Source organism: Acanthochromis polyacanthus, chromosome 14 (assembly GCF_021347895.1).
Source record: "Acanthochromis polyacanthus isolate Apoly-LR-REF ecotype Palm Island chromosome 14, KAUST_Apoly_ChrSc, whole genome shotgun sequence".
Taxonomy (NCBI): domain Eukaryota; kingdom Metazoa; phylum Chordata; class Actinopteri; family Pomacentridae; genus Acanthochromis; species Acanthochromis polyacanthus.
The window spans coordinates 5,299,032-5,571,360 of record NC_067126.1 but is presented as its reverse complement, the minus strand read 5'-3'; the positions used below and the strand labels follow the sequence as shown (position 1 = coordinate 5,571,360).

General features: G+C 39.3%; 4 protein-coding genes and 1 long non-coding RNA gene across 16 annotated transcripts; 2 read left to right on the top strand and 3 right to left on the bottom strand.

Moving 5' to 3' along the window:
* Positions 1-47,552: 47,552 nt before the first annotated feature.
* Positions 47,553-126,263, bottom strand: gtdc1 (glycosyltransferase-like domain containing 1). 5 transcript variants are annotated; one of them, XR_007946813.1, is made up of 14 exons: positions 126,191-126,263; positions 113,194-113,384; positions 103,894-104,061; positions 100,268-100,441; positions 92,992-93,360; positions 83,753-83,862; positions 81,900-82,044; positions 73,167-73,237; positions 72,980-73,071; positions 71,484-71,627; positions 60,757-61,142; positions 59,958-60,036; positions 48,716-48,865; positions 47,559-48,421 (listed from the first exon to the last, which is right to left on the bottom strand). XR_007946813.1 is itself a non-coding variant. In XM_051959165.1 (10 exons), exons 1-10 carry the CDS (start codon positions 126,200-126,202, stop codon positions 71,553-71,555), a joined length of 1,407 nt encoding a protein of 468 aa, XP_051815125.1. In that variant the 5' UTR covers positions 126,203-126,263; the 3' UTR covers positions 68,972-71,552. The 5 variants fall into 5 exon arrangements, 2 of the variants coding, with proteins under 2 accessions (XP_051815125.1, XP_051815126.1); XR_007946811.1 differs by having other exon boundaries at positions 47,553-48,865; XR_007946812.1 differs by lacking the exons at positions 59,958-60,036; positions 60,757-61,142 and having other exon boundaries at positions 47,567-48,865.
* Positions 77,768-79,598, top strand: LOC127537194 (interaptin-like). The gene has a single exon (XM_051959167.1). It carries the CDS (start codon positions 77,925-77,927, stop codon positions 78,837-78,839), a length of 915 nt encoding a protein of 304 aa, XP_051815127.1. The 5' UTR covers positions 77,768-77,924; the 3' UTR covers positions 78,840-79,598.
* Positions 126,264-127,255: 992 nt separating the features above from the next.
* On the bottom strand, positions 127,256-215,479 carry zeb2a (zinc finger E-box binding homeobox 2a). Of its 5 annotated transcripts, none has more exons than XM_022209213.2 (10): positions 215,360-215,479; positions 214,257-214,393; positions 153,332-153,574; positions 151,769-151,837; positions 150,242-150,436; positions 149,358-149,572; positions 144,183-144,291; positions 140,010-141,928; positions 137,524-137,704; positions 127,256-131,226 (listed from the first exon to the last, which is right to left on the bottom strand). In XM_022209213.2, exons 2-10 carry the CDS (start codon positions 214,327-214,329, stop codon positions 130,625-130,627), a joined length of 3,606 nt encoding a protein of 1,201 aa, XP_022064905.2. In that variant the 5' UTR covers positions 214,330-214,393; positions 215,360-215,479; the 3' UTR covers positions 127,256-130,624. The 5 variants fall into 5 exon arrangements, with proteins under 5 accessions (XP_022064905.2, XP_051814542.1, XP_022064906.2 ...); XM_051958582.1 differs by having other exon boundaries at positions 214,257-214,601; positions 215,360-215,478; XM_022209214.2 differs by lacking the exon at positions 215,360-215,479 and adding an exon at positions 214,507-214,601.
* Positions 180,535-182,105, bottom strand: LOC127537015 (keratin-associated protein 5-4-like). Its single transcript, XM_051958584.1, has 2 exons — positions 181,571-182,105; positions 180,535-181,390 (listed from the first exon to the last, which is right to left on the bottom strand). Exons 1-2 carry the CDS (start codon positions 181,864-181,866, stop codon positions 180,709-180,711), a joined length of 978 nt encoding a protein of 325 aa, XP_051814544.1. The 5' UTR covers positions 181,867-182,105; the 3' UTR covers positions 180,535-180,708.
* On the top strand, positions 215,355-234,427 carry LOC110961554 (uncharacterized). Of its 4 annotated transcripts, XR_002596382.2 has the most exons (4): positions 215,355-215,475; positions 221,668-221,843; positions 223,596-223,960; positions 224,919-234,427. It is a non-coding gene; the product is annotated as an uncharacterized LOC110961554 (long non-coding RNA). The 4 variants fall into 4 exon arrangements; XR_007946288.1 differs by having other exon boundaries at positions 221,668-223,960; XR_007946289.1 differs by having other exon boundaries at positions 215,357-215,465; positions 221,668-223,960.
* Positions 234,428-272,329: the final 37,902 nt, after the last annotated feature.

Below are 272,329 nucleotides of genomic sequence, written 5' to 3'. Positions count from 1 at the left end.
AGCCCTCCAGTGGTAGTATCTGTGGCACATCTGGATCAGGAATGAGTTGGAGATGTCTCCTGTTCCTGCGTGATACCGCCCCATTGTCCATCTTCACCAAATATGAGCGCGGTTCATCACATTTGCTGAGAACTTTGGCAGAAGTTTTCCACACTTTTTCTCCGTCCAACTTTACTCTGACGTCCTGTCCTGGAAGTAACTCGGGAAGTGGTCGAGCGGAGTGATGGCGGTCATGGAAAAACTTGTAAGATGATTTGGTTTGAGTATCCTTTAGCAGAATGCTTTGTTTATTTGCAGGCTCAAACTGCATTTTGTTGTCTAGCATTGGCAGTGTGGTTCTAATGTGTCTCCCTGTCATTATCTTTGCTGGGCTCTCACCAGTTGCAGTATTCGGAGTAGCTCTGTAACACATTAGTGCTAGATGAGGGTCTGGTTGTTTCAGGATATGTTTTGCTGTTTGGACGGCACGCTCTGCAGCCCCGTTTGCTTGTGGAAAGTGCGGGCTGGAAGTTACGTGTGAGAATCCATACTCCGCACAAAACTGCTTGAACTCGTCTGAAGTGAATTGTGTGCCGTTATCGGTAACTAACTCCAGAGGTATTCCCCATCTCACAAACAAACTTTTTAGTCTGCCGATGACCTGTCTACTTGAAATGCTTGACAGGTGACCAATCTCAATGTCTCTGGAATAGTAGTCAGTCACAATCAGATAGTTTTGTTTCTCAAACTCGCATAGGTCGGCCGCAATGCGCTGCCAGGGTCCTTCTGGCAGGGGAGTAGTGAGAAGAGGCTCATGTCTTAGTGAAGGTTTATTTTCGATACAGAATCTGCATGTAGAAACAAGCTGAGTAATATCCATGCTGATGCGTGGCCACCACACTGACATCCTTGCTCGGGCGCGACACTTCGTTAGTCCTTGGTGTCCCTCATGGATGCGTTTTAGAACATCTTGCCTGAGAGCTGCAGGAATGACCAGTCTGTCCTGATACAGTACTAGTCCGTCTGCCTCTGAAAGCTGTGAGCGTGCTGAATAATAGCCATGAAGAGAAGGATGCAGTGACCGTTTGGGTGGCCAGCCTTTTTGTATTAGGCTGATGACTTTTGCCAACTCTTCGTCCTGTAGTGTGGCTGCTTTAATTTCTCTAAGTTTTTGAGATGACACTGGTGCGTTCGTTACAACAGACTGCAAGTAAACTTGTACCTCGTCATCAGTACTGCTGTCGCTGGTGTTGCTCAGTGGGTTTCTGGAGAGAGCGTCCGCCACAGTTAGTTGCTTCCCCGGGACGTGCTCTGCAATCACCTGAAATCTCAAAAGCCGCATTAGAAGTCTTTGGCACCTGGGAGGAGCTCTGTCTAAATCGTACGTGTTTATCAAAGGGACCAGTGGTTTGTGATCTGTTTGTAATCGGAAACTGTCCATGCCCTGTACATACCGTGCAAATCTCTCACAGGCCCATACTCCTGCCAAACACTCTTTCTCAATTTGTGAGTATCTTTTCTCAGAGTCTGTTAGAGTGCGGGAACAGAAAGCTACTGGCTTTAACTTGCCCTCGTGTACCTGTAGCAGAGTGGCTCCCAAACCATAGCTGCTGGCATCCGCACTAATGATAGTCTCTCTTTTTGGATCGTAATACATAAGCGCTGGCGCTGATACAAGCATCTCCTTCACTTCTTTGAACGCTTGCTCTTGTGCGTAGTTCCAAGTCCACTTGCTCTCCTTCCTGAGCAGGTCTGTGATTGGATGGAGCTTGGTTGAGAGATCTGGGAGAAACCGTCCCACGTAATTGATGAGGCCTAAGACCTGCCTGAGCTCTTCCACGTTTGTTGGGCTTGGCATTTCGGTTATGGCCTTGACTTTGTCGGGGTCTGGTTTCATTCCCTCAGCGCTGATAATGTGTCCAAAGTACTGTATTTCTGATCGTGCAAAATGACACTTCTGCTTGTTGAGTTTTAGTCCGCTTTCTTTGATAGTTCTCAAAACTCTGCTCAGACGCTTATCGTGTTCTTCTTTTGTCATGCCATATACCAGTACGTCGTCCATCACGACTACTACACCATCGTGACCCCTCAGCAGCTCAGACATTTGTCTTTGGAAAATTTCAGGGGCGGACGTAATCCCAAAAGGTAAACGCTTGAAGCAGAATCGCCCCATAGGTGTGATGAAAGTAGTTAGTTTTCTGCTGCTTTCTTCCAACGGGATCTGCCAGAATCCACAGGATGCATCCAATGTGGAGAACACTTTTGCTCCCGCTAGTTTTGGGGCTATGTCCTCCAGCGTCGGCAGCATGTACCTTTCACGTCTGACTGCATTATTTAGACGCTTGAGGTCAACACACACCCGAACTCTTTCTCTGTTTTTCTTTTCAACCGGTACCATTGGGGCACACCAATCAGTGGGCTCTGTGACCTCTTCGATTATCCCCAGTGTTAACATACGTTTTATTTCAGCCTCAACTTTTGGCAAAAGGGGAAAAGGCACTCTTCGCGGTGTGGTTAAGGAGTAGGGCTCTGCATTGGCTTTAAGTTCAATCTTGACCGGATCACATTTGAGAAGGCCAATGTCCCCGAAAACATCCTCCAACAGTTCTGTGTTTATGCCATCAACTCGTTTTACTAGACCCATTCTCTTGGCTACACTCCCACCAAGCAGGTTATGTGCATAAGGGCCAGTAATAACAGTTATCCAAAACTTGTACTTTTGTCCTTTGTAGTAGCTTGTGGCCAGGAATTTGCCTGTGCATTGTACCTTTCCTCCTGGGCTTGTGACGTGCAGTGACTTATGCTGAGCGACCAGACGGGGGCAGTGTTGTAGCTTCTTAACTTCACCCTGTGTCATGACTGTAATGTCGGCTCCTGTATCTATTTTGAACTCGACCATGTTGCCATTCACAGGTAAGTTCACCAACCATTCCTCGTCTGTACCTTGTTGCTCAATAACAGTGTCTTTGTTCACTGCTCCAATGAAAAACTGATCATCAGTGTCCAGCTCACAGGGAACAGCAGTTACTTCCTTGAGAGTCTTTGAAAAACAAGCTACCTCAAAATGTCCGATTTTGTTGCATTTCCTGCACTTTTTGTTTCTTGCTGGGCAGGGCTGAGTTTTTCCGTGTTGTCTTTTACAGCGGGTGCAGCTTGTAGAACTCGGCTCGCAGTCCTCAGCTCTCCCTCGCTGGCTGTGCGCAGTCCATTTCTTATCATAGGACCTTCTCCTGCCTTGTTTCATTGCATCTAGTGTGCAGTCTGCGCGCATAGTGGTGTTCTGTTGCTTTATCTGTTCGCTTTGTCTTGCTATTTGAATAGCTTTCTCGAGTGTGAGGTTAGTTTCAAGCTGTAGTTTCTGAGACACATCGCTGTCTGATATGCCTATCACAATTCTGTCTCTGATTTGTTCGTCTTTCATGGCTCCAAACTCGCAGTATTGGGCTAGTTCGTACAAACTCCTCACAAACGCCTCCACAGATTCACCAGGCTTCTGTACTCGCTTGTAAAAGCATGCGCGGTCATGAATAACGTTGCGCTTCGGCACAAAGTGATCGCTGAACTTTTGAATGACTTTACTGTAGTCCAACTTTGAACGTGTTCTCTCCGTACCTTCTTCTTCCTCGTCTGCTTCTGAATCTTCGCTGTCACTAAACATGAACGAATCATATATGGCTTCTGCCTCTCTTCCCATGGCGTAGAGAAGTGTGTTTACTTGAACCTCGCCGCTGTCTTTATTAAGCTTCGAGGCTATTCTGTAGCGGTCGAAGCGGCGGCGCCATATTGTCCATTCGGCCGGCTTCGAAAAATCAAACTGCTCTGGCGGTCCGAACTTTGCCATTGCTCCGTTATGCAGGCGTCCTGTCGGCCACTTCTGACACCATGTCGTGTACAGCGATGATACATGAAGGAAGAGACGTCTTAACTTCTTAACAGTGCTTTTTACTGGGCAGCATTTGCGGTACGTTACAGGCGAGCCAACAACAGACACAGTTCTGTTTACGTAAGTGCGTGATGACGCAGACACTACAGTGGCCTGTAGGCTCATATCATGACACCTGGGTATACGTATCTTTGCGCATTTTTAAGTGGGTAAACAGAAATTTGGAACATTTTCTAGTGGTGGGGTGTATACCTGCGTATCACGTAGACTACATCACTGATCATAGCTACATGTATGACGTTTGCAGCAAAAAAAATTAATAATAAAAAACGCGTGGAAATCATTTTAATTTTCAGAGTTAAGATGGATTAAATGCGCTGTCAAACAGCGCTGAGTGGAGCGGCTGACCGGACCAAGACGGCGGCCGTATTTCTCGCTGCACAATACCCCGAGCAGCGTTGACCTGACCTGGCTTTGGTTTATGAGGTTGGAGTATACACACTAGAAAAAACTAGACTACACCACTGGTTATGACTGTCATTACTGTGTACACGACTTGCTTTGATTTAGAGTTAGGGGAAGTGCAGTGGGGGCAGGCAATACAATGAAAGTCAGTCTGTCTATGAATGCCAGCGAGAGCTTTATTGTGATGGGCAGGAGCTTTATTGTGCACTGGCAGGCTCCGAAGCCCCGCCCACCAATGAAACGAAATATGGAGTCATATTTTCATTTTGGGGGTGAAAACGAAAAAACGAAAAAACGAACCGTTTCCTGTTTTTTTGTTTTTTGTTCAAAACGAAAAAACGAAAAAACGAACCGTTTCCTGCTTTTTTGTTTTTTGCTCAAAACGAAAAAATGAAAAAACGGCTTGATTTTTTGTTTCTGCTTGTGTCTTTTATAGCCGGGAATCAAACGGATAAAACGTACCTTGTCCAAAAATCTATAAATTGACATGTGATTGAAAACAAACTGAAATAATATTTACACGAATCAATCTTTATTTTTACAATCAATAATTTGCTTTTTTTCAGTGAATAAAATTAGTTTTATTGTCATTTAACCTGAAAAATGTTATTATTTTGCAGATATTTGCTCTAATTTAAACTAAAAACTACGCATATTAAGGAGTAAAAATACTAATAAATGTTTTAATGTTATTTCAGAAATTCCCTGTTTTGTTAAACTGAAGGTTTTTTTCTGTCAATCTAAGAAAAAGAATTGAAAAGTAAACTGTGAGCGTTATCGACACAAACAATTGTTTGTTGTTTTTATTAATAGTAAGGCAGTAGTTTGGGGAATAGCTTAAACTTGTATTTCTATGATTTAATCTCTGTAGGTGTGATGATGCTCATGTACAGATGTTTGTTTGTTGTTTTCCAGCTGATAAAATCAATAAAAGATCAATTAAATAATATCCATTTGAGCTGCAGTGCTGCTGATCGTCCAGCAGGTGGCGGAGAAACACCGTGGAAACATTTAGCAGCAAGCAGACAGAAAACAGCAGAAACCAGGAGTGAAAACGGTCTGTTTCCATCTGAAGGAAGGATTTATGTCTGATCAATCGATATCCGATCAATAATCCGTCAATTTATTCCATTTATTCACAGAACAATCAATCAGGTTTAATCAGAGAATAAAGTAAAGCTCTTAAATGTTCATTTTCTCTCTGGATCTTTTCTCTTAGACGGATTTTACCAGATAAAAGCAGCCTGAGCCAATCAATCAATAAATCAATACATCCTGATGGACTGGGGAGCTTTCATATAGTTAGAGAGTGAAATGAGGCTGGATTTAAAAAGATAAACCGGGAAAGTGACATAAAATAATACAAATCTGAATAAAACTGATTAAAAAGACAGAAATTAGATAAAAATGAATAAAATGTATTTTTTTTAAAAACATGTGAAAGCTTGCAAAAAAGCACCATTAAGAGGTAAATGCAGATCAAATCTGAGCTTAAAATGAGAAACTTTGGGTTAAATCTTTATGACACTTTTATTAAATCTGGATTAGGAAGCTTCAGGTTGATTCTCCAAAAAACAGCTGGAAGCTAAACACAGAAATGCTTCATTATCAAAAGATTCACAACATTTTTTTGCAAATAGTGGCGCTGATGTTGAGTTTACTGACAGAAAATGACTAAATATTGAACAAATATCAAGTTCCAGATCCATTTCTGGAGCTCGATTCAAGAGAGATGAATATTTGATCAGACAACAGGCAAAATATGTGCAAAAACATTGATAAATAATAAAAAAAATCACCACAATGCCAAAAAATGAATAGAAAATGTCAAGAAATCATCAGAGAAAATAAAAAAATAATAATGAAATTCCTTGAAATAAATAAATAAATAATAATTAATAAACATTTCAAAAATGTTCGAAACTTATTAATATATTGTGAAAAAATTCTAATATTTTTTAAAAATTAAACCAATAATTCAATAAAAATTAAATTACAATAAAATTTAAATTCAAATAAATACAAATGTAATTTAAATTGGATAAAAAATAACAATACTTAAATTAGAATTAAATAAAAATGAAGCTAAATAAAACCCTTTATAATAAAAGAGCAGATTTATTACAGAAATAAATGACTTTTAGCTGATTTGAGTATAAAATGTCGATTTTTTCTGGCAGCTTTTAATCCTAAATGTTTTTTTCTGTTATAAATTAAAAACAAAATTCAGCTAAAATATAAAACCATCATCTCAGTATTTTTATTATTTTTTCAAATTATTTTTTCTTGCCTCATATCTGACCGTGTTTCTTGTGTTCGAGGCTCCACTTGGACAAAATGGAAGCCTGTCGGTGCAGGAGGGTGATGTCACGGCCGTGTCAGCGTGATGTCATCACCAGCTGTCCGTCAGCATTAGAGCTCTGAATGTTTCATTTGACTCCAGAAGGAAACGTTCCTCTCTTTTCATTTTCAGATTTATAGAAGTAGCAAATTAAAAACGAGCTTTGATGGAGACGAGGAGAAAAGATCATCCTCACCCTTCATCCTCACCCTCCTCTTCCTCACCCTTCATCCTCACCCTCCTCATCCTTCATCCTCACCCTCCTCATCCTCACCCTTCGCCCTCACCCTTCATCCTCACCCTTCATCCTCACCCTCCTCATCCTCACCCTCCTCATCCTCACCCTCCTCATCCTCACTCCTTCATCCTCACCCTTCATCCTCACCCTCCTCATCCTCACTCCTTCATCCTCACCCTCCTCATCCTCACTCCTTCATCCTCACCCTTCATCCTCACCCTCCTCATCCTCACCCTTCATCCTCACCCTTCATCCTCACCCTCCTCATCCTCACCCTTCATCCTCACCCTTCATCCTCACCCTTCATCCTCACCCTCCTCATCCTCACCCTTCGTCCTCACCCTCCTCATCCTCACCCTTCATCCTCACCCTCCTCATCCTCACCCCTCAGACAGAAATCAGGAAGTGTTTCTTTGATCACATGACCAGAAGTATCACTTGGACTGGTTGAAGAGTTTTCTGTTAAACATTTACATTATTATTCTTGTTTTCAGTCATTTATTCATTTATTCCACTTTCAATAAAATCATAAATCATTCATGGAGCCTCGTCTACAATAAAAACATCCCTCCATCATCTATACAGCCGTTAATCCTCATTAGGGTCATGGTGGGCGGAGTCTGACAGAGTGAAAACAGGAGACACCTGGACAGGTAACAGTCTGTCACAGGGCTGCACACAGAGACAATCACACTCACATTCACACCTACAGACAGTTTAGAGTCATTAATTAACCTCAGCATGTTTCTGGACTGTGGGAGGAAGTTGGAGAAAAGCCACACATGAACAGGAGAACATGGAAGCTCCATGCAGAAAGATCCCAGGAAGCTCATTTTTCTTCACTGTGGGTCCATTCTTACTCATTTTCCACATTATGGAGTCATTTTCTGTCTCAGCGTTTTCATTTTTCTTCACTGTGGGTCCATTTTATTTAATGTGGACTCAAATTCCCTCACTGTGGGCTCCTATTTCTTCATCCTATTTTCATTTTTTGGCTTCATTTTCTTCACTCTCTTTTCGTTTCTCCTCACTGTGTTTTCATCTTTCTTCACTGTGGATTCCTTTTTCTTCACTTCAGGTTCATTTTCCTTATTTTGGGATTAATGTTACCTCACTGTGGGCTCATTTTTCCTCACTGTTTGTTCATTAACCTCACTATAGGCTCAATTTTCTTCACTACGGGTTAATTTTCAGCCGCTGTGTTTTCATTTTACTTCACTGTCTGCTCATTTGTTCTCATTAAGGATCTATTTGTCCACACTATGGGTACAACTTTCCTCACTGTGTTTTCATTTTTAATCACTTTGGCTTCATTTCTCATCACTGTAGGCTCATTTTTTCTTGTTCTATTTTACCTGACTATGGGTTAATTTTTGCTCACCAGATTTCCATTTAACCTCACTGTGGGTTCATTTTTGCTAATATTATTTTCATTTTTCATCACTGTAGGTTTATTTTACCTCACTGTCCACTCATTTTTACTAATTTTTCTACATTATGAATCATTTTTTCCTCCTAGTGATTCCATTTTACCTCATTACAGCTCATTTTTCTTCTCTGTGGGTTCATTTTTGCTAATTATGGGTCAGTTTTACCCCACCGTGGACTCGATTCATATTTCTTTTCACTTTTGCTCACTGTTTTAGTTTTTCCTCACTGTGGTCTAATTCTAAAGTCATCTTCTCCTCACCATGTTGTTGTTTTACCTTGCTGTAGATTTATTTTACTTCAATGTCTGCTCATTTTACTTAACTGTGGGCTCATTTTTCTACATTATGGTGTCATTTTTTCTCACAGCGTTTTCATTTTTCCTCACTGTTGGTCTTTTATTGTCTTAAATTTGTCGATTTGTGTCTCATGTCTGTAATACATTTGATCTTGTTTTAGTCATTTTGTGTTTATTTTATTGTTTGTAGATCATTTTATGTCTCATTTATGGCTTCTACTGTTTCATTTTGGGCCTCGTTTTTACCATTTTGTTTGCTTTGTATGTTTTGGTTATTTTGTATTTCTTTTATATTATTTTGTGTGCCACTTTTTTTCCCGTTTTGTGCCTCTTTGTTGTTTTGTTCTTGTTTTTCTCATTTTGTGTCTCTTATTTTCATGTTTCCTCTCCAGACTTTTTCTCTCAGCAGCTGCAGAAAGGCTTAAAATAATAAATAATCGAAACGCTAAACCAGATAAATCAAGTAAAAAAGAGCATCCAAGAGTAAAATAGGATTGAATTTGGAACCTGATGGATAAAAATGTGTTCAGTTTCAGGTTATTCCAGTTAAATTAGATGGTATCTGCAGTGTGATCCAGTTATTAGACAGTGTTCAGTGTAAATCCACATTAATTTAAAACGAGCATTAAAAATAAATCAAACGTACAATCTACCACTGATCTGTGTGTTCAGGTTTAGGGTTTAATCAGAATTATTTACGTTAAAGCTGAATTTTGTGCTGATTTCTTTGTTGTTTGTGTCGTTTTCAGGTCAGAACGTTTACAGAAACGCGTCTGGTTTGGGAGTTGAATGTCGGCTTCAGGCCTCAGAGACAAACGGAGGCAGAGAGCGATGAGTGGTTTGGTTGGGGGAGGAGGGGGAGGTCTGTCTCTAAAATGAGCTTTCATGGTTTTTAATGAAGCTCGGAGGACTTAATCAAAGCCCTCTCTGAGCCCCCCGAGTGTCAGCCTCTCTGTCCAACACTTCATTATTGCAGAGCGACAGTTTGAGGCTGGGTCACACAGCCAGGCTTTTCCTTTTGATGGAAATCTGCAACTCGCTCTGGTTTATTTTGGGGGAAGAGACGAAGAAGAGAGAGGCCGAGCTGCTGCTGCTGCATCAGTCTGTATCTGTTTCAGGTGTCTGACCACACCTGTTGTTCACCGACGCTGCTCAGCTGCTATGAGGCGGTTGAAGAGACGACAGCAGCAGCCAGCAGATGTTTAACTGCTGAAATTTATCAGACTGTTAAAGAGTCCAACATTTTAAAACCCCTTTTTAAAGTTTTATTTTGAAGATAAATAAGCAACACGACAAGTTTGAGATCTGACAACCTACAGAAAACATTTACATTTTACCTCCAAATGAGTAAAAGGGTAATGCTAGCAGGCTTTATATCAGAGGCTAATGCTAACAGGCCACCCTGTGTGGGCCCACCCCCCCCAATTTTTGTTGGAAATTTACATTACTGATACTCCGATTTCCAATGCTCCTGAACGCAACTTCATTGTCCGACTGCACCTGAATGCACCAATGATGTTAGTTTGCGCTTTTGATTGTATTTTGTTTGGATTTGAAGACGTTTCCTGATGCTGGAGGAGATGAGCAGCTTTGTACCTTTGCAGTCAGAAGACTGTGGTTGTTTCTCAGTACGTAACTGTCCGTGCCTGGTTCTAACTGTGGCTAAAGAACCACATTTACCAAGACAACTATCCAGTACAAAGCCCTAAAAACACACCAAGAAACACATTAAAGAGGATTTTACTGCTGGAAGCTGCAAGCCAACGCCTAAAGAACAAACTAAAGCAACAGAGTGAAACCCGGTTCAGTGAAGAGAAGCAGAGGAAATGTTTGACTGCAGACATAAAGCAGGAAGACACTGAGCTGCTCAGGTGTTCCTGATAACACCAAGCAGCCACCTGGACAGCCAATAGGAACACAGCTTACTGGAAGTCCAGAGGGCTGGCTTAGTGAAGTAAATTTAGGGGCCGTTTACACGAGGACGCTCGCAGGTGAAAACGGCAAAATATTTCAACAAAACACCCTACCGTTTATACGAGGACGGCGTTTTGGGGGCTTGAAAACGCAAAAATTTGAAACCGGCCTCCAGAGTGGAAAAGTAGAAAACGCTCCGCCTTTACGTTTCCGTCTAAACAGCAAAACGCAAAACTTTGCCGAGATCTGACCACGTCGCGTACGCGATTACGTCACATACGTGCTTTGGTTTGCCGGCCGGTACAAGGACGTAAATAAAGATGTGTGATTATTTCCATCCTTTGTACCTTCAAGCAACTCTGGCAGCTCTATGTACACTACAGGAGTCGTACCAACAAACGTACAGAATCTGTACAGATTCCATTCATGAACATTTACCGCGGCGGAGATCCGAAAAGGGAGATAGTAAGCATGCGCGTAGACATGGCAGAGTTTTATCACAGCGCCACCCAGCTGCCTGGCATGCATATCCAATCGAATTCCACACACTATAGAGTCACCGTATATACGCAGATTTCCTTCAAAACCGCTCGTCTAAACGTGAAATGACAAGACGCCACTTTTGCGTTTTCTGTTAGGATGGTCCTCGTATAAACGGCCCCTTAGTTTAAAGTTGAAGCAGAAAGTTAACAAAGAAAGTTGAAAACCATCTTCTGATCCCTGAAATCTGTTTTCACACAAAGAACACCTGAACATGTCAAACTGGTTCCATAGTAGAACCTTCACTGTAAAAATGTCATAGTATGGTGTGTTGCTCAAAAAACATTACAACCAGCTGTCTAGGAGCGACACAAAAACAGGACAAACGCTGGTTTCCAGGGGGTTGAAAGAGTTGAAAGAGAAGACAACATGTGAGCAGAAAAATCACAAAGTCTGTCTTTAGTTCAGCTGAAAATATTAGTTTTTGTCTTTTTTATTGACCAAACTTTCAGGAAGTAGATGAAGAATAATTAAAGCTCTCATGTAGAAGTCTAACTTATTTTGGATCCTTGTAGAGTTTAATCTTAGAGTTTGTAAAGCTGTTGAGTTTTTAGAGTCACATGGATTGTTTTGACATTTAATAACCGAGTCCTGAAATAAAATGACAGTTGTGGATTTCTGTCATTTAGTCTGGACTAAACAAATAACAGCAGCATAAATCCCAAACATCATTATGAGGAGTCTGGATTGAGGTTTCTCACTTGATAATGATCAAAACATGAAATTTAAGTTGGTTTAAAGGAATATTCCACCTTAAATCTTTGAATGTTGACCTAAAAGGTTGGTTTCAGGAAGTATTCCACCTACAAGGTCCTCACACATCCACCTTAAAGGAACATTCCACCTTAAATCCCTGGACATGCACCTAAAATGTTGGTTTAACCGAGTATTCCATCCAAAATCCTCAAAGAGACCTGAAGGGCTGGTTAAAAGGAATATTCCACCTAAAACCTCAAATATAGACCCGAAAGAGTGGTTTAGAAAAAATCCTTCAATGTAGACCAAAAAAGTCAGTATGGAGGAATGTTCCACCTGAAATGTAGACCTGAGAAGTTGGTTTGGAAGAATATACCATCCTAAACATCCTTAAATGTTGACGAAAAGACGATTTAGAAGAACATCCCACCTACAATCCTCCAATGTAGGTCTAAAAGGTGAGTTTAATGGTATATTCCACCTAAAATTGACTACTGTAGACCTTGGAGGTTGGTCTGATGGTGTATTCCACTCAACATCCTTGAACATAAACTTAAAAAGTTCGTTCAAAGGAATATTCCACCTAAAATCCTTCAATGTAGACCAAAAAATATTGGTGTAGTCCACCTTAAATGTAGACCTAAAGGATGGTTTGGAGTAATATTCTACTCTAAAATCTTCCAATGTAGACCTAAAAGGTTTATCAAATGGGATATTCTACCCAACATCCTGGAACATTTACCTAAAAGGTTGGTTTAATGGTATATTCCCAGAAGAACCCTTGAACATTGGGCTTAATGGTATATTCAACCCAAAATACTTCTACATATACCAAGAAATCAGTGGAAAGGAAATGTAGCCCTAAAAGGATTGATTAAAGGAACATTTAAACTATTATTTTCATTATTTAATAATCTGTTATCAGTCAGAACCCTGGCAAACTTAATTTCATCATTTTTTTAGTGGAAGGCACAAATTAAGGAGCTCTTGGTTTTTACTGGCATTACTGAGTCAAAAGCTGTTGTTTCAACACAGACACGTTCACATGTCCACAAACCTTTTTTTAATAAAATAAAATAAATAAAATGCATCCACAAACCTCTCAGCACTCAAACACCCACAGACAGGCGGCTGGCCGGGCTGAGGCTCGGCTGCGTCGTCAGACCCACGAGTCGGGGAGTCGGTGAACTTGTTGGTCCGGTTTGAAGGCCTCCATGTGGTCCAGTAGAAGTCCACGTAGTCGGTGTTGGCTTTGAACCGCAGTGACTGGCCAGCATCAGGTGGACCAGCTAGTCCTCATAGGACTCCTCCTGTAGCCTTGAGGGGACCACAGGAACATTCAGCAGCTGTTGGAGTTCTTCCTGTCAGGCTGGTGGTAGAACGGCTCTGAAGGATCTGGTACTGGTCTTATATGGAACAATCTAACAGCCTAAACTGTGAACAGCGGTGTAAAGCAGCAAACACACAGACATAGATTAGGACTTTAACTAGATTTATTTTAGAAAACAAATCAATTTATAGCCATTTGTTCACACATGTGGCTGAATAGGAGGCCGTCCAGTCAGGTTAGAGGTCTTCACTCTAACCCATCTAAATCTTATCTTAACACAATTAATGTGTTAACTTATTGATGTGTGTATGCATTTATTTATTTAGTTCTGTTAACATATCAGAGTTCTGAGTGACTTTTTCTTCAGACAAAGGCCATTTATTGATCACTTATAGGCTATTAAATAAATGTTTGTTAAAAACTAAAAAGCACTTAAAATAATAATGGACAACTTAGGCATTTATTGAGTCACTAAAATACTGTACGGTCTATGACCACATCAGCATGATTATAAGCAAGCATCCTTTGGTAAATTCACAACCATGTACTGTAGGAAGTCTAGCTAATCTCATCATGATGTCCCTTACCACATGGACTTCAGGAGATGATTAGATGATGATAAACTGTGACCTGCTGGTTGGTTCTCTCTGTTCTCATGTTTCTTACATGTTGATCTCCTGATGCTGCCTTACTTCAGCTAGTCTATGAGAACAGAAAACACAGTTTGGCCTGTACCCATTAGTCTTTCCACTCACGTCTGTACATTTGCAAACGTTTTTGCTTCTTTGGACGTGGTGGAGTTTCAGGTGTAGACATTTTTAAATGTGTGGGAGCAGCAGTGTCTGTAACCAGAAAACCAGAGACAGAACAGGACCGGACACAGAGAGAGAACTCTGAGGTCTATCAGCTGGACCTGGCATCGGGTCCTCACTACATAGGTCTCAGGAAGATGAAACTGGCTGCCCTTAATATGTCCTGTGTTTCATTTTGTTCATCATACAGTTTTGATGTGTGTGTGACAGACGTGTATGGGACATTTATGAAAATACGGAACAATTTGCATCCCGTATTGAATCAATACGGGACGCTACAATTAATTGTCAAATAAAGGACAAGTCCGTATTTTAAGGGACTGGTGGCAACCCTACGTTGCGAATATTCGGATACCAAAATTAATATCCGGGTACCGCCGTAGTGAGTATCATCCATCCAGATTAAAGTGCAGTTACCCAAAATGTTTGTTGCATGAGCTCCAACAAAACCTGTCCAGGTAGGAGGCCACTTTGACAAACAGGAAGTGGAAGATTCCAAGCAGATTTATAGAAGGGGGAACCGGACTGTACTAAGTGTGGTCCAGTATAGAGGGGTGTTTTGTGAGTTTTCTAGTTGCCTTATCTTTGTCATTTGTGGTCTCTTTAATTCTACTATTTTTTTTCCTTTTATGTATAATTTTTTAAAATCATTTTTCATCTCACTTTGTGTCTCATTTTTCTTGTTTTGGGTACTTTTCTGTATCATTTTTGTCACTTCATGTCTAATATTTGCCATTTTTTGTCTCATGTCTGTGTTTTTTTTTAATCTCCTTTTTGCTGTTTTGCGTCTCATTTTCTGTTTCCTTTTTATCATTAGAGGTCTCTTATGCCCTTTTGTGTTTTGTTTTGGTCATCTTGTATCTTGTTTGGTTTGCTTTGTGTCTTTTTTTGTTATTTTCTATCTCTATTTTTGTTTTTGTGTGTTTTTTTTGGTCATTTTGTAATTTTATTTCGTAAAAAAATGTACCAAACTGTCTTATCTTTGTCATTTTTGGTCTGTCTCATTTTTCTGTTTATTTTCCTTTTATGTATCATTTATGTATCAATTTTCATCTCTTTTCTGTCACTTTGTGTCTCAGTTTTTCTTGTGTCTTTTCTGTGTCGTTTTTGTCATTTCATGTCTAACTTTTGTCATTTTCTGTCTCATGTCTGTAATGCATTTTTTTTTATCTTGCTCTAATTACTTTCTACCTTATTTTCTGTTTCATTTTTATCATTAGATGTCTCCTTTATGTCATTTTTTATATTGTTTTGATCATTTTGTATCTAGTTTTGTTTGCTTTGTGTCTTTTTTTGTTATTTTGGATCTCTTTCATGTTGTTTTTGTGTTTGTTTTGGTCGTTTTGTAATTTGATTTGAGCTGTATTATCTTTTGTGTCAATTTTCACCTCTCTTCTGTCACTTTGTGTCTTATTTTTTTGTTTTTTTGTCCATTCATGTGTCATTTTTGTCATTTCATGTCTAATTATTGTCACTTTGTGTCTCCATTCCGTGCTACAGACTAATGCTAACAGACTCCATATAATGCTACAGACTGATGCTAATGCTAACAGGTTTATTGCTCCACTGACGATCCCATTAAATGATCCTTCAGAGCTGCTGCGACTCGACTTGGTGAAATAATGTGATTGTTGCTGCAGCAGAAACAGTTTCCAAGGATAACAACAGAAACGTGGGCGCCGTGGGATCGGTCTAATCCCTGAGTCAGGTCTGCTGTCAGCTGTCCGACAGATTGACGGGGGGTCACGCTCGCTGCCTTCGACCTCTCTGCCGTCCTGAGATCAGCAGTCTGCAGGTCCCACATGAGGCCGCAGGAAGTGACCTCAGCGCCTGGCCGCGGTCCGCTCGGCGGTCCGGGCCGGGCCGAGGGGCCATCTGGCTAAACCTCAGCCCCTGGGGGCCCGTCCCATCACCCGTCAGCTCTCCTCCATATTCACCAGCCTGCACAGGAGGCCGTGTCAGATTTATGAGGACTGGAACATCCCTCCCGGCTGCCACGCCGCCGCCGCGCTGGTCTGTTCGCTTCGCCGTTTGCCAAACGCGCCGGATGGTGGCGAGGCCTCGCAGGGAGGCTGCCGGGAGCAACGCCGCCTCGTTGCCACGCCGACCTCGCTGCAGAGAGACAGCAGCTCCCGGTCAACAGTTTATTATCAAACCATGAAATAGTCAAACATGGCTGCCATCAGCCCGAGGGTCCATCCTACGGAGGCCCGGAGAGACAAAAACAGATCAGAGTTACTGCTGCCCTGAACCCACCATGAACTCAGACTATAGGCTGAACTAAATGTACTCTGATGGTACGAAAGGGAGGAAACACTCTGATGGTCGTTTTAATCTGCTGCAGTCTGGTAAAAGCGCCTGTCAGAACCTGAGAAGAACGGAGGGCTGTAGGTTTAACGTTATCAGGCTTTGTTTGAGTTATTGTTGTGTATCAATCAGAGATCATGTATCAGTAGAACCACCCTGTTAAATTTGGATTAGTTCTTAAAGTTATGCAGAAAAAAGGATAGACCTGGTTTCAGGCAGGGGTTATGCTGGTTCTAGATTGATTTAGGGCCTGGTTTTGGTCTGCTTTTAGACTGTTTGTGGACTTGGCTTTGAGCTTCTTTCAGACTGATTTGGGACCTGGTTTTGGCTCGGTTTTGAGCTTGAGTTTGGGTTGGTTTTAGACTGGTTTAGATTGGTTGTTGTACTGGTTGTAGACTAGTTTTGGACTGGTATGAACTTGGTTTTCAGGTTGATTTTACTATTTATTCATTATTTGATTTTGGGCTGGTTTCAGATTGGTTTTGGAATTGATTTCAAACTGTTCTGAGCTTGGCTTGGAGTGGTATTTTTGAAGCTGGTTTTGGGTTACTTTTAGACAGATTGTGTAACTGGTGCTGGACTTGGTTTATATGCTAGTTTTAGATTGGTTTTGGACCTGGTTTTAAGCTATTTTAGATTGTTTCTTGTCTTACTTTTGAGCTGGCTTTAGACTGTTTTTGGATTTGATTTGAAGCTGGTTTATACTTTTGGGATTTGGTTTTAGAACATTTTTGGATTTTTTTGGACTTGTTTTCAGTCTGGTTTTAAATTGAGTTTAGACTGTTTTTCAACTTGGTTTCAAAGTGTTTTGGACTTGGCTTGGAGTGGTGTAAGACTAATTTTGAAGCTGGTTTTGGGCTAGTTTTAGACTGACTGTATAACTGGCAGTAGACTGCTGAACTTGGATTTGGGTCAGGGGCCAAAAGTATAATCTGTTTTTCTGACCAAACCAACAAACGAAAAAGGGAAAAATGGCTCAATTTTCGTTTTCAACCAAAAACGAAAAAAACGTTTTTTTTCTTTCTCAATTCAAAACCAAAAACGAAACCAACACAAGCAAATGTCGTTTTTGGGATTTCAATTTTTCGTTTTTTCATTTCAGGTCTCAAAACGAAAAAACGGAAGCACGTGACCCCTGACCGTCACGGGTCAAATGGACTCCCTACCAAAATAAAAGCCTCACTAATAAATGGGTGATAAAAGATAAATTACATTAAATAACGTTTTTATTTTTGCACAGTATTTATTATATACACTTCTAGGCCTGTGATAATGTTAGAAAATAATAATAATAATAATTATTATTATTAACAACAATACAACTACTACTACTACTACTGTAGTTAATACAATGACCTCAGAGTGCAATGACCATTTTTTGTCTTTGGAAAATCCCAACTTTGGTAGACTTACACAGTGGTTTTGCTTGAAAGTGTGAAGAGATCACAAAAGTGGTTAAGACATAACAAACTTGTTATACTGGTAAATGAAACTAGCACATATTCTGTATAGGCACTTTATATACCAGCACATGGCATAAGCTCTCCCATTGAAAAACAAAAACACATTTTTGGTCTTTTCTGTAGGTCAGAATGCCAGAAAGATAGTTGTGATCACAGAGAGCGCCTACGAAGAGCTCCAGAGGAGAAAGAGGAGGAGGAGTAGGTAAGAAACATTTTATTAATCCAAAAACACAAAAAATAATTTCTAAATCCTGTTGTAAGCATCTGCATATCTGAGTGGAGATGTATATGTTGGGAGCCCTTGTTAATTGTAGTGTGGTTTTTTTGATTTGTCTTTATTCAAATACAAGTAGTTCACGACTATTCTATATTAAATTAAATAGTCTCCTAAAAGTTGAAGACAGCAATCTAAACGGAATTGTAATAAACATTGTAATAAATAAAATCAATAATAAAATAATAAATAAAATAGTAAAGTCATTGTAATAAACAATGACTGCTGTTTAGATTGCTGTCTTCAACCATTATTTTTCCAGTCTGTGTTGTTAGACTGCTGAGGTTTCCTGGTTTCCTGTATTTTCCACAGCATTCTTTGACGTCCGTCACTCAGGACAGACGTTTGTCGTTGATCCTCTCGTGTTGTTCTGTCTGGTGTTTGTTCACTTTAATCTCCACAGACAGATGTTTGAATCACTCACCTCCTGCTGTTTACGAGCTCTGGACTTTGACTTTTTCCTGCAGATTCTCTCCACACTTTGCTGTAAATGAAAGGTGGTGATTTTCAGTGTCCACATTTCAGTGCCTCTGACTGAGTCCTCGGTCTCATTGCTTCCTCAGAATGATGCCAGATCAGTCGGGCTCTTTCTAGGCCGGCTGATCCGGAGCCCAGGAGGCATCGGTGGCTTCGCATTAAAAGAATCTGATGACGAGGTGAACGTTCACAGCGATGGAGGCTTGTTTTTTTTCTTTTTTTCCTCCGCGGCTGGATAATCAACCTGCAGTTCAGATCAGCTGTTAATCCCACTGAAGAAAATCTTTAATTCGTCCTCGCAGGCGCCCAAATTTTCCAGTAAGTGTCTCTTAATCTGAAATGTGAACAGATGTTGTTCTGCTGCAAATCGCTGCTGCTCAGGAGCCCTTTGGATCCGGTCATACGTGACACACAGACCCACTTAGAGGGCCCTCTGGGTTGGGAAATGCAGGACTAAAATCATCACAAAAAGATGCAAAATTTCCATAAAAAAGGCCAAAATCACCCTAAAGACACATATAATCACCACAAAAAGATGAAAACTCCCCCAAAAAATACAAAATTACCCAAAAAAAAGCAATGCAAAGTTACCACAAAGACTCAAAATCACGACACAAAGACGCAAAATTACCACAAAAAGGAACAAAATCACCTTAAAGACACACATAATCATCACAAAAATGGACCAAACTACCACAAAGAAACACATAATCACCACAAATAGATGCTTAATCACCACTAAAGATAGAAAATCACCACAAAGACAAAAAGGTCATCACAAAAAGGCACAAAATCAACATTTAAAGAGGCAAAATTTCCACGACACACATGTTTGACGGTCTTATATAATAATAATAAATCAACTGATGCTCTTACAATCTGAGGCCTATTTCACGAAGCAGGTTTTACAAACTCTGAGTTTCTTCCTCAACTCTGAGTTGATCTACTCTGAGATAGAAAACTCTGAGTTTTCGGTTTCACAACGGCTGATATGAGTTGGTTTAATTAACTCGGAGTAGGTTGACCCGGAGTTACGCGCGTGCACCGCAAGTCTGAAAAGACAGCATCAATGGAACCCCGATTCGACGAGTCACCATGGAAACGGGGAAGCGAAAGGCTGCGTTTTTGAACTGGAAGTTTTTAACGCGCTCATATGGCGAGTTTGAACACGTTTTTAGAAAGAAGTGCAACACCGCTGCAGCTGCAAAAGAGAGAGAGACGGCGTAGAGAACAGCCCGGATCAATGCGTAAGTTTAAATGTAGTCCTTTGTAATCGTAATAATATTACAGGGAATAACTGTCTGAATGGCAGCCTAGTAAGTTATTTCATTTAGGTGAAATCCCGACGGGGCAGCAGCTTAAGATGAAATATAAAAACATTGTTCAAACAGGTCAGACCTCGGCATTATTTCATGGAGGTACTTCATGTTGATCATGTTTTACATTGTAAAGTAGCCTAAATATTAAGTGTCTGTTTGACTGTGCAGTTGTTTTATCCACACACAGCCTAAATGTCTGCATCCATATCATGTCCTGTTAAATAATTAAGCCTATTTAAACTAACAGACTTCTGCTCAGCCAACAGAAAGAAAGTAGATGCCTGTAAAACAGTGGTATAAAAGGTCATGGATGCATATATATATATATATATATATATATATATATATATATATATATACACACACACACCTTGTAATTGTAAGTAGGCAACACTCCAAAGATTTCTCCAAATGGTAGTTTAAGTTTACTGAAACATGTCACTGGTCTTGGATGAAGAGGATGAAACTGTGTCTGCTGCCTTTACAGAGGGGGATCCAGAAAGGCAAACAGAGGTATGTTACTGATATTTCTCTTCCCATTCAGATTTTGGGTGGAATATAGAGTGTGACATTTAGCCTACACTGAAGTATTGCACATTCTCATCCTTTTTAACAGAGCATGACTGGACAGCAGCAGGATGGTTCCTCAACTTCCACTGCACAGACTGACACAGTGAGATGGATGTTCAGGAAACACCAGAGCTTCATTCTGTGGAATTCATGAGCAACTGTATAACTGAATGTCCTCTATGTATTCCCAGTTATCAGTAAAACAGATTTACAAACTGCATTTGCTGAGCAAAATCCAAAAAACAGATTAGGAGGGCAGATCTGGAAATTGAAATACTGGAGCACAAGTTAGAGGTGGTGATGGTCACAGGTGAATTATGTTAACTACTGGAACATGAACTGAACTATCTGTTTTATTTGTAGGAAATAAAGAAGAGCAAATGAAATGTGTATCATGTCTTTATTTGCTGTGGTGGTGATGATGGTGACTTAAACTCTAAAGTGATTATTGCATATGGTGATGATAGCTGCAGGTGGATGGGCTCATCATCTGGGTCTTCAGTTTGTAGGGCAGGGTGTTGCTCTCCTCTAATAGTGGTAATATTATGAAGAACAACACATGCCACAGTAATATCACAGGCCCTCTCAGGGGTCACCCTGAGGAGATGTAGGCTCTGGAAACGGGCTTTCAGCAGGCCTATGGTCATCTCCACCCGGGCTCTGGTCCTGCAGTGAGTCCGGTTGAAGTTCTGTTGGGGGCCTGGTTCAGGGTCAGGGTATGAGGTCATCGGCCTGGGTTGTCATGGTAACCCCTGTCACCCAGCAGAAGGCCATCAAACTCTCCTGTAATGTATAGTGGATACATCAGAGCATATTAAAGGAGGGAGACAAGAGAATTCTATTGTGAAAATCTTTATGCTGCTGACCACGCTGCAGTCTGTTGCTCAGGTTAGACTCTCCATAAATCCTGGAGTCATGAACAGACCCAGGTCACGTGGCCTCTACATTAGAAATGATGTGTGCAGCATCACATATGATCTGGACAGTGCAGAGAATGACAGATGTTGAACTATGATGCAGTCTTCAACATTTAGAAACAGTAGTCAGTCTACCTGTAGCCTACCTGCACATTTATGCTGTGAATGGACTTCCTATTCATGATGCGAGGGAACTGTGATGGGGAAGTATGTGCATCTATGCAGCCAATCACACAGAAAACTTTTCTGACTGACCTGCATACAGTTGTCTTACTCTGCATCTCCGATATTATATAAAAACTTTCATTTGCAAAGAACCGCAGCGTAACACACAATATCTGCTGGATGTGAGAGCATGACTGCGGCTGGTAATGTAAATGTAAGGACAGATTAGGTTGTTTATGTAGATTATGGACTTCAAACGATTACGAAACGGTACCGCTCAAACCGATAATTGTCCGGAAACGCGAGAACATTTATGCTCGGTCTGATAACAATCTACCGACGAATATTTAATTATCTGTGCAGTAATGCTGCTCCTTTATCCACTGGATCGTTAATAAAAGCTGTTCTACGCCAAAACTCGCTCGCTTACTGACTGAATGAATGAGGAAATGAAACAGCGTGTGTGGCTGAAAGAGGGCGGAGACGGAGAGAAACTGGAGGTTTTCTCAGATAAACCTGCTGGTGAGCAGGTTAGAGTCATAGAGTCTGTTACTGCGGTAACTGACCGAGAGTTGAAGTTACCCCTCTTTGTGAAACAGGCTCGAGTTACCCCGCATTCCCTGGTTAGAGGTACCTCGCTTCCTGAAACGGAAAACTCTGAGTTTCCCTCATTTCAGGGTTAACAAACTCAGAGTTTTCACTAAACCTGCTTCGTGAAATAGGCCCCTGTTTTTACTGTTTATTATGTTGTTGTTTATTTCAGCAGTTTTACAGATTCACTGTTTGTTTATGTCCTGTTTAATAAAGACTCAGGTTCTGGTGGTTCTTCTGGTCCAGGTTCTGGTGGTTCTTCTGGTCCAGGTTCTGGGGGTTCTTCTGGTCCAGGTTCGGGGGTTCTTCCAGGCCAAGTTCTGGTGGTTCTTCTGGTCCAGGTTCTGGGGGTTCTTCTGGTCCAGGTTCTGGGGGTTCTTCTGGTCCAGGTTCTGGTGGTTCTTCTGGTCCAGGTTCTGCTCCACGTTCCTGCAGCTTGACCTCCAGCAGCAGAATGTCAGAGCGGCTCCCCTCCATCTGGACCGTGCGTTTGGCACCAGACCGGATCATCTGTTGAGCTGCCACGCTGCCAGCTCGTCTCCATGGAGACATCTGTTAGAGCTGCAGCTTCATCTGCTGCTTCACCTGCAGAGACGCTGCAGCGCAACAACAACAACAACAACAGCAATAACAACAGCAACAACAACAACAACAGCAATAACAACAGCAACAACAACAACAGAAATAACAACAACGACAACAGCAACAACAACAACAACAGCAACAACAACAGAAATAACAACAACAACAGCAGCAATAACAACAATAACAACAACAACAGCAACAACAACAGCAACAGCAACAACAACAACAGAAATAACAACAACAGCAATAACAGCAACAACAACAACAGAAATAACAACAACAACAACAGCAGCAGCAATAACAACAACAATAACAGCAATAACAACAACAATAACAACAACAACAGCAACAACAAAAACAGAAATAACAACAACAACAACAACAGCAATAACAACAACAACAAAAACAGAAATAACAACAACAACAACAGCAATAACAACAACAACAACAACAGCAACAGCAATAACAACAACAACAGCAACAGCAATAACAACAACAACAGCAACAACAACAATAACAATAACAGCAGCAATAACAACAACAACAACAGCAACAACAACAACAACAGGAACAACAATAACAACAACAACAGCAACAACAACAGCAACAACAACAATAACAATAACAGCAGCAATAACAACAACAACAACAATCAAATCTGAGGGTTTAAATTAGCTCGTGAGCAGGATGTTAGAAATAAATAGAGTCACTGCAGGAAACTGGTTTCATTCATATCTGATGATATTTGGTTAGAACTTTGGAGATATTTAGTTCTTTTCTGACTTTTTATTAAGAAAAGTCGTTTTTGAAATATTTTTAGGAATTGTAATATTCTTTGGTGTCTTTTTCATATGTTTGGAGATTTTTTTTGTTTCTTGCATGAAAAGATCAAAAGACACCGAATAAAAATGTTAAAAAAATCTAAAAATGTAAAACAAAACTATTTCCTTTTGTAAATATAATTTATTAAAAACGTCAAAATATGTAAGAAACTACAATGCCTCAATAAACATCTCTAAACATATAAATAAAATATTAAAGAATCTTAAAATTCCTGAAAAAATCAAGTCTCCAGTGTTTCAAAAAAACAAAATTACATATATATATATCATTAAATGTTATTCATAAAATTATTAAATGATATAAAATTTAAAACATAAAAAATGTAAAAAGAGTTTTGGTAAAATAATTTTGATATATTTCTTTTTTGACATTTTTTATAAATATATTTTTCAACATTTCATTTTCTTACATGTTTGAACATTTTATATATATGTATATTAAATTAAATTTATTTAAAGAATCTTCTGGACATTTTTTTACATTTTGGAATATTTTATTAATATCTATCTACACTTTACAACATTTTATTTTATTACATTTTATTAAGAATTTCAGACTTTTTTATACATTCAGGATTTTTATATTTTTTGAAATTTTACTCATATGTTTGAAGATTCTTTTCTTTTAGACATTTCACTTGCTTACATGATTTGACTTTTTAAATTTCATTTATTTAAATAAATAATATTTTGGACATTTTTTGGAGGTTATTCAGACATTTTATTTATTTGTTTATTTTTCTTGCATTTTTGGGACATTTTCATTAACATTTATCTGTCAACATTCTGTTATAAAAATTGAGATATTTGGGTTTTTTAACATTCAATTGACAATTTCAGATGGGTTTATTCATGTATCACCCACTGTCTGATTGATACATTATATTTCTAAAAACATGCAGAAACAGACTTATGGAGTGATTAAAAGAACAAAAAAGGTATAAAACATTTGACTCTAATATGTCAAAGAACAGAAGCAAGAATTTTGAAGATGAATTTTCACATTTCTATTCTGTAAATTAATGCACATTTGGGGTTTTTATTGATATAATTCTTCATTTGTGTGTTTAAATGGAAGATTTCAGAAACTTTCACTCTGGAAATAGAAAGATGAGACGATGAATGGAGTCTAAACAGTGGAACAGCCTCTCTGGTTCTGGTTCTGGTTCTGGTCCTGCTCCTGTTTGTGAGCGGTTCGATCTGAATCTCAGCAGTGAAATATTTAATCTGTCACAAAGGACATGATTCATTCATTAGCGTTGCCGTTGGTGAGGACATATTGCCGACGCCCCTCGGCCCCTCGCTGTGGACAGATGGCGAGGACGCCGTCATTAATTTAAAACAGGCAGAAATGTGAAAGTCTGCTCTGAAATCTGCTGAATCACTGATGGAAACACGACACGGCGCTTCGTTTACCCAAAATCTGATTTATACCTCAGAAAACACTAAACAAGTTTATTATGGTAGAGAAATGAAGCGTGGTTTAAATGTAAGCAGTGGAAGTGTTTGTGAGGGTTAAAGGGTTAAAATTTACACCGTTAGTGAGTCCATCCATCCATCCTCTATACACCTCTTTATCCTCTGTAGGGTCGCGGGGGGAGCTGGAGTCTATCCCAGCTGACTCAGGTGAAGGCAGGGGACACCCTGGACAGGTCACCAGTCTGTCACAGGGCTACATACACAGACACACAATCACACTCACAGGCAATTTAGAGTAACCAATTAACCTCAGCATATTTTTGGACAGTGGGAGGAAGCCGGAGTACCCGGAGAAAACCCACGCATGCACAGGGAGAACATGCAAACTCCATGCAGAAAGATCCCAGGCCCACCCCGGGATTTGAACCGGAGATCTTCTTGCTGCAAGGTGACAGTGCTAACCACTACGTCACTGTGCAGCCCCTTAACACTTCACCTGTTTACCATGTATAAACTTTAACACGCTACTTATTTACAGTGTAAACTTTAACAATTCACATGTTTACAGTGTAAATGTTTACACTTAACCTGTTTATGGTGTGTTATGGGTGTGTACATTTTAACACTTCACCTGTTTTTAGTGTAGTAAACAGATGAAGTGCTAGAGTTTGCACAATAAACAGGTGAAGTATTAAAGTTTACACCCTGTAAATAAATTAAATGTTAAGGTTTACACACTGTAAATAAGTGAAATGTTAAAGTTTCACACTGTAAATAAATTAATTGTTAATGTTTACACACTGTGAATAAGTGAAGTGTTAAAGTTTACACACTGTAAACAGGTGAAGTGTTAAAGTTTACACACTGTATATAAGTGAAGTGTTAAAGTTTACACACTGTAAACAGGTGAAGTGTTAAGGTGTAGAGTACAAACAGGTGAGGCATTAAACTTTAACACTTCACATCTTTACAGTGTAAACTTTAAAACTTCGCTTTTTACAGTGTAACGTTTGACTCGTCACCTGTTTACCACACTAAAAATAGGTGAAGTGTGAAAGTTTACACTATAAATAGATAAAATGCTAAGGTTTACAGCGTGAACAGGTGAAGTGTTAATGTTTACAGATTGTACAGACTTTTTGTATTTACAGTTTAAACTTTAACTCTTCACTTATTTACAGTGTGTAAGTTTTAACATTTTGCCTGTTAACAGTATGAACTTTAACACTTCACTTGTTTATGGTGTAAACTCTAGCACTTCATCTGTTTACTACACTAAAAAAGGTGAAGTGTTAAAATGTACAACACACCATAAACAGGTTAAGTATAAACATTTACACTGTAAACAGGTGAATTGTTAAAGTTTACACTGTAAATAAGTAGCGTGTTAAAGTTTATACATAGTAAACAGGTGAAGTGTTAAGGTATAGACTGTAAATAACTAAACACTGCAAGTAGGTTAAATGTTAAGATGTACAGTGTAAACAGGTGACACGTTAAAGTTTAACACTTCACCCGTTTACAATGTAAACTTTAACACTTCACCTGCTTATTACACTGAAATTAGGTAAAGTGTTAAAGTTTACAGTGTGGACAGGTGAAGTGTTAACATTTAGACACTGTAAATAAATTAAGTGTTAAAGTTTAAACTGTAAATAGAAGTGTCTCTCTGCGTTCAATACCTGTATGACACTGCTACATAAAATAGTTGAAGTGTCAGTTAAAGTAAAGGAGGTGAAGTCAAGAAGACTAAAACAGCTTCAGTGAAAGCAGTTCAAGTGTCATCTCTAGAGTTTGTAATGAGAGTAACAATGGATGAAAAGGAAATTGAAAACAGAGTCACATCTATTTGATGTTTGAAGGATTTGCATTCTACATGCATGTTTCTGGGAGTAATTTCTTCCACCAATTCTTTTCTCAGATTTTGATTCAGAGCATTCGATTCCAACAAAGGAAACTTGGTGGATGCTGCTGCTGCTGACCAAACTTCCAGCAAGAGTCCATAAGAGCTTTAGGACTCTTCTGTCTACACACCAACACTTCGATCGTAGGATAAAGTAGAAACTGTGGCTGAAAGACGAGTTCGACGAGGACGTGAGTAAACAAACCCGATCCTCATGTGAAGTGCTGTAAAAGCAGCATCATTAGTGACCAATCAGAGCGGAGCTGTGGGACAGTTTTCAGGAAACATGACTGCGATTCCTCAGAGGACTCGGCGAACATTATTCATGTCGAGCTGCAGCATTACTGACAGCCGTGATTTATGCTCTGTGAGGACAACAGGCCATTAAAAGTCCCCGAACGCTCAGCGGAATTCACAACAAACACAAACAAACACGATGGACGCTGATGGACGAGACACTCGACACCTCACAGCTAAAAACTAAAAACCAACCTGGAACCACTCACAACTTCAGATTTCTCATAAATACATACATTTTACTGAAATACGACTAATTTACTGCTGTTTTTTGTGAAACTGTGAATGAATTACACCATTTATTTATATTTATTTACCTGAAAATGCATAAAAGGTCTTTACTCAGGCAGGAAGTTCTTTAGCCCTCTGTTTGTCCTCTCACACAGAAACTAGAAAAAGACAGGTCAAAACACAGAGAAGATTGACAAGTAAAAGCAGAAACACCCACAAGTCCAGAGTCTGGAGCTAAACACCTACAAGATCAAGCTGGTTCTGACAAGTTTGAGACACATTGACAAGTCAGAGTCAGAAAAGATCTTAAGGACAAGACAAGAATAAGTTGGGTCTGATGAGTCTGACACAAGTTCAAAAACCTAAAAGATTGACATGAGTTAAAACAAAAACACCTGCAAGTCCAGAGTCTGGAGTCAAATGCGTACAAGATCTGCCAAGTCTAAGACAAGTTAAAGGCCGTTTCGGATACATCTGAGTCAGTAGAGATCTGGAAGACAAGTCCAAGTGAAGACACCTACTACAAAATCAAGAGAAGCCTGAAAAGTTGAAGGGACAAGTGTTACTGATTCTACAACTTGTGCAGTTCTACATTTTTATTTAGCAGACACTTTTGTCCAAAATGACGTACATATGGGGGCAGACACAAGTTCATACACCTAAAAGACAAGTCCAAGTCTACAAGATTGAGACAAGTTCAAGCGTAAACATCCACGAGTCCAAAGTCTGGATCGAAAACCTACAAGATTGAGTCGGTCCTGGCAAGTCTAAGACACATCCAAGCACCGATAGGACAAGTCGGAGTCAGAAAATATCTGGAAGACAAGTCCAAGTGAACACACTGATAAGCCCAAGACAAGAATAAGTTGGGTATGACAAATCTGAGTCAAGTTCAAAAACTTACAAGACAAGCCCAAGTCAAAACATCAACAAGACAGAGATGAGTTCAAGCAAAAACACCTACGAGTCAAGAGTCTCGACTGAAAACCTAAAACACTGCGCCAGTCCTGACAAGTCTGAGACATGTTCAAGGTCCTATCAGACAAGTCAATGTCAGAAAAGATCTGGAAGACAAGTCCAAGTCAAAACATCTGCAAGACTGAGATGAGTTAAAGCAAAAACACCTATGAGTCCATTTTCTGGAGTCAAGTAACTACTAGATCTTACAAGTCCAAGACAAGTTCAAGGCCCTTTGAGATACATCTGAGTCAGTAGAGATCTGGGAGACAAGTCCAGGTGGAAGCACCTACAAGACCAAGAAGAAGTCAGGTCTGACAAGTCTGAGACAAGTTCATAAACCTACAAGACAAGTCCCAAGTCAAAACATCTACAAGACTGAGACAACTTCAAGCAAAGACACCCACAAGTCCAGAGCTTGGACAGAATACCTAAAAGATTGAGTTGCTCCTGACAAGTCTGAGACACATCCAAGGGAAGTCAGAGTCAGAAAAGATCTGGGAGACAATTCCAAGTCAAAACACTGACAAGACCAAGACAAGAATAAGTGGATAAGTGATTACCCAAAGCTGGTTATCAGCTCAGTAAGTCAACCAGGGTTGGTCAACTTGGATATCTCTAGATGACAGTTACAGAGTTGGCACCAGATAATCAAACATCTACTACTTCCTGCTCACAAGAACTAGTATATTAAATTAATATGAGGAGTTTGGAAATACAAAGTAGAACCACTTCTGCAGCCAAAGTCAGGGAGAAAAGCTGGATGAAAAAAACTTCATATGTGTAATTAATATGCTTATCAATATCACTGTAGCTTTATGTATAAGCTGGTCAGATGTATGTTCAACATTCAAAATCTGGTTCAATTGTCATCATGCAGCACAGCATTGTTATTACATATATCATTTTTTAATAAAAACACAATCAAGTTTTAAAAATGAAATTCTTGTGGAGGATGAATCCAGTAATCTCACATTAAATCTCATTCTTACGATGTGCGAGCCATTTTTATTCTCTAAGCTGCTGGTGTTGAACAGTTTTGGGAACAAGTAAAAAACAAATGTAAAAACATCATTCGAACTGGTAAGTAGGCTTACCGCAAATCTTAAAAGGTCAACAAGGAAGCTGTAAGGCTTTAGCGTTTCAATCAGTTTCTGTTTTAGGATTATATTGCCCTACCAAGGCAGACAGAACAATGAAATGTCTTTAAAATCACTGAACTTCCCCTCTCTCTATCTGTGCACTGAGCTCTGCTGGATCTTCTCTATTCTGTTAACCCTAGAGATGGTTGTGCATAAAAACCCCAGTAGACCAGAAGTTCATGAAACCTGTTTGTCACCAAACAGGGAATTTGATCACATTATTGAGAGGGACTACTCTTACTCACCATGCCAAAGACAAAGGAAATCAGTATTGAGCTCAGTAAGAAGATAGTGGAGACTCATAAGGATGGAGGCTATTATGCCATTTCCAAGCACTTTACAGAGTCTAGAACAGTTGAACGTTGCATCATTGCTAAGTACAAGGAAACAACTTCTGCTAGACACAAAACTGAGTGTGGTTGAAAGATTTCAAGAATTCTGGAGAGGAACATAGTCAGAGATGTCAGGAAGAAGCCCCAGACATCTACCAAGATGATTGCTGATGACCGAGCCTCTTCTGGAGGTGATGTTTCAAGGAACAGAGTTGCGAGAGATCTTCAGAAGAAGCCCTTTATTCAAAGAGCTAGAATGAGAAATCATCCATCCATCCATCATCTATACACCGCTTAATCCTCATTATGGTTGTGGGGAGGCTGCAGCCTATCCCAGCAGACTTGGGGTGAAGGCAGGGGACACCCTGGACAGGTCGGCAGGCCATTGAAAGGCTACATATACAGTCACACTCACATTCACTTCTATGGACAATTCAGAGCTATCAATTAACCTCAGCATGTTTTTGGATTGGCTGCACAGTGGGGTAGTGGTTAGCATGTTTGCCTAGCAGCAAGAAGATCCCTGGTTCAAACCCTGGGGTGGGCCTGGGATCTTTTTGCATGGAGTTTGCATGTTCTCCCTGTGCATGCGTGGGTTTTCTCCGGGTACTCCAGCTTCCTCCCACAGTCCAAAAATATGCTGAGGTTAATTGGTTACTCTAAAATGTCCGTAGGTGTGAATATGAGTGTGATTGTTTGTCTGTATATGTAGCCCTGTGACAGACTGGTGACCTGTCCAGGGTGTCCCCTGCCTTCACCCGAGTCAGCTGGGATAGGCTGCAGCACCCCCCGCGACCCTATTGAGGATAAAGCGGTGTATAGAGAATGGATGGATGGCTGTTTTTGGATTGTGGGAGGAAGCTGGAGTACCCAGAGAAAGCCCATGCATGCACAGGGAGAACATGCAAACTCCATGCAGAAAGTTCCCAGGAAGGCTGGGACACAAACCAGGGATCTTCTAGCTGCAAGGTGAAAGTGCTAACCACTACACCTCTGTGCAGACCCCTGAGAAATCCTGAAAAAAAGATAATCAAGTTGACATTTTGAGGGATAATATGAAGAAAACTTTCTCTTAGTCTAGGCTGAGGTCATTGCTGGGTCTTCCAACAAAACGATGACCCACAGCATATGTCAAAATTGTTTCAACAGTTCATAGAGAACACCAGAATCAAGGTCCTAGAGTGGCCCGCACAGAGCCCAGACTTCAGTCCTATTGAGAAGCTGTGATGGGGTACTCAGAAACCATGCAATTTGGACCAGCTGGAACAATTTGCATTGGAAGAATGGGCCAAAACCCCAGAAGAGACGTGCCAACCTTGGAAAGAGGTTGTTGTGGCTCAGAAAGGGCACACCATTGACTATTAATAGCCAGAGGGCTAATAATTTTGACCGTGCCATTTTTGCCTTTACTTCTTTCAACTTATTGCATCAATAAAACATCCTGATCAAACTTATATTTAATGGTCATTTCCATGGAGAAATTAAGGGTTTTGTCTGATTTTGCAAAGGGGTGAATAATTTTGGTCTCAACTGTGAATCAACTTTCTTTCACATTCTGTTGCTCGGTTTGAACTTGAACAGGCCGACTGACAATGAATGGTTGATTTGACAGTGTTTAAGGAGAGTTAAACAAAAAAATCTTGACATACAGAATAATTCTACCATCATGCTTTCTTACAGTGGAGAAACCACATGACTGAACAGCAGCAGGAAGTGTCATTCGTCCACATCCTTTTGGCTGAGCTCAGACTGTGAACCTGCAGGTTAGATTTCCTCCTGGCTGCTCAGTTAATGAATCGTGGTGTGAAACAGTGACACACTGACTGCTGAACATCTAATCTCATTACAAACAGTGACACTCTGCAGGCTGCAACCCCTCCTCCCCCGACCGTCAAGGCAAATATTAGCAGAAAGCAAATAATCCTGCAGGTTGTGATTAAGATTTTAAATGGATCCCAATTGTGTGCTTTTTGGTTAATGAATAACAAAGTCTTCGAGGACGGCGTCTGTAATTTATTAAACATGAAAAGCTCCTTGATGAAATATAGAAACTGGATGTGTTTTTGCATTTCAAACGATTTGCATGACCAGCGAGCTCGCATGCTAATGAGGCTGTGGTTTCAAAGAGTTATAAAAAGAAATGAGTTAGTCGCTGAATTCCCCAGTTAGACGGAAAAAAGGTGTCAGAGAGGAGAATCAGAACCTAGACTCAGCAGGAGGTGACAAACATCAAGGTTTTAAACTCACAAACAACACACAGCATCAGACTGAGGAAATGTGGACAATATGTGCTAACTGCAGCTACATGCTAACACTAATGCCACTGAGAATAGAAAGAGGTGACCAAAAGTTTACATGCACTTGTAAAGACTATGTACTATATCACAGAGGCCTTGAGTTTATAGGACATCTGGAAGTATAACAAAATCTGTAGCAAACTGGACAAAGAAGTTGCCTGTATAGAGAAGCTAATCTGAAAGAAGCTAACAGTGAGCTAACTGCACAGAGAAGCTGACTATAAAGAAGCTAAATCTAAACTAACCCTACACAGATGCCAACTCAAAAGACGTTAACTGAGTAGGGAAGCTAACTTTCCAGAAGCTAAATCTACAGAAATGAACTGTGAGCTAACTGTACATAGAAGCTAACTCAAACAAAGCTAATTCTGAGATAACAGAACAGAGAAGCCAACTGTAAAGAAACTAACTCTGAGCGAACTGGACATAGAAGCTAACTTGAAAGAAGTTGGCTCCAACAAAACAAAGAGGCTAACTCTAAGGAAGCTAATCCCAAAGCATCTACTGCTAAAGAAGCTAACAACCACTTAATTTTGAAGCAGAATTTAAATACCATTAATGTTAACTGTGTAAATGAATAGATTAGCTTTGTGGTGAGTTTATTGTTGAACAGGCGACTTTTATTTAGATAAGACACTCGTTCATTCCTGGAGAAAAGAGTGAATCCCATGACAGGTGAGTGAGTAAATCCTCTGCAGGTAAACAGAGCTGCATTACAAACATCAGTGATTTTAAGTAAATTACACTAAAGAAACAGAGGCATCACATGAAAAGCATCGCTCCCTCCTCTCGCCTCGTGGCCCACTTACAGACTCACATGACTGCGTCTCCATGGTTACCGAGGACACCAAACAACCAGGGAAAATACACATCATTAGCATTTTTCAATGAACAGAGTCACAGTATTCAGTCAGTGGGAAAGAAACTGGAGGACGTTGGCGGCGATCGTCTTATCGAGTCTAAATCCCAACAGAGACGAAGATAAGACCTGAACTGCATCTGAACAGAAGAAGAAGAATCAGGAAGGTTTGATCAGATTTCAGTTGTTTAACTTACCAAAGAAATCAGGATGAAGCAGTACTTACAAATTCAAATTGAAGCCATTGCTACAGAGAGGATTTTAGAGTTTGTATGACAGTGAACAGATGGGAACATTCAGCAGGACAAACTAACGACAAGAATAAACCTTGATTTGTCCAAAAAAGACGCTTCAGAAGCTGCCTAGGAATCTGTTTGCTTTTAGGTTCAGTGAACAGTTTTCTAAATATGTGTGAAAAAGCTGACAAGGAGCTGCAATGTAAACCAGTGAAGAGTCTCTATTTGTGTCAGAGTGACGGTAACAATAACCAACAGGAGGACTCATGTCTCCCTCTGACAGAAACAACATGAAGTCAAACATTTCTGATCTCTCAGGATTCATGTCGACCACAGAAACGCAGAAAGAAGCAGGTTGCTGCAGATCCTCATCTGAAACTGAGGACACATGAATAATAGATGTGAGTGTGTTCGGGGCCAATATCAGGACCAGGGCCTGCAAACACAGCTGCTGCTCACCATCGTCCAACAACCATTCAGCAACCTTCAATAACCATCCAGCAACCATTCAATAACCATCCAACAACCATTCAATAACCATCCAACAACCATCCAGCAACCATCCAACAACCATCCAGCAACCATCCAGCAACCATCCAGCAACCATTCAGCAACCATCCAGCAACCATTCAGCAACCATCCAGCAACCATCCAACAACCATTCAATAACCATCCAACAACCATCCAGCAACCATTCAGCAACCATCCAGCAACCATTCAGCAACCATCCAGCAACCATTCAGCAACCATTCAGCAACCATCCAGCAACCATTCAGCAACCATCCAACAACATCCAACAACCATTCAGCAACCATCCAGCAAAAATCCAAAAACCATCCAACAACCATTCAACAACCATCCAGCAACCATTCAGCAACCATTCAATAACCATCCAACAACCATTCAATAACCATCCAACAACCATCCAGCAACCATCCAGCAACCATTCAGCAACCATTCAGCAACCATCCAGCAACCATCCAGCAACCATCCAGCAACCATTCAGCAACCATCCAACAACATCCAACAACCATTCAACAACCATCCAGCAACCATTCAGCAACCATCCAGCAACCATCCAACAACATCCAACAACCATTCAGCAACCATCCAACAACCATCCAGCAAAAATCCAAAAACCATCCAACAACCATTCAACAACCATCCAGCAACCATTCAGCAACCATCCAGCAATCATTCAGCAACCATCCAACAACATCCAACAACCATTCAGCAACCATCCAGCAACCATCCAACAAAAATCCAAAAACCATCCAACAACCATTCAACAACCATCCAGCAACCATTCAGCAACCATCCAGCAACCATTCAGCAACCATCCAACAACCATTCAGCAACCATCCAACAACCATCCAGCAACCATTCAACAACCATCCAGCAACCATTCAGCAACCATCCAGCAACCATTCAGCAACCATCCAACAACATCCAACAACCATTCAATAACCATCCAACAACCATCCAGCAACCATTCAGCAACCATTCAGCAACCATTCAGCAACCATCCAACAACCATCCAGCAACCATCCAGCAACCATCCAGCAACCATCCAGCAACCATTCAGCAACCATCCAACAACATCCAACAACCATTCAGCAACCATCCAGCAAAAATCCAAAAACCATCCAACAACCATTCAACAACCATTCAGCAACCATCCAGCAACCATCCAACAACATCCAACAACCATTCAGCAACCATCCAGCAAAAATCCAAAAACCATCCAACAACCATTCAACAACCATCCAGCAACCATTCAGCAACCATCCAGCAACCATTCAGCAACCATCCAACAACATCCAACAACCATTCAGCAACCATCCAGCAACCATCCAGCAAAAATCCAAAAACCATCCAACAACCATTCAACAACCATCCAGCAACCATTCAGCAACCATCCAACAACATCCAACAACCATTCAGCAACCATCCAACAACCATCCAGCAAAAATCCAAAAACCATCCAACAACCATTCAACAACCATCCAGCAATCATCCAACAACCCTTCAGAAACCATTCGACAACCATCCAGCAATCATCTAACAACCATCCAGCAACCATTCAGCAACCCTCCAGCAATCATCCAACAACCATTCAACAACTATTCAGCAACCATCCAACAACCATTCAGCAACCACTCAACAAACATCAAGCAACCGTCCAATAACTGTCCCTAAAACCATCTAACAACCATTCAACAACTACCCAACAACCTTTCAGCGTCCATCTGTCAATCCAGCATCCAAACCCTTCAACCATCCAAGAGTGTAGTCCGGCTGATTTCAGTTTCTTTTTTGAATATTTTCTGCTTTCTTTCCTCCTCTGTGTCAATAAACTGAAATCTTTGGGCTGTGGATAAAACAAGAGATTTGAGGAAACTGTGATCTACATTTTCTGAGAGTTTAGACACCAACCAGTGAACAGAGTAATCAGGAAAATAACGGTCAGCTGAAGCTCCTTAGATCTGATCTGAGTATCAGAAGTGGTTCGGACCTGCAGCCACCTGTACTCCTGTTAAAAACACTTTCATTTTGCAGCAGACTTCACCTGCAGCTTTTATCTCCTGAAGCTTGAAAACATCTAAAAGCAGTTTGAGTTTGTGAGGAAACTGTGGGGGAACAGAGCCAGAGAAACTCCACCTCTGACCAGAGAACTGTTTAGCGCTGAAAGTCCCGCAGCTGAAGTTGTCCTGGAGGTTTTATTAGAGGCCCATTAACCTCCTACAGACTGTTAGTTAGAAATAAAAGCTCTCCTCCTCCCCTGGATGTTTGATGTGAGCGTGCAGCAGGTCGCTCTAATTATCCTCCTGCAGCGAGCGGTGCTCTGCTAATTATCTAAAGTGATCTGATGAAGTGGATGTAATCACCTGCAGAGCTGCTGGGTATTCTGACCTACATCTACCGCCTGTAAATATTCATTATCGAATTAAAGGCTGCACCTCGGGACTGTTAATCTGCTGCCAGAGGAGGAGGAGAGCAGCCCGACTCCACACCCAAACGCTGAATCTGCTCACAGTTTACAGCTGCTCAAACCAACGAATCTGCAGCTGCTCTTCAGACAGAAGCTCCACAATCTGTCACTTCTGCATCCTGTCCAATCTGCACCTCAGCGTCAGCCATGCCTGGGAAATGGATCACATGGAAACACTCCTGCAGAGGCTTCTTTTGGTATTTGGTGACAAACTGCAGGAATATTTTCAACACACTGAGGCTCCTAAAACAGTTTGTTACTAATTGGCAGAAAAATTGAAGTTTTCTAATGTTTTTCTTAGTTTAGCCATGAGCTGATAATTACAGACCATGAAACGTTTCCTGAAAAATCAATCAGTTCTCCTTTTGACCTCTATGGACGGAGGACAAGAATGGTCAGAGCTAATGAAAGTTTGCTACAGAACATGAAAAGAAGCCAGATGGATGTTGGAGAACATTCTTTGGTCAGATGATGATAGATTATTTGGGCTAAGATGGAGTCCAGCATGTTTGGTTTGAACCTGACCAGGACTACCACAGTGAATGCATCGTCCTGACAGTGAAGCATGGACGTGTTTTGATTGTCGATTTTTTACTCTTTGTGGTCGTTTTGTGTGTCTTTATGGTTGTTTAGTGTCTGGCGACCATTTTTTTTTTTGTCTTTTTGTGGTTATTCTTATGTCTCTTTGTAGTCATTTTCTGCATCTTTGTAGTCATTTTGCATCGCTCATGGCCATCACTACCACAGTTAATGCATAATCCTGACAGTGAAGCAAAGAGGCATTTTGAGTGTTGTTGCAGTTGATTTGTCATACTTTGGTGTCATTTTGTGTGCTTTTATGGTTGCATTGTTTTGACATTTTTTGTCTTTTTGTGGTTGTTGTTTGTGCATCTTTGTGGTCACTTTCCATGTCTTATGGCCATGAGTACCACACTGAATGCATAATCCTGACACAGGGGTGGGAATAGGATGATATGGGGCTGCACGAGTGTAAAAGGTGACCAGGAAATGACATTTATAGATGAACGACCTTGTCAGCCAAAATACTGGCTGACCAAATGAAGCTTGAACCGTCCAAAGAACAAAAACACATCAAAGTTTCTACACAGGAACAAAGTGAAGCTACAAACCTGGACAGTATGAGTCCCGACTTAAATGCAACAGAACAACTTTGGGGTATTTAAAAGAGAATAATTCTAATTAATAATTACTAATCTCCAAGTGGAAAGAATAGTGTAGAATGTGAGAACATGTGTGGACTGTGGTTTCCATCAAGCTGAGGAGGACTGAGTCCATCATCAAATAATAAAGGATTGGGTTTTTTTAAAGAAAAGAGTGGATCTAAACTGGAGGACATCAGAGAAAAACAGTTGTCTGTTCTACTTAGAGGTAATCTGATTACTGAGGCACCACTGTTTCCAGTGGTTTGACATTTAGGTGAAGCTGCACAGGGCTGAACTCTCTCCTCAGCCACATCTGAACATTGTGTTGGAAGCCCTCGGTGAATAATTATTTTGTCTAATTTCACATTCGCTGTGAGCCGACTGATCCTTCAGAGGACTGAAGAGTTTGGGAGCCTGGAGGAGCAAACGGAGGACCGAGTGTAAACAGGATTAGGTCGAGTTCACCTCCGGCTCTGACGAAGGAGGAGAACCTTGGGCTGCTGGGGAACCGGTGGAGGCTGCGGCTGTGAACGGCGGATGGGTTTCTGGGTAACGGCAGCTGGAGGAAGCTCCTCCGCTGGCTGCCGTCCAGGATCAGCTGCTCCTCTGAGGGCCGCACAGGAAACAACAACACGCCGCTAATTGGCTGAATTAGCAGAGGCTAATTACTATGCTAATGTTTACCTGGCGGAGGCGGCGGGGCCCAGACCCCGAGACCGCCCGGAGCGCCTCAGATCGATCTGGATTAATAGATGAGAGACCTCCGTCCAACAGCAACAAAACATGGAGCTGGAAACGAGCCACCTCCACCTGCTGAGGCCACTGAAGGCATCATGGGAAATACTCACACAGCCTCAGACATGACGTCCTGTAAATTACCCTGTTAGTGAGACTGGAAAAATAGTAGAAACCTTTGTTTTCTGATGTTTTTATCAGTTTCACTATCAGCTAATTGAACATTGCATTCGCTCTGACCTCCTCAGAACCAGAGGATTCTTTGTCTACAGTAACCTCAGTATATTTAATGAAGCCATGCAGAGTTCTGCCTTCATACTGTGAATGTTTTTAGTTCCAGGTCCTTGAAGTCCATAGAGGTTTATCACTTTTTAATGGACTTTTTCCATCAGCCTCAGAACTTCATCAGTACAGCAGATAGACACATGACATTTAGGAGGAAAATATGTAAAAATCAACACAAAGAAGACAGAAAATCTCCATGAAAAATGCAAAATCACCACAGGAAATTTGAAATGACCCCAAAGACTCAAAATCTCCACAAAAACTGACGAAATGGACAGAAAGAAACAAAAATCTCACCAAAAAAGAGGTGATATTACACCAAAGAATACAAATCGGCACAAAAATGAGAACAAACAGATGTAAAATTAACACAAAAAGAATGGAAATTACCACAAAGAATAACAAAATCACCACAAATACACACAATCACAACAAAAATAAACAAAATTATCACAAAAAGAAATGAAATTACCACAAATGAATACAGAATCACCACAAAAACACACAAAATCCGGACAAAAAAGGCAAAACCACCACAAAAATTCACAATATCCCCACAAAAACTGCAAATTACCACAAAAAGATGCCAAATTACCACCACATGTCCTTTTGTGATGCAAAATCATCACAAAAGGACACAAATCTTCATGCAAAATGTAAAATCTCTACAAAAGATGCAAAATCACCACAGAAAAGGCTGAAATTACAGCTAAGATAGACTAAATCACCATAAAAAGTCTCAAAATTGCTCAAAAAAACTCAAAAAAACAACCACAAAATACACAAAATCACACCGAACAGTAAAAGGTGCGAAATTACCACAAAAAGATGCAAAATCACGACTGAAAAGTGCAAAATTACCACAAAAAGATGCAAAATCACCACTAAAAGGTGCAACAATAACCATGAAAGCATGCAAAATGACCAGTACTAGAAGTGAACACTACCAGAGGAGAATCTGACTCTCAAACTGGTTTCATTATTGAGGTTTTGTGTTCCAGAAAAGACGAAAGTTCCTTCTGATTTCACACTAATGGACCTTCTCAGTTACATCTGAAGGCATGAAGGATTATTTTGATGACGATGAAACGAACAACTTTGACTCTCAGAGATGAGTTTTATGGTTTTAATTAACGACCAGAAAGCCTCCTCTGGAACACAGTCGTCTTCCAGGGTCACAGATCTGCACCGTGACCCGCCGCATGTCGACCAGCCGGTGCTGTGAAACGATCCGCTAACGGACAATATGGTTCCTGTGCAGAACCAGGAGGAGGAGGAGGAGGACGAAGGCTCGCTGACATCACCGACACCAAATGATCAGAATCCGGAAAATGTGGCTGAAGAATCCACAGTATGAGAAGTACACCTAGTACACAGAAGTACTTATACTACAAGTACATACAGTACACATTAATACTTATTCTACAAACAGTATTTAACATCCTGTACAAGTTTTCTCTTTTTATTGATTTTCAACATAATTATTGTTACTTTAATTTGTCTTTTCTGACAATAAAAATCACTAAAAAGTCTCTTTCATGTCAAAGTGAAACCAGATTTCCTCACATTAAAATCAGTTTAGTTGTGAAGCAAAGTTACCTCGACCTCAAACCATCTAAATAATGTTTGAAACTTTACAGGTGTATCTGAGTACATTCTAATAATTATCCTGCAGCCGTGCTTCTAATTAAGTTTTATTAAGACGTCCTCAGGCTGATTCTAACTAGAGGAATTTTCTCCTTTTGAAGGTTTGTCTGGTTGTTTTCAATCAGTGAAACTTTTGTCATGCAGCTTAGTATAATTTTATTATTGATTATATTTATTTAGTTTAGTTATCATTCATTACTTTTGCTTTTATTTTATTTGTGAATATGTATAATTTCATTATTCTTTACTTTATTTATTTTATATAATTACATTTATTTACTTAGTATTTGTTTAATTTATAGATTATTTTATTTTCACTCATTTTTGCATTTTTTATAGATTTATTATTTTATGTATCTTTCATTTAGTAGATAATTAATTTATTCTATTTATTTCATTCTTTCATATTCACTTTGTTACTTTTGCATTCATTTTATTTGTGAATTTGTTTAATTTATTTTCTTGTTAATTAGTTTATTTATTTTATATACTAACACAATATTTTTTTATTTGGTTATTATTTGTTTTAATTATTTTACTATCATTAATTTTAGTTGCCTTTTTATGGATTCATTATTTTATTCATTCGGCAAAATATTTCTTTATTTTTATTTAATTTATTATGTCATTAATTCATGTTACTACTGTTGCATTTATTTTGTTTTCTTATTTAATTAATTTATTATATTTAGTTATTTTTGTATTATTCGGTGTTTTATTTTTGATTATATTTTTTAGATTTCTAATTTTAATTCATTTATTTTTTTTATTATGCAACTTATTTTTATATATTTTTCTCCCACCTTTAGTTTTGTGTCATAGTACAAAGTTTTACTGAAAGTCATTTATTCCTAAATAAGACAAACTCATTGCGTTCTGGTGTTTTTCTTTCTCTTTTTCATATTATTTCAGTGTTAACTTTATTTGTTTAGTGTCTCATTTACTTATTTATTATCACTCATTATGGTATTTATTTAATGAATCATTGTTTTATCGTTCAGTGTATTCTCTATTTCACTTCATTATTAGTTATTTTCTTTGTTAATTTTTTTAACTATTTTTGTAATTATTTGTTCATTTCTCTCAATTATTTTTTCTTTTTGTATTATTCATTTTATTTTTTCCATTCATTATTTTTAATAAATTTATTCATTATTTGATGTATTGTGTAACTTAATTCCACCTTCTTTTTTAAACTATTTTTAGTTAAATGAAGTAGCTGGTGTCATCAGAACAGCGACACAGAAAATGAAGCCTTTAGTATTTATTTCTAAATGAGACTTTTTCTTCCTCTTACTCATATTTCACACTGGCAGTGTTGTTTCTTTTCATGTTTCATCACTGATAACTGATCGGTATTGATCCTCCAGGTATTGATCGTGCTTTGTTGAGCCCAGCGCTGCGTCTGTCAGGCTGAACAGATCTGAGGTCAGCTGATCCTGCTGCAGCCTGTGGAGCATCAGACATGGCCTCCTCCTGTTTGTGGAGCGCTGGGTGGGTGTGGGGGGTGCACCAGATACATAATGACTGGGAGCAGGGCACCTTCCACACAGCCTCCCCCTGCCTCCCCCTGCCTCCCCCAGTGCTGGGCTGATAAGAAGCGAGGAGGGGAGAATCTCCCTCCTGCAGGAATTCAAAGCAGCTCCCGTCGCCTGGATTTAATTTGCATTCGGGGGAACGATAGCGCGGCGCGAGGCGGCGGTTGGAGCACGCTGAGTGAGGCGGCGTGCCCGGCAGCGCTGCCAGGGAGGACAGTCTGGGGGCCACCTGCCCCTCGCTTTAATCCACAACTATTTCATTGAGAGCGTCAGGAACGTCCTCTGCCTTTGATGTGCGTTTTGTCCCGTGGACACAACATTAAAGACTCTCCTTCAAGCTGGGGCAAATTCAAATACCGTTACCTTCTTCTAAGGATTGCAAATGTGCTTAAATATGCCCTTTAATGGTGTATTTTCCTCCAACCGTGAGCTCAATAAATTAGTTCCCCCTGTGAGGAGAGGCCTCGGCGCTCGGCGGCTCCGATTGGCCGCCGAGAAGCACCGGCTTCGTTTATCTGTTGTTCTTTGGGTTTAATGTGACGGAAAAGAAACGCTCAGTTCATCAGCAGTTCAGAAGAGCAGCGGCACGAGTTCAGTACAGAAGAAGTCTGATCACCAGAGAACGTCCACATCCAGAACCAGAGAATGTCCAGATCAAGAGAACATCCAGATCCAAAACCAGAGAATGTCCAGATCCAGAACCAGAGAACATCCAGATCCAGAACCAGAGAATGTCCAGATCCAGAACCAGAGAATGTCCAGATCCAAAACCAGAGAACGTCCAGATCCAGAACCAGAGAATGTCCAGATCCAGAACCAGGGAACATCCAGATCCAACAGAACCAGAGAATGTCCAGATCCAGAACCAGGGAATGTCCAGATCCAGAACCAGAGAATGTCCAGATCCAGAACCAGAGAATGTCCAGATCCAGAACCAGGGAACATCCAGATCCAACAGAACCAGAGAATGTCCAGATCCAGAACCAGGGAACATCCAGATCCAACAGAACCAGCACTGATCCAACTGCACTGGTTCAAGATATTTAACCAGACTGGGACCCAAAAGCACCAATAATCAATCTGCAAATATTCAATAATCTCCAACAATTTTGATCATCAACTAATCAGTTCCTAATAAAAACAGTCTAAATTGTGATTCCAGCTTCTTAAATGTGAATATTTCTGGTTTCTTTCCTCCTCTGTGACGGTAAGCTGAACATCTTTGGAAAAAAAACAGACTTTATTCTCACCAGATCCATTTTCTGGCTGTTTCTTTTAGTTTGGCAAAGCAAGCAAACATCTTCCTGTTGATTAAACTCTTTGATAAACTTAGATTTACTGAACACAAATTAGTTTTAAATCGTGTTTTAATAAACTCTGATTTTAACTAATCATAAACTAAACAATCTTTTGTTAGTGAAACTCAACCCAAGAGAAAAACTGTCTTTTAAAGAAGAGCTACAGTACAATTTCTATTCTTGGCCTATTACAATAAACTCAATATCTTTGGACAAAACAAGACATTTGTCATCTTGAACAGTGTAGGAACCACTGACACTCATTTCGCATCAAAATGACCAAACAAAAAACAGAGGCAAAACAAACCAAGAATGACACAAAACTACCATAAAGTGACTCAAATTGACTACTAAAAGAAACAAATCTCAGAATATTCCCAGAAAAACGCAAAATTACCCAAATGTGACATAAAACATCCACACAAAGATACAAAACAATCACAAAGAGATACAAAAGGGCTCAAAACCACCAAAACAAGATGCAAAATTAACATAAACGGATGCACAATTACTTAAAATGGCCAAGAAGAGACCCAAAATGACAAAAAAGTATTTTCCAAACATTTTACAACTCACCCTGAGATGCAAAATGGTGTGGCAACCACAAAAAGATGCAAAACAACCAAAGAGCGACACAAAACTACCACAAAGAGAATCAAATTGAACACAAAAAGTCACAGAAGTGAAAAAAAGACAGTGTCTTGTAATAATCACAAATAAATGCAAAAATACAACAAAAAGGTGCAAAATGACGACAGACAAAAAACAAAGACAAAGGATGCAAAATGACTCAAAACCATCAATAAGATTCATGATGTGACACAAAACAAACAAAAAACATGCAAAATGACCACAAAGAGATACAATACGGCTGAAAATTCTTCAAAAATGAGACAGACAGTGATCATCATGTTGAAGGCGACCCGTCCATCAACCCCAACCTAATCCCTGTCTCATGTTTCCAAAAAGAGACGCAAAACAACCACAAAGAGACTCAAAAAGACATGAAACTGAAACATAGACAATCAAAATGTCTTACAATAATCACAAACAAACGCAAAAATATCACAAAAGATGTAAAACGACCACAAGGAGATATGAAACAATAGCAAACAGATGCAAAATGTCTCAAAACTAGCACAAAGAGACACAAAAAGAACATAAAGAGATGCATCATTTCTTTAAATGACTATGGAAAGACCAATAATGACTACAAAGTCTTTTCCCAACATTTTTCCTGTCAGGTTTTTGTTATTGTTGGTGTTTTACTTGCTGTTTGTCAATCGTATGCACGCATTAAAGGTCCTGTATCCAGGAAGTGATGGATAATGAAGGTAATCAGCTGATCTCTGTGTTATTTGCAGCTAAAGTTCAGTTTGAAACAACAGATCGAGGCTGAAACATGAAGCCGAGCGGAGACAGGATGGGTCTCGTGTCCCTCTGGTGTCTCTGTAATGAGGACGTTAATGTTCGTCTCTGGGAGCTGAAGGTGACAGGACGCTTCGGAGCGCTCACAGGGATTAACATAATTGCTGCCTGACATATGCTGACATGATGCTAATTAGCATGATCTTGTGTCGTGCCTCCTCGCGCCGATGAATAATTGAAATCAACAGTTTTTGGCCTTTATCACAGAAATGCAGTAAGTGCCCAAAAACATCAAGAGGAGGCATCACAGTGCATCTCTTCAACATGTGACCCTGAACGCCTCGCGTGGTGTTCAGGACCTCACAGCTCACGGTGCTGACAGACGGCGGCGAAAACGAGTTTCTATCAGCACTGACTTCTAGAACAAAAGGAGGACTGAAAGGAATGAAACAAACTGTGAGAATGTGCAGAAAACCTCCAAATATTGGCTGTCTGAGTCCCAGAAACCCAGTGAAACATCAGCTGGAGTCCATTAGAACCTCACAGAACCAAGCTAAGAACATCTTGACCAATGCAGAGGAGAAAGAAAACAAACACATCTCAAGAAAGCACTGAAAACCTGAGGTTCTCCCAACTGGACCTCCATAAAGTCAACAAAGAGATGTGGAAAAAGCAACTCTAAAGCAAACACAGAAGAAGAAGAACAGCAGAGACAAATTTAAATTCATGTATGTTGGTGGAGTGTCTGAAAAACTCTACAAACACAACAAACCAGCAACATGACAAGACACAAACTGATTCATCCTGAGTGAAAAAGAGATGCAAAACAACCAAAGAGTGGCATAATTCTGGTTTATGTCTAAACAACAGCCTGGTTCAGTTGGTAAGACGTGGTTACAGCTTAATAAATATTAAAAACTGCAGTGACCACGTTAAAGTTGACCCGTCCATCCACCCCGACATCCTCCTGTTTGATGGTCGTCATGTTTTCAAATAAAATCAGCACTTCTGACAGATATTACTGCTGGTGTTGCTAAATTAGTCTTTTCCAAGCATTCTAGACTTCACTCTGAGATGCAAAATGGTGCAAAGTGACCAAAAAGAGATTCAAAACCACAAAATGGTGACACAGAAGAAGAGACTCCAATTGGTCGCAAAAAGCCACACAACAGTTTGCAAGGCAAGACAAGACAGACCACAAAGAGAAGAAAGAAGCCTTTAGTTGTTAAAGTGAACATGGAGACAAAGAGATGCAAAAATGATCCAAAATCAATGCCAATTAATGCAGATCATCCATAAAGACGAGAATAACAACAGAAACACATCAGAACCTCTGGACCTCTAAAACCAAAACCAACTTAAGCACTACAGAACCTCTGAAACCAGTTCAAACTGGCTAGTGGGCCACTAGGTGGTCACATGAAAACCCTTCAGACCAACATGGCGGCTCGGTCGCAAACTTTCTCTTTATTACAAAAACAGTTCAGCAAAATTATTTCTGAAAACATTTATGACGAGAAATAAACTGCTGAATCTGTCCTGGGTTTAGTTTAACGACGGTTAGATTAGATGGTTTATGAAAGTTTCGTGATGCGTCGGACCTCCACTCCTCGCATCGAATTTGCATAAAGTAGAAGTCAAGTTTACTTCATGCAAATGAGCACTGAGGCGATGCACTGCAACGTAGCTCTCAGCGTTTCATGTAGACAATGAATGGGATGTAAGAAACTGATGGATCGTGTGGACACGTACCATCAATTCAGGAAGTTTTGATGACAGCACCAGTAAACACATCTGAAATGATCCACCAGCTCCTTGGTTTTTCAGAGTTTGTTCACTTTAGTCTGAAGAATAAATACACGTGTCCTAAAATCATAGAAACTACTGAATTCAGGCAGAAATCCAGAGCAGACTTCAGGTGGATGCTGAGACAGTTTCAGGGTCTGGAATGTCCCAGAACCAATTTCACCTCCACAGGTCCAACCGGTCCAACTATTCTCGGTTCTCTTATATTGTCACTTTTAGATTGATTGGGTTGGTTTTCCACAAACTGAAGTCCTACTTCATCCTGGGTGTGACTCATTTTGGTACCTGCAGATTCATTTTGCAATGGGTCTGACTTTCCAAAAGTCCTTTTTGTACCAGATCTGCAGGTCTTTGAATTAGTTTGGACCAGATCTGCAGGTCTTTGAATTAGTTTGGACCAGGTCTGCAGGTTCTTGGATCTGGTCTTCTCATTCTAGGACCTGTTTTGGATGGGGTCTTTCTTCTGGACCTGAATGGATCTAATCATTCTGTGACGACTGTTCTGGTCTGTTCTGGTTCAGACTTTCTGGGTCTGATTGGATCTGGTCTGAAGGTCGGGTTTTCCTGCCCTCAGATTCATTTTGGACCAGGTTTTTATTTTGAGCCAGTTCAGGTTGTGGACCTGTCTGAATATAAACCTTCTGTGATGATTGTTTGGGCCACAAGTCTGAAGGACGTGTCGAGGGTTAGGTCTTCTTATATTTGGGTCTTTGGGTCCGTTTGGAATAGGGTTTTTCTTTTGGAGTTAACTTAAGTTTAGTCTGAAGAACTATCACGTGTGGCCTAAAATCATAGAAACTACTGAATTCAGGTAAAAATCCAGACCAGAGACAGTTTCAGGATGTGATGTCTGATTATTGCGGCTCATTTTCCAATAAATCGTCACCGTGTCATCCTCAGACGTGACCAAGGAGCGTCAGAACAACGGAGCGATAACAGCTGCAGCCAGAGGAGTTTAACGTCAGCGATGTTCACTTTGGATTCATCTTTAAATCCTCTTAAATCTTAAAGAAAGCAGCAGCTGCAGATTCATGCAGCAGGATGATTAAACTGCAGCGCTGCTTCTTTTCTGCCGCCGTCGCTCAAACGAGCAGGACGACGACAACGAGCCTGAACTGTAATCGCAGCAACAACAGACAACACTTCCTTCACTCCAAGATGTATTAAAGATTAGGAGCTCCTTTATTCGGCTCCTAATGAAAACCAAAGATAAGCTCCCACATCGCATCACGGCCACGGGTCACATGACCTAATCCCATCAGGGACAAAGGTGCTGCTCAACACGCCAACCACACGCCAACCACACGCCAACCACACGCCAGCCGCATAAATGGTCAGGAAGCCAGTTTAAATTAGCAGATCAAACCGAGCTGTCAAACATGAATCCAGATTAAACGTGTTCACGCTGAAATCAGAAGGAAAATTAAACCGAGAGAGGAGACGATGCTGGAAGAAAACCCTGAAATACGACCAGATAATAATTTTTTATTAATAATAAACCACATTGATAATAAAACATATTGATAATAAAATACATTGACAAAGGATCATTTTGATAATGGATCATAATGATAATCACAATAATAAACCACACTGGTAATAAACTAAATTCATAATAAACCATTTAAACCAATGATAAAATACCATATTTATAAAGGAACATATTAATAATGGATCATTTTGATAATGGATCATATTGATAATAATAATAACAATAATAATAATAATAATAAATCAGACTGCTAATGAACTCCATTGATAATAAACCATTTTCATATAAACCACAATGATAAAATACCATATTTTTAATGGCTCATTTTGATAATGGATCACATTTATAATGGATCTTATTGATATTAAACCACGTTCAAAATAAACCACACTGGTAGTCTACCGTTTTTATAATGGATCACATTGATAATAAACCATATTAATTATAACCACATTAACTATAAATCCCATTATTAACGGACCTCACTGGAGTTCTGTGTCCAGCTGCAGGTTTCAGTTTCTGCCTCTCATTCTGGTCACTGAGTTCATGAAGACAAAGAGCAGAAAGAAGAAAAGTTGGTCTGGAAGTGAAGTCAGTCTGAGCTGTTTCTCATTTAGAAAATGAAAAAGAATAAGAAATAAATGACTTTTTGCTCATAAAGAGGCTGTCGAGTGTCTTATTTTGACTGAAGTCATGAATATTTAAAGAGTGCAGCAGCTACAGAGAGCACGCTGCCATTTGTGCCTTTTATACATCTGCATTCGCCTCTTAAATTAAACATTAATTACATTTCTTCATAAAGAACAATACAGCGCTGAAGCATTCTGCTTTCAACAAGTTAATTATTTCCAATTTGCAACAAAATATGTGTGAACGTGTCAAACTGCACATGGACTTCACAGAGGCTCACAAAGCCCGAGTTCTCCACAGCAGAGTTTCATCAGGTCTGCCCTCAGAGCTTCGTTTGGACGATGCAGCTCGTTATTTCTGCTGTCGGACAAAGAAAAGCCAATAACAAACTCAGAAACACACTGAGCTTCATCAGCAGGTGGAAACAACACCACCAAACTTCAGCATAACATAAGAACACGTGTCCAATGTGTCCAGCTCCGATGTTAGCAGATGAATAAAAGTCTGTTAGGAAGCAGCGGGGGAGTCTTAGAGAATAAACGACGTGTCATCTGGGTGTACATCCTCCACGTTGAGCTCTCACTGTTTCTCTCAAGAACCAAATTAAAGTCACTTCAGTCCGTAAGCAGCTTTAAAGAGTGAAGCACAAAATACCTTTTCTCTGCTGTGACTGAAGATCAGCCGCTAAAGCCGAGAGATTAACGTCCTGTCGAAGCCTCGGAGGATTTCATCTCATCTGGAGGTCACAGAGGTACCAGCGGGCCGATGGAGGGCCAACAGGTTGATCAAGGTCCGAGCTTTAGGCTGAAAGAGGTCAAGACAGAGAAATTCATCTATGAGCAGCTGATTTACAGCAAATCACCCAGAACCACAACAGAGCTTCTACTCATCTCGATTTTAAAGGATGTTCTCTCATATTATGACAGATGTCAGGTTCTGGGTCTGTGTTTTAATGCCTTGACTCGTTATGTCCCTAAAACGCCTTCATTTTGTAGAACCACCTGCCCAAAAACCACGAGGGGTGTTATCAAATCTGCTATTTGCTACAGAAACACTTCAGAACTTCTAAATCTTTAAAACTAGATCCAACATAAACACTTCAGAATCCTTGGACCTCTTAAACCAGGTCCACTTTAAACATTTTGGAACCTCTAAAATCACGTCCAGCATAATCATTTCAGAACCTCTAAAACCAACTCCAACAGAAACATTTCAGTTTCCTTCGATGAGTGAATTTCAACACCTGGAACGTCTCAGAACCGATTTCACCTCCCCAGGTCCAACTGGTCCTCATTTTTCTTACTGTGTCACTTTCAGATTGATTGGGTTGGTTTCCACAAATTCCAGTATTAAGGGACGACAATCACACAGAAACAAGACAGAACCTCAATAAAGAGTCCATTTGGGTCTGGTCAGACTACACTTGAGTCCAGCCTACTTCATACTGGGTGTGACTCACTTTGGTACCTGCAGATTCATTTTGTAATGGATCTGACTTTCCAAAAGCTCTTTTTGTACCAGGTTCAATTATCTTTTAGTTCGTTCGGGCCTGAATGGACCTAATCATTCTGTGACGACTGTTTCTGGGTCAGTTCTGGGTCTGTATGGATCAGGTCTGAAGGTCCTTCCATCTGTTGAAGACCAGGTCTTCTTATTCTCTGGCTTGTTTTAGATCTCTTCTTTTTTTTTTGGACCTGGTCAAATTTTTGGACCTGTCTGGATCTAATCATTCTGTGACGACTGTTTTTGGGTCAGTTCTGGAACAGATGTTTTGAGTCTCTTTGGACCAAGTCTTATGATCTTTTGGTCTGTTGAAGACCGGGTCTTCTTGTTTTCTGGCTTGCTTTGGACCTGGTCAGATTGTTGGACCTGCTGGGATCTAATCGTTCTGTGACAACTGGTTTTGATCTAGTTCTGGATCAAATGTTTTTAGTCTGTTTGGATCAAGTCTTAGGGTCTGTTGAAGATTGGGTCTTCTTGTTCTCTGGCTTGCTTTGGATCAGGTCTTTATTTTGGACCTGGACGATTGTTTTGGGTCACATCTGGATTAAGTTTTCTGGGCCTGTTTGGACCCAGTCTTTGGTCTGTTAGGAATTGAGTGTTCTTGTTCTCTGGTCTGTTTTGGGTTGGGTTGAAAATTATTTTTGGGTCACTTTGGGCCAGAATTCTGAGGGTCCATTTTTGGTCCAGGTCCAGGATTTGTGGACCAGTAAAGACTAGAATCTCCGTGCAGCAACAAAACCAACTTTTCTTCATATAAAGGAATTTTAGATTTAAAGAGACTTGAGTTTTGTCCCTGTTCATGGCCTTACTGGACAACAGCAGAGCTTGTCTCCTCAAACTGCTGAGTCACATTGACCTTCTACAGAGGAACCAAACTGAAACCTGACCACCAACAGATCTGACCTGGACCTCCTGACAGAAGAACGTTCTAGAAGGGGACTTGTTGTCAGACCAGCGTTGCAGGTCGTTGTCTAATCGCGCTGCAATGGACTCATTATTTTGTGGCCTCAGGCTGCGTTTCATCATCCTGAGGTTGTTTCACGGCTGTTGTTGAGTCTGTTTTTGCGGATTGTTTGTCGAAGCGGAGAGCGTCGAGTCGCTTGCAACAATCAATTAATGATGAGAGAGGGATGCAAGCGCTCAAGTCTTTGTCGCGGCGGCGGCGGGCTGATAAACCGGCAGACTCTGACACCAGACCCCGTCTTTGTTTCCTCTGCAGAGGCTGCAGGCTGGACGGGCTTCTGTTGTTTGCTTTTAACTCAGTCAAACCAGACACCCGCTCAGATATTCAGACGAGCATGAAAAATTCATCAGCACTTATTCAAACTTCTGCTTCTCTTCATTATTTCAACAACGTCAAAGAAGTTTTTATGAGCCTCCGGGGAAGATTTAAAGCCTCCGAGAGCCCCTCCATCGACAGTGGGAACCAACAGAAGACCATGAACTGTGTTTGTGTTAGTTTAAAGATGGAGGTCGAGTCTCATTTAACGCTCGCTCGGACTGAAGAGTCAACAACGCATGAGAAGATAAAAGAGGCAGATATGCGCTTGAGCAAGAACTTCTCAATATTAAACTTTAAAGATCTCAGACGGATCATCAAGACGGGTTTAGATGTGATGCATGGACTCCATTCAGACGTGCATTCAAAACGTGTCAATTTAAGCTTCAACTGGAAACAATTAAGGTTTAAATTAAAGTGTAGTTGACATTTTAAAGTTATGCCATTCATTTAGTAGCAGCTGATCAACTTCACCAGCAGCTCTGGTGAAACTCAGCTTTTAAGAAAACATATAGAAGACTTTAAAGTTCAACCAAAAGCTCAGTTGAGGAAGCTCATGCGATGTAATAAAAAGCTGCAGTATGAATAATAAGGATCTGACAGGAAGACGGTCAGATATGAGGTCTGACTCTCAGATTCAGACATGACTACATATGAGACAAACTGTAAAGTTTTTATCTTTCTGTTGTGGACAGGTTTATTAGCAGATAGCTGAATGTCAGTATCTAGCAGATATTTAAAAGTTGGTTTTGTGTTCAATGAACTCTGTAAACAATATTTTTCCTTCTTGTTTTGAGCAGATTTATTGGATGTTTAAATGTCGAGCTGTAAACTCTGCAAATGACGTCTTTATCTTTTTGCTTTGAGCAGGTTTAATGGATATTTGAACATCGAACAGCCTCCTGTAAACTCTGTAAACTGTGTGAACCACCAGCTGCTCTGCGTCTTTCTTTCCACTGGAACATTTTCCCATCATCCTGCCGTTAACTTGAGAGGTTCAGGGAAAACCGGGACCTGAACTGAGGTCAAGCGGCAGCTCCAAGCGTCCTGCAGATCCTGTTTCTGTTGGTGTTTGCGTTGGTGCCCACAGTGAGGACGGAGGACGGCGGCCCCGGGGCCCTGGAGGCCCTCAGGTGTCACTGAGGCATGAAAGGTGAGAACGTTGCTGCTGCTGATATCTGACCGACGCAGGAACTCGCCGTTGTTTCAGGAGTGTGAGCCGAGAGGACGAAGGAGGAGGACGGCAGCTGAGTAAATACTGTCATCCTCCTCGCCATCCCATCAGCCACCTCTCTATTAAACCTGATCAGATCTGATATCAGCCATCAGCAGTGTCTGTAACAGATACAACAGAACTGAACCAACAGCACGAAACCATACTTCATAAACCTTCATACATGAATCTGACAACTACAGTAAAAAAACTTGTAGCGCTGCAACCTGGAGTCAACAATAAACAACGTAAAAACCAGCGTAAACAGCACCCATCTTAGAACCAAAAACAGGAAGAACAAGGCTAAAATCATGACCACATCACTCTCCGTAAGGACCTCTGTTGACTTCCTCAGTACAAGCTAATTTCAGGTAGTTTTTTTTTACAGAGAAAAGCCAAAAATTTAATGAATATTTGCTGATCTTTTGTGACGCTAACTCCACTTATGGTCAAACAAACACATTAGAGACAGTAACTGTTAGCTATACTGATGATATACAGCTATATTAATGCTTTATATGAATATCTATGGGTTCATTTGTGTCAAAGAATCAACATAATGTTAGCATGAATGTTATGGTAGCATACCAAAAAAGTTAGCAGAAAATATGTTAGCATAAAAGTAATGTTAGCAAGAAAATGTTTTCCAAGGATTAAAAAAATGCTAGCATAAAGTAATATTAGAATGTCAACAAATAAAGTTGTGTTAGAGTAAAAAATGTGATATGCATGTGATATGGTTTGTAATGTTAGCGTCATAAAGTTTTCCAGGCATGAAAAATGTTAGCAAACAAAGTTGTGTTTGTGTAAAAAATAATAGCAAAAAACACTGTTAGCATCAAAACCTTTTTTGATCATAGAAAATGTATGTTAGCAAAAAAGTTAGCAAAAAAATGTTTGTATCAAAATGCTTTCTAAGCTTCAAAAATGCTAGCAAGCAAAGTTATGCTAGTGTAAAAATATGTTAGCATAAAAGTAATGTGAGCATCAAAAAGTTTTCTAAGCATAAAAAAATGTATGTTGCAAAAAATTAGCATAAGAAATATGCTAGCATAAATAATTATGTTCGTATCGAAACGATTTACAAGAATAAAAACATGTATATTAGCAAAAAACCTCACACACACAGCAGTCCAGAAGATGTCCGTTGGAGACACTTTTGAATAGCTAGCTTTGTTAGCTTAGCACAGCTTGAGCAGAGGCAATAAAGAAAAACAGAAACACAACAGGTTTGAATAAATACCACAACAGTGACACAAACTGACACTGAACTAGCAGCTTACTGCAGTGCTAATATGAAGCTCTAATGATGAAGTTTTTTAGTCTTTCTGATCATTCATTCTCTGCAGAAATGTCTCTTTACCAACACAGAAATACAAAAAGATCACATTAGCAGCTCAGTATCATCAGTTTGTAGAGAAACAGAGTGAATGATTGGATCTTTCAGTGTCATGAATCATTTTGGCCCCAAACGAGCAGACGGAGGGTTTTTTTTTCTGCAGATCTGAACCGTCAGCCTGCAGCAGACCTCACATACACTCGGCTAATCCCCAGAAATCGATTCAAACCCTCCAACTTTCAACTCTTCAGACGAGGACATGAAGCCCAGAGACGTTTGGTCTCAGTTTGATCCTGTTTCTGAGTCCGAGGAGAAAAAAGCGATTAACCGGACGGAGAGTCAAGCTCTGAATGATGCTGAACGATTTTCAAAACTCTGCTTTCAGTCAGAACTACATTCAGACACATTAAAACACTAATGGTGAGGTCCTTTTACTACCTGACGATGTCATTATCAGTCATGTACATCTGAATAAACCTGCTGTAAAACTAGTGAGAAAGACAGTTCAGAACTCCATAGAGAATCTGTCTGATTTTAGTTTCTTTCAGCATCACAGTAAACAATAATAGTTGTCTGCACATCAAGTGTTTTAATTATTTATTCCAAAATATTTATGTGAGAAACGCTTGATTAAATTGACATTTAAGCTTCTATTTATCATATACATGTACAGGATAGATTGTGAATGCATGCTAATAAGGCCAATTTAGAATCCACAGTTCAGAACTTCATTGAGAATCTGTCTGATTTTAGTTTCAGTTTTACTTTAACAATGATTAATGATGTAATAACCAAATAATGTAATGATATTAACTATTAACTTTTGTATTTCATTGATTAAACTGTGCTTTATTTTACAATTTCTGAACTTTTAAGATGGTAAAAGAGACTTAAAATCTGTAATCTCTAATTTTAGATTCTTTAGTATCACAGTGATGTTTGTCTGAACATCAGTGATCTGTTTGCAGACAGGAGCTGATAAACAGTTCTGATGCTTTATTTTTCGATTTCTTTACCTCAATTTATGTTTTTATAAGATATCACTAGAGGAATTTAGCTGTAACTGAGAGACATTCTTGATTTTTAGGAGTTTTTATGTATTATACAGATGTACAGGATAGATCAAGAACACTTGTCCATGAATCAGCACAGAAACCAGAGAACACAGTTCAGAACTCCATAGAGAATCCGTCTAATTCTAGCTTATTTGTCTGAATATCAGTGATTCTCTGCAGCTCTCAGACTGCTTTAAAGACACACTTTGACAGATTTTAAACAGACTCAGGCTTCGTGACAACATCATTTTTTTTTCTGTATTTTACAGGGAAGCAGCTGATTTATCTTTACTGTAGTTGTCGGAGGATGAAGATGACCCCGCAGGCACCGAACACAAGATAACGACTTTCTAATCTGTGTCGGACCCAAAGAAGCTCCTGACAACACAAAGCAAACACGGATCCTCCATCGGCGCAAATATTAAAGCCATTATGTGTTTAATCACGGTCTGATCTGTGGAAGCTCCCCACAGATTAATCAGCTCCGCCGGGTCGCAAATTAACGGCAAGTTTTCGTGCTAATTTTAACCGTAATCCGGGTGTTGATTGACAGTGTTGTCGGACCTCAGAATAACTCCGTACTCGAGTGTCCGTGCTGTTTGGATTATTTAAGATTATGTTGTAATTCCCCTTTTTAATCTGCCTGCTTGAAGATTGTGGAGTCGCACTCGCCGATGAAAGTGTCTGATGAGATGTGAAATCCTCGTTGGTCGCTCATGAGGAAACTTTCCCATCAGCACTTCAGCGTGTGAAGCGTTCATCAGGAGATTATCTGCTGCTGAAACTAAAAAAAAACAGAGTGCAGTAAAACCAGTAGAAGACACTACAATACCCATGAGCCTCTGCTGCTGCAAAAGGTCTCTGTGGTGGTTTTGTGTCACTCTTGGGTTGTTTTGTGTCTTTTTGTGGTCGTTTTGTGCCATTTTTCTCAGAGTGAACAACAAAATGTTTGGAAAAGACTTTGTGGTCACTGTGGTCTTTTCATCATTTTTAGTAATTGTGCGTCTGTTTGTGTTCGCTTTGTGTGTTTTTGTGGTGGCTGTGAACCATTTTGTATGTCCGTGTTGGTTGTTTTACATCTTTTTGGGATATTTTTGTGTTTATTTGTGATTATTTTGAGACATTTTCATTGTCTTTGTTCGTGTTTAGTGCCTTTCTGTGTTCAGTTTAAGTTTCTTTGTGGTTATTTTGTGCCACTTTGTTCTGCATCTTTTTTTGGTAGTTTTCCATCATTTTGCATTTTTGTGATCAGAAACATCAGACAGGGAGGAGGTTGGGGTGGATAGACGGGTCAAATTTAACATTGTGATTGCTGTGTCTTTGTGGGTGTTTTGCGTCATTTTGTGTCCGTCATTGTTTTGCATATTGTTGTGCATATTTTTCTCTCATTTCATTATGATGCATGTATTATAAAAAATAACAATATTAATATTAATTGTTAATATTTATTAAATAATAAAGTAATTGAAAAAATAATTAAAATTATTAATTTTGAAACAATTTAAGATATTTCCAAGCAACTTGTGAAGAAAAACAAGCATTTAGGAAAAATGTGTATTATCAAAAAAAGACAATCTGACTGATTATTTCATAACTATGATAAATAATAAAGTTAAAGAGGAGAAATTTCAAAATTTAAGTTTGAAATCGACTTCTGACCTCAGAAAACTAAATGTAATAAAGTCAGAACTCTTATTTTGCATCTTAAAATATTTAAAAAATCATCTCCAACGTTTCTAAAACACAACAGTTGATCAGAAACTGAACAGTTAAATCATTCAGTGATGAAACTTTGCTGTTTTCTGTGTTTTGATGTGACAGAAAGCGGTTTCTTTCTCCTCGTCTTGTTCTCATTCTGCTCAGCGTCCGTCCACTCAATTAAAAAGCGTCTGCAGGAGGAAATGTGATTTATTTAGAAAAATAGTGGAACTAATCAACGTAAGAGGAGCCATCTCGATATTAACGGCCCGTTAACTGGCCTCAGCAAACTTCCAGAGGATGAAGGAAAAGGAATTAAGGTTACGTAAGCATGTCGGCCGTCCTGTAAAACAACATCGTTTCAGTAGAGAGGATTAATTTCTCGCTGCTCAGACAGAAGCAGAAAAATTAACGTTTTAATCTGTTTAACGAAGAAAGAAAAAGGATTTGTTTCATTTTACTGCAAGTCTGTGTGAGGAAAAAACACCGAAGACGAAGAAATAAAGCTGAACCTAAAAACTGATCTTACTTCAGAATGATGAAGCTGTGAAGTGTTGCAGCTGTCAGGTGAAGTTTTTCTTTTTTTTACAGTTTTTAACTCATAAATTGTGTAATTTTGTTGATTTTTTAAAAGAGAACGAAAGAAAACAATCACGCTTTTCTAACTTTCAGGTGGATTCTGCGGTTCAGGATGCTAATTTTTTACACTTTTGTCTAATTTAAAACCAAAATTAGTTTGTTGTTCAAAATAAGAACCAAATATCCACCAAATAAACCAAAACAAGCTCAACATAAACTAAAAGTCAACTAAAAGACAGTTTCTTTAATACATTTACCTCATTTACATAAACACGCCCCAAATCAGCCATATATGGTCAAAGCTTCCTGAACAGGAAGTTACATCTCCTGCAGTCTGGTGGAGTTTTACGCATCTTTACTGCATCAGTTTACTGTGGAAATGTATTTATTTCAAAGAAAGAACTAATTTTGGGTACAATGAGTCTCTGTTTCTTCTACTAAAATTATATAAAATACTACTTCTTGCTGCCAGATTTCCACATTTTTACTTTTTTTTGTTGTTTTTTTTTTACAGTGTGACTGATTTAGAACCTACAAACATTCTCATCCTTTATTTTCTTTCCTCAACGTGAATTAATTCCTCGTTTTTGTCGTTGCCAGACGTCTGGAGGTTTGCAGGCAGTAAAATCCAGATCCTCGGGGTGTTTCCGTGATGGAGGTCAGGATCAGGACGGATCCGTCACCTTCCAGGACTCGGCCTCTAAACGGTTAATGGGGTGTGATGGCCGACATCTTGAGCTGCCATATGTCATCAGGCCCCGGCAACGTGTCATGAATATTCCTGCAGCTCATTACCGGGCCTCGGCGCTGAAGCTGATCCGGTCCGACGCCATCAGCACCGATATTTATCAGCGCCGAGCTCCAAGCTGCTGCTGAGCCACAGACAGACACGAAACCTCCAGTTTAACCAGCAGAACCTCAACCAGAACCAGTTTAACCAGCAGAACCTCAGTCAGAACCAGTTTAACCAGCAGAATCTCAGTCAGAACCAGTTTAACCTGCTTCGACTTTTCAGTTACTCTTTTGTTGTTTTTAGTTCAGGTTTTCTGTCATTTTCAGCGGCTGTTTTCCGTTTTCTTCTTGGTTTTTTTTGTCTTTTTCAGTTTTCTGTCGTCCTCAGTTCCTAAACTGACTCTTGACCTCACAGAGACTGAACTCCTTCACACGAATCGTCCATTTATAGTCAACATTTCCCTCTAAAGGACTGATTCCAGCCGTGTTTCCACCGACATGGACCAAAGAAACAAAACTGTGGTTCCTTCTTCTGCAGGTTCTGGTTCTTCCTCCATCTTTGTCTTTATTCTGCAGATTCCCGGTTCTGGTTCTTTGTCTTTATTCTGCAGGTTCCCGGTTCTGGTTCTTTTGTCTTTATTCTGCAGGTTCCCTGTTCTGGTTCTTTGTCTTTATTCTGCAGGTTCCCGGTTCTGGTTCTTTGTCTTTATTCTGCAGGTTCCCGGTTCTGGTTCTTTGTCTTTATTCTGCAGGTTCCCGGTTCTGGTTCTTTGTCTTTATTCTGCAGGTTCCTGGTTCTGGATCTTTTATCTTTATTCTGCAGGTTCCCGGTTCTGGTTCTTTTGTCTTTATTCTGCAGGTTCCCGGTTCTGGTTCTTTGTCTTTATTCTGCAGGTTCCCGGTTCTGGTTCTTTGTCTTTATTCTGCAGGTTCCCGGTTCTGGTTCTTTTGTCTTTATTCTGCAGGTTCCCTGTTCTGGTTCTTTGTCTTTATTCTGCAGGTTCCCGGTTCTGGTTCTTTTGTCTTTATTCTGCAGGTTCCCGGTTCTGGTTCTTTTATCTTTATTCTGCAGATTCCCGGTTCTGGTTCTTTTATCTTTATTCTGCAGGTTCCCGGTTCTGGTTCTTTGTCTTTATTCTGCAGGTTCCCGGTTCTGGTTCTTTGTCTTTATTCTGCAGGTTCTGGTTCTTTTATCTTTGTTCTGCAGGTTCCCGGTTCTGGTTCTTTGTCTTTATTCTGCAGGTTCCCGGTTCTGGTTCTTTTGTCTTTATTCTGCAGGTTCCCGGTTCTTGTTCTTTTATCTTTATTCTGCAGATTCCCGGTTCTGGTTCTTTTATCTTTATTCTGCAGGTTCCCGGTTCTGGTTCTTTGTCTTTATTCTGCAGGTTCCCGGTTCTGGTTCTTTGTCTTTATTCTGCAGGTTCTGGTTCTTTTATCTTTGTTCTGCAGGTTCCCGGTTCTGGTTCTTTGTCTTTATTCTGCAGGTTCTGGTTCTTTTATCTTTATTCTGCAGGTTCCTGGTTCTGGTTCTTTTATCTTTATTCTGCAGGTTCCTGGTTCTGGTTCTTTTGTCTTTATTCTGCAGGTTCTGGTTCTGGTTCTTTATCTTTATTCTGCAGGTTCTGGTTCTGGTTCTTTTATCTTTATTCTGCAGGTTCCTGGTTCTGGTTCTACTATCTTTATTCTGCAGGTTCCTGGTTCTGGATCTTTTATCTTTATTCTGCAGGTTCCCGGTTCTGGATCTTTTATCTTTATTCTGCAGGTTCCTGGTTCTGGTTCTTTTGTCTTTATTCTGCAGGTTCCCGGTTCTGGATCTTTTATCTTTATTCTGCAGGTTCCTGGTTCTGGTTCTACTATCTTTATTCTGCAGGTTCCCGGTTCTGGATCTTTTATCTTTATTCTGCAGGTTCCCGGTTCTGGATCTTTTATCTTTATTCTGCAGGTTCCTGGTTCTGGTTCTTTTGTCTTTATTCTGCAGGTTCCCGGTTCTGGATCTTTTATCTTTATTCTGCAGGTTCCTGGTTCTGGTTCTACTATCTTTATTCTGCAGGTTCCTGGTTCTGGATCTTTTATCTTTATTCTGCAGGTTCCTGGTTCTGGTTCTTTTGTCTTTATTCTGCAGGTTCCTGGTTCTGGTTCTTTATCTTTATTCTGCAGGTTCCTGGTTCTGGTTCTACATTTGCTCTCGGACTCTCCGTCTGACTGAGGAAACGTTTTCTCGGTGGCTGAGCGAGGCCTGAGGTTGGAGGCGTGTGGAGGACGGACTGAGCGCGCTCAGTGCCGGCAGCAGGACTGATGTGATCTGGATCACTGTCGCGTTGATTAATTAACGGTCGGGGGTCTGACGGGGGAAGTGAGCTGGACCATGATGCTTTGCTGCCTGCAGGCTTCAGACTAATTGGGTCAGAATCAGTGAGTCCTGGAGGATCAGAACGAGGCTTCAGGCTGATCTGGACTCTGTTTTCTGTCACTCTGATCCGGATCAAACACAAACTGACCTGGAGGCTCCTCAGCAGATCTGGATCTGATGGGGTTCTGGTGAACCGGGTCACTGAGGTTTAGATCACCTGGACTCACCTGTAAAAGAATTCCTTGTCTAAACCATTTTCATTTAAAACCCAATGAGACAATTTGCTGCTTCTCCTCATTATTAATTAGTTCAATAATTGTAATTTTCTATTCCACTGCATTTCAGAAAACAACAAAAAAAGAGACAGAAAATGACAAAAATGTGACAGAAAATGTCAAAAATTATCCACAAAAGACAGAAAATGACCAAAATGACATAAAACTTTCAAAACAAGACACACAACAGCAAAACAGGACACAAAACAACCAAAACAAGACACAAAATGACAAAACGATGCACAAAACAACTTAAAACAAGACAGACTAGACACAGATGACAACAAAACAACAAAACAATCAGAGGAACACAGAAACCACCAATACAAGACAGTAAATGACAAAAAAATGACAAAATGATTCAAATAAGACATAAAATGAAAAAAAAAGTCATGTAAAATGACTAAAATGGAACAAAAACAACTAAGAGAGACACAAAATGGCAAAAATGAGACAAAAAACAATAAAAATAAGACAAAATACAACTAACATAAGACAAAATGAGACACAAAATGAGTAAAACGAGATTAAAAACAACAAATATAAAACAAAACGTAAAAAACAAGACAAATTGAGTGAAACATGATGTAAAATGAATACAGTGGGACAAAAAACAACAAACTGGTTTCTGAGTCCTGAAGTCAACAGTTAACTGGTTCTGTATAAACTGACCGGATCAGAACCGTTGTGTTTGTGTTTAACTGGTTCTGATCAGAACCGTTGTGTTTCTGCCTCCACAGCTGTTCATGATGTTCTTTTGTGGTCCTGCTATCGTCATGACAACAACCTTTTGGATCCAGTTCTAGCGGAGTCCTCGGCGGGCCACTTGGAGCTCCGCCTGAACCACAGCTCTGATCCTGATCCAGACCCAGAACCACCAGAACCCTGGGCCAGACCTCACCTCCTCAGAGACACCTTCCTAAAGAGCCACATGGATCCAGACCCAGACAAGGACCAGGTTCTGGCCGGCCTCCAGGACTCTTGGTTCTGACGGACGTCTTTAGAAGAACCGTTGTGGTCTCACTGAAACCTGATCCTGGAAGTTCTGCTGAAGGAACCTGAGAGGAAAAAGGATTTTAAACGTGGACGAACAAATCTGAACAGGAAGTAGAAAAAGGTTCAATAAAGACGTTTAGTTTACGTTTACCAGCGAAAAATAAAAATCGTTCAGAGGAAAATCTGCTTTTTTTAAACTGCAGGAGTTCTGTCAAGTTAAATCCCAGGTTTCTGTCATTGTTATTTTATAGTTTTATGCTATGTGGTTTTAGTCACTGAAAACTAAAAATTATTTATAGAAAGATCTGCTTTTTTGGAAAACTGATGGGAGACAAACAGCATTTATGTTGTGTTCAGTCATTCTCATTTTCAGTTGCTGTGTTACTTTGTAGTCACTAAAACCTAAAAAGGATTCATAGAAAAATGTTTTGTTTTTAACTGCAGTTAGTTTAACACCGTTTATGTTGTTTTCAGTCGTTTTTAGTCACTGTTTTCTGTCATTTTTCCGAATTATAAACTAAAAATGATTCATTTTTTGAAAACTGCAGTAAAATGCACAGTTTGTCGTTTTCAGTCACAGTTTTACTTCATTTTCAGTCGTTTTCAGTCACAGTTTTACGTCATTTTCAGTCGTTTTCAGTCACTGTTTTACGTCATTTTCAGTCGTTTTCAGTCACTGATTTACATCATTTTCAGTCGTTTTCAGTCATTTTCAGTCACCGTTTTACGTCATTTTCAGTCGTTTTTAGTCACAGTTTTATGTTGTTTTTAGTCACAGTTTTATGTTGTTTTTAGTCACAGTTTTATGTCATTTTTAGTCACAGTTTTATGTTGTTTTTAGTCACAGTTTTATGTTGTTTTTAGTCACAGTTTTATGTTGTTTTTAGTCACAGTTTTATGTCATTTTTAGTCACAGTTTTACGTCATTTTCAGTCATTTTTAGTCACTGTTTTACGTTGTTTTCAGTCATTTTTAGTCACTATTTTACGTCATTTACAGTCGTTTTTAGTCAGTTTTACGTCGTTTTTAGTCACTGTTTTACTTCATTTTCAGTCGTTTTTAGTCAGTTTTGTGTCATTTTCAGTCGCTTTTAGTCACAGTTTTACGTCATTTTCAGTCGTGTTTAGTCACTGTTTTACTTCATTTTCAGTCGATTTTAGTTACTGTCTTACGTCATTTTCAGTCGTTTTTAGTCAGTTTTACGTCGTTTTTAGTCACTGTTTTACGTCATTTTCAGTCGTTTTTAAACACTGTTTTACGTCATTTTCAGTCCTCGTTTTCTGACATTGTCTGTCAGTTCTGGTCACTGTTTACAGCCATTTTCAAACACTGTTTTCTGTCATCGTCTCTTTTTTAGTCGCTGTTTTCTGACATTTCCAGTCCATTTTCTGTCATTTTTAGTCATTGAAAACTAAAAATTATTTACAGAAAAAAATCTGTGTTTTTGAAAAACTGATGGTACACAAACGCTGTTACTGTTTACATTGTGTTCTGTCTTTTTTACTCACTGTTTTCTGTTATTTTAATTCAATGTCATTTTTAGTCATTGAAGTCTAAAATAATTCACTGATTTTTTTAAACTGCAAGAAAATACAGTTTGTGTTGTTTTCAGTCATTTTTAGTACTAAACACTGACAGTATTTGAAAACAGCTGACAGTGACCAAAAATGACAGGAAAAGGTAAAATACTGGGACTGAAAATGATTGAAAACAGAAACGGTGTTGCCCACTGGCTTTCCAAAAACTGATTCTTTTAGGAATCATTTTTAGTTTTTAGTGACGACAGAAAATCTCAGCTGAAATTTTCCGTTCCTGTTTTCTGTCTTTGTTCATCTTTTAGTTGTGATGTTTTCAGTCGCTGAAAACTAAAAACGATTCAGAGAAAAATCAGTTTTTTAGGAAAAGGGATGGAAGATAAACACTTATTTTTGTCATTTTTAGTCACTATCTTGTCATTGTCTGCTATTTTCTTTTCTTGTTGAAAATAAACTCTTAATTCAGTTTTAGGGTTTTCATTTCATCATTGGGAATTCTCTTCATTTTTTAACAGATTTTTTATTTTTTATTTTTTACATTTTTTGAGATATTTCCATCACTTTAATTTATTTTCCTGCATTTTTTTTGGACAAAATGATACAAGAATTGTGGAGCTGATTTATTGATGTTCACATTTCTGTTCTGGACGTTATTGTAAATTTGTGCATCTTTAATGTGAAAATATTTAAATATAAAACCTCAGGAAACCTGTGATGAATAAAAACTATTTGCTTAACGTTTGTGTTTGCTGAGCATGAAGCAAGAAAAAACGTTCAGGTTTTATGATCAGAGTTCGTTAACAAAAAGAGAAAAGTGAGTGCAGACATTCCTACTTCTCCCTTTCACTTTCAGATTCCACGTTTCCCTTTAAAGCCGCGTCTCGCTGTGAATCTGTTCTTTCTTCTCTGGCGCTGAGATAACGTCTGTAATTATGGGAAACCTCTGCTGCTCTGGATTTATTAGTCCTGAATCTGATGTCGGCTCAGAGGAACGACGAAGAACGATGGGAAAGAAACAACTCAGAACGTCTCTGAGGGAAGAGTTAGCGAGATATCTGGAGGGGAGGATGGGGGAGGAAGGAGGACGGGGGAGGAAAAGGAAAGACAACAGAGGATGGAAGAGGATGAGGAGGACGGAGCAGGCTGGGGGAGAATGAGGGAGGACGGGGGAGTTTTCTGACATCATCAGTTGCTGATTTCAGTCATTTTAATTTTCTTTGTCTCACATTTAACTTGTTTCCAGCCTCATTTTCACTTTTTCAGTCTGTTTTCTTCTTTTGCAGACCGTTGCCTTAATTTGCTGTCTGTCTGTTTTTTGTACATTAAAATTCAGAACTTCCAATGAAGCACACAAACTGCCAACAAACAGTATATTTAATTCTCGGTCCATGAAGCATTTTTATTCGTTTCTTCTTGTAGATTCTTGATTTAACGGTGTTTAAATTATATTTAAAGGTGTTCAAATCATGTTTAAATCATAACTAAAGGTGTTTAAGTGTTTAAATTGTATTTAAATCACATTTAAAAGTGTTTAAATCAAATTTAAAGGTGTTTAAATCATAACTAAAGTTGTTTAAATCTCATTTTAAGGTGTTTAAATCACATTTTAAAGCTTTTAAATCACATTTTAAGGTGTTTAAATCACATTTTAAGGCTTTTAAATCACATTTTAAGGCGTTTAAATCACATTTTAAGGTGTTTAAATCACATTTTAAGGCGTTTAAATCACATTTTAAGGCGTTTAAATCACATTTTAAGGCTTTTAAATCCCATTTTAAGGCGTTTAAATCACATTTTAAGGTGTTTAAATCACATTTTAAGGCTTTTAAATCACATTTTAAGGTGTTTAAATCACATTTTAAGGCGTTTAAATCACATTTTAAGGCTTTTAAATCACATTTTAAGGCGTTTAAATCACATTTTAAGGCGTTTAAATCACATTTTAAGGCGTTTAAATCAGCGCTGACGCTCGCTGCTGATAAAAGTGGTCCTGATGTGGGAGCAGCAGCTGTTAAACAGGAGGACGGTTCTTGAAGCTCATTACTGCACCTTTAGAGTCTCCAGAGAGCAGAGACTTCATTTAAACCTGCAGCAGCTTTGATGTGGAGGTTTGGTTTGACTTCTGCTCCTCTAAACGTTTAAACGACGTCTCCTCCTCCAACACGACCTTTAATCACACGTTTAGAGTTCATCAGAGCTGATGTCAGATCAGAGGAAGAACACTGACGCTTTTACTCACCGCAGAAAAGACGTTTTGATGTGTTCATCTCCTGTTCTCAGTCCTCCTTATCTTCTGTTTTCAGTTAGTGTGTGCTGCCACTTTCATTCACTTTTCAGTCACATTTTAGAACACTGGTGCTAACTCTGATCACCACGGCATCTCTGACCTCCTTCAGCCCCACATACAGCTCTCAGGTCAGGCCAACAGAAATGACTTGTCGTCCCTCGTTCCAAACATAAAACCTGCTGACGGCGCTTTCCAAGCTCTTGTAAAACTGAGGAATGCTCTTCCTCTACAGCTGAGCTCGGTCGACTCCTGTGAAGCTTTTCTGAGGCAGCCGAACACGTTTTTATTCTGAAAGCAACGGCTTTATTGTATTTACCGTTTCTGATGCACTAAGTTTTAGCTGCTGCTCTTTAACTATTTACACACGTGGACAAAATTGTTGGTACCCCTCAGTTAAAGAAGGAAAAACCCACAATTCTCACTGAAATCACTTGAAACTCACAAAAGTAACAATAAATAAAAATGTATTGAAAATTAAATAATCAAAAACAGCCATCACTTTTGAATTGTTGATTAACATAATTATTTAAAAAAAACAAACTAATGAAACAGGCCTGGACAAAAATGATGGTACCTCTATAAAAGATTGAAAACTATTTGACCAGAGTGACATGATTAACTCAGGTGTGTCATTTAATTGACATCACAGGTGTTTCCAAACTCATAATCAGTCAGTCTGCCTATTTAAAGGGAGACAAGTAGTCACCCTGCTGTTTGGTGAAAAGGTGTGTACCACACTGAACATGGACAACAGAAAGCGAAGGAGAGAATTGTCCCAGGACATCCGAAAATAAATTATAGACAAACATCTTAAAGGTAAAGGCTATAAGACCATCTCTAAACAGCTTGAAGTTCCTGTGACAACAGTGGCTCATATTATTCAGAAGTTCAAGACCCACGGGACAGTAGCCAACCTCCCTGGACGTGGCCGCAAGAGGAAAATTGATGACAAATTGAAGAGACGGATCGTTCGAATTGTATCCAAAGAGCCCAGAGCAACCTCCAAAGAAATTAAAGGTGAACTCCAAGGCCAAGGTACATCAGTGTCAGATCGCACCATTCGTCGTTGTTTGAGCCAAAGTGGACTTCATGGGAGACGACCAAGGAGGACACCACTGCTGAAAAAAACTCATAAAAAAGCCAGACTGGAATTTGCAAAAATGCATGTTGACAAGCCACAAAGCTTCTGGGAGAATGTCCTTTGGACAGATGAGACCAAACTGGAGCTTTTTGGTAAGGCACATCAACTCTATGTTCATAGACTCAAAAACCAAGCATACGAAGAAAAGAACACTGTCCCTACGGTGAAACATGGAGGAGGCTCAGTAATGTTTTGGGGCTGCTTTGCTGCATCTGGCACAGGGTGTCTTGAAAGTGTGCAAGGTACGATGAAATCTGAAGACTATCAAGGCATTCTGGAGAGAAATGTGCTGCCTAGTGTCAGAAAGCTTGGTCTCAGTCGCAGGTCATGGGTCTTCCAACAGGACAACGATCCAAAACACACAGCCAAAAACACCCAAGAATGGCTGAGAGAAAAGCGTTGGACTATTCTAAAGTGGCCTTCTATGAGCCCAGATCTGAATCCCATTGAACATATGTGGAAGGAGCTGAAACATGCCATTTGGAGAAGACACCCATCAAACCTGAGACAACTGGAGCTGTTTGCTCATGAGGAGTGGGCCAAAATACCTGTTGACAGCTGCAGAACGCTCATTGACAAATACAGAAATCGTTTAATTGCAGTGATTGCCTCAAAAGGTTGTGCAACAAAATATTAAGTTATGGGTACCATCATTTTTGTCCAGCCCTATTTCATTAGTTTGTTTTTTTAAATAATTATGTTAATCAACAATTCAAAAGTGATGGCTGATTTTGATTATTTAATTTTCAATACATTTTTATTTATTGTTACTTTTGTGAGTTTCAAGTGATTTCAGTGAGAATTGTGGGTTTTTCCTTCTTTAACTGAGGGGTACCAACAATTTTGTCCACGTATTACCTTCATGATTATTGTTTTATTTTTGCTGTAAAGCACTTTGTGATTTTGCATCTGTGAAAGGTGCCATATAAATAAATTTTATTTACTGATTTCAGTTGTTTTCAGACATTTTCAGTCACTGATTTGACATTTTAGCTCACCGTTTTCTTTTGTCTTAATTTTCATTTCCTGTGTTATTTTTGTTTTCAGTCGCTGTTTTACAGTTGCAAGTTTTCATCCCTGTTTTCTGTCATTATTAGTCACAGTTTTATGATGTTTTCAGGGACTGTATGCAGTCATTTTAAGTTGCTGTTTTGTGCTGATTTTTATTTGCTATTTTCTGTCATTTCAGTTTTCTGTGGTTGTCCTGCTTCAGTTTCTGTTTCCTGGTGTCCTTCAGTCACTGTTTTCAGTCACTGCCACTTCACTGCGCTGTTTCCTTTCATTTTCAATCAGAATTTTTTGCAGTTTTCAGTCACTGTTTTGTTCCCTTTTCAGTTCCTGTTATCTGACATTTTCAGTCCATCACTTCCATCCCTGTTTTCTTTCATTTTCAAACATCAATCTTCACTCACCACTTGGCAAATAATCATTTTAAGTCACTGTATTCTGTCCCATTCATCACCATTTCCCTCTCCCTGTTTTCATTCATTTTCTGGCATTTTTTTCCTCCTAAATGTCATGGTTCTATCTGCTGGACTGATGAAGGTCTGAGACTCAGAAATGATGGAAAAAGTCCATTAAAAAGTGAGAAATGTGGACCCTCCTCTATGGAAGTCTGGAAATATTCACAGTTTGGAGGCAGAACTCTGATCATTGATAAAGTTTCTGTAAATAAAGAGTCACATGGTTCTGAGGAGGGTTTGCTCAGATTTAGCTGTTCTTATGTGGAATCAAACTCCTCAGACTTTGAACATCAGATCCTGGTGGTGGAGAACGAGGCGTTAAACTCCAGGTTCAGGAAGACGTCGAGGACATTCCAGGTCGGTGCTGGAGGTGTCGCAGCCACAATCGGAGCTCTGCAGACAGAAAGCAGCCTCGCTCCTGAAGCGTGAAATTACTGTCGCTGCTCTTTGTTGATAATCCAACAGTTTTCAGAAAAAGCCTCCAACCAAACCGCCTCCCTGCTGTTTGTCTCCCACTTTCATTTGTTCACCTTAAATGCAACATCACACCCTTTTCACTGAGGCAGCTTTTAATGAAATGACATTAAACGGCTCATTTTCAGCTGGATCAGGCGTCCTTCTGTTACAGTTTTACTAATTATTATTTTTAACGTCTTTTCTAGTGTTTGATCTGAAGAATTTTCTAGTTATCACTGATACAGTTTAATCTTTCAAATAAAACTAACGAACCGATTTGAGTCGTTTTAAGTCACTGTTACATGTCTTTGTCAGTTCCTGCTTTCTGATTTTATTTTCAGCTCTTTTCAGTTGTTTTCAGTCACCATTTTGACATTTGAAGTCACTGTTTTTGTTTGTTTACAATCACCACTTCTGACACCAAAAGGAGTCATTTTCAGTTCTGTAATGTTCAGTCCTCATTTTTTGCCGCTTTCAGTCACTCCTTTCTGGTTTTATTTACAGTTCTTTTAGTCTACTGTTTAAGTTGTTTTTAGACCGTTTCTCAGTGTCAGTGTCATTACCGTCCTTCATTTACAATCACTACTTTCAGTCACTGTATTGTCCTTTTCAGTCCTCGTTTCTTGCTGTTTTTAGTCGTTGTCTTCGGACCCTTTCTGAGGAACTGATTTCCGGTTCACTCATGATCTTTTCAGTCTCTCTTTTAAGTTGTTTTAGTGCCCGTTTTCACATTTAAAGTCAGTGTTCTCTTTTGTTTAAAGAGCATGAAAAGATAAATGTTAAAGATAAATGTTGGAGAACATTCTTTGATCAGATGAGACCAACATGAATGAGTCCCAATGGAGCCCAGCATGTTTGCTGTGAACCTGAACAGGACTAGAGCAGTAAATGCACAGACCTGACAGAGATGCACGGAGACATTTTGTCTCTAGAGTTGTCCTTTAGTGTTTCTTTGTGGCCGTTTTGTGTAAATGCATAATCCTGACAGTGAGGAACGGAGGTGGCGGTGTGATGATACGAGATGATCTTTATAGATACTGGCTGAAAAGAAGCTTGAAGGAGAGGAATATTCCAGCATGAGAACCATCAAAAGAACAAAATCACACCAGAGTTTCTACACCAGAACAAAGTGAAAACTACGAGCTGGACAGTTTGTTTTCTGACTTGAACCCAACAGAACAACTTTGGGGTATTTTAAAGAGAAAAGTCCAGCAAAACAACTCGTCCAACAAAGAGCAGCCAGAAAAACCAGCATGTAAAGAATGAGCGGATTGAAGCCGTCATCAGAAATAAAGACAGACTCTCATTATAAACGGTGGACGTGAAACGTTTCCTTCATGCTCCTGAAGGTTGATGAAACGTGTCCAGATGTGTTTAAATGATGAAACGTGTCCAGATGTGTTTAAAGAAGCAGAAAAGTCGCCTCTCTGCTGGTTCTGTTTGACGCGTTGAAGCTGAGCTCGCCCAGCAGTTTGCAGCTGCAGGCTGCGTTCACTGATTCCACTCCTGCAGCTGCACTGAAGCATCTCCTGCGTTCACACGAAGAAACGGCCGCGTGACTTCTCATCCCACTTCGGGCCACGGCACGAAGCGCCGAGGAGCACCGACGCACAGCGAACGCATCGCAGCACAGATTCACAGCGACACCACTGAGCACGCTCCAACGCTTCAGTTCACCGCGGCAGCCGAACACCACCTCCAGAGCCGCCTGAAACTGTACGTCACCAAGGAGGCAGCGTGAGGCGTTCAGGGGCAACAGCATGAGACATTCAGAGACAACAGACATCAGCGTGATGCACTCAGGGTAAAAATACAACAGTTTGATGCATTCAGAGACAACGAACAAAAGCATGATGCGTTCAGGGACAACAGACATCAGTGTGATGCGTTCAGGTCAACATGCAGTACAATAGCGTGAAGCATTCAGGGTCAACAGGCAATAGAGTGATGCGTTCATGGACAGTAAACAACAGTTTGACGCATTAAGGGACAACGGACAAAAGCATGATACGTTCAGGGACAGCAATCTGCCGCGTGAGGCATTCAGGGACAGCAGACAACAGCATGATGTGTTCAGGGTCAACATGCAACAGTTTGATTCAGGGTCATTCAGGGACAATGGACACAAACATGATGCATTCAGGGACAGCAATCTACAGTGTGATGCACTCAGGGAAAACAGACAACACTGTGATGCATTCAAGAACGGCACACAACAGTGTGAGGCGTTCATGTCAACATACAGGACAACAGCGTGATGTGTTCAAGGTCCACATACAACACTTCGCAAAGGACAAAAGCATGATGCATTCAGGGACAGCAAACAACTGCGTGAGGCATTAAAGCACAGTGAACAGCGTGATGCGTTCAGGGTGATTGGATTTAGGTACAACAGACAACAGTGTGATGCATTTTGGGACAGAAAAACAACAGCGTGTTGCATTCAAGGTCAACAAATGACAGCTTGATGCATTCAGGGACAGGAATCAACAGCGTGATGCATTCAAGGACAACAGTCAACAGTGTGAGGCATTCAAGGACAGCAGAAAACTGATGCGTTTAAAGTCAAAGGTCAACAGTGTGATGATTCATGGTTAACAGACAACAATGTGATGCATTAAAGGACAGCAAACGAGTGAGGCGTTCAGGTCGATGTACAGTACAACAGCATGACGTGTTCAGGGTCCACATATAATCAGCGAGAGGCATTAAAGGACAACAGAGATTAACGTGAAGCATTCAGGGTCAACAGACAACAGTATGATTCGTTCAGGGTCAACAGGCAACCACGTAATGCCGTCAAGGGCAGCAAACAACATCATGATGCATTCAAGGTCAACAGCATGATGCATTCAGGGACAACAGACAAAAGCGAGATGTATTAAAGGACAGAAAAACAAAAGCGTGGTGCGTTCAAGATCAACAGCATGACAGCATGAGGTGTATAGGAATAACACAACAACGTGATGCATTCAAGAACAACAGTCAGCATGATGATGCGTTCAAATAAAACAGACAACGGTGTGATGCATTCAGGGACAACAGACAAAAGAATGAGGTGTTCAAGGACAACAGACAACAGCATGAGGCATTCAGGGACAAGAGACAGTAATGTGATGCGTTCAGGATTCCTGACTACATTTCCCACAATCCAGAAGCTGATTCTGGACCACAAACACAACTCACTACTTTCAGGTTCGGCTCAATCTTTTTCTCAAAAACAAATGTTTTATTTGATATAAACAGAATAAAAAGTTTTTGACAGATTTCATTTTAAAAACTCAGATTTTTGACTTATGTAAAAAAGTTTTCATTGTTAAAATCGTCTCTTAGAAAATGTGACATTTTAAAAAAAGGCTGAAAAACCTTTAAATGCAGAATCGTGTTCAAACAGATGATACTGGACCAGACCAGAACCAGAACCAGAACCAGGAAGTTCCTGTGTGTAAACATGACAGATTCAACACGTTCACCCTCCAAACATGACAGTCTGTGTTCAGGAGACATTAACAGTCCACCACTTTGACTCAGAGCTTAGAGATGACCCGGACCGATCTGAACCAGCGGACCTCCAGATGTCCGTGATGCGTTCAGGGACCCTCATCTGCCAGCAGAGTCTGGAACCTCGACTTCAGAGCAGCCCAGGAGTAGGAGCAGGTATCAACCTGCAGAACCAGAACCACAAAATAAAAGACTAATAAACCAGCAGCCCTACAGCTTTAAATCTGCGTATCTCCTCCAAAATAAAAGCTTTTCATAACTCGGTTGTTTTCCTCTGTGACCCTCAGATGTAGCAACTCACCCTACAGCCACATGGCTTCAATTAGCAAGGAGCTACAAGCTAATTTTCAGGTAACTGGATTGAGAAACTCTGAGCTAACTGGACACAGAACTTAACTCTGAGCTAAGGGGACCCAGAAGCTAACATTGAGCTAACTGTATGTTGAAGTAAATTCTCAGCTAACTTTATAAGCAAACTCTGAGCTAATAGGTCCTGATGCTAATTCTGACCAAACTCCAAGAAGCTAATGTGACCTCAAAGCTAACTGTATGCTAGCTTTATGATGGTAATTGTACTAACTGGACGTTGAAGTCTATTCTGAGCTGATTTTACAAAGGCAATTTTTAGCTAACATGAACCAGAACATAATTATGAGCTATCTCTATGAAGATAACTTTGAGGGAATGGGACCTTGAAACCTATTCTATTAATTTAGAAAGCAAACTAAGCTAACAGAACCTTCAAGCTAATTCTAGGCTAAGTCCATGATGCTTAGTAAGCATTTAAAACAGTTACAGTTAATTCTGAGCTAATTGTAAGGTCCGAACTCTGAGTGAACAGATCCCAGAAGCTACATCTTAGCTAATAGAACTTGGAACTAGCTGATAATTAGCTTCTGACAAACTAATCGAGACAGAAGACCTAAAAGCTAAGTTTGACCTATTTCTGGGAGGCTTACTAAGCTTACAGAACCTTCAAGCTAATTTTGAGCTAACTCTAAGAAGCTATCTAAGCTAACAAAACAGTTGCAGTTAATTCTGAGCCAATTAAAAGGAGCTAACTCTGAATGAACTGGGTTCAGACGCTAACTCTGAGTTAATAGGACCTACAGCTAGCTCAGAATTAGCTTCTGAGAAATTAAATGAACTAGCACAACCTAGAAGTTAAGCTTGACCTACTTCTGAGAGGCTAACTAAGCTAACAGGACCTTTAAGCTAACTGCTAACGTTAATATGCTACCTAAGCTAACAAAACAGTTGCAATTTATTCTAATTGCTAATTGTAAGGAGCTAACTCTGAGCTAATAGGACCTAGAGCTAGCTCAGAATTAGCTTCTAAGAAAGTAACTGTGCTAGCAGCAACTCAAAGTTAAGTGTCACAAATCTTTGAGAAGCTAACTGTGAGCTAACAGGACCTTGAAGCTATCTCTAAACATTGAATGGACTGTATCCAGGTGCATCGTGGGACATGTAGTGCAGTGTTTGTGCACAAGTGTAGCTCAGTTTGTGTAGTTACCGCGACGACATGTCTGCGGGCGACATCAGGCCTCCTGCAGAGTCCCTGCAGCCGCTTACAGAGCTGCTCAGGTGTGGAGTACAGGTACTGTGCTGCAATAAAGAGAGAAGAAGAAGAGGAGGCAGCTCAGGTGTGAAGTACAGGTAATGTGCTGCATTCGTGGTCCAGGTAGTCCAAATGCGTTTACCTGGAAATATCTCAGGATACACCAGCGCCTTCGGACACAGAGGATAACAGCCACAGTGGACGGCTTCTAACCTGCAACACATTAAAACACAGTAAAAAGTTAAAGTGTCTGTGAAAGCGTGGATGAGATGCAGCTGATTCTGATGGTTCTGATTCCGGTTCTTCAGGGGTCACTTCAGTTCAGTAAATGTTTGGAGGCGGTTCATCTCAGATGTAATTATGCGATATGTAACCGGACTCGGTGACTCCATCGTGGCTGCAGGGCGTCAACGGGCTCAGCTGATGACCAAGATTAATCACATGGAACCACAATCAGCATTAATGAGGATCAGAGTGTCGACCCAAATACAGATGGTTCTACTGTTTCTACTTTGATAGACGAGTTCAGAGCAGCAGCTACCTCGCTGACCCTCTTTTGAAGGCTCTTATTATTGACAGACTGAGGTTCTTATTTTGTTGCGCTCAAAGTCATGCTTTTATTTTGTTAAGCTGAAGCCAAGTGCTTGAATTTCTATTTTGGCAACACAAACTTTTCTTTACATGCACTTGTGACAGCTGAAGCCCTTATTTTGTTGAGCTTAAGTAAAACTCTTATTTTTCTGAGCTGAATTTGGGCTTTTACTTTGCTGAAGTAAATATATTTACTTCTATTTTGCTGATCTGAGCTTGTGCTTTCATTTTGGTAAACTAAGGTAATTTTTTATTTTGTTTGCTTTGTCAGTAATACGAACTTTAATTTTTAAAAACAATTTTGACTGGAGGTAGTACTTTTATTTGCTGATTGGAGCCAGTATTTTGTTGACCAGCATTGGAAGTTTTACGACTTTGGTTAAAATGGAGCTTTTATTTTGTTATCATGAGGACGTATTGTTTTGCTGATCTTTAATTGTGCTTTTATTTTGCTGAGCTGTGCCCTATTGTGTTCAAATTGTTGTCGCCAATTAGCATTTTTTAAAAAAAATATAAAACCAGTACACAAATACAAATACAAATACACTCAGAGACAACATTAGCATACTAGCAGTGCTACTATTTAGCATGTTAGCCTGCTAGTATGTAGCATTCCAGCTCCATGTTGTGATGGGCTTAGGGTTGCCACCCGTCCCTTAAAATACGGAATCATCCTTTATTTGACAATTAATTGTAGCGTCCCGTTTTGATTCAATAAGGGATGCTAATTGATCCGTCTTTTCATAAATGTCGCGTACACGTCTGTCACACATGCATCAAAACTGCATAATAAACAAAATAAAACACAGGAAATATTAAGGGCAGCCAGTTTCATCTTCCTGAGACCTATGAAGCGAGGACCCGATGCGAGGTCCAGCAGGTCTGTTTGCCGGTTCTGGCGTGGGTTTCCTGGTTATAGACGCTGCTGCTCCCGTGTGTTTAAAAATGTCTACACCCAAAATTCCCCCAAAACAGGCAAAAATGTTTTCAAAAGCACAGACGTGAGTGGGAAGACTGGAACCCTGGCAATAGGTACAGGGCAAACTGTGTTTTCTGTTGCTCATAGACTGAAGTAAGGCAGCATCAGGAGACCAACATGTAAGAAACATGAGAACAGAGAGAACCAACCAGCAGGTCACAGTTTATCATCATCTAATCATCTCCTGAAGCCCCTTTGGTAAGAGACATGGTTGTGAATTTACCAGAGGATGATTATAGTCAGACTAATGTGGCCGTAGACTCTACAGGATTTTAGTGACTCAATAACTGCCTAAGTTGTTTAATAGTATTTTAAATGCTTTAATTTTTTTAAAATATCATTTATTTAATAGCCTATATGTAATCAATAAATGGTCTTTGCCTATCTAAAGAAAAACTCACTCAGAACTCTGATATGTTAACGGTACTAAATAAATAAGTCAGTAAATACATTCATACAGACATAAATAAGTTAATACATTAACCGTGTAAAGAAAAGATTTAGATTGGAAAAATATCTGTAGATAATTTCTTTGTCCAGTATTCTGCATTCAGTTGTTTATGTTTTTGCAGAATCCACTATTCCACACTGGTTGGCCATTACATTTTATTAGTCTGGTTTCACTGTTTAAAATGATGCTACTTCTTTTTAGACAGAACCTGTGATCATAAAACAATACAAAGCTCTTAGTTCTGTGTTAATAAAGCACTTAAAGGTTTAATTATGACTAAATTCTTTTTTCAAAATTAAATAAACCACTCCTTGGGTGGTTGTGGCCCCGCGTTTGGTAAAGTTGGAAAGATATTCACAGATTCAGACTTCCAGCATCAATAACTCATTAGATATTGGTTGTCAAAACATAAATGATGCCTCTTTCCCATCGTTGTAAGGCAGATGATGTGCTACAAGCCCAGTTTTATCTAAAGTAGCTGTCTTTCAAGTTGCAGAAATAACGTTGGTGTCTCTGAGCAGCCGGCTGTGAACAGGGACTGCCTGCAAATTGTAAAACCGCTCCAACAGCGAAGAGACACACAAATATTCAATAACCTCACTCTGATACACTGTAGTGTCAACAGAATCACTGCAGCCTTCAACTGGCTCCTGTTGACACCAGTGTTATTGCTGCAGCTTGAAAGACAGCTACTTTTGATCAAACTGGGCTTGTAGCACATTGTCAGCCTTACAACGATGGGAAAGAGGCATCGTTTATGTTTTAACAATATATGTCTAATGTGTTATCGATGCCGGAAGTCTGAATCTGTGAATGTCCTTTCAATTTTACTGAACTGTGGCCCAGAGGAGTCGTGGTGGGCTTCCTTTATTTTCGGTGGCAACCCTAGATGGGCTCCCAAAGAAGTTTGTTTTAAAACAATCATTTGCAGTCAACATTTCTCCATGTAAACCTGGATAATCAGAGTGGTTGTACAACCCGAGCTGAAATGAGGACCAGCAGAGCGCCGTGGGGGGGTCGGTCCTGGTCCCTGCTGGCTCTGGATCAAAGACAAACACAAACACACCAACACTCCCTCGGGAAAACCTTCTCCTTCTTCTTTTCTCTGAGTATAATTAGCTCAGGATTCATTAGCAGAGCGGAACAGTGAGAGGTCGACAGGCACTGCAGATACCGCTAACACCTTCAGTCATTTTTATATCAGTTAGCTTCATTGGATGTTAGCTTCTGACTGTTAACCCCCATCTTTCAGCTTCACTGTCTTTTAGCTTCACTGTTAGTATTACTGACTGTTAGCTTCACTGTCTGATAGCTTCATTGTTAGTATTACTGACTGTTAGCTTCACTGTCTGATAGCTTCATTGTTAGTATTACTGACTGTTAGCTTCACTGTCTGTTAGCTTCCATCTTTTAGCTTCACTGACTGATAGCTCCACTATCTTTTAGCTTCACTGTTTATTAGCTTCTGACTGTTTGCTGACGTCTTTTAGCTTCACTGTCTGATAGCTTCACTGTTAGTATTACTGACTGTAAGCTTCACTGTCTGTTAGGTTCTGACTGCTAGCTTCGGTCTTTTAGCTTCACTGTCTGATAGCTCCACTGTCTTTTAGCTTCACTGTCTGATAGCTTCCATCTTTTAGCTTCACTGACTGATAGCTCCACTATCTTTTAGCTTCACTGTCTGATAGCTCCACTGTCTTTTACCTTCACTGTCTTTTAGCTTCACTGTCTGTTAGCTTCCATCTTTTAGCTTCACTGACTGATAGCTCCACTATCTTTTAGCTTCACTGTTTATTAGCTTCTGACTGTTAGCTGACGTCTTTTAGCTTCACTGTCTGATAGCTTCACTGTTAGTATTACTGACTGTAAGCTTCACTGTCTGTTAGGTTCTGACTGCTAGCTTCGGTCTTTTAGCTTCACTGTCTGATAGCTCCACTGTCTTTTACCTTCACTGTCTTTTAGCTTCACTGTGACAGCTCCACTGTCTCTTAGCTTCACTGTCTCTCAGCTCCACTGTCTGTTAGCTTCACTGTGATAGCTCCACTGTCTGTTAGCATCACTGTTGGTATTAGTGACTGGTAGCTACACTGTCTATTAGCCTCCCTGTCTCTTTGCTATGCTGTCTATTAGCTTTAGTGTTAGTATTTTCGACTGTTAGCTTCACTGTCTGTTAATTTATTCAAAATGAAACAAGCCAGTAAAAAAATACTCAAATGTCCAAAACTACTAAACATTTTCTCAAATCACATAAGCATGTTCAAAATGACTTAAAAACCTAGATAATAATTTGGACCAAGTGACCAAAATAACGGATGTCTGGAATAATGAAACCCTGTGTAAATGGTTCAAAATGAAGGAAAAAATGTCAAATTTAACAAAATATGTTTGCATGTTTCATTTATTACAAAAGAATAAATGTTTAAATGAGACTCAAAGGAAAAGCCAGCCTCCTGGAAGACATTTAACTGGCATTCTAGGTTGGCCTCCAGTGAAGATGCCAATAAATTTCCAGTAAAACTGCTCCCATTCACCTGATCTGCTTCAAATTTGGCACCACGCTTCCTCTGGTCTATGGCGACACATCTGCTAAGTTTGAGGAGGATCGGATTAATGGTTGTCGAGATACATGTGAAGAAATCCCTCAAACACCAACACTCACTAGAAGATTCTAGAACTCTGCTGTTGCTGATACACCAGTGAATCTCTGTGTTTGTGTTTGAATTCCACTGTTTGGCTTTGCTGTTATTGTGACTGCTATCCACTGCTAGCAAACATCTACAGGTACGAGACACAAAAAGAAACAACCAACAAGATTTTCACGAAACCACCGAGTTATTTAAAGAACCATCGACATCCAAAGAGTCTTTAATCCTGCTGCCATGGAACAAACTGGATGCAGAGCTGGTTTTGCCACTTTCCTCAGAGGGAACAATGAGGAAAGTACACAGGAGTTGACAGGATTAACTAATTTCTCCAGACAGAAGAGAAAGGCTCCTCCCGTTTCACAAAAACCAAAGGCCTCACTTGATTTTGAGGAAAAGATAAACCTCCCGAAGAAGCAAGAACATCAAGAGGAGGCCAACCAAAGCAGCGAACAGGACAAGGAAATCCTTAGACTCAGGATCAGGAGTCTGACTGAGAGTCTCGTTGCAGAGCTGAAAGAGTACAAACTACAGAACGAAAGACTCCAGAAGGAGAATCAAGAGCTCCAGAGGTACACGGAGGCTCTGGAGAAAAAGCTGAAGGAGCGAGAGGATCAAGACCTGAAGGTCCATCAGGAGGTGGAGGAGCAGAACACATCCCTGCTGAAGTTGGTGAACTCCATGAACATGACCACCAAAACACTGAGGGCCGAAAAGGACCAGGTGAACAAACTCTGTAGCAGCTACAAAAAGAAAAATAAAGAGCTGAAGGAGCAGCTGAAGGAAAGAGCAGCTGAGCACAAAGAGCTGGAAGAAGCTCTGAAGGAAGAGAGAAGAAGCAACGGCGAGTCCAAACAGCTCAAGGACGAGGAAACTGTCAGGCTGAAGAGTCTCTCTACAACACTCAAAGAAACCAAACAGCAGCTGAGCAACAAAGAAGCTCAAATCCAGGAAATAACACAACAAAAGGAAGAGCTGGAAGAGAAGGAGAAGGTGATGGAGGAGAAGATCCAAGAGCTGCAGCAGGAGAAGACCAAAGCAGAGCAGAAACATCAGAAACCGCAGCAGGAGAAGACAGAAGCAGAGCAGAAACATCAGAGCCTGCAGCAGGAGAAGACTGAAGCAGAGCAGAAACATCAGAAACTGCAGTAGAAGACCGAAGCAGAGCAGAAACATCAGAACCTGCAGCAGGAAAAGACCGAAGCAGAGCAGAAACATCAGAAACTACAGCAGGAGAAGACCGAAGTAGAGCAAAAACATCAGAAGCTGCAGCAGGAGAAGACAGAAGAAAACCAAAGAAGAAAAAAGAGAAGCTTTCTAAGCTGGATAAGGAATCAGAGACAGACGGATGAGGAGAGAAGAGGCACAGAAAGAGCAGAAAAAGAGGGAAAAGGAAAAGAAGAAAGAAAAAGAGGAAAGAAGACTTGTTAGAAAAGTAGCCTCTAGACCTCACCAAGGAAGGACCTCCATCCTGGGCCTGATTCTGTCGAGTGTCTGACTCCATGGGACTCTGGTCAACATGGAGTCACCACCCTGTGGACCAACATGTGTCCTCGGGGAGGTTCTGGACAAGGAATCCATATGGATCATGTTCTAACCTCTTGGCCCATCATGGGGGCAACCTAAGAACCTGTTGGACACTAGCGGTGAAGGAGGTCATCAGGATGGAGATGGAGGCAGGTACCAGGAGGCCAGAAGGACTACAGGTGTGGAAGCATTTGAGGAGTTTAGAGAAACTCTGGAGAAAGACTTTGGACTCATTCGAGCGAATGACTTCAACTATCTGGGGATTTTGGAAAATGTGTTCACAATGACTTGAGGTTTGTCCAAAATCACTCAAAATGTGTCCAAAGCTATGGAATAAAAACAGAAAACAAAAACCAAACCTTGCTCAAAATAACTCAGCTTTGTCGTCAAAAATGTCTCAAAGTTTGTATGAAATGACTGCTAGCTTCTGTCCATTATCTTCACTGATTATTGTTAAATTGTTAGCACCACTGCCTGTTAGCTTCACTTCACAGTCTATTAGCTTCCATCCATTAGCTTCAATATCTGTTAGCTTCGCTGTCTGTTAGCTCCTGTCCATTAGCTTCACTGTCTGTTAGTTTCACTGTCTCTTAGCTCCTGTCCATTAGCTTTATTGTCTGTTAGCTTCACTGCCTGTTAGCACCTGTCCATTAGCTTTATTGTCTGTTAGCTTCACTGTCTGTTAGCACCTGTCCATTAGCTTTATTGCCCATTAGCTTCTCTATGTGCTAGCTTCACTGTCTGTTAGCTTCTCTATGTGCTAGCTTCACTGTCTGTTAGCTTCTCTATCTATTAGCTTTACTGTCTGTTAGCTTCTCTGTCCGTTAGCCTCTGTCCATTAGCTTTATTGTCTGTTAGCTTCACTGTCTGGCAGCTTCATTGTTAGCTTCTCTCGCCATGTTTCTGTGACACATTTTTAACCACACTTCAAACCATCTTATTAGAAAAAGCTAACAGATGCCACAACATTTACAAATACATCCACAGTCTTCTCTAAAACTTTCTTCTTTTATAAAAAGAGTTTCTGAGCTTCACGGCAGATGGAAACAGCTTTTCTGAGTAGTGTAGCAGCGCAACTGTTGTTGCTCCAGTTAGTCAGTTGTACAGCTTTGAAGGGTCAGTTTGAAGGTGAGCTGAAGAAGTCGAGCTGGAACTCTGCTCAGACCGCTGGACTCCACTTTGTTCTTCTGTGCAGGCGCTTGTTTTTCTTGCAGACTCGGCTGTGTTTGTGTTCTCGACTCCTCGCAGATCAATAAGAAACGTCGCCTACAAACCGAGCCCAGACATGAATCAGGTGGAGATCAGACGGAGCCACGTGATTGGCTGCTGCTCACAAAGTGTGGCGTCTGATTGGCTGCCGCTGTTCGGCCTGCAGCTCAGGTCCACCTGATCAGAGCCAAAGCCGCAGAGTTCAGGTGACTGAAGTCTCAGTTTACCTGCAGGACTCTGCTGGACTCTTCTGCTTTCAAAGAGTCTCTGATGTGAAGAAACCACCTGACTGAAGGCTGAGGTGGTCATTTGATCTTATTTTGGTCATTATGAGAACCAGCTACTCATCCTGTATCTTGTTTTAATTAGAACAGTCTACTTTATGCAGATCTTCCTTCATTTGATACAATATTTTTTTATTAGCCTTGATATCAATAAAAAATGTTCAGCCTTATAAAACTAATTATTTTTTCTGAGAGTGTGTTTGGACAAAATTCAGTAAAAATGTTGCTGCACCAAGTTAACTTATTTGGTATTTGGGAATCAAAACAAAGTGACATACTCATGACTTATTTTTACAACTGGTAAATGATCAATTTTGGATTAACTGTGAGGCAAATTTAGCCTCATATGTTGTTAAAATTAAGCATGAAGACAACATGGAAGCAGCTTGTAACTTTGCACAAATATTTATGCATTATGTAGAACCCTATACACACCAGCTTTTGTACTCCTACCAATAAATGCCAATCATCATTTTGTCAAAATATCAAAAAAAATTTGGAACATTGTCTTGGCATCAAAATCTGTCCAAAAACCGCTCAAAATATGTCCAAAATAACTGAAAATCTGTCCTAAATGAAAAAAATGTCCAAAATGACACAAAGTTGGTCCACTCTGGATTAACTTTGAGGCAAATTTAGCCTCAAATGTTGTTAAATTTAAACATGAAGACAACACGGAAGCAGCTTGTAATTTTGCACATGACACCAAATAGACCGCTATGAAGACCAGCTTTTGTCTCCTACCAATGAAATCAGATGATTATTTTGTCCAAATAGCAAAAACAGGAACCTTGTCTTGTCATATTTGGCACACATCAAATTCTACTGATATCAAAATCTCAAAAGTTGGTGAGCTGCCGACCAAAGACTGTATATTTCTGTTCAAAATAACTTTAAAATAGTCCAAAATCACAGAAAATCTGTCACAAACTACTCAAAAATTGTTCCAAATGAAAAACTGTTCATAATGACTCAAATTGTTTTCTAAAATGACAAGAAAGTCGAAAATGACACAAAAAGGTCAAATATTGCTCAGAAATTGTGCAAAACAACTTTAAACCTGTCCAAAATTACCAAAATTGACAGACTGACTCTGAGATCTAGGTGAAAATGTCTGTAAACATCAGAACCATGAAGGCTGGATTCTATGTATGTTCTTAGTGGTCAATGAATCTAGAAGTCATGGACTCACATGGCCACGCCAAAGAACTCGTGGTTGGCAGTGGAGACGACAACGTCGGCCTGACACAGCACCTGGAGGTAGTCGTCCTTACTGGGCAGGTAGCCCCAGTTCAGGATGTGGGAGTCCAGCAGACGCCTGGCCTCAGAGAAGATCTCTGCAGGAGAACCAAGAAGAACTTTAATCTGTATGTAGTTAATTATAAAAAGGAACAGGAGCTGCTGCTGAAGATTAAAGGCAGCAGATTAAGTGTGCAGACATTCTGTCGGTTAATTATTAATATTATGAATCTGAGAGAGCAGAGTTTGTGACAGCAGCTCTGCAGCAGGTGAACAGAATCAATACTGTGACCCTATTAACAAAATCAAAGTCATTAAAGTCGTCCTAATGTGATTGCCTGGCCGCGCTCATGAAGCTGATTTACAGCCGGCAGTTTGTGCCGCACTAAAACTTTACGCCTCAATATCTCAGAGTGTGTCTGATCATTACCTTAAAACACACACATGCTCATTATCGCATCATCAGCTGATGATACCATCGATTAAACGGCGTCCCCGGTGAGACAGCGCAGAACCCTGACCTGCAGGAGATGATTCACCTGAACCCGAGGACAGAGCTGCTCTCATACAACCAACAACTTTGAGTGGGAAACCAACAAGAACTAAACAGGACGTAAGAAACAGGTGAGCTCTGTGGTTCTCAACTTTCAGGTGTTCTCTATGAATAACTTGAAAAAAGAGACACGGATTTACAAGACGAGGAAGCATTTAAATAAACAGACAGACGGGGCTCTTTCTTACTACAGGAAATTGCAGGCCATTTGAAGGTGACCTGAACCTTTATGCATGTTCTGACCACAGGAACCGTCCATGCAGAACCTCTGTTAGGGCGACCTGAACATTTATATTCGTTCTGAGCTACGAAACATCTCTAACCTTTTTTCAGATCTCTTTGAGGAGGCCTGAACCTTTTAGTGTTCTGACTGCAGGGACAATCCTTGTAGAACTAGAACTCTGTTAGGGTCATCTTAGGGTCACCTGATCTTTAGTGTTTGTTCTGACCTCAGAAACTTCTCTGCAGAACTATTTTCAGGGTAACATTAGTGTGGCCTCAACTGTCATACATGTTCTCTGACTACAGGTACTATTCTTGTAGAATCTCTAACAGGATATTTTAGGGTGGCCTAAACCTTTCTGTCTCCTCTGACCACAGGAAGCATCTGTAAAACCATTATTTTCAGGGGAGAACAAGGATCCTACTCCATAATTACGTCCAGTAATTGTTAGTTTAACGTCAAAGCTGTTGGATTCAACCGAACAACTAAAAGGACTGCTTGGGGGTTGATCCTGAAAAACTTCACAGCACCAATCTGATCAGGATGTTATCAGCACACATCATTCTCCTACACAAATACAGGTAGAAACTTCCTCCACCTTCTAGTAGCTCAGTAGACACCTTATTGCTCCTTTTAAATAGTGGTGGAGCTGTGATTTAGCACTTACTAAGAGCAACAACATCCACATTTAGAGGTTGGAGATGATTTTTTGACTCAAGTCTCATTTTTACTGTGTTGGGGTAATTTTAGGCACTAAAACTAACTAAACTAAAATAAGAAGCTGGCTGATGCTGCAGGAAGAAGACAATTATAGATCAATGAAGGAGTCCCAGTTGGAAGAACCTAAGCAGGAACTTCAACAAAGACATTTTAAACATGTGCGTAACACGTGTGAATGTTTGCCGTCTATGTGCTTAACATGTGTGCGTTTGATGTTTGGGTGTGTCTTATATCTGTGTGTCTGATGTGTGAGTGTGTGCTATAGTTGTGTGTTTGATGTGTTATATTTGTGTGTTTCGTATGTTTTTACCTGGTACGTCGGTGAACGTCTCTCCGAGCACCGACAGATGGAAGTCCAGTCGTCTCTCCTTCAGTTTCAGCAGAGTGTTGAAGAACAGCTCGGGGTTTTTGTCGTGTTCCCTATAAACAGACACACTGATTCAACCAAACACATTCTGAGCAGAAGCAGAGGGTCTTACAAAGATGGATCAATTGTTGTCAATTTGAACAATTAAAAATATATTAACCAGTAAGGCAGCGAATGCAGGAAACGTGTCAGAAATTAGCTGTAGTACCTGGCTGTTCCACCAGATGGAGCCTCTTACTGTTTAATACTGTAGAGACCAGAGGAAGCTTCGTTCAGACTACAGAGGGTTTATGTTAGAAAGCAGAGAGCATTGTGGGGGTTTAGCTAGCGACAGGCACCATGACAAAGACTTATGTGGTGTTTACTGACCTCCAATCAGAGCTCAAGTTGTCAAAACAAGCTGAATATTGACAAATACTAACGGTCTAAGAATACTAAAAACAGATGCTGGTATTTACTTGTTGTAGCGATTCATTAATTATTAATTACGTGGGAAATAATTTGAGCAGAATATATTAACCATTAAGGCAGCAGGTGGAGAACATGCATGTCAGAAACAGTATTGTAGAACATCTGCACTACCATATTAACAGTTATAACAAAAACTCTGCAGCTGTGTGACATATATTTGACTGTTTTTGTGGTATTTTGCCTTTATTTAAGTGAAGCCAAGGCGATGCTAAACTGCTAATAATAAACTGGTGTTCAGGTGTTGGTGGTCCGACCCGACTCCACCTGATCGGTTCTGAAGCCGTGAGCGGGTAGCGGCGGTGTGAAGGTCAAACGGCAGAGCGGTGATTTCCTAAGGTGACGTATTAGTGAGCAGATTATTTCTTCTCATTCGTGGCTCGACTCCCCGCGGACACTGAGATAATTCCCTCATTTCCCCGAAACCTTTTTAACTCCTTCTGTGAGCCACCAATCCTCCATCCCTGAGCGCTGATACAGGAGAGGACAAAGGCTGAGAGAGGGGGAGATAACGGGGCCGCCGTCCTCCCCCGTCCTCCCCCGTCCTCCCCCGTCCTCCCCCGTCCTCCCCCTCCAACGCTGCTAATTAACAGCATGAACCACATGTTCACATTAGCACAGTTCAAACAAAGATTCAACCTCGAACACACAACCTGAAACCATCGCAAACTCCTCGGAAAACTTCTCATTACAGCTCCTCATGAGACAGGAGACCAGATATTTAAAGACCTCAGGATTTACAGTTTAGTAGCTGAGACACTAAATGATCAACGGTGTAAATAATAGGCCTCGCTGAATTAATTTATTTTTAATCAGAGTCACAAGATTTGATTTGGTCTGTTGTCAGTTAATTTGTGTTGCTTTTCAGTCATTTTATGTCTTTGCTTGGTAATTTATGTCTCTTTGTAGCTGTTTTGTGCCTATTTTAGCCAATATGTCAATTTTCAGTCATTTTGTGTCACTTATCAGGCATTTTGTATCTCTTTATAGTTGGTTTGTGTCTATTTCAGTCAATATACAGTATGTCAGTTTTCAGTCATTTTGTGTCTCTTTGTAATCATTTCATGTCTTTTAGCAATTTTGTATCTCTTTGTGGTTGCTTTTTTTTTTTGCTACTATAGTCAACATGTTTCACGTTTAAGCCATTTTATGTCTCTTTATAGTCGTTCCATGTCTTTGTTTAGTAATTTTGTGTCTCTTTGCGGTTGTTTTGTGTCTCCTTTAGCCACTATGTGTCACTTCTAAGTCATTCTGTGTCTTTTCAGGCATTTTGTATCTCTTTATGGTTGTTTAGAGACTACTATAGTCAAAGAAAAGTGTCTCTTTCTAGTCATTTGGTCTTTTTTGTCATTTCATGTCTATGTGTAGTCATTTTGTGCCTCTGTGGTTTTTCTGTGTCTACTGTAGTCAATATGTGTCATTTTTCAGTCATATTGTGTCTCTTTTTAGTCATTTAATGTCTGTCATTTAGTGTCTCTTTACGGTTGTTTTGTGTCATTTTCAGTCATTTTTTTGCCGGTTATCAGCCATTTTATATCTGTTTTCAGTTCATTTTGTATAACTTTTTAAACTTTCTGTTCCTTTTTTTAGTCATGTTGTGTCTCTTTTAAAGCTCGTGTCCGGAGTTTCCGTTTGTTTTCAATTTATGTATCATTGTTTAACAAAGCTTAAATGTGTTAGTCTAGTTCGATACTATAATATAAAGTTAGTATAACGCGATATGAAAATGTATTCATGAGCTCCGCCTTCCTCTCATAGACCCCCATGTTATTCCAAAAAGCGCCGGTCGCTGCCGACCAATCAAGTTCGAGCTTCAGCTTTGTCAGCTGTCAATCAACGGTTACGCGCACAGCAAGCAAGCCCATGCAGAGGTGGGCGAGCTACGCACTACGCAACCGCGCGCACATTTGTTTTGCTTGTGGAGGAGAGAGCATCAGGGATCAGCAACTTCCAGAAAAGTTACCAATCCCACGGCTTGTCAGGCCAAGAGACTGCAGGACGTTTTTTGGCTCGGGGTGCTCGCGTCGCTCCCCGACCACGGCCTCCATAGCCCGCCTGACGGCTTCGTTTAGATGCCCGACCTCTGGAGGAAGATGTTGGGGCGTCTGGGACATACTCTTCGTCAGAGGAGTCATGCAATTCTGAACTCTAGATAGAAATAAATAAACAATGTAACACATATACACGCGTAAATGCACTAAGTTTGATAAACAACATCATCCAGAGGGATACACGAGTGTAATCACATATTGAAACTTTACTAGTTCGTCCTAGCAGATTCATGTTATTTTGGTATTAGGACAAGTTAGACTCAATACAGCATTCTAACATAATTCCTTTATTATTTACTAAATGTAGAAGAGGGGAAAACAGCAAAACAGGCAAGATGCTGCAGCACTCCGGGCACTTCTCTCATGTACTGCACGCGTGCACAAATAAAGGGGCGAAATCAGAGGGAGGGACCAACAGTGTTTTGGGAGACGCTGCGATTCAAACTCCGGACAGCAGCTTTAAGGCAGGTTTTGTTTCTTTTCATTCATTTTGTGTGCTTGGTAACTTTGTGTCTCTTTGTGGTTGTTTCGTGTCAGTTTTAGTCAATATGTGTCACTACAGTCATTTTGTGTCTTTTTCAGTCATTTTGTGTCACTTTTCAGCGACTGTGTCTTTTTTTCATTAATTTCTTGTTGCTTTTTGGCCATTTTGGGTCTTTCTTTAGTAATTTTGTGTCTTTTTGTTGGGCGTTTTTATCTACTATAGTCCATATGTGTCACTTTTAAGCCCTTTTCTGTCTCTTTTAAGTCATTTAAAGATTTTAGCAATTTTGTGATTGCTTTGTGTCTATGTTAATTAATGTATGTTACTTTTCAGCCATTTTATGTTGTGTTTTTATTCAGTTTATGTCTCACTTCAGTCGAGTTGTGCCACTTTTTAGTTGGGTTGTGCAGTTTTTTTAGTCACTTTGTGTCTTTGCAGTCATTTGGTCACTTTATAGGTTAACATTTGAGAAACTAAAGAATAATTTGGATTTTTACTTTAATGTCTTTGTTTTGTAACTTTGTGGTTGTTATGTGCTTACTTTAATAAATACATGACTTTTCAGTCATTTTGTGTCTTTTTTCAGTCATTTTGTGTCTTTGTCCATTGTTTTTTTCTCTGTATAGGTTAAAATTTGAGAAACTAAATGATTATCAGTGAAAATAATCTTCCTTTTTGCTGTCATTTAGTGTCTCTGTTTCATCATTTTGAGTATCTTTGTTGTTTCTGGTTAATTTTTTGTCTATTTTCAGTCAATTTGTGTCATTTCTAGTAAGGTTGTGTCTCTTTTCAGGCATTTTGTGCTTTATTTCTCGTCAAATTGTTTCTCATTCAGCCAGATTGTGTCTTTTTTCAGTCCATTTGCATCACTTTTCATGGTGTGTCTGCTTTCAGTCAGGTTGTGTCTTTGTGGCTGTTTGGACTCTTTGTAGGTTAACAATTCAGTAACTACATGATTAACTGTGGGTTTAATCATCCTCTTGTCTGTCATTTAGTGTCTCTGTTTAGTAACTGAGTCTCTGTGTGGTTATTCTGTATCTATTTTTAGAAAATTTGTGTCACTTTGCAGCCATTGTGTCTTTTTTAGTTAGTTTGTGTCTCTTTGAGCAGCAACTATGCTGTCTGAATACTTGATTATTTAACAAGATAGTTGTTAGCAGCAGCCCTATTTCATATAAAGCTGAATTTTCAATAAGCAAATCAATTAATTAATGTCAGAAAATCTTCACGAGACAAACAGATTCATCATCACAATCTTCACCCTTAATATTATCCTCGTTCTCCTCCTTCCTCCTCGCTGAGCTCCCAGATGAATCCACATGAACTCAAGTGAGAATCAGAGCAGATACCCCGCGTGAAGCACTGAGCATGCTCAGTGGAGGCCAGCGTGCTCATTAATATACATCAGGAACCAGAAGAAGAAACTCCGATGGTCTCATTTACAGATGAGTGATTAAAAATTCTGCTTCATGTGGAACCCAAGAGGTGCGTTTTAAAATTCAAACAGTATTTACTGAGACTCACAATGTGAGTGTGAAAACCACAAAACCGAGGCCGAGCTCATTAACACACAGACCGAGTGTAAAATAACCGAAACACTCAAACACTCGGTAACAAAAATCTAAACACGTTAACACTCAGTGACAGTTTATGCAAATAAAACAGAGAAAAGTGATGGAAAACTGCAGACTGAGATGAAAAATAAACAGAAACTACATGACGCATCCATCCATGAAGCGACCAAAAAATCTGCTCTGAGGTGGAGGCTGGAATCTTTTGGTTACTAATAGGGATGGGAATTTCAACTAATTTCTGAACCGAGTAGTCGATAATTTTATTGGCGACCAGTCGGTTCGGAAAACTTGCAATTTAACCCTTTAAAGCTGCTGTCCGGAGTTTGAATCGCAGCGTCTCCCAAAACGCTGTTGGTCCCTCCCTCTGATTTCGCCCCTTTATTTGTGCACGCGTGCAGTACATGAGAGAAGTGCCCGGAGTGCTGCAGCATCTTGCCTGTTTTGCTGTTTTCCCCTCTTCTCCATTTAGTACATTTAGTAAATAATAAAGGAATTACGTTAGAATGCTGCATTGAGTCTAACTTGTCCTAATACCAAAATAACATCAATCTGCTAGGACGAACGAGTAAAGTTTCAATATGTGATTACACTCGTGTATCCCTCTGGATGACGTTGTTTATCAAACTTAGTGCATTTACGCGTGTATATGTGTTACATTGTTAATTTATTTCTATCTAGAGTTCAGAATTGCATGACTCCTCTGACGAAGAGTATGTCCCAGACGCCCCAACATCTTCCTCCAGAGGTCGGGCATCTAAACGAAGCCGTCAGCCGGGCTATGGAGGCCGTGGTCGGGGAGCGACGCGAGCACCCCGAGCCAAAAAACGTCCTGCAGTCTCTTGGCCTGACAAGCCGTGGGATTGGTAACTTTTCTGGAAGTTGCTGAGCCCTGATGCTCTCTCCTCCACAAGCAAAACAAATGTGAGCGCGGTTGCGTAGTGCGTAGCTCGCCCACCTCTGCATGGGCTTGCTTGCTGTGCGCGTAACCGTTGATTGACAGCATGACAAAGCTGAAGCTCGAACTTGATTGGTCGGCAGCGACCGGCGCTTTTTGGAATAACATGGGGGTCTATGAGAGGAAGGCGGAGCTCAGGAATAAATTTTCATATCGCGTTATTCTAACTTTATATTATAGTATCGAACTAGACTAACACATTTAAGCTTTGTTAAAAAATGATACATAGATTGAAAACAAACGGAAACTCCGGACAGCAGCTTTAAGCGCCAAAGTCGCAATATTGCGACAAGCAACATTGCTGAACATAAGCCATAGCTTCAAATATACTGCCTCGTGTGCCTCATGTACTGTACACCAGGAGATGGTGGACATCTGGAACTTCAATCTGAGCATCAGTTGTGGGCGTTTTGGAGTTTACAGAGTTTGAAAACCGAGGAGACAACTCTTGCCGTCTGAGCGTATCAGAGCGCAAGACGGCACCTTTTAGAGTGAGAAAACTCACCGTACCGAGAGGTCTGCTCAACGCTGACAAAGTACTTTGTCAAGTAATGGCTTACCCATATTCTGAAGAGGAATATTCACCCTCTGAAGAAGATGTTCAGTCGTCCACTGAGACAGTGGGGTGTTGAATGGACAGGCGGTGTAGGTTCAATCTTTTTGTGTCTTGCTCTTTGGGACTCACTCATTTTCACTAATTGATTGGTGACCTGCAGAAGACTCAGGACTCACAAAGGACTTGGGATTCATCATGAGTTGGGACTTGTTGACGATTCAGAACTAGCACAGTAGTCATGAGTTGGGACCATTTCTTGCATCTTGTAGATGACTATGGACTTGTAGATATTGTACTTGACTTGCCATGATGCGAGACTTGCAGAGGACTCTACACTTGTCACAGTTTGGGACTTATGGGTGACCTGGAACTTGCAGAAGTTTCATGACTTCAAGAGGCCTCTGGACTTGACATGACTTGGGACTTTTGGAGGACTTAGGACTTGGAGATGACTTCAGATTTGCATTAGTTTCAGAATTTGGAGAGGAGTTGTGACTTGTCATACCTTAAGACCCGTAGAGGTCCCTGACCTTGCAGTGACTCGTGTCTTGTAGATGACTCTGGACTTACCATGGCTCAGGACTTATTGAAGACTTGGGATTCGGACTTCTCATGACTCAGAATCTGCAGATAACTTGGGACTTGCCATAACTCTGGCCTTGTAGAGGCAAAGGAGTTGGTATTTGATGTGTCATGACCTGGGACTTGTAGACGACTCTAGAATTATTAAGACTCAAGATCTGCAGAAGATTTGGTACTTACAAAGGAGTAAAAAATTTCCATGATAAAGAACTCTGGACTTGTCTTGACTCAGGACTTTCAGAGGACTTGTAGAAGTTTCAAGACTTGGTGGGGTCTCTGGACCTATCATGACTGCAGATGACTTGAGATTATTCATGACTCAGGACAGGCAGATGATTTGGGACTTGGCATGTCGTGACTTGACGAGGACTCTGGACTTATCTTGAGTCAGGATTTGTTGAAGATTTCGGACTTGCACAGGACTCAGGAGTCAGAAGTTGGGACTTGTCATGACCTGAGACTGGCAGAGGTTTTTTTAGTATTGTTATGACTCGAGACTTGCAGATGACTTGGTGTGGGTTGCAGGTCAGCTAAAGCTTTCAGGTCCTTATGTTTATGTTTAATGTGTTTGTGAGAAGCAGCAACTGATTCTAAATGACTGATATCTATAAACTGGCTGATAATAAATGTATAAACTGACTGATATTATGTATAAACTGACTGATATTATGTATAAACTGACTGATATTATGTATAGACTGACTGATATTATGCATAAACTGACTGATATTATGCATAAACTGACTGATACTATCTTTAAACTGACTGCTACTATCTATAAACTGACTGCTATTATGTATAGACTGACTGCTATTATGTATAAACTGACTGATACTATGTATAAACTGACTGATATTATGTATAAACTGACTGATACTATGTATAAACTGACTGATACTATGTATAAACTGACTGATACTATGTATAAACTGACTGATACTATCGATAAACTGACTGATACTATCGATAAACTGACTGATATTATCTATAAACTGACAGATACTATACATAGCTGCCTGTAGTATCGGCCTGGACTCTGGTGCAGCATCAGCAGGTATCAGCGCTCCGTCATGTTAAACTGTGTAATCTGCTGTTTGTTTGTTTCTAATCAGACTTCAGTCCTCTGGAGGTAAAAGCTGATCCTGATCAACATAAAGCTCCACAGATTTACCAACCAGCCCCGGTGCTGCAGCAGCTACACCTGGAACAGCTGTTCACCCCACAGCAGCAGCAGTAGTAAGACGGGCTGTAATCTGAGGATCCAGGCCACCCACAGATTAAACCCAAAACCTGATGAGATGCAGCTTCAATCAGAGATTAACAGAAGGCTCTGTGGAAATCCTCATTTCAGAATCACAGCCGGCAGCTCACGGCTGCAGCCGTAATCCATCTGTGTTTGTCCGCTCACAGCAGATTACAGCGCGCTGCTTTGTTACTGATACAACACAAGGTGAGGCCGAGGCCATGCACCGCAGCCTGACACTGCAGCGCAGCTTACACCACAACCTGACACCGTAGCACAACTTACACCACAACCTGACACTGTAGCACAACTTACACCACAACCTGACACCGTAGCACAACTTACACCACAACCTGACACCGTAGCGCAACTTACACCACAATGCAATTTAAATTGCAATCTGGCACAGTAATTCAACTTAAATCGCAGTTTGACACTGTAACACCACTTAAACTGCAACTTGACACTACAATGCAACTTACACTGCAACCAGACACTGTTGCACAAATTAAACCACAGCCTGACACTGTAGTGCAACTTAAACTGCAACCTGACGGTGTCAACTGCAACATGGCAATCTGCAACACACTGACCCACAATCTGAACTGATACCTGATATCTGTGTTGCAATCTAACATCCTGAACAAAAATTTTAAAGAGGATTTTGAATGATTTGAACAGAATTCATGATTATTTAAACTGCTGACTTTAAGGTTACTTTAAGATGATTTGAACAGTATTTGTCAATTATTTGAACTGGTAATTTTAAGACTATTTCAAGATGATTTGAAATGGATTCGTGATTATTTGAATTGCTGATTTTAATACTATTTTAAGGTGATTTCAAGTGACAAACTCTGAACCAGAATCAACATTTATATTGTCCTTTTTTTCATAATATTGATGTTTTTGCTAGAACAAACATTTTCAAAATGCTTTTCATAACAACACTATAAACATTGTTTTTCTTTACTAGCGTCAACAGTCCATAATTATTTTCATCACTATGAACTATTGTAAACTGATTCTTTGACCATTAAATAATCTAATAAAATTATAAACATGTGCTATGATTTTCTGAAGATTATTAACAGCTGAAAAATATTTTTTAAATAAATCTGTCTTAGATTGTGTTTGTGAAATGCTGACTTCTGTTTCAAATATTCAGTCTTTAAATCTCCCTCTTATCTATCATAAAATAGTAAAATATGTTCCAGCTGATTCAGTTTGAGTGGACTGAACACGTCTGATGGCAAAACTTTAACTCACCACCTGTGAGGCCACACGATGTGCAGAGGCTTCACCTGGTCTGCAGCTTCACCAGCAGGGTCCTGGTCTGTCCTGGGCTCAGATGTGGACTGATGTGGATCTGTTGTGGGTCCAGATGTGGGCTGATGTGGATCTGTTGTGGGTCCAGATGTGGGCTGATGTGGATCTGTTGTGGGTCCAGATGTGGGCTGATGTGGATCTGTTGTGGGTCCAGATGTGGGCTGATGTGGATCTGTTGTGGGTCCAGATGTGGGCTGATGTGGATCTGTTGTGGGTCCAGATATGGGCTGATGTGGATCCTGGTCACTAACAGGTTTCTGATCATCGACATTTGCAGTCCGACGGAGGAGTTTGTGCTTGGGGAGAAGCCTGAAATAAATAACAAGAAATGATCATCAGTTACAGAAAAATGTCTGCAGCAGAAACTCTCCTAAAAGCTCTTGAATGCTCCTTAAAAACCCAAAACATTTCTGAACCATAATTTACACAGGAAGATTCTTTCATGTCATAATGAAAACAGATTTCTTTAAAATAACATCAATTAATTACAAAAATTGAATGTAAAATACGTGATTGCACAAGTTTTCACCTCCCAAGTCAGTATTTAGAAGATGCACCTTTGAGTCAGTTGTTGAATGTGAATTCCCACATCCTGATGCTGCCACCACCATGCTTAACCATAGGGATGGTGTGGTTATGATGTGTGCATGGCATTCGTCTGATGGACTAAAAGTTTTATCCTGGTCTCCTCAGACCAAAGAACCTTTTTCCAGATGTCTTCAGAGTCTCCACATGTCTTCTGGTGAACTCTAGTCCAGATTTAATTTGAGATTTTTCAATCAGAGTCTTTCTCTTTGTCTTCATAAAGATTTGACTGGTGAAGAACAGACAACAGTTGTTGGATGAACAGTCTCTTCCATCTCAGCTACTGAAGCTGGAACTCCTTCAGAGGAGTCATAGGAGTCTTGTGGCCTCCCCCACTAGTCTCTTTCTTCTCGGTCTCTCAGTTCTTGAGGACGTCCTGCTCCATCAGATTTATTCATGTTCCATCTTCCTTCCATTTCGTAATGACGGATTTAACTGGACTCCAAAAGATCTTCAGGAATTTGGAAATGTTCTTGTATTGTTCTGACTGATGCTTTTCAACAACCAGAGTTTCTTGAAGCATTCTTTAGTCTTCATGGTGCAGTTCTATCCAGGAGTTCTGATCCACCAGAGACTGGACCTTCCAGATAAAGGGAGTCTTTATTCTACAATCACTGAGGCACATTCACTGACATCAGGTGATCTTTATTTCAATAACTGTAGGACTTCTAGCACCAACTGGCTGCATCTGTGTTGCATTAGTTAAAGGGTCGAATACTTATGCAATCGTTTGATATTTTAAATTAACAGACATTACAGTCTAATTAACATAAATTGAAATCAGTTTTTGTTTTGACATGAAAGAATGTCTGGAAATTCTTGTCAAAAGACTAACAATTGAATTGACTGTGACTCAATGTTGAAAAGAAATAAAATGGAAAACTTATAGGTGTTGTATTGATCACACCTTTAAATACTTTTTTTAAAGATCAGTTAAACATTAAATACCAGAGTTTTTAAAAAGGGGAACTTTTCAGTCCAAATCAGCTAATTCGGTGAACTCTGCAGTCATTGTTCTTCTTCTGTATTAAACAACTACAATAACAGACGTTTTACGAGTAAAATTCTGCAGTAAAACTCTGTCAGGATGGACAAACATCAGTGGACGGTCCTCTGCTCTGCTCCAGCCTCAGCTCTGTTTGTGTTTCCTTCTTATAAGAAATTACATTCAATGATCCATTTTATAAATGAGTTGTTTGACTGGAGCCAATAAAAACAGGAGGAGGAGGGGGGATGAAGTTATTGATAAAGCCCCACTGATCGGAATGATGGCATCACCTCTGATTAAACATGAAGGTCACATTCACTGCAGCTCAGTTCCTGTGTGGACACAATCTGAGCCTGAAGCAGAGAGGAAACAAAACCGACTACCATTAGAAGCAACCGTCCCTCTTTAGAAGCAACATTCCCTCTTTAGACACAACCGTCCCCCTTGAAACTCTACCATACCCATTTCAGATGCAACCATTCCTCGTTAGACAAAACCGTCCTGCTTTAGGAGCAATGGTCCCCCTTTAGACACAACCATCCTGTCCCGACGAAACTGTACCCCTTTCGATGAAACTGTCCCAGTTCAGACGCAACCTTTCCCATTCAGATTCAACCATCCTCGTTTAGACATAACAGGTCCCCCTTTAGACACAACCATCCACCTTTAGGAGCAACCATCCCCCTTCTGATGCAGTAGTCCCTCTTCAAACACAACCATCCCCATTCAGAAGAAACTGTCCCCGTCCATGCACAACTGTTCCCCTTCACATGCAACTATCCCCATTCAGACACAACCACCACTTTTGGTGAAACCGTCTTGTTTGATGAAATCAACCCCCTTCCGACAGTCCCTCTCCAGGTGTAACTATCTCATTTAGACACAACTGTCCACCCTATAGACGTAACAGTGTCCTTTCAGACACAACCAAACCCTTTAGATGCAAAGGCCTTCTCTTTGGATGCAACGTCCCCCTTTAGACATAGCCATGCCCCTTTAGGACCAACTGTCCCCCTTCAGATGCAACCGTCATCTTTTAGAGACAACTGTCCCTCTTCAGACGAAACCAGCCTCCTTCCAATGCAACAGTCCCTCTTCAAATGCAACAATCTCCCTTCCTGCACAATCACAACCCTTCAGACACAGCTATTCCCATTCATAGGCGACCGTCACTCCTTTAGGCACAATCGTCCAGTACTGTTTTGATGAAACAGTCCCCCTTTAGACACAAGCGTCCCCCTCTAGACGCAACTGCCCCCGCGCCCCCCTGTAGACACCACCGTCCACCTTTAGACACCACCATTCCACTTCAGGTGCAACCGAAACAGTCATCCTTTAAATGCAACATTTGCATTTAGATTCAACCATCCCAGAATAGACACAACTTTCCCCCTTTAGGAGGAACCGTCCTCCATTGGACACAATTGTCCTCCTTCACGTGCAACCGTCCCAATTCTGACGTTTTTTTAAGGTTTCTGACTGATAAATGGTATCATTTTGGTGATTATTAAAACAAAACATGACTTTTAAACTGACTGGCAGGTTTTGGGGTTCATGGCAGTTAAAACTGGAGCAGCAAAATGAAAGATATCTGACTGAAAGTAACTCTAATATTCATAATCTTCCATTAGCTGAGCTTTCTATAAATGTTGCCTCAGCGTTGGTAGTTTGTCCAAGCTGCTTTGTTGCCGTTTCTCATCTGATTCTTGTTGAGTTTGGTTCCTGAATGTGTTTCTCACGTCTGGTGACTCAGATGGGATAAAAATGGAAAGTTTTTTTTAATTAACAGCAGTATAACAGGTCAAACTGATCAAATTTTAACACTTCACATTAAAACATCGATTAGTTCATTCATCGGTCTTTACTCATTATCTTTTCGTTTTTACACACTGACATGACAATCCTCACTGTAAATTTACTTTGCCGAGTTCATTTTAGTTTCATTTTCATTACATGAACTCTGACTGGGATCCAGATGTAGAGCTGCTGCTGTCATGCTTTCATAATTGATTCACTCCATAATAAAAAAAAAAGTCTAAATTCTCAGATTTTATCCTCTTAAATGAGAATACTTTCTGGTTTCTTCCTTCCCCTTTCACAGTAAATTGATTATCTTTGGACAAAAAAAGATTTCTGAGAAAAACGGACAACATTTTTCACAGTTTCCTGTTATTTTACAGACCAAACAGCTGACTGATTCATGCAGAAGACAATCAACAGATGAATCCAGAGTGGAAATAATCATTCAGCTGCAGCTAAAACTGAGGCTTCCTCCCAAAACAAGACTGTAGCTATAAAACTTGTTTACAGCTGATATTTCTGAGAGCAACAAATCCTTCCTCATTAGGAATCAGGTCGCCGCCTGCAGCTCGCCACCTGACGACCAGCAGCTGCACAAAAAAGCAGCAGAGAAGAAGAAAAGCTGGAGGCGCTCAGACACCTGCTGATCACGTGGCGTCCTCATTGATCCAATTTCACTGCGACAATACTCGTGGAGAAGTCGGCGTCCCGCTGCTCGCCGTGATGGATGTGACGTCTTTGTGTCCCGCTGCAGGTCTCTGCTGCCTCGGGTCAATCACTATTCAATTACAGCAGCCCGCCGCTCAAAGGCCGATTGATAGATGGATACCGCAAACACGGCGACCACAAAGAGGCCAAAGAGGCCTGGCAGCATTCACACACCGCCTCCACAGAACACAAAAAGACGCCGTTTGTTTTCTGCTGCAGCTTTTCTTCACCTCAGAAACAACCTGCAGCCAAATGTAGAATCAGGAAGAACTAATCACTGGCCAATGTTTTCCAACAGGAACGCAGTCCAAAAACTCTACTCATCATTTTCAGCACAACTAGCAATCAATTAATCATTTCCCTATAGCGCTTCAAGTGTAAAAACATTACGAAACACTGTTTTCTTTCGTATAACCCAACAACAAAATGTAAAACTGTGTTCTCTCTTTACAGACATTCCAGATTAACAACAAAATACAGCTCTTAATTTACAACTACATCATGTTAAAACTGGTCTTTTCTCTCAAGAACATTTCTGCAGCAACAGAAGCATTGGTTACATTATCCATCACCTTTACTATATCTTTATTTTTGGTCTTCTTGTACTTTTATCATTCTTGCAGTAGCTCTTCTATGCCATATCTGTCTCTAGTTGCTGTAATGTAAATTTTGCAGGTGCAACATCGATAAAGTTATATTCTCTCATAGCTCAGTATTTTTTCCGTAAACTATGACAAACTTCTATCTTTCAAAGCAATGAACTGAGTAGTTAAGGAACTCACTAATTAATAATAATATGAAGGGTCCCAGTCTATAAAGTGCCCCAATAAAGTTTACAGTTTCCAACCTGGTTCTATTAAAGCTTCTGGTCTAAAACCTCTTCCTATTTAAGGTCCTGGTCTATGGAAGGTCACTGTCTATAACCTGGTTCCATCGAAGGTCCTCGTCTATACCCTGGTCCTATTTAAGGTCCTTCTCTATGGAAGGTCTGAGTCTATAACCTGGTTCCATTGACAGTCCTAGTCTATAATCCGATCCCACTGAAGGTCTCAGTCGATAACCTGAAGGCCCCAGTCTATAGCCTGGTCCATTGAAGGTACCAAGGTCCCAGTCTATAACCTGATCCCTTTTAAATGTTCTGGTCTATGGAAGGTCCCAGTCAATAATCTGGTCCCATTGAAGGTCACAGTCTATAAACTTGTTCTACTGAAGGTCCCAGTCTATAACCTGGTCTGACTGAAGGTCTCAGTGTAGTACATGGTCTCAGTCTATAACCTGGTACCATTGAAGGTCACAGTTTCCATCCTGGTCCCATTGAAGGTCCAATTCTATAACCTAATCCTGCTGAAATTCCCAGTCTATAACCTGGTTTCTTTAAAGGTCTCAGTCTATGACCTGGTCCAACTGGAGGAACTAGTTCCTTCATATCTGTTCTTCGGTCTTGGTTTAGAGCTCCTTATCAAACAGGTGAACTTAAGCGTAAATTTTAGTTAGATGTGAATCCTGGGATGTGTTTTGTTGCAGACTTTTCTTGAACACTCTGAGAAGAAAACCAGCAGAGACATTTCTTTACCCTCCGATCAGCTCGCATTCAGTAACACTGGAGGTCAGAGTACCTGCAGGCTGAATCTGACAACACTGCTGGCATCACTCTGGCATCTTCCCCCTAATTTACAAAACACCAAGTTAAAACTCAGAGATAAGAGCCTGGTTTCTGGGTAACTGTTCAGCACTAGTGTAGCTGGATCCGATCAGAGCCATCGATCTTTGTGTCCACATTGTGATGAAGAAACAGAAGACGATGGCTTTGGGCCGCCGGGTTCTTCCTCCTCCTCCCCCGTTTGTCTCCGAGAGCGTTTTATATTTTCAAAGAGCCGGACTGGGTGTTTGATGGGAGGACCGCGGGCGTGTGCAGGGATTGTCGGCCATGCATATAATCACTTACTTACACTGGGTGGGTTTGCTTTGGATCAGACACATTAGCATCTGAAAATGAGAAACACTGGAGGGAAGAAGAAGAGTCATCCTGCAGCCGCCGACACGGATACTAGCAGACACACTGCTAAATACCACATACACTGTAAAATATACTGCTAAATGCCATGTATGCTGTAAAATATACTGCTAAATACCATATATACTGTCAAACATACTACTAAATACTACATACACTGTAAAAAAACACTGCTGAATACAACATACACTGTAAAATATACTGCTACATACAAAGGACACTGTATAATATACTGCTAAATATCACATACACTGTAAAAAATATAGCTAAATACCACATGCACTATAAAAAATAATACTAAATTCTAACCCTAACCTTTAAACACCATGCATACTACTAAGAACCATATATACCAGTAAATACCATGTACTGCACAGAATGTTAAATGCAGCATATACTGCTAAGCACTCTATACTGCATAGTGTTTACCTATGAAGTAACAAATATACTGCTAAATACTATACACCCTGTTAAATAAAATATACACTGTTACATACTAAATATACTATTAAAAGCATTGTACTTCACACAAAACTACAGATACTGTTAAATACTGTAAAACAAAACGGATAAACTATTTTTACTTGTGATGTTTTCAATGAATATTCCCTTCAACTGTTTGAAATGACATTCCACATTACACCTATTGATATTATTGGTAAACTAATGACTGAGGAGGCTAATTTTGTTCAAGTAGATCTATGAAACTATCTGAAGCAACCTTTAAACAGGATAATGATCCTCAGTATACAAACACATGCACCAGTAAGAACAAATAGAGAGTTATAGAATAGGCTAGTCATTGAAATGTTGTGAGAACATGAAAGAAAACCCGCAAATATCTGCAACTAAAGAAATTTTTCATGGAAGAGTGGCCAAGGTTTTCAGCTGAAGATGGATTTCTTGGAAATGAGGTGATGTTATCTTCTGGTGCCAAGGGTGGAGTTACTTTGACACAGAAGAACAACACATCTATTGTTATTTCTGTTCAATAGATTAAAGTTAAGTTAACTTGTGGTGGTGTTTGACTTTATCCTCTTTAGCTGTTTGAGGATCTACTGTTTGTCCAGGTAAGTGCAGATGAAGTATGAACATCAGCAGAAGTAGTATTTGATGCTGACCTGCTGACATCAGGGAACTGGACCGGGTAGTTCAGAACCATGCATTTAGGGCGGATCAGGCGGTCCAGGTCTTTGGGTCGGTGGTCTGGGATCTTCTTCATGAAAGACGGGATGGAGGACAAGAAGGACTCCATGTTGAAACTAGAGTTGAACACCACCACGTCTGACACCAGGCTGAGGTACAGTAAACAGTGAGGCAGGTGTTTAACGGTGGAATAACACAAAGGTAGTATAGTCTATCAGCTGAACTCACGTTTCACCATGCTGAATCCATCTTTAACAACTTTCTTTTCTCTTAATTGCTTTATTTCTCATTTTGGTCGCTTTATGTGTCTTTGGGATAGTTTCGTCCCTGCAAAGTCCTTTTATGTCTCGTTGTCGTCATTTTGTGTCTCACTCTAACAGTTTTGTCTCTTTGCAGTCATTTTGTCTCCACATACTACAGATATTTAACTGTCTCCATGTGTCCTGTCTGTACAGACTTTTTCTCTAGAACTAGAACAATGTTTCTCCATGCTGAATGTATCTCCCAACAACTCGCTTCTCTGCTCACTGTTTCTGAGCCATGCTGCATTTACCTTATTGACCCAGTAGGTTGAATTTTGTTGCCACAATCAGTTTATGGCATTTTGATCAGGATTTTTAGTCATTTTCTTCAATCATTTGGGGCAAATAATATGTAATTTCATAAAAGCTGTTGGTCATTTTGAAAAAAACACATTGGCAAATTAAGTCATTTTGGATTTTTTTTTGCAAAGTTTAGATAGATTTATTCCATTATGTACAAACTCTAACACAAATGTGTCCAAACTGACTCAGTAATTGTCCAAAACAACTCGAAAAATGTCTAAAATTACTCAAAATTCATTTGAAATGAAAATATTTGAGCCATTATGGATGTATTTTCATCAGTAGAAAGATGTTTCACCATGCTGAATGGATCTCCAACAACTTGCTCCTCTGTTCACTGTTTCTGAGCCATGCTGCATTTATTTTATTCATTCAGTAATGTTTGATTTTCAGTCTAAAATTGTCCAAAACTATTTGTAAATCGTCCAAAATTTCTAAAAAATGTCAAAAATGAGCCAAGAATTGTTCAAAAATAACTGAAAAAAAGTCCAAATTTACTTAAAAGTACCTGAAAATATCTGGAAATTTGTCAATTTGAACAAGATTTGAGTCATTAAGGTAAATTTAAATCATTATGGACAAGTTTCAAGCCACATTTCTGTCTCTGTTCATTGTTTCTAGAAAGATGTTTCACCGTGGTGAATGTATCTTCAACAACTTGCTCCTTTGTTCACTGTGTTGAGCCATGATGCATTTATTTTATTCATCCAGTAGCTTTGACTTTCCCCTCAGTCTCTTTGTGGAAACACTGACTGCAGTTCAACCTTAAACCTCCATTTTCTCCGGTGTCGGTAACATCTGTGAACACTTGGAAACACGATGATTTCATGTTTTTACACTTTGGTAGGCTTTAAAATTGAAGAAATTTAAGTCAAAAGACATTTCTGAGTTCTTTCTCCTTCATGGTTGTTCTGTTTCCATAGAGATGCAGGACTTTATACTGCAGTGAAAAATGAGTCCACAGTGAGTAAAGATGTGACAGAAGCTACTCAGAGTTCAGAAGGTTAAGGCCTCGTATTTACAAAACACTAAAAAGCATGAAGGCACCTCATGAACGAGAACATTTCTGAGCACGTTAATCTCACGTGTAAAATGTTTGTTGCGAGTGAAGCTGATCACATTTTTCTGATTGATCAGGGCAGATATCAGTTCACGGATGGATTATTTTAAAGGACGATTAATTCTGCATACAGCTGTGTGTCACTGAGCGGTGTTATAACTCAGATTAGTGCAGCGAGCTGGCCTCTGTCCAATCCCACGTCTCTTAATGATCCGTGTCGTATTATTTAATGCTGCCGTAACGACGTTAGCGGAGATGGAGAGGCTGCCGCTTATTGACAAGCCGCCCTGCAGATCAACAACAATCAGTTTTCTGCTGCTCGTTACCGTTAGACGACTGATTAATGACAAATAGAGCCACTTCAATTAAACGCGGCACCATGTCAGCCGGGGCAATTAACCAATCATGTCGGCCCAGCTCATTAACCAATCACAGCCTCATGAAGACAAACTGCAGCCAAGTAGGGCGGAGACCAACAACACCCCTATCGTGTTTCATTTTTACATACTTTATTCCTCCGAGCAAGTTTTAAACAACTCGGTAATCAAGTTTGCACACTGTATATTTCCACTGAGGGTCAATCAGAAGTGAGATTTAGTTTATTTATTTTAGACTCAAAATGAAGTTCTGTAAAGGAGTTTGGCCAGAGTTTGAGCTTCATGTGTTTTTTGACCTGGAAATTTTTGCATTTTCACCCTCAGAAAATGCCTGTCAAGCCATTTTAAAGGGTCAATATCTACAAAAATAAAATTCCAACAGACATGTAATCTTATGAAGACTCAGACATAATAGTTTCCAGTAGATATAAATGACTAAATGGATCCAACAGAGGACATTTTTTTAATAATGGGCCTCTGAAAATGCAAAAGAATGAATGACTGGTTTATTTCGGTTACAAAAATTACAGTAAACAAAATTTTTTCCTTTCCCGCCTTTTCTTCTCTTACTCTTTCCTCGTCCCCTACTCCTCTCACAAAAAAAGATGAAAAAGAAAAGAAAAACAAAAAAAAACCAAAACCTCTAGAAAATATATATATACAATAATAATTTTTTACACGTTCTGTAACCGAAAGAGGAATAGGCAGAAGCCGAAGCTTATTTTGCCTATCCTATACAATCCCTAGAAAAGAGAGTGCAATATTTTCAAGAATGGGTCTTATGTCCCCAGAAAGTTCCTTTGGGTGTATATATATGGATGATTCATATTTTTACTAAAATAAATAAATAAATAAATACATTTCACCAACTTTTGAGGCTCGAACATACAAGTATGGCAAGATAAGGTTCTCGTATTTAGATATTCTGACGTGAAAATTGTTTAAAAGGACTTGAAAGTCATGCAAAATTGTCCAAAACAACAATAACGAATAATTACTGGTCCTTGATAACTGAGATAAGTGCAAAATGTTCAAACTTTGGTGGTATAAAGGCCCTAGAATATTTCTGTAAGTGTATATATATGGATGGATCCATATTTCTACTCAAATACGACCTCTGGTCGATATTTCTCCAACTTTTGAGGCTCTAACATCAGTAGCATTTCATGTGTGGAATGTTTGACTAGACAAAGTTCCAGTTTTTATGTATTTTAACTTAAAAACTAGGACTCAAAATGGTCCAAAATGAAAATAATGAAGAAGTTTTGGTCCTCGAAAACTAACATTAGTAGGATCTGATGTACGGAGTGTTTGACAAGACAAGGCTCCAGTGTTTTGTAGTCTCAATTTGTCATTTTGGACAGATTTTAAGGTTTCTATAGACATGCCTTACTCATTTAAGAAACATAACTCAATTTGGCCATATTTTTTGTCCTTTTGGTGGATTTCACATCATTTTACTTCGGAGAGCGGAAAATAGTCATTTTGGACATGTTATATAGTAGTTTATATGTTTTTTCAGTAATTTTGAACACAGACAAAATAGGACGGGCTCTCACCATGACAGCACCTGGTTATATCCGTACTGGAAGTCCCTCTCCTGGTCTTTGCGGACCGGATAAACTAGCTGGTTCTCGTGGAAGTACAGAACCTTCTTCAGCCGGGCCAGATCCGGTCTGAGAGCCACCAGCTCACACAGGTTCAGGACCGAGCTGCTGAACAGAACTCTGCAGAGGAGAAGTGAGAGTTAACTACAGACTTTCTACAGATCAATGGAACCAGAAACAATGGTAAAGACAAAAACATAAGATGTTCAACCATTTCCTTGCTTCTAGTCTATACGAACCTTTCTCTCTCCTCTGCCCATCATCTGTAGAAAGATGTTTCACCATGCCGAATGTATCTCCAACAATTTGCTCCTCTGTTCATTGTTTTTGAGCCATGCTGCATTTATTTTATTGATCCAGTAGGTTGGATTTTCCTCTCAATCTCTGTGGACCTGGAAATTCTCTGATTTTTTTTTTTTTACATTTTAAGCTTAGATTTGGCTTTTTTCCTGATGGGACCTTACATCATATACAATACACTGAAGAATCTTCGGAAAGATGAAAATACAATGATTTTTCTCATACTGATAATTGCTGTAATTTCATGTCAATCATGGAAAATGGAAGATGCTTTTGGTTTTTGCACAATCTGATTGGAGCAAATGGATTATTTTAAGATGATTTTTAAATAAGATGTAGAATAAAGTGATTTTGATGAAATTTTAGTTGATTTTAAGCTTATATTTGCTTATTTTTCTTGATGAAGTCTCATTTTACACATGTTGCATTCATTCAGAGAACCATCTGAATGCTGAAAATCTGAAGATCTCATCTGTTTCTACAATTTAACCGGAGATATCTTTTAAAGATGATGCGTCTTTTCAACTCTCTGGCAGTTTTTGGGGTTCAGTGGGTTAAAGTCATCGCTGCTCTGGAGCTTTGAAGCTCTGGATCTCCTCCCCTCCATCACCTCCCGTTTTAACTCAGGATGCTGGACTTTGATGTGGCTTCTCCACGAGCCATCGTTCAGACTCCAGATCTGGATTAGGCTCATTTCCTGGACCTGCGGTAGCCGAGTGGAACAGGAACCGTTCTGACTCAAACCAGATGAGTTATTTTTACTCTGCTGGCAGCCGAGAATATCCCGATTCTTCCTGTGAAGAGGCAGGTTGAGACCCTCAGCAGAGCTCAGTGAATCCATGTGCACTGAGGAGGATCTGGTTTAACCTCCAGCGCTTAAACTCTATGATAGTTTGTGTTCTGATTTATCTAAAGAAGCTCTGGATCTAAAGGCTCCTCGGGTGATTTTACTGACAGGTTCGGAGCTGTTTTATGTAATATTGACGATTGTTAAGCACCAAAATGGACGCATACGCTATTTTCTGTGTTCAAGTTCAAATTTCTCGTGGTTGCATTTGTGCAACACACTCATTAGTGTGATTTGGGCAGCACAGGTAAGTACTGTGTTAGTCATTGCGGTTAAAAGCAGTACTTCTTCTATGGTTTAGTGGGTCTGCATGCTGGATGAGTCAAACAATCCATCCAACAAAGAGAAAATGTCTATAGCGGATTATTTTCAAGAATAAACTGAGGGGAAAGAGGCTGACTTAGATGGAAAGGTTCAGTCACAATGGCTTGTATAGTACCACAACTTCAAAATGACACTAAAATTAGTGCTAAATCTTGTCTAACTTTATAGGTATTACATTAACGAACATCACATAAACGCACAAACTTTATGTGTACAAACATTATAGGCTCAACCAGTATATATGCAAATCATAACAGGGTTCTCGCCAGGATTTTTTTTCAGCGTAACGGCAGGTCCTCCTGCGCGCGCAATAGACGAGAACGCGCATGCGCAATAGACGGGAACGGGTCAATCGACAGGAAAGTACGGCTGAGCTGGGGAGACATAAATTAACCTAGATAGGCACTCAGTTGATAAAAACAAACGCACATGGCGTTATCTGTCAAAATAACAGCGCAGCGGCCCTAATCACAGTGTTAACCCTTCCTGTTCGGCCCCCGACCGTGGTCAGGAAGCCCGGGGTTAACCCCCTTCACTTCCTCAGCAGCCGTAGAGGCAAAGACACAGGAGCCCAGCCGCCTTTATTGTCTATAAACAGTGGCTGAACCGCACAGTACCGCCAACCCAACTCTCCTCCTCCAACTGCACCGACTGCCCGTCTCTCTCACTCGCTCTCCCCCTCCCTCCCCCTCCCTCTCCCTCCCTCCCACACACACACGCATGCTGCTCTCTCTCCCACTCTCATGACGGAGCCACACACTCTCATAACAACAGCGTAATCTTTGAAATGCGCTGGCGTAGCAGCCCTAATCACAGCGTAATCTTTTAAACTGAGCGTAACGGGCCGTTAAGACTGCGTAACGGCCCGTTAGACAGTGTAACGGGCCGTTATGACAGCGTAACGGGCCATTATGCTGAAATGCGCTGGTGAGAACCCTGCATAAATCAAAAACATGTGCTACATGAACACATAAAGCACATAAGGTGTAATGTCTGCAAACATGTACAAAATGTGCACATATAAGCACTAAATCTATGAACATTTTACATATGTGTAATGTGTGCAAGTATTATGTCTACTAGAATTACAAGTATTACGCTAATGAACATTACATAAATGCACAAACGTGTACAAATGTTATATACACAAACAACATACCTGCATGCCTGATTGCAAAGTAATACTTGTACACTTGCTACATAAACATGTTACATCTGCTAACGTATGTAGAAGATTTGCACATTTAAATATGAATCTATGAATATTTTATATACAAGTAATATGTTTGGAAGCATTACATCTACTAGCATTTAAAGGACTACGTTAATATTATATAAATGCACACATTTTATAGGCACAAACAATCCTTTTGTCAAATGAACACATTTACACACGTTACATGTACAGGTGCTACATCTGCAAATGTACAAAAATTGCATTTATGCTCATTATATCTGAAGGTTTTACATACAAATAACGTACATTAAGTAACATCCCAGGTATTACGTTAACATTATATAGATGCACAAACATGAAGTTTCGTGAACAAACTTTATGCTATCAAGCCTTAAGAGAAGGGAAAACATGTATGAGGGTCACATACACATGTATTACATGCATGAGCATTATGTGTAGCAACATTTTACGCGTGTGTGAGCCCTTCAACTACTAACGTTACAAGTAATACATTAACAAACATTATAAAATACACAGTACAAATATTATATGCACAAACAATATACATGCAAGCCTCATGTCAAACAAACACGTTACATGTTCAAGTGTTAGGTCTGCTATCAGTATACGCACAAAAATTGCATGTATTCTGTCTGAAGACTTCACATACAATACATATGAACATGCATTACAAGTCCTACGTTAACGAACATTATATAGATGCACAAACGTGTACGAGTGTTGCGTATATGAATTTTATGCAATAAATCCTCAAGTCAACAACTCAAGAAAACATGTACAAGGGTCACATGTACGTGTAATACATGCATGAGCATAATGTGTACAAACATTTTACACATGTACAAACATTTAGAATACTAATATTACAAGTACTACGTTTATGAACATTCTATAAATGCACAAACATTATACGTACGAGTGTTTCGTATCCGAAAATTATGCATTCAAGCCTTGTGTCAATGGAACACATGTATGAGTATTATGTGTAGAAACATTTTGCGTACAGATAGCGTGTGCAAGCATTTTAACTAACAACACAAATCATTAACAAACGTAAACATGCATGTGTACAAATGCTATATGCATAAATAATATTCGTATGTGCATTACATGTAGTTTTTGTATGGGTATTAAGTCATTAATGTGTCCAGGACCTTATCACTAAAATTTATTGTCAAATATCTGCAGAAAAAAACAACATTCAATTAACTGAACTTTGTATTTATAACTTATTAGCTAATGTTAACATGCTAATATGATAATTGCATGCTAGCATATTAGCATTTTGCCCAAGCACTACAACCCCACAGATCTGCTTGCTGTTAGCGGTTGGTATAGCTGCATTAAGTCAAATGTGCTTCATCATACTGACATAAACCCATCAGAGGCTGTAGGAGTTCACAAACATTTCACTGCAGATAAAGAGGTCAAACAGAGATTCCAGCAGAAATATCAGGTTTCTGTGGCACAGCTTAAGTTTAGAAAACCTCAAACAGATAACATCTTACCATGTTTACAGTTTTTTTTTTTTAATGTAGACATCACTGACAACACAAAAAACCTCAGATGTTCCTGATGTGAGTCTGATAAATGATTGACAATCTGCTGTAGCATTTAAATTTAACATTTAAAGGAGGAAATCAAACAGTGAATCATTGTTGTTCTAGATGGCCTTTTTAAAAACACAATTGCGGAATGAGTCAGAACTTATAATAACACAGAACAAAGCGTGTCTATTATTGCACACACTTCAAAGCCGAGGCATTAAAACTGCTGCTGATCTCTTAGCGATCTCTGGTCTCAGATATGATCAGATATTAGTCAGTAGCTTCACCCCCCTGAGTCACTGAAACCTGTAGTCAAATGCTGCTGATCAGCTTCACTGCATGCGTTGCAGAAACACTGAGACGTACAGTTTTATGCTCCTACAGCAGAGGAAAAAAATGTTACGTATACAAATATTACATATACAAACACTACATATATTAGAATATCATATGATTGTACATACGGATATTATGTGTACGAACTTAACAAGTTTGACTATTATACGTACAAGGTTTGCATGTAGGAGTGTTACGACTACAGAGATAGTCACGAACTTAACGTATGAATATTACTTTCATAAACAATGCCTATAGGAATATTACATGTTCAAACAGCACATATACGAATAATCAATGAGAAAATTGTGTATCTTTATTACGGCTAAAAACATTACATGTAAGAATAGCACGTACACGAACATTCCATCTAAGAATAACACGTATGAGCATTAGAACGATGAACACTACATCTGCTACTGTCACAAGTTGGAGTATTACATATGCAAACGAATGCTCCACGTACAAATGTCGCATACACGAATAATTCACGTACTAGTACTACATCTATGAACATCACGGGTGTTACAACTATACACGGTACGCGTATCAATTATATAAATAATACATCTATGAATGTTACATGTGCAAATGTCACATATGCGAGTAATACATGTACAAATGCTACGACTATGAACATCATTTGTACATACATTACAGCTACAGACAGGAATAGAACACGCACAAACATTACATCTACAAATACCACATGAGCATTAGAACTATAAATACTACATCCCTAAACATCACGTGCACAAAGAATGCACATACTAGCACTACATCCATGAACATTACGTGCACTACAACTACAAACATTAGGCATGTAAATTGTACATCCACTAGAATTACAACTACGAATGCTACATGTAAAAATGTCACGTATAGAGTAATACATGTTGAAGTGCTAGATCTGTGAACATCAGATGTACTATAGCTTCAAACATTACCTAATTATAACTTTTTAACATTAATTATATCCTCATAACATACTTTTCTTACATACTAACATTATAATTAACGTAACTTTAACATAATTAAAGTAACATTAAATAAAACATTCTTACGTAAGAATAGTACATGCACAAACGTTAAGTCTACAAATATGCATGAGCACTACACGCTGACTATAACATGTACAGACATCATGTATATGAATATTCCATGTATGAACGCTACGTCTCAACATTTTGTGTGTGTTTGATATAACTACAAACATTACATTTGTGGAGGAACATAACTGCTACGTATACTACATTCGTAATCTTTAAATCTATGAATATTACATGTGGACACATCACAATGACCGCTAATACACATACAAGTGCTACAACTGTGCAAGGATTACAGGTACAAATACATGTGCAAAATTTACATCTCTGAATCATACATTCATGACTATTACAACTGCAAGTACTACATCCACAAACATCCCGTACACGAATCTGAACACTACATGTGCAAACGTGAAACACCACTAACACACGTACACGCGCTACATCTATGAACATGAATATAAAAACAACAAACATTACATGTAAGAATAGGACGTGCATGAACATTACATCCACAAATAAATTCATTCGCACTACTCTATGAATATGGCATGCACAAACGTTACGTACACAAATAATAAATCTACAAATGTTACGTCGATTAGCATTACGTAAATGTATATTACAAACACAAAAACCCCATGCATTAATAGCATGTGCACGAACATTACATCGATGAATATGTGCATGAGCACTACAAACTATGATTACCACTAGGGATGGGAATTTCGACTAATTTTCGAACCAACTAGTCGCTAATTTTATTGGCGACAGGCGGATCGGAAAACTTGCAATTTAACCCTTTAAGCGCCAAAGTCGCAATATTGCGACAAGCAACATTGCTGAACATAAGCCATAGCTTCAAATATACTGCCTCGTGTGCCTCATGTACTGTACACCAGGAGATGGCGGACATCTGGAACTTCAATCTGAGCATCAGTTGTGGGCATGTTTTCATTCAAAGTTTTGGAGTTTACAGAGTTTGAAAACCGAGGAGACAACTCTCCCGTCGGAGCGTATCAGAGCGCAAGACGGCACATTTTAGAGTGAGAAAACTCACCGTACCGAGAGGTCTGGTCAACGCTGACAAAGTACTTTGTCAAGTAATGGCTTACTCATATTCTGAAGAGGAATATTCACCCTCTGATGAAGATGTTCAGTCGTCCACTGAGACAGAAAGTGCCGCTGCGTCTGTGCGTAACGGCAGCGGGTCGGTGGGCCATGACAGTCCACGAGCAGCACATACTGGAGTATGGAGCCATAATGCTGACAGTAAGTTTTGGCATTGAAAAATGTTGAATTCAAAGCGAAAATACAAACATTGAACTTTCAATCTTACTGGCAGTGTTTTCACGTGAGGGGCGGGGGCTAAGGGGGCGGGGCTTATAGCGCGAGAACGCGCTTCTTGGTTTTGAGGAAAGGGGACAGGAGCAGATTGCCCTGTGCTGGCTAACGCCATTTTCGTTTGCCCAAGCATGGATCAGAGTTCACCTCAGGGGCGGATTGAACGTTATGTCATTCGGTCGTTTGACCGAAGGGCCGGTCCACACATGGGCCGGTACGCTGGTATTTATTAAATAATTTTGATTATTGGGCACCCGACGCCCGTATAGCTTATAGGGTTAAGCAGGCGACCCATAGCCTAGCCATGCTAGATCCCATGTTTCTGACGGCACAAGGGTCTAGGGAAGCTCGACAGGGAGGGAGGCGGGCTAAAAGGTTGTCTATCAAATCCCTCTGCAGCAATTGGGTAGGTGTACAACCAATCAACGCAACGAATAGGCTGACGTAGTTCCGAGAGCACTGGCGGATTGTGGCTAGTCCCATTAGCTTCCCAACCAGCGGAGCCGCGGAGCCAACTGGTATATTAAGGATTTGCCATATCCCGTCGGCATAAGTCCAAATACGTCTTTCTTCTCAATGAAACACTTCAGTGCTGTCCTTTGTTTATCTTTCAAGTTGAATTTTAGCTTCAAATCTTTAAGGGCTGTGGCCAAAGCCGAATCGAAAGATAACTATTTATTGTGCGCCGGTTGTTTCTGTCAGAATCGTCACGCCTCTGTCGTCACTTCGTTACGCCCGCCTTCTGACTCTACACTTCATGGTCCGGCCAGTTTTAGGAGAATCCAGCCTCGAGCCTTATGGAGGGTAACTTGACCCTCCCTGGCAGAGAATTAAATTCGTTGCCGTGGGTTGTCTAGCGCGGCTAGGCTAGGCGACCCATGTATAGGGGCTAGAATCCAACGCAGCGGCTTGGGTTCGATTCCTGCCTGCGGCCCTTTGCTGCATGTCATCCCCCTACTTTTCTCCCCATCTCCTGTCCCTCTTCACTGCGACTATCACAATAAAAAGGCAAAAAAAATATATTATTTTTATTTGTTAAGCTGCCAAAATATTCAAATGTGATTTATATTCTTCCATCTGCATATCATAGTTTTTTCTCGATGGTCTTAATGTGTGTTTGACAGGTAAAATGTTTGAAAAAGGATTTTTTATGGTCTGAATTGTAATCAACTCTATGAGCTGGGGGGGGGGGGGTCGGGTCGGGGGATTCGAGTGGATTGCACAGGTGGGCCGGTCTGGTCCAAAAAGTCCCGGGCCGAATTTGACTCCCAATCCCGGCCCTGGGACTTCGAAAACACCAGTAAGTCTGTTTCTCTTTGTACGTATTAGTATATAATATTTTTCCACACAGAACCTCGTGGCGTTAAAACCACTTTAGGCTTCATATTATGCTAATTTAGCAAACGTGCTAACGTTCTCTAAGCTAGCTAATGTAAAAGGGCTTTGACTCGTTTCTATAGACACATTTCCACTTACAGGAGGGATTCTTCATCAACTTAGATATTAATATTATTATCCAATATTATGTCTTAAATAACCCCTTTAAGCTGCACACTAGCGTTTAACCGACTAGTAAAATACTAAACGTTCAATAAATGAGTAGGCGGTTAAACGATTAAACGACTAGTCACGCACATCCCTAATTACCACATGCACAAACGTTACGCATACGAGTGTTAAATGTACAAACATCACATATTCGAGTAATACTTTTGCAAACATGTATATGAATAATATATTCATGAACTTCATGTGTACAAATAACACATGTAAGCATCACCTTTATGAACTGTACAGGTGTTATGTATATTAACACTACGTATATTAGAGCTACAAACACTGTCCACAAATAGTACATGCACGGATATTACGCCTGCGAATGATACATGCATTAGCTTTATATTTTACAAATGGTAAATGCTCTGCGAAGTACTGAACATTTAATTTTAAATCAGAACTAGCATGAAATTCAGGATACAGAAGGTGTGATTATTAAATACTGAGAATAACTGCGGAAATTCAGTTTTACTTCAACTTAAATAGATTTAAGGGATCAATTACGCTATAAAATATGGTTCAGGCTAATATTTAAAAGTTTCATGCTGTCCTTGCTTGTGTGACAATTATATTCTGATGGTGTTAATAAACTGTATTTTGCAAAAAGCCTTTAGCCCTTGTGTTGAGCATTCAGCTGAAAGGTCACCTGTGCGATGTCACCTGTGTGATGTCACCTGCATGAGTCTCACCTGTGTGATGTCATCTGTGTGAGTCTCATCTGTGTGATGTCATCTGTGTGAGTCTCACCTGTACGATGGACAGCTGGGGATGGTCTGGCTGAAGTGGAGCGCCGCTGTTCTCGCCCTCCAGTGCCATTTCTTGGCGGGAAGCGTGAAGACACAGCAGCCGTCGATATTTTCCTTCAGCAGGTCGATCAGCTGTTTGTGAGAGCCGCCGTAGAATGCCTCCACCAGTAAAACGCTGAGCGAAGGACTGACCTGATGGAGACAGGAGAGCCAATATCATCTTATTGATCTTATTGATTAGGTGGAAGGATGCTACAGGTTCATCATACAACATCACAAGCTTGAACATTATTGATTCAGACATCTATGAGTACTACGTCTAAAAACATGATGTATGAATTTCAGGTGTACGAGACTCAACTATACATCTTCACGAGTTACATATACGGACATTATATATGTACATTTTTCAGTTTATGCCTTTGTCTCATATCTACCGAAGTGTATGAGCACTACATGTAGGAATTTTTGTGCGACATTCTTACAGCTGTGAACATAACATGTAGGAGTGCTGACAATCATTATATATCTACAGATAGTACATGTATAAATTTGACATGTATGAGCGTTGTGTGCAAGTGTTACATCTACACATGGTACATGTATGGATGTTGTATTACATGTATACAAGCTACATCTAGAAATGTTATGTGTGAGCATTGTGTGTCCAAATATTACGTGTGAATATCACATCTACGAATAATACATGAATGCGTATTACATGTACTATCCCTGTCTACAAATAGTACAATAATTAGAATACATGTATGAAATTATGAGCATTATCTTTGCGAAAATCACATGTACGAGTGTGTGTCTACTAACACTTCTGAACATTATGTGCATGAACATTAAGTCAACAAATACTACAAATGTGAATATCACATCTACGAATAATACATGAATGCGTATTATATATGTACTATCCCTGTCTACAAATATTACAACAATTAGAATACAAGTTTGAATATAAGATATGAGCACTATGTCGGCAAAAATCACATGCACGAGCGTCATGTTTACTGACACGTTTGAACATTACATCAAATATTACATGTATGAATATGACGTCAACGAATAATACATGTATGCCTATTACATGCACCATCCTTATATTACAAGTAGTACAAATAATACAGTATGAGCACTATCTTTACGAAATTCACGTGTACGAGTGTTGTGTCTATGAACATGTGTGAAGATTACGTGCATGAACACGTCAACAATTATGAACGTGAATATCACTTCTACGAATAATACATGTATTGCATGTACTATCCCTATGTCTACAAATAATATAAATATTACAACAATTACAGTACATGTATGGATAGAAATTGTGAGCATTATCTCCACACGTATGAACGTTACGTGCACGAACACTTTGTCAACAAATATGTCTATGAATAATACATGTATTATCCCTGTCTACAAACAGTACTACAATTAGAATACACATGAATATAAATTATGAGCATTATCTTTATGAAAATCACTTGTATGAGCTTTACGTCTACTATAAAGATAGTAGAAGATTATATCAACAATTATTACCTGTATGAATATCACGTCTACGAATAATATATGCATGACTATTACATCTATGAACATTATGTGGATGAATATTGCTTGTATTAGCATTAAATGTAGAAATATCAGATCAATGAGCATTACGCATATGAGCGTTATGTGTGCGAGTGTTGTACGCACGAATTTTACACAGTAATGTTTGTCTGTCTGGCCATAAACCAAAGTTTCAGACACATGTTCACCTGATGATGGACCAGCTACATCCTGAAGGGAACAAAAACGTCTGAAAACAGTTTTTTTTTTTTTGAAGTCAATAAAATAATTCAGTGTCAGATGTGAGTTTTTACTGCGTCACAACGGTGAACAGTTAAAGCCTTTAATATGGTTAATTATGATTAGAAGCCAGACTGAGGATGAAGGAGAACTCGCTCCTCCTGCAGTATTTCCACTCCTAAACCTGCTAATTACTCTAATGATTTCCACAACATTTTCCAAAGTGAGAGGAATCACACTTTACTGCAGAGAACTGTTAAAGTCTGCACCATGTGTTGGACTCTAAATCCACCGAGGCTGGGATAGACGACTGAGCCGATCTTCCCGACGCTCCGTCTTTTAGGCAGTAAATGAAAAACTATTGTTGACGCTGATCGCGGCTGCCAAAAGTTAACTTTGCAGCAACAAACCACAACAATAACGCAGTAATATCCATCTATTTGCAGCACAATGTGTCCTGATAGAAGTCCATTATGATGCCGGGAGGTTTACGCAGCGAGCGGCAGGAAGTGGACGGCTTACTGTCCTTCCACTGAATTCCCTCCCAGCGATTTCCAGTCCGCCCTCCATTTAGCTGCCCACAATGGGAGCTAATGTAGCTGCAGCAGCACTCAGCTCGCCCACAGACGGCTCAATCAGTCAATATCTGCTCCCTGCAGCTCGAACGCCACTCATATCTGGAGACGGAAATGAGCTGTGCAATCTGCTCTCAACTGAGTTTCTGCAGCCGGAGGAAAGATACCACCGAGCCGGTTCAGCAGAGGTTAAATGCAAATGCGCCCAAAATAAAAATCTGATTGGAAACAGAAGCACAATGTCGGCCATTGTGCTAAAAACGGGTCCAATCTATTTCCCGAATGCGTCCAAATAATGTGAAATATGAAAATGTGTCAGAGGGGGAGGGAGGCTGATTAACTCTCTGCTGTCTGACCTTCTGCCCTTTAAAACGGGAGGTTCAGGTTCAGTGGTTTCGTGGTTTTTACTCCTCAGATTAATGTTTAGAGAGCTCACAGTGTCAGAAGTTATTCATTTAGTTTGTTAAAAGTCAGAAAATCATCTTCTCTTTTGTCAACGATCAGGGCACCTTTTCAGAGGCCACAGGTTGGGAATCGGCAGAATAAATATCGAGAAAAAACTGATGGAAAAATAAGCATTATATTAAAACTGTTGTGCATAAGTTCCAACTCTTATTGATCCATTATTGAGCAAAACCTTCCCACACACATAATATATGACAAAAATCCACACAGCAGGTAGCCACAAAAGAATCACCTAAATGAAATGAGAATTAACTAACAAAAAAAGAATTCTAAAATGATTACAATTGACGAAAGGAAATAATACAAGGGGAAATTTTGCATTTAAAAAACTGACAAAATAACGGTTGAAAACAAAAAAGGCACAAAGAAAAACTTGAATGAAATTATTAAATTGTAAAAGTAGGGAAATATAGACAATATAAAAAAACAAAAATGAATCTAAAAGCTGAAATTATATGAAGAAAACTAAATGATGAAGAGAAAAATAAATCAAACAATTCATCAACAACAAAATGACGATGAATATGAAAATAAAATTCAGGAACTGAGCTGACTCGGGCAGATAATAGGAATAAATACGCAACTACAGTCGACAGAAGTCAAGAAAAGAAAAAAACATTTAATTCAAATCTTTCTTTGAAGAAAAATCCAGTTTTTAGTGCCTGTCTTTTGCTCTGAGTGGTTTTAATATAATAATAAAATATAATAAAGTGGATTTAATTCATCATAATAATTTTTAACAAGTGACATGGAGTGTAGATTAGGGTTGGGCCGAATAGCAGTTTCTGGACTCCGGATATTCGGCCCCTATAAATGACGAATATCCGAATATTCGGTCCGGTCAGCTCTGTAACGTCTGACGCGGTAAGTAAACAGAGGACAGAGCCGGTGTGGGTGGGGCGAATAATCGGATCTCGAAATTAATTCGGATACCATCGTCTCGACCGAATATTTGGATACTCGGATATTCGGGTCCAGCTCTAATGTAGATATCAGCTTAATGCTATCAATTAGCTTACTCTCGTTAGAGTCCCTATATTATCAGAGTATCGACATGACAGGTCCAAAAAATTTTGGTCACGTGATCTATAGGCGCCATTTTGTTTCCTATTCATGAACGCGGGGTTTTCCTTTTAACGTTGTTTACACAGCAGAGAGTAATTCTAGGTCCTTTTTTGCTTCCTAAATACCTGAAAAATGACGGGCTGTTGTGCCTTTGGGTGCACAAATCGATCGGAGAAGGGATTCCACATGTTTAGATTTCCCAGGAGTCGTGAAAGAAGGAAACTGGGAAAATAAAGTCCAGAGAGTGGGATGGAAACCGACTTCATCGTTTTTGTGCCAGGTTAGTCCCATGTATGTACTTTCATGTTATGATGTATGGGTGAATGACAGATAGAAAAGTTTGATGTGATTTTAGGCAGTTGTGGTTATTTTGACTTTGACCATTTTCATGCATGGAGATGCATGAACCCCGTTAAACTTCAGCGAACCATATGTGCAAACGTATTTTGCGAAATTGACCGAAGTTTCAAACTCGATGATAGAAACATTATACACCCATGGAAAGCTTAAATTCTCACGAATCCGCCGGTATAAACCACTTTCAGATGTGATTACCACAGCGGGTAATATAAACACATTTGTCCAACAAATAACGTAAACAGCAAAATTCACCTTTGAATCCTCAAAACTAGTCACAGATAAAAATATTCCACAAAAACCGGCCATAATCCAACCTTGGACATCCAGACAAAACAAGCCAGTAAAATATTTTGTCCAAAACATGTCTTGAAATCAGTAAACAATCCACAAATAGCTAGCTTTCGTGAATGTGCAGCTCGCGCTGCGCGTCCCATATTGAGTGAATGGAAACAAAATGGCTTTAAATCCCCAGTTGTCGCTACTCTGATAACATAGGGACTCTAACTCTCGTTAGCAACACTGAATTAGCATCAGGCCCAATTAACTGAAGTTACCGATATGTTACGTAACATTAGCTGTCATCAGTATTTAGAGAATGTCTATTTAACTTGTAAAATACATTGTAAGCTAATAATTTTTCTCCGGTGAATCGCTGCCCTATTTTCCAAGACGAAACTCCTCTGACTCTCTGACCTGCTGCCTGGGTGCTTGATGGGATGTCACTTTCAGGCTTACTCTTAGGAGGTATGCACGAGCAGATTTCAGTAAATGAACCACTTCAAATTTATTTCTTATACGATAAACTGCCATGTGCGCCCCGCTCCACATTTTCACACTTCCAATACTGCGTTATTGCCCACTTTCCACTTGATTTCATTTGTTTGCTATTGCTCACGATCCGTGTCAAAAAAACGTAAAAACATGAAAATCTAAATCAAAATTGGAATACTTATTCATGTTTCCAAAACATGAATAAGGGACATCGAATACTGGTTTGGATAAATTAGATCTAAAACATGAAAGACATTTTTTTTTTAAATTATTTATTCATTATTTTACCAGGTAGATCAGTTGACAACAATTTCTCATTTACAATGATGACCTGGTAAGAGACCCCAGCAGCAGTGAGCACACAGTGAAACAGCTGTAAGCATACTGCTGGCCCACTGTGTATATAAAATCTAGTGGGAAAAAAACTTTAGAAAATGTTGAAAGAAATAATAATCTGCATCTCATATGAGTAAATAATCAAAATTCCCAAATAATTAAAAAAAACAGTTTAAGTATCTAAAAGCAAATGTCAGAAAGTCAAATATATATGTGAAGAGTCAAAAATAATAAAACTGTTGAACAAAATACAAACAAAAGTTGATAAATTATTTTTTAAAAATGTTCCATAACCTATAAAAATAAGTCGAAAATGAAAAAACTGTTCAAATACGTACAGTAAAAGTTGATCAAATCTAAAAAATGTTCTATAATCTATAAAAACTCCAGTCAGAAATGGTCCAGTAACACTGACGTAACGATAAAAGCGGTTACTAAATTTAAAATAAAAGGAACTGAAGTGTGAAGCTCAGAAAGCAGAGAATGAAGGCGGAGGCGGGACAGGCGTTGAGGACACGAACGCCGGTGGAAACCTGATTATTGATCGCTCTGACTGGAAGCCTGTTAGTCAACGTGAAATCGATCATTCCACCTTCAATCAGAGAGTCCCTGTGAACCCCGGCGGGGGATTCCAGCTCAGACTCATCTCACCTAGACACCTTTCCTCCACCGCCTCGGTCTGGAAGCTGCCGACACACATGAAACAAAGGGTTAATGTCAGAGGGAATCCCCCCGGCAGCTGCAGCGGCTGAGTCAGCGCCTGGAAACTCAGCCGCTCGGTGGTGGAAGCTCTGGAAAGGCCGTTTGTCATCGATTGTGGGCGAGCCTGCTGCCGGGTGACGTCCCGATGACTTCACTTTAAGCTGAAAACATGCTCGGCCTCGACCGGCGCACATCTGCAAACAGCTGCAGAAACGGCGTCCACAAACATCAGCCAGAAAAAAAAGAGTCCCGGCAACTGAGCTCAGGACCATTCCTCAGCAGAGTCCTCGACAGAAACCTTTGTTGTGACATGAAGGAGTTGAGGGATGACTCAGCTTCAGTCCCTCCGTGTTCAGCCCGTTTGAAGACAGTTTTCACTCTGACTGTGACACCGTCAGCGACAAGCTGCTTCAGACACGCATTAAACTGAAACCAGGCTGAAGTTTAACTGTAGAGGACAGAAGTGAAAACTGATGGACTGATTACTGATCATTAAGAAAGACCGATAACAAGTATCTGGACCCAACAGCATGTGATAGAAAGATGATGTCATTCAGAACTAGACTTCTTTATTAAAAAAGGAGACTAGAACTGAAGATGTAAAAAACAAACAGGAGTGATTAAATTAAGACATTAACCTCTTTTTATGTAGGATCCAATGACAAAAATGTTTCCAAAATGGCATTTCGAGACAGGTTTTTTCCAAAACGGTTTAAGAATTGTCCAAAATCTGACAAAACTGAGTCAAAACATTTCTAAAGTGATTCTAAATTCTCTAAAACGATTCAGAACGTTTCCATACACTCAAAAATCTTAAGAATTGTTAAAAGTTGTCCAAAATGACTTAAAACTCAACATAAAGGACTCAAAATGCATCCAGACTGACCCAGAAATCTCTAAATTCTTTAAAATAGAAACAGGAGTGATTAAATTATGATGCTCTCCTCTGTTTATGTGGGATTATCTGACAAAAATGTTTCCAAAATGGATTAAAATTTTACGAAATGACTTGAATTCTCTTTTCAAGTCAGATTTTTCTCCAAAATTTTGAAAGAATCATCCAAAACGAGGTACAGGCTGACAAAAATGACTCAAAACACTTCAAAAGTGATTCCAAATTCTCCAAAAGTGTTAAAAAATTCTCCAAAGTAACTCAAAAAATCTTCAAAATGATTTAAAAAAAACATCCAAAGCAAACAAAATTTGACAAAAATGACTTCGAATTCTCCAAATTCTGTAAAGTTGAAACAGGAGTGATTAAGTTAGGATGCTCTCCTCTGTTATGTGGGATAGACTGAGAAAAATGTTTCCAGATAACTTGAAATTCCCTTTGAGTCTTGACAAAACTGAGTGAAAACATTTCGAAAGTGATTCCAAGTTCACTAAAATGATTAAGAACGTTTCTGTATGAACTCTAAAAAATTTTTTAAAACGGTTTTAAAAAAGCCATCCAAAATGACTTAAAATTTGACATAAATGAATCAGAATGTTTACAGTGACTCAAAATTCATCAAATCCTGTGAAACAGAAATAAAAGTGATTAAATCAGGACGCTCTGCTCTGTTTATGTGGGATCCACTGACAGACATGTTTCCAAAATGACCTGAAATTAGATGAAATTACTTAAAATGGTTTAAGTCAAACTGCATAAAACCTTTCCAAAGTGACTTTTTTTCAAAATGGTTAAAGAATTATCCAAAATGACTTAAAATCTGACAAAAAAAGGTCAAACATTTCCAAAGAGATTCAAAATTCTCCAAAATGAAAACTTTTCCATGCCGACTCAAAAAAATCTTCAAAATGGTTAAAAAAAAAGGTCATCCAAAACGACTGGAAATGGTTCTAAAGTGACTCAGATTCATCAAATTCTGTTCTGTTTTGTCTGTTTTCTTAGTATTTCATTGATTTATCACTTTTATTATCCACTAAGGTCCAGCTCTTAAAGCTTTATTGTTATTTTCTAGATTCTGTTTCAGGTTCATCTGTGGCTGCCTTCGAACTTAGCCGCTAGCTGTTAGCATAGCATTAGCCACTGTGAGAGAAGCTAACTTCCTGGTTTGTGTTTGTTGTTCAGAGACACTTCTGAGACCACAAAGTGATGACAGACAGAGAGACGAGGCTGATCAGACCTGAAGTCGAGCATTTATCAACAACTGCTCAATGAAAATGCAGATACCGATAATCAGAAAATGCCAAATATCAGCCTCAACAATCAGTCTAGCCCTTGTGAAAACACATCTGAGTCCGTTTCAATGCTGAAATGTTGCTGGTCTATTACTTTTACATTTACTACTGATTTTTTTCAAGCCAGGATGTTTTCTGGAGGAACAATTTTTCATTGGATTATCTTCTGGATTAATCAATCAGCAGTTTAGAATAGAATAGAATCACTTTATTCATCCCCGAAGGGAAATTCAGTAGATTATTATATATTATAAATTCAGTCGATTCAGTAAATTCAGTTTCGCCTCTAAAACATCTGAAAATGATGAAAAATGTGGACCAGTGTTTCCTCAACTGTCTTGTTTTGTCCATAAATATTCAGTTTCAGAAGTTTCATATCAGTTTCAGAAAATTCTTAGAGACACTGAAAACTGGATTATTAGTCTTTAAATTGGCCTAAATCGAGGATTTAATGCTTGGAAAGATTTTTTTTTTTTTAAAAAAGGATCTTAAATGTGGCATTATTAACAAATGTTTCTGAAAATAAATCTAAAATCAACAACATTCACATGTAAGAAGCTATAATCACAGAATTTAGACTGTTTTTATTAAAAAATACTCAGTGGTGGAATTAATTTATTACATGACAACTAATTGATCAGTAAGCGAATGCATGAGGTTCATCGAGCAGTATCTGTCTGACACATTTTAAAACAAATGTCTGATTTGCGAATGAAACTGTAAAAACAAAAACAGTAAAACCTTAGAAATCTGCTTCGCATTGTGTGTGGTAGTTTCACTTTAACCCGTGAGTCATGTAACGATCCAGATCTGAATATCATCGCTGAGCTGAATCACTGTTTAAAGTCTATTTAAAAACACATTTACCAGCTTCTCTGCTATTTCTGTTCACTGAACCTCTTTTACTGTTGAACCTTCAGCTAATCCAGATGATTAAATGGCTTCAGCAGAAGACATTTTTAATTATTGGTCATTGAAAATGGAGGAAAGTAGGAAAAGCAGCAAATATTGACATGCGAATTTTTGGTCGTTTTGCTTAAAAACAGCTGAAATAACCACTCAGTTATTGAAACTGTTGCTGATCTTTTTCCTTGAGTGAATGGTTCTGGTTTTAAAAATAACATTAAATGTAATAAAACTGGTTTTTATATTCGCAGTGAGAGGTGTTGTTTTCCACCTGTGAGTTTGTTAATGTTGAATTTCAGAGGACCGAGGACGGAGCCCTGAGGAACTCCATCAGTCATTGAAGTGTTTCAGATACATAGTTTCAAAACAGATCAGTCCCTTTAACGGGAAAAATTAATAAAGAATTAATTTGTTGTTAATGTTGAAGCTTTAAAGTTACCAAAGAGAACAAACAAAAAATAAAACAATCTTTCTTAGGGCCCAAAATTATCTTTTCAAAAAAATTTAACAATTTCACATGTATCCAGATGTGGGAATGTTGACCCTCAAAAAATCCTGTGAAGCCATTTTAAAGCTTCATTATCTCCAGAAATAAAACTCCCACAGTTGGGAAATTTTGTGAAGATGCAGACAGAATAGCTTCCAGTAGATCTAAAAGATTGCATGGATCCAGCAGAGGCCAAAATTTTAATTACTGGCACTTGGAAACAGAAAAAAAACCACACAATTTTCAGACAAGGTTGATAGTCTCTCCATAAAGTTCCTGTTAGTGCATGTATGCAAATGGATCCATATTTCTACTAAAATAAAGTCTTTGGTTGATATTTCACCAAATTTTGAGGCTCTAACATCAATAGAATGTGATGTGTGGAAAGTTTGACCAGACAAGGCAGCGCTGGATTTAGACGGTCGCCAGGTCACCATTTGTGACTAGAAACATCGCAAATGGCGACCGTCTAAATCCAGCGCTGCAAGGTTCCAGTTTTTAGATATGTTGATGCATTAAAATGTGGTTCTGGACAGGTTTGGAGTAGTTTTAGACTATTTTTCAGTCACATTGTAAACAGATTTTACAGTCTTTGCCAGTTCTAGGCGTGTTTCCAGTCTGCGCGAATGGGCACAATTTATTACTGGACCATGGACCAGTAAACAGTAATTTTTTACGAAACGAAACAGTTATTACTGGACCGAATATTTTATGCATACCATACCATGGATTATGGTATTACATACCATAATCCATGAAATAACCTACCATACTCTCATAGCAACAGCCAAATCTAGCTCAGCATCCACCCTCTCTCATTGTACACCTGGTAAATTACCATAGATGCACTGTCACCGTCACTACACCCTCTCACACCATTCTACCATACCACCATCCACTTTTACCATTGAATTACTCACCATACACGTCCAATTTGACCAGAAAAACAGCTCTCAGCTTCGTTTTGGCGCTACTTTCACACGCTCCTGCAGAAACTTGAATTTGTACTCAGGGATGGGAATTTTCCGCGGATCCGCGGATTTCATTTCAAGGATCCGCGGATTTCCGCGGATTTCATTTCAAGTTTGAACACTTTATTGTCGCTGATACTCCCGCGAGATGGTAACGACGTTAACGATAGCTTGCTAACGACGTTAACAAGCTGTCGTTCGATTGTAAACGGCCCAGCAATTGGAAGTCGCTGCGCCGCCGCACACATTGCATTATCCCTTGGTGATTCTCGGCGACTTTAGGGTGATTTACAGGAATAAAATTACACCGGACATGAGACCGGTAATGTAGTAAGTTTTACCGGACTTTTGGTACACAAATCGGATTTGACCAATGGTCCAACGTCATTGGCGCACACTGTGTTTCGGAAAAGTGGGGAGTCATTTTAGGCAAATCATTTTGTAAAAGAAATTAACTTATTTTGGACATTTTATCATTTTTCTTTGAGTAGTTTTTGACAGATTTTGAGTGATTGTGGAAAATTTTATGGTAATTTTGGACCATTTTAAAGTTTTTTTTACACATAAATGCACAACTATGAAAAGACCCCTTTAAAAGCATTTTCCAATGATAGCAGTATTGTGGTTCCATAAAGTTCCTCTAAGTGTATATTTATGGATAGATCCATATTTCTACTAAAATACAATCTTTGGTCGACATGTCATCACCTTCTGTGGTTCAAACATTAAAAAAAAAATGATGTGTGGAAAATATAACAAGACAAAGTTCCAGTTTCATGAAAATATCTAAATAAAATTTTCATAATATTCATGTGTAGCTCAGAAACTCTTACAGATTCAGTAAATAAAATACATGGTTCTTATTACATCTCCTGTTGATTAAAGCTTCATATTCAACTATGAAAGAGGAACTATTTACTTACTAAACACACTTAAGTTGATATTTTAGAAATCAGAGTTCATAAACTGAGTCTAACCTTGCTTTTAAACAGTCAGAACAGAGTTACTGAAGAGCAGAGACACAAACCGGTGAAAGCTTTCAGTTTATACTTTCAGATTTAACCCAACTCTCTGTTGCTGTCACACTTTGTGCTGATTGGTCCAGAATCCGATGTGACAATCACACTCTGACGTTTCTGTTATTCTGGATTCTCACCTCGACCAGAACTGCAACTACTGAACCACCGGCTGTTCGTCAAATTACTCTCCAAATAAAAACTGCCTGAATTCTGATTCTAGCTTCTTTTATGTGAATATTTTCTGGTTTCTTTCCTCTTCTATGACGGTAAAGTGAATTTCTTTGGATGAAACGAGACATTTAACGAAGTACATTTTTCACCATTTTCAGACATTTTAGCAACCAAACAGCTCATTCATTCGTCTAAAAGTAAGAACAGATAATAACAGTATTATAGCCTGTCCGTTTAAAACTATTGTTAAACTCAGAAAAACTTCTTAAGATCTGAGCTGTTCATAATCCCATTACTATCACAGACAGGGGTTTTTCTGTTTTATTTCCAGCTCAGATATTGTTCGGGGGGCAAAAAACAGAACCAAATAATTGAGATTTTCTCTTTTTTGGGGGGGGGGGGAAGTTCCTCATTAACATTGTTATTGTTTCAATTACTTTTGAAGATGGAGGTGAACATTTAGAGTGTCAACTGGGATCAGTCCAAACATCAGGTATGTGCAGGGCTTCAACTCGTTATTCCTACCTGATTATTCAATTAGTTGTTTAATTCAGATTAAAACTAATTTCTACCCGTCTTCAGTAAAAACAGCTCACTTAAATTGATCAATACTATCAATAAGCCTTTCCAGTTGTCAAATATGTAAAGGTTTCTGCATCTCCACAGTTAGAAGTGTCACGTATGTATTGTTCTGGTAATTAAACTGATCATCAGTGGAATTATCAGCTGTACAAACGAATTAATTAAAAACAATCAGAACCCCAGGAAATGTCTGTGAGGAATGTTGTGGATAAAGTTATGTAAAGTGACTGAAATATTAACTTAATATAATAATATTTTAGCATATTTGTTCACTTTTTGCGCAGTTTCATGTTGTTGTGTTCGAAAAAGCAGGTGTATTTACTGGAGCTGAATTCTCCAACAAACTTGCAGCGTGTTTAGCTCAGTTAGCCCACCGGCTAACAGCTAACGGCGAGCAGCTAAGGGCTAACCGGCTTTCCCTCCTGCCGTTAAACACTCTGCTTCTCCCGGTTCCCCGCAGGAAGCAGCCGCAGCAGGAGCCCTGGAGCTCCGTGCGCCTGTCTCCAGGGGGAACTCGGTGTTCAGAGCTACCACCGGGGGCCAAACAGCAGCCCCGGTTCTCCCTCACGAACGGTCCGTTCTCCGGCAGCGGGACACTCACCTCTGACTGCATCCTCTCCACGCAGGCGCACACAGCACGCACAGTTTTGCGTCATCACGTCGCTGTGGGTTGACACAGCGCGGGAAATGCTGCTTCCGCCTCTTCCTGTGAGCAAATTCATTTAAATATAAAACGATAAAAAAAATATGAAGCCCGACTATAAAACAGTCTTAAAATATAAATATTAAAAATATAAATTTAGAAATAATGCAAATAAAAGTCTGATATGAGGCTTCAAAATCTAAATATATGTGAATTAATGCTACACTCTGGAAAATAAACTGTACTGTTACTTTACATATTTTCTCTGTTTTATGAAATACAATTAATAATAAAAAAATATAGAAATTGAAATGTTAATGATAAAAAAAACTCAACAAAAAAAAGTAAAATAATTTCCACATTTAAAACCTGCATTTTTCACAAATGGTAATTTCTTCTTTTACATGTGAGACAGTTTTACTGTATTAAAACAGCTAAAAATATTATGATTTTACAAATATTTGCTGACATTTGACAGAAAAAAATATGTATATTAAAGCTGTTTTGTGTTATTTGTATGGTTATTTTATGTCTTTGTGGTTGTTTTGTCGCTCTTATATTATTTTGTTCATGGCTGTTTTGTATCTCAGAATCTTTTTGTCAGTTTGTGTCTATATATCTTTGTGGTCATTTTTGCCTCTGTAGTCATTTTGTTTCTCGTATTTTTTTTTATTATTTAGCATCTCTTTATGGCCGTTTGACATCTTTTTGTGGTTGTTTTGTCTTTTTGTGTCTCTTTGTGGTTGTTTCATGTTTGTGTGTTCACTATCATTTCATCAGAGACGCTACTGTTGACACAAAACAGATTTTCACTCTAAATGTTTTTGTTTTTCTTGTAAAATGTGAATAAAGAGCATCGGAAGCGTCGTCACTGTGAGCTGAGGCTGTTTGTCAGGCCTGCAGAGTTTCATGTGTTTGAAGCGAGTGGTGATGTGAGCGAGCAGCAATGTGACGGTAACACGAGGAGGCTAAAAACAGCCTTCATCACCATCATCGTCGCGCTAATGAATCAAACAGAGGTGCTACAAGAAGAATAACACAGCTTTATTAAAATTTAATTTGGCTACATTTATTCGAGCATGGTCATTTCCAAGAAAATGAAAAATAATAATACTTCAGACATTTCAGGAATTCCTTCATCATCATCATCAGTCCTTCGTCACCTCTTCAGTGGGATGAATAAAGTGGATTACTCAAAAAATACAGTGTTTTCACAAGAATCGTCGTATCAAAAGTTCCCCAAAGAATTTAGAATTTCCAGTAGTTTCAAAGGAAACAAAGCAAAAAAAAAAAACACGTTCCAAATACCGTAAACGCTCTATTCATATTTATTTTTGCTCCAATAGTTCGATGACAGAATCATTTTTACTAAAATATATCTATTTGTGAGGAACTCTAATACTGTACACTACAGTATGAAATAAATAAAATTAGGAAATATAAAATGAGTCACATAAATAAAATGGTAAATTCTCCAAAAAAAAAGAAAAAAATTTGCGTTGAAAATTTGACAGAAATTAAACAAAAAAGTAATACTGACAGGAAAATAATAACAATAATAATAATACTGTGGCGGAACAGAAATTAAAGAGAAAAATTGCACAAACAAACATATGTAAACTAACAAACTGCCGTCTATCTACGTCTAATACTGACGAATCAAACTGGATGAGATATTCATTGTAATACTGAAGCCGAGCAGAGGACAGGTGAGGACACTGTACAGGGATGGCACTTTATAGAAACGCACAGGTGACAGGTTTGCATATAAGGCTTTCTCTGGAGAAAAAAATAATCAAAAACACACACAGAAAAAAAGGCTCTGTCCTCTTTTATTCTTTTGTTTTTTTAAATCGGAGCCCTTTTTTCGTATTCGCTCCTGCCTCCGTTTTAAGACTCACATCCACATTTTATTCATTTATTTATATATAAAAAAATCACACAGGTTTAAATGTTCCTTCACGTAAGAAAGAAAAAAAAATTATAATAATAAAATCAGGAGGCCCAAAGTCGTGTGGTTAGCTGGCAAAAATAATAAAACAGGATCGAAGTAAAAAAAAACAAAAAAAAACATAAAAAATAAAACGTCACAGTAAAAAGGAGACAAATACGACAATAATACTGACAGGAAGTGTTTGAGGCGCTTTTCCCTCTTTTTTTTTCCTTTCTTTTTTTAATATTTTCATTTCGTAGTGATTCAGGGAGTCGAGTGCAATTTTTCTAAAGTGGGGATTTTTTGAACACGACGCGACACGACAGGAAGTTAAGAACATTATAGCACCACACAGCTTTTAGGCCTTTATAATACTGTACATTTAAAACAGCTTCAAAATGATAATCATTATCACTTCTGCTTTTCTTTGCTCTTCTTTTCTTTTCTTTTTTGCATAATGTGGATTTGAAGCGATCTCCACGTCTCTGCTGGAGGACTTTTCTGCAGACGATTCACCGTTTGAACACACCGATAAAACTGATTAATTCGTCCTCGGACCCTCGGCTTCGTCAACGATTCATCAGGTTCGGTCTGTGATTGAAGGTTCTCGCCTCAAACTGCAAAAAGATTCAGTTAGAATTCAGATAAAACCTCCTGGAAGCCAAAGAAGGGAGGTTTTTAAACTGAATATCTGTTTTGAACATTTTATTTTTGGACCAATTTTTTGCTGAGGAAATTTGGACGATTTTGAAAATCATTTTGAACAAATTTTAAGGCATGTTGGACCTTTCTTTTTAGCCTTTCTGGACAAGTTTCAAGTCATTTTGGGCAAATTTTAAGTCATTTTGAGCAGCTTTTGAATCAATTTGAACACTTTAAGTTGTTTTAGACATTCTGTGAGTCATTCTGGACGTTTCGAGTCATTTGTACGACTTTCTGGAGTCATTTTGCATGACATTTATGTCATTTTGGACAAGTTTTAAATAATTTTTAAAAGCTTTTGATGCATTTTGGACACTTTGCTGATTTGGACAAATTTTTCATCGCTTTGGACATTGTTGAGGAAATTTAGATGATTTTAAAACCACTTTCAACACCTTCTTGGACCACTTTTTCAGTCTTTCTGGATAAGTTTCCTGTTTTCAACTTGTTGGAGGGATTTTAGAGAGATTTTATGTCATTTTAGACATTTTCATGTCAATACAACTGCTGAGTTGTATTAATTTCAACAATTACACGTTATCAATATTATTATTATTTCAACTTTATTTACCTTGAATATTGCTGTTTTTTCCCTTTTGGAATTGTTAGATTGTTTTAAGATAACTGTTCTGTTCTGCATGGAATTTTGAAAATCTGCTGTAAGGACTTTAAATATTGACATCTTTGCATTAAAATAAAGAGCAGGAAATGTTTAAATGGATTCTAATGTGCTTTAAATGCAGTGAATCTTAAAGTTAACTGAAACTTAAATCAAAGCATAAAAATCCACATCCAGACTGAACAACTGGTCGAAATATCGTCAAAATTGCAGAATAGTTGAGTAAATTTTGGATTTTTTTTCATAAAATGTGTCGCAATATACATTACATTGAAGCACTGCACTGATAAATTATAATCTACAGGTGTTATGATGGGAACATGCAGCCAGAATCACAATAGCATTTGGATTTTCAAGTTTTTGGGGAGGAAAATAAACAGAAAAATTACTGTTTTCAATAAAAAAAAAGACACTTTCTGCCAAAAATAAGTCGTAAAATGAGTTTTTTCTTTGTTTTTGAATGTTGTTTAGCCTTTTAGCTAAGAGTTTCCACACTGTTGAATGACAAAACCCTCCAACCGATTCTAAAATCTGCTGGAGGACACCCAAATTGGAGCTAAAAATCCAGATTCATTCGTAAACATTCTCTGCTTGGAAATAAATTGAAACTTTTCACACAGAGTTTGGTTCATTCAGGAGCTACAACTAACAATTTTCATGGTGGTTTATTTTGTAGATCAACAGTTTGCTCTCTTAAGTGTCAGAAAATGGTGAAAAATACAGATTGGTGTTGTGTTTTGTCCAACGATAGTCATAGAGGAAGAAAGAAACCAGCAAATATTCACATTAAAGAGGCTGCTGTCACTGAATTTAAAGTTTTTTTTAAAGATTGGTTGAAATTAACTGATAATACAAAGAGCTTTTAGAGTTTTCAAATATCACAGAAATGAGTTAAAGAATTTAAATGAAGCTGCACAAGACATCAGAACTCTTGAGGCGAGTAATTAAACCCAGACAGAACCTGATAAATGTGAGTCACAGCTTTACTTCCTGCTCAGAGGTCATTAAAACGAGGGTAAAGTCCTGAACTCGTCTTTGTGGTCGGATGTGACGGTGAATAAAAACGCCTCTGCGATCATTTCCGTCAGCCACGACGTAGAAAACCTCCCAACGCTGCGAAGTGTCGTTTCCGTTGAGATCAGTCCTCCTGGTCCGACTTCCCATCTGTCTTCCCTTCTCGTGAACTGTCGTCCATCAGCTGCGTCGAGTCTTTTCTGTCCTTGCCGTCCATCGCCGAGTCCATCCGCCGCCCATCCTCCTCCTCGTCTCCTTCCCTGAAACTTGCCTCCTGTCCATCTGTCACCTCCTCATACATCTTGCTGTCCACCTCCCCTCCACCTCCTTCGCTGCCGTCCCTCAGGATCGTACCACCGCCGCCGTCCTCCGGCTGGTCCTCGGGGTCCGAGTATCCGAGTGGCCCGAGGCCCTGCAGGTAGGCCCTCTGCATCAGCAGCTCGGTGGGCTCCAGACCTCCAGAAGCCACGCCTCCTCCGACACCTCCAACCCCGCCCCCTTTGTCCCGGGCCTCCCTCTCGGCTGCCTCACGCTCCTCCGCCTCCCTCTTGCAGTAGGAGTAGCGGTGGTTCATGTGCTGCGAATACGAGCCCGAGTGAGAGAAGCGCTTTCCGCACTTGTCGCACTGGTAGGGTTTCTCTCCGGAGTGCAGCCGCGAGTGTTCGATCAGATGGTGCTTGTGTTTGAAGGCCTTCTTACAGATCTGACACTGGTGAGGACGTTTACCTGTAGAGACACAACGGACAGCAGGACACGGTCAGGACGGAGGGAAAACACTCAAACACCCAAAAACACAACACAACAAACACAACACGGCAAACACAAAACAGCAAACCAGCTCCGACACAGAGACTGGAACCTGCCGCATTCAACAGTTTCATCAAAGTTCAGTTTGTGCAATGATTAATTATCAGCTAATGTCTTAATTGTTTCTGTCGTTTTCAAGAAAAAAATGCCGAAAATATTCTGGTTTCATTAAAGTCCATTCCAGGTTTCACCATCCACCAACATCATGTCATCACAATGTTTATATCTTAAAATGTTCCTGATATTGTTGGTGACCCATTAGCTGGTAGACTAACATTAGCAAGTTTATTATTAGTTTAGGAAAATGTATAAGCTGATACTATCTTGTGTAGGCTAAAAGTCGCAGCTAATGGTATTTGCTTATGCTAATGTAAGGACTGATTATACTTGCTTACACAATGTAGCAACTAGTTCTTTTATGTGAATATTATCTGGTTTCTTTCCTCTTCTATGATGGTAAAGTGAATTTCTTTGGATGAAACGAGACATTTAACGAAGCACATTTTTCACCTTTGGCCAAATATAGCAGTTAACATTTTTTATTTACGCTAACATAGCATCTGACATTAGCTTGTTTAAGCTAACATAATGGCTAATTTTAGTTGCTTAGGCTAATGTAGTGACCAACATTATCTTCTATGGGCCAGTGAAGTGGCTAATGTTACAGTTTTTAGGCTAACAAAGCAGCTGACATTCTCTTCTTTAGATGAACAAAGCAGCTAATGTTACATGTTCAGGGTGATATCGTGGCTAAAGTTGCTGGTTTAATGGTGCCTGTTTAGGCTAACATAGATGTTCACATTGTCTTGTTTAGGCAAAAACAGTAACCAATGTTATTTTTCTAGCTAACACAGTGACTCTTACTTTTTTTAGGCTAACATAGTGGCCAAAAGTACCTATGTAGGCTAATATGTTAGCTAGTGTTGTATTTTTTTAGGCTAACACAGTGTCCACCACTATTTATTTAGGCCAATGCAGTAGTTAGCATTATCTATTTTAAGCTAATATAGTGGCAAACATTATTTATTTAGGACAACATAGAGGCTAATGTTGTTTGTCTAGGCTAATGTAGCAGTTAAAGTTACTTATGTACGCTACCGTGTAGACAGCTCAGAACATGTTATGTGGATCCTGATGGAAATTAGTCATTATTGTTGTTACATACAAACAAAGCAGGAAACTACCACTAACTATTTTTGTTGCACATACTCAGTGGAGTATTTCAGACTTTTAGCTGCTGGTTTCTTCCTATTCTTGAACATTTTCATATTAAATCCTTATTTTAACTTTTTCTGTCAGACGTTACAGCTGCAGCTTCAAACTAACTCCCACTTTGTGTGTCTCTCTCTGTCTGTTGCCGTGACGACTGCGAGGCGGGACGAGATGCCTGAGACACCGCGAAGCAACGAGAACCTGCAACGGTGCGATGACATCACAGCGACAGATTTAAACCTGAGGAGGAGCAGGAATCCTCCGTAACACACTGACACACACCGACACACACTGTAACGCACTGACACACACTGACACACATTGACACACACTGACACACATTGACACACACTGACACACATTGACACACATTGACACACACTGACACACACTGTAACACACACTTACACACACTGTAAAACACTATAGCACACTGTAACACACACTCCAAGACACACACACAGATTTACTACGACTCCGTTCAGACATTTCTTCCATCTGACTGAACAGGATGCTTCTCTGCTGCCAGCCGGTGAACTGAACTCCATCCAATCACACGTCCCACGCACACATGCACCGAAAACACGGCTGCACCCCGACACACACACACCACACACACCCACACCCACACACACACACACACACACACACACACACACACACACACACTCCAGCACACATGCAGGCAGATTGTAGCCACAAATAGAGCTGGAATGCTGCAGCTTCACCAGAGCTGCTATACTTTACTGTAACACACACACACACACACACACACACACACACACACAGAAATAACTGCGACGGTGGATTCCTGCTCCGAGTGTCGGAGGGTCGACATGAATGAAGGATGATGCAACGAAGTGAAAGAGACCAAGGTCACAGTCTGTAGACGACGGCGCTCAGGTAACACAAGCTCTCAACCAAAACCCATTCAAAAAGACACTGATTTTATAAGTTTGGGTTCTGGACGGATCACACCAGGCCTCAAATTAATGCCTAGAGCTGCAGCTGACAACTATTTTAATTAATCTGCAATTAATCGATTGATAATTTGGTCGATGGAACATCTCAGTTTCCAGGAGAAACATCATTAACAGTAAGAAAAACATCAAAATAGCCATTTTAGTTTAACCAGATAACGAAAAGTTCTCAAATACAACTACATAGAACCATCAGTTTTGGTATTTTTTCTTGAAAACTGACTTAAATGATTACTTGAGGATAAAAATAGTTGGAAATCAGCCAAACTCTATTAAAAAATAACACAGATTTTAGTGTTCCTGGAAAATAAAGCACAAACGGCACAGTTTTTTTTAGGAGCCAAATGGCACGATAATGGTCTAAATTGCTAAAATATGTTTTACTTCGACCAGACAATACACAAAAGTTCTAAAATGTAACAACATGAAATGATCACATTTGGCAATTCTTTCTTGAAAATGTACTAATGTAATCAATTGATGATGAAAATAGTCTTTCGAGCGACTAGTTCAATCTGATTTGACTGCAGGTCAACCAAACTCCATTAACAAAAACACTGATTTTAGAAGTCTGAGTTCCTGGAGAGATCATACCAGGCTTCCAGTTAATGTCTAGAGGTACAACTGAAACAACTATTTTGGTTATCAGTTAATCTGCAATTAATGAATGGATTGTTTTGTCTATGAAGCATTGCATTTTCCAGGAGCAACATCATTAACAGTAAGAAAATGCCAAAAATATCATTTTTTCTTTAACCAGACAATGAAAAATTATCAAATGCAACAACTTGAGACCATCAGTTTTGGTGTTTTTTCTTGAGCTTGGATTAATTGATGATAAAAAAATAGTTGTAAATAGTTGCAGATCAGCCAAACTCTATTGAAAAAAACACACATTTTAGTGACACCAGGTTAGTAAGACACAAATGTCAGTCTCCAGACGTTAAACAACCTCCTTTAATAGTCTATACTGCTAAAATTAACTTGAAAAATAACTTAAGTGATTAATTGACGATAAAAAAATGTTGCAAATGTATTTTCTTTTCATCTAGTTGAAAATAATCAATAAAACACAAACAGCACAGATTCCAGGATTCAAATGGCATTTTTTTCTTGATAAATTAAATATATTTTTCTAAACTTTGGTCAGATTATGACTTTGTGCCAAACACAGGTTTGAGTTTCAGACGTTACGATCAGTTCCTCATCAAGGAAAATCATGTGAAAAATGCAAAATGATTTAAATGTTGATCAGTCGGAGTCCCTGCGAGGAGCTTTAAACCTCCACCAGACGGTTTTGGCAACGCCTCGTGACTCTGAGGAGCTGCAGTGGAATTTAACATAAATTCTGTGGGTTTAAATGCTGTTTTGCTGCTCAGGATTACTTGAATTTAGCCACAGCGGCGGACAAGAACAAGGAGTGATGCAACGCAGTGAAAGAGGTGAAGGTGGAGGGGAGGCAGGTGAGATCACTGATTCCAACCAAACTTCAGTGGAAAAAACTTTGGTTTTAAATCTCTTTAGCTGAAATCTATCACCTTTTGAAGGTATTTGTACCAAAGTTCAGTGGAAAAAACACTGAATTTATCCAAAGAAATTCAATTAGAAGCTATTAGGCCTCTCTAGTTCAGGATCTTAGGGTGCTTTCACACCTACGCCTTTTGGTCCGCTTAAAGCGGACTGGAGTCCGCAACACCAGCAAGTACGGTTCGTTTGAGCTGGTGTGAAAGCAGACCAGTTTTTTTGGTTCGAACTAAAGAACCGGAACGAGACCACCTCCCGAAGGTGGTCTCAGTCCGCTTCTATGTGAACTCCAGTTCGGTTCGCTCCTGGTGAGAACATAAACCTGTCTCCATTCGGACTGGCTTGATGGCACAGCAGAGTTTTTGGTCTACGGGAGCTTCCATAGAAACCTGCACAGGGAATTTTGGGATAACGATAACGTCTTGCAATGCATCTTCTCCGTGCCAAAAACGACTGTCTAATGTTCTCGTACCGAAGGCGAGCTTCATGCTGGAACAACAGCAGTATTTGTGCTTGCTGCATAAAGCAATGATACGAATATATGGCAACAAGAACAAACAGGAGAGCATAGTTCATTGTTTACGAATAAACCTCCATCCATGGAATAAACACAGCCTGTTGTTTTCTTCCAGGATTTTTCCCTCTTCACATGCTGCGCCAATCAGCGTTCCCTACGTCATCTAAAACACCTTATTTTGTGAACAGCGCCGCCAAACGACCAGGGGGAGATATAACATTCATCGTAGTTGGTTCAACTGCGAAAACACTGGTGTGAATGCAAACCGAACCAGTTGAAATTAGCAACATTGTAACAACTTTTGGGTCCAAACGAACCACTCTAACGGACTAACAGGTGTGAAAGCACCCTCAGTCAGGATCTTGAAGATGTTTCACCTGAGGTTTTTAGCTAGGCTCCAAGGACTATAATAACCAAGAAAACTGTTTTGTTTGAGTCGTTCAATCCTCTTGAAGCTATTTGTACCAAAATTTAGAGAAAAACTTCAGTTTTAAATCCCTTGGCTCATTTTTTCAACTCCTAATGGTATTCGTACCAAACTTCAGTGGAAAAAAACACTGAATTTATCAGAGGAGCTTCAGTTAAAAGCAAAAAAGATCTCTGTTTTAGGATCTTGAAGATGTTTCACCTGATGTTTTACCGAAGTATTGAGGACAATGACTAATTTTACTCTTTCGGTTGATTCGTTCCATTCTTTTGAATATATTCGTACCAAACTTTACTGAAAAAACTTCAGTTTTAAATTTCTTTTGGTTAATTTGCTTGCCTCTTCAAGGTATTTGTACCAAATTTCAGTCAAGAAACACTGAATTTATCAGAGGAGGTTCAGTTAAAGGCAATAAGACTTCCTTTTTAGGATATTGAGGTTTTTACCAAAACTACAAGAACTATAACAACAAAGATGACTTGGTTGTTTCCTTCAATCTTCTTGAAGGTTTTTTTTTTATATATACCAAACTTCAGTGGTAAAAACACTGACTTTAACAGAGGAGCTTCAGTTAAAAGCAACTAGACTTGTCTTTCATGATCTTGAAGAAACTCAAAGGACTACAATGACTAATTTGACTGTTTTGGTTGATTCTTTCAACACTTTCGATGATATTCATACCAAACTTCAGTGAAAAAACACTGAATATATCTAAGGAGTTTCGGTTAAAAACAGCTGGACCTCTGTTTTGGGATTTTTAGGGTTTTACTGAAGCTCCAGTGACCTAGATGACCCTTTCGGTTCATTCATTCAACCCTCTTGAAGATATTATTTTTTTACCAAATTTCAGTCTAAAATACTCCAGTTTAAGTTTGTGAATTTGACACAGAAACATTTTGGTTTGTGGATGGAGTGAAGACGGATCTTAGCGGGTCTCCACAAAAACAAATCAGTGTAAATCCACACAGTGTTGGCTGGCAGCTGCTGACTGGAGGTAATGGACTGTTGACTGGGGTCAGTAATGGGTTTTATATGGATCGCATGGAGTCTGTTATAAACCCCCTTCATACTGAAGCTCAACACTGACTGACGCTTCACCTCCAGCAGAGTGTTTTCATCCCGGATTGTTTGTTTCCAGCGTAAAAAAAAAATGAAGAAATGGACCATCTCTCTGCTGTAATTAATATTTCCTTTTGATCTTCACATGCACAAACAGCAACACATGCAAACATGCGCTCCTCCTCCTCCTCCTGCTGCTGCTGCACAAACATCACAGTATGAATGAGATGCTGCAGAAACGCTGCTTATATTTGGGGCGCTGAGTGTTTATGTAATCCCCCCTACCCCCCGCTGAAAAGAAAGGAACATGTTAAAGGCCACGGCTGCAGAGAACAAAACAGAAAGATAACCAAGAGAAAAGTGGGGGAGCTACGTGATCGATAAAAACCAAAAGGGAAAGGGTGGAAACGAAAATGTGGAGACATAAGAAATGAAGGGAAGGGGCACAGAAGCATCGGGGGTGGGGTAAAAAAGAAGTGTCCAAATGTTATATATACCTGTGTGCTCATATTTGTGTCTTAGGAGGGAACTGGTCTTCTGGAATGTTTTGTCGCACAAGTCACACGCGTACATACCACTTTCAGTCTTCTTAATCTTCTTCCTGGAGAGCAGCGAATCGCTGTCTGTCAGGTCGTCCAGGCCTGACAGATAGTCCGCCGTCCCGTCCAGCAGCTCCCCCTGAGACCGAGACACAGCATCAGTAATAATCCCACACCTGTCGGCCGAGACACCTTCTGCTGCCACCCCCCACTGCCTCGGTGATCCCAAGTCTGGACAGGGCTTAAAGGCCCAACCTGGGTAAGTCCCTTCATCCAGGAGACATTAAAAAAGGGGGGACATATGGGACGGTGGTTCGGGGGGGTTTGTTTACAGATAAGGACAGACACCAGGTGAGCTGGAGGCAAATAAAGCTGCATTTCCACTCAGCATGGCAAGTTTTTATGCCAAGTTCAGATCCCAGACATTTAACATTCAGTATCTTCAGAGTTCCAATCTGACGACTTCTTTCTCAGTCCGGTCATTTTTATTTATTTTTTTGCGTTAGTTTGCATTGAATGTCTGCTCGGTCAGTCATAGCTATGTAAATTCTTTTCACCAACTTGCCTAAATATTTGGTACCTGGTTTAGTCTTAGCTCAATTCAATTTTATTTATATATGCAACATATGTCATCGTAGGAGCTTCAGTAAAAATCAACTGGACTTCTCTTGCAGGCTCTTGAAGATGTTTCACCTTCATCCAAGAGGTTTCTTCAGTTCTAACTGACTAATTACACAATATATAGTCACTCCATGTCACATGGCTGATGGCCCATTTTTGACCAAACAAAATATTAAACGACGATAACTGTTTTTGATAATTTCCTCTATATCCAAGGAATTTACTTGTCATTCTTTACTTGCCCTTGACAAATCTGTAGTTTTCTTGACCATGAGAAGGTATTTAAAGTAATTATTTTTGCTCTAAAATCTTGAGTTGTAGCTCTGTTTATCACAAATTAAGAGGCAGAGTATGTATGTTAAAATCAATCCAATCAATTGAAATCCTTGACAATTGAGTAGCTCTGCAATGAAAAGAAAATGCATTTCCATATCCAAGCTGTTTCTTATTGTCAGTAAGGTGGTCAGGAACCTTGTTGTGAAGGTCAATTCATTCTTTCCATGTCTGAAAATGCACATGGATGTGGACTTTAAAAGCGGTCCACACTTCTGTTAGGTAATATTTCTGAGGTGTGTCAAGCACAGTGGCCGAACTTAGCACAGGATATCTGGAGAATTTAGAATTTCCCAGTGCAGACAGTCACACATTACGGGCTGCACGTCCATAGAGGAGAAACTTCACAGACTTTGGTAGATAACAAAATTTATGTCTCGTGTACCCTTGCCAAGACAGGGACACTGAAAGCATGAACTGGCCTTCAAGCTCTGGTAGGACACTGACTGAAATGTAGTGGAATGTACCGTGAATCCACAAGCTCCAAAACACAAAGAAAATCTGTATTTTCTACATCCATGTCAGAAAATGTATATGCTGATTAGCTGTAGTACCTGGTTCTTCCACCAAGTGCCAGCTTCTTAGCGTTACGACTCGGACTATGTGCAGTTCATGTTGGCAAGCAGAGAGTATTGTAGGAGTTTAGATAGAAATTGGCAACATGACCAAGACTTATGTGGAGGTTAATGACCTCCAGCCAGAGCTCATGTGTTTAAGACAAACTGGGATTAATTAGGACAAAGTTCCTGCATCATAGTAGCATACAGAACGTCTTGACCCGAATCGCAATATTGGCACAGGACAAATGCAAACTATGCTAACTGACCTACTGACAATAATGCAATTGATTACTGATTAAAAAAGTCAACCAAAATCAGCATCCCTACCATCCTGGCACAAACTGTGTTCTACCTGTATGACACTAAACTTTTACACAGCGGATGGAAAAGTTTAGGTTTGTACCAATAAAATTAGATGAAAAATGCCTTGACCACCATCGATCCTGATCTTTAAGATCAACGAGGACATCCATAGCTTCAACAGAAAGATTGAAAGAGTTGATTCCGGAGGCGTTTATAGCTGCAGTTTCTTAAATATTGCAGTTGACATAATCAAACAATTAGAGATATTCAGTGCTGCAAGCCCCGCCATGAAAGTCCTTGAACCTGCAGAAATCCCCCAACTAGGGTCTCTTTGGGGTATCTTTGTTCCTCTGGTGGACAAACAAGGACAAGAACCAAAGACGATTTTAGTTCTAGTGGTATAAGGATACAGCTAAAATGAGATCTGATACCAGAAAAGCAACACCAGTGGTTACTGAAGTGACCTTATTTAAAAGTAAAACAACACAAGACCCATTAGTTCTGGATATGTAGTTTTCTATTACAAAAACATTTTCTTCCCTGGCAAAGAGGGCCGCCCGCTTGTAGAGGTGGTAAGATCTTAAAACTGTATCATGGATATCATCTGCACAAGACAAAGGTTTTTACCTGGAAACCTGGTTTCCGCTGGTACTTTCTCCTCTGCTGCATTTCAGCAAATGTGGCTGCCCCAGTGGCATAGGTGTAGGCCATGTGGGGGAGGAAGCTCATTGGGTCCAGGCCTGAGTAGGGCCTGAGGCCTGGGATGGTGGCCTGGGCAGGAGACATGAAGGTAGGTGGAGGAAACGCTCCGTGAGGTGGAAGGGAGGTGTAGACAGGACCACCAGCGAAGGGGTTGATCCCAAAGATGGGACTGGTGCTTTTCTCCAGCTGGTGGATGGAACTCCCTCCACCGTTGGAACCCAGGACCTCCTTCTTGATGTTGATCAGGTCTATTGGCCCGCACCCCTGCTCTCGAACTGAAACCTCCCCGTTTCGCTCCATTATCAAACCGTTGGGTCTGGCTCGCTTCTCTCCAATGGACATGAGCTTGTGCACCATGTGTTTGGGCAGCGAGAGATCCAGTGGTATGTCCCCGTGGGCATCCTCTGAGGCGAGGCTGTTTGGAGTGTAAGAGCTACTCTGAGAGTTTTTGGAGGAAGTAGAGGAAAGGTTGAGGGGTGATGGGGTGTTGCTCCTCAAGTGGTCCAAGGGGTCTAGTGGTTTGTCCCCTGTTATCTGCCTGTTGGCTGTAAACTGGTTGGCCTTTGTAAGTCTGTGGGAGGCTTCACCATTAGTGAAGCTTCCATGTAAATCTACAGCAGGAAGAGACATTGGAGACCGGCTCAAGCTGTGGTTGGTGTCTGGCCCACTGCGGTCAGGAGGTGGCGACTTTTTCCTCAGACTGCCTACATGATGATTTTGGCTCTTCCACTGTGCAAACCACTCTTTGACGAACTCTTGAGGAAGGCCAACAGCGATGGAAATCTTGAGCAGCTCCTCTGAGTTGGGCTCAGTGTTCATGGCGAAGTAAGCCTTGAGCACTGAAACGTGGTCCTTGAAGTGGTTCACGGGGCTGGTGGACCGGTCGTTACCGGGCAGTTCGGAGGCCATCGACCCTCGGCGCCCTGCAGGACTGCTGTCCGCCGGCTGCAGGACCGCTTTGATCTCATCGTTCATTTTGCACATGTAGCGTTCGTGCTGGTGCAGCGGGATCGGCCCGGAGAACGTTTCCTTGCAGTACTGGCAGGAGAACGGCAGGAACTGGTTCTGGCTGTCGTGAGATTTTTCATCGCCACCAAGATCCACTGAGTGGTTTGGTTTCTCCTTTTTGACGTCTACTTGCCTCTTGGACTCGTCAATAAGATTCTTGGCCTCATTGACCTTTTCCAGCGTGTAGTCGATGATGCTCTTGGTGGGGCTGCCATGTCCCACCACCTGGAAGCCGGCCTGGGCTAGCTGGTGCTCCTCCATCTGGGCCCCCAGCTCCTTCATGTAGGCCCTGAGCTTAGAGATCTCTTCTGGGTTCCCATCTATCTTCTGCCTGCACACTGTGTTGTCCACAATCTGCAACACCTTCTGCACCTCGCTCAGGTTGTTCCCGAGGGACGATGTGTATGGAAGCAGGGGGAGATCCAGTCCCAGGCCTCCCAGGTGCTGCAGGGGGCTCTGGGAGGAGCCGTGGATACCCAGAGGGCTCCCGCCTCGGCCATTCAGGTAGACCCCTGGTCCCCCAAAGCCGTGCTGCGAGGCCATGAGCAGCCGGTACTCATTGAAGTCCATCGGCTCAGCTTTGATGTCCAGCTGCTGATCTTGACTGAGGAGCGGCCGCCCGTTTTCTAGTTTGTGCCGGAGCTGGGCGAGTGCAGGACTTCCAGGCGATGAGGTGGTGGAGTTGGGCGAGGAGCCAGGTTTGCCGTTGTTTCCATTGCGCACTCGTCCGTTGAGAGCAATCAGGCCGATGCATTTCTTACTGCTGATGTGGGAACTGTAGGATCCGGAGTGGGAGAAACGCTTCTTACAGTTGGAGCATTCGTACGGCTTCTCACCTGCAACACAACACAACAAACACAGGGGTCACTGTCGGCACGTAGCACATAACAACTTTAGTCATGTGATTAAAGCTTTGGCTGAAATACCTCAACAACTGTTGCCCATATTGGCACTAAACTTTGTTGAGCCATTCATTCATTTATTCAAAGATGAATAATCTCTCTGCTGATCCCCTCATTTTCCTCTAGCGCCACCATGAGGCTCACATTTGTGTTTTTGAGGGAAACGTGAAGTCACTCTGCTTACTCTTCACCTGATAGTGCCACTATCAGGTCAACTTGTTAATGTGTCCAAAATCTGACAAAAATAACCAACCATAACGCAAAAGTAGTGACAATATTTGACACATTTTCAGGTTGAAGTTGACAAATACAGTAACTACAGTAGAGTCTCTCTGAGATTTACTCTTTTAGCTATTTAAAGATGTCACTGCAGGTAATTTGAAGGCATAATTTATCATTCGTTTGACTATTTCACATTTCAAAAACCAATAATTAATTACTGAAATATCAAAAAATCTGTGAATAAATTGAAAATGAAAATAATCGAAGAACAACCTGCTGAACTACTATAACTGTCATCAGTCTCAGCTGTGTTTACTACTCGTTTGCTAACACTAGCATGCTAACATGCACCATGGTTTGGTGTTCGCGCATACATTAACCCACTTTACCCCAAAACCAGCTGGTGGGTGTGAAAGGCATGACATCTTTGAGAAAAAAAACACCAAAATATCACATTTATCAGACAGAAATGGTAAAAGCTGAAATATCATGTGCCCTTCTGTCATCTGATAAATGGATTGAGTTTGCAGCCTGAACCACAGGCAGTGTTTCCACAGAGAGACTGAGAGGAGAATATAAACTACTGGATCTATAAAATAAATGCAGCATGGCTCAGAAATGATGAGCAGAGGAGCAAGTTGTTGGAAGATACATTCAGCATGGAGAAACATCTTTCTACAGCTGGATAGAGTGAAAAAATCTGCCAAAGCTGGAAACATGGAAATATTAAAATATCCACAATATGAGGAGACAAAACAACGATAAAGCTGTTAGAAAGAGACCTCAAATAACAAAAATGAGAAACGAAACAACACAAAAAAATCCAAAAAACGAGGCAGAAATTGTCAAAAGTGTCCCAAAGGCACATAGAACGACCAAAATGAGCTACAAAATGACAAAAGCAAGACATAAAATGACAAAAATGAAACACAAAACAAGTACAGTGGTGAAACATCTTAGAGGGTCTATAAAAATGTAAATAGTCAAATATATAAAGTACTGTATGCGAAGACAAAACAACCACAAAGACACAAAACTGTCACAAATTCTCATATAGTGATCAAAACGAGACATGAAATGAGAAGAATTAGACGTAAAATGAAGTAGACAAAGGTGTTCTAAAGAAACGACACAAGAGAAAACAAACAAAATGCACCAGAAAAATGACACCAAGGAGACAAAACTGTCACAAACACACATAAAGTGACCAAAATGAAACAAAATGAGAAAAATGAGATGCAACATGTTTAAAAAGTAGACTAAGATGTTCTAAAGAGACAGGAAACGATGCAAATAAGACCAAAAACAACCAAAATGCAAAATAAAATGTCCACAATATGACGAAACTGTCAGAAAAACACATAAAATGACCAAAACAATACACACAAATACTGACAAGAATGCAAAACTCAGACAAAATTCAGTCTGTAGAAGCTTTAAATATGGAAATATCTATAGTATGTGGAGGTTCTATTTTGTAGAATTTGTTCTAGTGTTGGTTAAACCTGTAGACAGTTGGGCAAATGTTGGACATTTGGACTCCTTTTATTGAAAGCTTTGTAAAATAAATAACCAGAACTTCTTTTTGTTGCTGATTTATGTCATTCCAACTGTGTCGTACTTTATATTTCTGAGTTTTCTCTCCTTCTTCATGGTTCTTCTTTTACCATAAATGTGCAGGACTTTAGATTACAGTGAAAACTGAGTTCCTGGGTGAGACAGGAGTAAATAAAAACACTAAGGAACTGCTGCTTGTTGGGGTTCAGAGGGTTAATCATGTTCACGCTAAAGTAAAGTGTTGAAGAAAGTCTTTTGTTTTTATGTCGAGGCGGATTTAAGGCTCCGTCAGTTCTAAACAATCAGAGTTTTATGGCAGTGATTGAAGCAGAATGTGAATCTGGAGGATCGGTGTTTCGGGGGGAAGTTTTCAGACCTGAACCGGACGACTCGGAGGCCGTTGACTCACCGCTGTGGATGCGAAGATGCTCCTTCAGGTGATGCTTGTACTTGAAGGCTTTTCCACACTCGCTGCACTTGAACTTGCGGTTTCCAGCTCCTTCGGCGAGCAGCGGCGGCTGCAGAGAGAAAAACAGATTTGAAGTGATGGAGGAGGAGGAGTGGGAGTCGCAGCGGAGAGGCAGCAGCGCGAGCTAACGGGGAATTTAATAGTATTTAGAGTAGCAGATCTGACGGTGACAGATTCTCCTCGAACTCCTTCGCTGTGAAAGCCGTTCTGAGAAACAGCGTGGGCTGGCGGCGTTCAGAGGTAACACTTTGTGGTGGAGGTGCATTCCCAACATTTGAAATGCAAATACAGAGATAAACAAACACAAACAGAGCCCCCCCCACCAGCAGCAGAGTGGGAGCTGAAATCCTTTCGTCTCAGATGCAGATGATTGTTGGAGGAAACACAAACCTGACACTCATTTCTGCTTTATTTAGCAGAAAAAAAGGTTTTTTTTCTCTCTCGGTTTGCTTCATTAAGTTAAACCAGAGCAGGAACACGAACAACAACAACCAACACATCTCTGAGCTGGAACGCTGTCAAGTGTATGTGAGAAGATCTTATCAGATATAAAGTTATGTAAATCAAACCCAAGCAACTGGAAGAGGTGTTCTGCTGCTGCGATGTAAAAGTCTTAAAGTACAAAGTCTGTTAAAGTCCTGTCTTAAAAAAAGCTTTAATAATAATAATTTATAAAAAATATATTAATGTTTTGTGTTAATTTAACAGTAACAAGCTGAAAACACACAAAACCCACCAAAATAAAGGTTCTTAAACGGTTACTTAGAGGGCCTTTTGGTTCTTTAAACCAGTGGTTCTCAACCCTGTTCCTCAGGACCCCATGTCCTGCATGTTTTAGATGCTTCCCTGCTCCAACACACCTGACTCAAATGATCAGCTCGTTATCAGGCTTCTGCAGAGGCTTGATGACGAGCTGATCATTTGAGTCAGGTGTGTTGGAGCAGGGAAGCATCTAAAACATGCAGGACATGGGGTCCTGAGGAACAGGATTGAGAACCACTGCTTTAAACCACCACCACCTACTGAAGAACCTCTTTATTTAGTGGATGGGTTTCCACCTATAGGGGGAACTCGACTTACATCAGACTTCCATTTCTAAGGCGCAACGTCGACGATTTTCGCCATAAATCAAAACTGACATATGCACGTAAGTATCTATGTCACTCACCTACGCTAACACAGAGGTAAAATCATAATCTAGGCCATAAAAACACTGTAAAGTAAGAATAAAAAATAAATGTAGAATAGAAAACAATTTGTTTTAACGTCGCAAACTTTCTTAATAAATTTTAGGGAAATGGTGATGTAACCATGAAACGCCATGAAAGGAACCTCTTTTCACTGAAGTTCCATGGTTTCATGGTTGCTAAAAGACTTTGTTTTCTGATGGTTCTTTGGGGGTTCTTCAAATAATCTCCAGCAATAACATTTATTTGAGGGGGTCAGAAGCAGAGTGGTCGAACCCACAAAAAACCAAACTGAGTTTTATATAATTTCTGTAATATTTTATGGTTTAGATTTTACTGGCAAAGTGGTCTAACCCACAACCCATAAACAGCGTTACAGTGAGTGTTAGACTATTCTGGAAAGCACTAAACTTTGAACCCATTTTTCTCAAAAAGTATGTTAGACCACTCTGCTTCCAAGCCCTTACTGTCCAACATGCTTCAAAAATTATCTAAAATGTGTTGAAAATGATCCAGAATTACAGAAAATTCTCCAGAAATGATCTAAGACAACCAAAAATTCTTCAGAATGACATGAAAATAGTCTAAAATGACTGGACAGTTATCCAAAATCAGTCAGAATTTTTCTCAGATGATTAAAAAAGATCCAGAATGACTGAAAACTTGCAGAATGACACTGAATTTGTCCAAGATGCTTAAAAATATCATCATCAATGATCCAAAATTGTTGAAAATTTGTCCAGAATTACACAAAAATTGTCAGAAATGACAAAAATCTTTCCAAAATGACTCAAAAATGGCCTGTAATGACTTCAGTCTTTTCAGGATGAACTGAGAGTTATTTAAAATGACTGAAAACTTGCAGAACGACATGACGGGGTTAGAAGCAGAGTGGTCGAACCCACAAAATATCTGAATGGAGTTTTATAAAATTTCTGTAATATTTACAAAGATAGCGTTATTCTGAATGTTTGACCAAAACACAAAACTCTGAACCAGTTTTTCTCAAAAACTACAGAAAATGAGTTTAGACCACTCTGCTGTCAAGTCCTTCATTTGTGGAGCTACAAATAGTTATTCTATGGCATCACTGAGAGCAACCATACTTGGTTCCATTTAACACCTTTATTTATTTCCTTTTACACTGACTACCTTCAATTACCAGTTTCTTTAATTGGTTCCTCTGTTGTCTAGTTTCGGCATCATGTAGTTCCGACTGCTAAACTGTAAAATGTACATTTTAAGCATTTTATGATTAAAATAAATGATTATTTCCAGCTTTAATTTTTATTCCATTTATCGACTAACTTGGTAATTTCCATCTTAAACAAACAAACCTTCTTTCAAAAAACCAAGCAAAAAATGAGGAAATCCCCAAATGACAAGTTTCTGTTGTTTTTATTCCTGAAACTGAGAGCAGCTTCACAGCAAAGCTTCAGCAGCTGTAGTTAATAGGAGCCTTAAAGATTTCACAGTTGGGTTTTTTCTTCTTCGTGTTTTTAGTAAACGCTGATTATTTCCATGATGTGGAGGAATCCTCCGACGGTGAAGGCAGGAGGTTAAACGGGGGGTTTGTGACTTGTGAGTTTTGTGACTGAATCAGCGACTCGTCTCTCTTTAACAGTTTAACTGGGGAAGGACACAAATAAACAGCCACTTAGAGGATTAGGATTCTTCAAACCAGCAGGGAAAAGACCATCTGCTGCTGATTGGAGTCGAGGGGGGGGTCAGGTACAGAGTCTGAGGCCGACTGCAGGAAATCTCATTAGGATCGCGGTGTAATTGGAAAATTGAATGAGTCAGAGCTTAGTTAGCGACTCTAATGTGAATTTGGGACGGAGAGGGGCGGCGGGCGAACAGGCGTGTGCAGGAAACATTCAGCGCCACGACACGATCTGCCCGATAAACTCTAATCACATCTGTTCTGGCTGCACTTCCAACAGCAGCTGATGTCGAAAGTCAGATGGTCCGAGGAAGCCGGAGCTCCCACGCAAGGAGCGGCGATGGAGGGGGGCGACTGCAGCTGCTGAACCACAAAACAGCAGATAAACCTGAGCAGCAGGGTCAGTCCCTGATAGCTCAGTAGGAGGACTGACTAATGGCTCGTTCTTAATGGTTATTTTAGACCCGAAACCAACTCCTATAGAATATTATGGCTAAATTTGGAGAATTTCATGCTTCATGATCTGTGAATTTGTTATATTTTAACCCTCAAAAACACCTGTGAAGTATTTTTAAAGCCATGAAATATGGCGAGGACACCAACAGAATAGTTTACAGCAGAGTTAAATGATTAAATGGCTTCAAATTTCCCAAAAAAAAACATTATTGGCTCTTGACAATCGAAAAAACGTGCAATATTTTCAAATAAGGCTGATATTGTGGCACCTGAAAATTCCTATTAGTATATACATATGTATGTTGTTAAATTTCAACATGGAAGCAACTTTGACATCGTAAAGACCCCTATGAACACCTGTTTTGTGCCCCTAACAATGATTTCACATCATAATCCTAAATATCTCAAAGTATTGAAAACTGGAACCTTGTCTTGCCATATTAGTCACACATGAAATTCTACTGATGTTACAGGCTCAAAGGTTGGTGAAATGCTGACCAAAGACTGTATTTTTTGTCGGAAATATGGATCTATCCATATATATATATATATATATATATATATATATATATACACATATAAATATATATACATTTACATGATCTGTCTAGAGCCATAATATCACAAAAAGTTGAAAAATTGCACTTTTTCTATTTCTAAAGGGGCACAAATTATTCATTATTGTCATTTTGGACAACTTCCAAATAATTTTGGACAGACTTCAAGGCAAAATATCAAAAAAATGGAACCTTATCTTGCCATACTAGCCATATATTAAATTATACTGATGTTAGAGCCTTAAAAGTTGGTGAAATATCAACCAAAGACTGTGTTTTAGTAGAAATATGGATTCATCCATATGTAGACATTCACGAGAACTTTATGGAGACACAGTACCAACCTGGTTTGAACAATTTTAGAATTTTTGCTATTTCCAAGGGTCAATAATTAAAAATATGTCCTCTGCTGGATTCATTGTATCATTCTAATTTACTGGAAACTATTCTGTCCGCATCCTCACCAAGTTTCATGGCTGTGGAAATTTTATTTCTGGAGGTACTGAAGCTTTGAAATGGCTTCACAGGTTTACTGAGCGTAAACATTGTGTCACTGAATATGGGAAATTATTTAAAGAAATTATTTTGGGTCCCAAATAAGATTGTTTGCTTTTATGTTGTTGTTTCTGTTTAATCACAATGCAGCTTTGAAGCTTCACATTAACAATAACTTTATTATTTATTAATTTTCCCATTAAAGGGACTGATCTGTGTTGAAACTATGTATCTGAAACACCACAATGACTGATGGAGTTCCTCAGGGCACCATCCTCGGTCCTCTGAGATTCAACAATAACGTACTCACAGCTGAAAAATAAAACCTCTCGCTTTAGACATAAAGCCAGTTTTATAACCTTTAGTCTTATTTTTAAAACCAGAAACATTCAATCGAGGAAAACAATCAGCAACAGTTTCAATAACTGAGTGGATATTTTAGTTGTTTTTAACCAAAAATTCACTGGTTCGTGTGTTAAAGTTTGCTGCTTTTCAGATTAATGGATGAAGTGACAGAATAAAATCAACTCATGACTGTTGATTATTCACTATTTATTACATATGACTAAAACTTAATGATATTATTGGTTGCAGCTTGTGTGTTTCGATGTTTCACTAAAAGTCTTTTTACGTCACGTTTCTTCGAACTTCATTAACAAACTTTCCAAACTAAAAACGCACTGGAATTTCAGCTTCATTGGAGTTCTGATTCCATCTGAGTTTTTTACACCTGAGTGTCGGTGCAGGTGAGTCTTACCTGGTCGCTGGAGGGCTTGTGTGTGGTCATGTGGCGCTCCAGCTGGGCTCGGTGGCCAAAGGTGTCGGGACACAGCGGGCAGGCAAAGCTCTCCTCGTTCTTCTCATGTCGATATTTGATGTGTTCCTTCAGTGACGTCAGCCTTTTGTAGCCACGGTCGCAGTACGGACACGTGAGCAGCTGGGCGAAGTCGTCTGGCGTCCCGGGTGGCAGGTCTGTGGTGCCAGAGGTTTAGAGGTCAGCTAACGGAGGCTAACGGCTAATGGCTAACAGCTATCTAATAAACAGTTCTGTGGACAGATTTACCCACTGACATCTTAACTAAAACTAAAATAATTGTCTTTATTCATCGACATTCAGCTCAGGTCTCTGTTTACAGAGATTTAGTTCAACATTTTCAATTTTTGAATAAAGGATTTCTTGAGCGTCACCAAAGACCTAAGTTTTGTGTATCTTCTTTTAAACAAATTACATTTTTACAGATTTTCATAGATTTTTTCCTTTGAGATATATTTTTGCAGACCCCATTTTTTCTAATAATTATTTAGCCATCCATCCATCCATCCATTCTCTATACACCGCTTTATCCTCACTAGGGTCGCGGGGGTGCTGGAGCATATCCCAGCTGACTCGGGTGAAGGCAGGGGACACGCTGGACAGGTCGCCAGTTTGTCCCAGGGCTTTATTCAGCCATGATTTTTTTTTTTTTTTGTAAAAAGAAGTATAAATGGGAAGTTCAGAGACCCATTTTTTGGCTGCTACCACTATTTTAATGACTAAATACTGAAATTTATGTCAAACAAATCCCCTTTTAAACACTATTTATTATACTTAGATTACTTTCTTTTTGTTTCGTTGTTCAGCTTCTCATCTTTTTTTTTTACCGTGTTCGCTCTCATCCTGACCGACAGCTTCGGGCGTGCCCAGTCGCGTCACCTCCTCCGGGGCTTCTGGGTAAATGATGGCGGTGTCGCTGCGCTGCAGGTACTCAGCGATGGTTGCCGGGTGACCATCGCCATCCTCCAGCTTACGTTTCAGGAAGTACTCGTCCAGTTCGGAGATGCCCTCCAGTCGCTTCACTGAAACACACAAAGATCACCAAACTTTTGTTTTTTACAGCTTTGAAAATCAGACAATCAGAGAAAAAAGAAAGTAAATCGGAGACTTTAAAACATGAAAATGTTTGTTTGACGGAGCCGTAGCAGAAAGAAGAACCGAAGAGGACCCAGAATCCTGCCCTGAGGCATCCCTTAACTAAAACCAGCTGACATGAACACTACTCATTTATTCTTTTACAGGATGTTCAATCACAAGAACTCAACATGACATGATGTGTTTTTATTGTCACGGGGTCAGCTTCTGTTCAGTCTGAAAACAAAGTCATGAGATCATAGAAGAAAAGACCAAATAAAAATACAGTCTTGCCAAGTTTTGACTTTGATATTTAAAACTATGAGAAACAAGAAAACAAAAAGGGAAAAAAAATAAATGAAGTCAGAATTAAAGAAAAAATAAAATTTTTTAAAAAAGTGTCATAATAATTGACTTGGTTTAAAAAAATTAAGTCAAAACAAAGTTATAGCTTAAATTAATATAACTTGATGATTTAAAGTTACTTAAAGTCACAATCAAATGTTAAAATATTTAATAATTACATAACAATATTTAGATTTTTAAAGTTTTTTGACATTATGTAGATTAAATGTAGATTAAAAATATAATAAATATAATAAATAAAAATTATAAAAAATAGAATGAAAACATAATTATTGTATGATTGCATGTCATTTTTTTTAAATTTACCATCCCAACATATTATTTTCTTCAAATATTACAAATTCAGTTACCTATTTTAAAAAAAGATGTCATTATTTAATAGCTTAATGTTAAATTATAGATTATTTTTACATTTCATGTTAAATCCTTTAGCATTTTTAACATCAGACATTGAAGTTATGATTTACTAATTTATTTATTTTTAAATTTACAAATGAAGTTACATATTTTTTGAAAAAAAATATTATTTAATAGTTTAATGTCATGTGTTAAAATTATATAAAATAAGTTTACATTACATGTTAAATTCTTTAGCTTTTATAATATGACACTACATTTGTGATTTATTTGTTTAATATTTAAAAACATTAGAAATGAAGCTTTTTTTCAAAGTTATATGTTAAAAATGTTTTTTAAGCGTTACATGTTTAAATATTTAATTGTTTTTTAATGTTCCACGTCAGACAATGTCATATGTTTATCACTTCATGCTAATAATTAAAATAATTTTGGTTTATCTTGAGTATTTTTGTTGGCCTTCCATCATATATTTGTCCTCGGTGTTTAAGTTTCTACCACATTGATGAAAGTGATCATTGATTATTATATATTGATTATTTTATTATTGATCTCACCTGCAGAGTTCCCCACAGCGTGCAGCGACGCCTCCGGACCCAGAGGCTCGTACTCGTCTTTCCTGTCATCTGGTGGTAAAAACACATATTTTCTGTGATTACATGTGATTTCCTCATCAGTCTGAAGGTGTTTGAACCTCTGACTGAGGCCTATTGTGTTTGCTCCTCCTGGGCCTCCTCATGTGACTCTTCAACAGGAGTCACAAGCATCATAAGCTTCATTCAGCTTTCAAAGATCTGCCGCCCCCACACTTCAAACCCCAGAGGCACAATAAATAAATCTGGAGCAGCTAAATGATGATCTGAGCTACCAGCTGCTGCACATCTGGGAGCTTCTGTCTGAGAACGTGGAGATCTTTATCAGGTCTGAAACACTCAGATGACCTCTGAACACCTGAACTCACCTGTCCAGGTGTTCAGTCGCTTTAAATCAGATCCGTCTGTAGTAAGACATCTTTATGTTCTATCATTTGTTATTTTTTTTACATATTATACTGACAGGATCAGAGCAGCAGAACGACATGGATGAACCAACCGGTCGCCATGACGCCACCAACACACAACCAAATTATAGGAAACTACACAACACAATGTACAAATGAACTACAACAAATAACACAAAAAACTACAGGAAACTACAGATAAACACACAAATGGCCAAACTGCAAGAAACTATCAAACACTATGGACAAACAAAGTACACTAATACACACAACTTGACTACAAAAAAACTACACACCACTATGTGCAAATGAAATACATGAAACTGACAAACACTACACACAATTGAACTGCAACAAACTACACAAAATTCCACACAACTGAACTGCAAGATATTAAACAACACTGCAAATGACCAAACTACAAGAAACTATTAAATGCTACATACAACCAAAACTACAGGAAATTACAGATAAACACATAACCAACCTACAGGAAACTACACTACACACATCTAAAACACAAAAAAGGACACAATCCTATGTATGAAAAAACTATATGGAAAAAAACTATAAGGAATTACACAACAACACACAACTAGATTACAAAAAACTACACAACACCATGTACAAATGAACTACAAGAAACTACAAAACCAAACTACAGGAAACTACACAACACTACACACAACTGTACTGCAAGATGCTACATAAACACTATGCACAACCAAACTATAACACAGTAGATACAACCAAATTACAACAAACTAAATTGTGTACAACCAAAGTACAAGAAGTTATACAACATTACACTTCAAAAAATAACACTAAATCTACTACATCTGACTCAGCAACAAAACAAAAAAATACGAAAAACCCTACAAACAACCAAAGTACAAATTTTTTGTAGACACAAATGCACTAAAAACCACCAAATAGCAGAACTACTATTTAAGAAAAACTGCTTTAAAAATGATAAAATACGATGCTTTACTAAACTACAAAACACTGCATATGACCAAAAACTACACAAAACTACGCATGAACAAACAACGAAAAAGTACTACCCCCCACCCCCAATGAAGCCCATGTGAGGAGGCTGAAAGCTCTAGTGTTTACTCACCGAGGCGTCCGTCCTCCAGCCTCCAGCCGTGGGGGTCCTGCAGCCCATCGGATCCGTCCTGGTGGTCAGACAACAGGGCGTGGCCGACCCGGGGAGACGTCTCCATGGGGGGAATGCCGGCCGGGCTGCCGGCCTCCTCATCCTCCCCTCCACCGTTAGCGAAGCCAGCGTCCTCAGATAGCAGAGTCCTGTCGTCCTCGTCCGTCTCCGAGGTCGTCTCCACCACGTTCTCATAGTTCAGCACTGGAACGCAAACAAGTAGCTGTTAGAACCAAAAAACATAAAAAAATACGTACGAAAATACGGCAAAAAACACAACGCCATGAATCATAAAGAGTACGTACGAAAATACGGTAAGAAAAGCAAAAAACACAACGCCATGAATCATAAAGAGTACGTACGAAAATACGGTAAGAAAAGCAAAAAACACAACGCCATGAAGCATAAAGAGTACGTACGAAACTACGATAAGAAAGACAAAAAACACAACGCCATGAAGCATACAGAATACGTATGAAAATACGGTAAGAAGGACAAAAAAAACAACGCCATGAAGCATAAAGAATACGTACGAAAATACGGTAAGAAGGACAAAAAACACAAAGTCATGAAATATTAAGCAGTGTTTCCCCAACCATATAACCAGCGAGGCGGCCCACCTCGTCGGTATCGGCCACCGCCTCATTAAAATTCTGCCGACATTGCCGCCTCACTGGTCTGCGGCAAAAAAAAAAAAAGTGCAGTGCAAAACCTGCCGGACCGACGAGGAGACGGCCCGATAGTATATATAATACTATATATATATATATATATATATATATATATATATATATATATAATGACTCACTAATTTTGTTCAAAATGATTTCAAAATTACCTAAAATAATGAAGTTTGATCCAAAATTTTTCAGAACCTGAGTTAAAACAAACTGAAACGTGTCCAAAATGACTCCGACTTTGTGGAAAGTAACTATAAAATTGCCCCTAAATGACAATACTCTTTCTAAAACTGTTAGGAATTCCAACTCAGTGGCTCAAAATGACACAAATAGCCAAAAATGACATTATTTTTATTTAAAGTGAATAAAACTGTCCAGAATGACTCAAAAATTGGCCACAATATCTCTAAAACAATTGGCCAAAATAACAAAATTCCCAAACCATTCGGAACTTGGTCAAAATGACTCGACACGTGTATAAAATATTTTTGTCAAAACTATTCAGCACCTGGCCAAAATGAACTAAACTTGCCTAAAATAACAAAAACTGACTCAGATACTGCACAAAAAAACTCAAAAATAACAAAACTGTTTAAAACTATTTGGAACTCCAACAAAATGACTCAAAACTTCTCCAGAATTACATAGAAAAGAGCAAAATGACTCAATTTAGTTTAAAGTGAAAGAAAATATCCCAAATGACTCAAAAATTGGCCAGAATATCTCAAACAATGGCCCAAAATGTCAAAACTCTGTTAAACTATTTGGAACTTAAACAAAATGATTAAAAATTTCTGACACATAAATTGCCCAGAATGACTTAAATTTTCAAACAGGATTAAATATATATACATATATTTGTAAAATACATGATTAAAGCAGTGTGTCGTTTGTCTGATTTCTGTCATTCTGCACAGAAGACGTTTACTTCTTAGTTCTCTCTGCTTCTTCATGGTTGTTCTGTTTCTGTAGAGCTGCAGGACTTTATTTTGCAGTGAAAAATCAACTGAAGAAGAAACTGGCGTCTGTATCTGCAGCATCACATTCAAATGATATTTCACTTCACCAAACTGCATTATTCACACAGATTTTATTTCTTCATATTTGTGTCGTCTAAACTGTGAATCCTCCTCTTTCTTTGCATCCTGTTTGTGTCTCTACAGCTGCAGATTGTTTCGGTGAATCTGGACGAGCCACAGATCTGAGCTGCAGGAGATGAAGCGACGGACGGAAACAGCCTCCCTTTCATCGGGAGCAGTTAACACGCCGTCTTATCTGCTCTCCTGCAGATTTTATCTGAGCGTCGGACGCTGCAGGTTCCCACAGAGGAGAAACCAGATCGCAGCTCCTCGCCTTTCTTCCCGCCGGCTACATGGAGATTAGTCTGTTCATAATATGATCTTTGTCTGCGGCGCTCGCCTCCCGGACAACTGCGCAACAGGTGCAAATTAAAAGGGGAGCCACGGTGGGCCGGGCCGAAATCTGCTGACCTGGGCTGAATACCAAGAGCGGGGGTGGGCGGGGGCGGAGGGCGTGGGACAGGACGGGCTCTAATACGAGGTGTGACGGAGGATTTAGGACCGGTTCAGCCGGGGTAAACCCTAACTGATCAAACGGGGCGCAGAAAGGAGCTGAAAGTGAGACGTGGACGCTCGCTGTGTGGTCGGAGGTATACATCGGATATAAAGCCCCCCCACCACCACCACCACCGCCACCACCGAGCCCCCCACACCCACAGACACCCACCGCCATTGTGGTTTGTGGCTTTTGGCTGAAAGAATGTGTGACCTGCTGCAGCAGAGACATCGCTCATGTTTTCATCTGGTGTGAACGCATGAGGAGCTGCAGCCATCAATCATTGGCAGGATGACGGGGAATTCGAAAGTGTCTGATATCATGTTCACAGAGCAGGAAAACTACAAGAAATACTGACGTCATGACAGAAAACTGTGGAAAATACCTGATATCATGTTAACAGAGGTACAAAACTACAAAAAACTGCAAAAAATACTCACGTGATGACAGAAAATTGTGAAAAACATCTGATAACACATCTACAGAGTAACAAAACTACAGCAAACTACAAGAAATACTGATTTCATGACAGAAAATTGTGGGAAATACCTGTTATTATGTCAACAAAACTACAAGAAACTGCAAAACAAACTCACATAATGACACAAAGACTGTGGAAATTATGACATGTTGTCGACCAAACTACAAGAAACTACTAAACACTGCCTGAAATAACACTCTCACTGAGACAAAAACTGTGGAAAATACCCACAGAACACCAACAAATTCTCAGATTACTGCAAAAGAAAACCATCAAATCTTCACATGAGTATTAAGAAACCACAAATATCTGATAATTCTTCAACAAAATGATCAACTTTCTATCATGAAAAACTCTTTTCCTGAATGACCCAATGAACTGTTTGGTCTCTAAAACGTCAGAAAATGGTGAAAAAAAGACGTCACCTTCGTCTTTTAGACACTGTGATGAACATTTTCACCATCCTGTAACAAAATAATAAAAATAATCAGCATTACTAATATAATGATTGTCAGTTGTTGCACTGAAGAGCGTCAGAAACATAGATTTAGTCGTAGTTTTTTTTTTTTAACTCATGATAAAAATCATGTTGCACCACAAAGAAACCAGGTTGGACTGAAGCTAGCCATTATTTGTGGGTTATTTTCTGAATGAATCGACTGTTTGGTCTCTGAAATGTTGGAAAATGGTGATAAATGTGAATCATTGTTTCCTCAACATAACAAACACACAACAGGAAGTAAATGAACAAAGACACACAAATGTCTTATCAACTAAACATCAACCAACCAGCATCGATCGATCACCAAAATCTGCGGAGATGATTCCACCTTAAAACTTCAGTGCACTCCAGCCAATCATGGCGTGCCGGGTCACGTCACCAGGGGCAGCACAGCATCAACATACTGCTGTCAACTAGTTTATTCAAGCACAAAAACACCTGCAGATGCAACCTGTAAATCTGCAGCGGGTTTTAGGATGAAGTGAGGTGTCAATATAAGATCTCCGTAAACCTGCGGCAAGTTTTTAGTGAGAGTGAGGCATCAATACAATATCTTTGTAAACCAGCAGCATGTTTCAGGTCGGAGTAATGCATCGTGTGACCTGCGGATCTCTGAGCCTCTTTGTGTCCATTCACAGCGTTAGGGACAAAGACGTTGTGACCGTCGCAGGACAGACCTCCCACTCCTCCTCCCCCCCAGCAGCCCGTCCTACAAAGACACATTAATCTTGTCCTCCCCCTCCGGCTCTGTCATCTCCAACATTCTCTCAGACCAGCTGAGAACAGAGTCGCTGTTTTTAAAGCAACAAATGCTTCCAGCTGTTTCTGAGGGGGAGGAAGGGGGGAGGAGGGGGGAGGAGGTTTCCGGGCAGGTGGTCATGAGAAGGTATTTAACACGGATCAGAGCGAACACTGGATCATGTGTGCGACGCTGCAGTGCTGCAGGTGCTGCGGGAACACAACACGTCTTTACAGGAGGCAAAGAGCATCGGGCAGGTCGCAACAAATCCAGCAACACACAAATGTAACGGAGCAACACAACAATGCAACAACGGAACAACACACAAATGCAACAGAACAACACATGAATGCAACGGAACAACACACACATGCAATGGAACAACACAGACACAACAACATGAACTGTCACAGCAACACTAAATAACTGGGAAACAAAAACACAAATTCGAAGGAGAGATTTAGACAAATCTGTGCATGAAAAGATGCAACAACACAAATGCAGAAAAAAACCCAAAAAAAATGCACAAACATGTTAAAATCACAAATAACATCGACACAAACACAAAAACACGGATGCAAACTGAGGAATTCAATACAGATAAAGAAAGAACACAAATTTAAAAAGATGAACACAAAAGACGAGCACAAGAAATTACACATACGAACCTGGGGAAAGTTCACACAAACACACAACAAAGTAAACAGAAGAAAAAAGGTGGAAGACTACAAAACTACAATCACAAAAAAATGACGAGTTATGGAAACACAAATACGAAAACATGAATTCAGAAACCGTACGAAGTATGAAACAGTTTGTACGAACAAACTGTATCTGAATAAACGTGAAACGGAAGAAAAAAAAGACAAAAACTCAAATAAAAACCTTCCTAATGATGATCTAATGGCTTTATTTTTACACAAAACTCATCCAAAGTGGAGCAATAATTAAATTTGCGACGACACGATTTTAAACTCGGCTGCAGGTTTCATAGTTTGATCAAATCAATTCGTCCGAATCATTTCAGACGAACACAGAGCGTGACACGAAACATCGATCAAACCTCAATGCGAACCCCAGTGGCCAATCACGGCTCCTCCGGCACGAGGAGGGCGGGGCTTTGGGCTGCATCCATTTGCTGCAGCAGCTGCAGGATAAAATAAATGCAACCATCCACATGTGTTTAATCCCTGCAGGCGTGTTCAAAGCGACATGCTTTTCCTCTGCTCCGGTCACCCAGGTGTCCATGTCGCATCCTCTGATAAACGCAGGAAGCCACCACTGTCCGGCTGCAGGTGCTGTGACCGCATGCTTCCGTCCTGCTGCAGGTGCTGCGACCGCATGCTGCCGCTCGCTGGAAGCTTCTGAGATGAAAAGCAGCTGAATCCTCACTGCTCCGTCTCTCTCTCTGCCTCTCTCTCACCCTCAGAGCAGATCACCTGAGCGAACAGCTGGGGGGAGGGGGGAGGTAGGTGAGGCGGCAGGTTTCCGTGGAAACGAGGTCGCTGCCTAGCGGCTATGAGCTGCAACTGATTCATCACATGAACACAGCCAGGTAGCACACACACACGGTCAAAAGTATGTGGACAGTGTAAGTCACACTGTTATACTTTTATAATGGTGCAGGGCCCAATCATGGCCACATACTTTTGGCTGAAAGTGTATCTACTTAAAATCCCTTCCCATTTAATTAAATGTCAACAAAAACTATATGATCAAAAGTATGTGGACATGTCAGTAAACCACAATATGTTGACCTGTCTGCATACTTTTGGTATGGTCCAACACTTGTCTTACTTTTAGATTTGTTTGCAACCATTTTTATAAAAAAAAATAAAAGATCAAAAAACACTATATGGACAAAAGTATGTGGACATGTCAGCATACTATAATATGTTGAGCTATCCACATACTTTTGGCTATATTCTGTGTCAAACAACCTGTCTAACTTTAAATAAATGGTCAGAAAAATTATGTGGTCGAAAGTATGTGGACAGTGTAAGTGACACTTCAATATAATTTCAATTGTGCAGGGCCCAAACATGTCCACATACTTTTGGCGAAATAGTGTTTTTGACATTTGGTCAAAAGTATGTGGACATGTCAGTAAACCACAATATGTTAATCTGACCACATACTTATGGCCATATGCTGTATCATACCAGGTCATAAAGGTCAAAAAACTACAAGGTCAAAAGTATGTGAACATGTCAGTACATCACAATATACTGATCTGTCCAGAAAGGTCACAAATACCTTATAGTCAAAAGTATGTGGACAGTTCTAAATGTTTTTATGGTTTAGCCCCCACATACTTTTTCTCATGTAGCGTATCTATACCAGAAACCCTGTTTTACTTTTAATTTTCTCTACAACTGTCTCCTTCAGATAAATAAATCACTCAGCCAAAAGTATATGGACAGCTGACATCATTCTCTAATTGCATTTACATGGTCCAGGCCCAGAGCATGTCCACATATTTTTGGTTACATCTAAACTGAGACCTTATTTTTAGACTTTCCTTTCACCTGTCTCATTCAGATCAATAATCTACACAGGTAGACGTACATGGACAGCTCTACTGTATGTTCTGTTCATCAAACCAACTGAACTGCTAGAACCAAACCCACTGCGTCCGAATACTTGTGGCCTGACGGAGCAGTTGGCTGAGTGTCGGCGACAGATTGGTGTTAATTCTAAATGTGTGTTGTCCTGATAATAATGTGAGTTACTGCTGCTTCCTGCACACACACACACACACACACACACACACACACACACACACACACACACACGCACACACCAGAAGCTGTTTGCAGTCGCTCTGAATTATGGCGGCGTCCACAAACAAACGGCGGCTACCAGGAAAACATTGGGTTCTCGTGATGCGACCGATCGGCAGCCTGTCTGGGATTATTGATTCCCTGAAGATCCGACGGACAGTTTACTGGAATTACAGCAAAATATCACTGTGGGGTTACATAAACAGCCTGTTCACATAATTACTGCACTCAAACTGCATGTACACGGCATTTATACAACATTTACTGCATTAATACTGTATTTATACTACATGTACTGCATTAATATTATATTATACTGCAGGTGTTTTCGTACTTGATATATACCCTAAATGTACTGTTTTATACTGCATTTACTGCATTTATACAGCATTTACTATATGCATTTTACATTTTACATTTATACTGTACAGTACATTTACTGTACAGTAGTCCAATCCAGTTCTTTCAGTAATTAAGACTTTCTCATTTGTGACTACACTTAACAGCTTTCTCCTTCTTCCTGCCCCTATGCTAAGCTAGGCACAGAGTTTTTCCCTGTTGCTTGTCTTGATGCCAAGCTTGGCTATCAGTCTTCTCTTTTTCCAATCTCTATGCTAAGCTAGGCTAACAGTTTCTCCCTTTTTTCCATTCTCAATGCTAAGTTAGGCTACCAGGTTACCCCTGCTTCAAGTCCCTATGCTAAGTTAGGCTAACAGGTTCCTCCTGCTTTTAGCCTCTATGTGAAGCTAGGCTAACAAATTCTTCCTTCTTACAGTGTCTATGCTAAGCCATGCTAACAGCTTACCACTACTTCCAGTGTTAATACAAAGCTAGGCTAATAGATTCCCCCGCTTCTAAACTCTATGCTAAGTTATGGTAGTAAGTTTCCTCTGCTTCAAGTCTTAAGCTAAGCTAAAATGTAACTCCGCTTCAAGTGTCTCTGCTAAGCTAAGCTAACAGGTTTCGCCTGTTTCCAGTCTCTATGCTAAGCTCAGCTAACATATTCCACCTGCCTCCAGTCTCTATGTGAAGCTAGGCTAATAATTTCTCCATGCTTCTAGTCTCTATGCTAAGCTATAGAAGAACAATTCTCTGCTTTTAGTCTCTACACTAAGCTAAGCTAACATGTGCCACCTGCTTCCAGTCTCTCTATGCTAAGCTAAGATAATAGTTTCTTTCTGCTTGTAGTCTCCATGTAAAGCTATGCTAATACTTCTCTCTGAGTCTTGTGTCTATGCTAAGCTAGGCTAAGAGGCAGATAAAATGTTAGTTTCCTTGTTTTAACTGAACATGTGTCAGGTGGGCGTGTCTTTCGCTCTGAGTGGGCGTGTCCTCTGGCTGTGTGGCGATCAGTGGGTGGATCATAATTGAATTAAACTCCCGTTTATCTGCAACCGGCTGGAAACTCCAGCAGGGTCGGACCTCTACTCCCTCCCTCCCCTCCCTCCCTCCTTCCTCTACCTCCCTCACCTCCCCTCCATCTGCTCGGCCTCCACATGCTGCTGCTTCAACAAATGTTCAGGCTCCACCCCCAGTGAGAGTCAGACACAACAAACATTCACTACATGCACTCTGATCTACTACACATCTCGTTTCCTAACACCTCGTCTCCTCCGTCCTCGTTTCCATCGGTTTTAATCGCATCCTGATGATGATGATGATCGTTTCTCTGATGAGTTGACCTTCACTAAATATTTGCGTCTCTATTGTTTCTCGTGTTTCCTGTCAGACGCCGATCACATGACTGTCGTCCAAACAGGAAGCAGACGGAGCTGTTACTGACTAAATCATGAGTTTAAGATGGAAAATAGCAATAGCTAAATCTGGTACAAAGCATCTCTTCTGTTCAAGAATAATGCATTTGTATATGGTCCCTGACAAATAAACTAATAAAATAAAATAAATAAAATAATAACGGAGTTTGGATGAGAACATGAGAATTAAAGCTGCTGAACGTTTTACTGTCGACCCTAATATCGATTATAGATAAATCTCCAACTATTCTGATAATCAATCAATAATTTTATTAATAGAAACAGTCAATGACAAAAACACCAAAAAGTTACACAAAATGAGATAAAATACAACAGAAAGGAAAAACAAGTCCAAAATGAAGCTTAAAAACACCAGTTTTGTAATTTATCGATAATTGAACTGATCTCCAATCACTTTGATAGTCTAATGATGAGGTTAAATATTTTTGAATTTAAAAAAAATCTTAATTTGCTGATTGGAGTTTCTTAAATGTGAGTATTTTAGAAGAATTTATTTTTCTACACACTTCTCTGCATGTTTACACTAAATTTTCTGCATATATAGAATAGAATAGAATAGAATAGAACAGAACAGAATAGAAACTTTATTTCAGACTGAGGTGGTCCATATCATTAAAATAAAATACACACGTTAAAAAAAAAGAAGAAAAAAGAAGATACTGTATTTATATTGCATTTACTGTTTAAAGCTGTATCTGTACTGTATCTAAACTGCATCTACACTGCATTTACTCATACTAGTTACAGTACAGCGGTCCACTCCAATTCTTAAGGAATTGTGGCTTTCACAATGTCTATGCTAAGATAGGCTAACAGGTGCCTCCTGATTTCCGTTTTTATTGCTAAGCGTCGCTAACAGTATCCCCCCTTCTTCTAGTCTCAGTGCTAAGCTAGGATAAAAGAGTCCCTTTGCTTCCCATTCTTTACTAAGCTAAGCTAAAAGGCTTCCCCTGTTTACAATTTCTATGCTAAGCTAGACTAAAAGGTTCCTCCTACTTGCAGTTTTCACTGCTAAACTGGGCTAAAAGGTTCTCTCTGCTTCCAGTTTCTATGCTAAGCTATGCTAACAGTGTCCTCTCTTACTTTCAGTCTCAATGCTCAGCTATGGTAATATAGTCCCCTGACAATTTCTATGCTAAGCTATATTAACATCTGTTCCCCTTTTACTGTCTACATTATGTTAGTCCCTACGCTAAGCTAGGTCTCCTTGCGTCCCATTTTCAGGGCTAAGCTAGGCTAAAAGGTTCCCCCTGCATACAGTTTCTATGCTAAGCTAGGCTAATAGTGGTCCTCCTTCTTTCATTCTCAATGCTATGCTAGGCTAACAGTTTCCCCCTATTTCCAGTTTCTATACTAAGCTAGGCTAAAAATTCCCCCGTTTCTAGTTTCTATGCTAACCTAAGCTAAAAGTTCCTTCTGCTCCCAGTTTCTATGCTAGGCTAAGCTAAAAGTTCCTTCCCTGTTTCTAGTTTCTATGCTAGGCTAAGCTAGAAGTTCCCCCCTGCTTTCAGTTTATATTCTAAGCTAGGCAAAAAGTTTCCCCTCTGTTTCCAGTTTATATGCTAAGCTAGGCTAAAAGTTCCCCTGTTTCCATTTTCACTGCTAAGGTAGGCTTAAAGTTCCCCTAGTTCCTAGTTTCTATGCTAAGCTAGGCCTAAAGTTTCCCCATGCTTCCAGTTTCTATGCTAAGCTAGGCTAAAAATTTCCCCATTTCCAGTTGCTATGCTAAGCTAAGCTAAAAGTTTCCCCCTGTTTCAAGTTTCTATGCTAAGCTAAGCTAAAAGATTCCTTTCTTCTTGTAGTTTCTATGCTAAGCTAGGCTAGTGTTGATGCTTCCCTCCAGGTGCAGCTTTCGCTCCAACAGACACGTCGAGTCGGACCAAACCTCTGACATGTGATGAAATAAACTGCGACCTTTTAGTCGACGTCCTGGCGCTGAAACCTGCTCATTTCTGAGGTATGCGCTGCGGACGGAGCATCTAAGAATGGAGAAAAATCCCTAAAAGACGGCGGTGACGGTGGGGGGAGGACGGGTGAGGCGGACGGGGGAGAGTTTCCATGGCCTGGACCTGCTGGCAGGCTGCTGTGTAATTACAGCCACCACATCCCAGCCGGTTCCCCGGGAGGCCGAGCTCCACAACAAGGAGGGAGTCGCTCTGTAATTCAGCCTCGCACGGGGGGAGGACGGGGGAGGAGGGGGAGGAGGGGGAGGACGACTTTGGCTAAAATAAAACTGCGACCGCAGAGCGGGAGGGAGGTTCGGGATATTTTCCTGCCGCGACCAAAAACACCAACAAGAATGCAAGCGCAGAGAGAAGCTGCAGTTTGTTCTTATCAGGCCGAAGGTGCGACAGCTGAGTTCCTCCTGGAGTTAATCAGGTCCCAACACCTTGAGCTGCTCAGGTCGGTTAGAGAACGTTAGACCTCCAACACCTCCACCCAGAACCAAACCAAGCCACCTCCAGGACGGTTACAGCCTGAGTCTGATCACTAGTTATCAGAAAGGAGGAAACATCTCAACTGCAAACCTGATTAGTGGAAACAAATGTGTTCAGAATGAAGCTGCAGCCAATAATCAATCAATCAATAAACTAATAATGACTACAGTCTAAGTTCTGTGATTGCAGCTTCTTCATATGTGAATGTTTTCACATTTCTTTCCTGTATATGGATGGATGCATACTAGATTTGTACTGCATTTACTTGTGAAACAGTATTTATAGTGTATTTATACTGCGTTTATACAAGTTACAGTACAGCAGTCCACTCCAATTATTTAAGTAATTAAAGCTTTCACAGTCCTTATGCTAAGCTAGGTTATCAGGTTCCCACTTTTCCACTCTCAATGCTAAGCTAGGCTAACAGGTTCCCCCTGATTCCTGTTTTTACTGCTAAGCTTGGCTAATAGTAGCCCTCCTTCTTCCAGTCTCACTGCTAAGCTAGCCTAAAAACTTCCCCCGGCTTCCAGTTTCTATGCATAGTTTGGCTAACAGTATCTTCCTTGCTTCCAAATTCTATGCTAAGCTAGGCTAAAAGACCCCCCTCCTCCCTTCTTGTTTCTATGCTAAGCTAAACAGCCGTTTTCTGCTGTTTTATACATGATTGACTGAGAAAATCACTTATCTGAAGTCTTTTTGTCACTATAAATATAATATACTTTTAATAACCTGTTTGCAAAATTTAAGACATGAAAGAAAAAAAAATGGGGTTTTCAGTTACAAAATTTCACATTAATCTGGATATTTGTCTTCGTTTTAGATAATTAAAAAATGATAAGAGAATAAAAACAGTCCAAGTTCTGTGACTGCAGCTTCTTCAAATGTGAATATTTTCTGTCAGTTTTTGACTCGCAAAGGCTTCCAGGTTCTATCATCAGAGTATTTTCTTCATTTCCTCGTCTTAAATGACAGTAAACGGAGTATTTTTGGGTAAAATGATATCATCGTTGGACAGGAAAATCCCTTACAGGAAGTCTTTCTGTCAGTAGAAGCATAAAAATATGACCCTAAAATCAGAACCATGAGCTAATAGTTCTGGAACCACCGATATAAAAACATCACAGGAGGAATAATAAAACCTGATGTACAGTTTAAGATCTTCAGGAGGTAAAATTCATGTTAATCTTGATATTTGTCTTTGGTTTTGAAGACTTTTAGAAAGTAAAGTCTGTGATGCAGCTTCTTAAATGTGAATATTTCTTAGTTCTTTCCTCTTTGGTCCGAATAACAGAAAAGAAAAAAGACACAAAGACACAAAGACACAAAAGAAATTCAGAGTAACTACAGAGCCGCAGAACAATCACTAAAACACTAAACCCTTAACAGGCAAAAAGTGACACAAAACAGCCAAAACTGAAGAGCAAAAACTACAAAGACACAAAAAATGAGGCACAAAATGCAACACGAGACATTTGTCAAAGTTCTACACCAACACTTCAATCTATTACTTCTGGAGGAACAGACCCACAGTTTCATGACTTTACACTGGTCCAGAAAGAGACAAAAAGTGAACACAAAGAGAAGCAAAATCAATGCAGACACACAAAAGGACAACTATATGCAAAATGGCTGAAAAGAGACACAAACCAAGAGGAAAAGAGACACAAAAAGAGCACAAAGAGGCACAAACTGAGCAGCAACAGACAGAAGCAGTCGACTCAAACTAACTGATGCACAAATAGTGAAGTTTGAACTTTATAAACAGCAACACAGCATGTCAGCGGTCAAAAACAGCAGCGAACTTGTCTGTTTTTGTTCCTCACTAGTTCTTCTTTTCTATCACCAGTCGATGTCGTTTCAGAAATTACATAAATCTGCTTTCAGTCTCTTATTATTTTAGCAGGGGTGTCAGATGATGCAAAATTACCGCAAAAACATGCAAAATTACTGCAAATTACAGCAAAAATATGCAAAATTACCACAAAAAGAGTCAAAAAATCCACAAAAAGAGCCAAATTTACCACTAAAAGAAGATAAAGCACCAAGAAACGGTGGTAAAAACACAAAATACCACAAAATGATACAAACACCAACTAAACCGTCATTGAAGGGCTGAAAGTCACCACAAAAACAAAACATTACAAAAAAGAACACCTGAAATCATGCAATTCATCTGCTCTCGGCATTCACTCATATCAGCTAAAAAAATACACAAAATTACTACAAAAACATGCAAAATCATCACTAAAATAACCAAAAATCAACACGAAAAGATGCAAAAACACCACTAAAAGAGGCAAAATGACCTCAAAAAGTGGCAAATTTACCACAAGAAGAAGCCAAACCCTCCATGAAAAGATGCTAAATATCAAAAAGGTACAAAAATACCGCAAAACAACGGTCTGTTCCCAGTCTGACTTGGGATTCAATCAAATCAGGTATAAAATTACCACAAAAAGACACAAAATTAACAAAGAAACTCTGTCAAAATCACCATAAAACGAGACAAACAACTACTCAACCATCATTAAAGGGCTGAAAATCACCATAAAGACACAAAATCCCAACAAAAACACTTGAAATCATGAGACGATATTTTTGTATTTTCAGAGATCATATGAATATGTTCATGTGGTCTCTTTCCAGTCTGTTCTTGGCATTCATTTAAATCAGGTCCAAAAACATACAAAAAGATGCAAAATTACCACTAAAACAGCCAAAATCACCTTGAAAGAGGCAAAATTAACACAAAGAGGCAGAACGATCTCAAAAAGTGCCAAAAGGAACACAAAAAGGGCTAAATGGAAACAAAACGAGTTGAGATAAACACAAAAAACTAAACCACGATCAAAGGGTTTCATATCAGGTACAAAAATACACAAAATTAGCACAAAAACACAAAAACTGAACAAAAAAATGCCCAAATTAACATGAAAAGGTTCTAAAGCACCAGGAAAAGATGCTGTATTACCACAAAAAAACTACTAAACCACCATTAAAGGGCTGAAAATCACCACAAAGACAGAAAATCCCAACAAAAAGACCCACTTTCATGAGTCGACGTGGTTATATTTTCAGAAGTCATATATAAATGGGCAGGTTACAGTTATTTAATATGACGTAAATACTACATTTTAATGTTTATTTAGAGGTAATTCATGCCTATAAGGGTGCAGGTAGAATCATTCAGTTCATCTCGAGACAACAGGCTGATTTCTTAGATTTTACCAACTGCAGCTGCATCTGTTCCTGTCTGCAGCCTTTTAACACCTCTGACAGTCATTTCTAAACACAGTAAAGTGGCGTCCTGTGAGGTGTGAAGGTGTATCTGACCTGAGCGTTAATGTTAGCCCTATCAGCAGCAGGGCGGCGGCTTCCAAACGCCGTCTGATTACACAACAGGCTGCTGCTGCACCCTGATAACACCAGACGCCCTGATATCAACCGTCTGAGTGTGAACCGAAGCAGAACAAGGAGGTCGGAGGTGTTAACAGCGCAACTCTGGTCAGTCAGACCATTCTATGCAGTGCTAATGTGGTGATGTGTAGAATGATGTGACTCCACCTCAGTATCACTCTGCTATAAATGGAAAAAACACTGGACATGTGACCAGTAGTCTGTCTGTTTGAATTGGTTTTGTATCTATTTGTGTATATTTTGAGCATCTCATAGTTGGTTTTATTCTTTCTGGTCATTTTATGAGTCTTTGTAATTTTTTTGCGGCTCTTTTTGATCAATCTGGGAATCTTTGTGGTCATCGTTTTGCAGCAATTTTGCATCTCTGAGTCCTTTTACGTGTCTAAAAGGTGGTTCTACCTCGGGTTGCATTTAATTATCTCTGTATTTGATTCTGTCTCTGTAATTTTATATTTGTAATATTTCTGTAAAAAGAGACACTTCAACAAAGTGTAACTATGCTGTAGATGGAACTGTATTGACAGGCTGCAGCTAGGTGTTAGCTGTTGCTACCTGTTAAGCTAGTTGCTGTGTGTTAGCTAGTCGTTACAGGTTATCTGTTATTAGCTGACTCCTTTTGTCAATAGTCTCGCATAACAGATTGACAGTAAGGTGTTGTCAGACCATTCTACGCAGTAGTGTGTAGAACGGTCTGACTACACTTCAAACTCTGCTATTCTTTTAGTAAGATTTTTTTTTCTTCTCTTTACAGTCATTTTGTGTCTTTGTGGCTGTTCTACATCCATTTTGATTGGTTTGTGTATCTTTGTGTTTGCTTTGTGTCTTTGCAGCCATTTAGGAATTGCGTTGAGTGCCTGTTGCCTTGAGCTAGCTTTTGTTACCTGGTTAGCTAGTTGCTCTGTCTTAACTAGCTGTTACGTGTTATCCATTGTTAGCTGTTGCTAATGGCCTCACATAACAGAATGATGAGGTCTAGTCAGACCATTCTACATAGCGCTGTTTTTGCTTTTTGTTAGATGTTAGATGGTTGTAACAAGTTCTTAGCTGTTAGCTGGTGCCGTTCTCGCATAACAGAATGATGAGGTGCAGTCAGACCATTCTTTACAGGGCTGTCATAGCTGGCTGTTAGATGCTTGTTGGTTGTTATTTGTTACCTTTTGCTAGGTGCTACCTGTTGATAGAAGTTAACTGATTCATGTTTGTAGAATGGTCTGACTACACCTCATTATCATTCTGTTATTGGGGGAAAAATGTCTAGTTTGTTTGTATCCCTTCAAAATAAGATCTCGTCCTTCAGACTGAGCTGCACAAACACCGTCGATTCCCTTTGAACTCTTGATCTTGTTCTACATGCGTTTTGAAGCCCATCAAACTTCATCTTTCTATGTAAGATTTCAATTAATCATCAGCCTCAGTGGCTGCTGGGGGAGGATGGGGGAGGACGTTGAAGCTCCCCTCTACCCCTGTAAAAATGTAGGTTGCCTTAAGAGAAAGTCAGATTTTTGGTGTGAATAATGGATAGAGCAGCGATGAGGCAGTTTGAGGGTTTACAGCCCGGCAGCCTCTCTGGGGGGCCGATGGGGGGGATATCCAAAATGTGTGAATTATTCATGTTCCCAGGTGGAAGATGAATCTTTACAAAAGCAGAAGAGGAGGAAGAGAGTTATTAAATCCCTCCAATGAATACCTTCTTTCTGCAGGGAGCTGAAAACTTTTCACTGATAATAATTCATGACTGCAGGTGTTTTAACTTCCTGCCATTTCCAGAAGCATCCGTCAAACTCCTGATTCCCAACTCCACATCTGAGCAGCAGCAGCACGTTAAAACTCACTTGAACTGACTGCAATCAGAAAACATCTACCAAGAGCTAACACCAAACAACCACCAAACATCTAATGACCAGCTAACACAGAGCAAGCAGCTAACCAGCTAGTTAGCTCGCAGCAGCAACACATAAAAACTCATAAAACTGACAAAACGACACACTAAATTAACAGAAGCCAACACAATGACAACAGACACGAGAGCTACAACATGACAAACTGCTACAAAGACCCACATAAAGACAGAGATGTAAGTCAACCACTAGCAGATAGCAACTGCTATCTGCTAGTCAACCACTAGCAGATAGCAACTGCTAGCAACAGACATCACCCCGCAACAGCTAACAGCTAGTAACCCACTCAATACCTAGCCAAAGTTAACGCCAAGCAACAACTAACAGCTGGAAGCAGGTAACATGTAACATCACGTTAACGCAGAGCAACCTGCTAACTACGTAGCAACAGCTAACATTGAACAGTATCCTCTCAACACACTTCCATGTACAACTTGTAAACACTTTGGTGAAATGTCTCTTGTCATTAGTATATCAGCTATGATTAGAAAATTAAAGACAGACACAATCAAATACAAAGACTAGTAACGTGAGCTCAAACTAGATGCTAATTAAATGCTAACGAAGACACAAAACCACCACCAAAAACAGCAAAATGCAGGCAGACCATTCTACACAACACTGCGTCTGACTACACTTCATGTCACTCTGCTATGCAAAACTACTGGTCACATATTGAGTGTTTTTGTCCTATAGAATGAAATTTTTAATGCAATTAGACCATTCTCCAGCACTGCATCAGCGCTAGAGAATGGTCTGACTACACCAGACTACAAACACATTGCAGCTTTACAAAAATATATATGCAAAGATACAATACTTTGTTATGACAACAGCCTTAGTTTCTGCTGCTCTCAGAAACTTAAGGTACATTTAATTAAACATTCCACCTTCCAGGTGTGTTCAGGTGAATCTGCAGCTGCAGTAATTGTCCGTCGCAGGATAAACTGCAGCCTCCTCCATGACCTGACGTGCTCTCTGAGTGTCAGGTATTGCTTCACTTCAGGCTGACGGCTCATCGGAGGTATTTTGAATCTCTTCCTGTAATAGTTTGCAGAAGTGAAACTGCTGATGGAGCCACTTTAACGTTGACTCACAAGACCTTCGTCCACCACAACCTGCAGCCGGACGCCGTACCGGGCGCACGGCAGCAGAAGAAGAAGAAGAAAAACACACCGTCAGCACATTCACACTTCACCCAAAGTCACCATGTTACAGTTTGTTTCAGACAGCAAAATGTTTAGCTTAGAATCGAAAGATAACGTCGATGTAGCCACTCAGAAATGACTGAACGCCACGGACAGATGTTCACCGACCGAAACGTTGCTGAAAGTTCAAGATGCATAGATTGCAACTAACAACAGCTAACACCTAGCAACAGCTAACACCAAACAATTGCTTACACCTAGCCAACCAGATATCACCTAGCAACAGCTAACACTAAACAACAACAAAAACCTAGCAAACCAGATAACATCTAGAAACCAGACAACACGTAGCTACACCTAACACCGAACAACAAGCAAACACCTAACAACCAGCTAACATCCAACAACTGGCTAACACCTAGCAAACCAGATAACACCTAGCAACAGCTCACATCCAGCAGCCAGCTAAGACTGAACACAAAGCAACCAGCTAGCAACAGCTAACAAAGAAGAACTATCTAACACGAAGCATCTGAACAGTGTCTACCAACACACTTCCATCCACAGCAATGGACCGTTCAAAAGTTTGGGGTCACCCAGACAATTTCACGTTCTCCATGAAAACTCATACGTTTACTCATGTTCTAACATAATTGCACAAGGGTTTTCTAATCATCAATGAGCCTTTCAACACCATTAGCTAACACAATGTAGCATTAGAACACAGGAGTGATGGTTGCTGGAAATGTTCCTCTATGGAGATATTCCATCAAATATTTCCAGCTAGAATAGTCATTTACCACATTAACAATGTCTAGACTGGATTTATATTTAGTTTAATGTTATCTTAATTGAAAAAAACTGCTTTTCTTTAAAAAATAAGGACATTTTTAAGTGACCCAAATTTTGAAGGGTATTGTATATGAAACATTTGCTCGGTTACATGAACCACTCGACCAGATTGTCTTTACTTTGTACGCTCTGGTCGAAGGTCATTAATCACCGCAGAAGTCTTTGTCATGGCGCCCCTTTGCTAACAGTTTGCAGGTTTAACTATGCTCAGTTTATGTTGATATTATGGCATATATATTATACGTACACAGTTAGGGGAGCTATATTGTATATAAAGATTCTAATAATAAGTAACAAGTATAAAAACAGGAAATTAGCCACTGTTAGCATCATTAGGATGACACAGTTCACACCCGTACACCAGAGAAGGTACAGGTTTTCTCTAACGGCCAATCAGAGGGCAGGTTGTGGTCGCTAAGCAGCCTGGTGTTGTGAGCCATCAGCTGATCCACCATGTGACTGGAAACAACCTTCCTGGATCGTTTCATGGTGATTAATTTAACAACTGAAAACTAATCAATTAACTGATGCAGCTCTGGACATAACACGGTGAGTTAAAGTGCAACAAAACATGATGTAAAAAAAGAAACACAGCGAGACAACCAAACGTCCGATCCGAACAGGACGCTGCTTCGGATTCTGATCTAAACCTGAAGCAGCATCCTACAGACTGGTCAGACTGGGAGCAAACTGGTTTAAAGTATCTGCTCTGATTGTGATGCTGCTGCTATAAGAGCTGTGGGGAGTCGAGGGAGGGAGCTGAGGAAGAGGAGGAGGATGAGGAGGATGATGGTACAATGAGCTTTGTGTTTCCGCCACGAGGTCTGAGGTGTCGCCACTTTCTGCCGCCGGCCCGGAAAACCGCCAACCACTTTAGATCGCAACCAGTCAGAGGGGCTGTCAGCTCCCAATAACATCCAGGAAATCCCAGTAAACAACCAGTAACAACCACTAAACATCTAGTTACATGGAGTAAACATCAAGTAACAACCAGTCGCAACCAGTAAACACCCAGGAATTCCCAGTAACAACCATTAAAAAACAGTTAACATCCAGAAACAATCAGTAAACATCTAGTTAAAGGGAGTAAACATCAAGTAACAACCAATACAACCAGTTAACATCCAGAAACATCCAGTAAAAACCAGCAACAACCATAAAACACTGATGCATATAAACTGTAACAATGAACTGCTCAATCATTTGACATTTATTTGATAATTTATTGAAGTGAAAATGTTCCAACATGTAAATTTATCATTTCTTTCTGTGTCTTTTAATACTTTTTATCTGTAATTCATTAAAACTGGAAAATTTTGGAAAATAACAGTAAATGTGTTTTAAAAAATTACCTTTTAAGACAGTGTCTTATTGCAGAATCATCAACATAAAACTTTATTACCTCCGCCAGGAGGTTATGTAATCACCGGAGTTTGTTTGTCTGTCTGTCCGTCTGTCTGTGTGTGTGTGTGTGTGTGTGTGTGTGTGTGTGTGTGTGTGTGTGTGTGTGTGTGTGTGTGTGTGTGTCTGTCTGTTTGTCTGTTAACAGCATAACTCAAAAAGTCATGGACGAATTTTCACCAAATTTTTACAGGATGTCTGGAAGAGCACGAGTAAGAATCGATTAGATTTTGGAGGTGATCCGATTCACCGTCTGGATCCAGGAATTTTTTGAAGGTTGAAGGACAATTGAGAAATGGCCGCCAGGCGGCCAGGCGGCACTACTCGTGCTCTTCCGGACATCCTGTAAAAATTTGGTGAAAATCCGTCCATGACTTTTTGAGTTATGCTGTTAACAGACAGACAGACAGACACACACACGGACACACAGATGGACAGACAGACAAACGGGATGGCGGAAGTATGCGCTCTCCGAGTGCTTTTCTAGTTGATCCTAAATTCTTGTGCCAGACAAAACAAGCTGAGATTTTTTTGTTTTTTCTGAGGAGAACGTGTTTGATAAACGTCTAAGTGTTCTGATGTTTGTTGATGATTGAGTGTTTTATTTTAGTTGGAGGTCGTCGACCCTCTTCTGGTGTAAAAACATCGTTGGTTTGTCTTCACAATCATCGATTTCCTGCTTTAAAACCACAGATGGCTGCTGGAGACTGGGGGCTTCATTAGACGGTTTCCAGGTTTTACTGGAAGTTTGAGAAGAAGTCTGTCTGTCAACGAGCTTTAACACCGCGAGACGTTCAGGGTCTGAGGGAAACGGTAGAAAATCAGAAAATTTGAATCGATCTTAGTGTATTTGATGAAGACATGCAACGTTTTACCTTCATACTATGAATATTTTCAGAATTACAGGCCCTTGAAGTGCATAGAATTTTATGTTTCTAATGGACCTTTTCCATCATTTCTGAGTCTCAGAGTTTCATCAGTTCAGCAGATAAACACTTTTGGAGGAGAAACACATCTGAGTTCTGATAAAAATTGCCACTAAAATAACTAAAAAAATGTAAAATTATCACAAAGAGGTACAAATTAACCACAAAAAGAGAGAAAATCACCAAAAAAGGGACAAAATTACCACAAAGAAACACAAAATCAGTAAAAAAAAAAAGAAGAAAGACCCAAAATCAAAACAAAAATTCTGTCTTTATTTGGTAAATATACCAAATAAAGACACAAAATTTCCACTCAAAGGTGACAAATGACCACAAAATGTCCCAAAACACAACAAAAATAAGTGAATATACCACAAAAGGCACAACACCTCCAATAAAATAAGCAAAATTACCACGTAGAACCATTTTATTCTTCATTTTCAGTAACTTTATTAATGATCAGTTTTCTACCTTCATATTATGAATATTTCCAGAGTTCCAGATCCTTAAAGTCCATAGAAGTGGGTCCAGATTTGTCACTTTTAATGGACTTTTCCCATCATTTCTGAGCCTCAGAACTTCCTCAGTCCAGCAGATAGACACATCTGAGTTCTGATAAAAATTGGAGAAATTTGAATAATTCTGAAGAGGCTAATGTCACTTTTTAATTATTTACGACAAGTATGTAGTCAATTTAGGCATTTTTTCTTTTGCTAAAACATATTTTAAATGATTTTTAAGAGTAATTTTGGACATTTTCTTTGTAATTTGGGTCTTTTATTGTCATTTTGGAGAAATTTTGAATCATTTTAGATTACTATTGAGTCTTTTTGGTGTTTTTTCCGTCATTTTGGACACATTTTAAACCACCAGGACTTCATCAGTGCAGCAGACAGAGACATGACATTTTAGGAGGAAAAACACATCTGAGTTCTGATAAAAAGTGACACCAGATAAGTTTTAAATCAACTCAAGGCATGATAATCTGAAGACTGAATCTGTTATTTGACAAACATTTGGACCGACCTCTGCGTACTTCAAGAGATTCTAACTCTGAAAACATTCATACAGCAGCATGAATACATCAATTAATCAATAAAACTTTGATCGATTATTTAATAACTGACACTGTTTTGGTTCCACTGCAGATTAAATGACGGTTCTGTCAAATTTAGACTTTATTTCTTCGATTCAAACACTAAAATGTGCAACAAAACTGAAAATGTGACATAAAATGAACCATTAAACATAGATGAGTCACAGTGATGGAAAATTAGCACATCTTAGTTAGAAACCCAAAAAAGTTCAACAAAATGTAACTTGTAAGAGGATGTGATTGGACTAAAACACGCCATGACATCACAAACTGCATTGTGATGTCACAGAACGACGTGGCACAACGAGTGATCAAATGTAGAGAATAAAAGTGATGAAGGTGGCTTTATGAGGTGTTTATTCTCTAAGTGAAGCTGCTCACAGGCTGCAGATGGTTCGTGTGTTTTCAGGCTGTTAGGAGTTCACATGACGACGAGCTTCAACTTCCTCAAACACGTGATTTCACAACGACGCCACTTTATTACCTGATCGGCTAAAAACAACCACTTCTGTCTTTTCCCGCTGCACTGGGCCCAGCAGGCCTCGCTCATAAACGCTGCAGCTTTTGTTCGCTCACAGTCGGAGGCAGCAGCTCAGACAAAGCACCGACCCACAATGCAACTCTGCTGCAGGGCTGCAGCCGCCTGAGTGCTGCTGCAGGTCAGAAGACGGCAGTAAAAACCTGAATCTGCATCACAAATATCAGAATCTGCAGGAAAAAAAACTCAATCTGCGTTCACAACAACCAAATCCTGAAGCTGTAGCATTAAAATTTGAATCTGCAGCATTAAAACAACAAAAATCTAAATCTCAAGGAAGAAAACCTGAATCTGCAGTGTGTAAGATACCAAAACTTGAATCTCTAGGAACAAAATCTGAATCTTGAAGCACTAAAACCTGAATCTACAGCCTTTAAAACACCAAAATGTGAACCTGAAGCAGCAAAACCTGAATCTACAGAAACAAAGCCTGAGTCTCGAGGAACAAAACTTTTATCTGCAGCACTTAAACCTGAATCTGCAGCGTTCAAACCCCAAATCTTCAGTGTTCAAACACCAAAGTCTGAATCTTGAGCTCTAAAATCAGAATCTGCTTTGTTATATATGTATATGCTGAAAACTTGAATTTCCAGTGTTCAAAACACCCAAAACTCTGATTCTGCACAAACATAACCCGAATGTGCAGCAGCAAAATTTGAATCTGCAGCGTTAAAAACACCAAAACCTGAATTTTTGGGAACAAAATTGGAATCTACAGAAACAGAAAATGATTCCACGGAAATAAAATTTGAAACTTCAGTAACAAAACCTGAATCTGCAGCAGAAAAAGTTGAATATGCAGCCATAAAATCTGAATCTTCAGCACTAAAAGTCCAAATGTGCCACGTTTATATGACTAAAACCTAAACCTGCAGCATTTAAAACACCAAAGAAACAAAACCTGAATCTACGGCACCAAAATCTAAACTTGCAGCGTTCAAAACACCCAAATCTGAAACTGAAGCAGCAAAACTTGGAATCTGTTGGAACAAAACCTGAATCTGCAGCAGCACAAAGCTGAGAATCTCTTTCAGTCCGTCTCAAACCACCAGCAGGGCTTAAACCGGAATCACATTCAGGTTTAGTTTTAAAATCTGCTCAGGAAAACATTTTCTAGACTTCCAGCTCCAGTTTGGGCTTCAAATTAGATCCATGTTGGATTTATAAAGACTGAACCAGACTCCAGGATTCACCTCAGAATCACTTCTAAGAAACTTTGGTAAAACTTAAAACTGAACATTTTACTGGAACTAAACGTTGATTAAAGGATTAAAGTTCCACAAGATGCTGCTGATTTATTGATCTGCAGCTGGAAAAAAACACACAAACTGACTCTTTAACTGGATCAGATTCAGACAGTGAAGCATCCAGGTGAGACAGGTGTGTGTCTGAGTGTGTGTTTATGTGTGTTTATGTGTGTTAGCAGCAGATGTCTGAACTGAAATAGAAGCTCTTCGTTGTTCATTCCTGAGTCATGCTGCCATCGCTCCGGCTTTAGACAGACACACACCCAGCAAACACAAACACACACTCAGTAACACACACCCAGCAAACACAAACACACACTCAGTAACACACACCCAGCAAACACAAACACACACTTCAGGAGTGTCGTCTTTTCATACGTAACCACTTATTTTAAAACCTTTACAAATGTGCCGTTGACGTGTTGAGACAGACATGTGAGCACCTTTAAATGACACCGTTTATCAGCCAGAAAGTGCAAAAACAGACAGAAAACATGCACTTTTTTAAACTTTCTGATGGTGACTATACCAAAGCTGCAAACTTGTGATTTTTCATTAAATTCCAGGAAACCGTCTCCTCAAACGACATTCTGCAGAAATCAAAACCTGATTGGTCAGGACTGACACAGCTGTGACCAACAGAGACTTCAGGTTGAACTGCAGATTCAAAGTGTCCTAAATTCAGTCTAAAATGATGTAAACAAGTTAAAACAACCGTCCAAAGAACCTCAACGGTCTAAAATAACATCAAGTTACCAAAATGATTGAACTGTTTTTCAAAATTACCTCAAAAGTCGCTCTAAATGATTGAAAAAACAAAATCCAGATTTACTTAAAAACTGTTCAAAATGACAAAAAATGACCATAACAGGAAAATCAAAGCTACTGGATCAGCATGGCTCAGAACAGCCCGATCTCACGAGGATTCGTGAAACTGTCACGTAAGTTTTAGTTTCGGTTTCGTGCGCACCAACACGATTTCATCATGTTTTTCGTGCCGCTTACCACGAAATGCACACCAATGTATTTTAAACGGCGGACTTTTCGTGCCACTCAGAACGTATTTCAAAAGAATGTGTATATTATATTTTTAATGTAAAACCGTGGCGAATCCAACGCTATATTTTGCATGACATCGTCCCTAAACATAACCCTAACCATAATCCTAACCATAACCTAACCATAAGCCGGTGGTACACTTACCAATTTGCATAGGAATTTCAAGAATGTCCGGCGGCCGGCGGCCGCAAACGCGATCACACAAGCAGTATACGCCGATGGACAGCTTAGATCGTCATGAATCCGCTGGTATAAACCACTTTCAGATGTGATTACCACAGCGAAAAACATTTCGTGGTGAGCGGCACGAAAAACATGACAAAATCGTGTTGGTGCGCACGAAACCGAAACTAAAACTTACGTGACAGTTTCACGAATCCCCGTGAGACCGGGTTGCTCAGAAACAGTGAACAGAGGAGCAGGTTGTTGGACGATACATTCGGCATAGTGAAACATCTTTTCCAGTGTTGGTCACACCAGTAGACACCAGTGAGACTCAAAATTGGACTCAAATACGTCCAAAATTGCTCAAATATTGTCATTTTGAATGAATTTTGAGTCATTTTGGACATTTTTCAAGGTATTTTGCACTATTCCCGAGTCACTTTGGACAAATTTGTGTTGGATTTTTTACAAAATGGCATAAATATCATAATTTTGAATGAATTTTGGGTCATTTTGGACATTTTTTTTAGTTATTTTTGACATTTTTGAATTATTTTAGACATTTTAAGAATTATTGTGGACACTTTTTAAGCTTTTTTGCACTACTCCTGAGTCAGTTTGAACAAATTTGTGTTACATTTGGTCCAAAATGGCATAAAAATTGTCATTTTGAACAAATTGTGGGTCATTTTGGACATTTTCAAGTAATTTTGGACAATTGTCACTTTGGACATATTTGTATTACTTTGGACAAGTTTTAAATGCAGCATGGCTCAAAAATGGTTAACAGAGCAGCAAGTTGTTGTAAATACATTCAACATGGTGAAACATCTTTCTACAGATGATGAGCAGAGTAGAGAGAGAAAAAGTCTGTATAGACTAGAAACAAGGAAATAGTTAAATATGTGCAGTATGTGGAGACAAAATGACAAAGACAAAGCACAAAACAAGTAAAACAGGAGTCAAAATGATCAAAACGGGACACACACTGACAGAAAAAAAGAGTTAGGGACACCAAACGACATAAACAAGACATAAGATGGCCACTTTTTCCAGTATTAGAGACACAAAGCGACATTAATAACGCAAAAAACAACAAAACTGAGACGCAAACGACCAAAATAAGACAGAATAACATTTCAGAGTAGGTTAATATCAGGAGAATGTGGCGCCTTGCTAGTAATATGAACACCTGTGGACACTTGGAAACATGTCGGTTCCAGTTTTTTCCCATTTTCCTCCAATAAATAACCTGAAAACATCCAAACGTCTTTAGGAACAATCTGCAGTCTGATGTCTGATCAGCAGCTCCTAGTAATCGTTCTATTAGCAGCAGATTACATCTATAACCGCTGCATGCAGACCGCAGGGAGGCGAGGAGGGTAAACACTCTGCAACACAAAACCCACTCGCTGCAGTAAGAGCCTCTTCAAAATAAAAGCTCTTTATCCACCAATTAAAGCAGCGCCTGGTTGGCTGGATGCCGTCTGCAGCTTCCAGACGTCGAAACGAGAGAAAACGTTTCAAGTAAGGTCAAATTTATTTATGCTATCGAAGAACTGAAGTGATTTCTCAAGGACAGATGTACACTGTAAAAAAATCAGTTTTCAAATTCAACAGCTTTTATTGTTTATTTTTATTTTTACAAATAGCAATGCCTTTTTACGTTTTACCATAAAATTACACATTTTTTACTGTACATACATCAGTGAAAATATGAAAAATATAATTATTTGACAAATAGTTCAGACTGGAGAGTAACACTTTTTTTTACGATATTTTGGATTTTTTACTGTTTTATTAAATTACAGATAATGTCGAATAAAAAAAGAGGGAAAAAATTGAATATACATGTTAACTGTAAAAAAACAACGTAAAGAAATGCTTTTAAAAATCTATATTTTTTTATTTCTTTTTCTTTCATGTTTGACCATAAAATGCATTTTTTTACTGTATTTAAATCAGTAAAAAATATAATTGCTTGACAAATATTTGCAGATATTTTTTCTTCTTCTTTTCTTTCTTTATTTCTGTTTTTTTTTAACAATTTTTGAGAAATTTTCCCTTTTTTTGCTAAATTACACACAATTACCAATATCATCACAGAAAAAAAGATTAATTTACATTTTAACTGTTAATTTTTAAAGGAAAAAACTACAACGTCCACATCAAATATGTCACATTCTGCTGTGTGATTATTTGTTCTTTTACAATATTTGACCACAAAAATATACACTTGTACTGCATTTAAATCTGCAAAAATGTATTAGTATTTTAAAGAAAAAAACAGTATATTAGGGATTGAAAAATGGCTATACTACAGAATTCCCCACATTTGTTAAAGATAATTTGTAGTAAACTAACAGCATAAATAAAGAAGTAATATTCACATTGATTGTAAAAACAAAACGCTCAAAATATATAAAGCAAATTAAGACTGGATTTGCTGCAAACACAACCGCTAAGAGATAAATGTGAATAAAAACACGCTAAAATAAAGAAAAACCAAAGATATGACAGTGAGTAAACTGTTCCATGGATCTGCATCAGAACACCGCTCTGTTAGAACAACGAGGTTCTGTTGGCGCCGATAGACTGAAGAGGTTCTGAGAGCTCGTTCAGCCACAAACAGAGCTGTGTTCTTTGAAAAACAGCTCCCAGACGAAGAAATACTGTGGAGAACCTGTACAGAACCCAAAACAACAACCAGTACGACAACCAGAACTAAAACCAGAACAACAACCAGACCTACAACCAGAACAACAACCAGAACTACAAACAGACCTACAACCAGAACTAAAACCAGAACAACAACCAGACCTACAACAAGAACAACAACCAGACCTACAACCAGAACAACAACCAGAACTACAAACAGACCTACAACCAGAACTAAAACCAGAACAACAACCAGACCTACAACAAGAACAACAACAAGAACTACAACCAGACCAACAACAAGAACAACAACCAGACCTACAACCAGAACTAAAACCAGAACAACAACCAGACCTACAACAAGAACAACAACCAGACCTACAACCAGAACAACAACCAGAACTACAAACAGACCTACAACCAGAACTAAAACCAGAACAACAACCAGACCTACAACAAGAACAACAACAAGAACTACAACCAGACCAACAACAAGAACAACAACCAGACCTACAACCAGAACTAAAACCAGAACAACAACCAGACCTACAACAAGAACAACAACCAGACCTACAACCAGACCAACAACCAGAACTACAATCAGACCTACAACCAGAACTAAAACCAGAACAACAACCAGACCTACAACCAGAACAACAACCAGAACTACAATCAGACCTACAATCAGAACAACAACCAGAACTACAAACAGACCTACAACCAGAACTAAAACCAGAACAACAACCAGAACTACAATCAGAACAACAACCAGAACTACAAACAGACCTACAACCAGAACTAAAACCAGAACAACAACCAGACCTACAACAAGAACAACAACTAGAACTACAACCAGACCAACAACCAGAACTATAGACCCTGTCACACTCTAGCATATAGAGCCAGCGTCTGAGGAACGTATGGACTTTTTGGGCATACGCTGACATACACTGAAACACGCTAGGGGTACGCTGGAATATGTTTCTAGTACGCCGGGGTACGCCGGGGTACGCCGGGGTACGTCGGTGTACGCTGATGTACGCTGACGGCCAAAAACTTTTTTGAACATGTGCAAAAATTTTCAGCGTATGCCGACGTATGAATTTTACGCTCCTCATACGTTCCTCATATGCTGAACACGCTAGAGGTATGCTGAAGGTACGTTACACATATGTCGAGTACGCTTCTCATATGTTGAAATTGAGTGGGTCAGGAAACCTAGCGTTAGAGGAGCGTATAATGAACGTGTGTCTGACGTGTGTCTAACGACAGTCTAACGTACTCAACTTATGCCTAACGTGTTCTGAGCGTACAGCCAACTTATCCCATGTGTATTACATGCGTATTTCCAGCGTATGGGGGGGGGGGGGGGGGGGGGTATAAAGTCTGACATTTCCAAATCTGTATCAGTTTGTACCAGCAGTTCAGAGATGGAGGTTGCTGTGCTGCAACATCACCAAGATTTGTTACAGTTGGCAGTTGAGTATGCTAGACACAGAAGAAGAAGGCGTAGAATGAGACGTGCAATCTGGGTGAAACCTTGGATTGGAAGGTGGCGTCAATTTGGCCTTTATGACCAGCTTATGGTTGAATTGAGAAATGAAGATCAGAGAGCCTTCAGGAACTTCCGACACATGCCTCCAGAAATGTATGATGAACTGCTGGACAGGGTTGGTCCCAACATCACCAACTGTGTACGCTCCTCATACGTTGGGCTGACGTTCCGCATACATTTCACATACGTTGCACGTACGCTGATTACGTTACTCATACGTCGGTATACGTCCAACTCAAATACACATCACATCACATACACTGACATACGCTATGCATACGCTACTCATACGCTGACGGTACGCTAGGCTCACGTTACTCTAATGATCATTAACCGAAAATAGATCCCATACGCTGAAAAGTTGTGCGTATAAACAATTTTTCTAAATATTCAATACGTTACTCAGACGCTAGCTCTATACGCTACAGTGTGACAGGGCCCTACAGTCAGACCTACAACCAGAACAACAACCACAACTACAACCAGAACTAAAACCAGACCTACAATCAGACCTACAACCAGAACAACAACCAGAACAACAACCAGACCTACAACCAGAACTACAGCCAGCACTCTGTACGAGCTGTGAACGACTGTCCAGCTAGATCTTTAAAGGTCCTTTCTTCACGTATTTCAAAGTGACATATCTGCTCTGTTTGTACTCTGAACCACAGTTTATCACGTCTGTCCAACAGTAAATCAGTTCAGAATCCATTATAAATTAATAATAACCAATACAGCAGCAGATGAAGGTCACGCATGTCAGTAAACATACTGTAGATCAGTTGTAGTACCTGGCTGTTCCACCAGGTGGAGCCTCTTAGTGTTTAATACTGTAGAAACTCAGACTATAGGAAGTTAATGATAGTAAACAGAGAGCATTGTGGGAGCTTAGCTAGCAAAGGGGCACCATGACAAAGACTTTCGTGGTGGCTAATGACCTCCGACCAGAGCGTACGAAAAAAGAAGAGCGGGTTGAGTGGTTGATGTAACTGAGCAAATTTTAGGGCCACTTAGAAATGTCCGTATTTGAAAAGTAAACCATTTTTTCAATCAATATAACATTAAATGAATGATAAATCCAGTATAGACATAGTTAATGTGGTAAATGACTATTGTAGCTGTAAACGGCTGATTTTTAATGGAATATCTCCATAGGGGTACAGAGGAACATTTCCAGAAACCATCACTCCTGTGTTCTAATGCTACATTGTGTTAGCTAATGCTGTTGAAAGGCTCATTGATGATTAGAAAACCCTTGTGCAATTATGTTTGCACATAAATGAAAGTGTAAGTTTTCATGGAGAACATGAAATTGTCTGGGTGACCCCAAACCTTTGAACGGTCATGTCTGTACGTTGTTGTGGATGGAAGTGTGTTGACAGACACTTTCAATGCTTTGTGTTAGCTGGTTCTTCTTTTTTAGTTGTTGCTAGCTGGATGCTTTGTGTTAGTTTAGTGTTCAGTCTTAGCTGTGTTCTGGTTTGCTAGGCATTAGCTGGTCGTTGAATGTTGGCTGGTTGTTAGAACTTTTGGACGGTAGTGTATGTGGCTAAAAATAGACTTATTAGCATGTGGTACGACAACCTGTTCACTGATGTATATAAAACTGGATTCAGTTTTTTTCTCAACTGCTTTGAAAGCCTTTCAACCAATAATCAGCCTCGCAGCAATACAACCAACCAATCACAGCCGACGTGCAACCAATGCAGGGTCGCATGTGGTCACCAACAAAAAACTTACGCAACACAGAACTAATGCAACAAACACAAAATGAGAAGCAGCAACAATAACTAGAAGCATCAACAACCAGATACAGCAAAGCTAAAACTGGATGCAATGAGAACCAGATGCAACTTGCAGGAAACCAGAATCTGCTTGCATAGTAAAATAAAAACTTGTTTTAGGTGAAACTTTTGAACTCAGTTTCGTCTATGGAGTCAGATCACCTGGAACATCGGTTTCTCTGCTGTCAGCTTTAACTGTAACTTCTCACAATACAGTTTGAAGGTTGGAAGAACAGAAACCGGCTGATTCACTTTTTAAAACTACTTTTTGCAGGAAAACGTGAAGGCTTCTCAGAGTTTTCTCGACGCCTCCTCACTACTCCTGCACACGATCACAGTTTTCAAGAAAAGACGTCAAAGTCGAGCAAAGAAAGACATGGAGGAAAACAATATTTAGGATGAATATTTAATCGGCCTAATAAAGTCTGTCTCTGCTCCACCTGAGGGAACGCTCTGCCGAGAAGAGAAAGCGACACGTCTGCAACTCGAAGTCTCATTATTAGCGGAAAAATCGGCCTAATAACGGCAGAAATAAGTTGAAACCAAGCAGAATTGAGTTCTGTTCAAAACCTTCAGCTTGTGAGTTGAAGAAGAAGAGCTGTGAGAGAAACTAGCTGCAGACCTGACAGGATTTTAAAGCAGATCTAATAAAGCTGGAACTGACAAATCTTTTCTGTACTGATTGAGTAATATCACGATTATTTGATTACTCGTTTAGAACACGAAATGTCAAAATGTGCTCTTCAAGCGGCTTCATCCGTCTACAATCAGCCCAAAATCAGACCTTTCAAAGAGAAGCAACAAATTCAGTAATTTAATTAGGTTTATTTGTCCTGCAACAGCTTCAGCACTGTTTCTAGTGCAGCTGCAAAGACTTTAACTGACAAAAAAAGGAAATATTTAAACTGTTCTCCTTTACATTCAAACGCTGACATGACTTTCGGTGAGTCCGTTCTAACTTCCACTTGAGTTACTTTCACCGTCTGCCACGTTTCAGCGTCTTTCCAGCGTTTTCACCTCAACGTTCTCCAGAAATCAAACTCTCTCCCAGAAAAATGGGATTGGTGCAGTCGGAGCTACACGGCGGTCTGGCCGCTGATCAGGCTGAGGTCAGGACTTCTTTGTGGAGCTGCTTTGTGCTCGGGGACATTGTCAGGTCGAAACAGGAAAAAGACAAACACAAACTGTTGATTCAGAGCTGGAAGGACACTATTGTCTAAAATATCATTGTACGCCGCAGAGAAAACACACTGAAGTCTGAGCCACACCAAGAAACAATCTGAGGACGGACAAAGCCTGCAAGAAAACTGAGTGTTCACGGTGAGCAGAAAGAACCACATGCAAGAAAACCAGAAGCAACAAAAACTAGATTTAAATAAAACCCAAATGGAACCCTCCACATGCAACAAAAACCTTCCTCAGAGAATAAAATCTGCAATAAATCTAAAGCCTAATGCCTCAAAATGTTTACAGTGAGCGGAAAGAACTGCATGCAAGGAAACTAGATCCAACAAAACACACAAAAAACAGCCAAAAAACAGGAGGAACCAACTGCATGCAACTAAAATCTGCATTAAAACTGAAGCTTTATGTCTTTACATGTTCACAGTGAGCAGAAAGAACCGCATGCAACAAAAACTAGAAGCGACAAAAACTACAAGTAATGAAAACTAGATACAACAAAACAAGAAAAAGACAGATGGAATCAATGAGCTGCAACAAAAACGAAGCAACAAAAACTAGAAGCAACAAAAACTAGAAGCAACAAAAATGAAGCAACCAAAACTAGAAGCAACCAAAACTAGAAGCAACAAAAACTAGACGCAACAAAAATGAAGCAACAAAAACTAGATGCAACAAAAAAATAGAAGCAACAAAAACTAGAAGCAACAAAAACTAGAAGCAACAAAAATGAAGCAACAAAAACTAGATGCAACAAAAAAATAGAAGCAACAAAAACTAGAAGCAACAAAAATGAAGCAACAAAAACTAGAAGCAACAAAAACTAGAAGCAACAAAAATGAAGCAACAAAAACTAGATGCAACAAAAAAATAGAAGCAACAAAAACTAGAAGCAACAAAAATGAAGCAACAAAAACTGGAAGCAACAAAAACTAGAAGCAACAAAAACTAGATGCAACAAAAATGAAGCAACAAAAACTAGAAGCAACAAAAACTAGAAGCAACCAAAACTAGAAGCAACAAAAACGAGACGCAACAAAAATGAAGCAACAAAAACTAGATGCAACAAAAAAATAGAAGCAACAAAAACTAGAAGCAACAAAAATGAAGCAACAAAAACTAGAAGCAACAAAAATGAAGCAATAAAAACTAGATGCAACAAAAAATAGAAGCAACAAAAACTAGAAGCAACAAAATGAAGCAACAAAAACTAGAAGCAACAAAAACTAGAAGCAACAAAAACTAGATGCAACAAAAATGAAGCAACAAAAACTAGATGCAACAAAAAACTAGATGCAACAAAAAACTAGAAGCAACAAAAAACTAGAAGCAACAAAAAACTAGAAACAACAAAAACTAGAAGCAACAAAAACTAGAAGCAACAAAACAACAACAAGCGGACAGGACCAAGTCGTTACAGCCAAAATCTTGCATTCCTCGGACATTAAATCTGCAATAAAACTGAAGCTTTTTTCCTCTAAATTTTCACAGAGCAGAAACAAACAAACTCATTCAAAACTGCATTACACACTTTAAAACATTCTAGGAAAAATTGTTCCTCCAAGTGAAGAAGTCGTTGATGGATCGATAAGAGCCAGTCTTTAACTGTCTGGTATTTTATTCACCCTTCCAGAGAAAACCACATTTCAACAGAGCTGATGAAAGTGTTTCGACACCAAAAAGCTCAAAGAGTGCACTCTAAGAAGGAAACTGTTCGCCTGACTTCCCAGAAAAGTCGACACTTTGGCGGCACAAGACCTTCAACCGTGAAAACATGCATCTTCAGAATCTCTGAGGTGGTGGAAGGAGAGCAAAAGTGGGAAGTGTGACAGAAGAAAAGGAAATAAAAGAGTGTGAGGACATGACGGGAAGGTGTGTGTTTAAAGCGTGTGTTCTGAGAAGCAGAAGAAGAAGAAGAAGCAGCAATGCGGCGACGAGGTCAACAAAACCCGTGAAACAGAGTGTCAGCAGATTACAGCAAAGGGAACTCGGCCTGACGGACCAGAGCTCACTGTCGACACTAAAAGAGGAAGCTGTTTTATCTGAGCTGGTTTCTTACCTGCTTTCACACGTCCACCACCAGTAGCAGCAGCACCGGAAACAAAAACAGAAGAAGAAAAAGAAGATTAGTGCGAACAGACAAAGACTTTTATCACAGAATTATAAGACAGAACAGGCGGACTTATTTAGTGTCATCGAAAATACAGACGTAAAAAAAATATCCAGACTATCAGGAATAATATTCAGAATATCAGGACAAACATCCAGAATATCAGAATATAAATCCAGAGTATCACAAATATCAAGAACATTTAGACATGGACGGCCGCACAGTGCCGTGGTGGTTAGTGCTTTTGCCTTGCAGCAAGAAGATCTCCGGTTCAAATCCCGGGGTGGGCCTGGGATCTTTCTGCATGGAGTTTGCATGTTCTCCCTGTGCATGCGTGGGTTTTCTCCGGGTACTCCGGCTTCCTCCCACAGTCCAGAAACATGCTGAGGTTAATTGGTTACTCTAAATTGCCCGTAGGTGTGAATGTGAGTGTGATTGTGTGTCTGTATATGCAGCCCTGTGACAGACTGGTGACCTGTCCAGGGTGTCCCCTGCCTTCACCCGAGTCAGCTGGGATAGACTCCAGCACCCCCCATGACCCTAGTGAGGATAAAGCGGTGTATAGAGGATGGATGGATGGCTATATCTAAGTATTAAATATCTAGAATATCAGGAAAAATATCCAGAATGTCATGATAAATATTCAACATATCATGACAAAAATTCAGAATGTCAAGACCAATATCTAGAATATCATGGCAAACACTTAAAATATTACAGCAAATATTGAGATTATCAAGTCAAATATCCAGAATATCATGACAAATATTCAGAAAATCAGGAAAAATATCCAGAATTTCCTGACCGATATCTAGAATTTCAAGAAAATAATCCAGAATATCAGGACAAATATCGACATTATCAAGTCAATAATCTAGAATATCATGGTAAATACATAGTATGTCAAAATAAAAAATAATCCAGAATATTACAATAAACATTCAGATTATCAAGACAAATATCCAGAATATTTTGACAATTATCTGTAATATCATGGCGAATCCCCAGAACATCTAGAGACATGTCAAATGTCCACGATATTATAACAAACATGCAGAAAACCATGAGAAACATTCCAAGTTATAATGGCAAATATCTAGAATATCATGAGAAATACCCAGAACACGAACAAGAACAAGACGAATACTTAGAATATTAGAATAAGTATCTAGAATAAGTAGAAAAATAAGAAACATTTGAAATACATAGAAATTAGACAAATATCCAGAAGATGTAGAGACCCTGTTTACATCCAGAATGTGTGATTCTCTGATTTAATTGCATTTTATTAAAAGTTGAGTACAAACTGTTAAATTAAGCAAAATATGGAGATGTGGATGTATGTGGATACTGAAGTAAAACTGTAAATTACAAGTATTTTCTGAGTATTTTCTGTGTTTCCGATCCTTTTTGTTCCCCGTTCTAACTGGACATGCAGGAATGAATGTTTAACTCTGTTTGAACCTGCCGACCTGCTTTGTTTCCTGATAGACGTCAGCTACAACACATTTATTTAAATGGCAGCTGTGAGGCTGTAACCAAACTGTAATGGCTGTTTTTGAGCTCTGTGTTTTTGATCTCCAGTCACAAGGTCTCCACTCACAGAGAGGAAGACTCCAAACCATTATTCGGAGAATTTAAAAAAATCACATTTTATTTATTAATCTAACTAGTCTGCATGATGTTGTCGCTACGCTTCCTGCTACACAATGTGATCCACTTTAATTGGTTTAGTTGTACTTCGATAACAGGCCTCAGCGTGTCCAGCGTTACCACCCTGGACCTCCTCCCAGCCTGAAAAGGACTTCTGTCTGAACGTCATTGTACGAGCTGTTCTTTATACAGCACATTTAAAGCAATTTTCCAGTAGAGTAATGAGATTAACTTGACATATTTACAACTTCAAATAATCAGGTTAAGATGTTCAGATCCTACAGTATTACATAAAATACACACTCATTGGACTAATGTAATTATTAAGGTTAAGAAACCAATATTATTTGTTAAACTTTTTTTAAAGTCTCCAAACAGCACCATTTATCACCCAAAAACGGTAAAAACGGAAAGAATCATCAATTAACAGTCCCTAAAACATTCAGCATGGTGAAACACAAGTGAAAAAGACTGAAGACACTGAAGAAATGTAACTATTTATATTCAGAATGACTCTAAAATGCCATAAACTAGCAAAAACAACTGAAAATATTTGTCCAAAATAACATAAACAACAACCAGAAAAAGTTTGAAAGACTCTAAAAATAGTTCATAGTCATTCTCATTTTGTCCAAAATGGTATCTAAAATAAATGAAGGAATATCCAAAATGAATGTAACTGTCACTTTTTCAGTTCAAAATGATAGCTTCTTACTGTAAAATTTTCCAAAAATTGCTCCATACAATAGAAAAAAAATGTTCAAAACAAACTAACAACCTGTTCAAAATCATATAAAATGATACTGACAGTAAAATAAAACCTACTGGATCAATAAAATAAATGTAGCATGGTTAAAAAAAAAAGCAAGTTGTTGGAAGATACATTCAGCATGGTGAAACATCTATTTATTTATTTATTTTATTTTATTAGTTTATTTGAACAGGGACAGTGCACATTAATCAACACTTCTGTAAATGTACCAGTTTTAGCTATAAAGCTAGTTTCCAACTGTAGTCCCTGGGCAGATGAAAATGCCGGCAACAGCATAACAAAATAACAGTAAATAATTCATTAAAATACAATGATAACACCAATACCAGTCACAACATCCACACAGCACAACATCATACAACAAACATCACAATAACATTGATAGATACAGACATAGCAACATCGGCAGCAGGCAAGTAGCACAAAATAAAAGACAATTTAAAACAAATCATGTCTAGCTATGAGTACAAACTTGACTCTCAAGCAACCATGATTTTAGCTTTTTTTTTTTAATTTTCAGTGTCTTTCTACACATGATGAGCAGAGTAGAGAGGAAAAGTCTGTATAGGGTAGAAACAAGTAAATAGTTAAATATGTGTAGTATGTGGAGAATAAATGACCACAAAGACATGCAAACGACAAGGAAACCAAAAAACGAGACATGAAGTGACTAAAACAAGAAACTACATGACAAAAATGAGACACAAAGCAACTGAAAGGAGTACAAATTATTTCCAAGTGACTCAAAAAGACACAAAACAAGAAGAACTAGTCAGTCAACCAAAAAAAGATGGAAAAATAAACACAAAACAACTAAAATGAGACTAAACTGTCCCAAAGAGACATAAAGTGAGCAAAATAAGACATAAAGTAAGAAAAACAAGCATGCAGAATGGCAAAAAGAAGACATAATTGTTCTTAAAGACTTAGAATTAGAACAAACCCAACCAAAAAAAATGACACCAAAGAGACATAGGAGTCCCAAAGACTTGAAGAAACACAACCAAAGACTCCTGGAAAGGAGACAAAACTGTCTCTTGGAGATTGCAGAGGTTGTAAAACTGTAAATAGTTAAATAGTATTTTTACAGTGTTGATAACATTGCAGTAAAAACTGAGGAAACACCAGGAAACTGGAGTTTGCTGACGGCGGACATTAATGTGAAATAAACACCGTGTAACTCAAAGCTCAGCCTCAACATCAGACTACAGATACACATTACAGATTCTGTAATGAGTCACCATCCCTCGTGTTCAACATAATAATTACAATAATTCACAGCACAGTCAGTTTAAATCCGTCAGCTCCATCTTCCTCATAGTTCTCACTCTAGAACCAGAACTACCACCACAGCTGTGGGTCTAGAAGCAGATCTATATCTCCAACTCTAGTTCTAGAATGAGAGTTCAAACTCTAACCAAGGTTATAGAACCAGAACTACAACTCCAAACCTGTTACTAGTAACAGAACTATACCTCTAAACTTGGTTCTAGAATGGGGACTACAAGTCCTACTCTAGAATCACAACTGCCATTCTAATCCGGGTTCTAGAACCAGCAATGTAACCAACTATGGTCCCACAGCCAGCACTGCACTTCTAATCATAGCTCTAGAACCAGAACTACATTTCAAACCCTAGGTCTAGAATGAGAACTACAATTGTAACTCCAAAACCACAACTCCAACTGTAATCCAAGATCTTGAGTCAGTGATACAACTAACTTTGGTTCAAGAGTCAGAACTACACTCCTAGTTGTCGCTCTAGAACCAAAACTTCATCTCTAAACCTGGTTCTAGAGCGAGAACTATGATTCAAACTGTAGAACCAGAACTACAACTGCAATTGTGTGTTTAGAAGCAGATCTACAGCTGTAAAACCAGTTCTAGAATGAGAGTTACAACTGTAACCAAGGTTGTAGAACCACAACTACAACTCCAGACCTGTGACTAGTAGCAGGTTATAAAATAAGGGATTTAACTAACTTTGGTTTTAGAGTCAGAACTACACTTCTAATCAAAACTCTAGAACCAGAACTACATTTCAAACATTGGTACAGAATGAGAACTGCAACTGTAACTCTAGAACCGCAGCAACTCTAATCTAGGTTCTAGAGTCAGTGATATAACTAATGCTGGTTCTAGAGCTGGAACTACACTTCTAATTGTCACTCTAGAACCAGAACTACATCTCTAAACTTGGTTCTAAAACAAGAACTAAAACTATAATCTGGGTCCTAAAGCCAGTCATATAACTAACTTTGGTTCTAGAGCCAGAACAACATTTCTAATGATAACACTAGAACCAGAACTACATTCACACTCTAGGTCTAGAATGAGAACCACAACTTTAACCAAGGGTATAGAACCAGAACTAGAATGCCAATCCTATTCCTAGAAGCAGAGCTACACCTCTAACCCTGGGTCCAGAATGACGACTAGAGCTCAAACTGTAGAACCACAACTACAACTCTAATCCAGGTTCTCAAACCAGGGATATAACTAACTGTGATCCTAAAGCCAGAACTACACTTCTATCACTCTAGAATCAAAACTACATCTCTAAACCTGGTTCTAGAATGAGAACTACATCTAAAATCTGGATTATAATCCACTATCTTCCTTCTCAAACTTCACAGATTTTAAATTAGGATTATGATTGTCACCCTTTCTACTATTTCAGGTTGTTTACACCACACACTACATTCCTGCTCAAGCTGTTCAGCTGCCTTTCTTGAAAAACACCAATGTTTTTATAATGTTTTTATCGATTTTAATCTTATAATAGTAAGATTCTTCTACTTGTTTTATGTGGAAATCTTCTTGGCCCTACAACAGATTCTGATTGTCTGGATGTTCTCGGGGACGCTGGTTTGAGGTTAAACCTTGCCGTGTCCTCTTGAAGGCTCAAACAGTCGATGGACTTGACCGAGGCTGCAGACACATGCAGGTCTGATTGGATTCTCTTCTGCTCTGCTGCACGGATACATGAGTCGGACAGTAATTATTGTCTGCTATCACCGGGATCAATTTGCATTTAACCCAGATTTGGGGGGACCAAAGAGGATTGCGGCGCGTCGAGTCACTGCAAGATGACAGAAACGGGGACACGGGGCCGTCTTATCGGCGTCTTCGCCCCGACGACGGAACAAACGTCTCTGCTGCTTTGGTGCTTTCAGCAGAGCCATAAATCACTGTCCTGCTCAGCCAGCCAGACGCCCGAACAAAAGACGCTCCAGGGACGACGTGAAGATGCCCCCTCCCCGACCCTCCACCACCCTGGGGCAGCCTCTGTCCACTGGGTCACCTAGTTCTGCCCCACAGGGGGGGCTTTCTGTTCCCAGGCTCATTAGGTCTGTGGAGGCGGGGCAGGAGGCCAGGGGAGGGGGCTGGCCTAGTGGGATCATTACTTTCAGGTGAACTGGTTTCCTCGACAACTGCACAGCCTCCCAGTACGTTTAACAGCTACATAACATGTTAGCCTAGCTTAGCACCAAGACTGGAAGCAGACGGAAACTATTACCTTAGTTAAGCGTTAGAACTGAGAACAGAAGAAGAGAGTTAGCCCAGCTTAGCACAAAGACTGTAAGAAGGGGGAAACCATTAGCCTAGCTTAGCACAAAGACTTGAAGCAGGGAAAACTGTTTGCCTCGGTTAGCTAAAAGTTTGGAAACAGAAAAACTGTTGCACAAAGAAGAGAAGCAACAGGAAACACTAAGAATAGATTAGTAGAAAAGCAGGGAGCATGGGGAAACAGTCTATCTTAGGACAAAGACTGTAATTAGGGGGAAACTATTAGCTTAGCATTAGGATGGTAAGCAGGAAAAGCTGTTAGTCTTACTTAGCACAAACACAGGAAGCTTGGGGAAATTTTGCTTACGAGTTGTAACTGGGGGTAACTGTAATTTTAGATTAGCATAAAGACAAGGAGTATGAGGAAATTGTTTGCCTTGCTTGGCATAATGACTGAAAGCAGAAGGAAACTACTACCATAGCTTAGCATAAAGACTGAAAGCAGAAGGAAATGGTTAGACTAGCATGGCATAAAGACTGGAGTCAGGGAAAAAGTGTTAGCCCAACTTAGTACGAACACTCAGAGCTTGGTGAGACTGTTAGCTTAGCACAAACACTAAATACAAGGGGTGACTGTAGGTCTAGCTTAGCACATAGACTGGAAGCAGCAGGAAATCATTAGCCTTCCTTAAGATAAACACTGTAAGCAAAGGGAAATGGTCTAGCTTGGCCCAAAGACCGGGACTCTCTCTGAAAAACAAAAACAATACCAGAACACCTCAGTTTGTACCAAATATAAAGCTACTATGTTTATAGCATGACAACAGAATAAATATGTTTGAATGGTTTGGAAACAGGCCCAACATTGAGCCCTGAGAAACCCCACCAGTAGAGCAACAATGAGTAATCAATTAGTTGTCAACTATTAAATTACTTTGATTATCAGTTTGAGTAAGCTTTGAAAAAAAACAGTCTAAATTCTGTGATTGCAGCTTCTTCAATGTGAATATTTTCTGGTTTATTTCCTCCTCTATGACGGCAAACTGAACATTTTTGGAAACACTGATCCGCATTTTTCACCATTTCACCAAAAAATAATCCACAGTGAAAACAAATGTTAGTTTCAGCCCTGATGGTGGACTCTGAGCTGTCCACAACCCGTTGGCTCTCTGAGGAACCTGAACTGAACATGTGTCATATAAAGATGTGTTTGCAGCGTGCTCTTTTAACCTACATGTTTGACACTGACTGACCGAATTTGGGCATTATCACAGCGAGTTATTGACTGACCCGCTTACCAACGCGTTCCTGTCACATCATCGCTGTGGATCCATGTGTGAACTGATCCAGACTGTAACATGCTTCATCTGTGTCACATCGATCGCTCCCACCGACTCAAAACTGATCACAACATGGACTCACAGAGTGCCGGACAAACGCACAGCGACGGTGAGCACAGAACAGAAAGAACCACTCACATCAATGACCCCTATTGACTGAGGTCCCTTTGAGCGAGGCACAAACAGCCAATGAGCGCGCACAAAGCCAGCCTTTCAAGTTCATCTGGACTGATGTAATAAAATTGACACATGGAGTCGGCTGAATTCTAGGGCGCCTGTTACCTAAACTCTCGTTTCCAAAGCTCTGTCACCTCCCCTCACTGTAAATGAATCAATTACAGAGCAGTATAATCCTGTTAGAGGGGAGATGAATGCATACCTCCCTGCTGGCAGGTGCTGCCAGGCTGAAGGGGCTTATTGGAGCAGCGATATCAAAGCTGGGGTTTTATCTGCCGCATTAAAACCTGCAACCGCAGAGTGCACGCCGCTGTGCTGCTCAGCCTGCACAATGAAACACTATTCCAACTGTCAGAACAAACAGCAAACACATCTCGTTGCAGATCCACAGAAACAAACAGTGAACGCATCATGTTGCAGATCTGCATTACAGTTTCTGTTGCAGCACTGCTGCATTACATGGAAATGTGCTGCAAGTCTGCTGCAATAATTCTGATGCGTTACTCATCAGCATGAAAATCATCTCCTATACTATTCCAATTCTCGTTCTGTACTGTGTAAAATGAGGTCTAGACTACAGTTCAGAACCAGAATTACATTAATAATCCCAGCTCTAGAACCCAAATTACAACTTTAACCCTGGTTTTCGAGCAGGTTCTAGAATCCTGGCTAAAAACCTGAATGACAACTTTAATGGTAAATTTGGAAAAAAAAACTGCACCTAAATTCACTGTTCTAGAACCAGAACTACAACAATAACTCTAGCTCTAGAACTACGACTAATCCTGGTCCTAAAACCAGACCTACAGCTACAGTTGTGTTTCTAGAAGCAGATCTGTATCTCTAATCCTAGTTCTAGAACTCTAGAACCACAACTACAACTCTAATGCGAGTTCTAGAACCAGAACTACATCTCTAAATATGGTTTTAGAATGAGAATTACTATTCGGACTCCAGAACCAGAACTACAACTATTACCTGGATATTGGAAGCAAAACTACAACTCTAATCAAAGTTGTAGAACCAGAATTAGAATGTCAATCCTGTTTCTAGAAGCAGAACTAGACCTTTAATCCTACTTCTACAATGAGAACAACAATTCGAACTGTAGTACCACAACTAAAACTCTAATCTGGGCTCCATAACTAGAGCCATAACCAACAACCAACTGTGCTCCTAGAGCCAGAATTACACTTGGTATGATAAATCTAGAACCTGGAACTACATGTCTAACCCTGGTTCAAGGATGAGAACTCCAACTCAAACAAAAACTACAACTGTAACCAAGGTTACAGAACCAGAACAACAACTCCAGTCCTGTTTGAAGAAGCAGAACTACACCTCTAACCCTGGTTGTAGAATAAGAACTAGAGCTCAAACTGTAGAACAACTACAACTACACAACTACAACTTTAATCTGACTTTTAGAACTTGTGATATAACTGGTTCTTGAGCCAGACCTACACTTCTCACTATAAGTCTAGAACCAGGAACTACATCTCTAAACCCAGTTCAAGGATGAGAACTACAATTTAAACTCAAACCAAAACTACAACTGTAACTAAGGTTGTAGAACCAGAACAACCACTCCAGTCCTGTTTCTGGAAGCCAAACTACACCTCTAATCCTTGTTCTAGAATAAGAACTAGAACTTAAACTACAAAACCACAACTACACAACTACAACTTGAATTCAGATTCTGGAACCAGGACTATAGCTAACTGTGGTTCTAGATCAAGAACTACACTTCTTACCATAAGTCGAGAAGCAGGAACTACATCTCTAACTCTGGTTCTAGAACAAGAACTAGAACTCAAACTCTAGAACCAGAACTGCACCTCTAATCTGGCCTCTAGAACTTCATTTTAGAACGTGAAGTTCACTCTTGACTCTGGGAGAACAAGTAAAATAAACAAACTGCTTGTTCTAGTCTTTGGCTGAATATTTGACATGTTTATTGATCTCAAGCGGAATTCTTCTCTAAGTTCTTCTTGCTGACTCATGTGGAACTCGAACACGTCACAGAACATGAGCTGAGGTCGAGCAGCTCATGACAGCGGAGCTTCATTGTCAGGTACTATTGGTTCTGATGGAGATGCAGAGTGGTGGAGGGGGGGAGGCAGGGGGGAGGCGGGTGGAACCAACAATCCACCTCATTGTTTTGGCGGCGGCGCTACTGGGCGCGCTCAGCTCCGACACATTCACAAGGTCCAACGTGTCTGGCAGCGGCGGCCGACATTCTGAAGCACCTTGTCAGATAACGCCTGAACCGCAGTGAGGGGGGGCTGAACCCAACAATGACAGCCGGGGGGGAGGGGGAGGGATGGCCGACTCCCCCGCCTCCCCCCTCCCTCCCCGCCGTCAGCCCCGACTCACCCAAACCATTGTGCACCCGGGGGGGTTCAGGAGATAAATGGCTGCATGTTAACCACGTTTGACAGGCTGCACAAAAGGGGACACCTCGGGTCCCATGACGCAACCTGTGGCCCCCCCACCCTCACCCGCCTCACCCCCACCCTCACTCATGACTCCCCCCGCCATCCAAACTCAACTCATCCTTCACTTTAACTTCACCACGGCCAGCTGAAACACTGTTGTCACTATCGCCTAATCTGCTGATAACCTCATCAGTAAATCTATTGATCCGTCCCATTTATGAAGTAACAGCAGACTGTGACCTCTGAGCCGATCGATAGATTGGTCTGCTGTTTCTACCTCCGATGCAACATATAACTACTTTTTGTGTAGTTATGTAATTTAATGAGAAATAAATGCACAAAAATATTACATACACTGTAAATCACCTGGCAAATTAAGGTACTTATTTATGATGATGGTTTGTGGAATGTGATGAAACTTCTAGGCCACGCAATGTTTTTTCATTACTTCTCTGCAACTTTTTGAAAGTTCACAAAACTGCTAGACGTCTCATTTTGTCACCGTACAAAGAACCGACAACAGTGAGAACTGTCAGGACTCAACCAGGAGTCCTTCCAACAACATCTGAATTTTAGATAAACATTAAAATATAAAGAAGCAAAAGCTTCAACTTTCAAAGGAAAGTTGGTTCATGAAATTTCAAACCTTGTATGACTTTTAGACGAAGTTGCATTTTTTGGTGTCTATTTTTTAAGAAGACGACAGGATTTGTGTTACTAATAACACAAACCTACGATATCCATTTCTATGTTTTCTGTCTTTTTCAGCAACAACCAACTGCCTGTAGATGTAAAAACACAAAATACTTTTGTGTTTCTAGACCATTTCACTGAATTTTCAGGCTTTAGCAAGATCACAGTAATGAATTAGAACTGTAAGAACTCAACCAGGACTTCTTACAACAACATGGGGATTTTAGATGTTTAAACATTAAGAAACAAAGAATGTAACTTACAAAGGAAAGTCGGTTCTAGAAATTTCAAACTATGAATAAATTTGTGTCCTTTTAGACGGCATCAATGCATTTGTTTGTGTCTACTTTTTTAGAGGACTACAGGATTTGGGTTGCTAATAACACAAACAAACAAACAACAACGACAACAAACAGTAGATATGAAAACACTAGGAATCGATTTTGAAGAAAGACTTTTGTGTTTCTGAATGATGCCACTGTATTTTCCATCTTTGGCGAGATAACGTTAATGATTAACTGTTACAGGTGAGAACTGTGAGGACTCAACAAGACCTCCACATGAATTTTAGATGTTTAAACATTAAAAAACAAAGAGTTTAACTTTTAAGGAAAGTTGGTAACAGAAATGTGAAACTATTTCTGAATAAATTTGTGTCATTTTAGACGACAACAACAACAGACTGCAGATAAAAGAACACAGTTTTGAAGAAAGTTTTTTGTCTTTCTGAATTTTCCATCCTTAGCGCGGGAAGGCTGATGATGATGTGACTCGCTGCCGATGACTTGTGTGTCTGTTGTGAGTCTGACGCTGCGTTTTGTGTGTGTTCAGCTGTGCCAGATAAAAGCAGGAGAGCGAAGCGTCTGCCAGCCTCCGTTCAGAGCGAGGATATTCAGGGCTGGGGGGTTGGTTTGGGGAGGGGGGCGGATTATTCTCCTCTGCTAACCTTTTCAGCTCTGCTGCCTCTTTGATGGCTGACGGGACTCACAAAGGCACCTGCCCCATCCCCGAGTGTCCCCCGCCTCCCCCGCTCTCCTCCCCTGACCTGACCGGCATTCCTGGCCTGCAGGGGGTCCTCCCCATGGCTACCTTTACACGTCCCCCCCCACCCAAACCACAGACTGGTAATCCCACGGCAAACAAGGTTGCGCCGGCTCAGAGGCGACGCACGAGACTTCTCACAGCTGAAAGGTGGACGGAGCTCGTCACCGTGGGAACCGGCACGGGAGGACCAATCGGTGAAATGCATTGTGGGTCTGGTCCAATGGGAGGATGCAAAGATGCAGCTAAGAGGCAATGCGGGTTCTAACCTCTGAACTCTGACTCTTCTTTTCTGTTCTCACACTGACACGTTTGGTCGATGAAAAGAGTTTTCACCTGATGATGAAGTTTTTGTCGAACTTTAAAGTTTCCATAGTTATGAACCGTTGGACGCTCCAGTGATTGGACCCTACACTCTTCAATGAGTGGGTCAAAAACGACCCGTAAAAGAATCAATGTGTTTTAAAGCATTTTTATCATTTTGGCAAAGAATAATCACTAATATTTTCGTTTTAATTACATTTTTGTCCATAAAAGAAAGATTTATTTTTCACTTACTGTATTCTGACGATTGAAAAGAAGAATATTACACAGCACAGCAATAGAAGAATGTCAACGTCCATTTTGTTGACATTTTTCCACTCTTTTTCTCCATCCCTAAGTTTGGGTACTTCATCACCTCTTGTATGACATTATCAGTGATAAAGAGTTTGCAGTAGTAATTATAATTTCTTAAAAGGTCTAAAAGATAACTTAAAAATTTTAATGGAATCATATCAAAAGCATTTTTTTGAAGAATAGCTGGAATATGAAATGATAAAACTTTTCATTGCAAAGATATTGTAAGAAAACGTCCTCATCGGGTATTTTTTTCCACTTCTCCATCTAAGGGTTAAATACTGCAGTCATTATTATTATTGGTTTCAGCCAGGAAATGTTAAATTGAATGCAGTTGTATTTATATCGCACTAATTCAAACTTTGTCATCTCAGGGCACTTCACATTACATATCACAAAGTTGTATTTTATATCATATTTTAAAAACTGGTGAATTCACAACATAAGTGAAAAATGATAATCACATTTGCACATTCCTTGTACAGGGCATTTTCTATTTTCTATTTTTCTTATCAAGTACTTTTATTTACTGCACATTTTTTCTTTTTGTATCTGTATTCGTGATGGTGCAAACTCTACTTTGCCTGGTGTAAGAACCAAATTTCTCCTCTGGGATTAATAAAGTATTTCTATTCTATTATCACATCTGATTTAACTGTAGATCAAAGTGAACCTTCAAAACATCTCCACTGAAAAATACTCCGCAAACTGTAAGAAAGTTTTGTGAATTATTTGAAATCTGAAGTTTAAAAAAATGTACTAATAAAGGAAATGGATTTTTTCATAAAAAAAGGTAAATTATAAAATGAAAATATAAAGTGAAAACACAAAAATACTAATCTAAAAGTAAATTATAAAGTAAATAATAAATATAAATAAATATATAAAGCAATATATATAATATTATATATAAATAGTATTCTAAATATAAATACTAGTATTAATAAACCTGTTAAAAACTAACACATTTTTTACATTTAAAGTGCTATATGTTCATTTTTATATGTTTTTAATTGCATGTTTTTATATTTTCTTTTGTAAAGAACGATCTAACTCCAGGTTCACTGGTTCTGCTGTTATTCAGGTGAAGAAGACCCTGAGCCACAGCTGAAAGCTCTGAGAAGAGACCAGGAAGTTACACAGAGTTCTGGATGTTGTTTCTGAGTGAACGAGCTCGGCCTCAGCGGTGTCGTGGTGGTGGCCATCTCACCGAGGCCACAGAGGTGGAGAAGTTTCCTTCAGACCGGACTCTGGGAGCAGCTCTGACAGGAGTGTCAGCTCCGATACCTCTCACTCTGAGGTCAGTCCAGCAGGACTCCCCCTGAGGCGGCCGGGTCGCACCAAGTAGCGCTGCTTGGCCTCATTACTCTAATTGGTGGATCTGTGACCAGGAAGTGGTGTCCTTTCACGGAGCCCGAGTCCCGGCTGATCTGATCTGGCCTGAGGAGGTTTCACTGAGCGTCCGAGTGGACAGACAATCCTCCTGAACGTTGGAGGTGAAAGGAAGTGAACTCCTCACCGAGACACAAACTCATAGAGACAGACAGGACGGAAAGTTAGTGGACCAAAGACCAAAAAACTTTCCAGCTCTCAGGACAAGCGTCTCTGAGGTCCAGTTTAAAACCAGAGTCAAAGTGAAACTCAGAAATGTGTCATCAACAAACCTCTAAACAACTTTAAAACAGTGAATGAACCCATCGACACGTGGAAGGACGACTGAACTGACTGATCAGAAGACTTGGTGTGAGAACGTTTATACTATTGTTCAAAAGTTTGGGGTCACCCAGACAATTTCATGTTCTCCATGAAAACTCCATGAAAACATGAAAACTGCACAAGGGTTTTCTAATCATCAATGAGCCTTTCAACACCATTAGCTAACACAATGTAGCATTAGAACACAGGAGTGATGGTTGCTGGAAATGTTCCTCTGTACCCCTATGGAGATATTGCATGAAACATTTCCAGCTAGAATAGTCTTTCACCACATTAGCAATGTCTAGCTCAGGGGGATAAGAAGAGAGGCTAATAAGTGGAAGGTCATAGGATCAAGACATTAGCAATGTCTAGACTGGATTTATCATTCATTTAATGTTATCTTCATTGAAAAAAAAACTGCTTTTCCTTCAAAAATAAGGACATTTCTAAGTGACCCCAAACTTTTCAACTGTCGTGTATGCTGGAAGTTCCATTGAGTGTTTCTGCATTTACTGTCCACCTGAGTATGACGGTGATTATCTGAGGTGTTTTTCAGTAGTTTTATGAAGCAGCTCTGGTCCTGTTAGCTGCCTCTGTTTGGCTGTTAGACGTGGATCAGGTCTTCTGGGGATCAGAACCAGTTAGTGTTGGCCAGAGTTGACTGAGAGTTGGTCTACAGTCAACCTGGAGCTACCGAGTGGTTCTGGTGGTCTTTCAGAGTTAAATTAAAATGGGTCAGCATCCCAACCAGGAACGGTCCCAGCTGAGGTGAGCCGGGCTTGGGGTTGGTGGAGGGGGTGTCAGGGGGCGGAGTCATTCAGCCGTATGCCGGCGGTCTGGACACACAGATGTCATGACACCTTAATCCAGCCATCCGTTATTGATTGTTCCATGTGTGTGTGACCTTGCCGCAGGAGCTCAGCCAATCAAACGAACTGTTCCTGTGAGGGAGGGGCCAATGAGAACAAGTGTGACTGCGGCAGGACGAGCAGGTCGGTTCGGTGATGTGACCTCGTCCTGTCGGGTTTAGAACCGCTCACAGCGCTTCAATAAATACATTCAAATAACAGCGGGGGATACCGAGAGTCAAACTGAAGTTTTTAAACAACAGCGAGACGTTTCCAGGACAATAATAAATTGTACAAACTGGACCTAAGTCTTAGAAATTATGTCAAATATAAAGTAAAATCAGTAAAAAAAAAATCTGTGAAACATACAACAAAAGGATGTGAACACTATTCTAGAAAAGTTGTGACAAGGAGCAGAAATTATAATAAAAATAGGGATATAAATACATGACTTTATCGTAATAATAATAATAATAGTATAATGTAAAACTTGCAGAAGCTGTAAGAAATATAAAGGAGTTGTGTTTGAAGTGATCACAGTGAAAGTGATGAACTTTTTCTGTTGCTGCATTGTTTTGTTGCACTGTGCTGATGCAGCTTGTTGCACTATTTTAATGTAGCATATTGTTGCAGCGTGATGTAGCGTGTTAATGCAGCATGTTGATTCAGTGTGTTGTTGCACTGTTTTGTTGCAGCAAGTTGTTGCACCGTGTTGATTCACTGTGTTGTTGCATCCCTTGATACAGCATTCTGATAGCCTAGCCATGCTAAACCCATGTTTCTGACGGCACAAGGGTCTAGGGAAGCTCGACAGGGAGGGAGGCGGGCTAAAAGGTTGTCTATCAAATCCCTCTGCAGCAATTGGGTAAGTATACAACCAATCAACGCAACGAATAGGCTGACGTGGTTCCGAGAGCACCGGTGGATTGTGGCTAAGTCCCATTAGCTTCCCAACCAGCGGAGCCAACTGGTATATTAAGGATTTGCCATATCCCGTCGGCATAAGTCCAAATACGTCTTTCTTCTCAATGAAACACTTCAGTGCCGTCCTTTGTTTATCTTTCAAGTTGAATTTTAGCTTCAAATCTTTAAGGGCTGTGGTCAAAGCCGAGTCCAAAGATAACTGTTTATTGTGCGCCGGTTGTTTCTGTCAAAATCGTCACGCCTCTGTCGTCACTTCGTTACGCCCGCCTTCTGACTCTACACTTCATGGTGATTGGTCCGGCCAGTTTTAGGAGAATCCAGCCTCGAGCCTTATGGAGGGTAACTAGACCCACCCTGGCAGAGAATTAAATTCGTTGCCGTGGGTTGTCTAGCGCGGCTAGGCTAGCATTCTGATGCAGCTTGCTGCATTATTGTGATGTAGTGTGTTGATGCCGTGTGCTGCTTCATCATGTTGTAGCGTGTTGATTCAGTGTGTTGTTGAATTTTTCATTGTGACAAGTTGTGGCGGCAAGCGGATGCAGTGCACTGATGCATTATGTTGTTGCAGCACACTGTTCCATTATTGTGATGTAGCGTGTTTTAGAGTGTTGTTGCATTGTTTGTTGCAGCGTGTTGATGTAGCATGGAGTTTCAGCGTGTTGTTGCATTGTTTTGTTGCATTGTTTTGTTGTGGTGTGTTGATGTAGCATGTAGTTTCAGCGTGTTGTTGCATTGTTTTGTTGCATTGTTTTGTTGCAGCATGTTCATGTAGCATGTAGTTTCAGCGTGTTGTTGCACTGTTTTGTTGCATTGTTTTGTTGCGGTGTGTTGATGCAGTGAGGAGCTGCTCGCACTCTTTGCTGTGACGTACCTCAGCTCTGACCTTGGTGAATCCTGTTTAGGCTAACGGCGACAAAATGTCACCGGGCGGCTCTGAGCTCACTCATGAAGAAAATGTGCACATGGCAACATGGGGGGGTTGGTGGGGGGGCAATAATACACGCATGTCAGTCACCTTGAAACATCACAAACACCGGAGGAGTTTTACACCAACACCATTCCACTGCACAGATGCATGATGGGAGGCGTAGGAGACTTGTGAGGAGTTTTTGTTGTTGGCGGCACAGAGACGAGCTTTGTGTGAAGAGAAGAAGAAGAAGAGTGCAGTAATGTGTGCCCCCTCCCTCAGTGACAGATGTTATCAGAGGAATAAAGCTGTGGAGGAGGCTGACACACACACAGGTTGGGGGGGTGTTATGGTTTAATGCACAAGAGCTTAAAGGGGCGGGGCGGGGGGTCGGGGGTGTTTAACAAATCTATAGCCGTACAGACAAACACAACACACAAGTCAACAAGTCAACGTCTGCAGCTTCATCGTCCACCTGCTCAGAGTCTCACTTCAACGCGTTCTCCAGAAAAACTGTCTGAAACGCAAACTGAAGAGAGAAAACCACAGAGACAACCAGGAAAATAAACACAGCTTTCAGAATCAACAACAGAAATCTGTGATATTTCACAAACAATCTCAAAAACTCTAGTCTAGAAAAAACATCAGTTCTTTCACTTTCAGTTTGTATTCTAGAAATTATCTCAAATCCACCAGTCAGAAACCAAACAATCTCAACGTCAAAAAAAACAAGAAAACAAACTAAACTTACATAAATGTCTCAAAACTAACATAAAATTTATTAAAATCTCACATGACTGAAAATCAAGGAAACTAAAAAATCTCCAAATCTCTTGTCTAGAAAAAAATTCTTCATCCAAACGTCAGCTTTCAGTTTGTATTTGAGAAATTATCTCAGATCCACCAATCAGAAACCAAAATCTTCAGCTTGCCCAACAGTCTTGAAATCTCTAAAACCAAATAAAACCAAATAAAAACAGGAAAATACATTTCTTCCTGATTTTAGAACAGAAAACTGTAAATTTTCACAATCTCAACAAATCTAAAAAATTCCACATGCCACAAAATCTATAAAACCAACAAAACTTGCTTTAAAAAAGCCTGAAGACTAAACTAAAATCAATAAAACATCAAATGACTAAAATCAAGGAATCTCCAAATCGCTAGTTTAGACTAAAAAAAAATCTTGATCCAAACATCAGCTTTCAGTAATTTCACTTTCAGTCTATATTTGAGAAATGATCTCAAATCCACCAATCAGAAACCAAAATCAGAAAAAAGTGGCCCAATAATCTTGAAAAAAAAATCTGACACATCGGGCATACATCAACAAACAAAACATTCAAACCACCAGAGTCCAGAAAATTAATCTGAAATTTACTACTTTGGTAAAGAATTTCTAGAATTCAAAACAATCTCAAATTTTAACAAATGCATTTCAATAAAACCATGAAATGAATCAAGAAAACAGGCAGAAGTCTGTAAAAATAAAAATCCCTAAATCTGTAAATGACACAAATGAAACTGGGTCCTAAATGATGCCATCGCCGGCCATGTGACTGTGATGTCACCGCTGTGTTTTATGGGTTGGGGGGGTGAGGGGGTGTTTTGTGCGTTAACTTCCTGTTAATAAAATGTGTCTCTTCTGCTGCAGCTTCATCTGCTGCACGTCTCTGAACAATGGGCCCCTTCTTCCCATAGCGGGGCCCCGACTCCTCCTCCGCTGTCCAACCAGAGGTGTTTGGTGAAGTAAATCTGCCTAAATCCTGGAGGGGGGGGTGCAGCACTGGTGTGGGGGTGAAGGTGAATAAAGATAATCTGCTTTACTTCACAATAAAAGCACTCTGGGAGGGCGGGGGCACCGAAATTAGGAATTCATATCACATGCTGCATTTTAAACTTGATTCCTGACCTGTTAAGAAGCAGCTGAGCTCCGGCACAAAGCTGCCCGGCAGTACAGCAGAGGCAGCGGTAGGGGCCCCCGGGGGCCACCAGGGGCCCCCTATGGGCCCATCATAGAACAACAGCACAGGAACAAAACTTGTTACAGCTTCGCACAAACAAATCCACGTATTCAACATTCACACAGGTTCACTTCTAAACACCTGAAACGTTCCAGAGTTCAGTCAGACTGAAGGGCCCCGAAGCAAACACAGAAATCTGGGAACTGACACCACAAAAACAATAAAAAAGATGCTAAAAACTGGTCAAGAAAACTGCTACCATCTAGAAAAACCTCAAAACCACAAGATTCAGTTAAAAAAATTAACATTTAATCTAGTGATGGGACACGATTAACCAGTTGCGCTTCAGTGTACCGCCCGCGGTACACTTTGAGATCTGCATAAGCATTTCCTTAAATGTCTGAAGCTGCAAACGCGATTATACAAACACTATACACCAATGGAAAGCTTAGATCTAAACCACTTTCAGATGTGATTACTACAGCGGGTAATATAAACACATTTGTCCGACAAACAACGAATATCCATCCATCCGTTCTCTATACACGGCTTCAACGCACACAGCGCGACTCACATTTGCGGGTTCATTATTACACACAGATGAAAATATTCCACAAAAAACGGCCATAATCCAACCTTGGACATCCAGACGACACAAGCCAGTAAAATATTTTGTCCAAAACATGTCTTGAAGACGGTATATAATCCACGAATAGGTCGTTTTCAAGGAAATGCACCTCGCGTTGCGCGTCCAATATTCCCTGTATTTCTCGTCATATTTTTATTTACAAATAAAATATTAGCGATTTTTTGTACTGAAAATGGCTGCAATTGACTGCAGCTTATAGGGCTATAAAAATGTATCAAATTACTTCGAGGCTTTGTAATTAATTAATCGCACTTTTGTCAAATAGTAACATTTGACATAATGAGCAAAGTTTTTCAATTCAAAGAAATTTTGGTTAACAACTGAATCAAAGAATTGACATATATGTAAACTTAAACAACAAAAATGTTTGTTTGTTTCATTTCTATTTATCTGCATTTCTCATCTCACTACTACATTCACAGATTACTGCAAACTCAAAGTCCAATTATAGCGATTATATTCAACATTTTAAGACTTTAAGTAAACTCAAGCACTTCAAATGTCTTCTAAAGTGGTCTATTGTGGGATAGCTTAACCATTAGCTAGTACCAGGACTGTCATAGCTAACATTAGCTCTGGTGCTAACCGCAACATATTTTGCATTGAGGTGATACCGTCAGCTTGAAGTGATCAGAAAACTCTTTGTTGCACAATTTGCACACAACCAAGCTGCCATCAGGAAGATATTAAAAAGAAAACTTTCCACTTAAAAACCTCAATAACGTCTCATCTTTGGGCACCAAACTTTGGGTGGCAAACAGACTTTAGGTTCATTACCGCCACCTACTGTCCTGGAGTGTTCATCAGTGTTACTGGTGTGTCAGAAATTCGGGAACTGAGAAAGGTGCGATTAAATGCATTATTTTCTTTAGCACATTATTTTTTCTGTAATTAGTTAATCAAAATTAACGTGTTAAAGTCCCAGCTCTAATTTAATCCAAACATCCTCTAGTCAGCATTCTAGAAAACTTCCAATATCGTCGGAGTCAGAAACACAAATCTGGAAATCTGCCGAACAATTTCAAAATCAGTAAAATCTCGAAACAGATTCAAGAAATCCAGTCATCTCAAAGTCACTAATCAGGAGCCCAACTTTTTCCAACAACGTTAAAACATCTAAAACTGAGTAAATTGTTAAAATCTGAAAGCAATTACAACAAGAGAAAAATAATATGAAATTGACAAGTCTAGAAAAATCTATTAACCATGAGAATCAAAAATAACTAGAAATGATTAGTTTTGAGATTACTGTTGTAGTCATTTTTATCCAAACTGAAAAAATCCAGAAAAAAATCCAAATCCATCTGAGAATATCAAGTTGGACATCACTAGTTTTGTTTAAAAAAATTAATTTCTAGATTTAAAAAATGGAAAGAATCTCAAAACACAATTAAAATCAACTGAATAACATCTTAAAATGACTAAAACTTGACTAAAAACACCAGATTTAGTCAAGAACATTTTAAGTCTTTATCCAAATGTCTCTGTTCTTCTTCCACTTTCAGTCAACTCTCTAAAAATTATCTAAAAAACACCAGTCAAGACCATAAATCTTGACATTTTCAAGTCATCTGTTTCATTTTCAAGCTATTTTTCTTGAGAAGAAAGTTCTTTGGGGAACTGTGGCGTGAAATAAAACAGTAAATGAATCTGTCTGTACAGCAGGAAACAGGCTTTAAGGATCTTTAAAGATTTTATTCAGTGTTTGTTTCTTGTGGACGTCATAAAAAAAAGAATCCGCTCAATTCTTTTCGTACGAATGCCGTCCGACCATCAGCGGGGGTGGGGCTCTATATAGGCCACACATACACCTTCAGTCCACCTTACGTCCTCCTTTCTTTTATTAAACTAACTCTCTTTTTATTCTTCCTTCCTCCTCCTCCACCTCCTCCTTTCTCTCTCCTCCATCTTTTTCTGAAGCTCTTTTCATCTGGGACGGCGGTGAGCCGAGCGTCCCCGGCGGCGCTTAGAAGGCCTGAATGGTGATTAAGAACGAGCAGAGGAGCTGCTTTTCTTTGTTCTGCCCTCAGGGAGGTGTTTACCGAGGGAGGGGGGGCAGATATGAAAGACATTCAGGTCAGTGAGGAGGAGAGCGACGGGATCAGAAGACATTCTGAGTGGTTTACGGGGACGTAAACCTGGTCTGTGATGCTGCTTTATGGGGACATAGATCTAATCTGTTCTGCTTTACTAGGATGTGAAACCTCATCTGTGTTGTTGCATTACGGGGACATAAATTCAGTCTGTGTTGATTGCCAAGGATATAAACTTAGTATGTACCGCTGCTTTACGGGACATAAATTCAGTCTGTGCTGATTGACACGGATATAAACTTAGTGTACTGTTGCTTTATGGGGACATAAATTTACCTGTGCTGCTTTAAGAGAAGTTAAACCTGGTCTGTGCTACTTTATGGGGCCGTAAACGTGGTCCGAGATGCTGCTATACGAGAATGTAAACCTGGTCTGTAATGCTGCTTTATGAAGACATAAACCTGGTCTGTACTGCTTTACAGGGATGTAAACCAGGTTTGTACTGTTGCTTTACGGGGATATGAATTTAGTTGTGATGCTTTATGAGAATGTAAACGTGGCCTGTGATGCTGCTTTATGAGGACATAAACCTGGTCTGTACTGATTTATGGGGACCTAAAAATGGTCTGTGCTTCTCTACGAGGACCTTTATCTGGTCTGTACTGTTACTTTACGAGGACGTAAATTTGGTCTGTGCTGTTTTACGAGGACATATACCTGTCCTGTACTTTTGCTTTACGGGGACAAAAATGTATTCATGTTGCTTTACGAGGATGCAAACCTGGTCTGTGCTGCTTTATGGGGACGTATACCTGGTCTGTACTTTTGCTTTACGGAGACATAAGTTTAGTCTGTGCTGCTTTACGACGACGTAAGTCTCGTCTGTACTGTTGCTTTACGGGGATGTAAATTTAGTTTGTGCTGCCTTACAGAAAAAAACTTGGTCTATGCTGATTTAAGGGGACCTAAACCTGGTCTGTGCTGTTTTACAAAGACATAACTTTGTCTGCACTGTTGCTTTACATTTGTGCTAAATTTAGTCTGTGCTACTTCATGGGGACATAAAACTGGTTTGAATTGTTTTACAGGGATGTAAACCTGGTCGAGACTACATTTTGGGGACACAAATTTGGTCTGTAGAGTGGCTTTACGGAGATGTAAAGCTGGTCTGTACTGATAAATGGGGACCTAAACCTGTTCTGTGCTGCTTTAGGGGTATGTAAATTTAGTCTGTGCTGCTTTACGGGGATAAAAACTTGGTCTGTACTGATGTATGGGGACCTAAACCTGGTCTGTGCTGCTTTACGGGTATGTAAATTTAGTCTGTGCTGCTTTACGGGGATAAAAACTTGGTCTGTACTGATGTATGGGGACCTAAACCTGGTCTGTGCTGCTTTACGGGTATGTAAATTTAGTCTGTGCTGCTTTACGGGGATAAAAACTTGGTCTGTACTGATGTATGGCGACCTAAACCTGGTCTGTGCTGTTTTACAAGGACATAAATTTTGTACTGTTGCTGTACAGGGACATATGTGTAGTCTGCTGCTTTACAGGGACACAAACCTCGTCTGTGCTGATTTATAGTAATCTTGATCTGTGCTGTGCCTTCACAGGGATGTAAACCCGGTCTGTGCTGCAGTCTTACATGGACGCAAACCTGTTTTGTGCTGCTTTACAGGGACATAAATCTGGTCTGTCATGTCTTATAGGGACGTAATTCTGGTCGGTTCTGCTGCTTTACGAGGACATAAACCTGACCCCATGCAACCTTACGGGGACATCCAAATACAGGCAAGAACACAGGGACTGACTCACGGTTAGGGCTTTTTTGATTACACATAAGTCTTTGAATTGTCCTCTGAGGAGCCAAACATTTATTTGAGCTATAAAGCTTCAGTTGAATGTTTATAAAGCCAAAGTGAAAAATCTGCTGCAACGACAGGATTCAAACTCACAAAACAAAAACATCATTTTAACTTTACCAGGACTAATTATAAAATACAACTGTACTTTATATTGCCGACATGTCACACTGCGGCATTATCAGTGCTCATATTTATAATATGTTTAAATCCACAAAGGTCACGAGCTTGTAATTTGATTAATATTCTTACTGAATTTGTAATTCAGTTTTACACTTTCATGTATTTAATTTCATACATACATTTCCGTAATTGTGACACTGTGGTTCATGACTACTGTACTTTCATTTTACATAGTTTACAGTGCATTTCTTATTGTTTGTTTTCTTATTACTGTGTATTTATGTGGAAATGACAATGATCAAACCTGACTCGACTAAAAGGCCCCAACAAAGAAATCTGCATCCTCACTTTAATCCTGACTGTAATATCAAACCAAATTAATGCGCCGCCTCAGTTTCACTACTCTCTTCATGGAGACATGATCAGAAAATGTGTCACAGAGCTAATTTGAGGCACTGCATCGATGCTGTGTAAAATCCTCACAGTCACGTCTGGACTCTGGTTCCATATGTGCAGCGTCAAAACTCCTTTTCAGGCTCTGAAACTTCGCAGATAATCGCTCGCAACGAGAAGATCAAAGCCGAAAAACACCGAGTTGAGCTCGGCCCGGTGTGAAGTGAAATCCCCCAAAACCCACTGCTGAACTGCTGAGTCATGGTGACGTCAGAGTTCACACTGCCGAGGCCGACGTTTACCACCGAGGTTCAGGCATCGTGTTGCCTCCTACCCGACACGAGGAAGTCGAGTCCCGGAGCTCCTGCAGGGAAATAAATCCCACCGCTTTTCTCGTAAAAATCAGCCAGTTTCAGATTTAAACGAACAAAAGACCAGCGAAAGAAGAGCAGGCAGAGGTGAAATAATCTCTCCCTTTTACAAAACAACAACTGCAGCTGATTTTAAGACGTTTTAATCGGCCTCCATCTCCTCGTTATCGCCGCCACATGAGTTGCTGTCCACAAACCACACACCAAACTGCATCCTTTCAGCCTTTTAACATCGATCACGTCGTCCAGCCGGCGACCGGTTTAATTCACGGTTAAATGTGTGTGTTAAAAATGCTGAGAATAAAAAAGAGAAAGTGACACCGAAACACACATGAACCTTCACATTTAGACCGATGAAACTCTCTAAAAAACACTGAATTATATTAATTTTGTCTTTATATTTGACTGCAAAATCAAACATCTAGAGGTTCAAAAAGCTTATTCCTTAAAATGTGAATTAAAAACACTAAATTCTAATAATGTAGGATTTATATGTAACAGTGATATTATACAAACTCATGTTTAAAGGTTTCAAAATGCTTATTTCTTGAAAAACACATAATTTTGAATGATTGTGAGGCTGAGGCCCTGAACTCCTTCATGCTTTCTGTTTTTACATTCGACTGTAACATTAAACAATCTCATGTCACACTTGTTTCTTTACAGGAGCTTAAGAAACTCACTGAATTATAATAATTTTGAATGATTGTGAATCCGAGATGTTGCCCTGAGCTCCTTCGTGCCTTCTGTTTTTATAACGGTTAACAATCTCACGTTATGCTTATTTCTTTACTTCAGAAACTCCTCAAATTAAACACAAAGCAAATAAAATCTTTCACAAAATAAAACCCCCTCCCTCCCGTCCGTCCCTCAGCGAGACAAACATCTGCAACGGATGTTCACAAACACTCAAATAAATTATTTATAATATAATATGTGTGTCTTATGACAAGGAGATAATTCCACCTTCACACGCGTTTTTATAAACATCACATGGACTCGAATTTCTCTTTTCGGCTTCACATGATAATAAAGCGGACTGATTATGTGTCATCCTGAGTGGGGGGTGGGTGGCGGGGGGGCAGTAACTTAAAACATACTTTAATCCTACACGGCCAGAAATCTCATTCAGCAGCAGTTTAGCTGTGGGACGTCCGCAGGGGTTTCAGACCACATAATCCAAAAATCTGGTCTGAGTCCAGCCGGGGACCTTTTGTCACCCAGAAAACTGCTCAGAATCACATCAGTCACCGTCCTCGGAGACGTCTCTTTGGATTCTGACGCAGGAAAAACATCCAAAAAGAAACACACAACATGTTTAGTGAAACTTTATGTGGACGGAAACCACCCGGCTGGCCTGATGGGAAACCTGTCGGATGTCAGGTTTACGTGAAATCCTGTGATGTGAACAACTGGGACGGACGGTTGGACGGACGGACGGTTGGACAATGACACGGCTGTGAGACATGTGGCATGAATGGTGCAGCAGGCGGCCTGACACCACTGCAGGGAAATCACACTGCACTGCTGCTGCTGCAACAAAACCTGCGACGCTCAGAGAGGATCTGCTGTGGAGGAATCCCAACAAACATCCTCAACATTTTTACCACCAGCTAGAAATTAAAATGGCACAACAGCGGCTAATTTACCCCAATCATTTAAATGTTAAAAGACGTCCCCCACCAAATAAATTAGTTTAAAAGTGAAGCTGTTTAGTGGAGCCTGAACAACATGTGACATCCAGACAACAGAGAAACCAACAACACTTTACTGGGAATAAAAAAGGGAGGAACTGCAGGGACACCAAACCGCAAAATCCATTCAGGGAAAAATGTGCCGAGAGCTGCTGAGCCAAAAAACTTCACCCAGGAAACGGAGGATTCCTTTTTTTCAGGTCAGAAGCAGCTGCAGCCGCACAGCTGGATGTCAGACGCCCAGATGTGGAGGAGGCACTTTAAGATCCTGTTACCCCATCATCTGCCCCCCTGGGACCCAGATAGCACAGACCTTAAAAAAAAACATTTAAATCCTCTTTTTCTCAAAAATAAAACAAAACAAATAAAAATCCTGCTTGTGGGAATTTGAAATAAACTTTTAAAATCGTGAGAAAACACTACAACTGGCGTGTAAATACAATAAAACGCGTCGCCTTTAAATAAACATGAAAACTGAGGCCTGAAAACTTATTTATAGCATCCGGACATTTTATTTAAAGAGGAAAGAAGCGACTTTATAGCAGCTGATAACGAATTAAACCGCAGCTGTGAGGAGTCCTTGGTTTCATTATTAACGGAGGGGTTGTTTTTAAAAACGGAATAAAAGTGAAAGAGAATTTAAATTTAAATAAATGTGTGAGATAAAGAAGAAGAAAAAAAAGGAAGAAGCTTCGAGTTTTTGGTCAAACAAACAAACATGAAATTTAGAAGAAAATTAACTGAAGTGAAATAAAAACCCGGAAAATCTACTTTTAGATAATATTCGTGGTGTTTTACTGCATTTGGAGATGGTTTTGTAGTGACGCGGCTCCGGCTGCTTTTTAACTTTGTCTTGGTGCCACTTTGTTCCGGCCCGGAGCCTCCACAGGTCCGCCCGCGGAGCTCCGAGTCCCGGCTGCGCTGCTCGGCGGGTCCCGGCTCCGCTCCATCACGCACCGGCCCGGGGAGGCTCCACACGCCGACCCCCCGTCCTCCGGAGCTCCTCCGAGTCCCGTTACAAACTTTTTATTCTCGGGCAGCCGGAGCTCCGGGCGGCCGGGCGGGGACACCGAGGCGCACCGAGTTTTTTTTGGAGAGTTGTGGGTTTTTCTTTTTTTGCGCGGCCGTGTGTCGGAGTGTGTCGGGGTGTGTTGGTGCTCTCTTACCGTTCTTCCTCCGGGGGTTGGCCTGCTTTCGCCTCTTGCAGCGGGGACCCTCCGCCATGATCTCCTGCTTCATTGATAAGTCGCTCCAGTCCGCATGGGCTCCTCTGCGGCTCCGCGGCGCTGCTCCTCCCCGCTGCCTGACAACCAGCACACACACAGTAAATCCCGGAGCCGGACCCCCCCTCCGCTCTCTGCACTCTGGGAAAGTTGAAGGAATAAAGATCCAGCCTGAACACGCAGCTCCACGCACTTTGACACCACTTTGTGTTGTTGGAGAAGCGTGCACCGACCGAGCGCACCGCCGCCCCGCGTCCCCGTCCGCCTGATCTCTGCTGAGAGGAGCGTCTGTGGAGTCCGACAGAGGAGGAGGAGGAGGAGGAGGAGGGCGGACACACACACACACACACACACACACACACACACACACACACACACACACACACACACACACACACACACACACAGTGTTTCCAGCATAAACAATAAACTTGTTGATTTTCCTCTAAACACAACTTGTGCTCGGAGGCCTCATCAATCTATCAGCCGATCAGCCTCCAATCACTCATCGATACCCGCTATCGGCACTGTCACTCTTATATAATGTCACTTCAGGCCTGCAGTTGTGTAATCTGTGTGCGCAGCTCATTAAAACGAGTCGCTTTATTTTCTGTTCGGTTGTTGATTTTTGTTGTTAATTTTTTTCTCTCCCGCGGAGCGTCTCTGTCAGTCCGCCCCGCCGCCGGAGCCCCGACCCCGGTTTCACTCCTCCGCCGGGCTCCGGGGGTCTGAGCGGAGACGGACCTCCTTCTCCTTCCCGGCCTGCCTGTCTCCCTCCGCCCGCCCTCCTTCTCCCAACACCTGCATCCATCCATTCATCCATCCACCCAGCCAGCCTTCCTTCCATCCAGGAAAACACCTGGAGGCAGGAAGCGCGCGCCACTCTGCTCTCACCTGTCCGCGCAGGTAAAGCAGCGCAGGTGAGCGCCGCGCTTTGATTGGCTGCGGAGAGAGAAGAGAGGAGCAGCGGGAGAAAAGGAGAGCAGTAACGGGGAGAGGAGGAGAGGAACACCGAGGAGAGGAGGAGAGGAGCGGCGGGTACCTACCGGAGCGGCTCCGTGATTCCTGCAAGAGGAGAAGGACCGGCGGTGGGGTAAAAGTGACGCCGCAGCTGCCCCCCCTCCCCCGGATTATAGAAGCCCCGGAGTCCCGGTGAGTCCCGGTGAGTCCCGGTGCCCGAGCTGGTCCGGTGTGTGTGCCGCCTCCCGCCGCCTGTCACCGGTTTTTTCTTTCTGCAACATAAACAGGCGCGAGAGCTCCGAGCAGCACGCGCCACCTATCTTCACGCGGAGGGATAATTGAGCCCCCCCCCTCTCTGTCCAAATTGTGGCTCGTGCAGGTTTAGTGAACCTCGCGTGCCGCACTCCCTCACCTGATTGGCTGACAGGTAGACTCACCTGTCCAGGTGTACCTGCTCAGGTGAGTCTACCTGAAGCCTCCCAGGCTGCGCTTTCCCTCTACAGCGGCTGATCTGGAGCATGCGCAAACGTTGCTCAGCCGCTGAGGACAGGTGTTTCCTCACCTGCAGCAAGAGACTGACAGGTGAAACAGCCTGACGTCACGTTTTGAAAACCCAATGGAGCTGAAATAGAAAAAATATTTCATAAAATAATAAAAAAATTACAACTAATAAATAAAAAGCTAATAAAATTAATTGCTGTGGAAAAAATACAAAACACCACAAATAAAACATGAAATTTAAATGACACGTGAAGTAAATTAATCAGATTATTATTACCAAAATGAAAAAAAAATACACATGAAACTACTTGATAAACAATCACACCTTAATTCAATTTGCAATTAGCATAAAATATAGGTAAATATGTCAGTAAAATGTTAAAAAGGGAAACTAAACTACTTTTTCTTACTCACACATGTTTGATTTAAAATAAAAACATCAATTTAACAACTTTTACATAAAAACTTTAAATGAAAGACACATTTAAACATATGAAATTAGTAGTAGTGTGTCTTTACTCTGCTCAGGTGTCTACAGGTGGTCGTACCTGTTGGGGTTTTACTATTAACCTCTGTAGTAATAAAAACGTTTTTCATTAGGAACTCTTCAAACTTGGATCCAAAAAGCTCCACAGGAAGCATCTGATGAAGTAATGAGATGAAATCGAATCAGGACAGATAAGACGGACTTCATTATACTGTGAGATCCTTTAACTCGCTTATGTTCTTTGATTGAATTTATTTTCATTTGATAAACTCTTTTCTGTCGGTTCGGCATGTGAAAAACAAGCAGCAGATTATAAACTCACAACCTCCTGCCTCTGATAAAACATCTGTGGAACATCTGTATCTTTAATTATTCCCTGACCGCAACAACAAAGTCAGAGAACAACAGGACTAAAGAATGTGTTATGATTAAAGGTTTACTTTCAGTCGATACGGATAATTATTGATCTATTCTTAATTTAAAAAAAACAGAAATAAGTGAATGTTGCACTGAAATGAAACTATGGAACATCTTATTGATCAGTTTTCTAATCGTATTGATTAAGTCTCTGTTACCGGGACATACTGAGATTGTTTTATTGTCAGGAGAGAGTTCTGTTGTTGTGTCACAATAAGACATATCTTTATCATTACAACACCAAGACATACCTATTTTTCTGTTGTTTGGACATATTTCTATTAGCTTTTGTTGTCAGGACATACACACGTGGACAAAATTGTTGGTACCCCTCAGTTAAAGAAGGAAAAACCTACAGTTCTCACTGAAATCACTTGAAACTCACAAAAGTAACAATAAATAAAAATTTATTGAAAATTAAATAATCAAAATCAGCCATCACTTTTGAATTGTTGATTAACATAATTATTTAAAAAAACAAACTAATGAAATAGGGCTGGACAAAAATGATGGTACCCATAACTTAATATTTTGTTGCACAACCTTTTGAGGCAATCACTGCAATTAAATGATTTCTGTATTTGTCAATGAGCGTTCTGCAGCTGTCAACAGGTATTTTGGCCCACTCCTCATGAGCAAACAGCTCCAGTTGTCTCAGGTTTGATGGGTGTCTTCTCCAAATGGCATGTTTCAGCTCCTTCCACATATGTTCAATGGGATTCAGATCTGGGCTCATAGAAGGCCACTTTAGAATAGTCCAACGCTTTTCTCTCAGCCATTCTTGGGTGTTTTTGGCTGTGTGTTTTGGATCGTTGTCCTGTTGGAAGACCCATGACCTGCGACTGAGACCAAGCTTTCTGACACTAGGCAGCACATTTCTCTCCAGAATGCCTTGATAGTCTTCAGATTTCATCGTACCTTGCACACTTTCAAGACACCCTGTGCCAGATGCAGCAAAGCAGCCCCAAAACATTACTGAGCCTCCTCCATGTTTCACCGTAGGGACAGTGTTCTTTTCTTCGTATGCTTGGTTTTTGAGTCTATGAACATAGAGTTGATGTGCCTTACCAAAAAGCTCCAGTTTGGTCTCATCTGTCCAAAGGACATTCTCCCAGAAGCTTTGTGGCTTGTCAACATGCATTTTTGCAAATTCCAGTCTGGCTTTTTTATGAGTTTTTTTCAGCAGTGGTGTCCTCCTTGGTCGTCTCCCATGAAGTCCACTTTGGCTCAAACAACGAGGAATGGTGCGATCTGACACTGATGTACCTTGGCCTTGGAGTTCACCTTTAATTTCTTTGGAGGTTGCTCTGGGCTCTTTGGATACAATTCCAACGATCCGTCTCTTCAATTTGTCATCAATTTTCCTCTTGCGGCCACGTCCAGGGAGGTTGGCTACTGTCCCGTGGGTCTTGAACTTCTGAATAATATGAGCCACTGTTGTCACAGGAACTTCAAGCTGTTTAGAGATGGTCTTATAGCCTTTACCTTTAAGATGTTTGTCTATCATTTTTTTTCGGATGTCCTGGGACAATTCTCTCCTTCGCTTTCTGTTGTCCATGTTCAGTGTGGTACACACCTTTTCACCAAACAGCAGGGTGACTACTTGTCTCCCTTTAAATAGGCAGACTGACTGATTGTGAGTTTGGAAACACCTGTGATGTCAATTAAATGACACACCTGAGTTAATCATGTCACTCTGGTCAAATAGTTTTCAATCTTTTATAGAGGTACCATCATTTTTGTCCAGGCCTGTTTCATTAGTTTGTTTTTTTTAAATAATTATGTTAATCAACAATTCAAAAGTAATGGCTGTTTTTGATTATTTAATTTTCAATAAATTTTTATTTATTGTTACTTTTGTGAGTTTCAAGTGATTTCAGTGAGAATTGTGGGTTTTTCCTTCTTTAACTGAGGGGTACCAACAATTTTGTCCACGTGTGTATATATTTTATTCTTATGTCAGGACATATGTCTATCATTTTAACATTGACATGCATCTCTATCATTCTGTCATCAGGACATATCTCTATTGTTGTAATATCAAGACATCTCTATGATTCTAATGTCAGGACATATTTTTATCGTTCTGTTGTTGGGACATATCTCTATTATTCTGTTAGAAGATATCTATACCATTCTAACATCAGGGCATATTTGTATCATTCCAACATCTGGATATTTGTCTATCACTCTAATATAAGGACATATCTCTATCATTCTTTGTCTGCTCATATCTCTATGATTGTATTGTGTGGACATATTTCCTTTATTCTGTCTTTGGAACATGTCCTAATGATGTAAAACAGGACACATTTCTATCAATATGATAGATCAATATGTATCTGTTGATACATATTGATCTAATGTTAGGACATATCAACATCATTCTGTTGCCAGAACATATCTTTATCATTGTAACATCTGGACACAACTTTGTCATTCGAACATCAAACCATATCTATCGGTCTGTTGTCAGGACATATCTATATCATTCTAACATCAGGATATATCTCTTTTGATTTAACATCAGGACATATGTCTATTAATCTAACATTAGGACATGTCTTTTATCCTAACATCGGGACTTATCTCATTGGAACATATCTCTATCATCTGTTTTTGGAACATATCTCTATCATTCTGAAGTCAGGACATATGTCTATCAATCTGCCATCAGGGGGAAATGTCGATCATTCTGCCACTGGAACATATATATTTCTATCACTCCTACATCAAGACATACCTCTGTCATTGGGACATATCTCTGTTGATCTAACATCAGGACATATCTCTATTGATCTAACATCAGGATTTATCTATCAATCAAACACCAGGACATATCTTTATTGATTTAACATCAGGTCATACCTCTATTGATCTGATTGATATCAGGACATATCTCTATTGATCTATCATCACCACATATCAATATTCTGTTTTCATGACATATCTCTATCATTGTAACATCTGGACATCCATCCATTCTCTATAAACCGCTTTATCCTCAATAGGGTCATGGGGGGTGCTGGAGCCTATCCCAGCTGACTCGGGTGAAGGCAGGGGACACCCTGGACAGGTCACCAGTCTGTCACAGGGCTACATACACAGACAACAATCACTCTCACATTCACACCTACGGACAAGTTAGAGTAACCAATTAACCTCAGCATATTTTTGGACTGTGGGAGGAAGCCGGAGTACCCGGAGAAAACCCACGCATGCACAGGGAGAACATGCAAACTCCATGCAGAAAGATCCCAGGCCCACCCCGGGATTTGAACCGGGGATCTTCTTGCTGCAAGGCGAAAGTGCTAACCACTACTCCACTGTGCAGCCCACATCAGGACATATCTCCATCAATCTAACATTGAGACATACAGTATATCTATCATTTTAACACCTGGACGTATCTCTATCATTCTAACATGGAGACATATGTCTAATATTATCCCAACAAACATATCTCTATCATTGTAATATCAGGAAATACCTGTATGATTCTGTCATCTAGGGATAGCTATGATTCTAACATTATGACATATCTACATCGATCTAACGTCAGGACATACCTCATCCAGACATGTCAATATTATTCTGTTATCAGGACATATCTCTATCATTCTAACATCAAGGCATATCTCTATCATTCTAACATCAAGGCATATCTCTATCATTCTAACATCAGGACATATCTATATCATTCTAACATCAAGACATATCTCTATCATTCTAACATCAAGGCATATCTCTATCATTCTAACATCAGGACATATCTATATCATTCTAACATCAAGGCATATCTCTATCATTCTAACATCAGGACATATCTCTATCATTCTAACATCAGGACATATCTATATCATTCTAACATCAAGACATATCTCTATCATTCTAACATCAGGACATATCTCTATGGATCTCACATCAGGACATATCTTTTGCAGTCTGACATTGATACATAAAGCATGTATATTACTCCAACATCTGGACATATCTCTATAACTCTAATGCCATTACATATCTCTGTCATTCTAACATCATGGCATATGTCTAAAATTCTATCATCAAACACTTGTATCAGTTTAATATCAGGACATATCCGTACCATTGTGTTGTCAGAACATATTTCTATTATTCGTTCATCTGAACACATCTCTGTAACTTTAACGTTGGGACATAGATCTATCATTTTGTCATCCAAATATTTCTCTAAAACTTTAACATCAGGACTATATTAATATTAATGTATGTATGTTGTCAGCTCATACACCTTTAATTCTAACATCCAGACATATTTCTGTCATTCTTGGATGAAGACATATCTATCATTTTGTTGTCAGGACATATCTCTATGACTCAACTGTCTGCTCATATGTCTATGATTTTAATGTGTGGACATGTTCCTATTATTCTATCCTTGGAACATGTCTCTATCGATATAACATTAGGAGATGTCTCTATTGATCTAACATACAGCCATATTTCTATTCTGTTGTCAGGACATATGTATGATTCAAACATTATGACATACAGTATCTCTATCAATCTAATGTTGGGACATATCTCTATCATTTTGTCATCTGGAAGTATTTCTATCATTCTTTGTCTGCTCATATGTCTATCATTGTAATGTTTGGTCATATTTCTATTATTCTGTCTTTGGAACATGTCTCTATTGATCTAATGTCAGGACATATTTCAATCATGCTGACATTGAGACATATCTCTATGATTCTAATGTCGGGACATATCTCCTTTATTCTGTTGTCATTAAATATCTACAATTCTAATTTTATGACATGTTTCTATCAATCTAATGTGAGATATATCTCTATAATTGTAACACCAAAACATATCTCTATGATTCTGTTGTAAGTACATATCTTTATTATTCTGTCGTCAGTTTATATCACGATTATTATGTGATCAGGACATATGTCCATCATTCTTACATAGGGACGTATCTCCCATTATTCTGTCATTATCCAGAAACAGGTCTCACCTGTCAGGATGGACGGAGGACGACGCTTGCCAATAGGCCTTCTCTACACCTGAGGCTGGTCACCTGATGATGCTGGCGGAGGTCATGTGACTCCTCACTCACAGGTGGAGGATGATCTGTGATGAGACATGTGGATCATCTCAGTTTGTGGGGGGTTGAGCAGGTATTAGAGGGCTGTGGGGGTTTAAAGGGGTATTTGAAGGGGTATTACACTAATCATGGTGTCAGTGTTCCCATTAGGCTTACGGCAGCAGGGGGCTTACAGAGGAGGGGTCACATCTGGCTTCAGCTATTGTCTGAACTGTTTACAATCTGTGTCTCATACAAAGAAGGCCGAGAATGGAAAGTACATGTACTCAAACACTGTAATTTTGAGGTTCTAACTCATTGTACTAATACCACACTGTCAAAGTGTTCGCTTACAAGTTGAAATTCTGCGTTGAGAATGTTACTTAAGTAAAAGTACATGAGTATTTTTACAAAGAGTTACTTAAATTAATTAAAACAAAAGGGCTCAGTGCAGAAAAATGTTTCATTTGACTTTTATTCTAAAATGTACATTATCACTATTTTAAACTATAATATCAAATTAAACTAGTGAGCTTTCATTAGCTAAACTTGTTAGAAATTAATGCTAGCTGGAGCGGTAAACTAGCAAGCTAATGTCAGCTAAACATGCTATCAGCTAATGAACATGGTATAAACTAATGTTAGTCAGTTAATCTTAAGCCTAACACAGCTAGACAAATGAGCTAATGTCAGCTCAACGTGAAAAAGCAATGTTAGCTAGTTTACCTTAACTTAGCTATAATAGAAAGTCATTGTTCGCAAAACATGCTATAAATGGATATTAGCTCATTTAGATTTAGCTTATTTAAGCTAAACTAGCAAACACACATTAGCTCGACATGTTACAAAACTAGTGTTAGCTAGTTTACTTTAAAGGGGAACTTTGTTTTTTTTCAACCTGGGGTCTGTTTCCATATGTAATTTCATACATGTGAGTGATGGAGAAATGAATTTTCGACATAGCTCCAGTATTTAGCCAGGCAGCGTACAGACCACAACAAAGAGCGATCGCCAGGTAATGTGGAGGTTTTCGTTCACTTCTCATCTCTAGTATGTTGTGGGACACTCATTGAGACTATCTGAGCTGGCCAGTGTGGGGCAAAAGCACGTTAGGGCGGACTTTGATGCGGGGGGGCCAGCTGCTCCATACTTTTCGCTAGCCGAGCTGCTAGCTGAGCTGCTAAGCTGCCTGCCTGGCTAAATACTGGAGCTATGTCGAAAATCCATTTCTCCATCACTCACATGTATGAAATTACATATGGAAACAGACCCCAGGTTGAAAAAAACCGAAGTTCCCCTTTAAGCTTAACTAAAGTAGGGAAACAATGTTAGCTAAACATGTTAAAAATTGATATTAGCTAATTTAGATTGTTTATTTAATGTAAACTAGCAAGCTAACATTAGCTGGCCATGTTACAAACTAATGTTAGCTAGTTTATTTTAAGCTTACCAAAGCTATAGTAAAGAGACTGTTAGCTAAACAAGCTATAAACTAATGTTAGTTAGTTTCGTTTAAGCTTAGCTAAGCTAAACTAGTAAGCTAACATCAACTAGACATGTAACAAACAAATACTAGTTAATTCTTTTACAATTTAGCTCTAAATTTACACTGTTTTACTGTATTTGAATCAAAATAGAAAAAATACATGTTTAGCTAACAGATATTTGGAATTATTTTAACCATTTTTAACAAATTTACGCTATATTGCTGCATTTAAATCTGCTAAAACATAATTATTTTACAGATATTTGTCATTATTTTCATTGTTTTTGATGATTACAGTTAATTTTGGCATCACTGCTGTCAGATTTTCTTGGTTTCTTTACCTGTTTTCTTTCCTATTAGAACTATTTTATGTTGGAAGTTGAATGTTCGTGTTCTCGGGGTGAAGAACCTTTAGAAGTAGCGTCGGTTCCGTGTGAATCCAGCGGTGAGAAGCGTTCTGAGGTTCTTTAAATCTGCAGAACAAAGAGCAGCTCATCCTCCGACAGCATCTCCTCCACTAATCCTCGGCAGGTTTAACTCTCTGGACCTTTCATGTCCAGACGCTGACCTTCATCACAGCAGAGACCTGAAGTCTTTGTCCTGGAAGAAAAGCAGCATCATGAGAAGCTCAAACCCTCTGAGGTTCAATCACAGAGAAAACAGGATTAGCTTCACCTGAGAACCAGTCAGGTAGAAGAACAGGAAGACGAAGGTTCAGACTGCAGGTGAAGCAGCTGAAAAATATTTTATTTTACGTCGGATATATTTTTATGTGTTTAATCTTGTTTTTGTCTTCTTTTTGTCATTATGAGGCTCGTTTGTGTTGCTTTTTGTTGGTTTCTGTCTTGGTTTTGTATTTTGTGTCTAGCTTGTGTTGTTTTGTCTTGTTTTTGTCTTGATTTCATGATTTTTTTGTCTGGCTTTTTTGTTTTCATCAGATTTTTTTTTTTTTTAATGCCAAATTTGTGTTGCCTTGTCTCTAATTTGTCATTTTGGGTCTAGTTTTGTCTCTTATTTGTGTAGCTTTGATTCATTTTAGTCATTCTATGTCTTGTTTATGATGTTTTTGTATTTTGCATTTTTCTCGTTTTGTGTCTGGTTTGTGTTGCTTTGTGTTGTTTTTGTCTTGATCTTGTCATTTTTGCTTAATTTGTGCTGTTTTATCTTATTTATGTTGTTTTTGTCTAATTTTTGTCATTTTGGTGTACATTTGTGTTGCTTTGACCCGGTTTTGTAATTTTTCTGCTGTTGCTGTCATTTTGTGTCGTGTTTTTGATTCTGTTGTATTGATTTCATCTTTCTCTGTCTTACTTTTCTTGTTTTTTGTCTAGTTTGTGTTGTTATGTCTCGTGTGTCATTTTGGGGCTCGTTTGTGTTGCCATGTCTTGTTTGTCTTTATTTGGAAATTTTGTCTAATTTCTGTCGTTTTGTGTCTAGTTTGTGGGTTGTTGTCTCGTTTTTGTGATAAATGATTTGTTTTTGATGCTTTGTTTCATCTTTATTGTTGTTTGTATTCTGCTTTTATTGTTTTTGTCCTGTTTTGTTGGTTTTTTTTGTGCCTCTTTTTTTGACTTTTTTGCATCACTGTCATTATTCTGTGTCTAGAAATCCAGACAGAAATAAAAACCTGTAATTCTTCCTGCTTTTAAAGGCGTCCTGCTGTTTTTCTATCTCCTCCTCCAGGTTCAGAAGCTGAAGCCGACAGAAGATGGAAACTCAGAAGAAGCTTAATAAAACTTCGGACTCTGAAAAATACTGAAAACCATCAGAACTCAAACAGCAGGTTCCTCAGACATTTGACCTTCCAGAAAACGTTGAGCAGGTGTCACATCACTGAAGCTCCGTCCAGCCGTAGGACCGGAGGTGTTAGCGGTGATGCTAAGCTAACTGGGTGTGAGGTGCAACAGCAGGTCGACCTCGGCTTGTAAAAGGGAAACGAGCCGTCAGCAGCTGTTAAAGCTTCACTGGGAGGGTAATTTAAAACAGAAGTCTGGAGGACTTTACAGGCTGCAGCTCAAAGCAGGTCCAGATCTATCAGGAGGAAAACCGTTTGCTAGGAAGAAACACAAACATCCTGTTTTAATCAGGATCAAGGTTTTACACCCAGAAGATCTGAGTCAGTAAATATTAAATAAGTGCTGTTAGAGAGTCCTGATGGGACGCCGTTTAACTGAGAAAACACACGTAATAAACACACTTAATAAAGTTCAGTGTATTGTTTTTGTTTACAATAGAATTAAGCAAAAATTCCCGTTGCTTTGTCTCAGTTTCGTTGTTTAATGTCTAATTTGTGTATTTTTGTGTCCAGTTTGAGTTGCTTTCTCTTGTTTTTGTCATTTCTGGGGCTCGCATGTTTTTTAATCTTGTTTTTTTGTTGCGTTTGTGTTGTTTCATCTCGTTTTTTTTTTAATTTTGTCTCTCATTCCTGTTGCTCTGCTTGTATTTGTTGTTTTGTGTCTTGTTTTTGTCATTTAGTGTCTTTTTTGTGTTCCTTTGTCTCCCTTATGTCGCTTTGCATCTCACTTTTGTCATTTTGATTCTTGTTTGTGTTACTTCAGGTGTTTTTTGTCATTTGTCTCGTTTTTATCGTTTTGTGTCTCCTTTGTGTTGTTTTGTGTCTGTCATTTTTCCCTGTTTGTTGTCATTGTGTGTTTTTTTGTGTGCGTTTTGGGGTCTTGTTTGATCTTTTTTTGTCTTGTTTTTGTCATTTTGTTTCTTGTTTTTGTTATTTTGTGTCTGGATTGTGTTTCTGTGTCTCTAAAATGTCATTTTGTCTCTCTTTTTTGTCACTTTGTGTCTTACTTTTGCGTTTTTGGTCCTTGTTTTGTGTTTTTGGTTCTTGTTTGTGTCATTTTGTGTCTCATTTGTGTTGCTGTGACTAATTTCTCATATCATGGCTTGTACTTGTCATTTTGTGTCTTGTTTTTGTCGCTTTGTGTCTCATTTTGTTGCTTTGTGTCTTGTTTTTGTTTCGTTTTTGCCATTATGTGTCTGGTTTTTGCTGTTCATGTCTCAATCTTTTCGTTTTTCCTGGTTTTTGTCGTTTGGTGTCTAGTTTGTGTTGTTTTTGTTGTTCTGCTCTTTTTAATTTTTTGTTTTATTGTTTTTCATTTTTGTCATTTTATTCAATTTTTGTTGTTTTGTGTCTTGCTTTTTTATTTTTTGTCTTATTGCATTTCATTTTTGTCATTTTATATAATTTGTGTTGTTTTGTGTCATTTCAGTCGTTGTTTTTAATGTCATGTGTGATGCATGATGTTGTTTTGCACGTTGTGTGTCGTTGAGTCTCTAATTTGTTGTTTTCTGTCTCATTTTTGACATTTTGATTCTCGCTTTCGTTGTTTTGTGTCTACTTTGTGTTGCTTTGTTGCTATTTGTCATTATATCACGCTTTGCTTGTCACTGTGTGTCTTATTTTTGTGTTTTGCATCTTGTGCTGTCTTTTTTCCCATTTTTTCTTGATTTTTGTCGTTCTGTGTTGCTGTGTCTTTAGTTTATCATCTTGTGTCTTGTATTTGTCACTTTGTGTCATATTTTGTGTTTAGTTTCATCATTTGTTGTCTTGTTTTTGTTGTTTCATGTCTAGTTTGTGTTTCTTTGTCTCTAATATGTCATTTTGTCTCTTAAATGTCAGTGTGTGTCTTATTTTTTGTGTTTTTGGTATTGGTTTGTCTTGTTTTCGTCAGTTTTAGGCTCAATGTGCTGTTGCTGTGTCTTTAACTTCTCATTTTGTGTTTTGTTGTTGTTGTTTTGAATCTTGTTTGTGTTGCTGTGTCTCTAATTTGTTGTTTTCTGTCTTGTTTTTGCCATTTTTGTATACTTTATGACAATTTATTCCTCATTTTTGCCATTCTGTGTCTGTATTTCTGTTTTGTGTAGTCTTGTGTTTATGTTCTTTCGTTCCTAGTTTGTGTTGTTTTATTCTGTTTCTGTTTGTTTCTCATTTTGTGTTTCGTGTCATTTCATTTTTGTCATTTTGTGTCTTTCTGTGTTTTTTTACACAGTTTCTGTGTTATGTCTCTTTTATGTCTCCAAACACTCGGAGATATAATTTGATGTTTAACTGTGATGATGAAATATCTTATCTTCTTTCTGTTTTCATTATTTAACAGAATATTTTCTAATTTAAACATGATTTCTGGGTCAAACGGTGCTCCACAGTTAAACTCCAACAGCCTCTTTCTCTGCATGGTTTCCTAAAAGCTCCACTTGTTCAGACTGGGGTGTTTCCTGTCAGAGTTGTTGATTCTGGATCGAACTCCGGAGACGTCTCTGAAAGTTCTCTGCAGTGGGCTGATAACCGGCTCAGGTGGGTTCAGGTTGTTGGAGGTGAGTTTTCAGCCCGTGGTGAAGCAGATTAAGCAGCTATCAGCGGCTCAGGTGTTCCTCGGCGAGCCAAAGCGAGGCTGATCTGAGAACAGCGAGGCCTGAGTGGGAGGTTCAATCCTTCACGGCTGTTTGTCTGTTTGAGGCCTCGGAGAAACTCTGTCACAGTTTAGTGGAAAACCGCAAACAGGGCGGCAGGTTTCAGGACGCAGTTAAAGATCCACCACAGATCAGAGTTCTACAGCAGGAAGGACAAAGAAAACCTGGAGATTCACAGAAACATTAAACCTACAGAAGATCTGAGCTGAGTGAAGAAACATTTCAGATGAAACTGATCAGTGAACGCGTTTATACCAACTCCAGATATCCTGAAAACGTTTCTTCCTCTGAAACATAAACTGAAAATGATCGACTGAATCCAACTGATAGAAACTCGGAATTCATTTCATCATTTCGTTGTCGTTTTGTGTTTCCCTAATGTCTTTTCTCTTTGGTTTGGTTTTTGTCGTTCTGTGTTTCATTTTCGGCATTGTCGGTCTCCGTAATGTAGTTTTCGGCACATTTTTGGCACATTTTTGTCAAGTTTTGTCTTGTTTTCATCATTTTAGGGGTCGATTGTGTTACTTTGTCCCATTTTTGTTGTTTTTGTGTCTGATTTTTTTCACTATATGTCTCCTTTAATGTAGTTTTTGTCATGTTTTCTGTTGTTTTTATCTTGTTTTTATCATTTTAGGGGTTGATTGTGTTACTTTGTCCCATTTTTGTTGTTTTTGTGTCTGTTTTTGTCACTGTATTTCTCCATAATGTAGTTCTTGTCATGTTTTCTGCTGTTTTTCATCTAGGTCGTGATAATCGTAGGAGGTTCAGTAGAAATCGCCTGGATATCTCTTGTAGGTTCTTGAAGACGTTTCACTTTCATCCAAGAGGTTTCTTTGGTTCTGATGGGAGTTTTGGTGGTTTGCTTTGGTCGTTTTATGTCTCGATTTTGTTGTTTTGTGTCTCATTTTTGTCCATCTGGGGCTTGTCTGCATTGCTTTGTCTAGTTGTTGCCATTTTGTGTCTCGTTTTTGTCATTTTGGTCTTGTTTTTGTAGCTCTGTGTCTTGTCTTCATCTCTTCTAAAAGCAGTCGTCTCACCCAGCGGGTCGATGATCTCAGATCGTGGTGAAATCAGAGAGTAAAGTGTGTTTGCTGAGGATCTGAATCCGTCCTCAGCAGCAGGTTTCTGTCTCCGGCTGACGTCCAGGCGTTTTTTTTAGCCTCCCTGTGTTTACGTAGGAACCAGAGTCGGGTCAGGACGTCCCGACGGGTTGCTTTAGGAGGTTTATTCTCCCCCAGGACAGAAAGCGAAGCATGAGAAATGAAGACGGCGACACGTGCAGTCTGAGGATTTTACAGATATCTGATCTGAGCGATAAAAGACGGTAAAGAAACTTCTTAAAGCTCCTCTCTTGTGTCTCCGAGGCGCCTGTGGTGGTTCTTTCTCTACATAAAACATGTCCGCCCACGTGTTGGTATGAAAACAGTCTGCAGCAGACAATGAGGACGTCCTACGAGCTGCATAAGCCTGTCAGCCTGCGGATGGAAGAAGAATGAGCGGAGTGACGAGGGAAGTTTCTGGAAGAAGAAGGTCCACTCCTCCTTTAGACGCTGTCAGACCTACAGGATCTGTGTTTTAATCTGAGCGTGGGAGGATCTGGTCTGCAGAAACAAAACCTCCAACTGCAGCAGGAGGGTTCAGGAGGTGGATTAAAGCAGAACCGAGAGTCGTCGACCCGGTTTGATCCCAGAAAGACACCGAGAATGACCCGCTGGCATCTTCTCCTCAGGTTCACAACATCTGCAGGTTCTGGAGGAACATCCTTCATCAGGGTTTCTGGTTCCTCCCAGAGGATCCTGAGGTGTTCCCAGGCCTGATGAGATATGCAGAAGTGACATGAAATTACCACAAAATACACAAAATGACCATAAATAGACACAAAACAACAACAAATGGATCCAAAGTGACTACAAATAGACACAACATGACATAAAAAGACACAAAATGAACACAATTAAATGCAGAATGATCACAAAATGATGAAAAAGAGACACAAAGTGACTACAAAGTGACACAAAATGAATAGAAAATACACAAATTGACCATAAATAGACACAAATTGATCAGAAGTGGATGCAGAACAGCAACAAATGGACACAAAGTGACTATAAATAGACACAACGAGACATAAAATGACCACAATTAGATGCAGAACGATCACATAATGACCAAAAAGAAATAGAATTTTTTTTAAAAAGAGGCACAAATTGGCCCAGATAAGCATAAAATGACAATTAATAGACACAAAATGACTACAAACAGACACAAAATGAACAAAAAGAACAGAAAATTATCACAAATACACAAAATAACCACAAAGAGACTCAAAATTACCAAAAGAAACACAAAAACAACCACAAATAGACACACAATTATCACAGAGACATAAAATGACCACAAAAATAAATAAAATGACTAAAAATAGACACAAAATGACAACAAATAGACATAAAATGGCTCAAAAAGATAAAATTACCATAAACATGTGCAAAATGACCCCAAAGACACACAAAATGACAAAAATTACACAAAAGGCACAAAATGTTTCACATGACACACAAAATGAACACAAACAGACACAAAATGACTACAAACAGATACAAAACGACCAAAACAGAAACAAAATAATCACAAAGAGACATAAAATGACTAAAAAGAGACACAAAGTTACCACAAATAAACAAATGACCAAAAACAAACACAAAATGGCTAAAAATAGACAAAAAATTACCATAAATAGACACAGAATGACCACAAATAGACATAAAATGACTAAAAAGAGGCAAAATTACCACAAACAGATGCAAAATTACCTCAAAGGAGACACAAAATTAACATAAAAAGATGCAGCATGACTACAAATAGATACAAAATGATCAAAATAGACACAAAATTACCACAAATACACAAAGTTACCACAAATAAACACAACATGACACAAAGAGACACAAAGCAATAAAAAAAAAGACACAGAGGGGGGGAAAAAATGAAAATAGACATAAAATGGCCAAAAAGAGATGCAAAATGAACACAAGTGGACACAAAATCACCACAAAGAAATGCAAAATATCCATAAACACTAAATGCAACAGATAAAAGGGGAGGATGATGAGGAAGATGAAGAGGAGGAGATGTGGAAACCAAACAGTTCTTCATAGTTTAACTTTTACTGGAGCCATAGAGACATCAGGTGTGTGTGTTAGTGTGTCTGTGTCACTGTGTGTGTGTGTGTGTGTGTGTGTGTGTGTGTGTGTGTGTGTGTGTGTGTGTGTGTGTGTGTGGGTGTGTGTGTGTGTGTGGGTGCGATCGGTAACAGAAGGTTAAATCTGTGTTAAATCCAGAGTTCTCAGTCTTTGCAGTGATTTAAAGGTGTTGTTTGTTGTTTGTTGTTGTCGAGCCCTGCAGCGCTATGAACAGGTGGGTCAAATACGTCCATATGGGGAGAACACACACACACACACACCGCTACTGAGCATGTGTAGTACAACACACACACGGGGAGGAAACCTGGTGTTTAAATGAGCCGATGAGAACTGTGAGATTCAATCTGCTGCTGAGGTCCTCCTGTATCTCCACCTGCTCTGCTCAACATATACATTCATATACCATCACATTTACTGCATGTTGCTTTATGAGTGTACGTTAATTTATGACAGCGTACGTTTTTTTTTGAGAGTACGTTAATTTATGAGGGCGTACGTTATTTTATGAGTGTATGTTAATTTATGACAGCTTACGTTATTTTATGAGCGTACATTAATTTATGACAGCGTACGTTATTTGGGAGTATGGTAGCGTACGTTATTTTGTGAGTGTACATTAATTTATGACAGCGTACGTTATTTGGGAGTATGGCAGCGTACGTTATTTTGTGAGTGTGCGTTAATTTATGACAATGTACGTTATTTTATGGGTGTACGTTAATTTATGACAACATATGTTATTTTGTGAGTGTACGTTAATTTATGACAACGTACGTTATTTGGGAGTATGGCAGCGTACGTTATTTTGTGAGTGTACGTTAATTTATGACAGTGTACATTATTTTGTGAGTGTACGTTAATTTATGACAATACGTTATTTTATGGGTGTACGTTAATTTATGACAACATATGTTATTTTGTGAGTGTACGTTAATTTATGACAATGTACGTTATTTTGTGAGTGTACGTTAATTTATGACAATGTACGTTATTTTATGGGTGTACGTTAATTTATGACAACATATGTTATTTTGTGAGTGTACGTTAATTTATGACAACGTATGTTATTTGGGAGTATGGCAGCGTACGTTATTTTGTGAGTGTACGTTAATATATGACAGTGTACATTATTTTGTGAGTGTACGTTAAATTATGACAACATACGTTATTTTGTAAGTATACATTAATTTATGACAGCGTACGTTATTTTGTGAGTGTACGTTAATTTAAGAGTGTACTTTTTTAAGACGTTTGTTATTTTATGAATGCATGTTATTCTGTGGAAGTTTGTGATAATATATGTTTTTGTGATAATGTACGTTATTTTATGACGTCTGCTTTTGTGACAAGGTACGTTATTTTGTGATATGTACATTATGTTGTGACAACGTATTTTATTTCTTGAGTGTACGATATTTTATGAATGTACGTTATTTTGTGAATGTATGATATTTTGTGACAATGTACGTTATTTTATGAACACGTAATTTTGTGACAACGTATGTTTTTGTGATAATACACATTTTTTGGGAAAACATACATTATTTAATGACATTGCACGTAACTTTTAAGCGTTCGTTATTTTGTGACATCTGTTTTTGTGACAAGGTACGTTATGTTGTGACAACGCATGTTATTTCATGAGTGTAAGTTATTTTCTGAGTGTACGTTATGTTGTGACATCGTACATTATTTTGTGAGACTTTCTTTGTTAGAACATACATTATGTCATTGCGTACGCTGTTTTGTGACAGCGTATGATGTTTTGTGACAACATTCAATAGCTTACTTTGCAACAGTGTACGTTATTTACTACGTTTGTTTTCCGATATTTTATTAGTGTACGTTACTTTTTAAGCATTATTGTGTCACAGTGTATAATAATTATTGAATTTACTTTTTCAACAGTGCACGTTGTTTACAGTATTTTGTTGGAGCATCTGCTGTTTTATGAGTTTACTTTTTAAACGTACGTTATTGTATGACAGTGTACGTTTATTTGTGAATTTACTTCTCAGAGTCAATCGTTTATGTTAATTTGAGCCCATTATATTTAGTGACTTTTTAACTATGTACATTGTTTTGCCATCAGATAAACTCGGGTGTTTGAGTTGATTTTCCTCCCGGTGTTTCAGTTTCAGGTGTATAGAGAACCAGAGCAGCCTTTCTTTCTGTCTTTCTTTCTTTCTTTCTTTCTTTCTACAGCCAGTTGAAGGTTTCCAGCAGCAGAACAGAAACTCTGAATCTGTTCAAACAGAGTGGTGGTGGCTGCAGCAGGTGGTGACGCCGGTGGCAGCAGACCTCTGAGGCCTGATCCTGGATCTGCGTCGCATATGGAGCTGCTGCCGCCGCACACGCAACCTTTGAAGACGGTCGCATTAAAAGTTCGACTCGACCATCTGCCTGCCGCCTGCAGTCAGCGCTCTGTCAACACGACGCTTGTTCTCTTGTTGACTTCACCTGTTTGAAGCAGCTTCCACCTCCATCATCACCGGAGTCTCTCAGTTTCACCAAAACCAAACAGCGCAGCGTTTCAGGTGGAATCTGTCCAGAGATCAGGTTTAACTGAGTTTCAGAACGCCGTCTGAACATCAAGAGTTTAGTTAGTGCAGCTACTGAGTCTGCTGGAAACTGTACTTGTGTGCTGCTGACCTCCAGGTTTCTCTTGTACATTGTTAAGTAGATTAAAACTATTTTATATAATTTTCAACTTCATTCAAGTGATTTTGGACAAGTTTTGTGTCAGTTTGCACATATTTTATGTTGTTTTTCTGCTTTATTCCTCATTTTAGACACATTTTTCTGTTCTTTTTTCAGGGATTTTGAACTATTTCTGAGTCTTTGTGGACAAATTTTGTGTCACTGTGTATGTATTTTAAGTCATTTTTGACATTTTCTTGTAATTTTAAACACATTTTAAGTCTTTTTCTGCTTTTTTGATCATTTTTTGGTCATTTTAAACATATTTTGCAACATTTTGGCCATTTTCTTGTCATTTTAGACATGTTTTATGTCTTTTTTCAGCTTTTTTGTCATTTTAAAAACTTTTTAAATAATTTTTTCTTCTGTGTTTTTCATTGTAGACATCTTTTAAGTCGTCTGCTTTTCTTGGTTGTTTAGACATATTTTAAAACATTTTGGAAATCTTCTTGTCATGATGAACTAATTTTATGTCATTTTGAACTATTGGTGAGTCTTTGTGGGCATGCTTTGTATCATTTTGTATGTATTTTAGGCATTTTAGACACACTTTATGTATTTTTTCTGCTTTACTGTCATTTTAGACCCATTTTAAGTCATATTCTGCTTTATTAGTCATTCTAAAAATGTATTATTTCTTTTTTCTTCTTTTTTGGGGTAATTTCAAACATATTTTACAACATTTTGGCGGGACTGACAAAAAACTGTCCAAAACCTGTTATTGAAGGACCTTCATAGTTTCATAGAAACCAGACCAGCAGCTTTTTAGGTGCATTTTTATCTGAAGAAGAACTGTTGACTTCTGATGAAATGTTAATGTTAATGTTACATCTACAGGACATTAAAAACTGCCTATTAAGTTTGTTCACATTTTGCTGGTTACTTTTTGCAAATATCTCTCAAAACATCAAACACATGATCAAAAGTATGCGGACACCTGTACGGCATTTACACACGTGGACAAAATTGTTGGTACCCCTCAGTTAAAGAAGGAAAAACCCACAATTCTCACTGAAATCACTTGAAACTCACAAAAGTAACAATAAATAAAAATTTATTGAAAATTAAATAATCAAAAACAGCCATCACTTTTGAATTGTTGATTAACATAATTATTTAAAAAAACAAACTAATGAAACAGGCCTGGACAAAAATGATGGTACCTCTATAAAAGATTGAAAACTATTTGACCAGAGTGACATGATTAACTGAGGTGTGTCATTTAATTGACATCACAGGTGTTTCCAAACTCATAATCAGTCAGTCTGCCTATTTAAAGGGAGACAAGTAGTCACCCTGCTGTTTGGTGAAAAGGTGTGTACCACACTGAACATGGACAACAGAAAGCGAAGGAGAGAATTGTCCCAGGACATCCGAAAAAAAATGATAGACAAACATCTTAAAGGTAAAGGCTATAAGACCATCTCTAAACAGCTTGAAGTTCCTGTGACAACAGTGGCTCATATTATTCAGAAGTTCAAGACCCACGGGACAGTAGCCAACCTCCCTGGACGTGGCCGCAAGAGGAAAATTGATGACAAATTGAAGAGACGGATCGTTGGAATTGTATCCAAAGAGCCCAGAGCAACCTCCAAAGAAATTAAAGGTGAACTCCAAGGCCAAGGTACATCAGTGTCAGATCGCACCATTCGTCGTTGTTTGAGCCAAAGTGGACTTCATGGGAGACGACCAAGGAGGACACCACTGCTGAAAAAAACTCATAAAAAAGCCAGACTGGAATTTGCAAAAATGCATGTTGACAAGCCACAAAGCTTCTGGGAGAATGTCCTTTGGACAGATGAGACCAAACTGGAGCTTTTTGGTAAGGCACATCAACTCTATGTTCATAGACTCAAAAACCAAGCATACGAAGAAAAGAACACTGTCCCTACGGTGAAACATGGAGGAGGCTCAGTAATGTTTTGGGGCTGCTTTGCTGCATCTGGCACAGGGTGTCTTGAAAGTGTGCAAGGTACCATGAAATCTGAAGACTATCAAGGCATTCTGGAGAGAAATGTGCTGCCTAGTGTCAGAAAGCTTGGTCTCAGTCGCAGGTCATGGGTCTTCCAACAGGACAACCATCCAAAACACACAGCCAAAAACACCCAAGAATGGCTGAGAGAAAAGCGTTGGACTATTCTAAAGTGGCCTTCTATGAGCCCAGATCTGAATCCCATTGAACATATGTGGAAGGAGCTGAAACATGCCATTTGGAGAAGACACCCATCAAACCTGAGACAACTGGAGCTGTTTGCTCATGAGGAGTGGGCCAAAATACCTGTTGACAGCTGCAGAACGCTCATTGACAAATACAGAAATCGTTTAATTGCAGTGATTGCCTCAAAAGGTTGTGCAACAAAATATTAAGTTATGGGTACCATCATTTTTGTCCAGCCCTATTTCATTAGTTTGTTTTTTTAAATAATTATGTTAATCAACAATTCAAAAGTGATGGCTGATTTTGATTATTTAATTTTCAATAAATTTTTATTTATTGTTACTTTTGTGAGTTTCAAGTGATTTCAGTGAGAATTGTGGGTTTTCCTTCTTTAACTGAGGGGTACCAACAATTTTGTCCACGTGTGTACCTATAACACGGCCTTAAAATCGTCCAAATACTTTTGGCTGCTCTGCAACACGTCACGTTAGAAGTTTCATCCTGAAGCGGCTCGTTGTTCGGGTTGATCGGGAAGATAAAAAGGTGAGCTGTGGTAAACCGATGACATCACAGAGACCTCATGAGGAAGCGTTTGAGGTCAGAGAGGACATCAGATAAAATGTTGGGACTGAATCTGCTGCTTGTTTGAGGAGCATCAATCAGTCGAACGCTGCAGGAGGCCGATCAGTCAATGTCAGGATCAATAGCGCTGCAACAAACACGGAGTCTGTTCATCCTGATGATGTTTATAATTCATATGTTTTATGCAAATTAGCATGTAATTTAGCTCCCTGAACATGCTAGCTGTTATATGTTACCGAGGAGAACAGAACGTCAGTCTGGACTACAAACATGGCTGCTGCTCTTCACTGTCAGGAGAAGAAGAAGTTTAACCTCCTCTGATCAACTTTAATTCTGTTTCTACGGTGACATAATTAAACTGACTGCAAATTCAAACTGTGTACGTTAGTTTCTGACATCGCATTCTATTTTGTGACAGTGTACGATATTTATTGAGCGTACGTTATTTTGCAAGAGCATACGTTAATATGTGTTTTATTTAAAGCATGCGTTATATTTTGAATGTACATTATTTTTTAATGATTGACAATATTTTTTGACAATGCACGTTATTCTTTAAAGTGTACGTTATTTTTTGAGTGTACGTTAACTTTGATAATTTATGTTATTTTTCGCAATGTGCGATATTTTTGACAATGTACATTTTTTTGACAATGTATGCTATTTGTTGATAATGTAGTTATTTTTTAATGTACATTATTTTTTGACAATGCACGTTATTTTTTTAGCGTACGTTAACTTTGATAATGTACATTATTTTTGATAGTGTACATTATTTTCTGAGTGTACATTAACTTTGATAATGTATGTTATTTTTCGTAATGTGTGTTATTTTTGACAATGTACATTTTTTTTGACAATGTACGCTATTTGTTGATAATATAGTTATTTTTTTAATGTACATTATTTTTTGACAATGCACGTGAGTTTTGACAATGTACGGTATTTTTTGATAATGTATGATATTTTTGATAATGTACGTGAATTTGGATAATGTACGTTATTTTTCATAATGTACGTTAAACCAATCAAGTCTCGTCTCTACGGCAGGCAGTTAAATCAATATTTGCTGCTTTGTACAAAATACTACATTCCGTCTTACTGTTCACACTAATTATTAGATTCTTAGATTGTTTTATATCTCTTTTTTATCTGTTTTAACAAGTTTTTAATCTGTTTGTTATTATTTTACTTGTCTGTTTTGTCTTTTTATCTGTTTCTTTATATTTTCCAGTTTATTTATTCTCATTATTGACTTTTTCTTTATCTATGAAGCAGTTTCAGCTTAAACAAAGTTCTTAGAGAAATAAATGATGATTAATTGATTGATTCTTTGTCTTTGATACCAGATATCACTTTATGATGCAAACATTTACCTTTAAATGACCACTTCATGTCTGCCTGAATCATCTGAATGCAGCATTTGTTTATGTTAAACTGATTGAAACTCTGGTCGTGAACGTTGGTCCAGAGTCTTATTATTCTTGATTTCTTCTGCTGATTCGGAGCTTCAGATGTGCTGACGGAGACAGAAGCTCTAATTGTTGTCGAGGTGGAGGACGGACGCGTTTCTGCTGCAGTCAAACAGGATGCAAATGAAATCAAACGTTTCCGATGGAGGTAATTAGCTGGAGGAGTCAGTTTGTTAACGCCGACCCGCCCAGACACAAAACAGAGACACAAACACACCTACAGAACAACAACAACAAAGCAGAGACACAAACACACCTACAGAACAACAACAATCAAACAGAGACACAAACACACCTACAGAACAACAACAAAACAGAGACACAAACACACCTACAGAACAACAACAATCAAACAGAGACACAAACACACCTACAGAACAACAACAAAACAGAGACACAAACACACCTACAGAACAACAACAATCAAACAGAGACACAAACACACCTACAGAACAACAACAAAACAGAGACACAAACACACCTACAGAACAACAACAACAAAACAGAGACACAAACACACCTACAGAACAACAACAAAACAGAGACACAACACACCTACAGAACAACAACAAAACAGAGCACAAACACACCTACAGAACAACAACAACAAACAGAGACACAAACACACCTACAGAACAACAACAACAAAACAGAGACACAAACACACCTACAGAACAACAACAACAAAACAGAGACACAAACACACCTACAGAACAACAACAACAAAACAGAGACACAAACACACCTACAGAACAACAACAACCAAACAGAGACACAAACACACCTACAGAACAACAACAACAAAACAGAGACACAAACACACCTACAGAACAACAACAACAAAACAGAGACACAAACACACCTACAGAACAACAACAACAAAACAGAGACACAAACACACCTACAGAACAACAACAACAAAACAGAGACACAAACACACCTACAGAACAACAACAACAAAACAGAGACACAAACACACCTACAGAACAACAACAACAAAACAGAGACACAAACACACCTACAGAACAACAACAACCAAACAGAGACACAAACACACCTACAGAACAACAACAACAAAACAGAGACACAACACACCTACAGAACAACAACAACCAAACAGAGACACAAACACACCTACAGAACAACAACAACAAAACAGAGACACAAACACACCTACAGAACAACAACAATCAAACAGAGACACAAACACACCTACAGAACAACAACAATCAAACAGAGACACAAACACACCTACAGAACAACAACAATCAAACAGAGACACAAACACACCTACAGAACAACAACAACCAAACAGAGACACAAACACACCTACAGAACAACAACAACCAAACAGAGACACAAACACACCTACAGAACAACAACAATCAAACAGAGACACAAACACACCTACAGAACAACAACAACCAAACAGAGACACAAACACACCTACAGAACAACAACAACCAAACAGAGACACAAACACACCTACAGAACAACAACAATCAAACAGAGACACAAACACACCTACAGAACAACAACAATCAAACAGAGACACAAACACACCTACAGAACAACAACAACCAAACAGAGACACAAACACACCTACAGAACAACAACAACCAAACAGAGACACAAACACACCTACAGAACAACAACAACCAAACAGAGACACAAACACACCTACAGAACAACAACAATCAAACAGAGACACAAACACACCTACAGAACAACAACAACCAAACAGAGACACAAACACACCTACAGAACAACAACAACAAAACAGAGACACAAACACACCTACAGAACAACAACAATCAAACAGAGACACAAACACACCTACAGAACAACAACAACCAAACAGAGACACAAACACACCTACAGAACAACAACAACCAAACAGAGACACAAACACACCTACAGAACAACAACAACAAAACAGAGACACAAACACACCTACAGAACAACAACAACCAAACAGAGACACAAACACACCTACAGAACAACAACAATCAAACAGAGACACAAACACACCTACAGAACAACAACAATCAAACAGAGACACAAACACACCTACAGAACAACAACAATCAAACAGAGACACAAACACACCTACAGAACAACAACAATCAAACAGAGACACAAACACACCTACAGAACAACAACAACCAAACAGAGACACAAACACACCTACAGAACAACAACAATCAAACAGAGACACAAACACACCTACAGAACAACAACAATCAAACAGAGACACAAACACACCTACAGAACAACAACAACCAAACAGAGACACAAACACACCTACAGAACAACAACAACCAAACAGAGACACAAACACACCTACAGAACAACAACAACAAAACAGAGACACAAACACACCTACAGAACAACAACAACCAAACAGAGACACAAACACACCTACAGAACAACAACAATCAAACAGAGACACAAACACACCTACAGAACAACAACAACCAAACAGAGACACAAACACACCTACAGAACAACAACAACCAAACAGAGACACAAACACACCTACAGAACAACAACAATCAAACAGAGACACAAACACACCTACAGAACAACAACAATCAAACAGAGACACAAACACACCTACAGAACAACAACAATCAAACAGAGACACAAACACACCTACAGAACAACAACAATCAAACAGAGACACAAACACACCTACAGAACAACAACAATCAAACAGAGACACAAACACACCTACAGAACAACAACAATCAAACAGAGACACAAACACACCTACAGAACAACAACAACCAAACAGAGACACAAACACACCTACAGAACAACAACAACCAAACAGAGACACAAACACACCTACAGAACAACAACAATCAAACAGAGACACAAACACACCTACAGAACAACAACAATCAAACAGAGACACAAACACACCTACAGAACAACAACAACCAAACAGAGACACAAACACACCTACAGAACAACAACAATCAAACAGAGACACAAACACACCTACAGAACAACAACAACCAAACAGAGACACAAACACACCTACAGAACAACAACAACAAAACAGAGACACAAACACACCTACAGAACAACAACAACCAAACAGAGACACAAACACACCTACAGAACAACAACAACCAAACAGAGACACAAACACACCTACAGAACAACAACAACCAAACAGAGACACAAACACACCTACAGAACAACAACAATCAAACAGAGACACAAACACACCTACAGAACAACAACAATCAAACAGAGACACAAACACACCTACAGAACAACAACAACCAAACAGAGACACAAACACACCTACAGAACAACAACAACCAAACAGAGACACAAACACACCTACAGAACAACAACAACCAAACAGAGACACAAACACACCTACAGAACAACAACAACCAAACACACCTACAGAACAACAACAACAAAACAGAGACACAAACACACCTACAGAACAACAACAACCAAACAGAGACACAAACAACTCGAGACACACGCAGAGTAAACAACTACAACAACAAGAAACCATTTTATATAAATACAAAGTGCCTTATAATAATAATAATAATAATAATCATCATCATCATCGTAAGAGTGTTTCAAATATTTTATTCATATTTATTTTTGGTTTATGGATTTATAATTACAAAGGGCTTTATTCTTATTGTTATTATTATTAATATTGTTACGAGTGCTATAATTCCATATTTTTGTATTTATTTTTGATTTTTCTTTTAAATATAGATTATTTCAAATATTTTTGTTGTTTTTGTTGAACAAATGTATTAAACTATCTTACAGACCCTTTTCCATTTAGACAAACAGGAAGTTGGCAGAATTTTTTTTTTTTAATTTCCCCAAATATTGCAAACCCAGCCTTTAAAACGTGTATTTATCTCCAATATTGTTCAAAAAGCTCCATAATTTAATGCCCCACACAATAAAACCATGAATAAATTCTTAGTTTGTGACGTTTAAACAGTTTCTTCTTCTGGCTTCAAGAAACAAAACAAACTTTCTGACTTCCTCAAATGAAGCCAAAGTTTCTGCTGACGGACTGCAGCAGTGTGTGTCTGTGTGTGTCTGTGTGTGTCTGTGTGAGTGTGTGTGTGTGTGTGTGTGTGTGTGTGTGTGTGTGTGTGTGTGTGTGTGTGTGTGTGTGTGTGTGTGTGTGTGTGTCTGTGTGTGTGGGTGTGTGTGTGTCTGTGTGTTTTAGCAGTGGGGTGATGGTAGTTTAATGCTGTCACAGGCCACAGTGTGTTTTAGCATCGTGACATGTTTACACACGTGGACAAAATTGTTGGTACCCCTCAGTTAAAGAAGGAAAAACCCACAATTCTCACTGAAATCACTTGAAACTCACAAAAGTAACAATAAATAAAAAATTATTGAAAATTAAATAATCAAAATCAGCCATCACTTTTGAATTGTTGATTAACATAATTATTAAAAAAAACAAACTAATGAAATAGGGCTGGACAAAAATGATGGTACCCATAACTTAATATTTTGTTGCACAACCTTTTGAGGCAATCACTGCAATTAAACGATTTCTGTATTTGTCAATGAGCGTTCTGCAGCTGTCAACAGGTATTTTGGCCCACTCCTCATGAGCAAACAGCTCCAGTTGTCTCAGGTTTGATGGGTGTCTTCTCCAAATGGCATGTTTCAGCTCCTTCCACATATGTTCAATGGGATTCAGATCTGGGCTCATAGAAGGCCACTTTAGAATAGTCCAACGCTTTTCTCTCAGCCATTCTTGGGTGTTTTTGGCTGTGTGTTTTGGATGGTTGTCCTGTTGGAAGACCCATGACCTGCGACTGAGACCAAGCTTTCTGACACCAGGCAGCACATTTCTCTCCAGAATGCCTTGATAGTCTTCAGATTTCATGGTACCTTGCACACTTTCAAGACACCCTGTGCCAGATGCAGCAAAGCAGCCCCAAAACATTACTGAGCCTCCTCCATGTTTCACCGTAGGGACAGTGTTCTTTTCTTCGTATGCTTGGTTTTGAGTCTATGAACATAGAGTTGATGTGCCTTACCAAAAAGCTCCAGTTTGGTCTCATCTGTCCAAAGGACATTCTCCCAGAAGCTTTGTGGCTTGTCAACATGCATTTTTGCAAATTCCAGTCTGGCTTTTTTATGAGTTTTTTTCAGCAGTGGTGTCCTCCTTGGTCGTCTCCCATGAAGTCCACTTTGGCTCAAACAACGAGGAATGGTGCGATCTGACACTGATGTACCTTGGCCTTGGAGTTCACCTTTAATTTCTTTGGAGGTTGCTCTGGGCTCTTTGGATACAATTCCAACGATCCGTCTCTTCAATTTGTCATCAATTTTCCTCTTGCGGCCACGTCCAGGGAGGTTGGCTACTGTCCCGTGGGTCTTGAACTTCTGAATAATATGAGCCACTGTTGTCACAGGAACTTCAAGCTGTTTAGAGATGGTCTTATAGCCTTTACCTTTAAGATGTTTGTCTGTCATTTTTTTTCGGATGTCCTGGGACAATTCTCTCCTTCGCTTTCTGTTGTCCATGTTCAGTGTGGTACACACCTTTTCACCAAACAGCAGGGTGACTACTTGTCTCCCTTTAAATAGGCAGACTGACTGATTATGAGTTTGGAAACACCTGTGATGTCAATGAAATGACACACCTGAGTTAATCATGTCACTCTGGTCAAATAGTTTTCAATCTTTTATAGAGGTACCATCATTTTTGTCCAGGCCTGTTTCATTAGTTTGTTTTTTTAAATAATTATGTTAATCAACAATTCAAAAGTAATGGCTGTTTTTGATTATTTAATTTTCAATAAATGTTTATTTATTCTTACTTTTGTGAGTTTCAAGTGATTTCAGTGAGAATTGTGGGTTTTTCCTTCTTTAACTGAGGGGTACCAACAATTTTGTCCACGTGTGTATGAGCTGCAGACTGAAGTGAAAGAAGAGCAGCTGTGTTAGCAGAGCGCTAACAGGCTAACAATGCTAACAGAGTGCTAACAGAGTGCTAACAGTGTGTGTGTGTGTGTGTGTGTGTGTGTGTGTGTGTGTGTGTGTGTGTGTGTGTGTGTGTGTGTGTGTGTGTGTGTGTGTGATAATGTCATCTCTGTTTTAACACACACTCCAAGTATATTAGAACTATTAAAATCCACCCAACAGACAGTTAATCTCAGCAAATAGAAATCATTGTGGGAGTTTAGCTGGCAAAGGGCACCATGACAAAGACTTCTGTGGTCGCTAATGACCTCCGACTAGAGCTAATGTGTTGACAACTATCTGTTTATTCATCTTTATTTTGTTGCTATCTTTATCGTATTGTGTATTATTGTCATTTGTTACTTGTTTTTATCATTTTGTGCCGCTTTGTTGTCATTTTGTGTCTTGTTTTGGTCACTTTGTTTCTTGTTTTTATTGTTTTGTGTCTTGCCTTTATTATTTTTCTCCTCATTATCATTTTGTATCTTGTTTTTGGTATTTTGTTTTATGTTTGTGTCATTGTGTGTCATTTTTGGGTCATTTTGTTTCTCATTTTTATAATTTTGTCTCCCGTTATTATCTTTTTGTGTCTTGTTTTTAATATTTTGCGTCTTGTTTTTATCATTTTGTGTCACTTTTTTGTCATTTTGTTGCTCGTTTTTATCATTTTGTGCCTTCTTTTTAGGATTTTGTGTCTTGTTTTGGTCATTTTGTTCCTCTTTTTTTATGGTTTTGTGTCTTGTTTTGGTAATTTTGTTCCTCTTTTTTATGGTTTTCTGTCTTGTTTTGGTCATTTTCTGTTACTTGTTTGCAGTAGTCTTGTTTTGTCGCTTCAAGTCTCACTTTTGTAATTTTTAGCACAGATGTGTTTGTTGTTTTCTGATTTGTGTCACTCCAACATCCTGACAGAAACCATTTGAGTTTTCTGTCCTTCTTCATGGTTGTTCTGGTTCCGTAGAGCTGCAGGACTTCAGCATGAGGTGTAAATCGAACCACGGTGAGTAAAAATGAGACTTCTGAGCTTTAATAAACTCTTCTGCTCCATCAGATCAGGTTTCTGACTGGGTTCTGTGTTTGTGAAGGAACAGTTCCACCCCGCCGCCTCCAGAATCTCTTCGGACTCGTTGTGGTTGCAGAACTTCATCTGAAGAGCTGCCAGAGCCCTCATGAGTCAGTGGAGGCGAAGCAGCAGGACCACATGGCTGCTCCGCCCCGTCGGCTGAAGAAACCTCACAGCTCCAGAAACGTCAGCGGCGCCGCAGGATTACACATTCACAGCTTTTCCCATGAAGCAGGAATTCCCTTCAGAGGCTTCGACGGTGCAGGAAACACGAGCCTCGGTGGTTCTGTGACGCTTGGAGAACTTCAGCTGCTTCATGTGGACCACAGAGTCAACAACCTTCATTTTCACTGTTTTAATGTTTCAACAAAAGAGAAAACGCGACCAAAAAGCCACCAGACAAGCTTCTCCCACTAACATGTAACATAAACCAGCCAGCAACCAGAAAAATTCAGTTTTAAGAAGCTCAAAGTCACAGAATTTAGATTTTAACTTGTTTTTAATTGTTAAAAAATCACTTGAAATGGAAGATCAAAGTAGCAGATGCAGCAGTTCATCATGAAATGTCATAAATATGTTGCATTTTTGCATTAACCTGAAGAAAACATTTCTATTTAACAAAAATATGTTTTTAATGCTCTGCTTAATTTTTCTGATTTTATTTTTCTGTTCTTGTGATGAATTTTGCTGCTCAGATTTCTTAAATGATTTTTATGCTTATTACAATTATTTCTTGTAATATTTTACCTTTTTTAATTCTGTGTTTTCTTTTATTTTTCTGTCATTGTGAAGAACTTTGCAACGTTTAAAATGTTTTTGTATTGTTTTTATGATTATTTCTGTTAATATTTCATCTTATTTAAATGCTGCTTATTCTTTTAAATTCTTTAGATTTTGAAGAACTTTTTTCTCTTATTTGTAGGATTTTTAGGTTGATTTCTGTTAATATTTGATGAATTAAACACTCTTCTGTTTACTGTTTTTTTCCTTTTAAGTTCTTTAGATTCTTTTAACGTTGATGTTTTTAAAATTACTTTTAGGATTATTGAAATGATCTCTGCTAATATTTTATATTTTTAATGCTACATTATTTTTCCTTTTAAATTCTTTTGATTTTATTTCTCTCCTTGTGAAAACCATTGTGACTTTTTCAGATTATTTTTATGTTTATTACGATTATTTCTGTTTTTTTTTATTTTTTTGAATGCTGTGCTACTTTTCCTTTGAAATTCTTTAGATTTCATGATTTTATTTTCTCCTTGTGAAAACCATTGTGACTTTTTCAGATTATTTTTATGTTTATTACGATTATTTCTGTTTTTTTTTATTTTTTTGAATGCTGTGCTACTTTTCCTTTGAAATTCTTTAGATTTTATGATTTTATTTTCTCCTTGTGAAAACCATTGTGACTTTTTCAGATTATTTTTATGATTTTTATGATTATTTCTGGTTTCTGAGCTGGTTCTCTGCTTGATAAAAGTGAAACTGACAGAACCAAGTCCAGCTGAGCTCACATCTGGATCAGAGCTGCACTGAGCGCGCTCAGAAGGAAAGCAGCAGCAGAGATCCTGCAGTTCGTCCTGCGATTCTGCAGCGACATGCAGCAGCAGCATTAGGAGGAGGATGAGGAGGAGGAGCCTTCGTCTGATGCCACCCTGCATGAGTCACTGTGAAACGGGGATTTCAGAGGAAAAAATAAACCTCACAGTTTTCCAGATCATGACAGAGATTCGTCCAGCGACGGATTCCTGCTGCTGATCAGCTTTACAGAGTTTGTTTTTTAAAATAAAGACTGGAAATAACCTCAGAAATGAAGCAAAACAACACAACTGTGGAGTTAAACTGAACATAATCACTGAGAAGATGATGCTGGACAAGAAGTTTCATGTGTTGAGCTGCAACCAGCAAATATTTTTATTATCTGGGCTTAAAAATGTCAGAAAATAATGAAAAATGTGGCTCAAACATCTGTTTTTATTCAGTTTATTGTCGGAGCAGAGGAAAGAAACCAGAAAAGATTCACTTTTAAGAAGCTAAAATCACAGAATTTTCAGTTTTCATTTTAAAAAGCATAACTAAAGCTGGTAAATCAATTATTAAAACAGTTGCAGATCATTCTAATAGCCAACAACTAATCGATTAATCAACTAATCGATTAATTGATTAATCATTGAAGCTCTACTGAACATGTGTGAAGACTGAAGTTGTCTCTGAGTATAAAAATCCTGCTTTTATGTTTGAATTTAAGTAAAAGTAGAAAAGTACCAAAAAGCAGAAGTATTCATATAGCAGCAGAACATGGAAATACTCCTTAGAATACTTGAGTAAAAGTACTTAGTTACTTCTGTAGCTGATGTTTGGAGGAAAGAAATCAAAAAATATTCACATTTAAGAAACTAAAATCACAGAATTTAGACAGTTTTTATTAAAGAATAACTCAAATTGATTATTAATCTTTAAAAATCGTTTTGAGATTAATTTAACAGCTGAAAACAAATCGATTGATTAATCATTGAAGCTCTATTGAACTTGTTTGAAGTCTGAAGCTGCATTTAACTGAGAAATATTCAGATTTGTGTTTATAAAGTAGAAATACTTCATACAAGTAAAAGCCTGCATTTATATTAATATTTCAGCAAAAGTAGAAAAGTAACTAAAGTAAAAGTACTCTTTATGCAGAATAATGTGTGTAGTTGGATTCTGCTGATGCGTCTCTTATTGATTGATTTTATTGCATTTTATTAAAATAAAACTGTCAGATAAATGTGGACGGAGGAAGCAGCAAAACATGGAAATACTTTGAATACTGGAGTAAAAGTACTTAGTTACTTCTGTGGAGAATTTACACAGTTTCTATTTTTATTCAGACTGATCAATTGTTAAAATAATTGCAGATTAATTTAATTAATCGATGAATTGATTGTGTAAAAATCCTGCGCTTACGTTTATATTTCAGTAAAAGTAGAAAAGTAACTAAAGTAAAAGTCCTTATGTAGAATAAAGTCAGTAACTAGATTTTAACTGTATTCGTCATTTATTGATTATTTTATTGTGATTTATTAAAATAAATTTGTCAAATAAATGTGTCACAGTGGACAAGGAAGTAGCAGAACATGGAAGTACTAAGAATACTCGACTAGAAGTACTTAGTTACTTCTGTGGAGAATTTACAGGGTTTTTTTTTTTTAAAAAGTTCAAGTTAATGAATTTTTAAATAGTTGCAGATTAATTCAACTAATCGATGGACTGATTGTGTAAAATCTTGTGTTTATGTGTGTATTTCAGTAAAAGTAGAAAAGTAACTGAAGTAAAAGGAATTATTATGTAGAATGATGTGTATAGTTGGATTCTAACTGCTGATGTGCCCCTTACTGATTGATTTTATAACGTATTATTAAAATTAATCTGGTGTGGTGGACGGAGAAAGTAGCAGAACATGGAAATACTGGAGTAAAAGTACTCAGTTACTCGTGTTTCAGGTCGGATGAAGCTCAGGTCCGACAGTCGGGTTCTGTCCTCCGACTGACTGACCCGTCATTGTGTGTGACAGGTTACTGAGCGCGCTCAGACCGCCTCCCCCCCCACTGGAGGCCAACACTGGCTCATCAGAGGAATTCTGGGGGAATTTATGCACCGTCTCCCGGCTAATTGAATTAGACGCATGGTGTCGACAGTGTGGCCATTGTGGAAGCTGCACAATGTTGGGCTTCATGCGTCCAGAGCTCAGGGAGGAATTCTGAGCCCTTCACACCCCCCACCCCCAACAACGGCATCCCGACCACTGGCCCTTTATTGTGCTGCTGCAGTCACAGATCTGCCTCGGGCTGCATCACTGGACCATCATTAACCAAACCGGGGGGGCGGTCAGCACCACAGGACCGGGCCGGAGGGACGGGGGGGACGGGGGGACGAGTCACCTACAGGGCAGCGGGGGGGGGTGTATGAGCATCCATGGATGTTGACTAATGCGACCGAATCAGTCGCTGCATAGAGCTGCAGGAGGCTTTTAATGAGCGTTTCTGCAGTTCAGAGCCGCAGCTAACAATTTGTATCATCATCAGTCTGTCTGCTGATTAGTTCTGATAATAAAACATTCATTGATTAGACCCTGAAACACCCACAGACTGTGAAAACACGCTGTTACAGCTAGCCAACATGCTTTGTTCCAGCGACAACAGAAAGCATGAAGCTTAACGACCAATAATCTTTACATGGAATGATACTGAGGAGCAGTCAGACCATTCTACACAGTGCTGAATCACACATTTATGATAAACAGAAAAATAGTAAAAATAGTAGTAAAATGACTAAATTAGACCTCACATTTCCATTCATAGTGTAAAATTCACATTTCTGTGGTTTAACGACATATAGATTGATGTTAAGGAGCAGTCAGACCATTCTACACAGTGCTGCCTCGTATATTTATTATATACAGAAAAAAATCAATTAAATCACAAAAGTAGACTGTACATTTCCATTCATAATGAAAAATAACCAAAAAAATTATCTTTGACTAATAAAAGATAAGTTTTTGTAGTTTAACAACACAAAGTGACACTGAGGTGCAGTCAGACCATTCTACAGGGCTGCCTCATGTTACATAATGTCACATAAATATAACTAAATTCAAGCAAATAAAATTCCCAAGCATGAGTAATTCTGTCAAAATACAGTTTCTATCTATCTTTATTGCTTTTACACAAATAAATACACTTCACAAACACAAAAAAGTCATAATACAAAACACACTGAAACTCATGTAAAAATGAAGGCAACATTTATTAGATTATTAATTTCTGTTATTCAACACATTTTTTAAAGCTCCCCCTACTGGATTATTACTGTGTTTTGTTTTGTTTTGTTTTACTGTGGTGCAGTCAGACCATTCTACACAGTGCTGTCTTTCATATTTCTAATATATATAAAAAATAATAATATTACAAAAGACTGTACATCTTCATTCATAATGTAAAATAACATGAAAATCATGTAAGTTTTGATTATTGCAAAATTTACATTTCTGCACATAAAATGATACTCCTTATTTAAATATTCTACACAGTGCTGACTTTATTTTTAACATCCAGAAATGTATAAATAAAATGACAAAATTAGACTGTACACCTCCATTTGTGACTTAAAATAACAAAAAAATCAACTTTGAATATAAATTTTGTAGTTTCACCACAAAGTGATACAAAAGTGCAGTCAGACCATTTTATGATTCTGTGATATACAGAAAAATATGAATAAAATCACAAAATTTGACTAAATTTTCATTCACAATGTAATTAACTTTTTTTTTTTAAATGTAAGTTTCGACTAATTTTAAAATTTAGATTTGGGAGTTTAATTGAAGCACAGAATGATACAGAGGTGCAGTCAGACCATTCTACACAGTGCTGACACACATATTTATCAGACACAGAAAAATCTAAATACAATTACAAATTAGACCACATTTTCATTCATAATGTAAAATATCCATTTCCGTAGTTAAATGACACAGAGAATGATACCGAGATGCAGTCACACCATTCTACACAGTGCTGACACATATTTATTGAACACAGAACACATTTGATGGAGGTGGAAAGTGATGGTGCACAAACCAACTTACATTTACGGATCATTTAAAGGAACTTTGACTCTGAATTCAGTCGGATTTTGCTGCAAAACCCACGAAAATCCAAAACGTGTTCGAATTAAAGTAAAAATACACATTGGTTATGTGGACGAATCACGGCAGCTGTAAACTACTGATTACCAAGGAGGTTATGTGACACCCGGCATTTGTCTGTCTGTTAGCTAGATAACTCAAAAACGCCTGGGCAGATTCACATGAAATTTTGAGGGGATGTAGACTATGGTAAGAGGAAGAGCTGATTTAATTTTGGTGGCAATCCAGAAAGGATCCTGGATTCTGGATCACTTTGAATTTTTTAGTATGTTTTAGTATGTGGTCCAAAATATGACAAAAACATCATAGGTTAGTATGTCGTCCAACAAATTGGAGCGAGGTGTCCAGATAGCTCAACTGGTTGAGAAGGTGATTCATAAACAGAACTGTGTCAGAGATGCAGGTTCAGTTCCAGCTCATGATCCTTTACTGCATGGGTTTCCTGTTTTCCTCTCTATCCTTGGCTGAGGTCTGCACTCTCTGAGTGCTTTTCTAGTTAGTTTAGTGCTCCTATTTTGGATGCTCGTCATGATAATTAATTCAATAATCAATTAAATGACAAAATTTTTTGTATGAAGTTGAAAATGTCAGGCACCTGATCCGACTGGTTTCTTGCGCACAGACTGAAGAAGTTGTTAAAATATCCGGAGAATCGGTGTAAATGAGGCTTGAAGTCAGATAGTTTATTTTACAGTGAGAAAGTATGGACTTCTTACACAGCAGCTGACCTTTCGCTTTGATTGGTTCCAACATCAGAGCAAACCCAGTGCTGGCAGCGAAATCTGTCACGACGCCGGATTAAAACGCGATGGCTGCGTTAGATGGACTCTAGATTTCAGTCGTAGATTGTGCATCTGTCTGCGGGACATGTTATGTCTGCAGGAGACTTGTTCACCAAAACAGCGCAAACAACGGAGCTTTGTGCACTAACCTTTCCCTCCTGGGCTTCAGGCCTCGCACCAAAAACCACTAATTAGCATGACTGGTGATAGTGGGAGCGCAGAACAGTGGATCCGTGACAGAGTGGTCACAGGATCGCTCATGTGACGGGCTTTTATTTGAAAATTACACTTTACGACATCAAGAGGAGCAGCGACAAAAGGAGGAGGAGAGTCAGAGTCACAAGGTTGGACAGAAGATGTTCCAGATGAGCTCATAACCTCCAGAGAACCTGAGATGAAACAGTTCTACCAAAATGTTTCCACTCTTGTGCCACCTTTAGTCCAGCGACTTTAGTCCACACAGACCATCATCCTTGTGTCAAAATGACTCAAAATGTGTTCATTGTGTAAAAAACAGACTACTCAAAATGATTTGTCCAGAATGACTTAAAACCTGTCGAAATGGCTCATTGTGGGAAAAAAAAATGTTCAAAATGACTTCAAACCTGTCCGAGTGACTTTAAATTCATCCAAAATGAAAGTAAAATTTCCATAATGACTCAGGTTTTTTATTGTGTGAAAAACGTGCCCATATTGACTTAGAAACAGTTAAACATGACAAAACATGTCCAAAATTACTGAAAAAAGTTTGAAATGACTGAATCTGGTTCGAAGAAAAGCTTCTTTTTTTTTCGAAAAATTTTTAAGAAAATGAAAATTGCAGAATCAAGTAATTTTGACTAACTACTGTGATTTAAAGCTCGGATTTGGTTGATATTCCTGATAGAACCACACATCACAGATGGTTAATTCTGTCAGACATTGAGAATCAGTTAGAACCAGGAGGGAAGAAGTTTTTGTTTTTTACAGAATCTGGTGGAACATATGGCTAATATTAATCATATATAATACAATTATTTTGGTTAAATATTGAGATTTTAAGCTTATATTTGGTTAACTTTCCTGATGAAACCTTGACACATGACAAATTCAGGAACCATCAGAAAGTTGGAAACCTTAAAATGTTTTTGTTTTTACATTCTTTACTGTCTGTAGATTGTTTATATATTTTTAAATACATGAACAGGTGAATCAGTTATTAAAATAGATGGTGATTACATTTAATTGTTGACAACTCTACTTGTGGGGTTCCTCAGGGCTCGATGTCAGGCCCAGTTCCAAACTATTCAAACTTATTTAATATGCAGATGACACACTTTTATTCATTTGTGTAAAAAAAACTTTTGGATGTTGTGGTAAAGGAATATAACGTTCTAGAACGTTAGTTATGGTTTAAAAATTCAAGATTTTTTCTTTGATAATCATGTTGCAGATTGTCTAGGTGAAGAAAATCAGTGATTTGAGGAGAAATTAATGAATTCCATTAGAAAATTACATGGAAGTTAAATATCAAAGCGTTTTTATTATTTTAACTGTGCATATAAGGTAATGCTTCAGAGAGGAAATGGGGGAAATTTTAGTTTGCAGATGATGTACTGTTATTTCAATGTGATAAGAGTTTTTCTTTTAATTGTTTTCAAGTTTTATTGTTTATTTTTCTGATAAATGGTGTAATTTTGGGTTTCAGATGGTTAAATGACATAAAGAGCAGATCAGGTAATGTTAAAATTAGCAGCATATAAGATCAGGATGAACCTGTTGAAGCTCTGAGTTCACTCTAAAAATATGAAGAAGAAGAAGAGGCTTTCTGTGGGCGAATCCTGCTCACAAATTCCTCTTCGCAGCTCCACATTGTTCAACTTTTTCATACAGTGGAGACATTATTTCTGCTCCTGCTACAAACTTTGTTTACAGATTCGCAAAAACCCCCCAAATCGGAGTGGATATGCTAATGGTAGAGTGCTACTGAGACCCCCGGCCATTTCTGTACAAGGGGACACCGCCAACAGACGGGCCTTTTGTCTGGTGGACCGGGACTGTGCCTGGCCTCGGGGACTCCGATTCAGAAGGCGTCTGGTCTTTAGTGACTGAACATGACAGATACGCATAGCTCTGCTAATTCTGGAGCGCCTCTGGTCAAACACAATGAATGAGGCGATAAACAGCCGAGAACAGAGGACGGTTCTTCACGGGGACGACGACGACCTCTGATCCACCAGTCTGACCTGCTGCCAGGGTCACATTTCTGCCTCAGTCTGGACCCAAAAAACCAGGTGGTCCAGCCCCAACAACCAGAACCGATAATCGCAGCAGTTTAGCTTCTGTTCGACATCACAACACACAGCAATGGGAAACTGTGAAATCATGTAAAAAGCATGTTAAACAGTTCAAATGCAGTCAAAATGTGGCAGCAAGGTCCCGAAAATATGTTCAAAAACTGAGATTTACTGGCGAATACTTATAAAATTGTAGACACAAACCAAACAACAACTAAAAACTGTGAAATCATGTGGAAAATATGTCAAATATTTAAATGCAATCTGAAAAAAATGAAAAATATGACAGCAACGTGCAAAAAAAGAGGTTCATAATCTGTAAAGACGAGAACCAGAATGAATAATTGCAGCAGTTTAGCTTCTGTTCTACATCACAGCACACCACACAGCAACGGAAGTCCATGAAATCATGTAGAAAGTATGTTAAACCGTTCAAATGCTATGAAAATCTGGCAGCAAGACGTCAAAAAATATGTTGAAAAACAAAAAAAAGTCTAAGAATTTTGGCAAATACCTGCAAAACGTCAGACACAAACCAAACAGCAAATAAAAACTATGAAATTATGTGAAAAACACGTCAAATGTTTACATGTAATCTGAAAAAAGAAGAAAACCTGGCAGCAACGTGCAAAAAAGAGGTTCAAAATGTGTGAAGACCAGAATCAGAATGAATAATCACAGCAGTTTAGCTTCTGTTCTACAGCACAGCTCAACTTTAGACAAAACCAAACCACAACTGAGAACTGTAATATCATGTGGAAAATATGTCAAACAGTTCAAATGCAATCTGTGAAAATGTGTGAAACTAGTGCATTTTAGAGTCACACATTGTTAAAACACGAATTTCCATTTACAAAGTTCAACACATGTTCTGTGACAAAATGGAGACTAAATTATGAGATTGAACCCAGAACCGGGTGGTCCAGTCCCGACAACCAGAACCAGAACTGATAGTCGCAGCAGTTTAGCTTCTGTTCTGCATCACAACACAACACACAGAAACGGGAATCGTGAGATCATGTGGAAAATATGTCAAACAGTTCAAACGTAATTCGAAAAAAGCCATGAAAATCTGGCAGCAAGGCGACAAAAAACACGTTGAAAAACTGTACAAGCTGTGAGAATACTGGCAAATACCTGCAAAACTTCAGGCACAAACCAAACATCAACTGAACATTATGAAATCATGTAGAAAATATGTAACAGTTACAATGAAATTTAAAAAAGAAGAATATCTGGAAGCAAGCTGTAAAAAATGAGGTTCAAATAGTGAAAAAATTGCAAAAAAAAAACACCAAACATCTGTAACATCACAATATTTTAACCAAACTTACACAAATACAATAAAAAACTGTGTGATTTTGCACATTGTAAAAGAACAATTTTCCATTGACAGGGTAGCCAGTAGCATTTGGTCATTTCTCTGTCTGATCTCAGAACCAGAATAGATGATTGCAGCAGTTTAGTCTCTATTCTACATCACACTTCGACTTAAAACAAAACCAACTGAAAACTGGAAAATATATCAAACAGTTCAAATGCAATACGATAAAAGAGAACATGGCAGCAATGTACAAAAAAAGAGGCTTGAAAAGTGTAAAAACTATTTAAAAAAACAAACCAAAAATCCGTACAATCATAATGTTTTTGCAGCTTTAAATACAGTAAAACTAGTGTAACTTTGCAGTCACACATGGTAAAAGAACTAATCTCCATTTACAGGGTAGACAGCAGACAGCTACTGAAAACTATGAAATCATGGAAAATATGTCAATTTTTGAATGAAATCTGGAAACAACTGTCAAAATCTGACAGTGAGGTTCCATAAAATAGGTTAGAAAATGATATGACACTTTAATATCCAAAAATTGTGGAAGTAACAGCAAATATGTATAAAATCATGATATTACAAGCAGATTTAAGTACAGTAAAACATAGTGTCATTTTACAGTCACATGCTTTAAAAGACCACATTTCCATTTATAAAAATACAGATTTTTGATGTGAACAATGTGGCTGTTGATTATTTTTTGGATCAATAATAGTTTTTTCTGTAAAATAAGAAATAAGAAAATATTAAGTATCTTGTGGTGAAAGTAAAAACTTAACCAATTTGCAGATGATACATTTCTGTTCAGTTGTGAAAAATCAACTTTTGGATTTTCTGAAGGAAAAAATACTAGAAACTTAGTTAATATGCAGATGATGCACTTCTGTCCAATCGTAAAAAAAAAAAAAATTGGATTGTGTGGTGAAGTAGAAACTTAGTTAATTTGAAGATGATGCACTTCTGCTCAGTGCATCATCCTTTGGATCTTGTGGTGAAGGAAAAAAATTCTAGAAATGTAGTTAATTTGCAGATGACACACTTCTGTTGTGAAAAAAAATCAACCTTTTGATCTTGTGAAGGGAAAAAACTAGAAACTCAATTAATTTGCAGATGATATGCTTCTGTTAGGTTGTGAAAAAAACAAACTTTCGATCGTGTAGTGAAGGCAAAAAGATACTAGACAGTTAATTTGTCATTTAAAACCTTTCCCCAAATTTAATTAAGATTTGTTTCTTTGATAGTCACATTGCAGATTGTTCAAGTTTTAAAAAAAAACATTTTGATGAGATAATTGAAAAATTATTCTGGGAAATCACATTAAAGAAAATCTGTCACATCATGTAGTTTATATTGTTTACCACATGTCAAACATGTGGTAAACAGATCACATGTTTTGACATGTGGTCTGTTTACCACCCTGTTTACCTGCCCATATATGGACATGATGTTTCAGGTGAGGTCTTGGCGGTTCACCTGACCCTCACAGGTCAGCTGGAGAGGAAACCCCCATCGTTGGAGGAGGAACGCCATCGTGGAGCCCATCACATCAACTAAACAGTTCTCATTAGCGCTGATTTAATCACAGACACAAGCTACTGCTGTGCTCCATATTTCTGAGATAATCTCATTACTGCTGATGCATCAATCCAAACAACCAGTTTACTCCGAGAAGAAGAAAAAGAAGAGGAGACCACCCACAGTTTAATACAGTCGATGTTTCACCATGCTGAATGTATTTCCAACAACTTGCTCCTCTGTGAAGTGTTTCTGAGCCATGCTGCATTTATTTTATTCATCCAGTAGCTTTATTTTACTCTCACTGTCTTCAGTTCATCCTGAAACTCTGTGAACTTTCTGCAAGTTTTGGGATTCGGACAGTTAAATCCACAAGAGATCACAAGAGACCATCAGAGACCACCAGAGTCAAACACAGACCAACAGAGTTCATTAGAGTGCATTAGAGACAGACACTGTTAAAGTTCGTCAGAGACCATCAGAGTCCATCAGAGTCCATTAAAGACCAATAGAGTCCACTAGAGACCATTACAGTCCATTCGAGACCAAAAGAGTCCATCAGAGACCATTAAAACCGACAGAGACCAATAGAGTCCATGAGAAACCATCAGAGTCCATTAGAGTCCACCAGAGGCCTTACAGTCCATCAGAGACCAACAGAAATAGTGACCACCAGAACTCAATTAGAGTCTGTCAGAGTCCATTAGAGACCAAGAGAGTCTATTAGATTCGATCAGAGACCAACAGAGACCAACAGAGTCCATCAGAGACCTACAGAGTCCACCAGGGTCCACCAGAGTCCACCAGAGACCAACAGAGATCAACAGAGTCCATCAGAGACCACCAGAGTCCACCAGAGTCCATCAGAGATCAACAGAGTCCATCAGAGACCAACAGAGTCCACCAGAGTCCACCAGAGACCATCAGAGACCAACAGAGACCAACAGAGATCAACAGAGATCAACAGAGATCAACAGAGTCCATCAGAGACCAACAGAGTCCACCAGGGTCCACCAGGGTCCACCAGAGTCCAACAGAGATCATCAGAGTCCATCAGAGTCCATCAGAGACCAACAGAGATCAACAGAGATCAACAGAGTCCACCAGAGTCCATCAGAGACCAACAGAGTCCATCAGAGTTCCCCAGAGTCCATTAGAATCCACGATGATCCAGTCTGGGTTGCTGTTGCTGTACTTTTGTGAACAGAAGCATCATTTCCAGCAGACAGTCGGTTAGTTTGTTGAAAACTTTCTGAACTCTGCTGGTTTGTCATTTCATCTTCTGATGTGATAAAGTTACAGTCAGACCTGAATTTATTAGTTTTAAATAAACAACCAGCATCAGTGAACTGTTGAACATAAAGATAGTTTGTCCTCAGATCATGTGATTGTGTTTAGAATAAAACATCAGCGCTGCTTTACAACTGAGGATGATGATGATGAAGTTCCCTGTGAGCATCTCAGTCACTCTAATGGTTTTTATTGGATCAACATGAAACAACATTAAATTGTTTCCTGCAGCAGAACCTGGAACAACCTTTAAATCTGATTTTTATGTCCGACACGGCGATGCTGGACCTTCAGACCATAAACTACATGATGTTAAACCTGCGGGGGGCGGGGCTTAAAGCTGCTGCTGCCGCCTGGTTGGTCCATCTGTCTCACTGTCAGTTTTTACCGTTTTCTAGCCAGATATTTGTGCTTTTTCTGAATATTTATTTTAATCAAATATTCTTTTTTTTGACTCGGGTCTGTATCTCATTTTTCTGCTTTTATTTGACAGCGAGACTTACAGGAAAGTTGGTTGTCAAGTTTCGTATAACATTTATTTATCAGGTTTTTGTCATATTTTCTTATTATTATTATTATTATTATTAATTGCTATTGCTGTTGCTTTCATTGTTTTCATTGTTATTGCTGTAATTGTTATTTTATTATCGTTATCATTGTTTTTATTGTTATAGTTGTTATTGTTTATTTATTGTTGTTACTGTTGTTACTGTTATCGTTCATATTGATCAGGTTGATATTTTGCTGTTGTTGTTTCCATTGTTATTGTTGCTTTATTTGTTGTTATTTTATTATCGTTATCATTGCTATTGTTATAATTATTGTAGGTTGTTGTTTTGCAAGTTTTTTGCATTTTTTAAAAAACTATTTCCCAAAATAAAACTCAAACATTTTGAGACAAAAGACTGAGACTCTGCTACTCTCCAGAATAAAGTTGAGATATTTTCCAAAATAAAACACTTAACCTTTCCAAAATATCCCTGATTCAAATCCCGGGGTGGGCCTGAGCTCTTTCTGCATGGAGTTTGCATGTTCTCCCTGTGCATGCGTGGGTTTTCTCCGGGTACTCCGGCTTCCTCCCACAGTCCAAAAATATGCTGAGGTTAATTGGTTACTCTAAATTGCCCGTAGGTGTGAATGTGAGTGTGATTGTGTGTCTGTATATGTAGCCCTGTGACAGACTGGTGACCTGTCGAGGGTGTCCCTTGCCTTCACCCAAGTCAGCTGGGATAGACTCCAGCACCCCCCATGACCCTAGTGAGGATAAAGCGGTGTATGGAGAATGAATGGAACCTTTCCAAAATAAGACTCACATGCTTTGCTAAATAGCAGTAATGCTGTCCAAGATCAGACTAGGTATTTTCCAAACTAAAACTAAGATACTTTCCAAAAGAAGACCAAGATATTTTCCAAAATAAGACTCAGATACACACGTGGACAAAATTGTTGGTACCCCTCAGTTAAAGAAGGAAAAACCCACAATTCTCACTGAAATCACTTGAAACTCACAAAAGTAACAATAAATAAAAAATTATTGAAAATTAAATAATCAAAATCAGCCATCACTTTTGAATTGTTGATTAACATAATTATTTAAAAAAACAAACTAATGAAATAGGGCTGGACAAAAATGATGGTACCCATAACTTAATATTTTGTTGCACAACCTTTTGAGGCAATCACTGCAATTAAACGATTTCTGTATTTGTCAATGAGCGTTCTGCAGCTGTCAACAGGTATTTTGGCCCACTCCTCATGAGCAAACAGCTCCAGTTGTCTCAGGTTTGATGGGTGTCTTCTCCAAATGGCATGTTTCAGTTCCTTCCACATATGTTCAATGGGATTCAGATCTGGGCTCATAGAAGGCCACTTTAGAATAGTCCAACGCTTTTCTCTCAGCCATTCTTGGGTGTTTTTGGCTGTGTGTTTTGGATGGTTGTCCTGTTGGAAGACCCATGACCTGCGACTGAGACCAAGCTTTCTGACACTAGGCAGCACATTTCTCTCCAGAATGCCTTGATAGTCTTCAGATTTCATCGTACCTTGCACACTTTCAAGACACCCTGTGCCAGATGCAGCAAAGCAGCCCCAAAACATTACTGAGCCTCCTCCATGTTTCACCGTAGGGACAGTGTTCTTTTCTTCGTATGCTTGGTTTTTGAGTCTATGAACATAGAGTTGATGTGCCTTACCAAAAAGCTCCAGTTTGGTCTCATCTGTCCAAAGGACATTCTCCCAGAAGCTTTGTGGCTTGTCAACATGCATTTTTGCAAATTCCAGTCTGGCTTTTTTATGAGTTTTTTTCAGCAGTGGTGTCCTCCTTGGTCGTCTCCCATGAAGTCCACTTTGGCTCAAACAACGATGAATGGTGCGATCTGACACTGATGTACCTTGGCCTTGGAGTTCACCTTTAATTTCTTTGGAGGTTGCTCTGGGCTCTTTGGATACAATTCCAACGATCCGTCTCTTCAATTTGTCATCAATTTTCCTCTTGCGGCCACGTCCAGGGAGGTTGGCTACTGTCCCGTGGGTCTTGAACTTCTGAATAATATGAGCCACTGTTGTCACAGGAACTTCAAGCTGTTTAGAGATGGTCTTATAGCCTTTACCTTTAAGATGTTTGTCTATAATTTTTTTTCGGATGTCCTGGGACAATTCTCTCCTTCGCTTTCTGTTGTCCATGTTCAGTGTGGTACACACCTTTTCACCAAACAGCAGGGTGACTACTTGTCTCCCTTTAAATAGGCAGACTGACTGATTATGAGTTTGGAAACACCTGTGATGTCAATTAAATGACACACCTGAGTTAATCATGTCACTCTGGTCAAATAGTTTTCAATCTTTTATAGAGGTACCATCATTTTTGTCCAGGCCTGTTTCATTAGTTTGTTTTTTTAAATAATTATGTTAATCGACAATTCAAAAGTAATGGCTGTTTTTGATTATTTAATTTTCAATAAATTTTTATTTATTGTTACTTTTGTGAGTTTCAAGTGATTTCTGTGAGAATTGTGGGTTTTTCCTTCTTTAACTGAGGGGTACCAACAATTTTGTCCACGTGTGTACCTACAGAATTAAGTTCAGATGCTTTCTAACATAAAGCTCAGATGCTTTTCCAGAATAAATCTCAGATTATTGCTCATGTTTGACTTTCTTCTGGGTGATTTTCTATGTTGTGCATTTGCTGAGTGTTTGTGTGTCTTTCTGTGTTGTGTGTTTCCACAGTTGTGTTGCGTTCAGGAGCGTCTGTGCAGCACCTGAGCTGCCTTTAATGAACGGAAATCTCGTAAAAAGAACTTGATTACTGGTGTTAAATATAAAAGCGCCTCCCTCCCTAAAAGCAGCAGGATGAGGTTCTTGCCGTCAGTCGTCTCAGTGGTTTAAACTCCACTTCATTCTGATGGTCCTGAAGGGATTTAAAGAAAAAAGGTGTTCGAAGGGGGAAGTGGGGACCGAAGACATCTTTAACAGGACATCTGAGGGACACGGCAGTCGTTTTTTCATATAGTGGAAAACTTAAAGTGGGGACAGAAAACTCTTTCAGAGACATTTGAGGACAGCAGGATAATTTGGGGGTAAATGGTGGAGAGAATCTATGTAGATGTTCTTGAAGACTGTAGTGGTAGTAATGTCATGTAGTTTTGAAAACTGAGGACACTTGAAAGGACAATTTCCTCTTTATATTGAGGATATTTTGGAAAGCTGACAACATTTGTGGATTTTTAGGAAGTTTCAGGACTCTTGAAATTTTTTTTAATAAATTCAAAAAGACCTTCTAGGATGCGTTTGCACATAAAAAGTCTCAATGAACTTCCTCCTCTGTCCACCTGACGTCTCACTGCGTGAAGCTCCAGTTTCCTGATGTTGTCATTGGATATACTGAGTGTCATCTGGTTGCCATCAGTGACTGCGTCTTCTGGCTGCCATTAGTGATGGTGTTCTCCTGTTGCCGTTGGTAACATTGTCGTCTGATCGTTGTCAGTGACTGTGTCGTCCTGTCACTTGGTGACATTGTCCTCTGCTCTTTGGTTGCCATCTGTTACAGCATTTTCAGACGCGATTTGTGACAGTATCCTTTGGTCTTTGGTTACCATGGTGATAGCGTCCTCCTTCTGCCATCGGTGATAGTTTCCTGTTGCTGTTAGTGACAGTGTCTTCTGGTCTCTGGTTCCCATTGGTGAGAGTGTTATGTTATGTTGCCAATGACAGTGTCTTTTGGTCTTTGGTTACCATGGTGACAGTGTCTTCTGGTCACCATCAGTGACTGTGTCTGACATTGTCTTTTAATCTTTGGTTACCGTCCATGACAGTGTCCTCTGTTTGCCATTGGTGACAGTTTCCTGTTACCATCAGTGACATTGTCCTCTGGTCTGTGGTTGCTATTGGTAACACTGTCCTCCTGTTACCATCGGTTATAGTGTCCTCTGGTCGCCATTGGTGACAGTGTCTTCTGGTTGCTGTTGATAGTGTCCTGTTGCCATCGGTGACAGCATCCTCTGGTAACCATCAATGATAGTGTCCCGTTGCCGTCAGTGTCCTCCTGTTGCCATCGGTGACAGGTGTCCCCCAGCTGACTGACAGTTTGCGGTGATGTGTCGTCGTGGCGGCAGCTTGGTTTTTCTGCCGCTGACATGGCGTCCCGCCGAGTGTCCTGTTGGCTGCGTGGGTTTGAACACTGTCCAGAGGAACTTGGCAGCGGCGGCCGGCGGTTATTAATATTCCTGACAGTCTGAGAAAATAAACGTCCTGTCAGAGGCGTTGCCATGGCGTCTCAGCGTTGACACAGCAGAGCGACTGTAGTGTCATTGTCTGCCGTCAGAAGCCCCACCGCTCATTATGTTCCAGTCCGTGGTTCCTCTTTTCACACGTTGGAGCTGCTCTGAGAAACAATCTGTGGAGGACCGGGGACAGGAACGTCCTACTGAGGGACACAACGGCCGGTTGTCTCCGAGGACGTTTCTCACAAACACAAACAAACACTGCTGCTGCTTTCATGAGCCAAAACACTGCAGTGACAGCAGACGTACAGCAGGACCCCACAGCTGATCTGAACAGTTTACCTCCTGCTTTCTGAACGTCCTCATATTAGAAAACCATTTAACACAGGAGTCATGTCTAGAAGATGATTCTGGTATTAAATGTGTCTAAAAATGATCATTTTATTGTTTAGAGTTGTCCTGACCAACCACCTATCACACATGTTGATAAGAGCCTTGAAAGTTTACCCAGAATGCACTCTTTAGAGTTTTCTCCAGCCCCATATCATCACACTCCACCTCTGTGCTTCAGTCAGGACTATGCGTTCACTGTGGTCAGAAGAGACACAAAATGACCACAAATTAACACAAATAAGCACAAAACGACACAAATACAACACAGCAAGACACAAAATCATCCTTGAAAGTTTACCCAGAATGCACTTTTTATAGTTTTCTCTTGTGAATGATCAGAAAAGAGAACCAGTGATTGTTTCTGTGGCTCAGTAGACATTAAACTGCTGCAGTTTTACTGTTTAAACTATGATACATCCCATAATACTGATGATCAAAATCAGTTTGAGAAATGAACAAAAATCAGTTTAGTCTCAGATTGTGATCCTTGGAGTGGACAGAAAATGAATGTTCCTTTTTGTGATGACTTCATATGCTTTGTGGTGATTTTGTGTCTTTTTGTGGTGGTTTTATGTTTCTTTTGGTCATTTAACCATTTTTGAGATGATTTAGCATGTTCTTACTGACAATGTTGTGTTTTTGCATATATTGTTGATAATTTAGCATCTTTTTGTAGTGAATTTGTGTCTTTTCATGATGATTTTATCGCTTGTTTTGGTGATTTTTTGTCTTTTGTGATGATTTCGCATCTTTTGGTGATAATTTAGCATATTTTGTTGCAATTTTGTGACTTTTTGTGTTGATTTTGTGTTTCTTTGTGGTAATTTTAGACATTTTTGAGGTGATTTGGCATGTTTCTTTGTGATCTACTTTGTATGTTTTTGTGGTTCATTTTGCTTTTTTGTGGTGATTTTGTGTCTCTCTCCTTATGATAGTTTGGGCCCTTTTTGTGGTGACTTTTCCACTTTTATTTTGTGTCTTTTTGTGGTAACTTTTAATCTTTTTGTGGTCATTTTGCATCCTTTGTTGATAACTTAGACCATGTTTGTAGTGATTTTGTGTTTCTTTGTGGTAACTTTAGCTGCTTTTGAGCTGACTTGGCGTGTGTTAAGTGGCGTTTTTGTGTCGTTTTATGAAACTTTTGCTTTTTTGGGGTTGTTTTGTGTGTCTCTTTATCTCATAATGGTAGTTTCGACCTTTTTGCAATGATTTTCCCTTTTTTGTTGTGATTTGTCAGCTTTTGTTTAGATTTTGTGTCCGTTTATAGCAATTTCTGCCTTTGCAGGTTTTCTTTGTGGTGATTTTGAGTCTGTGTGGTGATTTTGCATGTTTTTGTGCTGATCTGGTGTCAGCTTTTAGCAGAACTCAGATGCTTTTCCTCCTAAAATGTTACGTGTCTATCTGCTGGACTGATGAAGTTCTGAGGCTCAGAAATGGTGGAAAAAGTCTGATAGATGTTCTGCAGCGACGTTGCTCCAGTCAGACTGGAGGCTGAGTGTTGACGTTTTAAAACCACGGTTTTGTGACGGGTTTGGGAAGCGGCTGCAGCTGAAGCCGAAGCAACGACGGCCCGTATTTGTGGCAGATGTTGGTTCTGGATCCGTCTCCTCGCTGTGTGTTTACAGCTCAGCTGCTGTTTGTGCAGGAATCTGAACTTTATTAAAAGATGCACAAAGTGTTTGTCGGCTGTCTGATCTCTGATCTCAGAGACACACAAAGACTCAGCAGCAACACAACTCACTGCTTTCTGAGGAACACAATCTGATGTTAGCGAAGCGTTTGTCCACAGTTAGTCGCTGAAACATCTTCAGATTGATCAGAAATGTCCCTAAAATCATTTACTTACATATAAAATATAAAATAATATGAAGTGTTTTATTTAAATACTTTAGTTTTATGGATCTTTTGAGTTTTACTGGTTAATTGAGGCACATTTTATTACATCTTTACATATTTTCTATCTTTATTTGCTTTTATATGGACAATTTCCATCTTTGTTTGTCAAATTGTAATTATTTCCAAGCTTTTATTCCCAATTTACAAAAATCTACATTAATGTTCTTGTTTTTGTTTTTTTTAAATATTTATTTCTTAGAAATTTTCTTATTCCAATTGTTAGGTTTATAGGCAATTTGTTGTTGTTGTTGTTTTAAGTTCATAAATATTTTTTATTTCCTCATATTTTCTCTCTCTTTTTAAAAAAAATTTACATCTTTGTAAATTTTGCAAAAATCACTTTAAATTTTTTTTACATGCTGGCTCCAAAACAAAAAACAAAAAAAACAACAAGCCAAACAGTCAATAATGCCCACTACAAACACCTGTATTTTGACAAATAATAATTAAGTATTTTCCAGTGTTTGAGCATAAAAGTACCCCTTTTTTCTGTATTTAAATCAGTTAAAAATATTTTAAAGATATCTGAAAGAAAAACTATGTATATTACAAATTCAAAATTAATCAAATTAACTGCCAAAATCACAGAAAAAAGCATTTCAATATTTATATATCAACTCAAAAAATATGCAAAAAAGTGTAAATAAACAGTAATTGTTCTTTCACAATGTTTTACTGTTGAATTAAAATTTCAGGATCAGTTAATCACTACTGATATTTGCTTTAAATTTTCACTTTTTTGAACAGTTTCTGAAAGTCATGATATTCTACTGTTTTTTTTTTACACATAATATTTGGCATCTTTGCTGCCAGAGTTGCAGATTTTTTCTTTTCAGTTCAGGTTTCATCCACATTTTTTACCAACACAGTTCAGTTTTTTCGTCAGGTGTAACTTCCATTTTCTGTGTCTGCTGATTCGTGTCGCCACAAACCCACGGACAAACAAAAATGTGTCACATCAGGACTTTTATTGGCTCCTCTGAGAGCTCGGTGGCCTTCAGAGCCAACAAAGACATTTTACAGACATGGAGGAGCTGCAGAGTTAAAACCTCTGAGGGACGATGGAGCTGAGCCAGCAGATAAACTGACAGAACATCATCCGTTTGTTTCAGCGTGACAGCATGAGAAAAGTCCTGCTTCAGTTTAACAAACACTGAAGGAGACACTTTGGACCTTCACATGGAGAAACACAAAGAGCTGCACAAAGAAAGCCAAAATGAAGATCAACACTCTGAGAAAAGGTTGTTGAAAAGCGTCAGTCAGGAGATGATGCAAGAACATTTCAGAGTTACTGAATATAAAATAAATCTGTCATTAAGAAATGGAAGGAAGATGGAACATTAATAAATCTGACTAGAACAGGATGTCCTCAAGAACTCAGAGACCGAGAAGAAAGAGACTAGAGAGGGAGGCCACAAGACTCCTATGACTCCTCTGAAGGAGTTCCAGCTTCAGCATCTGAGATGTTAGAGACTGTTCATCCAACAACTGTTGTCTGTTCTTAACCAGTCAAAGCTTTATGGAGACAAAGAGAAAGACTCTGATGGAAAAAGCTCAAATTAAACCTGGACTAGAGTTCACCAGAAGACATGTGGAGACTCTGAAGACACCTGGAAGAAGGTTCTTTGGTCTGAGGAGACCAGGATGGAGCTTTATGTCCATCAGACTAGATGATATGTTTGATGGAGACAAAAGACTGAACATCATCACAAAAACACCATCAACACTGTGAAGCATGGTAGAGGCAGCATCACGATGTGAAGCATGGTGGTGGCAGCATCATGTTGTGAAGCACAGGGGAGGCGGCATCATGATGTGAAGCATGGTAGAGGCAGCATCATGATGTGAAGCATGGTGGAGGCAGCATCATAGCAAGAAAACAACGAAATGAAAGAGGTAAGGTTTACACATTACATATACAATATAAATAAGAAACACACAAGAGTACTGAGAACACAGATTTCGGAATATTTTTCCTTAGATGTTCCTTAAACACCTACAGTACATGCTACGGTTTCCAGATGTTCCCTAAATGCTTCACAGTCATCAATACACGCTGTTTTTTTCCAGATGTGCCCTAAACGTCTCAGTCACAATCGAAAACTTCAGTTTAGAGAGGTTCCCCAAACCTCTCTAAATACATCACAACAGATTTTGCGGATTCCAGATGTTCCACAAACACCTTACAGTTATCAGTAGATGCTGGGGTTCACAAATGTTCCCTAAATGCCTCACAGTCATCAATACATGGTGCAGTTTTCAGATGTTTCCTGCACACCTCAAATTCATCAGTAACACTGCAGTTTTCTAATGTTCCCTAAACACCTTACAATAGATGCTGCAGTTTCCAGCTCTTCCCTAAATGCCTCATAGGCATCAGTAGACACTATGTTTCTAGTTGTTCCCAAACTTATAGTTGTCAGTAGATGGACCAGTTTACAGATGTTCCCTAAACACCTCAGCCATCAATGGACATTGTAGTTTCCAGATGTTCTCTAAATGCCTCACAGTCGTTATTAGATGCTGCAGTTTGCAGATGTTCCCTAAAAGCCTCAGATTCATCATTAGATGTTCCAGTTTCTAGATGTTCCCTAAACGCCTCACAGTGATCAGTAGATGAATGAACTTTCTAGATGTTCCCTAAACGCCTCGCAGTGATCAGTAGATGAATAAACTTTCCAGATGTTCCCAAAATGCCTTACATTCATTCACTAGATGCTACAGTTTACAGATGTTTCCTAAAACTTCACAGCCATTAATAGATGGTACCGTTTCCAGATGTTCCCTAAACACCTCACATGTTCCCTTAAAGGTGGTAATATGCCAGTAAAGCACATCTAAACTTCCGTCCAGTTCACACAGAGGCTTCATTCCATCAAACAGTCAGGTCTGAGAGGTAAAGTTAGAATTTACTGTTTGGTTAAATATTCTTGGTCTGATGAGTTTACGTGAGACATCGGAACACGTGAGGAGAAACAAAGTCGGACAGACGACCTCTGAGACCGAGTTCTTCTTCCAGCGCCGCAGCAAACATTCATATATTCCAATTAGTCCGGTTCCAGTCCAGCGACTCTGCTTTACATTTCTGGGAGTGTCTGCACATTCACTCAGCGTCAGGAGTTTTTCTGCTGCTCGCCTCTAATTGACCGATATGACACCAGATACTGTTTGTAAAGCAACGCTGCTGCCCTGAATACTGATCACAGCACAGCAGAAGAAGAAAACACGGCTGGAAGGACAGGAAATGCATTTATGTTCACGTCTGACTGATCAGAATTCAGTCATTTAGGTTCAGAGTAAAACAACATCAGTTCATGTTGATTTAAGAGGATTTAAAAGGTTTATGTGCAGCATAAAAACAACTGTTCTGGCTTAAAAACAGAAGAATCTAAATGATCTAACTACATTCAGTCAGTACAATCAAAAGTACTTTTACTATTTAATGACCGGTCGCATAAACATAAGATTCTAAAGTTGATTCCTCACAAAATAAAAAGGCTGCTCATCTAGTTTTTCTACATTACTGGTGGTAAACCTTTAGTGGATTTCAATATACAGTATTTAAATCCTCAATCCTAAAAGCAAAAATACATAAAAAGTCTGTCAGTTCAAACTTTTTGTCATTATTTTGTGTTTTTGTGTGGTATTTTCACCTCTTTTGTTGTGATTTATTTTGCCTCTTTGTGTCAATTTTGCCCATTTTGATGTTGATTTTACATCTTCCTGTTGCGGTTTTGAGTCTTTCAGGTAATTTTGCCATTCATAGTTGCAATGTTCAGTCTTTTTACCAATTTTGCACTTTTTTGTGATCATATTGTCTCTTTTAGTGGTGATTTTTTGTGTCCTTGTGGTCATTTCATGCCTTTATGTGGTGATTTTAAGTCTTTTCATGGCAATTTCACCTCTTCTACAATGAAATTGTGTCTTTTTGTGGAAATCTGGCATCTTTTTTTGGTAGTTTTCCATCTTTTTGTGATGATTTTGCATCTTTCCTGAAGTATTTATAGAAATTTTACTGTTTTTTGTCATGATTTTGTGTCTTTCCTGAAGTATTTATAGTAATTTTACTGTTTTTTTGTCATGATTTTGTGTCTTTTTGTAATATTTTCATCTCTTGTGGTGATTTTTTTGTCTCTGTGTTGATTTAGCCCCTTTGGGATGATTTCACATCTTTTCTGTAGTGATTTTGAGTCTTTAAGGTGATTTTACCACTCTTAGCAGCAATTTTGTGTCTTTGTACCAATTTTTCACCTTTTTGTGGTCATTTCGTCCCTTTATGTGGTGATTTTAAGTCTTTTTGTGGCATTTTCACCTCTTTCTGTAATGATATTGTATCTTTTTGTGGAAATGTGTCATCTTTTTGTGGTAATTTAGCATCTTTTTGTGGTGATTTTGTGTTTCTTTGTGGTAATTTCAGCCATTTTGAGGTGATTTTGCATGTTTTCGTGGCAATTCTTTGTCTTTTGGTGATAATTTCGCTTTTTTTGTGGTAACTTTGTCTATTTTGTTTTGATTTTGAGGTATTTTCAGCCTTCTCTGTTGTAAGTTTGCATGTTTATTCATGGTAATTTTGAGTCTTTGTGGTAAGTTTGCATCGTTTTGAGCTGATTTGTTTGCAGTTTTTACCAGAACTCAAATGTGTCCTAAAACATCATATGTCTATCTGCTGTACTGATGAAGTTCTGAGACTCAGAAATGATGGGAAAAGTCCATTAAAATGTGATCAATCTGGACCCACCTCTATAGTCTTTAGAGACCTGGAACTCTGGAAACATTCACAGTATGCTTCATTAAATGTACTAAAGTTGCTGTGGATAAAGAATGGGTTGACGAAGCGGTCAGAACTGGTTCAGATTTGGTTGATTTTATTTGAACTGACCCATGAAGAAGATAATCACAGCTTCCACCTTCTGCAGCTCCACAGAACAAACTGACAGATTAAATCCTGACAGACCAGAATCCAGATCAAAACTGTGAAATGAAAAGAGGAATTTGAACGGCTTCTCCCCTCCTCATCACATTTCAACAATAAAAAGCCATACATCCACTGGCTGCGAGTCAACGCGCTCCAAAATAACACTCAGAGCGAGAGGGACGAAATTACAGCCGAGCAGCTCCGGCTGACAACCCATAATTTCAGCTGGAGAGAAAGACGAGTGGAAGCCAAACTGTGTGGGCTCGTCTGAATGCTTCGCTCATGGCAGCCAGCAATTATCCAATTTCAAGGAAATGTCAGTAATGCCTGTAAGACGGAGAGCTGCCGTTCACCTCCGTTCACCAAAACCCCAAAATGGTTCCTCCGCTGTGATCCGGGTCCAGTAACGCTGTCCTGGAAGAGGTCAGCCCGCTTCTGTCCCGAGGCCCCGTCAACTGTGGATGATTTATCAGCGTTGTTCCGATTCGTCCTTTGAGACACTGAAAGCAGCCCAGTGTTTCACATGAGCGTAAATATCAGGATAATTAAACCATTTCTGTGCTGACAGTATTCACAGAAGACGCAGGATTTTAAAGCAGCTCTTATCCTGCATCTGTTCACATTCAGACTGTGTCTTTAAAGCAGCAACTGAATAAATAATGTTCACTGAGATACTGAAGGAAACTAAAATTAGACAGACTCTCAATGGAGTTCTGAACTAACGTCTCTGGTTTCTAAGCTGATTTATAGAAATGTATTAATCTATCCTGTACAATTGTACGATACATAAAAACTCGTAAACACCACAAATGTCTCTGAGTTTCAGCTAAATTTCTATGATACTGTCCTACAAAAGCATAAATGAAGGTAAAGAAATTGAAAAATGAAGCAGCAAAACACAGTGAGAGCTGCAGAGAATCCCTGATGTTCAGACAAACATCACTGTGGTACTGAAGAATTTGAAATTAGACAGACTTTCTGAACTGATTTCTAACTGGATTTATTGACATGCATTCATGAGCTACCCTGTACATCTGTATAATAAAGAACAACACAAAAGAGACATTCTGAACAAGGATGTCTCCGAGTTAGAGCTAAATTTCTATGATGTCCTACAAAAGCATAATTTAAGGTAAAGAAATCGAAAAAAAAGCAGCATAACTCTCTGAATCACTATTGCTCAGACGCGTCGCTGTGATTCTAAAGCAACTAAAATCAGACAGATTGTCAATGGAGTTCTGAACTGTCTCCTTCCCTGGTTTCTGACTGGATTTCTGGACCTTTTATTTATCCACTGGAAATCAGACAATCACCTTTTAGTCTAAAATCAATAAGTAAAAATGACTAAATTAGCATTACTTTCCCGTCAAGGTTGAAAGCATGTTTACTCCAGTATTGAACTTTAGCACAATTTTAAGACTCGTCACTGTCTTAAATGTTTAGAAATTGTGCTTAAAAAGTTAAATCAATGAAATATATGCAAGTTAAATCTTCTTACACTGACTTTAGAGGTAACTGTTGTTTATGTTCTTGTGGTAGGGGTTTTTTTTGTAGTTGTTTTATTTGGAAGAAATATCTTACATTTCAGCCAAACTGCGTCTTTAAAGAAGCAGAACTGTATAAGAGAGCAGCTAATGTCTGCTGAAAATCACTGATGTTCAGACAAACACCACTGATCACCATGATACTGAAGAAACCTGCAATCAGAGAGGTTCTCAGCGGAGATCTGAACTGTCTTCTGTGGTTTCTAAGTGGATTTCTGGAGGTTTGAAGGTTTTCTGGAGAAGTTTTGTTTGTTTCAGTGTCTGGTTTTTAGTCATTCTGGGTAAATGTGTTGTTGTGTTGCTGCAAAATAACAGTTACTAGTTAACTGTGACTAGATTAATGATTGCACTACTTAGAAGCCGAACCAGAACCAGAACCAGATCCAGAACCAAAACCAGATCAGTGAGAAGCTGGACTCTGATCTGAGGACGGGCTGACAGCAGGACGGATGAAGCTGCTCACTCTTCAGATCAGTTCAGGAAAACTGGAGCGTATCAATCAATTCTACAATCATATTAACTGATTTGATCTGATGAAATGTTTCCACAGAAGCTCCTTTATCTCGTCGTCCTCCCGGATTTATGAGCTCAGTCCGTCAGCGATGTTTTATTGTGAAGTGCAGCTTCCTCTTATCTTCTGTCCTTTATGTTGACAATAAAGTCCTGCTGCTTTGTTGTCTTTGTGATGCGTTGAAACCATGTCTGGAGTCAAACTGTTAAAGTCAGCAGCATTAGATATGCTTCATCAAACAGCCCATAATAGTCAGCACGAAGAGATAATCAGATACGGCAGCAGACGGACGAGTTAGTGGACAAATATTTCTTTGTTCTGGAGCTCAAAAGTTTGGAAAATCCTTGTTTAAACCAACATTGAAGAGTGAAGGTTTATCCTTAAACATTTTAGTTCCCAAACCTCAACCAAACGTTCAAGTTGTCAGAATTTAACTGTACAATCACTGAACCATAACCACACATTTTAGTTCCATGAACTTAACAAAGCTGTTTAATTTCCTGGTCTCAACCAAACATTTAAGTTGTCCAACTTAAAAAAAACAAACATTTTACACATTTAAACTAGACGTTAACCACATATTTCAGAATTTGTTGCCCAACTTTCACCAAACATTTGATTTCCATAAATTCAACCAAAAATTTTAGTTCTCC

Excerpts from the sequence above, each read along its gene's own strand:
- LOC127537194 (XM_051959167.1), top strand. The coding sequence starts at position 77,925 with ATGGAACAAACTGGATGCAGAGCTGGTTTTGCCACTTTCCTCAGAGGG.
- gtdc1 (XM_051959165.1), bottom strand. Across the intron at positions 104,062-113,193 it reads CCCAGCTGTCCATCGTACAG|AGTTCTGTTCAGCAGCTCGG; the intron begins GTGAGACTCACA and ends TCTCCTCTGCAG. Across the intron at positions 73,238-81,899 it reads GAGTTCTTTGGCGTGGCCAT|GTTAGAAGCCGTCCACTGTG; the intron begins GTGAGTCCATGA and ends AATGTGTTGCAG.
- LOC127537015 (XM_051958584.1), bottom strand. The coding sequence starts at position 181,866 with ATGAGGAGCGTAAAATTCATACGTCGGCATACGCTGAAAATTTTTGCA. Across the intron at positions 181,391-181,570 it reads AGTTGTTGTTCTTGTTGTAG|GTCTGGTTGTTGTTCTGGTT; the intron begins GTCTGGTTGTTG and ends TTCTGGTTGTAG.
- zeb2a (XM_022209213.2), bottom strand. The coding sequence starts at position 214,329 with ATGAAGCAGGAGATCATGGCGGAGGGTCCCCGCTGCAAGAGGCGAAAG. Across the intron at positions 149,573-150,241 it reads TCAGGATGAGAGCGAACACG|ACCTGCCACCCGGGACGCCA; the intron begins GTAAAAAAAAAA and ends CTGGCACCACAG. Across the intron at positions 144,292-149,357 it reads ACAAGCCCTCCAGCGACCAG|CCGCCGCTGCTCGCCGAAGG; the intron begins GTAAGACTCACC and ends TTCTCTCTGCAG.